At 41.3% G+C, this 271,510-nt stretch overlaps 2 protein-coding genes across 2 annotated transcripts; one reads left to right on the top strand and one right to left on the bottom strand.

Moving 5' to 3' along the window:
- On the bottom strand, positions 84,009-138,434 carry MAEL (maelstrom spermatogenic transposon silencer). The gene is made up of 12 exons (XM_018046604.1): positions 138,240-138,434; positions 137,899-137,991; positions 136,545-136,644; positions 135,459-135,614; positions 133,382-133,423; positions 113,595-113,719; positions 112,796-112,850; positions 112,535-112,676; positions 88,917-88,979; positions 88,290-88,422; positions 85,074-85,149; positions 84,009-84,543 (listed from the first exon to the last, which is right to left on the bottom strand). Exons 1-12 carry the CDS (start codon positions 138,369-138,371, stop codon positions 84,356-84,358), a joined length of 1,305 nt encoding a protein of 434 aa, XP_017902093.1. The 5' UTR covers positions 138,372-138,434; the 3' UTR covers positions 84,009-84,355.
- ILDR2 (immunoglobulin like domain containing receptor 2) lies at positions 158,238-231,601 on the top strand. Its single transcript, XM_013975217.2, has 10 exons — positions 158,238-158,553; positions 179,302-179,634; positions 180,667-180,786; positions 206,434-206,490; positions 209,835-209,981; positions 211,089-211,265; positions 219,847-219,960; positions 223,807-224,023; positions 225,152-225,833; positions 228,063-231,601. The coding sequence occupies exons 1-10, from the start codon at positions 158,508-158,510 to the stop codon at positions 228,096-228,098; spliced, it is 1,929 nt and encodes a 642-aa protein (XP_013830671.2). The 5' UTR covers positions 158,238-158,507; the 3' UTR covers positions 228,099-231,601.

Genomic DNA, 271,510 nt, shown 5'->3' with positions numbered 1-271,510 from the left:
CATGGCACAACAGACTGATTCCAAATTGGGAAAGGTGTACTTCACGGCTGTATATTGTCACCCTGCTTATTTAACTTATATGCAGAGTACATCATATGAAATGCCAGGCTGGATGAAGCACAAGCTGGAATCAAGATTACCAGGAGAAATATCAAACCTCAGATATGCAGATGACCTCACCCTTATGGCAGAAAGCAAAGAACTAAAAAGACTCTTGATGAAGGTGAAAGAGGAGTGAAAAAGCTGGCTTAAAACTCAACATTCAAAAAATTAAGATCATGGCATCTGGTCCCATCACTTCATGTCAAATAGATGAGGAAACAGCAGAAAAAGTGACAGACTTTATTTTCTTGGGCTCCAAAATCACTTCAGATGGTGACTGCAGTGAAATTACATGACATTCACATGCAGCCATGAAATTAAAAGATGCTTCCTCCTTGAAAGAAAAGCTATGACCAACCTAGACAGCATATTAAAAAGCAGAGACATTATTTTGCCAACAAAGGTTTGTCTAGTCAAAGCTATGGTTTCTCCAGTAGTCATGTATGGATGTGAGTTGGACCATAAAGAAGGCTGAGTGCTGAAGAATTGATGCTTTTGAATTGTCATGTTGAATAAGACTCTTGACAGTCCCTTGGACTACAAGGAGATCAAACCAGTCAATCCTAAAGGGAATCAGTCCTGAATATTCATTGGTAGGACTAATACTATGAAGCTAAAGCTCCAATAGTTTGGCCACCTGATGCAAAGAACTGACTCATTAGAAAAGACCCTAATGCTGGGAAAGATCAAAGGCAGGAGGAGAAGGGAACCCAGAGGATGAGATGGTTGGATGGAATGACCAACTCAATGGACATGAGTTTGAGCAGGCTCCGGGAGATGGTGAAGGACAGGGAAACCAGGCATGCTGCAGTCCATGGGGTTGCAAAGAGCTGGACATGACTGCATGACTAAACAGCAACAACAATGTGCCAAACACAGTACTGGCTGCAGGGGATATAGAGCTCCCTATGATGTCATTACTCAGGAGGCTCTACTATCTAATGGAGGTGACAGGCAGGAGGGTGGTCATGTGAGATGGCGAAGATGTCATGAGAACGCAGTATAGGGGTCTGAGTTACTCAGCCAGAGGCAATTGGGAAAGCTTCAAAGAGGAGGTGACCTGTGGGTTGCATCTTGAAGGAAAAAAAGGAGTTTTAAAAGTGAGAAAGGGGGTGGTGCTGAGCCTTCTGTCCTCCATTTCAGGTCTCTTTTACTTTGGTCTTACATTATGAATTGATGAGACTACTCTCCTGCTGTATTTATTTCAAGCCATAAACTCAACAAGAATCAGATTATTGTCGGTTCCCTTACAGTCACCATTAGCCCAGCAGTACAGCCTCCTTCCCAATTCAGGGTTTCCAGCTGACAGTTCATAGCCTTACTGTGTTTGAGAAAAGAGACCAAGAAAAAGAAAGAAGAAAAAAAGAAAAGAGACCCATGGTTGAGGGAAGATTGTTTGCTAGACACTCATTAGGCACTTGAGACAGTTTTTCAAGTAATCCTCACTTGGACTTTCAAATATTAAGGCATATTTTCTTCTCTTTATATGCTTTTATTTATTTATTTTTAAAATTTAGTTTTTTTAATTGGAGGCTAATTACAATATTGTAGTGGTTTTTGCCATACATAGACATGAATCAGCCATGGGTGTACATGTGTCCCCATCCTGACCCTCCCTCCTGCCTCCCTCCCATCCCATCCCTCAGGGTCATCCCAGTGCATCAGCCCTGAGCACCCTGTCTCATGCATAGAACCTGCACTGGCGATCTATTTCACATATGATAATATACATGTTTCAATGCTATTCTTTCAAATCATCTCACCCTCACCCTCTCCCACAGAGTCCAAAAGGCTGTTCTATACATCTGTGTCTCATATGCTGTATCACATAGAGGGTCATCATTACCATTTTTCTAAATTCTATATATATGCATTAGTATACTGTATTGGTGTTTTTCTTTCTGACTTACTTCACTCTGTATAATAGGCTCCAGTTTTGTCCACCTCATTAGAATGGATTCAAATGTATTCTTTTTTTTTTTAATTTTAAAATCTTTAATTCTTACATGCGTTCCCAAACATGAACCCCCCTCCCACCTCCCTCCCCACAACATCTCTCTGGGTCATCCCCATGCACCAGCCCCAAGCAAGCTGCACCCTACGTCAGACATGGACTGGCGATTCAATTCTTACATGACAGTATACATGTTAGAATTCCCATTCTCCCAAATCATCCCACCCTCTCCCTCTCCCTCTGAGTCCAAAAGTCCGTTATACACATCTGTGTCTTTTTTCCTGTCTTGCATACAGGGTCGTCATTGCCATCTTCCTAAATTCCATATATATGTGTTAGTATACTGTGTTGGTGTTTTTCTTTCTGGCTTACTTCACTCTGTATAATTGGCTCCAGTTTCATCCATCTCATTAGAACTGATTCAAATGAATTCTTTTTAACGGCTGAGTAATACTCCATTGTGTATATGTACCACAGCTTTCTTATCCATTCATCTGCTGATGGACATCTAGGTTGTTTCCATGTCCTGGCTATTATAAACAGTGCTGCGATGAACATTGGGGTACATGTGTCTCTTTCAATTCTGGTTTCCTCGGTGTGTATGCCCAGCAGTCGGATTGCTGGGTCATAAGGTAGTTCTATTTGCAATTTTTTAAGGAATCTCCACACTGTTCTCCATAGTGGCTGTACTAGTTTGCATTCCCACCAACAGTGTAGGAGGGTTCCCTTTTCTCCACACCCTCTCCAGCATTTATTGCTTGCAGATTTTAAATGTATTCTTTTTAATAGCTGAGTAATACTCAAGTGTGTACATGTACCACAACTTTCTTTATTTTTAAATATAAATTCATTTGTTTTAACTGCAGGCTAATTACTTTACAATATGGTAGTGGTTTCAGCATACATTGACATGAATCGGCCATGGCTGTGCATGTTTTCCGCATCCTGAAACCCCCTCCCGCCTCGCTCCCCATCTCATCCTTCTGGGTCATCCCAGAGCACCAGCCCCGAGCACCCTGTCTCATACATTGAACCTGAACTGGTGATCCTTTTCACATATGACAATATATATGTTTCAATGCCATTCTCCCAAATCATCCCACCCTCACCCTCTCCCACAGAGTCCAAAAGACTCTTCTATACATCTGTGTCTCTTTTGCTGTCTACCACAACTTTCTTATCCATTTGTCTGCTGATGGACATCTAGGTTGCTTCCATGTCCTGGCTATTATAAATAGTGCTATGATGAACATTGAGGTACACGTGTCTCTTTCAATTCTGGTTTCCTCGGTGTGTATGCCCAGAAGTGGGATTGCTGGGTCATAAGGCAGTTTTGTTTCCAGTTTTTAAAGGAATCTCCACACTGTTCTCCATAGTGGCTGTACTAGTTTGCATTCCCACCAACAGTGTAAGAGGGTTCCCTTTTCTCCACACCTTCTCCAGCATTTATTTCTTGTAGACTTTTTGATAGCAGCCATTCTGACCAGTGTGAGATGGTACCTCATTGTGGTTTTGATTTGCATTTCTCTGATAGTGAGTGATGTTGAACATCTTTTCATGTGTTTGTTAGCCATCTGTATGTCTTCTTTGGAGAAATGTCTATTTAGTTCTTTAGCCCATTTTTTGATTGGGTCGTTTGTTTTTCTGGAATTGAGCTGCAGGAGTTGCTTGTATATTTTTCAGATTAATTCTTTGTCAGTTGCTTCATTTGCTATTATTTTCCCCCATTCTGAAGGCTGTCTTTTCACCTTACTTATAGTTTCCTTTGTTGTGCAAAAGCTTTTAATTTTAATTAGGTCCCATTTGTTTATTTTTGCTTTTATTTCCATTACTCTGGGAGGTGGGTCATAGAGAATCCTGCTGTGATTTATGTCAGAGAGTGTTTTGCCTATGTTCTCCTCTAGGAGTTTTATAGTTTGTGGTCTTACATTCAGATCTTTAATCCATTTTGAGTTTATTTTTGTGTATGGTGTTAGAAAGTGTTCTCATTTCATTCTTTTGCAAGTGGTTGACCAGTTTTCCCAGCACCACTTGTTAAAGAGATTGTCTTTAATGCGTTGTATATTCTTGCCTCCTTTGTCGAAGATAAGGTGTCCATAGGTGTGTGGATTTATCTCTGGGCTTTCTATTTTGTTCCATTGATCTATATTTCTGTCTTTGTGCCAGTATCATACTATCTTGATGACTGTGGCTTTGTAGTATAGCCTGAAGTCAGGCAGGTTGATTCCTCCAGGTCCATCCTTCTCTCTCAAGATTGGTTTGGCTACTCGAGGTTTTTTGTATTTCCATACAAATTGTGAAATTATTTGTTCTAGTTCTGTGAAAAATACCATTGGTAGCTTGATAGGGATTGCATTGAATCTGTAGATTGCTTTGGGAAGTATACTCATTTTTACTATATTGATTCTTCTGATCCATGAGCATGGTATATTTCTCCATCAGTTTACTTTGAAATAAAGGCTGTGAAAAGAGACAAAGAAAGACACTACATAATGATCAAAGGATCAGTCCAAGAAGAAGATACAACAATTATAAATATATATGCACCCAACAAAGGAGCACTGCAATATGTAAGGCAAATGCTAACAAGTAAGAAAGGTGAAATTAACTGCAACACCATAATAGTGGGAGACTTTAATACCCCAATCACACCTATGGACAGAGCAACTAAACAGAAAATTAGCAAGGAAACACGAACTTTAAATGATACAATGGACTAGTTAGACCTAATTGATATCTATAGGACATTTCACCCCAAAACAATGAATTTCACCTTTTTCTCAAGTGCACATGGAAACTTCTCTGGGATAGATCACATCCTGGGCCATAAATCCAGCCTTGGTAAATTCAAAAAAAATTGAAATCATTCCAAGCATTTTTTCTGACCACAATGTCAGAAATGTCAACTACAGGAAAAAAACTATAAAAAAAAAAATCCAAAGTATGGAGGCTAAACAACTGGCTTCTGATAACCAAAAATCACAGAAGAAATTAAAAAGAATAAATCAAAATACGCACAGAAATGAAAGAAAATGAAAACACCCAAAACCTATGTGACTCAGTAAAAGCAGTGCTCAACATTCAGAAAACGAAGATCATGGCATCCAGTCCCATCACTCCATGAGAAATAGATGGAGAAACAGTGGAAACAGTGTCAGACTTTATTTTGGAGGGCTCCAAAATCACTGCAGATGGTGATTGCAGCCATGAAATTAAAAGATGCTTACTCCTTGGAAGAAAAGTTATGACTAACCTAGACAGCATATTCAAAAGCAGAGACATTACTTTGCCAGCTAAGGTCCATCTAGTCAAGGCTATGGTTTTTCCAGTACTCATGTATGGATGTGAGAGTTGGACTGTGAAGAAGGCTGAGCGCCGAAGAATTGATGCTTTTGAACTGTGGTGTTGGAGAAGACTCTTGAGAGTCCCTTGGACTGCAAGGAGTTCCAACCAGTCCATTCTGAGGGAGATCAGCCCTGGGATTTCTTTGGAAGGAATGATGCTAAAGCTGAAACTCCAGTACTTTAGCCACCTCATGTGAAGAGTTGACTCATTGGAAAAGACTCTGGTGCTGGGAGGGACTGAGGGCAGGAGGAAAAGGGGACGACTGAGGATGAGATGGCTTGATGGCATCACTGACTCGATGGACACGAGTCTGAGTGAACTCTGGGAGTTGGTGATGGACAGGGAGGCCTGGCATGCTGCAATTCTTGGGGTCGCAAGGAGTTGGACATGACTGAGCGACTGATCTGAATTGACTGAAAAGCAGTGCTAAGGGGAAGGTTCATAGCAATGCAAGCTTACCTCAAGAAACAAGAAAAAAGTAGAATAAATAACCTAACTCTACACCTAAAGCAACTAGAAAAGGAAGAAATGATGAGCCCTGGGGTTAGTAGAAGGAAAGAAATCATAAAAATAAGGGCAGAAATAAATGCAAAAGAAACAAAGTAGACCATAGCAAAAATCAACAAAGCCAAAAGCTAGTTCTTTGAGAAGATAAATAAAATTGACAAACCGTTAGCCAGACTCATAAACAAAGGGAGAAGAATCAAATCAACAAAATTAGAAATGAAAACGGAGAGATCACAACAGACAACATGGAAATACAACAACTTGGAAGAAATAGACAAATTCTTAGAAAAGTATAGCTTTCCAAAACTGAACCAGGAAGAAATAGAAAATCTTAACAGACCCATCACAAGCACGGAAATTGAAGCTGTAATCAGAAATCTTCCAGTAAACAAAAGCTCAGGACCAGACGGCTTCACAGCTGAATTCTACCAAAAATTTAGAGGAGAGCTAACACCTATCCTACTCAAACTCTTCCAGAAAACTGCAGGGGAAAGTAAACTTCCAAACCCATTCTATGAGGCCACCATCACCCTAATACCAAAACCAGACAAAGATGCCACACAAAAAAAGAAAACTATAGACCAATATCACTGATGAACATAGATGCAAAAATCCTTAACAAAATCCTAGCAAACAGAATCTAACATATCAAAAAGATCATACATCATGACCAAATGGGTTTTATCCCAGGGATGCAAGGATTCTTTTATATCGTCAAATCAATCAATATAATATACCACATTTACAAATTGAAAGATAAAAACCATATGATTATCTCAATCAATGCAGAGAAAGCCTTTGACAAAATTCAACATCCATTTATGATAAAAATCCTCCAAAAATAGGCATAGAAGGAACATACCTCAACATAATAAAAGCTATATATGACAAACACACAGCAAACATTATCCTCAATGGTGAAAAATTGAAAGCATTTCCCCTAACGTCAGGAACAAGACAAGGGTGCCCACTCTCACCACTACTATTCAACATAGTTTTGGAAGTTTTAGCCAGAGCAATCAGAAAAAAAAAATAAATAAATAAAAGGAATCCAAATTGGAAAAGAAGTAAAACTCTCATTGTTTGCAGACGACATAATCCTCTGCATAGAAAACCCTAAAGACTCCACCAGAAAATTACTAGAGCTAATCAATGAATATAGTAAAGTTTCAGGATATAAAATTAACACACAGAAATCCCTTGCATTCTTATACACTAACAATGAGAAAACAGAAAGGAATATGTTAAGGTCAGGCATGCGTACCATTACCCAAAAAAGACTGGCTGCCCAGGGCCAGGTAATATGTACCTTCTTAAAAATTAGCCATAGTTCAGGGCCTTGTTCTTAAGTTGCTTTTGTGCACACTGACAGTGCATTGGCCTTCAAAGGCAGAGTCACATTACCCAGCATGATAGAGCCTGATATATAATATGAATAGCAAACACTTAGACAGCTCATGCTCTGAGCCAGCCACTGTTTCAAGCACTTTCCATATAGCATCTCATATTCCTCATCACAACTCTCTGAGACAAATCTTATTATTATTCCCATTTTACAGATGAGGAGGCCAAGGTACAGTGAATTTTAGCATTTGGAATAAACACAGAGTGTCAATTCGATATTTACAGCTGTCAGAATGGACTTCTGTCTACCTGACCTAGGCATTCTCACCCTGTGGGCACCATGACCTCAGCTGCTGGTGTGGAATCAAAACAAAGGAAGTTAGTTGTCTTCAAGGAGCAATGTGTGCAACCAGGTGTTGAGCCATCTCCGGGGGTTCTGAAACCTTCACTGGCTTTGACCCTCTCCCTAGATGTTCTTAAGGCTCTGGGCATCAGCAGAGATCATGCCTGGTCCCTATTGGAAAGCATAGTTCCCCAGGAAAGGCCTCTACAGGGACACTTGGCTACTGGCTATTGAGTTTGCTCACTGAGACAATCTCTTCTGTGGACAGTTTCCAGAAAGTCTTATCTACTGTCTCTACTTTGTGAATGAGGAAATTGAGGCTCAGGGAGACAATGTCAATTGAGTTAACATAGCAAGTCAGTATCAGAATAAGAATTAGACTCAGTTCTGTCTGATTCTGAAGACCTTCTCATTGATCATATTTCCTCCTGACCCCATGTGTATGAACTGGATGACTGAATGGGAAAAATATGGGAGTGGAGACAGAGTTAGGGAGTTTTGTTTTAAGTTTGGCAGTTACCTACTGTAACATAGACATTTCAGATATAATGTATGTGCATTTCTAAAAAACCTTGCTGTCTGCAAAATCACAAGCTAAGAATAATGGGATTTAAAAGAAAGTTAGGGTTAGAAGCAGACCAATAAATCTTTCTAAACTAATTACTTTTAAACATTAACAATCATAGTGAAAATACAAGTGGTATTAAGTCAATGCTGTGAGTACCCAGGGGGATTCAATTCTGTAGAATTTCATCAGAAGTAACAAATGATCCAAGCAGTTCATGTTACCATGGAATTGGGGGTGTCTCTCTTTTAAAAATTTGATTTCTATCACTTGTTGGTTTTAGGCTATGTGCTTATTTTGTACTTGAATTTTCTTGTTGGTACAGTTGACCCTTGAACAACAGGGTTTGAACTGCATCAGTCAGTTCAGTCACTCAGTCATGTCCGACTCTTTGTGACCCCATGAATCACAGCACCTCAGGCCTCCCTGTCCACCACCAACTCCTGGAGTCTACTCAAACTCATGTCCATGGAGTCAGTGATGCCATCCAACCATCTCATCCTCTGTCATCCCCTTCTCCTGCCCCCAATCCCTCCCAGTATCAAGGTCTTTTCCAATGAGTCAATCTTCGCAAGAGGTGACCAAAGTATTGGAGTTTGAGCTTCAGCATCAGTCCTTCCAATGAACACTCGGGACTGATCTCCTTTAGGATGTACTGGTTGGACCTCCTTGCAGTCCAAGGGACTCTCAAGAGTCTTCTTCAACACCACAGTTCAAAAGCATCAATTTTTTGGCGCTCAGCTTTCTTCACAGTCCAATTCTCCCATCCATACACAACCACTGGAAAAACCATAGCCTTGACTATGGTTGGACTTTTGTTGGCAAAGTAATATCTCTGCTTTTGAATATGCTATCTAGGTTGGTCATAACCTTTCTTCCAAGGAGTAAGCGTCTTTTAATTTCATGGCTGCAGTCACCACCCGCAGTGATTTTGGAGCCCAAAACAATAAAGTCTGACACTGTTTCCACTGTTTCCGCATCTATTTCCCATGAAGTGATGGGACCAGATGCCATGATCTTCGTTTTCTGAATGTTGAGCTTTAAGCCAACTTTTTCACTCTCCTCTTTCACTTTCATCAAGAGGCTTTTAAGCTCCTCTTCACTTTCTGCCATAAGGGTGGTGTCATCTGCATATCTGAGGTTATTGATATTTCTCCCAGCAATCTTGATTCCAGCTTGTGCTTCTTCCAGCCCAATGTTTCTCATGTATTCTGCACATAAGTTAAGTAAGCAGGGTGACAATATACAGCCTTGATGTACTCCTTTTCCTATTTGCAACTAGTCTGTTGTTCCATGCCCAGTTCTAACTGTGGCTTCCTGACCTGCATACAGGTTTCTTAAGAGGCAGGTCAGGTGGTCTGGGATTCCCATCTCTTTCAGAATTTTCCATAGTTTATTGTGATCCACAAAGTCAAAGGCTTTGGCATAGTCAATAAAGCAGAAATAGATGTTATTCTGGAACTCTTGCCTTTTCGATGATCCAGAGGATGTTGGCAATTGATCTCTGGTTCCTCTACCTTTCCTAAAACCAGCTTGAACATCTGGAATTTCACAGTTCATGTATTGCTGAAGCCTGGCTTGGAGAATTTTGAGTATTACTAGCGTGTGAGATGAGTGCAATTGTGCAGTAGTTTGAGCATTCTTTGGCATTGCCTTTCTTTGGGATTGGAATGAAAACAGACCTTTTCCAGTCCTGTGGCCACTGCTGAGTTTTCCAAATTTGCTGGCATATTGAGTGCAGCACTTTCACAGCATCATCTTTCAGGATTTGAAATAGCTCAACTGTAATTCCATCACCTCCACTAGCTTTGTTCATAGTGATGCTTCCTAAGGCCCACTTGACTTCACATTCCAGGATGTCTGGCTCTAGATGATTGATCACACTGTCATGATTATCTGGGTCGTGAAGCTCTTTTTTGTACAATTCTGTGTATTCTTGCCACCTCTTCTTAATATCTTCTGCTTCTGTTAGGTCCATACCATTTCTGTCTTTTATCAAGCCCATCTTTGCAAGAAATGTTCCCTTGGAATCTCTAATTTTCTTGAAATGCATAGGTCTTTCTATGCAAGGGCTTCCCTGGTGGCTCAGTTGGTAAAGAGTCTGCCTGCAGTGCGGGAGAGTCAGTTTGATTCCTCAGTCAGGAAGGTCCCCTGGAGAACGAAATGGCAACCGCCTCCAGTATTCTTGCCTGGGATTCCATGGACAGAGGAGCTTGGTGGGCTACAGTTCATGGAGTCACAAAGAATCGGACACAGCTGAGTGACTAACACCTTATATGCAGATTTTTTTTCAATAAGTGTATGGGAAAAATTTTTTGAGATCTGCAACAGTTTGAAAAACTCACAAATTGTGTAGCTTAGAAATATCAAAAAAGTTTAAGATAATGATAACTATATCATAAATATATAAAATATATGTATCTACTAATCTATTTTACCACTTACTATCATAAAATATACACAAATATATTTTAGAAAGCCTTTGACAAAATTCAACATCCATTTATGATATAAACTCTCCAGAAAGCAGGAATAGAAGGAACATACCTCAACATAATAAAAGCTATATATGACAAACCCACAGCAAACATTATCCTCAATGGTGAAAAATTGAAAGCATTTCCCCTAAAGTCAGAAACAAGACAAGGGTGCCCACTGTCACCACTACAATTCAATATAGTTCTGGAAGTTTTGGCCACAGCAATCAGAGCAGAAAAAGAAATAAAAGGAATCCAAATTGGAAAAGAAGAAGTAAAACTCTCACTGTTTGCAGACGACATGATCCTCTACATAGAAAACCCTAAAGACTCCACCAGAAAATTATTAGAGCTAATCAATGAATATAGTAAAGTTGCAAGATATGAAGTCAACACACAGAAATCCCTTGCATTCCTATACACTAATAATGAGAAAGTAGAAAAAGAAATTAAGGAAACAATTCCATTCACCATTGCAATGAAAAGAAATACTTAGGAATATATCTTCCTAAAGAAACTAAAGACCTATATATAGAAAACTATAAAACACTGGTGAAAGAAATCAAAGAGGACACTAATAGATGGAGAAATATACCATGTTCATGGATCAGAAGAATCAATATAGTGAAAATGAGTATACTACCCAAAGCAATCTACAGATTCAATGCAATCCCTATCAAGCTACCAATGGTATTTTTCACAGAGCTAGAACAAATAATTTCACAATTTGTATGGAAATACAAAAAACCTCGAGTAGCCAAACCAATCTTGAGAGAGAAGGATGGACCTGGAGGAATCAACCTGCCTGACTTCAGGCTATACTACAAAGCCACAGTCATCAAGATAGTATGATACTGGCACAAAGACAGAAATATAGATCAATGGAACAAAATAGAAAGCCCAGAGATAAATCCACACACCTATGGACACCTTATCTTCGACAAAGGAGGCAAGAATATACAACGCATTAAAGACAATCTCTTTAACAAGTGGTGCTGGGAAAACTGGTCAACCACTTGCAAAAGAATGAAATGAGAACACTTTCTAACACCATACACAAAAATAAACTCAAAATGGATTAAAGATCTGAATGTAAGACCACAAACTATAAAACTCCTAGAGGAGAACATAGGCAAAACACTCTCTGACATAAATCACAGCAGGATCCTCTATGACCCACTTCCCAGAATACTGGAAATAAAAGCAAAAATAAACAAATGGGACCTAATTAAAATTAAAAGCCTTTGCACAACAAAGGAAACTATAAGTAAGGTGAAAAGGCAGACTTCAGAATGGGGGAAATAATAGCAAATGAAGCAACTAACAAATGACTAATCTGAAAAATATACAAGCAACTCCTGCAGCTCAATTCCAGAAAAACAAATGACCCAATCAAAAAATGGGCTAAAGAACTAAATAGACATTTCTCCAAAGAAGACATACAGATGGGTAACAAACACATGAAAAGATGCTCAACATCACTCACTATCAGAGAGATGCAAATCAAAACCACAATGAGGTACCATCTCACACTGGTCAGAATGGCTGCGATCCAAAAGTCTATAAGAAATAAATGCTGGAGAAGGTGTGGAGAAAAGGGAACCCTCTTACACTGTTGGTGGGAATGCAAACTAGTACAGCCACTATGGAGAACAGTGTGGAGATTCCTTTAAAAACTGGAAACAGAACTGCCTTATGACCCAGCAATCCCACTTCTGGGCATACACACCGAGGAAACCAGAATTGAAAGAGACATGTGTACCCCAATGTTCATCATAGCACTGTTTATAATAGCCAGGATATGGAAGCAACCTAGATGTCCATCAGCAGATGAATGGATAAGAAAACTGTGATACATATACACAATGGAGTATTACCCAGCCATTAAAAAGAATACATTTGAATCAGTTCTAATGAGGTGGATGAAACTGGAGCCAATTTTACAGAGTGAAGTAAGCCAGAAAGAAAAACATCAATACAGTATACTAACACATATATATGGAATTTAGAAAGATGGTAACAATAAGCCTGTATGCGAGACAGCAAAAGAGACACAGATGTATAGAACAGTGTTTTGGACTCTGTGGGAGAGGGAGAGGGTGGGATGATTTGGGAGAATGGCATTGAAGCTTGTATAATATCATATAAGAAATGAATCGCCAGTCTAGGTTTGATGCAGGATGCAGGATGCTTGGGGCTGATGCACTGGGATGACCCAGAGAGATGGTATGGGGAAGGAGGTGGGAGGGGGGTTCAGGTTTGGGAACATGTGTACACCCGTGGTGGATTCATGTTGATGTATGGCAAACCAATACAGTATTGTAAAGTAAAATAAAGTAAAAAAAAAAAGTTATAACAAAAAATAAAATTCATCAAAGTTTATGGCCACAGACCATACATGGTGCCATACCCAGTAAAGGGAAATGTAAACAAGTGTAAAGATATAGTATTAAACCATAACTGCTTAAAATTAACTGTGGTACATCTGTACTAATGTATATAATCCCATAGCAATCTCCTGTTGCTATAGTGATAAGCTCAAGTGTCACAAATGTCCACTGTGCTGTGTGATGCTAATCAGCTAATCAAAAATTGTGTGAGCAGATTCCCTCTCCAGGCAATTGCATGTTACACTAAAAGGATATCTCATGATTCTTGTGTATTTTCCATTGTGTTTAGTGCAATACCGTAGACCTTGAATAACACCACGGGACCCATACGAACTATCACTAATGATGCTGGAAGCGTTCCCAAGAAGTAGACATTACAAGACATGACAATACAAGAAAAAGTTGAATGGCTTGCTATGTACAGTAAATTGAGGTCTGCAGCTGCCCACCATTCCAAGATAATGAATCCAGTGTAAGCATCATTGTAAAAAAAGAGAAAATTCATGAGACCATTGTTGCAGCTACTGCAGCAGTCTAAAAAACCTTGCATGCATGCGTGCTAAGTCACTTCAGTTGTGTGTGACTCTGCAACCTATGGACTGTAGCCCACCAGGCTCCTCTGTCCATGGGATTCTCCAAGCAAGAATACTGGAGTGGGTTGCCATTCCTTCTCCAGGGGATCTTCCTAACCCAGGGATTGCACCCACATCTCTTATATCTTCTGCATTGGCAGTTGGATTCCTTACCATTAGAGCCACCTGAGAAGCCTTTGAAAACCTTGCACTCTTTTCAAAACACCTTTTAATCTAGTATCAGTAGTACAGATTTTATGTGTTACAGAGTTTCTCTAAGAAAGGCAGGCATGGTCTGGGAGACAGTGAAGGACAGGGGAAGCCATGTGCAGCAGTCAGTGGGGTCTCAAAGAGTCAGACTCGGCTTAGCAACTGAACAGTAACAACAAGGCATACCTATAGACTTTAATGTGATTCAAGAAAAAAATGAAGTCATTATATAACTTAAAGTGAAAGGAAGGTGAAGGGTCTAAAGCTGGAGAATTTAAAACCAACAAAGTATGATTTGATAATTTTAAAAAGAGGCTTGGCTTCAAAAACATCCAGATAACAAGAGAAGCACCTTCTTCTGACCAAGAGGAAACAGGTGAGTTACCAGATGCCATGAAGAAAGTCACTGAGGAAGAAAATCTCCCTGAACATGTTTTTAATGCTCACAGGAAGCTTCCTGACTGGTCCCACCTGGAGTACCTGCAGGAAGGAAGAAATCTGGAGGCTGACCGGAACCAGGAAATGTTTATCTTTGCTCTCTCTCCTTTTAGTATAAACAAAGCCTGAGTTCTAACTGAGGCAAGATAGTTCTTTGGGGGCATGAGTCTATCATCTTCTTGGTCTGCTGGCTTTCTGAACAAAATCCTTATTCCTTGGCCCAGCAAATGATCTCTCAATGTATCAGCTTGTCATGTGGTGAGCAGTACAAGCTTAGACTTGATAAACAAGTTCAGGCACAGCCATCCAGGAGCCTTGCTACTTCTGGCTGGCTGCCTTGATTGGGAGATTTTCAAGTTAGGTCCTAGCAGGTGCTAGGATCCCTTGTTTTGAGGATCTTCTCTTCAAGATTTCCCAAAGCTACACCCGGCTGCCCCAGTGATTGGCAGTTGGAGTAAGAAATCAACATTTGAGAGCAGAGAAGCTCTATAAAATAGGGTAAGTTGCTCCAGTGTGTGTAGCTGGAAACTTTATTTCCTCTCCATTCAGTCCTCATTCTCTGGAATAAGCCAATTTGTTTTATATTTGAATGGGGTACCCTGATGGAGAGAGGGAAGAATTGGATTTTTACCTGATTTGTGAATTGGCTCACTCATTTCTTTGGATGTTAGCATTTGTGTGTAAAGTTTGTGTTTTGTCCTGAATTTGTCTTTAACAATGGGGAATATTTCAACTATCCCTAAAGTCCTGTGAGGTGCATTTTGGATAAGTGATCTGATTACAGATATGAATCCATGAGTGATAGGAATGTGATGTGTTATTGTGATAAGGTGTGGCCGCAGTATCTTTTAGGGTCTCCACAAGGGGCCTAGGAGGGTTATCTCAGGACCCTGTCCATCATGTACTGCTACCTTGCTGTGTTAGTTAGATCACTTATGTTTTCCTGTGTCATTGGGGCTGTAAAATCAAGACCAAACTTGAGGGTTAACTTAGGATTTTCTGTTTGTCCTTTGAGTTGTTTCATTTTGTTTGGTACTGGTTCTCCATTTACAGCCAAATCAGTTTTGGAATATTTAAAACTTTTAGTGATGTCAAATGAAGGAAGGAGAACAGAAAAAAAATGAGAAACATTTCACAACTACTTGCTTCTTGGTTTTCACTAGAGATTAAGATTAAACATGAAGATATAAGGGAAACATTTCAGTATGCAGAGACATAGATTGTGTGTTTTCTGCAAAGAAGGTATGAGGAATGAAAATGCATTTTGTTAAAAGGTGACATAGTCAGGATTCACTAAATAAGATTGACCTTAATTAAGAAAATGAATGTTGGGACTTTCCTGGTGCTCCAGTGGTTAAGAATCACCGTCCAATGCAGGGGATACAATTTTGATCCCTGGTCAGGGAACTAAGATCCCACCTACCTCAGGGGAACTAAGATTCCCCCACGGCTTGGGGGAACTGAGATCCCACATGCCTTAGGGGCAACCAAGCCTTCGAACCAGCCCTTCTGCCTTGATAACTGTATTTCTTTGTTTAAGTGATCTGTATTTGCCATTGAGATCTTCTTATTATCACTGACTAAAACTCTGGATATTTTGACAGACTTCCCCCAAATCAAATTTTGGGTGACATTCATTTGACCTCTAGCTAAGACTGAAGTTTTCCAAAGACTCTTGGAACACCTCAAGTTATGTGTTTTCTCTCCATCTCAGAGAGAAGACTGAACTAACTGGGCTTATTCAGTGTGTTGAATTAATGTGGGAAGAACTATTAAAGAAATGAAAATAAAACCTCTGGATCATATCAGATGGGTGAACATTGATGTACACATTTTGGACATTATATGGGGCTCCTAAAATCTGGCATGGGCTTCCCTGATAGCTCAACTGGCAAAAAGTCCACCTGCAATGCAGGGGACTCAAGTTTGATTCCTGGGTCAGGAAGATCCCCTGCAGAAGGGATAGGCTACCCACTCCAGTATTCTTGGGCTTCCCTGGTAGCTCAGATGGTAAAGAATCAGTCTGCAATTTGAGAGACCTGGATTGAGAAGATCCCCCGGAGGAGGAAACAGCAACCCACTCCAGTACTCTTACCTGGAGAATTCTGTGAACAGAGGAGCATGGAAGGCTGCGGTCCACAGGGTTGCAAGGAGTTGGACACAAATGAGTGACTAACTTTCACAAAATCTAGTATACCCTGGTAATTGATACCAGTCATAATTTTAGGAATTATCTTAAATTGTATGTCACAGTAGTAACCAAGTTTCTTTACAATCTCAATTGGTTGATGCCAAAGCAAAATGGTTAGAGATGATCAATTGCTATTTATGGTTTTACAGTGGCTTTTGAATGACTCTGTAGCTATTCTGTGAAGAAGAGGGGAGGAATGATGATATCCCTTATGTGCAAGTGCTTGTACTCTTATCAATACATCAGGGAAAACAAGGAAAGGAAGGGAAAGGGGGCAAGGATGTGCTGAGTCAAACCTTAACTCCTTCCAGCTGAGCTAGGTGTCCCAGGTGTGCCTGCTATTACGCCAACGTATCCATTCCTTCCTCTACCTTCCATTCTTTCCCATTGTCCTTTCTTTCTGATTCCTGACTCCAGGAATCAGGACTTCCCTTCTTTCTAGGGACCAATAAGAAAATCCTGTTAGTTCCTGGACCACAGGAACTTGGCCTGGTATCACCAACTAAGAACCAGTAGAGTATTCAGTCTAGGACAGGAGCCACTCCCAGGGCAGGGCAATTTCAATTGCTGTTATCTCACATAGGGGGATAAGTGCAAATAGCCAGCTGGGTTTCTATTGTAATTAAAAGGATCATAACCCTCCTTTATAGGGATAATTATCTACAGCTGAAGCCCACTTGGCTGTACCCACAGATGAACCAAACTGGGACCCCAGTGAGGGAGGTATGTGCTTCTAGAGCAATACTTATTCATGCATCTTGACAGGGTTTTGAAAAGGAGAGCCAAAGCAAAAGTGAATGAGACTCAAGAAATCTGGCAAAAAAAAAAAAAAAAAAAAAAAACCGCACCCCAAAACCCAAACTCACAAATGAAAACCCCAGGAAAAGGAGACAGAGCTCCCCCCTGCTCTGAGGTCTACTAAAAGGTAAGTTCAGAAGTGTGCGCTCATAGCACCCTGGGGAAGGGCCAAACACACGGCCAATACAAATCCCATTAAAAAGGGACACTGTAGTCATGTATGGATGTGAGAGTTGAATTGTGAAGAAGGCTGAGCGCCGAAGAATTGATGCTTTTGAACTGTGGTGTTGGAGAAGACTCTTGAGAGTCTCTTGGACTGCAAGGAGATCCAACCAGTCCATTCTGAAGGAGATCAGCCCTGGGATTTCTTTGGAAGGAATGATGCTAAAGCTGAAACTCCAGTACTTTGGCCACCTCATGTGAACAGTTGACTCATTGGAAAAGACTGTGATGCTGGGAGGGATTGGGGGCAGGAGGAGAAGGGGACAACAGAGGATGAGATGGCTGGATGGCATCACTGGCTCGATGGACATGAGTCTGAGTGAACTCCGGGAGTTGGTGATGGACAGGGAGGCCTGGCGTGCTGCGATTCATGGGGTCGCAAAGAGTCGGACACAACTGAGTGACTGAACTGAACTGAACTGTAACACCTAACCCAAAGTAATATCATCTGAGGCGAGAGAATCCCCTCTCGCACAGACTGACTTGTTACGATACCAGCCAGCTTATTCCTTGTGCCAGCATTTTGGATGACTGCAAAACTGGCAGTATTAGTCCTGTCCCTGCAGGTCAGCTGGAGACTGGTGTTCTCAAACTTGACTTGGTGGTCACCTTTGCTCCAGTCAACACTACAACTGAGGTAAATTCTGTTGAAATGCACCATGAAGCTTTAAAGTAAAGCCCTTTCTGGGGACAATGTGGGGCTTCAATGTCAAAAACATGTCTGTCAAAGATGTTCATCATGGCAATGCAGCTGGTGATAGCAAAAATGACCCCCCAGTGGAAGCGGCTGCTTCACAGCTCAAGGAATTATCTTGAACTTTCCAGGCCAAATCATTGCTGGATGTGCACCTGTGCTGGATTGTCACAGAGCTCACGTTGCTTGCAAGTCACCTGGGATGAGGTGAAGATAGATCATTGCTCCAGGGAAAAAGCTGGAAGATGGCCTCAAATTCTTGAACTCTGCTAATGCTGCCATCATTGACATGGTTCCTAACAAAACCTTGTGTGTTGAGAGCTTCTCCGACTAACCTCTTCTGGGCCATTTTGCTGCTCACAATAGGAAAGACAGTTGCTGTGGGGGTCATCAAAGCAGTGGACAAGAAGGCAGAGGGAGCTGGCAAAGTCACCAAGTCTTCCCACAAAGCTCAGAAAGCTAAATGAATGTTGTCCCCAGTACCAGCCACCCCAGTCTTAATCAGTGGAGGAAGAATGGTATCAGAACAATTCATCTCAGTTGTCGCAATTGGCCATTTAACTTAACTTATCAGAAAACCTTCAGAAGGAAAGGAGAATGTTTGGTGAACTGTTTTGTGTTTTTTGTATGTGAGAGTTTTAAGCTATTAGTTTTTAAAATAAGTAGCTTCTAATTAGTTACAACCCTTTATCTCCTGATATGGATTAGGGCGTTAGAACTGCATTCATCCTGGAGACCACAATCAACAGGAAAAACTGATAAAATGAATATTAATTTAAGGATAAGGCCTTGCCAGTTGCCCTGCTATAGATCAGTGGTTCCCAGAAGCAGGCTTAAATTCAGTTCAGTTCAGTCGCTCAGTAGTGTCCGACTCTTTGCGATCCCATGAATTGCAGCACGCCAGGCTGTCCATCACCAACTCCCGGAGTTCACTCAGTCTCATGTCCATAGAGCCCCTTTAAAATATTGTTTGGTAGGCCATTCTAGGTGTCCATCCAGGTGAGAAAATCTATAAATGCCCTAAAAGACCTAGATGTTGGCAATATGTTAAAACTTTGGGCACTATACCAATGTCTGTTCACGAGCTTGCCTCCAACAGATCTGCCTCTTCAACTGAAGTAGATGGTAATTTCATTGTAGCTGGAGAAGGATCAACCAGTTTGTTTAATTTTGTACACATAAGTACATAAGTAGCTCAGGAATTTAGTATATTTATTGGGAACTGGAATCAAAACCTCAAGTTCAATTACAAATTAGACAGCAAAGTGCTGAGAGGTTTCATCAGGTTCAAATAGTTGTAGATAATAAAGGGCTGACTAAAGAGTCTAGGAACATTCATTAGCGGGAACTCTTCATGCCTTTGCCCACAAGATTGTAGAATGGACACTGACAGTGGGAAATTGTAACAGGGAAGAATCTTTGTATTCTATTACACGTTAATCACTAAGGGATATTACCTATAACAGCCCATCTCTGGGAACCCTGCCTCCCAGGTAATGAGCATTAAGCTAAAATACCTTTGTTTAGCTCACGGGAAACATCCTGACCAGGCCCACTGTGAATGACTGCAGGGAGGAAGAAACTAACATGTCCCTCCTGGACGCTGACTGGAACCAAGAAATGTTTGACTTGACTCCCCCATGTTAGTATAAAAGAAGCCTGAGTTCTAACTTGGTAAGATGGTTCTTGGAGACACAAGTCCACCATCTTCTTGGTCTGCTGGCTTTCTGAATAAAGTCACTATTCCTTGCCACAACAACTCGTCTTGATTTATTGGCCCATCATGTGGTGAGCAGTACAGCTTGGCCTTGGTAACAAATCCAGATCTTTGGATGATTCTGGCCTCAAGGTATAGGGAAATGAAAAATGATGGACTCGCAAAGTGACTCATAAAGCTTCTTCTTGAGGCACCACCCTTTCTGTTCCCATTTCATTATCCAGAGCCAGACACATGTCACATATCTTAGGGCAGGGGTTCATCCTCCTCCTTGGGGAGAGGCATTAAGACACTGAGCAATCCAGTCCACCTTCACTTGCCCTTCCTCTGTACACAGGTTCCTCATACAGCTAAAACATGAAGGAAAGTGAGTCAACTCTTAAAATCACTTAACTTGAAGTTACTTCTTAAAGGAAAGGAAGCCACTTGTGCAGACTATTTAGCTTCTTTATTAAGTCCATCATATATAGCTTTGGGCCTCCCTGTTAGCTCAGAGGTTAAAGCGTCTGCCTCCAATGCAGGAGACCTGGGTTTGATCTCTGGGTTGGGAAGATCCTCTGGAGAAGGAAACGGCAACCCACTCCAGTATTCTTGCCTAGAGAATCCCATGGACAGAGGAGCCTGGTGGGCTACATTCCATGGGGTCGCAAAGAGTCGGACACAACTGAGCGACTTCACTTCACTTCACTTCTTCACTATATAGCTTAGGAGTTGTCTTTCATTGTTGGAAATGAGTTCTTTATTGCTGGGAAAGCCATAACCTCCCCAAGGCCTGAAAGGACCAGGGCAGAGAAGAGGGTGAAACCTTCCAGAACCCAGGAAGAGCTAGAAGCACAGAGGGGGATTTTCAGCAGTTGGAATCTGGAGAAATGCCACTGCTAGCACAGCAGCGCCAGTGCAGGGAGTGTGCAAAGGAGGAAACACCACAACCAATTTCTCCTCCCACTCTCCCATCCTACCCACCTCTCATTGGCAGAACCCAACTAGAAGTTAGATGGCAAGGGATCAGGCTGTGCCCTCCAGGAGTACAAATTAAGGAAGAAAAGGAAAGAGAATGGAGTTGGGGGAAAAACAGGAAGGTGCAAGTGAAGAATAAGCAACACAGCCGCCTTCAGCTACAACCAACTGGGAGCATCCTGTTTTTCCCAAGAACTAGGTCTCTTCATCCTCCTCAGCCTCACTCCTGCACTTTCTTAAAGGGTCAAAAGAGATTTATCCTACCTTCAAAAGAGTTAAAGCTCACTTAGACCCAGTCTAAGTGAAAGTGAAAGTGAAAGTCACTCAGTTGTGTCCAATTGTAAAGTCCATGGAATTCTCCAGGCCAGAATACTGGAGTGGGTAGCCTTTCCCTTCTCCAGGGGATTTTCCCAACCCAGGAATTGAACCCAGGTCTCCCACATTGCAGGCGGATTCTTTACCAGCTGAGCCACAAGGGAAGCCCAAGAATACTGGAGTGGGTAGCCTATCCCTTCTCCAGCGCATCTTCCTGACCCAGGAATCAAATCAGGGTCTCCTGCATTACAGGTGGATTCTTTACCAACTGAGCTATCTAAGTTCCCCCCAAAAAAGAAATCTTAGGAATATTCATACCTTATTTTGAAGGCCTAAAAAGAACAAGCACCTTTTGATATCTTTACAGTTCCAGAAAATGGGGAATTGATTCCGCATATGGCTGGTCCTGCAATCAGATTGGCACATATGTAGATGCCAAACATACACAGGAAGGAGGTACGCTTCTGCACACCCCTCCACTAGAGTTTTCCCTGCTACAATATTTTCCTTGAAATAACCTCAGAATTACAAAAAAATATACAAGCGAATATAAAAGACTTTTCCTGAATCATTTGAGGATAAGTTACCCACACAATATGCCATCACCCTATATATGTATGTTTAATGTGCATTTTCTTCCTCTAAGGATATTCTCCTGCCTAACTACAATATAGCAATCAAAATCAGGAAATCAGTATCAGTATCCTCAGACCACATTCAAGTTTCACCAGTTTCTCCAGGAATTTACATTTTAGCAGAAGACTCTAGTTCAGAATTACTCATTGCATTTAGTTATGTATATTTAGTCTCCCTCAGTCTGGAACAATTCCTCAATCTTTCCTTGATTTTCATGACTTTGACACTTCTGATGAATACACACCAGTTGTTTTGTAGAATGTCTCACAATTTGGGTTTGTCTGATGTTTCTTTATGATTAAACTCATGCATCTTTAGCAAAAATACTGCAGAAATGAAGCTGTGTTATTCTTATTGCATCCTATTAGGTGGCACAGGAATTCAATTTTCCTGTTACTGATGATGTTAACTTTGATCACTGGATGAGATGGTATCTGCAGTTTCTAGACTCTAAAGTTACTTGTTTTCCCATTGCAATTAAAAGATGCTTTATTGAAAGGTTTTAAGACACAATGGAAATGTTCCATTTCTCATTAAACTTTTAGCTTATTCATCAACTTATTAAGTTTCTATGGGCTCTTGCATTTTTATTTTACCCATGGGGCTAGGACCTATTCCTATCATTTACTTTGACATTTGAATTGTCCCAGATTTGGTAGTGGGAGCCCCTCTCAGAAGTGAAAAGATCTAGTGAATGAAATATATTTCTTCCACACACATTATCCTCTACTTTACCTCTATATTTATTTATACATTTATCTCTCTGTACTGATGACCATTAGTTCACACCAATGCCTTCAACACACTACATGGTTCAAGTGAGTTTTCTCGCTTTCCATATTGGTATATTCCTCTTGCAGAAATGAAGATTCAGACTCAATTTTCTTTCAATCATTTGCTCATTTGATAAATTTCCCTGGATGACCAGTCTCCTTGTACTGCTTTACTTTGCCACTGCTCTTTCATCCGTGTGGACAACCTTCTAACCACATATCCTCACGTGTCCTTGTTTAGGGACACTAACTTGTTTATGAATGTTTTCCATATAGTTCTTTCAGAAGCATTTTAGTTTCAGCTTACACATTTAGATATTTGATTCATCACATATTAATATTTGAGTGTATTATGAGTTTAAGTTTGTTGAAATGTTTATCCAATCTCTGTGACTCCATCTATTGGAAAGACTTTTTTTTTCCTCCATTGCTTTGGTACTTTTGCAAAAAGTCAATTGACCAGATATATTTGAGTCTGTTCCTGAATTTTGCTCTTTCCCATTGATCTACTTGTCCATCTTTATGCTGGTACTATTCTGTCTTGATTACTATGGATTTATAGTAAGCCTTGAAATCAGAGTCCTCTAACTTAGTTCTTCTTCAAGATTGTTCTGGCTATTCTGGATCCTTTGCCTTTCTATATCAACTTGAGAATCAGCTTTTACATTCGTAAGATGATGGTGGTGGTTTAGTCACTAAGTTGTGTCCAACTCTTCTGACCCCATAGGCTGTAGCCCACCAGGCTCCTCTGCTCATGGGATTTCCCAGGAATGAATACTAGAGTGGATTGCCATTTCCTTGGTTGTAATTCTGATTAGGATTGTCCTGAATCAATAAATTAAACTGGGGAGAACTGACATATTAACAATACTAAGGCTTCCAATTTATGAGCATAGTATGTATCTCTCTCAATATTTAGGAGGCAGCAGGCTGCTCTCCCTCAAGGAGGTCCTGAATCTCACGGAGTCTCTTTCCACCTCAGCCTCAGGCACTGCTCATCTTCAGGCACCTTTTCTCCTGACTGCAGTCACTCAGCCTCAAGGGTGTGAAGAGAGAAACGTTCAGTTAGGGTCCCTCTTTGGTCATTTGCTCTGGCTAGGCACCTTGCACTTGCAGCTGATACCTCTGGTGTTGGGTCTCTTCTCTTCTCCTTATCAGTGGTGATTTGCCCAGGGAAATTTGGTGAGAAGAAAAAACCACAAAAAATGAAAGTCTTTCCCTAATATAAGGGTCCTTCTAGACTCTACTTTTTCTTTTACCATCCTGTGCCCAGTCCTGAAGATTCTACTCTTAGCATTTCTCCAATGTGTCTTCACTGTTTCAGTTCTCCTTATTATTTTGTCATTGTTCCATGGCATAGAGACCTCAGGCCTTGCCTGCTGACATATCCCTGGTTCAAAGGGAACCTGGGGTTGTTTTCTGTCCATTGCTAGCCCCTCAGGTCATATCCATGCAGAAACAAGTGGAGTGGCTTCCTTAAAAGTAGGAAGTCAAGAAACTCCTGGAGTAACAGGCAAATTTGGCCTTGGAATGCAGAATGAAGCAGGGCAAAGACTAATAGAGTTTTGCCAAGAAAATGCACTGGTCATAGAAAACACCCTCTTCCAACAACACAAGAGAAGACTCTACACATGGACATCACCAGATGGTCAACACCGAAATCAGACTGATTATATTCTTTGCAGCCAAAGATGGAGAAGCTCTATACAGTCAACAAAAACAAGACCAGGAGCTGACTGTGGCTCAGATCATGAACTCCTTATTACCAAATTCAGACTCAAATTGAAGAAAATAGGGAAAACCGCTAGACCATTCAGGTATGACCTAAATCAAATCCCTTATGATTATACAGTGGAAGTGAGAAATAGATTTAAGGGCCTAGATCTGATAGATAGAGTGCCTGATGAACTATGGAATGAGATTCATGACATTGTACAGGAGACAGGGATCAAGACCATCTCCATGGAAAAGAAAGGCAAAAAAGCAAAATGGCTGCCTGAGGAGGCCTTGCAAATAGCTGTGAAAAGAAGAGAAGTGAAAAGCAAAGGAGAAAAGGAAAGATATAAGCATCTGAATGCAGAATTCCAAAGAATAGCAAGAAGAGTTAAGAAAGCCTTCTTCAGCGATCAATGCAAAGAAATAGAGGAAAAGAACAGAATGGAAAAGACTAGAGATCTCTTTAAGAAAATTAGAGATATCAAGGGAATATTTCATGCAAAAATGGGCTCAATAAAGGACAGAAATGGTATGGACCTAACAGAAGCAGAAGATATTAAGAAGAGGTGGCAAGAATACACGGAAAAACTGTACAAAAAAGATCTTCATGACCCAGATAATCATGATGATGTGATCACTAATCTAGAGCCAGACATCTTGGAATGTGAAGTCCAGTGGGCCTTAGAAAGCATCACTACTAACAAAGCTAGTGGAGGTGATGGAATTCCAGTTGAGCAATTTCAAATCCTGAAAGATGATGCTGTGAAAGTGCTGCACTCAATATGCCAGCACATTTGGAAAACTCAGCAGTGGCCACAGGACTGGAAAAGGTCAGTTTTCATTCCAATCCCAAAGAAAGGCAATGCCAAAGAATGCTCAAACTACCACACAATTGCACTCATCTCATATGCTAGTAAAGTAATGCTTAAAATTCCCCAAGCCAGGCTTCAGCAATATGTGAACCGTGAACTCCCTGATGTTCAAGCTGGTTTTAGAAAAGGCAGAGGAACCAGAGATCAGATTGCCAACATGCGCTGGATCATGGAAAAAGCAAGAGAGTTCCAGAAAAACATCTATTTCTGCTTTATTGACTATGCCAAAGCCTTTGACTGTGTGGATCACAATCAACTGTGGAAAATTCTGAAAGAGATGGGAATACCAGACCACCTGACCTGCCTCTTGAGAAATCTGTATGCAGGTCAGGAAGCAACAGTTCGAACTGGACATGGAATAACAGACTGGTTCCAAATAGGAAAAAGAGTATGTCAAGGCTGTATATTGTCACCCTGCTTATTTAACTTCTATGCAGAGTACATCATGAGAAACACTGAGCTGGAAGAAACACAAGCTGGAATCAAGATTGCTGGGAGAAATATCAATAACCTCAGATATGCAGATGACACCACCCTTATGGCAGAAAGTGAAGAGGAGCTTAAAAGCCTCTTGATGAAAGTGAAAGAGGAGAGTGAAAAAGTTGGCTTCAAGCTCAACATTCAGAAAATGAAGATCATGGCATCTGGTCCCATCAGTTCATGGGAAATAGATGGGGAAACAGTAGAAACAGTGTCAGACTTTATTTTTGGGGGCTCCAAAATCACTGCAGATGGTGACTGCAGCCATGAAATTAAAAGACGCTTACTCCTTGGAAGAAGAGTTATGACCAACCTAGATAGCATATTGAAAAGCTGAGACATTACTTTGCCGACTAAGGTCCGTCTACTCAAGGCTATGGTTTTTCCAGTGGTCATGTATGGATGTGAGAGTTGGACTATGAAGAAGGCTGAGCGCCAAAGAATTCATGCTTTTGAACTGTGGTGTTGGAGAAGACTCTTGAGAGTCCCTTGGAATGCGAGGAGATCCAACCAGTCCATTCTGAAGGAGATCAGTCCTGGGTGTTCATTGGAAGGAATGATGCTAAAGCTGAAACTCCAGTACTTTGGCCACCTGATGCGAAGAGTTGACTCATTGGAAAAGACTCCGATGCTGGGAGGGATTGGGGGCAGGAGGAGAAGGGGATGACCGAGGATGAGATGGCTGGATGGCATCACGGACTTGATGGATGTGAGTCTGAGTGGACTCCGGGAGATGGTGATGGACAGGGAGGCCTAGCGTGCTGCGATTCATGGCGTCGCAAAGAGTTGGAAACAACTGAGCCACTGAACTGAACTGAACTACATTTCAACATTCAAAAAAGTTGTCAGTTTTACTCTCACTCTCATTGTTTAGCTTTTAAAGCAAATGTGTCCACACTTAACTGCCAAGAAAGAAATATTTTACACTTTAGAAAAATCACTGCCAACCAATAAATTTCAAATTTTCCATTGAATAAAATAAAATTTGCAGAAAATTTTTGCAAAGTATGTAATATTTCTCATTCTTGACTCAAGTCAAATCATCAGATCTGCATTCTTGGTTTGTACCATCTTGATTTCTTCTGGAATCATTTTATATAACTATGTTATTCCACTGACTATTGTAGAAAATTGTTAGAAACAGTATTAGGTCTCTCATTTTTGTAATTACCTGTAGAATGTTATTGAGGATACTAATCATTACATTGCAAGTTTTTTATTGATTAAAATCCACTAGAGAATTTGCTCTCAGTTCTGCTTATTAGGAAGATTTTTGCTACTCGTGAACAACAAATTTGCTATAGACATATTGTTTTAATTTGACATGAACTAAAGAGCCTCTTGATGAAAGTGAAAGAGGAGAGTGAAAAAGTTGGCTTAAAACTCAACATTCAGAAAACTAAGATCATGGCATCTGGTCCCATCACTTCATGGCAAATAGATGGGGAAACAGTGGAAACAATGACAGACTTTATTTTTGGTGGTTCCAAAATCACTGCAGATGGTGACTGCAGCCATGAAATTAAAAGATGCTTCCTCCTTGGAAGAAAAGTTATGACCAACCTAGAGAGCATATTAAAAAGCAGAGACATTACTTTGCCAACAAAGGTCCATGTAGTCAAAGCTATGGTTTTTCCAGTAGTCATGTATGGATGTGAGAGTTGGACTGTAAATAAAGCTGAGCACCAAAGAATAGATGCTTTTGAACTGTGGTGTTGGAGAAGACTCTTGAGAGTTCCTTGGACTCCAAGGAGATCCAACCAGTTCGTCCTAAAGGAAATCAGTCCTGAATATTCATTGGAAGAAGTAATGCTGAAGCTGAAACTCCAATACTTTGGCCACCTGACTCGAAGAACTGATTCATTTGAAAAGACCCTGATGCTGGGCATGATTGAAGGCAGGAGAAGGGGATGGCAGAGGATGAGATGGTTGGATGGCATCACTGACTCAGTGTACATGAGTTTAAGTATACTCCAGGAGTTGGTGATGAACAGTGAGGCCTGGCGTGCTGGGGCCCATGGGGTTGCAAAGAGTCAGACACAGCTGACCCACTGAACTGAACTGAACTGATGAACTTCTGTTTCCCTTTTTGCAATGGCTAGTGGCAAGTTCAAAGACAAACTTATGATACAGATCAAGCAACTATGTACAACTTTACTAAACAGACCTTGTGAAATAACTCTTCCATTATTTTTTAATCGCCTTCATTTTTTTTAATCGCCTTCATTTTTATCTTCACATGGATTTTGCCTTTATGTAGCTTTTTAAATGTATTTTTATAATCCACTTTGATATCATAAGTTCTTTTGAAAACAAGGTGGGTTTGATTAGCAATAAATAAGAATAATGAAAAGGGCTGTGGGGTGTGAGGTCTAAGTACCTGGAGCTCTGGAAACAGTTCTGGCTGATTATGCACTTCAAGGGTCACAGACATCCAGGAAGGAGTAAGGCCATGGACACCAAGGAGATGCCCTGGATGGCGTGTGGTGAGAAAGGAGCCAAGGACAAGTCCTGAAGGCATCTTTAATGGCACATGGTAAAAGGAAGCACACAAAGGAGATCAAAGTGAAAAGCCTGCAGCAAAGATGGAGGAAAGCCCTAGAGAGGATGGTCCATAGGTGGCGCTAGAGGTAAAGAACCCACCTGTCATACCGGAGACGTGAGAGACCTGGGTTCAGTCCCTGGGTTGGAAAGATCCCCTGGAGAAGGGCATGACAACCCTCTCCAGTATTCTTGCCTGGAGAATCCTATGGACAGAGGAGCCTGGCAGGCTATGGTCCATAGGGGGCCGCAAAGAGTCAGACACGACTGAAGCAACTTAGCATGCACACACACAGCAAGAGACTACGGATTACATTTTTCTCTTCTTTTTTTCTATAGGAGAAGAGCATGGGCACCCACTCCAGTATTCTTGCCTGGGAAATCCCATGGACAGAGGAGCCTGGCACGCTGCACTACATAGGATCACAAGAGTTGGACACAGCTGAGTGACTGAGCAGGCAGGCGTGGACTGCAAATTGCCTGCTTACCTGACAGCGCAGTCATTTCGTTTGCAGTACATTTATAGCACGTATGTCCCCCAGAATGCACATCACCATGCAAGACATGATGAATGCCATGTATCACCAACTCCTCCTTAGCCCTAGACATCTTATTTTTTAAATTAATTATTTTTGGTTGTGCTGGGTCTTTGTTGCTGTGCACAAGCTTTCTCTAGTGGTGGCGAGTGGGGGCTACTCTTCATTGAGGTGTGCAGGCTTCTGGTTGTGATGGCTTCTTCAATTGCAGAGCACAGGCATTAGGTGCATGAGCTTCAGTAGTTGTCACACGTTGGCTTAGTTGCTCCTTGGCACATGGAATTTTCCAAGACCAGGGATCAAACCCATGTCCCCTGCATTGGTAGGTGGACTCCTAACCACTGGACCACTAGGGAATTCCAGATTCATTATTTATTTTAATTTTTTCCACTAAAGGTTGAAATGACCATTATCACTATATTTGTGTTTCCTTATACATTCAAGTTTTCTGTATGTCATTTGTGTGTTTAATTGCCATAGAATTAATGTTTGGTTGTCAGTTTCATTGTTCGATTATCAATTCAACTCAACCAATGTGTATTGTGTGTGTATGCCAAGTTGCTTCAGTTGTGTCCAACTCTTTGCAACTCTACGGACTGAAGCCTACCAGGCTCCTCTGTCTGTAGGATTCTCCAGGCAAGAATACTAGGATGGGTTGCCATGTCCTCCTCCAGATGATCTTCCCAATCCAGGGATCAAACTTGTGTCTCCTGCTTTGGAAAACGGATTCTTTACCATTGTGCCACCTGGGAATATCCAATGTGATTGAGAATCTGTCAAATGCTAGGGACTGGGGTTAAAAATATAACCGATGCCTAGGAACTTGAGTGGGAAGACAGACAAATAATTCGAGTACAGCCAAATGTACCTATTTTAGTGGATTTTAGGTGTTAGTAAGGAAATATTAATGCCATGTCTTGATTTTGAATAGGTAGAGCCTATTTGTAGCAAATGATATGAAAATAATGTTCAGTTTACCTCAGCCCGCTGGGCTGTAAGATTTGCTTCTTGTGTCTTGATATTTCAGGGCTGATTATTTGCATGGGCCTCTTCCTGTTAATTCGTCCACGATGTCTCTCTTCCTCTCCTTTCCCTCAGTTCTTTCCAGGTGTCTTCCTTATCAATAGCCTACTCTAGTAGTCAGTTTAATCTCGCTTTTAATGTTCCATCAGCGTTTCTTCTATAGTTTCTCAGTGTTCTTCCACATGGGTTAGCCAAGTTTTTGCCTCCTAGAGTTTAAATCATAAACTGTAGACTCAATAAACAAATTCTGAAATAAATGCAAACATTTAAATATATAAATGGTCAGAACTACATAGAAATTCTGTAGGCAACTCCCAGCTACCTGCTACCTGTCAGCGTGAACATTTACACATCTCCCAGCTTGGATTTCACATGGTCATTGGATACTTTTAGATGCATGCCCTGGAGTGGCCGCTTGAACCCATGCCCAGCTGTACCTTGGGGAAATACACGAGATATTTCTCCTTCACTAGCTGCGGTGAGCGCTAGGCTAGATGGAGCAGGAGCTCAGGCTTGAGGTCTCGGAGATGTGCTGGGGGCTCAGTGAAGATTCTCTGACATGTGATACTTTAGCAGTGTTGGTAACAGGCAGGAAGAGATGACAGGTGATTAAGAATTCCAAGAGAGAAGAAAAATTCATAGCACAAACCTAAAACCCCGAAGAATGCATTTTATGTGATTTTTTTGGTCTACAAATTGGAAAAAGACAACTATATCTGACTCTTAACAGTGGTAAAACTCTACCTATCTCTAATTTTTAAATTAGTTTGAGAAATGTTGTACGTAGATTCACATGATCTCAAGATTTTGACTGTGATATTTCAATTCACAAGTCCATGGATGCATTTCCATACAGTAGGAGAAGTAAACTAGTTCTTCAAAGCTTTAAGGAGCCTTAAAACCAATGTACTCAATTTTCTTCACTTCGTGTAAATGCATGACCATCTACCCCTGAATAGACAATTTTGCTGTACATGGAAAGTCTATTGAGGCATTATTTCACACAGTGTGGCTTTTAGTTTCTTTACTTTCCATTATACTTGTTCATCCTCTCTTATAACCTTTTCAGTGTGCTCACTGCTTTTGCATTTCTGGACATGCTAGGATTAATCATAATCCCCAAACAACCCCAATGTGGCAGAACTCAAACACATAATCACCCACGACCACAAACACCCAACTTTTTGAAGTCAGGTAGTGTTAATTGGCTGCTGTTCTCTTCTGTGGAAGACCATCATTGGAAAGATTTCTGTTCCAGCTTTGGAGACCATTGCAGTGGATCTGGGGAGCCCATATATGCAGAAGGCTTGGAAAACTCAGTGAGTGCTTTAGGAAGACAACTCTGGCAGCAAGTGGAGGAAGGGAAAGAGGAGAAGGTGAAAGGAGACTAACTAGGAAGTTATGGAACAGACGGAAAGAAGAGATGGTGACCAGAGCTAAGACAAGGGCCCTGGGGATTGACTTGAAAACACATTTAACAGCATGACGGCTGAGGCGAAGGGAAGAGGTGTACGGTTAGATGTTGTTTACAGAAATAGATAACACCATGAGACTTGGCTTTCCCAGTGTTTTATAATGCTTCTCTCTTTTTTAAAAACATAGTTCTTATATCTACTTTTTCGATCGCACCTTCTCTTCCACTGATTATGGCTTTAGTGTGCCCGCATGCATGCGCACACCAGTGCCACACTGTTTTACTAACTGTTGATCTGTAGCATGTTTTGAATTTGGTACACATGGTTTCTGTGAGCTTTTCTTTTTCAGTTATTCTTTTCTGTTTCTGTCTAAAAATGAATTTTGTCATCACTTTTTAGTTCTTAGAAAAATTCATTTAGGATTTTGATTGATATGGAACTCACTCACTTATCCAAACAATATTTACTGGGTGCCTGCTATGGGCTAGGTCCCAAGGAGATAGAAATAAGTAAAACCCAGGAATTATGGTCTAAGAAATCTGTGAACTAGACCTGGGGAGAATTGATATCTTTACAGCATGAGTGTGGCACGTCTCTTTATAGACCCAAAGCTTTCATGTGCTTCCGGAATATTTTGTTGCAATTGTTCTTGTTGACAATAATGCCTAATTAGTATAATTAGCATGAGTCATATTGATGTTTGTATATACTTTACAAGTTCTTTAGCTACAGTTGATAATTTTACTTCCTTGACTTTTCTGTGTATGTAATATCATCTGTGTTATGTTTCTATTTCTTCTTTTGGTATTATTTTAATGATTTATTTTTCTTTCCTTATTTAATTGGTTAGACTCTCCTCATTTAATTGGTTAGACTCTCCAAAATGATGTTTAGCCATATAATTGTTTATAGAAATATTGTATAAAGGGCATGTGATTGCACTCCTCTTGGGCATTCCAGAAACACGATAAGGAATGCTTAAATCCTGCTAAAATGCAGATGCCCTAATCTGAATGGTTCCCAGTGGAAATCAGCAAGCTTTCCCCCCACTTTCCTCTCTTTCTCTCTTTTGGCCACACCACTTGGCATGTGGGATCTTAGTTCCCCAACCAGGAATTGAACTCTTACCCCCTGCATTGGAAGTGTGGCCAGGGAAGTCCTTCCATTCTTTTCTTTTAGCCTCACACCTTTTAATATGTCTGATGAGCCTTTATTCTGTGTCTTAGTCCTAAGATTGGCAGGTACTCTTATGGGCAGAATGCTGAACTTGTAGAAGTCCAGCTGTATGGAGAAAAGAAGAGAAAGTTGAGAAATAGTGAGAGTCTTTTTTTTAAACTAATTTCTTTTAATTGGAAGATAATTGCTTTACAATGTTGTGTTGGTTTCTGCCATACATCAGCATGAATCAGCCATAGGTATATATATGTTTCCCTCCCTCTTGACCCTTCCTCCCATCCCCCATCCCATCCCACCCTTCTAGGTTGTCTCGGAGCACTAGGCTGAGCTCCCTGTGTTATACAGCAATATCCCACTAGGTATCTATTTTACATATGGTAATGCATATATTTCAATGATACTTTCTCAACTTGTCCCATCTTCTCCTGCCCCCACTGTGTCCATAAGTCTGTTCTCTATGTCGGTGTCTCTATTCCTGTTCTGCAATTTTTTTAGATTCCATATATATGCATCAATATTTGATATTTTTCTCTTTCTTACTTATTTCACTCTGAATAACAGGCTATAGGCTCACCCACCTCACTAGGATTGATTCAAATTCTTTCTTTTCTTTGGCTGAATAATATTCCATTGCATATATGTACCACAACTTCTTTATCCATTCATCTGTTGACAGACATATAGGTAGCTTCCATGTTCTGGCTCTTGTAAATAGTGCTGCAGTGAAGATTGGGGTACATGTCTATTTTTCAATTATGGTTTTCTCAGTATATGCCCACTAGTGGAATGGCTGGGTCATATGGTAGTTTTTTATTCCTAGTTTTTAAAGAAGTCATCATTCTGTTCTCCATAGTGGCTGTATCAGTTTACATTCCCACCAACAGTGCAAAAGGATTCCATTTGGTGGGAGGAGTTTAAATGGAACATATGTTTCATTATGTTCCTAGAACTTGTCAAGTGGTCAGTAGGTCACAGGTCCATGGACTTAACTGTAGTCTTTGAATCTTAGAATAGTCTTTAGGAACAGAAACCTTGCTAACCCATAGATTTTGATGAAGGTTTTAACAATCCTCTCCCCAGAAAAAAATCTCCACAAATACACACTTCCATATAATTTCATGGATTTCATAGACATCTTCAAGCCTATGGACAGCTACTCCAGGATTAAAGGAAACCCATCTATACAGTCTACAGCTCAGGAAGCCTACTGGTTATCGGAGAGATGCTGGGCTGCTTTCCAGGCTGTGAACTTGTCTTAATGTACAGATGCATCCCTCACACATCTGTCTGTGTGTGTTGTTCTGGTGGTTTCCAAAATATACACTCGAGGGCTCTCTGAGAGCCCTCCCCCACCAAAAGCAGAAATCTGGTTCTCTAATTGATGAGATTTGATGAGCGTATCAAATTACTTCCCCTTAATATAAATCAGCTTGTTGGGAAGTTTGTTAATTTAGTTATGTTTTTAAAATCTTTGGATGTGGACTTAAGAAAGCTGACATTACTTTAGGGCAGTTGGGGCACGGTAAGAGGTGAAGCTGAGATCTTGACTGTGCTGTTCACTAGCTTGCTCTCTCTGACCTTGGCCGAGTTGGCCCCCCTGCTGTGTTTCCGTGCTTGTCCACTGGAGAACAAGCCCTGGTATGTTTAGGAAGTTGGCAGGTGATAAGGAGACATTATAAGACAGAAAGGAATCAGTCTGAGACAGCAAGTTAGTGTTCAGAAAAGTCAGGTGAGATTTCACCTCACCACTACATGTCAATATAAATTCCAAATAGATTTTGAGTTTCATGTAAAAAATAAAACCATAAAATAAATAGAAGGAAATATGGAAAGTACTTCATGTTCTGGCTTACAAATGCAGAGAATGAACAGTAAAAGATAACCTTTAGATTTAGCCACTTAACTAAAATTCTGTCTATCATAGATCATAATTAAAATTATGGTGAATGATTAATTGTATAAAATTGAGAGCAGCCACAACAGAGGGTTAATATCCTTAAAATTTAAAGCTTTCTTATCAGTCATTTTAGAGAACTCTACTGGGGCTTCCCTGGTGACTCAGATGGTAAAGAATCTGCCTGCAATGCAGGAGACCCTGGTTCAATCCCTGGGTTAGGAAGATCACCTGGAGAAGGAAATGGCAACCCACTCCATGGTGTTCTTGCCTGGAGAATCCCATGGACAGAGGAGCCACAGCACATGGGGTCTCAAAGAGTGGGACACGACTGAGGGGCTAAGACTTTCACTTTCATAGTTGATTTATGATGTTTTATTAGTTTCAGATATACAACAAATGATTCAGTTGTACAGATATCTATTCTTTTTCAGAGTTTTTGCACAGGTTATTACAGAGTATTGCATTCCCTGTGCTCTTCAGTAAGTCCCTGTTGATTATTTTATATATAGTGGTATGTATATATTAATCCCAGTCTCCTAATTTATCCCTCCTGCCCCACCTTCCCTGTTTGGTAAACATAAGCTTTGTTTTCTAAGTCTATGGGTCTATTTCTGTTTTATAAATAATATTTTTAGATTACACATATAAGTGACATTACATGATGTTTGTCTTTCTCTGTCTGATCTACTTCACTTAGTATAGTACTCTCTCAGTCCATCCATGTTGCTGCTAATGGGATTATTTCATTCTTTTTTATGGCTAGGTAGTATTCCATTGTATGTATGTACCACATCGTCTTGGTAAATTCCTCTGTCAATGGACATTTATGTTGCTTCCATGTCTTGGCTTTTGGAAATAGTGCTGCTGAACACTGGAGTGCATGGATCTTTTCTAAATAATGCTTTTCTCTGGATGTATACCCAAGAGCAGGACTGTAGGATCATATGGTAATTCTATTTTCAGTTTTTAAGAAACCTCTATACTATTTTCCATAATGGCTGTACCAATTTACGTTCCCACCAACAGAGTAGAGGTGCTCCCTTTTTTCTACACTGTCTCCAGCATTCATTGTTTGTACATTTTTCGATGATGTATTCTGACCTGTGTGATGTATTAATACTTTGATTTGAATTTCTCTAACAATTAGTGATGTTGTATGTCTTTTCATGTGCTTCAGGGGTGGTGGCTGGGAGGAGCAATGCCATGCCAGAGGCCAGGAGCAGCAGCCAGGAGGAGCAACCCCATGTCCACGGAGCAGTGGCTCTGTGGGCACAGGAGGGCCTAGAGAAGCCATCCCACGTTGAATGTCAGGAAGGGCGGCGGTGTGGAGGTACCCCTCATCCAAGATAAGGAGCAGTGGCTGCGCTTTGCTGAATCAGCTGTGAAGAGATACTCCATGCCCAAGGTAAGAGAAACCCAAGTAAAATGGTAGGTATTGCAAGAGGGCATCAGAGGGCAGACACACTGAAACCACACTCACAGAAAACTAGTCAATCTAATCACACTAGGAACACAGCCTTGTCTAACTCAATGAAACTAAGCCATGCCTGTGGGGCAACCCAAGATGGGGAGGTCAAGGTGGAGAGGTCTGACAGAATGTGGTCCACTGGAGATGGGAACGGCAAACCACTTCAGTATTCTTGCCTTGAGAACCCCACGAACAGTATGAAAAGGCAAAATGATAGGATGCTAAAAGAGGAACTCCCCAGATCGGTAGGTGCCCAATATGCTACTGGAGATCAGTGGAGAAATAACTCCAGAAAGAATGAACAGACAGAACCAAAGCAAAAACAATACCCAGGTGTGGATGGGACTGGTGATAGAAGCAAGGTCCGATGCTGTAAAGAGCAATACTGCATAGGAACCTGGAATGTCAGGTCCGTGAATCAAGGCAAATTGGAAGTGGTCAAACAAGAGATGGCAAGAGTGAAAGTCGACATGCTAGGAATCAGCAAACTAAAATGGACTGGAATGGGTGAATTTAACTCAGATGACCATTATATCTACTACTGTGGGCAGCAATCCCTCAGAAGAAATGGAGTAGCCATCATGGTCAACAAAAGAGTCCGAAATGCACTACATGGATGCTATCTCAAAAATGACAGAATGATCTCTTTTCATCTCCAAGGCAAACCATTTAATATCACAGTAATCCAAGTCTATGCCCCAACCAGTAAAGCTGAAGAAGCTGAAGTTGAACGGTTCTATGAAGACCTAAAAGACCTTTTAGAACTAACATCCCCAAAAGATGTTCTTTTCATTATAGGGGACTGGAATGCCAAAGTAGGAAGTCAAGAAACACATGAAGTAACAGGCAAATTTGGCCTTGGAATGCAGAATGAAGCAGGGCAAAGACTAATAGAGTTTTGCCAAGAAAATGCACTGGTCATAGAAAACACCCTCTTCCAACAACACAAAAGAAGACTCTACACATGGACATCACCAGATGGTCAACACCGAAATCAGATTGATTATATTCTTTGCAGCCAAAGATGGAGAAGCTCTATACAGTCAACAAAAACAAGACCAGGAGCTGACTGTGGCTCAGATCATGAACTCCTTATTACCAAATTCAGACTCAAATTGAAGAAAGTAGGGAAAACCGCTAGACCATTCAAGTATGACCTAAATCAAATCCCTTATGATTATACAGTGGAAGTGAGAAATAGATTTAAGGGCCTAGATCTGATAGATAGAGTGCCTGATGAACTATAGAATGAGGTTCGTGACATTGTACAGGAGACAGGGATGAAGACCATCCCCATGAACAAGAAATGCAAAAAAGCAAAATGGCTGTCTGGGGAGGCCTTGCAAATAGCTGTGAAAAGAAGAGAAGTGAAAAGCAAAGGAGAAAAGGAAAGATATAAGCATCTGAATGCAGAGTTCCAAAGAATAGCAAGAAGAGTTAAGAAAGCCTTCTTCAGTGATCAATGCAAAGAAATAGAGGAAAAGAACAGAATGGAAAAGACTAGAGATCTCGTCAAGAAAATTAGAGATACCAAGGGAATATTTCATGCAAAGATGGGCTCGATAAAGGACAGAAATGGTATGGACCTAACAGAAGCAGAAGATATTAAGACGAGGTGGCAAGAATACACAGAAGAACTGTACAAAAAAATCTTCACGACCCGGATAATCATGATGATGTGATCACTCACCTAGAGCCAGACGTCTTGGAATGTGAAGTCAAGTGGGTCTTAGAAAGCATCACTATGAGCAAAGCTAGTGGAGGTGATGGAATTCCAGTGGAGCTATTTCAAATCCTGAAAGATGATGCTGTGAAAGTGCTGCACTCAATATGCCAGCACATTTGGAAAACTCAGCAGTGGCCACACGACTGGAAAAGGTCAGTTTTCATTCCAATCCCAAAGAAAGGCAATGCCAAAGAATGCTCAAACTACCGCACAATTGCACTCATCTCACATGCTAGTAAAGTAATGCTCAAAATTCTCCAAGCCAGGCTTCAGCAATATGTGAACCATGAAATTCCTGATGTTCAAGCTGGTTTTAGAAAAGACAGAGGAACCAGAGATCAAATTGCCAACATGCGCTGGATCATGGAAAAAGCAAGAGAGTTCCAGAAAAACATCTATTTCTGCTTTATTGACTATGCCAAAGCCTTTGACTGTGTGGATCACAATCAACTGTGGAAAATTCTGAAAGAGATGGGAATACCAGACCACCTGACCTGCCTCTTGAGAAATCTGTATGCAGGTCAGGAAGCCACAGTTAGAACTGGACATGGAACAACAGACTGGTTCCAAATAGGAAAGGAGTGCGTCAAGGCTGTGTATTGTCACCCTGCCTATTTAATTTATATGCAGAGTACATTATGAGAAACTCTGCACTGGAAGAAACACAAGCTGGAATCAAGATTTCCAGGAGAAATATCAATAACCCCAGATATGCAGATGACATCACCCTTATGGCAGAAAGTGAAGAGGAGCTAAAAAGCCTCTTGATGAAAGTGAAAGAGGAGAGTGAAAAAGTTGGCTTAAAGCTCAACATTCAGAAAACGAAGATCATGGCATCCGGTCCCATCAGTTCATGGGAAATAGATGGGGAAACAGTAGAAACAGTGTCAGACTTTATTTTGGGGGGCTCCAAAATCACTGCAGATGGTGACTGCAGCCATGAAATTAAAAGACACTTACTCCTTGGAAGAAAAGTTATGACCAACCTAGATAGCATATTCAAAATCAGAGACATTTCTTTGCCGATTAAGGTCTGTCTAGTCAAGGCTATGGTTTTTCCAGTAGTCATGTATGGATGTGAGAGTTGGCATGTGAAGAAGGCTGAGTGTCAAAGAATTGATGGTTTTGAACTGTGGTGTTGGAAAAGACTCTTGAGAGTCCCTTGGACTGCAAGGAGATCCAACCAGTCCATTCTGAAGGAGATCAGCCCTGGGATTTCTTTGGAAGGAATGATGCTAAAGCTGAAGCTCCAGTACTTTGGCCACCTCATGCGAAGAACTGACTCATTGGAAAAGACTCTGATGCTGGGAGTGACTAGGGGCAAGAGGAGAAGGGGCTGACAGAGGATGAGATGGCTGGATGGCATCACTGACTTGATGGATGTGAATCTGAGTGAACTCCGGGAGTTGGTGATGGACAGGGAGGTTGCGTGCTGCGATTCACGGGGTTGCAAAGAGTTGGACATGACTGAGCGACTGAACTGTACTGTTGCCTTCATTGGAGAAATGTCTACTTAAATATCCTCCTCTTTTTTTTCATTGGGTTGGTTGTTTTTTTGAGGCTGAGCTTTATGAGCTGTGTGTATATTTTGGAGATCTATCCCTTGTCAGTTGCTTTGTTTGCAAATATTTTCTTCCATTCTGTTGGTTGTCTTTTTGTTTATGGTTACCTTTGCTGTACAAAAGCTTTTAAGTTTAATTAGCTCCCTTTTCAAAAAATTTTTTATTTTCATTACTCTAGGAGGTGGGGCCAGAAAGATATTGTTGCAAATTATGTCAGAGAGTTCTGTTATGTTTTCCTGAGAATTTTATAGTATCTGGTCTTCCATAGAGGTCTTCAATCCATTTTGAGTTTATTTATGCATATGGTGTTAGAGAGTGTTATAATTCATTCTTTTGCCTGTAGCTGTCCAGTTTTCCCAGCACCACTTAGTGAAGAGACTGTCGTTTCTCCATTGTGTAGTCTTGCCTCCTTTGTCATAGACTGACCATTTGTGCATGGGTTTATTTCTGGGCATTCTACCCTGTTCCAGTTATCTATATTTCTGTTTTGGGGTCACTATGTCATAGTATTTTGGTTACTGAAACTTTATAGCATAGTCTGAAGTCAAGGAGCCTAATTTCTCCAGCTTAGTTTTTCTTTCTCAGGATTGCTTTGGCTATTTGGGGTAGTTTTCTGGTGGGATCTTTGGGATTTTCTATCTGTAGTATCATGTCATCTGAAAGCAGGGACAGTTTTACTTTTTTTTTTTTTCCAATTTGGATCTCTTTTATTTCTTTTCCTTCTCTGACCATCATAGTTAAGACTTCTCAAACTGTGTTGAATAAAAGTGGTGAGAGTGGACATCCTTGTCTTATTCTCAATCTTAGAGGAAATGCTTTTAACATTTCACCATTGAGAATAATGTTAGCTCTGGGTTTGTCATATATGACCTTTGATATGTTGAAGTAAGTTCCCTCTATTCCCACTTTCTAGAGAGTTTTTGTCATAAAGAAGTGTCTGAATTTTGTCAAAAGAACTTTTTCTACATCTATTGAGGTGATCATGTGGGTTTATTCTTCAGTTTGTTGATGTGGTATATCACACTGATTTGCAGATACTACAAAATCCTTGCATCCCTGGGATAAATCTCACATGATTATTATATATGAACCTTTTAATCTATTGTTGAATTTGGATTGCTACTATTTGTTCAGGACAATTGCATCTATGTTCATCAGTGATATTGGCCTGTAATTTTCTCTTCTGCGGTATCTGCTGGGTTTTAATATCAGGGTGATGCTGGCCTCCAATATGGTGTTGGGGAAGACTCTTGAGAGTCCCTTGGACTGCAAGGAGAGCAAACCAGTCAATCCTAAAGGAAATCAGCCCTGAATATTCATTGGAAGGACTGATGCTGAAACTCCAATATTTTGGCCACCTGATGCAAAGAACTGACTCATTGGAAAAGACCCTGATGCTGGGAAAGATTGAAGGCAGGAGGAGATGGGGACAACAAAGGATGAGATCACTGAGCTGATGGACATGAGTTTGAGCAAGCTCTGAGAGCTGGTGATGGACAGGGAAGCCTGGCATGCTGCAGTCTACAGGGTTGCAAAGAGTCGGACATGATTGAGTGACTGAACTGAACTGATGGTGGCCTCATAGAATGAGTTTGAGAGTGTTCCTTCCTCTGCCATTAAAAAAAAAAAATTTCAGAAGGATAGGTGTTAACTCTTCTCACCTTGATAGAATTTGCCCTTGAAGCCACCTGGTCTTTGACTTTTGTTTATTGGAAGACTTTTTAAAATTTTTATTTATTTACTTATTTTATTTTTGGCTGTACTGGGTCTTCATTGATTTGTGTGGGCTTTCTCTAGTTGCAGCCAGGGGGACTACCCTTCCTTGCAGTTTTCAGGCTTCTCACTGGGGTGGCTTCTCTCATTGAAGAGCACAGGCGCTAGGGTGCACAGGCTTCAGTGGATGCAGCACAGAGGCTGAGTAGTTGTGGCTCACAGGCTCTAGAGCGTAGGCTTAGTAGTTGTGGCAAACAGGTTTAGTTGCTTTGCAGCACGTGGAATCTTCCCAGGAGCAAACCCATGGCCCCTGAATTGGCAGGCAAATTCTATCCAATGTGCCACCAGGAAAGTCCCGGTTGGAAGTTTTTAAAGTGTAGTTTCAATTGCAGTATTTGTGATTGTTCTGTTCATGTTTTCTATTTCTTCCTGTTTCAGTCTTGGGAGATTGTACCTTTTAAAGAATTTGTCCATTTCTTCTAGGGTGTCCATTTTAGTGGCATATAGCTGTTTTTCGTAGTGTCTTATGATTCTTTGTATTTATGTGGTGTCCGTTGTAATTTCTCTGTTTTATCATTTCCAATTTTATTGATTTGAGCCCTCTTACTTTTTTTCTTAATGAGTCTGGGTAAAGGTTTATCAATTTTGCTTATTTTTTCAAAGAACCAGCTTTTACTTTCATTGATCTTTTCCACTGTTTTCTTTGTCTCTCTTTCATCTGTTTTTTCTCTTTTCTTTGATTTCTTTCTTTCTACTAACTGGGTTTTGTTTGTCTTCCTTTCTGTAGTTGCTTTAGAGTTAGGTTGTTTATTTGAGATTTCCCTTGTTTTCTAAGATAAGATTGTATTGCTATAAACTTCCCTCTTAGAACTGTGTTTGCTGCATCTCATAGGTTTGGGATCAACATGTTTTCATTTTCATTTATCTCTAGATATTTTTTTACTTCCTCTATGATTTCTTCAGTGATCCGCTGGTTGTTGTATAGTATATTTTTTAGCACCCCTCTTTTTTTACAATTTTTTTTTGTAGTTGATTTCTAACTCATAGTGTTACAGTTGGAAAAGATGCTTGATGTGATTTCAACTTTCTTATATCTACCCAGGCTTGCTTTGGGGCCCAGCATGTGCTCTCTCCTGAAGAATGTTTCAAGTGCACTTGAAAAGAATGTGTGTTCTGCTGCCTTTGGATGGAATGCTTTATAAATATCAATTAAGCCCATCTGGTCTAACGTGTCATTTAATCTTGTGTTTCCTTACTGGTTTTCTGTCTGGATGATCTGTCATTTGTCTATGTGAGGGGTTCACATCCCCCACTGTTATTATGTTACTGTCTATTTCTCCTTTTATGGCTGTTAACATTTGCCTTATATATTGAGGTGCTCCCATGTTGGGTGCATGTATATTTACAGCTGTTATATCTTCTTTCTAGATTGATCCTTGATCATTATGTAGTTCTTCTTTGTCTCTTGTAACAGTCTTTATTTTAACATCTATTTTGTTTGATATGAATATTGCTACTCCTACTTTGATTTCTACCTGCATGTAATAGCTTTTCCATCCCCTCACTTTCAATCTCTGTGTATCCCTAGATATGAAGTGGTTCTCTTATAGACAGCATATATACGGGTTTGTTTGTTTTTAATCTGGTCAGCCAGTCTCTGTCTTTTGGTTCAAGTATTTGATCCATTTATATTCAAGGTAATTATTGATATGTATGTTTTGCCATTTTGTTTTGGATTTCTTTTTGTAGTCTTTTTTCTTCCTCTTTTGTTCTTTTTTCTTGTGATTTGGTGGCTATCTTTAGCATTTGGATTCTTTTTTCTTTTGCGTGTGTATATATCTGGTGTGGATTTTTTTTTTTGGGTGTGGATTTTTAGTTTGCAGTTCCTATGAGGTTTTGATGCAGCAGTCTGTATATAGATATACAAGATTGTTTTATGTTGCTGTCTTTCAATTTCAAATGCATTTTCAATATCCTCCTTTTGTACTGTCCTCTTCTTACAGTTGTTAGTTTTGATATCATATTTGTATGTGGAACGACTTTCTACCTTCACTGTATGTTTATCTTTACCAGTGAGCTTTTCCATTCGTGATTTTCTTGTCTCTAGTTGTGGGATTTTCTTTTCCACCTTTTAGCATTTGTTGTAAGCCTGGTTTGGTGGTGGTGAATTCTCATACCTTTTGCTTGTCTGTAACTCTTTTGATTTCTCTGTGGAATCTAAATAAGAGTCTTGCTGGTTAGCGTATTCTTGAGTTGTAGGATTTTCCCTTTCATCACTTTAAATTTGTCATGCCAGTCCCTTCAGGCTTGCAGAGTTTCTGCTGAAAAACCCTGATAACTTTGTCTGTGTCCTCCAAGAGTGGGATTTCTGTTTCCCTCCATCCTGTGGAGTTCTTACGATCAGGCCTCCCTTGCTGGCCTTCAATACCAAATGCTCAGGGGTGGGGGTGGGGGGTCCTCCTCCTAATGCCAAATCCCCATACTGGGGTCCTGATGTAAAACTCAGAACTCTTAACTCCTGTGGGATAACTTCTGCAATATAATATTTTCTAGTTTGTGGATCATCCACCAGGAGGGTATGGGATTTGATTAGATCACTAATGTACCCCCTCCTACCATCTTGTGGGTTCCTCTTAGTCTTTGGATATAGAATGTCTTTTTGATAGGTTCTAGTCTTTTTGCTATGGTTGTTCAGCAGTTAGTTGTGATTTTGGTGATTTGGGGAGAGGAGGTAAGCTTGAGTCCTACTCTGGCATCTTGTCTTCAACCCCCTGTAGATTCTTCTTTCAACTTTTTTAAACAAACTCTTTTTTTTTTTTCTATATCACTTTTCCTGCATAAAATAAACACAAGGCACTCCATAGTTTAAAGCAGCTTGACAATATTCTATAATTTTTTTCCCCTGAATCAAAACAAGGCTACCCATGAAAATACAAGCCATTCTATTCCACGTAAAATTCACTTCCCAGATCCCTAGGTGCATTGACATAAACATAAGCATATCAGCCGGGTCTACTGCCAGCTTAAGTAACCTTTCAGGCTTACAGGCTGGGAGCTCACCCTGGCTTTACACTGTTCTCTCAGGGAGCCAGAGTGTTTGAGGCTGAGGGAGCATGCACAGCAAAACACAGCAAGCATCTCAGAAACACAGAAGTGGATTTGTGTGTAGAGACACCTGCACTCATGATTTAGGCTACTTTCCCTCCCTCCTCTACTTGGCAATCAAAACCAGAGATGTTTTTGAGCTTTCTTTTGTGCTGCCTAGAGGGGAGATTAGCTAACTGTGCCAGTGGGTGATTATTGCATATCGCTCTGAGAAGAGTACATGTTCCTGCTGCCTTCAAGCAAGAGTTTTCTGAGGTGGATTAAACGTGTCTCATCCCACCCAGGCCCCAGATGCAGGTTTCAAAGCTGTGCCAAAACATTAACAGAGCCACTTTCTGGAAAAATCAACCTCAGTGAATCACAACTACTCAATCTTCCTAACTAAATATTTTGCATTATATATACACGTGCTTGATGGCATGGGGAAAGGGAGCTGATTTTTCAGAAGTTCATGGATAGCCAGTTCAGGAATGGAAGAAGCACTAAACTTTGTAAAGCATATTCAATGACCCCTTTTCATCCTCACATCCACACTCTCAGTCAGACAACCACACTCTCTGTATACAGATTAGGAATCTGAGGTTCAGAAGATTGATGTATCTTGAAGGATTCAGGCACCTGGTTAGTGGCAGAGCTGGGGCCCAAACAGTTTGACCATTTAAGTCCTGGGCTTCATTGAAGAACTTTGTGCTTCAGAGAGAGATCCAGAACCCCTAAATAAATGTTGGTTGCTTAGTCCTAAGCAACTAAATGTTACAAGCCTTTGTCCTTTGTTTTGGGAAAGATCTATATGGTTTATCAACTCAGAGCAGGCTTCCCTCAGCATGTTACCTTTATCTTCCTTCTCCCACTTTTCTCTGGCTTTTATTGTCTTCCTCATGAAATTAAAAACATTCTGAAGTCCCTGTGAACCAGCTCCATGACTCAAGAGAGCTCTGTGGCTTGGCATATAAAGGTGAGACTTGCTAGGGAACAACCTGGCAGAAACAATGCCACCACCAAATATTGCCCAGGCCCCTATTAATAGGAGTTGTTCTCTAGATGAGGACCAAATGTTGGGGTTGCATTTGTGTTGTTTTTGCTCTTTTAAGTTCTCTATATGGTTGATGCTGTGAAAAAAAAACCCAGTAAGACCTAAAATCCAGGGGTTCTGGCTCTGTATGACTTCAAGAAGTGTTAAGATCTCTGGATCATTTTTCCTTATTCAATAGAAGAAACAAATGAGACAAGATGAGACTGAAATTCCTCTTCCAGCACTGAAAGTCATCTGTGTAGAAACTGGGATCCAAAGCAGTGGTTGAAACCCACCAAAGGGCTGATTCCCAATTTCTGCATACCACAAAAAGCACATGGGGAAAAGCAAGCAAAAGAGAATATATTCTCTAGGGGTGATCTTTAAGTCTGGATCAGGAGAATAATATCATTCCTTTTTCCATTAGTTCCCTGAGGTGGGAGAATCAATTCATCATTGTATCACCAGTGGCTGGAAATGTTTCGACATAGCATGTGCTCAAGAAATATTAGTTGAACTAATGAGAAAATAGAACTTAACTACCCAAGTATTAGATTTTTTCCCCGGTGGCTCAGAGGTTAAAGCGTCTGCCTGGAATGCGGGAGACCCGGGTTTGATCCCTGGGTCGGGAAGATCCCCTGGAGAAGGAAATGGCAACCCTTTCCAGTACTCTTGCCTGGAAAATCCCATGGAGGGAAGAGCCTGGTAGGCTACTAGTCCATGGGGTCGCAAAGAGTCGGACACGATTGAGCGACTTCACTTTCACTTTCACTTTCAACATAAAACCTAAACCAATCATTGAAAATATCCTTCAGTTCAGTTCAGTTGCTCAGTCATGTCTGACTCTTAGTGACCCCATGGACTGCAGCATGCCAGGCTTCCCTGTCAATTACCAACCCTCAGAATTTACCCAAACTCATGTCCATTAAGCCAGTGTTTCCATCCAACCATCTCATCCTCTGTCATCCCCTTCTCCTCCTTCCTTCAATATTTCCCAGCAACAGGGTCCTTTCAAATGAGTCAGCTCTTCACATCAGATGGCCAAACATTGGAGTTTCAGCTTCAACATCAGTCCTTCCAATAAATACCCAGGACTGATATCCTTTAGGATGGACTGGTTGGATCTCCTTGCAGTCCAAGGGACTCTCAAGAGTCTTCTCCAACACCACAGTTCAAAAGCATCAATTCTTTGGTACTCAGCTTTCTTTATAGTCCAACTCTCAAATCCATACAGGAAAAACCATAGCCTAGACTAGATGGACATTTGTTAGCAAAGTAATGTCTCTGCTTTTTAATATGCTGTCTGGGTTGGTCATAACTTTCCTTCCAAAGAGTAAGTGTCTTTTAATTTCATGGCTGCAGTCACCATCTGCAGTGATTTTGCAGCCCCAAAAAATAAAGTTTGACACTGTTTCTACTGTTTCCCCATCTATTTCCCATGAAGTGATGGGACCAGATGCCAGGATCTTCTTTTTCTGAATGTTGAGCTTTAAGCCAACTTTTTCACTCTACTCTTTCACTTTTGCCAAGAGGCTCTTTAGTTCTTCTTCACTCTCTGCCATAAGGGTGGTGTCATCTGCATATCTGAGGTTACTGATGTTTCTCCTGGCAATCTTGATTCCAGCTTGTGCTTCTTCTAGCCCAGCATTTCTCATGATGTACTCTGCATAGAAGTTAAATAAGCAGGGTGACAATATACAGCCTTGACGTACTCCTTTTCCTATTTGGAACCAGTCTGGTGTTCCATGTTTAGTTCTAACTGATGCTTGTTGAGCTGCATACAGTTTTCTCAAGAGGCAGGTTAGGTGATCTGGTATTCCCATCTTTTCAGAATTTTCCAGTTTATTGTGATTCACACTGTCAAAGGCTTTGACATAGTCAATAAAGCAAAAATAGATGTTTTTCTGGAACTCTCTTGCTTTTTTAATGATCCAAGGATGTTGGCAATCTGATCTCTCGTTCCTCTGCCTTTTCTAAAACCAGCTTGAACATCAGGAAGTTCGGTGTTCACGTATTGTTGAAGTCTGGCTTGAAAAATTTTGAGCATTAATTTACTAGCATGTGAGATAAATGCAATTGTGCGGTAGTTTGAGCATTCTTTGGCATTGCCTTTCTTTGGGATTGGAATGAAAACTGCCCCTTTCCAGTCCTCTGGCCACTGCTGAGTTTTCCAAATTTGCTGACATATTGCATGCAGCACTTTCACAGCATCATCTTTCAGGATTTGAAATAGCTCCACTGGAATTCCATCACTTCCACTAGCTTTGTTCATACTGACGCTTTCCAGGGCCCACTTGACTTCACATTCCAGGATGTCTGGCTCTAGGTGAGTGATCACACCATCATGGTTATCTGGGTCATGAAGATCTTTTTTGTGTAGTTCTTCTGTCTATTCTTGCCACCTCTTCTATTCTGCTTCTTTCAGGTCCATACCATTTCTGTCCTTTATTTTGCCCACCTTTGCATGAAATGCTCCCTTGGTACCTCTAATTTTCTTGAAGAGATCTCTAGTCTTTCCCATTCTATTGTCTTCCTCTATTTCTTTGCACTGATCACAGAGAAAGGCTTTCCTATCTCTCCCTGCTATTCTTTGGAACTCTGCATTCAAATGGGTGTATCTTTCCTTTTCTCTTTTGCTTTTTGCTTCTCTTCTTTTCTCAGCTATTTGTAAGGCCTCCTAAGACAGCCATTTTGCTTTTTTCCATTTCTTTTTCTTGGATCCCTGTACAGGAATCCTGTCTCCTGTACAATGTCACAAACCTCCATCCATAGTTCTTCAGGCACTCTATCAGATCTAATCCCTTAAATCTATTTCTCACTTCTACTGTATAATCGTAAGGGACTTGATTTAGATCATACCTGAATAGTCTAGTGGTTTTCTCTATTTCTTCAATTTAAATCTGAATTTGGCAATGAAGGAGTTCATGATCTGAGCCACAGTCAGCTCCTGGTCTTGTTTTTGCTGACTGTATAGAGCTTCTCCATCTTTGGCTGCAAAGAATATAATCAATCTGATTTTGGTGTTGACCATCTGGTGATGTCCATGTATGGAGTCTTCTCTTGTGTTGCTGGAAGAAGGTGTTTACTATGACCAGTGCATCCTCTTGGAAAAACTCTAGTAGCCTTTGCTCTGCTTCATTCTGTACTCCAAGACAAAATTTGCCTGTTATTCCGGTGTTTCTTGACTTTCCACTTTTGTATTCCAGTCCCCTATAATGAAAAGGACATCTTTTTTGGGTGTTAGTTCTAGAAGTTCTTGTAGGTCTTTATAGAACCATTCAACTTCAGCTTCTTCAGCATTACTGGTCAGGGCATTGACTTGGATTACTGTGATGTTGAATGGTTTGCCTTGGAAATGAACAGAGATCATTCTGTCATTTTTGAGACTGCATCCAAGTACTGCATTTTAGACTCATGTTGACTATGATGGCTACTCCATTTCTTCTAAGGGATTCTTGCTCATAGTAGTAGATAAAATGGTCATCTGAGTTAAATTCACCCATTCCAGTCCATTGTAATTCATTGATTCTTAAAATATCAATATTCAGTCTTGCCATCTCCTGTTTGACCACTTCCAATTTGCCTTGATTCATGGACCTAACATTCCAGGTTCCTATGAGTATTGGTCTTTACAGCATTGGACCTTGCTTCCATCACCAATCACATCCACAACTGGGTGTTGTTTTTGCTTTGGTTCTGTCTCTTCATTCTTTCTGGAGTTATTTCTCCACTGATCTCCTGTAGCATATTGGGCACCTACTGACCTGGGGAGTTCATCTTTCAGTGTCCTATCTTTTTGCCTTTTCATACTCTTCATGGGGTTCTCAATGCAAGAATACTGAAGTGGTTTGCCATTCCCTTCTCTGGTGGACCACATTTTGTCAGCACTCTCCACCATGACCTATCCGTCTTGGCTGGCCCTACATGGTATGGCTCATAGTTTCATTGAGTTAGACAAGGCTGTGGTCCATGTGATTAGAATGGTTAGTTTTCTGTTATTATGGTTTCCAGTCTGTCTGCCCTCTGATGGAGAAGGATAAGAGGCTTATGGAAGCTTCCTGATGGGAGACACTGACTGAGGGGGAAGCTGGGTCTTGTTCTGATGGCCAGGGCCATGCTCAGTAAATCTTTAATCCAACTTTCTGTTGATGGGCAGGGCTGTGCTCCCTCCATGCTATTTCTCTGCTAGTTAGCAGGCAATTAGAATCCCCCAATATGAGTAAAACAGAATAAAAATCTATTAGGCTATTAAATAAGTATGTTTAAAATGATCAAAGATAAAAGGTGACATATACTAGCAAATACTTATGAGCACAGACACTAGAGCCAGGTAGCTTGACTGAAATTCTAGCTCTTTCACTTAATAGTTATGTGAACCTGGGCAATGTATTAATATTAAACCTGTGTATCACTGTTTCCTTATCTGTAAAATAGAACCAAAAATAACATTTATTTCATAGGATTACTGTGAGGATTGAATGAGTTGATGGACTGCATTGGCCAAAAATTCTTTCAGATTTTCCCATAACATGGGCTGGAAAAATCTGAACAATTTTGTCCATATGCTTACAGTTCATCTGTGATTCTCCATGCTCTCTATACAGTAAGTCCCCTACATACAAATGAGTTCCATTCTGAGAATACATTCCTAAGTCCAATTAGTTTGTAAGTTCAACGAATTCTAGGTAAAACAATTGACTATACAGTACTGTGCTGTAATAGGTTTATAATACTTTTCACACAAATGATACATAAAAAAACAAAGCAACCCTCCAAAAATAAAGAAAATATTTTAAATCTTACAGTACAGTACCTTAAAAAGTAAAGTAATAGAGTACAACAGCTGGCATACAGGGACTGCCATCAAGTGTACAGGCAAGAAGAGTTACTGATTGGAGGAAGGAGAGAATGTGGGAGATGGAAGAGATGAAGTTTGTCAGTAATGGGAGGGAAAGTTGCAATTTCACTCACACCTGGTCCAACTGATGGCATAGATTCTGGTTCCTTGCTGGATCCAGCTCTATCTACCTTCTTGCTTGCAGACTTGAAATAAAGATATAGTGCTACAGTGTGTGCATGCTCAGTCACTTCAGTCTGTCCAGCTCTGTGCAATCCTGTGGACTCTATCCCACCAGGCTTCTCTGTCCATGAGATTCTCCATCCGTGGGAATCTCCAGACAGGAATACTGGAGTAGACTGCCATGCCTTCCTCCAGGGGATCATCCTGACCCAGGGTTGGAACCCACGTCTCCTCTGCCTCCTGCATTGCAGGCAGATTCTTTACCAACTGAGCCACCTGGGAAGCCCACTCTATACAGCACTGTATAGTAAAGTACACAAAAGCACAGTCACTTGTAGGAGATGTACACAAATGACAGTACATGCCAGATACATGAATTAACTTGCTTGATTGGACATGCAAATACATGCTCACATCTTTGAGGGTCTGCAACTTGAAGGTTTGTATGTAGGGAATTTACTGTACCACTCTTAAACTGAAATTACACCAGGAAATTGTTCTTGAGAATTTGAGGCTATTAGCAGAAAGATAAGGTAATAATTTAAAATATAAGGCAAAGCCTGATAAGAACATTACCTGAGATACAAGCATACAGTGTATTGAAAAGTATGATAATGACTCTTAAGCATGTGAAAAGATGCTGAATATCACTTAAAAGATACATGTAAGTTAAAACTATACTGAGATACCACTTCCCATCTGTAAGTTCAACAAAAATCCAATATTTGGACCATATACTCTTTCTGCCAAGCTATGGTAAAACAAGCCCTTGAATGCATAACTGGTAGGAATGCACAATGGTAAAATAACTCTGATGGAGGAGAAATTGGGAATATTTCACAAAATTATATATCATATGCATTTATCATTTGGCCCAGCAATCATGCTAGAAATTTATATTTCAAGAATCTAGATTTTTAGAACAATATCCTGAAAACATACCAACAAAAATATGATGAGATATATAAACAAGGTACTATTTTCAGCATTATTTATGATAACAAAAGATTGGCAACAACATGAATCAACAGGAAAACAGTTAAATAAAGTTTTAGCTACACAATGGAATATAAACACTATAAAAGGAAAAGCAACAATGTGGTAATCTCTAGGGTATGTTATTTTTTGTTTTGCATTGTTTTCTGTTGAATATGCATTTTTTATTAGCATATATTTGATTTACAATGTTGTGCTATTTTTTGCTATATAGAGAAGTGATATGTGTACATATGTGTACTTTTTTAATATTCTTTTTCATTATGATATTTGTGTTCAGTCTCTAAGTCATGTCTGACTCTGCGACCCCACGGATTGCAGCCCACAGGCTCAACTATGTCCATGGGACTTCCTAGGCAAGAATACTGGAGAGGTTGCCATTTCCTTCTCCAAGGGATCTTCCTGACCCAGGGATCAACCTTGCATACCCTGTATTGGCAGGCGCATTCAAACCCTGATGGTTTATCATAGGGGATTGAATATATTTCCCTGTGCTATACAATCAGGCTTTGTTGTTTATCCATTCTATGTGTAATAACATGCATCTGCTAACCCAAACTTGCAGTGCATCCCTCCTCCATCCCATCTCCCTTGGCAACCACAAGTCTATTTTTTCTATGTTTGTGAATCTGGCTTTTTGGGGTTTTTTAGGGGTTCATTTGTGTCATGTTTTAGATTCCACATATAAATTATATCATATGGTATTTGCCTTTTATGTCTGACTTCACTTATTATGATAATCTCCAAGTCCATCCATGTTGCTGCAAATGCCATTATTTCATTCTTTTTTGTTGCTGTGTAGTATTCCATCACATATATGTATGACTTTTTTTATTTTTTTAATATAAATTTATTTATTTTAATTGGAGGCTAATTCCTTTACAATATTGTATTGGTTTTGCCATACATCAACATGAATCCACCACAGGTATACACGTGTTCCCCATCCTGAACCCCACTCCCACCTCCCTCCCCTTACCATCCCTCTGGGTCGTCCCAGTGCACCAGCCCCAAGCATCCAGTATCATGCACTGAACCTGGGCTGGTAACTCGTTTCATATATGATATTATACATATTTCAATGCCATTCTCCCAAATCATCCCACCCTCTCCCTCTCCCTCTCCCACAGAGTCCAAAAGACTGTTCTATACATCTGTGTCTCTTTTGCTGTCTCACATACAGGGTTATTGTTACCATACATTTTAAAAAATCTATTCATCTGCTGATGGACATTTAGGCTGTTTCCCTGTCTTGGCTATTGTGAATAGTGCTGCTATGAACGTGAGGTGCATGTGTCTTTTTGATTTATAGTTTTGTCTGGATATATGCTCAGGAGTGGGATTGCTGGATCGTATGGCACTTACACTGTTTTCTAATTTGGCTATGTCAGGTGTTAGTTGTGGCAGTGGGATCTTTGTGGCCTCATGTGAGATCTTTGCTTGTGGTGCACAGACTCTGTAATTGTGGTGTGAGGACTCCCAAACACAGGGGCCTCAGTTGTTGCAGCACGTGGGCTCAGTTGGTTCAGCATGCGGGATCCGAGTTCCCCAACCAGGGATCAAATCCACATCCCCTGCACTGCAAGGCAATTCTCAACCACTGGGTCACCAGGGAAGTCCCCACAGACCTCTATTTTTAGTTTTTTGAGGAACCTCCATGTTGTTTTCCATGGTGGTTACACTAACTGACATTCCCATCAACAGTGTAGGAGGGTTCTTCAGGGAATATTGTTAAGTGGGAAAAGCAAAGTGAAGAAAGACACTTAGAGTATGCTATATAAGAAAGGGGAGATGTGAATATACTTATATATCTACAAATAGATATACAGGTAATATATACACACATATGTATTTGCTCATGTTATAAAAGCCAATAAAAGAATAATAAAAAATTTAATTGTTATATATGAAGGGGAAAAGAGAAGAGCTTTTCTGAATATTCCAAAGATTTGTCTTTAGAAATACGTATTTTTTTAAATTAAATAAAAATATAATCCTTTAAAAAAAGCAAAAATAAGTGATGATATCTGTATATCCAGTTAATAACATAATTCTCAGAAAGGAAATATTTAAAATGACTTTAAAAACAATAATTTGATCATATATTTCCCCTGGGATTGACCCCAAGGACAAAAACAACAGAAAATAAAACCATAAATTGTTCTCAGTTTGGTGGTAGCTTTGGTATTGTTAGTCTCAGACTGCTGTATTACAGGATTAAAGAAATGTGCTTATTTGGTAATACTAAGAACCACATTTTTTGGTGTGGTTGAAAGAAGATACAAATGCAAGATTAGTGATTTTAAATGAGTCTGTAGGCCTGTACTTCATCAGTATGAAATAATAATGTATATTAGACCTTAAAAATACATATTTTTCTAGTTCTATCTACTGAAGAGGTCCAGACACAGTTCCTGACTCTAATCAGTGGTCCCTAAAACCAACCTCAATCTCAGTGATTCTCTGAAAGAACCCACAGAGCTCAACAAAATTGTTATACTCAAGATTACAGTTTTTGCAATGAAAGGATACAGACTAAAAATCAACAATGGAAGAAGGCATATAGGGCAGACGACGGACAAGCTTCCAGTTGCCTGCTCCCAGGTAAGTCATAGAGACAACATTTCATTTTCCCAGCAATAGTGTGTAGAAACTTGCACTTCCCAAGCACAGAAGTTTACTCAAGCATTGATGTCAGGATTTTTATTTTAGAGGTCAATTATGTAGGTATGTCCTCCAGTAGTCAACTGACAGATATTGTGTGGCAGATATGTTAGAGGTTCTCTCCTAGGAGCTAGTCAGGAGCCAAACCTTTCTTTGGAAAAAGCAATGTTTGGATAACCTAGGTCTTCTTAGGCACAGTGTCCTAGTACCAGTGAATTACCACTAGAGCTCAGGTTGTCATCTTTAAACACTATTGGCCAGAAAAAAAAAAAATAGGGCTCTTTGGAAAAAGGGCTGAATCCAGTTCTAGGGCAAGAAATGTACAAAGTTAAATTAGGATATTTTGTCATACCAGTGTAAGAGAGTTATCATAGACCATTTGAGTTGTGTTAATAGAATTCAGAAGTCAATCTAAGTGAGTTCCCACTGGGCAAAGATAGAACAACTTGAGCAATAATAAAGATAATTACTATCATAGATTAAAACATTTAAAAATCCTTTTATCCATTGTTCATAATGATGCTAAAATAACCTCTGGAAGATGCTAGAGGTGGTTATTAACCCACATCATTAATTTGAAAATAGGTAAATGAAGCATTTGCCCTCTTTTTTGTGAATGGGCAGGGAAACTAGATAGTTGATGTGTGGTGAATGTGGGGAGCTTCTTTTTGTAGAAATATTTCAGCTAAAACATGGGAGAGGGAAATGATAGAATATCACTATTTTCCCCTGGTGACTCAGACAGTTAAGAATCTGCCTGCAATGCAGGAGACCCAGGTTTGATCCCTGGGTCAAGAAGACCTCTTGGAGAAGGGAATGGCTACCCACTCAATATTCTTGCCTGGAGAATCCCATGGACAGAGGAGCTGGCAGGCTACAGTCCAAAGGGTCACATAGAGTTGGACATGACTAGTAACTAACAAAGAAGTAGATTTGTTTTTTAAATTTGGGCAATAATCATAACCTCTTAAAAAGAGAGCAAGCAAGAAACCGTTCATCCTATTTGAAGTACAAACACCACCCACATCCAAGGATAAAGGATAAGCCACAATGAAATGGTAGGAGGGATGCAATCACAATAAATTCAAATCCCATATGCCCTGGTTGCCACCCACAAACTGGAGAACAATAATACCAAAGTTCTTGCACTGTTGTGAATGTTCTAGGCCCCACATCAGGCTCCACAGCCTGGCGATCCAACAAAGGGACTAGGAATCCCCAGGGAATCTGACTTTGGAAGCCAATGGGATTTGATTACAGGACTTCCACAGGACTGGGGGAAACAGAGACTTCACTTTTGGAAGGCACAAACAAAACCTTGTGCACACCAGGAGTAGGGGAAAGGGCTCATAGCTCCACAGGAGACTGAGGCAGACTGACCCTGTGAGGGTTTGAAGGTTCTCCTGCAGAGGCGTGGGTCGGCAGTGACCTGCCACAGGGACAGAGGCACTAGCAGCAGCAGTCCTGAGAGTTGTGTCCTGATGTAAGTCTAGGTGGAAGTTGCTAGTAGCTCTATCAGAGAGCCTGTATACTCCAGGACTGAGTTCAGTTCAGTTCAGTTCAGTCACTCACATGTTCAACTCTTTGCAACACCATGAACTGCAGTATGCTAGGCCTCCCTGTCCATCACCAACTCCCAGATTCCACCCAATCCCATGTCCATTGAGTCGATGATGCCATCCAACCATCTCATCCTCTGTCATCCCCTTCTCCTGCCCTCAATCTTTCCCAGCATCAGGGTCTTTTCCAATGAGTCAGCTCTTCGCATGAGGTGGCCAAAGTATTGGAGTTTCAGCTTCAACATCAGTCCTTCCAAAGAACACCCAGAACTGATCTCCCTTAGGATGGATTGGTTGGGTTTTCTTGCAGTCCAAGGGACTCTCAAGAGTCTTCTTCAACACCACAGTTCAAAAGCATCAATTCTTCGGCACTCAGCTTTCTTCACAGTCCAACTCTCACATCCATACATGGCCACTGGAAAAAACATAGCCTTGACTAGATGGACATTTGTTAACAAAAGTAATGTCTCTGTTTTTTAATATGCTGTCTAGGTTGGTAATAACTTTCCTTTCAAGGAGCAAGCGTCTTTTAATTTCATGGCTGCAATCACCATCTGCAGTGATTTTGGAACCCAGAAAAATAAAGTCAGCCACTATTTCCACTGTCTCCCCATCTATTTGCTATGAAGTGATGGGACCAGATACCATGATTTTAGTTTTCTGAACGTTGAGCTTTAAGCCAACTTTTTCACTCTCCTCTTTCATTTTTGTCAAGAGGCTCTTAAGTTCATCACTTTCTGCCATAAGGGTGGTGTCATCTACATATCTGAGTTTATTGATATTTCTCCTGGCAATCTTGATTCCAGCTTGTGCTCCTTCCAGCCCAGCATTTCTCATGATGTACTCTGCAAAGAAGTTAAATAAGCAGGGTGACAATATACAGCCTTGATGTACTCCTTTTCCTATTTGCGACCAGTCTGTTGTTCCATGTCCAGTTCTAACTGATCTGTTGCTTCCTGACCTGCATATAGGTTTCTCAAGAGGCAGGTCAGGTGGTCTGGTATTCCCATCTCTTTCAGAATTTTCCACAGTTTATTGTGATCCACACAGTCAAAGGATTTGGCTTAGTCAATAAAGCAGAAATAGATGTTTTTCTGGAACTCTCTTGCTTTTTCCATCATCCAGTGAATGTTGGCAATTTGATCTCTGGTTCCTCTGCCTTTTCTAAAACCAGCTTGAACATCTGGAAGTTCACAGTTTATGTATTGCTGAAGCCTGGCTTGAAGAATTTTAAGTATTACTTTACTTGTGTGTGAGATGGGTCAGTTGTGCGGTAGTTTGAGAATTCTTTGGCATTGCCTTTCTTTGGGATTGGAATGAAAACTGACTTTTTCCAGTCCTGTGGCCACTGCTGAGTTTTCCATATTTGCTGGCATATTGAGTACAGTACTTTCATAGCATCATCTTTCACGATTTGAAATAGCTCACATGGGATTCCATCACCTCCACTAGCTTTGTTCATAGTGATGCTTTCTAAGGCTTACTTGACATCACATTCCAGGATGTCTGGCTCTAGGTGAGTGATCACACCATCGTGATTATCTGGGTCATGAAGATCTTTTTTGTACAGTACTTCTGGGTATTCTTGTCACCTCTGAAGCATCCAGGACTGGGTGCCTTAGGTCAAAAAACTAACAGGGAGGGAGCCCAGCCCATCAGCAGACAATTGGATCAAAGTTTTACTGAGCATGGCCCTGCCCACCCAGAGCAAGACCCAGTTTTCCCCACAGCCAGTCCCTCCCATCAGGAAGGTTTCAGTTCAGTTCAGTTCAGTTCAGTCACTCAGTCATGTCCGACTCTTTGTGATCCAATGAATTGCAGCACGCCAGGCCTCCCTGTCTATCACCATCTCCTGGAGTTCACTCAAACTCACGTCTATCGAGTCCATGATGCCATCCAGCCATCTCATCCTCAGTCATCCCCTTCTCCTCCTGCCCACAATCCCTCTCAGCATCAGAGTCATTTTCAATGAGTCAACTCTTCACATGAGGTAGCCAAAGTACTGGAGTTTCAGCTTCAGCATCATTCCTTCCAAAGAAATCCCAGGGTTGATCTCCTTCAGAATGGACTGGTTGGAACTCCTTGCAGTCCAAGGGACTCTCAAGAGTCTTCTCCAATGCCACAGTTCAAAAACATCAATTCTTTGGCACTCAGCCTTCTTCACAGTCCAATTCTCACATCCATACATGATCACAGGGAAAACCATAGCTTTGACTAGACGGACCTTTGTTGGCAAAGTCATGTCTCTGCTTTTGAATATGCTATCTAGGATGGTCATAACTTTTCTTCCAAGGAGTAAGCCCAGGCAAAATTAGTAGGCTCGGTGAGCCTCCGTGCTCCACATGGGAATTCAGCCAGAAAAGAAGAGAATGAGAAAAGACGACACGAGGGAAACCAGTCTTTCCAGGAATTGGTCCATTTCTTTATTTTCCAGGGCCGCTTTTATACTTTAAGTCATACATAGAGATAAATGGAAAATATAAAGTCACGCAGGGTCAGCAGTCCTGACCCTTATTGAAAGCATGCTTTCTTTCTGCATTCCTTCCGATATACAAAGTTCTCAGGTGATTTACATCATCTTCTGGCCAAGAGGCCTGTAATATTTTACGACCCATTCTGATGATGATTAGTCAATGAGAAAACTTATTTTCTTCAAAGGTGAATTTTCTTAAGTCAGACACCGCCTTCTGAAGGTACCAGATGAAGTTGCATTCCTACAGGGCAAAGTTGCAGTGGGCTATAATCAAGAAAAGAATTTACTTAGCCTAAGGTCTAACATGATTAAATCAAGGTTAATACTTATTTCTCCTATATGCTAGTTATATCAATTAGTGTGTATAAGGGGCAAGGGATATGGAGGCTTAGCAACAAATATTGGCTCAACAATGAAGCCCTCCACCAGTATAATTTCTAACTAATCCACTAATACTATAATAATAATTTTCAAACTTCTCAAAACAATCTGTTTTTCAAAAAGTTTAGAGCATCTCGTGCCTCTCATGGTTGGGAGGCTGTGAACAATCACATGTGGCCAGATAAACCTTTCAGGCAGGCTAGAGAGCCATCAGAGGAGTTTTTGGACAGAAACACTTTTGTTACACCCAGGAGATTTATTAACTGGAGCTCTAAGTTAGCTCCTTTTCAGAGAGAGGTGGTGAGGGACAGCCCCCAGTAATGTCAGGAGAGTAGGTAGAAAGCATAATGCAGTAAGGCAGGCAGACTCTGGTTTTGGGGTGAATGCTCGAGAAGTCCAGGTGGACCCCTGAGGCCTGATCCCACCTTTGTGTATGTCAGGCCTCCTTCTTCATGACCTTTGCCACAGGTGGGATTCCTCACGCTGGCTCCCGGCAGGCAGACACACTGAAACCATAATCACAGAAAATTAGTCAATCTAATCACACTAGGACCACAGCCTTGTCTAACTCAATGAAACTAAGCCATGCCCTGTGGGGCCACCCAAGACGGGCGGGCATGGTGGAAAGGTCTGACACAATGTGGTCCACTGGAGAAGGGAATGGCAAACCACTTCAGTATTCTTGCCTTGAGAACCCCATGAACAGTATGAAAAGGCAAAATGATAAGATACTGAAAGAGGAACTCCCCAGGTCATTCAGTTCAGTTCAGTTCAGTTCAGTCACTCAGTCATGTCCGACTCTTTGCGACCTCATGAATCGCAGCACGCCAGGCCTCCCGGTCCATCACCATCTCCCGGAGTTCACTCAGACTCATGTCCATCGAGTCTGCGATGCCATCCAGCCATCTCATCCTCTGTCGTCCCCTTCTCCTCCTGCCCCCAATCTCTCCCAGCATCAGAGTCTTTTCCAGTGAGTCAACTCTTCACATGAGGTGGCCAAAGTACTGGAGTTTCAGCTTCAGCATCATTCCTTCCAAAGAAATCCCAGGGTTGATCTCCTTCAGAATGGACTTGTTGGATCTCCTTGCAGTCCAAGGGACTCTCAAGAGTCTTCTCCAACACCACAGTTCAAACGCATCAATTCTTCAACATTCAGCCTTCTTCACAGTCCAACTCTCACATCCATACATGACCCAGGTCATTAGGTGCCCAATATGCTACTAGAGATGAGTGGAGAAATAACTCCAGAAAGAATGAAGGGATGGAGCCAAAGCAAAAACAATACCCAGTTGTGGATGTGACTGGTGATACAAGCAAGGTCTGATGCTGTAAAGAGCAATATTGCATAGGAACCTGGAATGTCAGGTCCATGAATCAAGGCACATTGGAAGTGGTCAAACAGGAGATGGCAAGAGTGAACGTCGACATTCTAGGAATCAGCGAACTAAAATGGACTGGAATGGGTGAACTTAACTCAGATGACCATTATATCTACTACTATGAGCAAGAATCCCTTAGAAGAAATGGAGTAGCCATCATGGTCAACAAAAGAGTCTGAAATGCAGTACTTGGATGCAATCTCAAAAATGACAGAATGATCTCTGTTTGTTTCCAAGACAAACCATAGTAATCAAACTGACCAAAATTAAAGACAAAGGTAAAATATTAAAGGCAACAAGGGAAAAATGACAAACAACACACAGGGAAACTCCCAACAGGCTATCAGCTGATTTTTCAATAGAAACTCTACAAGCCAAAAGGGAATGGCACGACACATTTAAAGTGATGAGAGGGAATAATCTACCAGCAAGAGTAGTCTACTGATAAGACTCGCAATAAGATTTGATGGAAGATGTAATCAAAAGCCTTCCAAACAAAGCAAAAGTTAAGAGAATTTATAACACTAAACCAGGTTTACAAGAAATGCTAAAGGAAGGAACCACAAGAGAAGGAAAAGATCTACAAAAAATTAACACAAACAATTAACAAAATGGTAATAGGATCATCGTTCATTTCACTCAGTCGCTCAGTCATGTCCAACTCTTTGCGACCCCATGAATCGCAGGACGCCAGGCCTCCCTGTTCATCACCAACTCCTGGAGTTCACTCAGACTCACGTCCATAGAGTCAGCAATGCCATCCAGCCATCTCATCCTCTGTCGTCCCCTTCTCTTCCTGCCCCCAATCCCTCCCAGCATCAGAGTCTTTTCCAATGAGTCAGCTCTTCACATGAGGTGGCCAACATACTGGAGTTTCAGTTTTAGCATCATTTCTTCCAAAGAAATCCCAGGGCTGATCTCCTTCAAAATAGACTGGTTGGATCTCCTTGCAGTCCAAGGGACTCTCAAGAGTCTTCTCCAACACCACAGTTCAAAAGCATCCATTTTTCGGCGCTCAGCTTTCTTCACAGTCCAACTCTCACATCCATACATGACCGCTGGAAAATCCATAGCCTCGACTAGATGGACCTTTGTTGGCAAAGTAATGTCTCTGCTTTTGAATATGCTATCTAGGTTTGTCATAACTTTTCTTCCAAGGAGTAAGGGTCTTTTAATTTCATGGCTGCAGTCACCATCTGCAGTGATTTTGGAGCCCCCCAAAATAAAGTCAGACACTGTTTCCACTGTTTCCCCATCTATTTCCCATGAAGTGATGGAAACGGATGCCATGATCTTCATTTTCTGAATGTTGAGCTTTAAGCCAACTTTTTCACTCTCCTCTTTCACTTTCATCAAGAGGCTTTTTAGTTCCTCTTCCCTTTCTGCCATAAGGGTGGTATCATCTGCATATCTGAGGTTATTGATATTTCTCCTGGCAATCTTGATTCCAGCTTGTGCTTCTTCCAGCTCAGCGTTTCTCATGATACATGTCAATAATTACCTTAAATGTAAATGGATTAAATGCACCAACCATTGGTGCATACGCTGGCTAGGTGTATACAAAAACCCGTGCATATGTTGTCTACAAAAGCTCCACCTCAGATCTATGGACATTTACAGATTGAAAGTAAGGGAATGGGAGAAGACATTTCACATGGAAATCATAAGAAAGCTTGATAGCATACTCATATCAGAAAAAATAGACTTTAAAACGAAGACTGTTATAAGAGACAAAGAAGTATGTTACATAATGATGAAGGGTTCAATCCAAGAAGAAAAAACAATTATAAATATGTATGTACCCAACATAGCACCTCAATATGTAAGGCAAATGCTAACATCAGAAAGGTAGAAGTCGACAGTAATACAATAATAGTGGGGGACTTTAATACCCCACTTTCATCAATGGACAGATCATCTAGACAGAAAATCAATAAGGAAATACAGGCCTTAAATAACACTTTAGATGAATCAAACTTAATTCCAAAATCATCAGACTACACAGTCTTCTCAAGTGCACATGGAACATCTCCAGGATTGACCACATGCTGACCCACAAGATGAACCTTGGTAAGTTTAAGAAAATTGAAATCATATCAAGCATCTTTTCTGATCACACAGCTATGAGATTTAGAAATAAACTACAAGAAAAAAAAACTTGAAGAAACGCAAACACGGGGTGGCTAAACAATAAGCTACTAAACAACCATTGGATCACTGGAGAAATCAAAGAAGAAATTAAAAATTACCTAGAGACAAATGAAAACAAAAGCATAACAGTTCAAAACTTAATGGGTACAGCAAACGCAATTCTAAGAGGGAAGTTTATGGCAATACAATCTTACCTCAAGAAACAAGAAAAATCTCAAATAGACAATCTATTCTTACACCTAAAACAACCAGAGAAAGAAGAACAAACAAAAGCTAAAGGTAGTAGAAGGAAGGAAATCATAAAGATCAGAGCAGAAATAAAATAGAGACAAAATAATCACAAATATCAATGAAACTAAAAGCTGGTTCTTTGAAAAGATAAACAAAATTGATAGACCTTTAGCCAGACTCATCAAGAAAGACCAGACAGGACTCAAATCAGTAAAATTATCAGTGAAAAAGTAGAAATTACAACTGACTCCACAGAAATACCAATGATCATAAGAGACTATTAACAACCATTCACCAATAAAAATGGACAATGTGGAAGAAAAGTACAGTCTCCCTAGACTGAACTAGGAAGAAAAAATAAACAGACCAATCCCAAGTGCTGAAATTGAAGCTGTACTTAAAAACCTCCTAACAAATACAAGTCCAGGACCTGATGGCTTCACAGCCAAATTTTATATCAAACATTTAGAGAAAAGGTAATATCTAACCTTCTGAAACTGTTCCCAAAAGTTGTAGAGGAAGGAAAACTTCCAAATTCATTTTATGATGTCACTATCACCCTGATAACAAAACCAGACAAAAATACCACACGTAAAAAAGAAAATTTCAGGCCAATATCACTAATGAACATACATGCAAAACTCCACAACAAAACGCTAGCAGTTCATACCCAACCATATATTAAAAAGATCATACACTATGATCAAGTGGCTTTCATCCCAGGGATGCAAGGACTTTTCAACATCTGCAAATCAATCAATGTGATATACCACCATCAACAAACTAAAGAATAAAAGCCATATGATCACCTCAATAGATGCAGAATAAGCTTTTGACAAAATTCAGCACCAATTTATGATAAAATGCTTCAGAAAGTGGGCATAAAGGGTACATACCTCAACATAATAAAGGCCATCTATGACAAACCTGCTTCCCTGGTGGCTCAGCGCATGAAGAATCTGCCTACAATTCAGGAGACTCAGTTCAATCCCTGGGTTGGGAAGATCGCCTGGAAGAGGAAATGGCAACCCACTCCAGTATTCTTGCCTGGAGAATCCCATGGACAGAGGAGCTTGTGGGCTACAGTCCACAGGTTGGCAAAGAGTTGGACACAACTGAGCAACTAACTCACATACACACATGTGACAAACCTACAGCTGGCATCATACTCAACAGTGAAAAGCTGAAAGCATCCCCTTTAAGATCAGGACCAAGACAAGGATGTCCACTCTCACTTTTATTCAGCATAGTTTTGGGAGTCCTAGTTACAGCAATCAGAGAAGAAAAAGAAGTAAAGGAAATCCAAATTGGAAAAGAAGTTAAAGTGTCGCTGTTTGCAGAGACTTGAGAGAAGATAGAAGATCCTTTAAACATGCTACCAGAAAGCTACTAGAACTCAACAATGAATTTGGTAAAGTTGTAGGTTACAAAATTAATACACAGAAATCTGTTGCATTTCTATACACTAACAACAAAAGATCAGAAAGAGAAATTCAAGAAGTAATTCTATTTACCATTGCATCTAAAAGAATAAACTACTTAGGAATAAACCTACTTAGAAGACAAAAGACCTGTACTCCAAAAACTATAAGATGCTGATGAAAGAAACTGAAGAAGACGTAAACAGATGGAAAGATATACCATGTTCATGCATTGAAAAAATCTATATTGTCAAAATGACTATACTACCCAAGGCAATCTACAGATTCAATGCAATCCCTATCAAATTGCCAATGGCATTTTTCACAGAACTAGAACCAAAAAAAATCTCAAAATTTCTATGGAGACACAAAAAAAACCATGTATAGACAAAACAATCTTGGGGAAAAAAAAAAAACAAACTGGAGCTGGAGGAAGCTCCCTGACTTCAGACTATACTAAAAGCTACAGTCATCAAAACAGTATGGTACTGGCACAAAAATAGAAACATAGATCAATGAAACAGGACAGAACACCCAGAAATAAGTCCATGCACCTATGGTCAACTAATCTATGACAAAGAAGGCAAGACTACACAATATTGTAAAGACAGTTTCTTCAACAAATGGTGCTGGAAAAACTGGACATCCACATGCAAAAGAATGAAATTAGATTATTCCTTGACCCCCATACACAAAAATAAGCTCAAAGTTGATTAAAGACCTAAATGTGAGACCAGATACTCCTCTGGTCTAAAGCTCCTAGAGGAAAACATAGGTAGAACACTTTCTGACATAAACCAACATCATTTTCAATCCATCTCCCAGAAAAATGGAAATGAAAGTAAAAATAAACAATTGGGACCTACTTAAACTTAAAAGCTTTTGCACAGCAAAGGATACAATAAACAAAACAAAAAGACAACCCACAGATTGGGAGAAAATATTTGCAAACCATATGACCAGTAAAGGATTAGTCTCCAAAATTTACAAACAGCTTATGATGCTTTAATGGCATCAAAAGAAACAACCCACTCAAAAAATGGGGAGAAGACTTGAATCGACATTTCTCCAAAGAGGACACACAGATGGCTAGTAGGCACATGAAAAGATGTTCAACATTGCAAATTAGTAGAAAAATGCAACTCAAAGTTACGATGAGATATCACTTCATACTGGTCAGAACAGCTATCACCAAAAAATCTGCGGAGAGAGGAAGGGAACCCTTCTACACTGTTTGTGGGAATGTAAATTGACACAGCCACTATGGAGAATAGTATGGAGGTTCCTTAAGAAACAAAAAATAGAGCTATCATATGACCGTACAATCACACTCCTGGGCATTTATCCACAGAAAAACATGATCCAAAAGGATACATGCACTCCAATGTTCATTACAGCACTGTTTACGATAGCTGAGACATAGAAGCAACCTAAATGTCCATTGACAGAGGAACGGGTAAAGAAGATGTGGTACATATATAGAAAATGCAGTATTAGTCAGCCATTAAATAAAGTGAAATAGTGCCATTTGCAGCAACACAGATGGACCTCGAGAGAGTCATACTGAGTGAAGTAAGTCAGACAGAGAAGGAGAAATATCATATGACATCTCTTACATGTGGAGTCTAAAAAGAAGTGACACAAATGAACTTACAAAACAGAAAGAGGTTCACAAACTTAGAAAACGAACTTATGGTTGCTAAGGGGAAGGGATAGTTAGGGATTTTGGGAAGGTCATGTATATACTGCTATATTTAAAATGGATAACCAACAAAGAACTATTGGACAGCACCGAGAACTCTTCTTAATGTTACGTGCAGACCTGGATGGGAGCAGGATTTGAGGGAGAATGGGTACATGTGTATGTATGGCTGAGTCCCTTCACTGCTCACCTGAAACTACCACTACATTGTTAATCAGCTACTCACTCACTTTTTGGGCTTCCCTTGTAGCTCAGTCGGTAAAGAATCTGCCTGCAGTACAGGAGACCCGGGTTCAATCCCTGGGTTGGGAAGATCCACTGGAGAAGGAAATGGCAACCCACTCCAGTATCCTTTCCTGGAAAATCTCATGGACAGAGGAACCTGGTGGATTGCAGTCCATGGCGTCACAAAGAGTCAGGCACGACTGAGCGACTAACACACACACACTCATTTTTTATTTTATTTTTTCTAGTTGATTTTGTTTTTTTCCCAAATATTAAATTTTTATTTTGTAATCAGCTACACCCCAATACAAAATAAATGTTTAATGTTCGGGAAAAAAACAAAATCAACTAGAAAAAAATGAGTGAGTGAAACAAGGTATGAAAGATCCTTTTTTTTTTTTTTTGGCCTCATTGTCCAGCTTGTACATCAAGGATCAAATCTCTTGGCAGTGAAAGTGCTGCTAAGTCCTAACCACTAGGCCACTAGGGAATTCCCAAAGTATCCCAGATGCTTCTAAATGCAATAGTGAATAGTAAATCTGGCTAGGATGCTAGGGAATGTAGGGGAACAGTTGTTTTGAAGAAAAGATGTCTGGGAAGATGACATCTGGGCAAACAAAGGAAGCAAGAAGAGAGCGATACAGATATCTCTGGAAAAGCACTGCAGGTAAATGGGTCAGCCATCATGCAGACCCCATGCAGGAGTGTGCCTGAAATGCTTACAGAATAGCTAGGAGAACAGTGAGGCTGGAGCAAAGGTGCGGGTGGAAAGGAAGCTCAAAGAAGTAGTGCAGGTTTGGGTACTTAGAAATGAATTTTGACTTGTTCATGATTTGAGATGGAAAGCCATTAAAGGTTTGTTTGCTTGTTTTTAAGTAGTTTTATTGAACTATGTATTCATTTCCTAGGATTGCCATACAAAATACCACAAACTGGGTGGCTTAAAACAACAGAAATTATTCTCACAGTTCTGGAGTCCAGAAGTTTGAAATCAGGGTGTTAGCTGGGTTGATCCTTTCTGGAGGTTGAGCCCTCAGGAACTGTAAAATGTTGAAGAAGGAGGGTAATGCAGCTAAGACTGAGCAATCACTAAGATAGGAGAGAACCAAGAGAATGTGGTGTTCTGGAAGCTAAGTGAAGAGCCTGTTACAATTGTGTTTCAACATTTCTTTAGAGAAAGGTTGCTGGTTATAAGGGGAGGGGGACTGAGACTTTGACCATTCAGTTTAGCAATATGAAAGTCACTGGTGACCTTGATAGGAACAGTCATAGTTGACTGAGAGGGACAAATGCTGGACTGGGTTCAAGAAACAAGGGGAGGAGAGGAACTGAGGCAAGGAAGAGAAGCTTTGCTCTAAAAGGGAGCCCCGAGTGGAACAATAGAGGAGTATGAGGACTGTTTTTGATTTTTAATGGGAGAAATAATACCAAGTTTGTACAGCAATGGGAATGATCAAATAGGGTGGGAAGCATTAAGGGTATCGGAGGAGAAAGCCAGATTGCAGGTGCAATGCCCTGAGTGAGAGGGATGAGATGTAGCCTGCAGGAGTGGCGCTGGCCTCACAGAGGAGCAGGAGCAAGTCATCTGTTCAGCGGGCTGGGGTGGGGAGGATGCAGATGTGGGACAGATGCCGGTCACTGGGTAGATGTGGCAGAGGGAGCTATTGAAATTCTAATAGTACAAAACTAGGAGTGTGGATGGGGAGGTGGGTATTGGAATTTTAAGGAAAGAAAGAAAGGTATAATCATCTAGACCAGTGGACTAGGGAAATACGGAAATACGGAAATACGGCGGAAATACGGAGGCGTTAAGCGCCCCCTGCAGGTTGGGGTCAAGAATTCATAGTAAGACTGGGCAACATGGCTGGGTGTCTTTCTCCCAGTCGTATTTAGATCTGTGGCTGTTGACTCAGAGTAGGTACAGGACTCGGTTTCTGGCAAGATTTGGACTGTGCCAAACAACAAGAGAAAAAGATGAGCAAAGGAGGTGAGAATGTGTATGCAAGGGAGTGATCACAACGCTTGATTGGGGCCTTTTAGTTTGGTAAAAAGCAAAGTGAAGACCAAGAATGGTAAGAGATGGGGAAAATGGTGACTGAATCACAGGTTGTAGGTCTCATGTGCAACAGAAGAATTGCTGAACTTGGGACGCCAGAAGGTATGAATTAAAAATGTGAGGTGATGAATCAAGCACGGAACACTTGAAATTCAATGTATGGTGGGGTCGTGTTATTAGTAGTGATAAGGACTCAGATACGACTAGGATTCCCTGGTGGGTCAGATGGTAAACAGGCTGCCTTCAATGCGGGAGACCCAGGTTCGATCCCTGGGTCAGGAAGATCTCCTGGAGAAGGAGATAGCAACCCACTCCAGTATTCTTGCCTGGAAAATCCCATGGACAGAGAAGTCTGGCGGACTAGAGTCCACAGGGTCTCAAAGAGCTGGACACACTGAGAGACTTCATTTTCACTTTCACTTTCATGACTAGGAGAGTGGGTAGTTGAAGAGGGATTGAGGACAAGTTCACTGGGTAGAGGGAGTAAGAGGTCAGGATTTGAAAAGATCATCTCCATGGAGATTGAAATCACCTAGAACCATGGTAGAAGTAGCCTTGGAGAGTGTGGCAGTGAGCCTGGGGCTGAGATTGGCAAGGAAGGAGTAGGACTGCTCTGGTAGGGTAGATGGCAGCAACAGGAGCGGTACTGGGTGACAGTCTGTCAATGGACACTTAAGTCTGGAGGTGCTTAGGGTTTAGGCTTTAGGGAGGAGAAGGGAGATGGTAGGAAAAGGGTGTTTAAAGAGCACTGAAGAGGCAGGGGGCACCCTTCTCAACTCTAGGTCTGGAGGTATAAGAAGGTGGGAGAGAAGCAGCCAGCAATGTAGGTGACTACAGAGAAAGAAGCGGAAGGAGTGTTCTTAACAGAGGTGGTGTATACAGGAGGGTGTGCCCACAACTGCCCTTGAGTTCCAGAGGCCCCAGTGGAAGGGTTTCATAAGACGGGGCAGGCTTTGAGGTGGGGCTAAAGAAACATACAGGGCTATAGCGGCTTCCGATGTGGGGGAAGAGGGATGACTTAAGAGCCTGGTGTTTGGAGCCAGAGTTGTTTGGGGGAAGCACGGTGACATTGGTCCAACAGTCTCAAGGCACGTGGTGGGGAAGCCACCATGAGCGTGAGGGTTGCTGGGGTCTTGGGTCATGTGACATTCCTGCCAACCAGTGAGGAGGAGGCCGGGGAGAGGACATCTTATCATAGTATTCAGAGATCCCTGAAGGTCTACAGGGGTCAGGGCAAGATTGTCTCACCTAGAAAATACATAGTGCAAGAATTTTCTAAGTACATCAAATCTCTTAATTCTCCTAACAACCCCATTAGGTAAGTGCTATTAGTACCACTTTTAGATGAGAAGAACAATTTGCCCAAGGCTATACAGCCAATAAATGGTGGAGTCCAGATATAAATGGAGACTGTTTATCTGCCCAAGGCCCATACTCTTAGCCACTAACATACAGATACTTGACATGCAATGAACACTGATTGGGTACCATCTATTACCTACTTCTCTGTGAACTCTCTAAGAATAGGGACTGCTGTTAATCCTTTCCTCTCCTACATGTGGCATAACACCAGGAATATGGAGGGCATTTACTAAATGCTTGACTAGTAAATAAATGTATTAATAAGTAGAAAAATGAAGGGTAGAGGTTAAATTAAAAATGAATAAAACAGCTCGTTTGCCATACCAGATATTAAAAACTTGTTGTAAAGTTATAATAAGTAAAAAAGGACATAAGAACACATGAATAGAGTAGAATATAAAGTCAGGAATTAGACCTAAATATACATTGGAATTTATGATATGAAATATATGAACTTTGAAATTAGTGTGGAAATGTGGATTATTTAATAAATGATGTTGGGGAAACTAGTTGATCATCTGAAACAAAATGCAATCAGAATACAATGCAAAAATACAGTCTTACACTGTCGCAAGATACAATTCAGATGGATCAAAAAGTTATAAAACAGTGAAACTCTAGAAGTCTGAGAAATAAACATGGTATTCAGTTCAGTTCAGTTCAGTCGCTCAGTCGTGTCCGGCTCTTTGCGACCCCATGAATCACAGCACGCCAGGCCTCCCTGTCCATCACCATTTCCCGGAGTTCACTCAGACTCACGTCCATCGAGTCCGTGATACCATCCAGCCATCTCATCCTCGGTCGTCCCCTTCTCTTCCTGCCCCCAATCCCTCCCAGCATCAGAGTCTTTTCCAATGAGTCAACTCTTCCCATGAGGTGGCCAAAGTACTGGAGCTTCAGCTTCAGCATCATTCCTTCTAAAGAAATCCCAGGGTTGATCTCCTTCAGAATGGACTGGTTGGATCTCCTTGCAGTCCAAGGGACTCTCAAGAGTCTTCTCCAACACCACAGTTCAAAAGCATCCATTCTTCAGTGTTCAGCCTTCTTCACAGTCCAACTCTCACATCCATACATGACCACAGGAAAAACCATAGCCTTGACTAGACAGACCTTAGTCAGCAAAGTAATGTCTCTGCTTTTGAATATACTATCTAGGTTGGTCATAACTTTTCTTCCAAGGAGTAAGCGTCTTTTAATTTCATGGCTGCAGTCACCATCTGCAGTGATTTTGGAGCCCCCCAAAATAAAGTCTGACACTGTTTCTACTGTTTCCCCATCTATTTCCCATGAAGTGATGGGACCAGATGCCATGATCTTCGTTTTCTGAATGTTGAGCTTGAAGCCAAGTTTTTCACTCTCCTCTTTCACTTTCATCAAGAGGTTTTTTAGTTCCTCTTCACTTTCTGCCATAAGGGTGGTGTCATCTGCATATCTGAGGTGATTGATATTTCTCCTGGCAATCTTGACTCCAGCTTGTGTTTCTTCCAGTCCAGTGTTTCTCATGATGTACTCTGCATAGAAGTTAAATAAGCAGGGTGACAATATACAGCCTTGATGTACTCCTTTTCCTATTTGGAACCAGTCTGTTGTTCCATGTCCAGTTCTAACTGTGGCTTCCTGACCTGCATACAGATTTCTCAAGAGGCAGGTCAGGTGGTCTGGTATTCCCATCTCTTTCAGAATTTTCCACAGTTTACTGTGATCCACACAGTCAAAGGATTTGGCATAGTCAATAAAGCAGAAATAGATGTTTTTCTGGAACTCTCTTGCTTTTTGATGAGCCAACGGATGTTGGCAATTTGATCTTTGGTTCCTCTGCCTTTTCTAAAACCAGCTTGAACATCAGGGAGTTCACAGTTCACATATTGCTGAAGCCTGGCTTGGAGAATTTTGAGCATTAGTTTACTAGCGTGTGAGATGAGTGCAGCTGTGCGGTAGTTTGAGCATTTTTTTGCATGGTATATATATATATATATATATATATATTTATTTATTTATTTTTAATCTCAATGTGGGGAAGTCATTTCTAAATGTAACATTGAGCCCCATATATAAAAGATCAATAAATCTGGGCAATGAAAAACAGAAATTTCAGCATGACAAAAACAATTGGTAAAGATAAAAAAGTACAATAAGCTGTGATAAAATGTTTGCAACTCATGTCATAGATATAAAGGGATTCTAAAAGTCAAAGTAAAAATTACTCAAGAGCATAGTGGATAAAGGACAGGAATGCCTAGTTAACAGAAAAAAAAAATATATATATATATATGCTCTTAAGTATATAAAACACGTTCAGCCTCATTCACATTAAGAGAAATGGAATTTAAATTATGCTGTAATACCATAGTCAAACATAGTTAAACACTATCACTCTGGAGAAAATCCAGGTTTGGGAAACAGGGATACTTACATACTTTTACATGTGCAACATTACCTATGTACATACAAGGATATTCATTGCAGTTTTGTAACTGCAGCAGGTAAGAAGTAACTTAACTGTACACGAACGGGGATAGGTCACACCATACAGCAGGATGTTGCTCCACACACACAAGTAAATACAAGAACCTGTTAAAAGGCATGAGGAAACTGTAGAATGATACGGAATGAGTTCCCATTTACAACAAGTGGAAAAACACAAGATGCTGGATAGTATGCTATCATTTCTATTTTTTGAAAGAGAGGATAAAAACTATATGAATGTTTGGTGTGTTTCTATAGGTGTAAGGTACTTTAGAAGGACATCCAAGAAACTGGAAATATTGGGTGCCCAGAATTGAGTACACTGGATACAAGTGCTATCTTGCAAGTCGTGCATAAGGATTATCACAAATCCTTTGTATCTTCTGAATTTGTACTCAAATATAGTAACCTAAAGAATCCATCTGCAATGAAGGAGACCTGTGTTCAATCCCTGGGATGGGGGGAAGATCTGGAGAAGGGAAAGGCCACCCACTCCAGTATTCTGGCCTGAAGAATTCCATGGACTCTATAGTCCATGGGGTTGCAAAGAGTTGGACACAAATGAATGACTTTCACTTACTCATAGTAACCTCTTTCAAATAACAGTAGTGATCACAACTAAAGTGAACATCTTTTTGTCCTCAAGTTGGGGAGACAAGACATACATTTATTGCTTTACTACAAGATGGAAAGTGTTTGGCGTCCTAAGAGAGCCAGGGATGAAATTATGTTCTGACTGGGCTGGAAAGACAGCACTCATGGAAATTTAGGCAGGAGGATGCTTGTATTTTATTTAAATATTATAGCATATGGAGCTAGAATGAGTGCTCTAACCTCTGAGTTCAAGTCATATTCAGCAGCACTTTGGCCCCCAACAGACTTTTTTCTGGTTAAAAGCAGGTGCCTTAAAACTCAAAAGAGTTCTAAAAGAGCCCAGATAGCATCTGGCAAATGTCAGGGGTCTAATGTTACTAGTTAGAGCCTTTTTAAGCGCACATTGCCCTCCATCATGACCTGTTCCAGTGTTAAAGTAGCTGTGCTTAACACTGTTGTGTGCCAGCAGGAGACAGAAAATATATGTTATTTTTAGCAAATTCTAGTACCAGTGGTGCATGCTCTTTGGACTCTCTGGCAGACTTGCCTCTCAGCTCCTGGGAGGCCAAATTTAGTTAAATTGCCATCCTTGTCTGTCATTTCAAGTGGAGAGATGGACTTTTTAGATTCCTCAAGCAAGAATGTAATGGGTGAATAAATTCCCAAGGCGGCATCCAACTGTGGCTGGACTGACAGTTTGGGGATTTTATTTCCCCTAAAACTAAGGACGGATGCAGAGTTTCAGCTCAGCAGCTGATAAAGACATCTGATTTACTGAGACAGCAAACAGAACTCGCCTGCCTTTATTTTTCAAAGTAGAAGAAAGGTCTCAGATAACTCATTAACTCTAGCCCTTTCCATAACAATTAGTATAAACTGTCTTAGAGAAAGATTAAGATACCATAACATGAGAGAAAGAAACTTGTTATTTCACTATTTATTGCTTTAGTCACCAAAAAGCCTCTATTAAAATTGACTCTTTATTGTCCTTTTATGTGTAATATTTGACACATACATTCCTCTGCTTTCTCACTCCCATTTCCCAGAGGCAATTGCTATCTTGATTCTATGCTTATAATTTCCAGTTTGTGTCTCGTCTTTTCATATTCTCTGTAGCTTTTTTTTTAATGACCATAATTTCTTAATGTAGTCACAACTATCAGTAGTCTCTTTTATAGTCAATTCTTTCTGTACTACGTGTTCAAAAAAATCTTTATGACCTCAATGATATTTTTATACATTTTTCTTTTAAAGTTTAAAAGGTTTCCTTTTCATATTTAAAATCTTAGACCAAGTGGAATTGCTTTTTATGAATAAAGTGGGAAAGAGGTCTAAATTCAACTTTTTCCCTTTATGCATTTATCAATGAATTGTTCCTGGACAATTTTCTAAATAGTCCCATTGGTCTGAAATATTACCTTGGGTATATATCAGTTTCATAAATGAACGGGAAAAATAATAATGAGTGGGTCTTCTGATTTTGTGCCATTTGTTAATTTGCCTATACTTACTTTACTATCTCATAATCTTAATTATCATTATAATTAGTTTTATAATCAATTAATTAAATATCTGACAGGGCAAGTCGATCCTTCTTAAGACGTTATTCTTCTAGGTGTGTCCAGGCTTTCTTCATCTCTATCTTCCTAGAATTAGCTTGTGAAGTCCCACAAAAACAGAGTTGGGACTTTAATTGAAACTGTACTGATCTACAGACCAGTCCAGGGAGAATGAAAATCTGTACAATTTTGAGTCTTTCTATAGAGATCAGTCCTGGGTGTTCTTTGGAAGGAATGATGCTAAAGCTGAAACTCCAGAACTTTGGCCACCTCATGTGAAGCGTTGACTCATTGGAAAAGACCCTGATGCTGGGAGGGATTGGGGGCAGGAGGAGAAGGGGATGACAGGATAAGATGGTTGGATGGCATCACTGACTCGATGGACATGGGTTTGGGTGAACTCCGGGAGTTGGTGATGGACAGGGAGGCCTGGTGTGCTGCAATTCATGGGGTCGCAAAGAATCGGACACGACTGAGCCACTGAACTGAACTGATTCTTAGGTACCTCACAGTTTGGGGGTTCTGTTTCGTTGTTGTTTTTGCTATTGTAAATGTTCTCTTCCCCCCCTTCTTTTTAAAAATGTTTTTCAAACTATTTGTTGCTGGTGTATAGAAATGTATTTGATATTTTTAATGACCTTTTAGCCAGCTAAACTCTATTTTTTTCCTTTTTTTTTGCTTGCTAGTTTTGTTTTTCTTTGGCTCTGCCACATGGTTTATGGCATTTTAGTTCCCTGACCAAGGCCCATGGCAGTGAAAACACAGTGGAAGTGCAGAGTCCTAACCACTGGACTGCCAGGGAAGTCCTTATTTTTTCTACTTTTTGTCTGTAGATGTTTTTAAGCTATATAGACAGCCATATCTGTGAATAATGACAATTTTATTTCTTCCTTTACAAAACTTGTGCTTTTCTTTCTTATATTGTGTTTGCTAGAAACTCCAGTACAATGTTAAATAGATGTAATATCAGACTTTTTTTTCCCTCTTGCTCCTGATTTTAAAGGAAAAGCTTTTAAATTTCCATTGAGGATAATACTCGCTATAAAATTTTTGTAGATGCTTTTCATCAGGCTAAGGAAGTTCTAATTCTATTTCGCTTACAATTTTTTTTTAAAATCATAAGTGGATGTTGAATTTTGTCAAATATTTCTTTCTCCACCCATTCTAATAACATGCTTTTTCTCCCTTGAAACTATTAATGTGATGAATGACATTTATAGATTTTTCTAATGCTAAATCATTCTGGCTCTCCTGAATAAACCCAACTTGAACACAGATGATATATTTTTGTATATATTTGGAATGATATATTTCTTGAAAATTTAGTAGAATTTGCCAGTTAAACTATGTGACCCTGGCATTTTATTAAGAATCTTTTAGCATTTCAATTTCTTCATTACAGGAAATATAGGCTTTCTATGTCTTCTAAACGCATTTCTAGTGAATTACATTTTTCTAGGAATTTGTTTCCAGTTCACCTAGGCTTTCAAATTTATCGGTATGAAATATTCCAGTATTTTTTCACGTCTTTAGCCTCTGCTGGTCTGGATTTATGCCTCCTTTTATATTCCTAATTATTGTATATACCTTCTTTTTTGCTTGGTTCATCTCAGAGTTTTCATCTATTTTAATAATCTTTTCAAAGAGTCAGCTTGGGCTTTGTTGAAGTTCATTATCTTTGTTTTCTATTTCTCTTTATTTTCTCCTTTCTTTTACTTTTCATGGGTAAATTGTTATTTTTCTAAGTTGATTATTTAGTTGCTTAATTTTCAGTCCTTCTTTTCTTACAGTATAAGTATTTAAAACTATGTTTTCCTCTCTTTTCATGTAGTATGTAGTATTTAATAAAATCGTTATGCAGATTTTTACTATCAATTTAGTCATAAGTTTTTGGATTTCATGATTTCCAAATGTATGAGATTAAAAATTTTTTTTTATATATACAGATAATTGAGGAAAATATGACTTGTCAATTACTTGAAATTTATTGAGACTTTTCTTCTTACAGTTTGGTCCATTACTACTGAAAAAAATTCCATGTGTATTTGAAATGAATGTAGTTAACAAATTGTCTATTTAAGGTTAACTAAAATTTTCAAATATTCTATATGTTTACTGATTTTTAGTATGCTTATCAAAGACATGTTTAAATCTTATAGCCTTTGGTAGACTTGTCAGTTTCTCCTTATTCTTTTACTTTTAATTTTACATTTTAGGAAACTATTGAAAAAGGAAAAATTACTGAATTAATCAGGAAATATTTTAAAAATCTAACAATGATTTTTGCTAAACACTCTTTTGTTTGATATTAACATCACAGATTTTTGAAGGGTTGGTATTTCCCTAGTACATATGTATTTTTAAAAATTCATTTTTCCTGCCAAGTTGCTTCTAGTGCATATCTTGTACATAGCATATACATATAACTGAATTTAAAAAAAAATCAATTTGGTAAACTTTTGACCAGTGAGTTTACATTTATTGTACTTATTGATATATTGTACTTGATTCTACCATTTTATTTTTACTGTTTTTCTTTCCCTCAACTTTATGTACTTTCTTTCTTCTCTCCTGCTTCCCCAGGGGGGTGAGTTTATTTTTTTTATTACATATTTCTGTATTCTGATTGTTTTCTCTTTATAAATTTATAAATTATTCACTCTATTTCTGTTCTCTCAGTGGTTACCCTGGACATTTTACCAAACTTATTTGATAAGATCTAGTGTCATATAGGGCTTCCCTGGTGGCTCAGACGGCAATGTGGGAGACCTGGGTTCCATCCCTGGGTTGGGAAGAACCCCTGGAGGAGGGCATGGTAATCCACTCTAGTACTCTTGCCTGGAGAATCCCCATGGAGAGAGGAGCCTGGCAGGTTATAGTCCATGCGGTCTCAGAGTCGGACACGACCGAGCAACTAAGAACAGCACAGCACAGTATCAAATAATGCATTAAACTTCTATTTTTTAAATATAAATTTATTTTAATTGGAGGTTAATTTCTTTACAATATTGTATTGGTTTTGCCATGCATCAACATGAATCCACCACAGGTATACACGTGTTCCCCATCCCGAACCCCTCTCCCTTCTCCCTCCCCGTACCATCCCTCTGGGTCATCTCAGTGCTTAGAACACTGATTTCAGCAAACACCGTGTCTGCTTATGTTATTACAGATCCAGCATTTTAGTGCTGTCCTTTTATAACCCCCTCGAATTAAACACTATACTCAGTTTTTTACATGAACAATATTTGCTTAGGTTTGGTGGCTCAGTCAGTAAATAACCCACCTGCAGTGCAGGAGACCAGGGTTTGACATCTGGTTTGGGAAGATCCTCTGGAGAAGCAAATGGCAACCTACTCCAGTATTCTTGCCTGAGAAATTTAACCGAAGGATTCATGTTTTTCATCATTTCTGAAAAATTTCAGCCACCTCTCCTTTAGTTTTTCTTGCACAGAAATTCCAATTAGACAAATATTAGACTCTCTCACTTTTTCCTCCAAATCTATCATCTTTTTCTAATTTTTCATTCTATTGTATCTGTATGCTACATTCTCCTCATTTCTTCAGTACTATCTTCCAGCTTGCTAATTTTCTTTTCAGCTGTGGTTAATCTTCCAGTATTTTTTTACTTCAACAATTACACTTTTTTCATTTCTAGAACGTCTCATTTTTTGTCCTTCAAATATGCCTCCTCATTCAAATAATTATTGCTTACTTTTCTGTGAGCCTTAAAACATTTCATGCATAGATATTCTGTATTCCATATTTAACAGTTCCAGTATCTGCAGTACCTGAATGCATAATTCCATTATTTGCTGTTTCTACTGTCAAAATGTTCTACCTTTTACGAGGCTTCATGTGTTTAATGAGCTACTTCATGATCTTAATCTGAGGGAATTTTGGAGGACTAAATTGGACAAACATTTCTTACAAGGATCACCATCTGTTTCTGACAACGTCCAGGGGGTGTCACCGACATGGAACTCTTTCAGACCTCTAAGATGTAAAAGGCCAGGCTCAGATTCTCCATCTTGCTCCGGGTCCTAGCAAGTCAAATATAGTAGTCATGCCACTTGCATTATGCTCCATGTCCATCTTCTACCCCCAGGCCTGCCACAACTTCAGATTCCTGCTGTGCATCAGCAAGATGAGGCAGACGTGTTTAGAGTGATTGCCCTTCCCTCAGCAGAGGTCTGGCATGGGTCAGTGTCTGGGTCCAGAAGTGCACCTCCTATAGGTGTATGCTCATCCATCATGAGTGAAAAGTCACAGAAATTCACTCATCCTGACCTGCTAACAACGATAGTCTTAGCATCAGTATCTGCTTTGAATCTACCAGGACCAGCTTTCTCGTGCCCTGTTTATGTCAGTTACCACAAGAACTGCCAGATGCCTAGGTCAGCTCCCAGACTCAGACCGAAGGGTCTATACATCTCTAATCCTACCCCTTTTAGCACTCTTCTCCAATTCCTGAACCTATCATGCCCTCTTCATGGTTCATCAAAACTGCCTTTCAACCTTTTTTTTTTCCTGGATGCCCTCATCAACTTCTTGCAACAACTGAAATGTGGACTGCCCCAGAAAGCAGTTTTGCCTGCAGTCTTCGCAAATGCTGTCTTTCCTCTCATACCCCTTGTTGCCACTGGGCCTCAAGGTTTGGGCAGCATCTCCTTGTTCTTCAGTGCTTCTTTCAGATCTATCTTCCTTCTCCCCCAAACCTATAGCTTTGACACTCATGTCATCAGAATAAGACCATTTATTTGGATGTCAATAAGATATGAAGAGGAAATTAAAGGTACAGATATCAGAAAGGGAAGAAACAAAATTATTTTTGTTCACAGATGACATAATAACCTATGCGGAAAACTCAAAAGAACTGACCAAAAAACTGTGAGTTTAATTATAAACTCATGATTATGACAAGGTTGCAGGAGACAAGGTTAACATACAAAAAATCATTTTCCTATATACCAGTAATGAACAAGTGGGATTTGAAGTTAAAGACACATTACCAGCAGAGCACACAGAACTTTAAGGTAGTGAAAATACTCTGTATCATAATGATGGGTATATATGTGTCATTTTACATTTGTCCAAACTCAGGTTATACACTGCTAAGAGTGAATCCTCAGGTAAACTATGGACCTTGGACGACTATATGTCTGTACTTTAGATTCATTAATTGTAACCAGGCCATGTTGCTAATGCGGGGAAAGTTATACATGTATGGGGATACAAGGTATATGGGAAATCTCTGTAGCTTCCTCTAGATTTTGCTCTGAATCTAAAGCTCCAATAAGGATATAGAAAACAAACTTATGGTTACCAGGGGGAAAGTGGAATGGTAAATTGGGATTGACATTTGCACATAACTAATAAGGACCTACTGTATAGTACAGGGAACTCTACTCAGTACTCTGTAATGACCTATATGGGGAAATAATCTAAGTAAAGAGTAGATATACTTATTAGTGTAACTGATTCACTGTTGTACAGCAGAAACTAATACATTGTAAATCAACTATGCTTCAATAAAAATTTAAAATAAAATTCCTGTAAAAACTCTCTAAATATTAAAAAATTTATTTCATTAGTACCCCAAAAATGAAATAGCTTAGATATATGTCTAGAAAAATGTGTACAAGATATGAAGAAAAATATAACATTCTGATGGAACTAAATTAATGTAGAGAGATTCCATGTTCACAGATAGGAACACTCAATATTGTCAAAAGGGCAGTTCTTACCAACATTGATCTACAGATTCTGTTCGATTCCTCTCAAAATCCCAGTAAGTTATTTTGTGAATATCAACAAACTGATTTTTCACTATATATGGAGAAGCAAAAGACCCAGCCAACTCAATAGAAAATATAGATTCAATACAACTCCAAAGTTGGAAGACACACTATCCTACTTCAAGGTTCACTACAAAGCTACAGTAATAAAACGCTTGTGCTATTGAAATAATACACAATCAGATCAGTGGAGCAGAACTACATGAATAGACCCTGATGAATACAGGCCATTGGGCTTCAACAAAGATATTTTTTTTTCAGCAACCCAATTACTGTCATTATATAGTGGAAGTGACAAATAGATTCAAGGGGTTCAGTTCAGTTCAGTCGCTCAGCCGTGTCCGACTGTTTGCGACCCCACAACCCGCAGCACATCAGGCATTGCTGTCCATCACCAACTCCCGGAGTTTACCTAAACCCGTGTCCATTGAGTCAGTGATGCCATCCAACCAACTCATACTATTTCGTCCCCTTCTCCTTCTGGCTTCAATCTTTCCCAGCATCAGGGTCTTTTCCAATGAATCAGCTCTTTGCATCAGGTGGCCAAAGTATTGGAGTTTCAGCTTCAACGTCAGTCCTTCCAATGAACACCCAGGACTGATCTCCTTTAGGATGGACTGGTTGGGTCTCCTTGCAGTCCAAGGGACTCTCAAGAGTCTTCTCCAACACCACAGTTCAAAAGCATCAATTCTTCGGTGCTTAGCCTTCTTCACAGTCCAACTCTCACATCCATTCATGACCACAGGAAAAACCATAGCCTTGACTAGACGGACCTTTGTTGGCAAAGTAATGTCTCTGCTTTTTAATATGCTATCTAGGTTGGTCATAACTTTTCTTCAAAGGAGTAAGCGTCATTTAATTTCATGGCTGCAGTCACCATCTGCAGTGATTTTGGAGCCCCCAAAAATAAAGTCTAACACTGTTTCCACCGTTTCCCCATCTATTTCCCATGAAGTGATGGGACCAGATGCCATGATCTTCATTTTCTGAATGTTGAGCTTTAAGCCAACTTTTTCATTCTCCTCTTTCACTTTCATCAAGAGGCTGTTTAGCTCCTCTTCACTTTCTGCCATAAGGGTGGTGTCATCTGCGATCAATATTTCTCCCGGCAATCTTGATCCCAGCTTGTGTTTCTTCCAGCCCAGCGTTTCCCATGATGTACTCTGCATAAAGTTAAATAAATAGGGTGACAATATACAGCCTTGATGTACTCCTTTTCCTATTTGGAACCAATCTGTTGTTCCATGTCCAGTTCTAACTGTGGCTTCCTGACCTGCATACAGGTTTCTCAAGAGGCAGGTCAGGTGGTCTGGTATTCCCATCACTTTCAGAATTTTCCAGTTTATTGTGATCCACATAGTCAAAGGCTTTGGCATAGTTAATAAAGCAGAAATAGATGTTTTTCTGGAACTCTCTTGCTTTTTTGATGATCCAGCGGATGTTGGCAATATGATCTTTGGTTCCTTTGCCTTTTCTAAAACCAGCTTGAGTATCTGGAATTTCACGGTTCACACATTGGTGAAGACTGGCTTGGAGAATTTTGAACATTACTTTACTAGCGTGTGCTGTTGCTGCTGCTGCTAAGTCGCTTCAGTTGTGTCCAACTCTGCAACCCCATAGATGGCAGCCTACAAGGTTCCCCTGTCCCTAGGATTCTCCCAGCAAGAACACCGAAGTGGTTTGCCATTTCCTTCTCCAATGCATGAAAGTGAAAAGTGAAAGTGAAGACGCTCAGTCGTGTCTGACTCTTAGCAACCCCATGGACTGCAGCCTACAAGGCTCCTCCGTCCATGGGATTTTCCAGGCAAGGGTACTGGAGTGGGTTGCCATTGCCTTCTCCGACTAGCATGTGAGATGAGTGCAATTACGTGGTAGTTTGAGCATTCTCTGGCATTGCCTTTCTTTGGGATTGGAATGAAAACTGACTCTTTCTAGTCCTGTGACCACTGCTGAGTTTTCCAAATTTGCTGGCATATTGAGTGCAGCACTTTCACAGCATCATTTTCCAGGATTTGAAATAGCTCAACTGGAATTCCATCACCTCCACTAGCTCTGTTCTTAGTGATGCTTCTTAAGGCTCACTTGACTTCCCATTCCAGGATGTCTGGCTCTAGGTGAGTGATCACACCATCGTGATTATTCAAGGAGTTAGATATGATAGATTGAGTGCCTGAAAAACTATGGATAGAGGTTTGTAATATTTACAGGAAGCAGTAGTCAGAACCATTCCCAAGAAAAAGAAATGCAAGAAGCAAAATGCTTGTCTGAGGAGGCCTTACAAATAGCTGAGAAAAGAAGTGAAAGACAAAGGAGAAAAGCAAAGATAAACCCATCTGAATGCAGAATTCCAAAGAATAGCAAAGAGTGATAAAAAATTCTTCCTAAAGTGAACAATGCAAAGAAATAGAGGAAAACAACAGAATGGGAAAGACTAGAGATCTCTTTAAGAAAATTAGAGATACCAAGGGAATATGTCATACAAATATTGGCTCAATAAAGGACAGAAATGATATGGACCTAACAGAAGAGATTAAGAAGAGGTTGTAAGAAAACACAGAAGACTATACAAAAAAGACCTTAATGACACAGACAAACACAATGGTGTGATCATTTACCTCGAGCCAGACATCCTGGAAAGTGTGAAGTCAAGTGGGCCTTAGCATCACTATGAACAAAAGCTAGTGGAAGTGATGGAATTCCAGCTGAGCTTTTTCAAATCCTAAAATATGATGCTGTTAAAGTGCTGCACTTAGTATCCAAGCAAATTTGGAAAATTCAGCAGTGGCCACAGGACTGTAAAAGGTCAGTTTTCATTTCAATCCCAAAGGGCAATGCCAAAGTATGTTCAAACTACTGCAAAATTGCACTCACTTCACATGCTGGCAAAGTAATGCTCAAAATCCTCCAAGCTAGGCTTCAACAGTACATGAACCCAGAACCTCTAGATATACAAGATGGATTTAGAAAAGGCAGAGGAATCAGAGATCAAATTACCAACATCCTTCGGATTACAGAAAAAGCAAGATAATTCCAGAAAAACATGTACTTCTGCTTCATTGACTACAATAAAGCCTTTCACTGTGTGGATCACAACAAACTATGGAAAATTCTTAAAGAGATGGGAATACCAGACCACCTTACCTGCCTCTTAAGAAACCTGTATGCACATCAAGAATCCAATAGTTAGAACTGGACATGGAACAATGGACCAGTTACAAACTGCAAAATGAGTATGTCAAAGCTATATAGTGTCACCCTGCTTATTTAACTTATATGCAGAGTACATCATGAGAAATGCCAGGCTGGATAAAGCACAAGCTGGAATCAAGATTGAGAAATATCAATAACCTCAGATATGCACATGACACCACCCTTATGGCAGAAAGTGAAGGAACTAAAGAGCCTCTTGATGAAGGTGAAAGAAGAGAGTGAAAAAGCTGATTTAAATCTGAACATTTAAAGAACGAAGATCATGGCATCTGGTCCTATCACTTCATGACAAATGGATAGTGAAACAATGCAAACAGTGACAGCTTTTATTTTCTTGGGCTCCAAAATCATTGTGGATTGTGACTGCAGCCATGAAATTAAAAGATGTTTGCCCCTTGGAAGCAAAGCTATGACCAACTTAGACAACGTATTAAAAAACAGTGACATTACTTTGCCAACAGAGGTCCACCTAGTCAAAGCTATGGTTTTTCCAGTAGTCATGTATGGATCTGAGAGTTGGACCATAAAGAAGTCTGAGCAGCGAAGAACTGACACTTTCAAATTATGGGTTTGGAGAGTACTCTTGAAAGTCCCTTGAACTGCAAGGAGAGTAAAGCAGTCAATTCTAAAGAAGTCAACCCTGAATATTCACTGGAAGCTGATGCTGAAGCTCCAATACTTTGACAACTTGATGAGAAGAGCCTACTCCTTGGAAAAGACCCTGATGCTGGGAAAGACTGAAGGCAGGAGGAGAAGAGGGGAGAGGACAAGGAGGTCGGATGGCTCCCTGATTCAGTGGACCTGAGTATGAGCGAGCTCTGGGAGATGGTGACAGGCAGGGAGGCTAGGCGCCCTGTAGTCCATGGGGTCACAGAGAGTCAGCCACGACTGAGCGACTGAATTCAGTTACTGTCATGCTGATTTGGAAGAGAGATAAAATGGTCTCATCGCTTATAAAGATTTAAAAACCAATCTGCTAGTAGGAAATGCAATATATAAAAATGCAATATATAAAAATTCAATACTGTTCCTTGTTTAAGGATCTGATATCAGAGACAGAAGAAAAGGAGGTAAAGACAGTGAGGATATGAGTAACACGGTCTTTGGAGGCAGACATGGTTAACATTTTTTCCACAGAGTAGCTACATGACCTGAATCTGAGTTGGCATGTGTGTGCTCTCACTCAGTCGTGTCTGACTCTTTGAGGCTCCATGGACTGCAGCCCACCAGGCTCCTCGGTCCACAGAGGTTTCCAGGCAAGGATACTGGAGGGGGCTGCCATGCCCTTCTCCAGGGGATCCTCCCGACCCCGGGATCAAACCTGCGTCTCTTTCGTTTCTTGCACTGGCAGGCGGATCCTTCACCAATGCGCCACCTGTGTGTGCAAGGTGGAATGGAAGCACCGCCTTCTTCAGAGTGGCCATTAAGGACTTTACAAGATGCGTGTGTGTGTGTCTCCACAATGTAGGTATTCAGTAGTAAAGGAGAATACGGCTATTAAGAAAAACCCGAGTCCAAGTAATTCTCCTGGGTTTTGAGTCAAACAGACCTAAATTGGATTGCTGTTTCTGCCACTGCCATCTATGGTCTTACTATGGTTGCAAGAAAAGGGGGTTACTGTATCTCTTCTACTCCAGGGCTATATAATAGCCCAAGAAGAAAACATGAGCCACACAGGCCAAATTCTTGACTCAAAATATATCTGCTTGGAATGCGCAGAAGGCTTTGCGGTCAAGTAAATCTGCAATCTGGTCACTATCCAGCCATATGATTTGTGGAAAATCACATAATCTCCTTTTGGTTTCTCACTCTTCAAACGACTTTTGCCAAAGTCAGCATGTTTCAAAGTCTTTAAGCAGAGAAAGTATTTTTGTTAAAGACTAATTTTTTTAGATATTTGCAATGAAAAGAGCTGGTCTCAAGGGTACCATTCCACATTTCATAACGGAAAGAAATACAACTATTTAAAAATCTTTCATAACAGATATTCAATACCTTTATTGTGGAGGAAAAGATACAAAAATATAACATTCCCCAAAGCACAACTCTTAAAATGCTGGTTTTATTACAGGACTCAAAACTTTAATGGTATTCCCATAATACAGTCAGAAAGTAGAACAAGCCCTAAAGAGAAAAGCAAAAATGCCAAGATCTTCTCCAACCACAATTATTTTTAATCCGTGAAACAGAATTTCCTTACAAATTAAGTAGTTTTTATAGTAATGACATTTATCATGATGTCATCTGTTTAGTATATGACTATAGGCAGAAGAAAAGTTGCCCTATTATTTTTCCAGAAATTGAAATGTACCATCATTAAGATAAGGAAGAGAAAGATTTGTATCCGTGTTTTGGGGATGTGTAAGGTGAGACTGAAGTCTCACAGTTGGACAACTTATGGATATTGCTGGAGGAACTGGAGATGCTCTCTAGTAAGCGGGTAATCCCTCTTCCCCGAACACTGCTGTTTTGGCCAGGGATTTTCACCCCAGATGGGTAGTCACCTAGGATATTAAAAATACAAGAAAAGAAATGTAGCACTTTTACAGTTTTATTATAAACAGCTTCCTCAATTGATTCATCCTTCTGCACGCCTTTCACTAAACCATGATTAAACAGATCATCAAAAGGGGAGATAATTCTTAGAGTAAATGCCAAAAGGCTGAACGTTCTTTTTAAGTCCTGGAAACCTTAACTGAAGGTTTTCAGGGACCATTTGAAAATTCATGTCACTAGCTTTTTTAAACTTTCCCATTTCCCCAAAGACACCCTCACATCAAAACTATAAAACAACAGCTGCTACCAGAGTAACGGGCTTTATTTTAAATGCCCTGAACAAGATTCTGAAAAGTTAAATTTTATCAAAGTGATAAAAAGCCACACATATGCAAATGAAATGCTTTTGACAAGTAAAATTCCCAATTCAAGATTCTTATGTCCTAAAGCCAATCTGGAGCATCTGTTTAAGTACCACACCCTGGGATCTTAGAAAGACCCTAACTTTGAGGTGCCTTATTAAACGTAAGATGCTTACCAGTGGGTGTGTTTGATCTTTGTTCTTCATTAGAAGAGCTGAAATGAGAGAATCCTGGACTCTCAACCCTTAGCTTCTGTAAGTAAAAACCAAGGAACAAACAAACAAAAACAGTGGGAAACATTTATTTCTTATTATTGGATCATCTACTTCAAATTACTCCTTAAATACACACTAACACCCACTTTCTAATGTCTGATCAACTTTTGAGGAGTACTGTTATAAAAAGGAAAGCAGAAGGAAATCTTCAAGAGGGAAATTACAGCATAAAAAAGGGTTTTTATTTTTAAATATGAAATCATACAATGTTTCCTAATAAGAATGACTCAGAACAGAAAGAAACCTTAGTGATGAAGGAAACAGTATAAAATCTTTAGAGCCATGTCCTTAGGTACGTAAGAGAATGAGATATATAGAAATAAAGGGATCGGCCTTAGATAAAAACACAGACAATTCATGCATTAAAGCAGAGTCTATGGTGAATGCAATGGTAGGAATACATGGAAAACCTCTTGATTGCTTCTATTTTCTCAGAGAAGGAGGGGATAGGAGTGACACCTAGAACAAGGATGAAGGAAGAGGTGATGGAAGTTTGAAGTGAGAAAAGATGCAAAATAACTGTCTAGGAGAGACGAAGATTAATCAAACCAGAGAAATGGACAACTGCCACGCACTGCTCCTTTGAAGTTGGTGCTGATAGATATTAAATAATACCAGTCAGTATGGTAGTTTCTTTTCAAATGTGTAAGAACAGAGTAGGTAAAAAGCTGATTTAATCTGGGTTGGTGTTTATTAACCAACTATGGAAAGGCCAATGGAGTTGACAGTGCAAGTGAGTGGAAATAACAGCAAGGAATCTAAACAGGGAAGGAAGGAGGTGAAGGGCAAGGTGAGGAGAGAGAAAGGAACAAGGTGCAGCACTGTCCACGTGTGAATGGCACCCCCAGAGTTGTGCAATGCAGTGACCCTGCGAAGGAGGGCTTCCGAAGAGTGGGGACATACAAGGTCTCAGTCAAGGTGAAAGAGCTGCTGGCACTGAGGTACCAGAGAAAGAAGTGGTAGTCGGAGAGCAGGATGCTTGAAATTGAGATTGTGGGAAGATGCCACTGGGACCTAGACTATCACCATGGGAGTGGATATATTTGATGGATGGCAGGAGATGGCACCACTGGAGAAGGGAAAGTCAAGGAACTGAAATACCAGGCTCTTAGAAAGACCTATGGGGAAACTGAAATCAAGAATTCTGACAGCAATACTGTTTTATCTTCTGACTCAATGTTGCTCTAAGAATGGAGATGTCCAACTCAGGGGCCTATGGACTCCAAAAAGGGGCTATCAGCCTGAATGGCATGAGATTCAAGGCCTAGGGGTTTTAGGGAGAAGTTAGGTTAGGAAGTCTAGAGGCCACAAAGTTAAATAAGGACAACTACCTCAAATCTAGGCCCACAATAAATGAGGGGGAAAAAATGTCACCATTTTAAAGCGCTAACAGGGAAGCAGTGTCTTTAGAGGACAGTCACATTTTAGCTAGAATCAAGGAGGAAAACAGGCCTTCCCCAGAGGAGGCTGACGATACAAGATTTTGTTGATAACTGAGGTTGAGAAGACATCGGCCTAGTAAGATGAGTCTGGGAAATGAGTGAGGCTCTAGGTGTCCTGAGCTCGCATAGTGACTAAGGCTAACAATGGAAGGGGGACAATGAGACTAAACCTGGTAGTCTCAGCACAGACGGCGGTGACGGGGCTAAGGCAGGGCTTCTCATCCTGGATACTACTGACATTTTTAGGCTAAGTAATATTTTGTTTAGAAGGCTGTCCTGTCTCTTGTGGCTCAGGTGGCAAAGAATCTGCCTGCAATGCAGGAGATCTGGGTTTGATGCCTGGATTGGGAAGATCCCCTAGAGAAGGGAAAGGCTACCCACTCCAGTATTTCGGCCTGGAGAATTTCATGGACTATAGTCCATGGGGTCGCAAAGAGTCAGACACGACTGAGCGACTTTCTCTTTCTTTCACTGTACATTATCAGGCGTTTAGCAGGCTTACTGGTATCTACTCACTAGATGCCAGCAGCACCCCATTCCCAGCTGTAACAACCAGAAATGTCTCTAAGTGTTGCCAAATGTCTCGTGAACGCACAAAAATGGGCCCTAGTGAAGAATCACTGTGCTAGGGGTTAACAATACAGAGACAGAGCAGTCTTGTCCAGATTTTAAAATTATCACACGACTAAGACAGACTTTTAGGGGGGTTTACATTTCTGAGTTTTAACAAAGAGATTTGTGAAACCACCACTGCAATTAGGAGACAGAGCCATCCTATCACCTCAAAAGCCTTCCTCACACTATCCCTTTATAGACACACCCTCCCTCACCCCCTGGGAGCCACTGACATGTCCATCATTATCATTTGTATTTTCAAGAATGTCACATAAATGGAATCATACAGTATATAACCTTTTGAGACTGCTGCTTTTGCTAAGCGTAAGTAGTGCCTTTGAGATTGATACTAATAGTTATTTGTATCAATCATTCATTCCATTTTGGGGTTCCCCTTTCACTATTTTATTAATTATTTTAAAATAATAATACTTGTTTATTATCTACTATATTCTAAGGCAGAATTCTTAGTACTTTCGTATACTGCTACATTCAACCCTACAACTACTAGCCCTTATTATTATTATTATTGTTCTACACATAAGAAATCAGCACAGAAAATTCAAATAACTCAGTCACACAGCCTATATGTAGCAGAAAAATCATGCCTGAAGTGAAATTCAGGAATTCTAACGAGAGAGCCCATACTCTTAACTGCTATGCTCTCAGTAGTATAGCAAGGCCTATGAGTAAGTAAATAGCAAGGAGGGAAGAGAGGTGGTAGGGAAATTATATTAGCCTCTAATCAAATCCTGAATCAGGTCTTGTATTTAAAATATCTACTTCAAAAATGTATATCATATAATTTTTTTGAATAAATGTTTGAATGTGTTTTGTATAAAGACTAATGCCAAATGTCCCACAGAAAGAAAAAATATACCAGGAAAGAAAAGGATCTTATGCAAAATCCAACTGGATTAAAAACTGACATTCCATGAAGGATTAAAAAAACGTTTAAGAGAAGAGAGAACTAAAAAAGGAAAGCTCGTTATCTGTTATGGACCAGGACCACACTGAGCGGGACATAAGAAACTAACAGCAACCAGAGTCAGCTCCTTACCTGGTAACGCCCCGCATCCAACACAACCATTTTAGGTGTCACACTATTGCTGGCCTCGTAATCTTGAAGTGGAACATGAGCCTCTGTGAGCTGGATTCCAAAGAGAGTGGCTAGAGAATTACTGATGCAGTACCTTTAAAAAGGAATTCAAAAGGTTCATTTTCAGAATCTTATCTAATTTATTTAAAAAACAGTCACATTTTAAAAATTTCTAACAAAGTATGTGAGAGATATTGTAAATCTGAGAAAAAAGAAATTTAGAGATTTGAATAAATGGGAATTGGTAGCAGCACATATAAAACTGGACATCAGTGGAAAGTGATACTTTGATCAGCCCCGTTTTAAGAGAACAGGAATAAGGGTAAAGATTACCAGAACAGGAATCCTAGAAGGAAAAATTCAGCTTAAGTGCCTCTGAAGGGTCAGTCAAATTGCTCAGGTGGTAACTACAACCAACAAGTAGTGACAGTGATAATAAAAGTAACATGATTTTAAAAAGCGTTTGTTTTAAAAAGGAACTGTAGAAACAGAGGTGAATAGTGATGCATCCTATGTGTCAAAGCAACAACAAGGAAAGTTGCAAAGAATTCAATGCGGATTAGAGTATTATGAAGACTCCTAACTTACGCAATTTTCTTGCAAACAGCTAAAGCACAGAAGAGAATATCATTTTCTTCATGCCACTTGCACCTGTACAAAAAAAAGACTTTAATATCCTGATCTAATGAGTTTTCATGTGCCAAATTTCAAACTTACTTATGTCAGTTTTTCTTAAATGATTTCAATTATTACTCAAATACTAAAATTTCTAATTTAACATACAAAAATAGATTTTTTAAAAAGTTTACATCACTTCCTCAGATGCAAATTCATGATATATTGCAAACAACACACAACTATAAGAGACAAATTTTACCTTGAAATAAAATGAGAGTTCAGGAGACATTTAATGACTATAGTTAGCATGCACTCATAAAACAAGCATTTACTGAATATATACTACTTACCAGGCTTGTTCTAGGCATTAGGGATACAGCACTGAATGAAACACACTTAGGCACACAAAACTTACTTTCTAATGGGGAAGTCAGATTAAAGATATGTAGGCTAACATATACTAAGTTAGATGGTAAGTTCTAAGAAGGAAAAAAAACAAAAAGGTGATATAAAATGCTACAGAAGGCTGACATTTTAGGTTAAGCTAGGCAGGGAAGGTAGGACTGAAAGGTGGATGTTTGAGTGAAGACTTCAGGCAGTGACGTTAAAATGAACAGCAACATACACACAAGAACCACTACAAACCTGCACATGTCCTTCCCCTGAGTGCCGAAGTCTACTGAGACTCAGAGCAGCACTGCCTGCACAATACTGGGTTGGCCAAACAGTTTGTTTGGGGCTTTCTTAAAGATGAACAAACTGTTTGGCCAATCCAATAGGAGGCTTGCCTGAACTTAGCATGAATCTCCATTTAAAAATTATAAACATGGTAAAAAAGTACTGCATGTCTATCTACTAACCACTAAAGATAAGGAGAAGGAAACAATCCCATTTATCATTACATCAAAAAGAATAAAGAATACCTAAAAATAAACCTACCTAAGTAGGGAAAAGGACTGAAGTTCAAAAACTAGAAGATACTAATTAAAAAATCTAAAGATGACATCAACAAACAGAAAGATAAACCATGTTACTGGACTGGAAGAATCAATATTGTCAAAATACCACCTCAGTCTACTGATTCAACACAATCCCTGCCAAATCACCAATGGAAGATCAAGAACAAAAGACTTATAATTTTATGGAAACACAAAAGACCCCAAATAGCCAAAGCAATCCTGAGAGAAAAACAGAGCTGGAGATATAAGCTTCCTTGACTTCAGACTATACTATAAAGCTACAGTCATCATGAATGGTATGAAAAGGCAAAAGATATGACCCTGAGAGATGAACTCCCCAGCCTGGTAGGTGCCCTATATACTACTGGAGAAGAGTGGAGCAATAGCTCCAGAAGGAATGAAGAGGCGGAGCCAAAGCAGAAACAATGCCGAGTGGTGGATGCGTCTGGTGGCACAAGTAAAGTCTGATGCTATAAAGAACAATAATGCATAGGAACCTGAAATGTTACGTCCATGAGTCAAGATGAAATGAATGTGGTCAAACAGAAGATAGCAAAACTGAACACTGACGTTTTAGAGAGCAGTAAACTAAAACGGAAGGGAACACGTGAATTTAATTCAGTATGATCATTATATCTAAAACTGTGGGCAAGAATCCCTTAAAGGAATGGAGTAGCCCTCATAGTCAACAAAGGAGTCCAAAATGCAGTACTTGGGTGTCATCTCAAAAATGTTAGAATGATCTCAGCTCACTTCCAAGGCAAACCACTCAGTATCACAGTTCAGTTCAGTCCAGTTGCTCAGTCGTGTCCAACTCTTTGCGACCCCATGAATCGCAGCACGCCAGGCCTCCCTGTCTATCACCAACTCCCAAAGTTTACTCAAACTCACATCCATCGAATCGGTGATGCCATCCAACCATCTCATCCTCTGTCGTCCCCTTCTCCTCCTGCCTTCAATGTTTCCCAGAATCAGGGTCTTTTCCAATGAGTCAACTCTTCGCATGAGGTGGCCAAAGTATTGGAGTTTCAGTTTCAGCATCAGTCCTTCCAAAGAACACCCAGGACTGATCTCCTTTAGGATGGATTGGTTGGATCTCCTTGCAGTTCAAAGGACTCTCAAGAGTCTTCTCCAACACCAAGTTCAAAAGCAACAATTCTTCGGCGCTCAGCTTTCTTTACAGTCCAACTCTCACATCCATACATGATTACTGGAAAAACCATAGCCTGGACTAGATGGACCTTTGTTGGCAAAGTAATAGCTCTGCTTTTCAATATGCTATCTAGGTTGGTCATAACTTTTCTTCCAAGGAGTGAGCGTTTTTTTAATTTCATGGCTGCAATCACCATCTGCAATGATTTTGGAGCCCCCCAAAATAAAGTCAGCCACTGTTTCCACGGCTTCCCCATCAATTCCCCATGAAGTGATGGGACCAGATGCCATGATCTTCGTTTTTCTGAATGTTGAGCTTGAAGTCAACTTTTTCACTCTCCTCTTGAGCTTTTTAGCTCCTCTTCAGTTTCTGCCATAAGGGTGCTATCATCTGCATATCTGAGATTATTGATATTTCTCCCAGCATTCTTGATTCCAGCTTGTGCTTCTTCCAGCCCAGTGTTTCTCATGATGTACTCTGCATATAAGTTAAATAAGCAGGGTGACAATATACAGCCTGGACGTACTCCTTTTCCTATTTGGAACCAGTCTGTTGTCCAGGTCAATGACCCAATCACTGTTGCTGAAGAAGCTGAAACTGAACAGTTCTATGATGGCCTACAGAACCTACTGGAACACCAAAAAAGGTGTCCTTTCATCATGGAGGACTGGAGTGTGAAAGAAGGAAGCCACGAGATACCTGGAATTACAGACAAGTTTGACCGTGGAGTACAAAATGAAGCAGGGCAAAGGCTAACAGGGTTTTGCCAAGAGAACACACTGGTCATAGAAAACACTCTTTTCCAGCAACACAAGAGGCAATTCCACACATGGACATCACCAGATGGTCAATACTGACATCAGACTGATTGTATTCTTTGCAGCCAAAGATGGAGAAGTTCTATACAGTCAGCAAAAACAAGGCCTGGAGCTGGCTATGATTCAGATCATAAGCTCCTTACAGCAAAATTCAGGCTCAAGCTGAATAAAGTAGGGGGAACCAGTAAGATATTCAGGTATGACCTAAATCAAATCCCTATGTTTATACAGTGGAGGTGATTAATAGACTCAAGGGACCAGATCTGGTAGAAGAGGGCCTGAAGAGCTATGGATGGAGGTTCATGACACTGTACAGGAGGTGGTGACCAAAACCATTCCCAAGAAAAAGAAATGCAAAAAGGCAAAATGGTTGTCTGAGGAGGCCTTACAAATAGCTGAGAAAAGAAGTGAAAGGCAAAGGAGAAAGGGAAAAATATACCCAACTGAATGCAGAGTTCCAGAGAATAGTAAGGAGACATAAGAAAGCATTCTTAAGTGAGCAATGCAAAGAAATAGAGAAAAATAACAGAATGGGAAAGACTAGAGATCTCTTTAAGCAAAATGGAGACATTTCATGCAAAGGGGAACATTTCATGAAAACATGGGTACAATAAGGACAAAAATGGCAAGGACCTAACAGAAGCAGAAGAGATTAAGAAGAGGTGGTAGGACTACACGGAAGATCTGTACAAAAAAGCTCTTAACTATGATGGTGTGATCACTCACCTAGAGCTAGACATCCTGGAGTGTGAAGTCAAGTGGGCCTTAGAAAGCATTATAATGAACAAAGCTAGTGGAGGTGATGCATTTCCAGCTAAGCTATTTCAAATCCTTAAAGATGATGTTCTGAAAGTGCTGCACTCATTATACCAGCAAATTTGGAAAACTCCACAGTGGCCCGGGATTGGAAAATGTCAATTTTCATTCCAATCCCAAAGAAGGCAATGCCAAAGAATGTACAATTACTGTACAACTGTACTCATTTTACATGCCAGCTAGATTATGCTCAAAATCCTTCAAGCTAGACTTCAAGAGTATGTGAACTGAGAACTTCCAGATGTACAAGCTGATCTAGAAAAGACAGAGGAATCAGATTTCAAATTGCCAACATACTCTGGATCATAGAAAAAGCAAGGGAATTAAAAAAAAAAAACACCTACTTCTGCTTCTCTGACTATGCTAAAGCCTTTGACTGTATGTATCACAATAAACTGGAATATTCTTAATGAGATGGGAATCTCAGTCCACATTACATGCCTGAGAAACCTGTACACACAACAAGAAGCAACAGGTAGAACTGAACATGGAACAACGGACTGGTTCCAAATTAGGAAAGGGCTATGCCAAGGCTGCATATTGTCACCCTGCTGATTTAACTTACAAAGCAGAGTACATCCTACAAAATGCTCAGGTGGATGAATCACAACCTGGAATCAAGATTGCTGGGAGAAATATCAACAACCTCAGGTGTGCAGATGATACTACTTTCACAGCAGAAAGTGAAGAGGAACTGAAGAGCCTCTTGATGAAGGTGAAAGAGCAGAGTGAAAAAGCTGGCTTAAAACTCAACATGCAAAAACAACGATCATGGCACCTGGTCCCATCACTTCATGCCAAATAGATGGGAAAACAGTGGAAACAATGACAGATTTTATTTTCTTGGGCTCCAAATCACTGCAGATGGTGACTGCAGCCACAAAATTAAAAGATCCTTGCTCTCAGGAAGAATAGCTACAACAAACCTAGACAGTGTATTAAAAAGCAGAGAAACCACTTTGCTGACAAAGGTCCATCTAGTCAAAGCTATGGTTTTTCCAGTAGTCATGTATGGATGTGAGAGTTGGACCATAAGGAAGGCTGACTGCTGAAGAATTGATGCTTTTGAACTGTGGTACTGGAGAAGACCCTTGGAGAGTCCCTTGGACATCAAGGAGATCAAACCAGTCAATCCTAAAGGAAATCAACCTTGAATATGCTAAAGCCCCAATACTTTGGGCACCTGATGCAAAGAGTCAACTCACTGGAAAGACCCTGATTCTGGGGAAGATTGAGGGCAAGAGGAGAAACAGAAACAGGATAAGATGGTTGGATGGCATCACTGACTCAATGGACATGAGTTTGAGCAAACTCTGGGAGACAGTGAAGGACAGGGACACCTGGCGTGCTGCAGTCCATGGGAGTGCATAGAGTTGGACATGACTTAGTGACCGAACAATAACAAGAACAATAAATGGCACGAGTAGAGAGGTACAGATCACTGAACAGGATAGAAAGCCCAGAAATAAACCCACACACCTAGGATTGATTAATTTACAGCAGGAGGCAAAAAAGAACCCCATGAACAGTATACCTTGAGAACCCCATGAACAGCATGAAAAGGCAAAAAGACAGGACATGGAAAGAGGAACTCCCCAGCTCAGCAGGTGCCCAATATGCTACTGAAGATCAATGGAGAAATAACTCCAGAAAGAATGAAGAGATGGAGCCAAAGCAAAAACAACACCCAGCTCTGGATGTGACTGGTGATAGAAGCAAGGTCCGATGCTGTAAAGAGCAATACTGCATAGGAACCTGGAATGTCAAGTCCATGAATCGAGGCAAATTGGAAGTGGTCCAACAGGAGATGGCAAGAGTGAACATCTACATTTTAGTAATCAATGAACTAAAATGGACTGGAATGGGTGCATTTAACTCAGATAACTATTGTATCTACTACTGTGGGCAAGAAACCCTTAGAAGAAATGGAGTAGCCATCATGGTCAACAAGAGTCCGAAATGCAGTAGTTGGATGCAATCTCAAAAATGACAGAATGATCTCTGTTCGTTTCCAAGGCAAACCATTCAATATCACAGTAATCCAAGTCTATGCCCCAACGAGTAATGCTGAAGAAGCTGAAGTTGAACAGCTCTATGAAGACCTACAAGACTTTCTAGAACTAACAACCCAAAAAGATGTCCTTTTCATTATAGGGAACTGGAATGAAAACGTAGGAAGTTAAGAAATACCTGGAGTAACAGGCAAATTTTGCCTTGGAGTACAGAATGAAGTAGAGCAAAGGCTAATAGAATTCTGCCAAGAAAGTGCACTGGTCATAGCAAACATCCTCTTCCAACAACACAGAAGACTCCACAAATGGACATCAACAGATGGTCAACACTGAAATCAGATTGATTATAGTCTTTGCAGCCAAAGATGGAGAATCTCTATACAGTCAGCAAAAACAAGACTGGGAGCTGACTGTGGCTCAGATTGTGAACTCCTTATCATCAAATTCAGACTTAAATTGAACAAGGTAGGGAAACCCACTAAACCATTCAGGTATGACCCAAATCTAATCCCTTACAATTATACAGTGGAAGTGACAAAGATTCAAGGGATTAGATATGATAGAGTGCCTGATGAACTATGGATGGAGGTACGTAACACTGTACAGGAAGCAGTGATCAAGACCATCCCCAAGAAAAAGAAATGCATAAAGCAAAATGGTTGTCTGAGGAGCCCTTACAAATAGCTATGAAAAGAAGAGAAGTGAAAGGCAAAGGAGAATATGAAAGATACACCCATCTAAATGGAGAGTTCCAAAGAATAGCAAGGAGAGATAAGAAAGCCTTCCTCAGTGATCAGTGCAAAGAAGTAGAGGAAAACAATAGAATGGGAAAGACTAGATATCTCTTCAAGAAAATTAGAGATACCAAGGGAGCATTTCATGCAAAGATGGGCACAATAAAGGACAGAAATGGTATGGACCTAACAGTAGCAGAAGATATTAAGAAGAGGTGGAAAGAATACACAGAAGAACTGTACAAAAAAGATCTTCATGACCCAGATAATCACGATGGTGTGATCACTCACCTAGAGCCAGACATCCTGGAATGTGAAGTCAAGTGGACCTTAGGAAGTATCACTACGAACAAAGCTAGTGGAGGTGATGCAATTCCAGCTGAGCTGTTTCATATCCTAAAAGATGATGCTGTGAAAGTACTGCACTCAATATACCTGCAAATCTGGAAAACTCAACAGTGGCCACAGGACTGGAAAAGGTCAGTTTTCATTTCAATCCCAAAGAAAGGAAATACCAAAGAATGTTCAAACTACCGCACAACTGCACTCATCTCACACAGTAGTAAAGTAATGCTCAAAGTTCTCCAAGCCAGGCTTCAACAGTACGTGAACTATGAACTTCCAGATGTTCAGGCTGGATTTAGAGAAGGCAGAGGAACCAGGGATCAAACTGCCAACATTTGCTGGATCATCAAAAAAGCAAGAGACTTCCAGAAAAACATCTATTTCTGCTTTATTGACTATGCCAAAGCCTTTGACTGTGTGGAACACAATAAACTGTGGAAAGTTCTTACAGAGATGGGAGTACCAGTCCACCTAACCTGCTTCCTAAGAAATCTGAGTGCAGGTCAAGAAACAACAGTTAGAACTGGACGTGGAACAGATTGGTTCCAAATTGGGAAAGGAATACGTCAAGGCTGTATACTGTCACTCTGTGTGTTTAACTTATATGCAGAGTACATCATGAGAAATGCTGGACTGGATGAGGCACAAGCTGGAATCAAGATTGCAGGGAGAAGAAATCAGTAACCTCATATACGCAGATGACACCACCCTTACGGCAGAGAGGAGGAACTGAAGAGTCTCTCAATGAAAGTGAAAGAGTAGAGTGAAAAAGTTTGCTTAAAACTCAACATTCAGAAAACTAGTATCATGGCATCTGGTCCCATCACTTCATGGCAAACAAATGGGAAAACAGCAGAAACAGTGACAAGACTCTATTTTGGGGGGCTCTAAAATCACTGTAGATGGTGACTGCAGCCATGAAATTAAAAGATGCTTGCTCTTTGGAAGAAAAATCAGGACCAACCTAGACAGCATATTAAAAAGCTGAGACATTATTTTGCCAGCAAAGATCCGTCTAGCCAATGCTATGGTTTTTCCAGTAGTCATGTATGGTTGTGAGAGTTGGACTATAGAGAAAGCTGAGCACCGAAGAAATGATGCTTTTGAACTGTGGTGTTAGAGAAGACTCTAGAGAGTCCCTTGGACTGCAAGGAGATCCAACCAGTCCATCCTAAAGGAGATCAGTTCTGAATATTCATTGGAAGGACTGATGCTGAAACTGAAGCTCCAATACTTTGGCCACCTGAGGGTGAATAACTGACTCATTTGGAAAAGACCCTGATGCTGGGAAAGACTGAAGGAAGGAGGAGAAGGGGACGACAGAGGATGAGACGGTTGGATGGCATCACCGACTCGGTGTACAGGAGTTTGAGTAAACTCTGTGAGTTGGTGATAGACAGGGAGGCCTGGCGTGCTGCAGTCCATGGGGTCACAAAGGGTCAGACATGACTGAGCAACTGAACTCAAGGAGACCAAAATATATAATGTAAAAAACATAGTCTCTTCATTGAGAGGTGCTGGGAAAACTGGAATGTAAAGGAAATGGAATTAGAACATTCTCTAACATCATATATAAAAATAAACTAAAATGGATTAAGGACCTCAATGTAAGACCAACTATCATAAAACTCAGAGGAAAACACAGGTAGAACAACTCTGACATAAAAATCACAGCAATCTCTCTTCTGACCCACCTCATAAAGAAAATAAAAACAAAAATGAACTGGGACCTAATGAAACCTAAAAGCTTTTGCACAGCAAAGAAAGTCATAAACAAGACAAAAAGACAACATCCAGAATGTGAGAAAATATTTGCAAACAAAGCAACCAACAAGGGATTAATCTTTAAAATATCAAACAGCTCTTGCAAGTTCAGTATCAAAACCAAACAACCTAATAAAAAAATGGGCAGAAGACCTAAACAGAAAGTTCTCCAAAGAAGACATAAAGATGGCTGACAAACACAGTAAAAGATGCTCAGTATCACTAACTACTGGAGAAATGCAAAGCAGAACTATGAAGAGGTTTCACCTCACACTGGTCAGAATGGCCATCATCAAAACTTCTACAAACAATGAATGCTGGAGAGGGGTGGAGAAAAGGGAACACTCATACACTGTTGGTGGGGAATGTAAGTTGGTATAACCACGTTAGAGAAGAGGATGGAGGTTCCTTAGAAATGCTAGAGACAGACCTATTATACGATCCTACAATCCCACTCCTGGGCATGTTTCTAGAGAAAACGATATTTCAGAAAGATACATGTACCCCAATGTTCACTGCAGCACTATTTCCAACAGCCAAGACACAGAAGCAACCTCAATGTCCATTAACAGAGGAATGGACAAAGAAGATGTGATATATACACAATGAAATATTACTCAGCCACAAAGAATGACATGATGCCATTTGCAGTAACATGGATGGCCTAGATATTATCATATCAAGTGAAGCAGGCCAGAGAAAGACAAATATTATATGACATTTGCCCATATAAGCATATGTGCAATCTAAAAAAAATTTTAAAATGTACTTATATATAAAACAAAAACAGACACACGGAGCTAGAAAATAAACTTACAATTACCTAAGGGGAAAGGTGAGGGTGGAGGGATAAATTAGAAAGCTAGGATTAGAGGAAAACACAGATAGAACAACTCCGACATAAAAATCACAGCAATCTCTCTTCTGACCCACCTCACTAAGAAAATAAAAACAAAAATGAACCGGGACCTAATGAAACCTAAAAGCTTCTGCACAGCAAAGGAAGTCATAAACAAGGCAAAAAGACAACACCCAGAATGTGAGAATACATTCACACTATTCACACATATACACTATTATGTATGAGAGAGAGAACCAAGGAGGACCTACTGTATAGCACAGGAAATTCTACTCAATACTCTGTAATAATTTATATGGGAAACAGAATCTGAAGAAGAATAGATAGCCATATCTATAACTGTATCACCATGTTGTACACATGAAACTCAACATTGTAAGTAAACTATACTCCAGTAAGAAACAAACAAAACAAAACTAAATCTAGTTCTCACACGTCCATGCAGAATCAAGAAATTTTAAGTTTCCAGTTAGTTTTGCCCCTTGTTCAGATTTTAATTCCCAAGAGCACCTACTTAATATACACATTTTCCATTGGAGATCATATTTTAAGTGAAAGCAATTAAAAATATTATAATGTATCCCCATATTAAAACAAACTACAACAAACAGAAACCCCAGAAAAATCTGACTCCAGGGAAAAATGTCTCCAAATCTCATCATACTGTTAAAAAGGACATTATTTTGATCTGGTTTATTTATACTTACTGATCTTCCTCCAAATTATCCCAAAAGATGAATGTATTTTCTACTAAAGGACGATTCATTCTAAAAACTGTCAATAATCCAAACTTTGTATACTGTTATGCTAATATGAATTATGCAACCTCAAATCTAGCTTCAACTTTAATACATTTCCAATGTGCTTCCTTCATGAAGTTCCTCTCTAAAGTAATAACGTAAGATCATAAGTGAGTATGTCTGTTAAGCCTGCACCTCACTCGCGAAGTTTCAAACTATCTTATCCATTAAAATTATGTGCAGCATAGAGGACTTTTACACTCTTCCCTTGATATCTCAAGGTCTCAATGATCTCTGTTCCTCTTATTTCAGGGCTAAGTTTCCTCCTTCTCAAGGATAGGCCTGCCTTTCCCTTTTCCAGGAACCACCGTCATCTGACAGTTACTGATGCCCTCCACTCTAGTCAAACCTGTCACTGTTTTTTCTCAGTCAGACTCTCTATGTTTTCAACCCTGAATCACTGCTCAGTCATGTTATTCTTTTGGAAAGGTCCTCCCTTTAACCCAAATTTCTGCTCACAGAAATTCTATCCATCTTTCCAGAAGAAGCAAATAAAACATTTATTCTATAAAGTACTTCATATATTAAACACATGAAGCAATTCCTCCCTCATGCGGTTTATCATAATCTTTTGAAAGTCTTTAAGGATTTTCAGAAATTATCATATATAACTCATGCATAATGTGCTTTACTGCTCTTATCAGGCAGGAGACTCTGAGGGCAAGAGCAACCCTGTTACTCTTTCCCTTGTTTCCTACAGAACCTAGTCTCATGCCTTACATACAAAAGGTGTATTTGTTAAATATCAAAACCTCAAGTTGGACTAAAAAAAAGCTTCTCAAGTGATGTCAAAATAGAAAACTGCACCTCTTAAAACTATGAATGCTTCTGGTTCAAGATACCTAAATTTATCTCCTCTTTCCCTTAAGACCCTATCAAAATGAAAGTTGAACAGTCATAGTAGTGAATGCCCACAATAAAGGAGAAAACAGGAAGAGGCCTCCAAGGAAGAGAGTCTAACAGATCTGTGGGGATCAGAAAGTAAATGAAGGAGTGATGCCTGATGGACTTAGACAAACGAAGTCCCAGCCTTCAGTACTCACGGAATAGGCAGCACAGACGCTAACCGACCTATGGACCTCTGGAGAAGCTCTGAACTCACGGACATGTCCCTGGCCAGAGAGCAGAGGCAAGCTATGAGTCTGGACTTCTCCTGCACAGAGAACAGTTAACTTCCCGACTCCATGCACGGAAGTGACCTGTTCTTGGAGAACCAGGCAGCAGGCGTGGGTGCTGAAACCAGGGCAAAACCCTCAGGATTCTGGAAGCTATGATTCCACCTCCAGCTTTACAACCAGCTCCTGTGTCTGCTTTCCCTTAGCAAAGCTTGGTCAGTTAACAGTCCCCAGTGGACAACACAGAGCACATATTCATCTTTGCAGCCACATTCTAAAATGTGAACAGAGCCAAGGACAATCAGACACTGAAGGAAAGCCTAGAAAGGTCCACACAGGAAGATCACAGGGAGACAGAAGGAGGGGGAAGCCCGGAGTGCTGCAATTCGTGGGTTCGCAGGGTTAGACACGACTGAGTGCCTCAACAGCAGCAGGAGGATCACAACTCCCAACCCAAAAGGATGAGATAACCCAGGGAACCAAAGCAAGCTAGCATCTCTGCCCCACCAACAAGCACTCCAATGAGATCTGTGAGATCACTGCATCTATAATCCTAGGTCTTCTCTTCATCTCTTCAACCCTCATCAACACTGATGATCGGCTATGATGATTTACACAGATAGCAACTGTGGGCTGAAAGGTTCTACAAGATCAAAAAGTCAATCTCTCCCCAGTTTGAAAATGTCTGAGTTTGTGAGGGCTCTGTGCTGGGCCCTCTTCTCTCTGCATCCTCTGCTTAGATGATCTCATCTATACCCTGTAAGATCCATTTAGGCAGAGGATTTGGCTCTCTTCATTGCATTTTCAGTATCCAGAACAGTGCCTGAAATATAGTGAAACGAATGCTGACATTATCCAAACTTTTCCACTGAGTTCTAGGCCAGAACGACCAGCTGCTTACATACTATTTCTAGAACTTGCCTCACCAGGGCCTCAACATATTCTAAACTTGCTCCTCTTTCACTTCCTCCTCTGCTCGGAGGTCTACACTAGAAGCCTGTGCACTGTCTTCAGGTCTTCCTCTTTTCATCCTCTCTTCCTGTACCCAGCCCACCAGCGAGGTCCACGGATTTCGACCAATCTGATAGCTACTTACTCGGCTCTAACTTTACTATCATCCTTGTTCAAGCCATTTCTTACATGGACCAGAGAAATAACTAATAATTACAGACTCAATTCCTTCTTTCTTGACCTCTCCTAATACATCCATTAAATACTCACAAATTTTTAGAAATCTTAGCTAATCCTGTTGATTCCCCAATTTGATAAAATTCCTTCCCTTAGCTAACAAGGCCCTATCTTTATGGTCCTTGCTTATTGCTTCAATCTCATCTTATGAATTCTCCCCTTTGCTCACTAACTCTCCAGTGGCACACACAGATTGTCTAACAGCTTTCAGTAAACACCAAGTTTTCACCTCAAGGTCTTTGCAACCCTCTGCTCAGGATGCTGTTCCTTCTATTTTTAGCAAGGCTGCTTCTCTCCTCTTGCTTAAGATCTCAGCTTCAATGTTAAATTATCAAAAAAGTCTCCCTTAACATTCTAGAAAGCAGTCTACCTTTCTGCACAGTATTTCCTACTATAGTACCCTGCTGATTTCCTTATCACTGATTACAGTTAAAACCACTGTTGTTTTCTTTTTTTATTTACAGGATGTTTCTCTTTCCCTCTTAAGTGTGAGCTGCATGAAAGCAGAGAGCATATTAATCTCACTCACCACTGTATGTTTGGTAAGTGCCTAGGACACTTACTGGGACATGCTTAATAAATATTTGTTGATTAAATAAAAGCTGCCTTGTTTCGGTCAGCGGGTCACAGTGAATTATTCAAAGGACAATTATGACAGGAAGCAACAAGGAGAATGGGGGGCATTTATAAAAGTTATAAATACTCTAGCCTTCAAAATAACATGATAGTCATTAACAGCCTGTTTAAGACTCTTGCTAATGTTTTTATGTAACTATATTCAATTTCACCAATATAAAACCCACCCATTTCTCTGGAGGTAGAGATAATATTTATCAAAAATTTATTACAAATTTTAATAAACTTTAAGAAGTTTAAGAGCAGTGTTTGAAATGAGTCGTATCTAGCTTATATGAACTGAGTCTTATCAGCTTATATTAACTAACAGATTCTAACAACAGTTTCTACTGTCCACTAAAACCAGAACTCCTTTGTAAGATACTATTTGGAATCTTCTGAATATATGTATTCAGAATCATACGATATTATGAAGCTCAGGAAAAGGCAGATCCATCCTTTTCAAAGAAATGTATCATTACAGTGCTTAAAGTTCTATGTAATGGCTCTGTCTTTAATAGGGTCCCATGGCACAGAGCCCCCAGAACGCCTTACACCATTCCTGTTACACTATTCAAGTTACACTATTCCTGTTGCAGCCCGTATGTAATCTGAGACTCAACTCTGTTTCTTCAATTCTAAAATGATTTTTTCACAGTTTAACTGAAGGTGAAATGCAACATACAAAGTAAAGTATTCTACAATTGCTATTGGTCAGTCTAGAAATAGTTGAAATTGCCTAAACAAGTACAAATTTATTTTTCAAAGCAGCCATATGTAGTATTTTAATTTTTATTGCAGTATAGTTGATTTACAATATTGTGTGTGTTTTAGGCATACAGCATAGTGATTTGGTATTTTCACAGATTATATTCCATTACAGGTGATTACTAGATAATGGTATAGTAATCCCCTGTGCTATACAGTATATCCTTGTTATGTGTCTATTATGTATATATTAGTTTGAATCTGACCATCCCATACTCCTAAATTTCTTCCTCCTCCACCCTCTTTCCCTTTGGTAACCACTCTGGTTTGCCTTCTGTATCTGTGACTCTGTTTCTGGTTTGCATATCTATCTGCTTATTATTCTTGATAATCTAACAACTGTAATCTTTCAAAATTTTAGTCAATAAACCATTGAGAAAACATTGATTTGTCTCTGAAATCTTCCATTGATACCATCTCACAAGATCAAGAAAGAACCAGCATCAAAATCTGCATAAAAGGTGTCTATCACTGGCTTGGTAGAAAATCCTGAGATAATAGTGCAGTTATCTTTTAAGAAATGCTGCACTACCACTCTGGATGGCACAGAGACAATAAAGTATAACAACACAGACAATGATTCTGGATATGAAATTTTAGGCATACTTTAGCGAGTGGCTGATGCAGTGGTACATAAATCTAAATATCCTAATACATCATCCATAAACTTAAAGCCTAACAAGAATAAATGAAACAAAGTACAGGCCTGCAGCATAACTAAGAGAACATTATAAGACCACAAGCATCAATTACCTATATATAGAGGAGAAAAAAAAAAACCACCTCTTAATTTCCAATGGAGTCATTTCTCAAGTTCACACCCAAGCCTTTACATAACGTCATATAGACAGTGGAGCCCAGAAAACATGAGGGAAGAGAGAAGGGAAATGAAGAGCCCAAGATTAAATCATAATCATTCCCACAATGAGGAGGTCCATAAATATTCAGAATCCTGGAGAGATCAGAGCACTGACTACAGGAAAGGGACTTAAAAGTGCCTGAAGACTCTGGAAGGCAGCCTGGAAGGCAATGTTTCTGGGCAGCAGAAGGCAAGAGGAAAAACTCCTTCAGAGATTGTGTGAGGGGTAAAAAAGCAAAGGGGGGAAATTTAATATTTTTCAGAAGAAGGAAAGCAGAAGAAAAAAAAAAAAGTAAAGACATAACCACACCCCCACCGCCCTGAAAGCATTCAAAGAAACCATACTTTGTTACACTGACAGAAGAGGGACCATTTAAACTGTACATTTCAAACCACCGGAAATAACCACCTCTGTCCCAAGAAACGCAAGAACAACACAAAGCCACTGCAGGAGCAAACAGAAAACGAGAATCAGTCATTGATAACTCTCCCTACCCTCACTCTTGCCCAACTCCCCTCCGCCCAAAAAAAAAAAAAACATAAAGGAGAAGAAAACTGTAACATAACACCATAAGACAACAAGGACTTCGCAGGTGGCTCAGTAGTAAAAAACAACAAAAAAATCCACCCCCAATGCAGGAGATGCACATGCGATCCCTGGGTCAGAAAGATCCCCTGTACAAAGAAATGGCAACCCACTCCAGTATCTTTGCTTGGGAAATCCCACGGAGAGAGGAGCCTGGAGGGTTACAGTCCACGGGGTTGCAAAGAGTTGGACACTACTTAGTGACCACACACACATTCTACACTGTTATTAATATACGAATTAAATATCCTCAAACAAAAATCCTGATGATTTGAAAACATGGCTTAAATAAGAAACTTCAAAAATAAGACATAAGGGTTGACAAAACTCAGAAAAGAAAAATCGTATAGGAAAATAATTGAATTTCACACTACCTAAGGAAGAACAGATTCAAATGAGAAGTTAAGTGAAAAACTAAAGGAAACGGAAAACTAACATGAGAATAAGAGATTAATGAAAGATGAAACAGGGGTGAGAAAGAGTGACCATAATGAAAGATAGGTAAAATAGACCAAACATATACCTATCGGACATCCTTAAGAAAAATGAAATAGGAAAAAATATTACACTACAATCTAAGAAAAATATCCAGAAATAAGACCTGATTCTGCAAGAGCTTGGAAAACTGACCTGCAATAATGAACTCAGAGAAATATCCCAGTGAAACTTAGACCTTAGGACTTCCCTGCTGAAACACTGATGGAGCATCCACCTGCCAAAGCAGGAGACATAGGTTCAGTCTCTGTCCAGGAAGAGTCCATATGTGGTGGGGCAACTAAGCTCATGGGCCCCAACTACCGAGGCCCACTCACCCTAGAGCCCATGCTCCGCAACAAGAGAAGCCACCACAGTGAGAAGCCTGTGCACCACAACTAGGGAAAACCCACGCACAGCAATAAAGACCCAGCACAAGAAAAAATAAATGAATGAATAAATAAATTTCTTAAAAAACTATTAGAGTTTAAAGATGAAAAAAATCATTCTTAAGGTCTCCAGGCAAAAAAGATTTAAAAAAAAAATCAAGAGAATGACCAAACTTCTAAAAAACAACATAAAGCAATACAGTACAGCTGTATCTTTTAAAAACTCAAGGAAATAAAATGCAAACCAATGGAAAAAGTTTTAAGTACGCAAGAACACAGTTACTGTCATTCCCAAGAGCCCTTGATCAATCTACTATATCAAGAGTCAGCAAACGTTTTCTGTAAAGGCGTCAAATAACACAGCAACCATTTATAACGATAGGAGATGTCCTAAGACACAGACATAAACAAGAGTAATGAGACCACCCCATTTTCAATATAAAACAGATCAAGCAGACAAAAAACATAAAGAGGTAATGCAGCTTAAATGACATAATAATGTAGAGCTTATGGGTATTTGTCAAAAGTTGCACCCTGACAAATACATATTGTTCTATCCACAAAACAGTCCAAAAATTGATTATTTAATTTGCAAAACACTGGTAGCTTTCATAAGGTAGAAACGTTATAAACAATACTCTGAACAAAATGCAAAGACACTAAAATTTACTAACAAAAAATCAGAAAGGCTTTCTTTCCATCTGGACATTTAAAAGCCTCATAATAATTCTTCAGTTAAAGAGAGCTGGAACTACAGAATTAAAAAAAAAAAAAAAGACAAAATGCTATGTCAACAACTTATGGGATGCACTGAAAGCAATGTCTGAGAAAATTCACTCCACTAAACACTTGTCAATTAAAAAATCAAAAAGGTTAACACTGAGCTCACAAATCTAAACAAAGAATCACAAAGTACCAAGAATACAAAAACAGAAATGAATGAGGAAGAGAACAAAACATTAGTAGGTCTAATAAACTGAAATCCTGCCGCTTAAAAAGAAAAAAAGACACTGCACGAGGTGTGATTTAGAAGGGGAAAGCAGAGGCACAAATACATAAGAAATCAATGAAACGAGAAATTTTAAATTATAAGAGACTTAGTTTGCAGACTTAAATAAGTCTGGAAACCTATATAAAATGAATCATTTCCTAGGGAAGTACAGATTACCAAAACTGATGCAATTAAAGTTAGAAAGTCTAATCAAGTCAACTTGCATAGAATAAACAAAGTTATCACCCCACAAAAACTCACCAGACTCAGATAGGCACAATCTATGTGAGAAAAATTTTAAAACAAACTTGAAAGACCCAAACATAGATCTGAACAATGGAAAGACATCTCCTGTCCTTGGACAGAATTCATATATAAAGATTTCAGTTCTCCAGTTTATGAATTTCATGCAATCCAAGGAACTTTACAGAACTTCCCTGGTGGCTCAGAATGTAAAGAATCTGCCTGCAATGCAGGAGACCCAGGTTTGATCCCTGGATCAGGAAGATCCCCTGGAGAAGGGAATGGCTACCAACTCTAGTATTCTTGCCTGAAGAATCCCAAAGACAGAGGAGCCTGGTGGGCTGCAGTCCCCAGGGTCACAAAGAGTCAGACATGACCGAGTGATTAAGATTTTAAAGAAATTTTACAGAACTAGACTGAACTGTTTTGTCTGAACTGTCCTAATGTACTACACATTCAAAATGTAATAAAACCAACAAATATGGGCAAAACCAAACTGGAATAAAGCAAGCAAATAAACTATTTCAAATGAATAATTTAACCACAGTGAAGGAGAAAAAAAAGAACAAATTCCAATAATTTTTTTTCCATACCTGCAGCATGAGGGATCTTAGCTTCCTGACCAGAAATCAAACCCGTGCTCCTTGTGGTGGAGCATGAGGTCTTAACCACGGGACCACCAGTCCCTCACCAATAACTTTTTGACTAATCTCTGACTAACAAAACTGAAAAAAAGATTCTAAACTGTTAATAAGTCTTTTTTTAAATGGTGGTATCACTTAATTTTACAACAACCTAATACATTCTGTTGAGCACTAGGTTTTTCCATGCAGAAAAGCAATACAAAAATGGAAAACTAGAGAACTCTATGGTTTTAAATGGCAACTGCAGGTTTATGTATGAACTCAGGATGAGATGAAGACAGAGAGGGAGGAGGAAAGGGAGGACGGAGTCGGCAGGTGAGTCCAGCCACGTAAAAATGTGTAGCAAGGGTAGTACACATACATATATTTCCTAGCTCTCTCCACTAAGGAGAGCTAGAACCGAAGAGGCTCTAGTAGGAATGAAACCTAGCACCCAGATTCTATCTCCTAAATACTCTCCTCCATTAAACAGAATCAGGGTTCCTTGGATAAAGGGCTAATTTAAAGCTAAAGAAGGGAAAGTAAAAGATGAACCTGGAATAATTGGAGCTGGAAAAGCAAAGAAACACTCAAAGAAGGAGGCAGCATTGTAAAATTTGACAATAACAAAACTCAAACTCCGAACAACAAAGAAACCACTGGCTATAAAGAAACCAATCTGAGCAAAAAATAAGTTAATAAGACATTACAGCTCACTGAATAAGATACTAGGAATATGTAAGTCCATAGTCATAAATAAAAAAAAAAGTCAGCAAAAAGGAAAAGCTCCTTTAATAATAAATGTAGAAACAACCACCAAATTAGAGCACCACCATTTCACAAATATAGTCATAACTGACTAGCAGATGATAAGCTAGCAGATTAAATATTAAAGAATAGATAATCTACCAAATTTCAAAGACTCTCCCAACAGAATATTAATTGTACAGTGAAAATGAATAACTTTTCAACGGAAAAATTTGGCAGACATTACCTTAAGCAAGTGATCAAAGTTATAAGTAATGAGATTAAAATCAGATGCCTCCACATCTGACACATCTGAGAAGAGACATCACTTTTGAGGTACTCTTGCTAGAAATACACAGCCTCATACCGATGAAATTACCTGCAGGGAAGCAATGAAGACACAGACACAGAGAACAGACTTATCCAATGGAGGAAGGGGGGGAAGGGGAGAGTGGATATATGGAGAGAGTGACATGGAAATATACATTACAGTATATAAAACAGATAGCCAACGGGGATTTGCTGTATGACTCAGGGAACTCAAACAGAGGCTCGTAACAACCTAGACCGGTAGGACGGGGAGAGAGAAAGGAGGCAGGTTCAAGAGGGAGGGGACATATATACATATATACATATATAGTTGATTCATGTTGATGTTTGGCAGAAACCAACACAATACTGTAAATCAATTATCCTTCAATTAAAAATAATTACACACACACACACACACACACACAACTGCAATCTAACCACGAGGAAATATAAGCAAACTCAACCTGAGAAAAATTTTACAAAGTGACTGGCCTGCACTCTTCAAAAAGGTCAAGACCACCAAAGTCAAAGATCGATGAATAATTCCAGGTTAAAAGGACCCTAAAGAGACATCATAACTAAATGTAACATGTCATCCTGGGTTGGACCCCAGGTTTTTATTTTTTGCTACAGAAGACATTATTAGAACTAGCAAAATATGAATATAGCCTTCAGATTAGACAACAGTATTGATCACACGGACCACAGCCTTGTCTAACTCAATGAAACCAAGCCATGCCGTGTGGGGCCACCCAAGATGGGCGGGTCATGGTGGAGAGGTCTGAGAATGTGGTCCACTGGAGAAGGGAATGGCAAACAACTTCAGTATTCTTGCCTTGAGAACCCCATGAAGAGTATGAAAAGGCAAAATGATAGGATACTGAAAGACGAATTCCCCAGGTTGCTAAGTGCCCAATATGCTACTGGAGATCAGTGGAGATATAACTCCAGAAAGAATGAAGGGATGGAGCCAAAGCAAAAACAACACCCAGCTGTGGATGGGACTGGTGATAGAAGCAAGGTCCAATGCTGTAAAGAGCAATACTGCATAGCAACCTGGAACGTCAGGTCCATGAATCAAGGCAAATTGGAAGCGGTCAAATAGGACATGGAAAGAGTGAACATCGACATTCTAGAAATCAGCAAACGAAGATGGACTGGAATGGGTGGATTTAACTCATGATCATTATATCTACTACTGTGGGCATGAATCCCTTAGAAGAAATGGAGTAGCCGTCATGGTCAACAAAAGAGTCTGAAATGCAGTACTTGGATGCAATCTCAAAAACGACAGAATGATTTGTTCGCTTCCAAGGCAAAGCCTATGCCCCAATCAGTAATGCTGAGGACGCTGAAGTTGAACGGTTCTATGAAGACCTACAAAGCCTTTTAGAACTAACACCCAAAAGAGACGTCCTTTTCATTATAGGGGACTGGAATGCAAAAGTAGAAGTCAAGAAACATTGGGGTAACAGGCAAATTTGGCCTTGGAGTATGGAATGAAGCAGGGCAAAGGCTAATAGAGTTTTGCCAAGAGAATGCACTGGTCATAGCAAACACCCTCTTCCAACAACACAAGAGAAGACTCTACACATGGACATCACCAGATGGTCAATACTGAAATCAGGTTGATTACATTCTTTGCAGCCAAAGATGGAGAAGGTTTATACATTCAGCAAAAATAAGACCAGGAACTGACTGTGACCCAGATCATGAACTCCTTATTACCAAATTCAGACTGAAATTGAAGAAAGTAGGGAAAACCACTAGGCCATTCAGGTATGACCTAAATCAAATCCCTTATGATTATACAGTGGAAGTGAGAAATAGATTTAAGGGCCTAGATCTGATAGATAGAGTGCATGATGAACTATGGAATGAGGTTTGTGACACTGTACAGGAGACAGGGATCAAGACCATCCCCATGGAAAAGAAACGCAAAACAGCAAACTGGCTGTCTGGGGAGGCCTTACAAATCGCTGTGAAGAGAAGAGAGGCGAAAAGCAGAGGAGAAAAGGAAAGATATAAGCATCTGGATGCAGAGTTCCAAAGAACAGCAAGGAGAGATAAGTAAGCCTTCCTCAGTGATCAATGCAAAGAAATAGAGGAAAACAACAGAATGGGAAAGACTAGAGATCTCTTCAAGAAAATGAGAGATACCAAGGGAACATTTCATGCAAAGATGGGCTCGATAAATGACAGAAATGGTATGGACCTAACAGAAGCAGAAGATATTAAGATGAGGTGGCAAGAATACACAGAAGAACTGTACAGAAAAGATCTTCATGACCCAGATAATCACAACAGTGTGATCACTCACCTAGAGCCAAACATTCTGGAATGTGAAGTCAAGTGGGCCTTGGAAAGCATCACTACGAACAAAGCTAGTGGAGGTGACGGAATTCCAGCTGAGCTGTTTCAAATCCTGAAAGATGATGTTTTGAAAGTGCTGCACTCAATATGCCAGCCAATTTGGAAAACTCAGCAGTGGCCACAGGACTGGAAAAGGTCTGTTTTCATTCCAATCCCAAAGAAAGGCAATGCCAAAGAATGCTTAAACTGCCACACAATTGCACTCATCTCACATGCTAGTAAAGTAATGCTCAAAATTCTCTGAACCAGGCTTCAGCAATGCATGAACTGTGAACTTCCAGATGAACTTCCAGATGTTCAAGCTGGTTTTAGAAAAGGCAAAGGAACCAGAGATCAAATTGGCAACATCCACTGGATCATGGAAAAAGCAAGAGAGTTCCAGAAAAACATCTATTTCTGCTTTATTGACTATGCCAAATCCTTTGACTGTGTGGATCACAATAAACTGTGGAAGATTCTGAAAGAGATGGGACTACCAGACCACCTGACCTGCCTCTTGAGAAACCTATATGCAGGTCAGGAAGCCACAGTTAGAACTGGACGTGGAACAACAGACTGGTTCCAAATAGGAAAAGGAGTATGTCAAGGCTGTATATTGTCACCCTGCTTATTTAACTTATATGCAGAGTACATCATGAGAAACGCTGGGCTGGAAGAAGCACAAGCCAGAATCAAGATTGCCAGGAGAAATATCAATCACCTCAGATATGCAGATGACACCACCCTTATGGCAGAAAGTGAAGAGGGACTAAAGAGCCTCTAGATGAAAGTGAAAGAGGAGAGAGAAAAACTTGGCTTAAAGCTCAACATTCAGAAAACGAAGATCATGGCATCTGGTCCCATCACTTAGATGGAGAAACAGTGGAAACCGTGTCAGACTTTATTTTAGGGGGCTCCAAAATCACTGCAGATGGTGACTGCAGCCATGAAATTAAAAGACACTTACTCCTTGGAAGGAAAGTTATGACCAACCTAGATAGCATGTTAAAAAGCAAAGAGATTACTTTGCCAACAATGATCCATCTAGTCAAGGCTATGGTTTTTCCAGTGGTCATGTATGGATGTGAGAGTTGGACTGTGAAGAAGGCTAAGCGCCGAAGAATTGATGCTTTTGAACTGTGGTGTTGGAGAAGACTCTTGAGAGTCCCTTGGACTGCAAGGCGATCCAACCAGTCCATCCTAAAGATCAGTCCTGAGTGTCCACTGGAAGGACTAATGCTGAAACTGAAACTCCAGTACTTTGGCCACCTCCTGCAAAGAGCTGACTCACTGGAAAAGACCCTGATGCTGGGAGGGATTGGGGGCAGGAGGAGAAGGGGATGACAGAAGATGAGATGGCTGGATGGCATCACCAACTCGACGGACATGAGTTTGGGTAAATTCCCGGAGTTGGTGATGGACAGGGAGGCCTGGCGTGCCGCGGTTCATGGGGTCGCAGAGAGTTGGACACAACTGAGGGACTGAACTGAAATGACTGTAGCAATGGTAATATACTGTTTTGATAACTGTATGTATTGTGGCAACACACATGTACCTGTTCTTACCTACATTTCTGATATTCAGGGTGAAAAGGCAACTCACTGTTAAGTGGTTGAGGAAAAGAAAGTGTTTATTTTTATAAAATATTATAACATATTAAAATATTAACAATTAGAATCTGAGAATGGTATATACAATTTCCTTGTACTAGAGTCCTCCAAATGTTCTGTAAGCCTAAAATATCAAAATAAAAAATACTATTTATTTTCATATTTCTTATAAGAAGACTATGTAACAGAGTATTTATTTAAATAGATACTATATACTTTCATCAATACGGACACTCTAAATGAATAAACACTGTCATTTTATTTGGTATTTTGTTTTTTTGCATTTAGTGATAAGGTAACAATGTATCTTATAATCAGTGAAACCTTATATTCAAGGAAATACAATGATTCCAAAGTTTCATAGGCAAATCATGCTTTAAAAGGCACAAACTAATCCTACTGTATTTCTCAGTTCAGAAAAAAGTCAGTATTATCATCACAAAATCACATAAGTACCTTGTGTTGCTAGAATAATCCCACATGGCCACCTCTAGGAGGCTCCGAACCCAGGTCTTAGAAGGCTCTTTCAGAAATTTTTGCTGGTAGATCCCTACTACAAGATCCTCTACTGTGAGAAGTTCTAGATCTTGTCTGATTTCTTCCATTGGTAAATAAAAACAAACATAAAATTAGTGAATTCAGGAACACAGAACATGTACATCAAAATGGAAACACAGATACTAAAATACATTTGAGCAGTGACCCAGTTTAACTTACCTGATGACTTTGCCATATGCTTCAAACACCAGTTGACTCTGGCTCTATCATCAGACTAAAGAAGGGAAAAAATTTTACTTGTATTTTCTTCTATCCTCTGTTACTTGCAATTAATAAGGCCCTTTCAAACTGTGGGAGGGAGGATGGGTAAGGGGAAGGGAAAGGCTGAAGAGTCCATGAAAACTAAATGAGAACGGTTGAAAAAAAAAAAGGGTAACATATACTAGAAAATACTGCTAATAATAGCCAGTTATGTTCATAAAGCATTGTTAATATACTTTATGAACAGCAAGTGAGATTTGTGTTCATGGTTAGAAATGTTTGATTTTTACTGTTTTATTAATAAAACAGTAAGGTTAAAAGCCAATTCTACTACACTGAACCTGAAAGAATTTACACAAAACAAAGAATAAAATTACATAAAGACGATCAACGAATTACTACAAAAATAGTTCTGAATAAATGGTACTCTTGCCTGGAAGTGACAGGTGTACCAACTAGAAATCCGTCCTTCAGGGTAAAAAGATATTGAAGGTATTTCAGAAGGAGGAACTATAAACATGAAATCTACCAAAGGTGAAATATATTCAGTTACTGCAATCTTCAAAATCCCTCCAATATTAGAGAAATGTAGAAGAAAAGGCATTATACATACCTAATTACATTCAAAGCAACTAAAAATGAACATATTTTAATACACAGTTAAGACACAGGCAAAAGTTCTTTCTCTGGGTCTCTTTCATGGCTCTTCTGTTTTCTAAGTAGACGACTTTAAAAGAAACTCTTATGTTGAAATTACCTTGCAGTAGATAGGTGGCCAGTTCCCTGGGTTTGGATGAATGAATCTATAAAGATTTTGTAACACAGTTGCTTGGTCATGCCCAGATTCAAAGTGCGAAATAGGAATCTTGTGACTAGAATCACCTAAAGGAAATAAAAAGGTAGGTAGGAGTTAAAATTTGACCAAGACAAACATTATGAATTAGGTATAGAGGGATGGGTATAGGAAGGAGTGGTGGGTAACTTGTATTTAAGTACTTGTATCAAGCCTGGTTGTGGTCAGGTACTTTACACATTTTATCCCACAATGTTATAAAATAGGTAATATACATATTAGAGAAGAGAGAACTGAGAATCACAGAAGTTAACAACAAATTAACAGCTGGTGGACAGTGGAGTCAGGACTCAAGCCCAGGCTTGCTAAGTGAAAGCAGCAGTGTTTCCACTATTTCTATGCCGCTGTTCATCAATGTTTTATTAGAAAGGCTGGAGACTCGATAGTAATGATTGGTTTTTAGAAGGTTGTAAAATGGTATTTCCACTTCCAGTAAAATACAGACCAAGTAATACAACTTCCCACAAAAAATTTAAGATATCGAAAACAGCTACAGTAGCAAGGGATTATTAGGTCAAAAGCAAAATAAGCCACAGAGGTGATCCAATGCAAAGAGAGCTTATCAAAATGCAAAGAAGTCAGAGAGGTCAGCCTAATTCTGGAGGCAGTTTTTACCCTGGAGTCATTTCCTAATTCCTTAAGAGGAAGTTTACTGGCTAAGAAGTGTGTTTCAGACAGCTTTGGGGGCCTGGTTTGTGAAACCCCTGGTGTCTAGAAAAAGCAATCATAAATCCTTTCTAGAAGAGAAATATCAACCTCAAACTACCTTAAACCATTTTTTTTTTCCCCAGATAATCTATATGAATAAACCAGGTACACACACAACAAAGAGTGAAAACCAAGACAAAGTTGAAAGACAAAATCGAGTCCAGAAGCTGAAGTTTCTGGACACAGATTTTAAATAATCATGCTTATTATTTGATGAGATCAAATTACGAATTTCAACATAAAATTGGAAACTATTAAGAAAAAGAATGCTAGAACTCTCTGGTGGTCTAGTGATGAGGACTCAGCTTTTCACTGCTGGGGCCCTGGCTTCAATCCTTCAAGCAGCGCCGTGTAGCCAATTAAAAAGATAATACAGGGAGAGTTCAAGTTCTGATAATGAAAGACTAAGCAAAAGATGGCACACATCAAACACCTGCTTGAAGGCACTGCAGAGACATAAATGAAGAGAGGAACTGTAAGTCCAAAATCTTAAAATGAAGAAATCCTAGAGAGCTGAATCTGGCATTTGGGTTTGTTGGTTATTTGGGCATTTACCAAACCTAGAAGAGATACAGAGACTGAGAAACTGAGATTTCAACAGACCTAGAGCTAGTAAGAATTTAAAATATTACTCCAGAATTACTTGTGTATATATAAAAATTTATAAATTAAAAAACCACTCAATTGTCTTCTGGCCTCCACTGTTTATGCTGTGAAGCCCATTAGAAACTTTACTGATGATTTCTTTGCATGTGTGCCAAGTTACAGCTACTGTTCAGCACTCAAAAATGACCACACATATTAAGAGAGCTGAATACGTGACTGAGCATCAAGATAAACAGACTACAAAAATATATCCAAAAAAAGAAGATCCCCATAACAGAGCTAACAAACATAAAGCTTTAGAAAACACGGCTTCTTATGTTCAAGGAAATAAAATTACTGATAACTTAAAACAGAACCATAAAAAAGAACACACGTAGACTCAAAAACTCAAAATACATTCCCCAAACCATTTTAGAACGGCAAAACAGCCTTGATGACAAAATACAGATTAACCTCAGGTTTAACATGAATGCAAAAATCCTAAAACAAACTACTGGGTTGTCCAAAAAGTTTGGTTTTTCTGTAAAATGGCTCTGGTAGTGCTTAGGTGTCTTTAACTTCATTCGAAACAGTTTTGTTGCATTGTATCGTAACAGTTGTCATATCAGTGTGCATTTTAAAAAGTTTACCAAAGCTGCTGAATTTTTGTGAAGCCATTTTAATATTGAAGATGGAAGAAAAAAAAGCCACATTTTCAGAATAATATGCTTTATTATTTCAAGGTAAAAATGCAACTAAAGTGCAAAGAAATATTTGTGAAGTATATAGAAAAGGTATTGTGACTGATCAAATATATCAAAAGTGGTTTGCCTAGTTTCATGGTAGAGATTTCTTGCTGGACGATGCTCCACGGTTGGGCAGACCAGGTGAAGGTGACAGCAAGCAAACTGAGGCATTGAGAACAATGAACTTTATTCCACATGGGAGATAAGTGACATACTCAAAATACCCAACTCAACCACTGAAAATCAAAGCACTATGGTAACTGCTTTTATTAAATATGTTTGGGCTGCACATAAGGGGGAAAAAAACAACCTTCTTGATCATATTTCTGAATGCAATTCTCTCCTTAAAACAAAGCAAAAACATTTCGTTTTCAGAATAAATTATGATGGGTGATAAAAAGCAGATACAGTACAATAATGTAAGTGGAAGATACCATGGGGCAAGCAAAATGAACCACCACCAACCACATTAAAGGCCAATCTTCATCCAAAGAAGGTGATGGTGTATACATGGTGGGACTGGAAGGGATGAGCTGCTTCTGGAAAACGAAATGATTCATTCCAATAATTACTACTCCCAATTAGACCAACTGAAAGCAGCACTCAATGAAAAGCATCCAGAATTAGCCAAAAGAAAACATAATCTTCCATCAGGATAACACAAGTTTGCATGTTTCTTTGATGACCAGGCAAAAGCTGTTAAAGCTTGGCTGGGAAGTTCTGATTCATCCACCATACTCACTAGACATTGCACCTTCAAATTCCCATTTATTTTCATCTTTACAAACTTCTTTTAAAGGAAAAAATTCCAATTCCCTGGTGTAAAAGGCACCTGGAACAATTCTTTGTTCTAAAAGGTAAAAAGTTTTGGGAAAATGGAATTCTGAAGTTGCTGAAAAATGGTAGAAGTTAGTGGGAAAAAATGGTGAATCACTGCTTAATAAAGCTCTTGGTGAAAATGAAAAACATGTCCCTTATTTTTACTTTTTAAAAACCAAAGGAACTTTTTGATCAACCCATATTAGCAAATCGAATCCAGCAATTTATTTAAGTTATATAGTGAAAATGCTGGGTTTGTTTGTGGAATGTAAGGTTAGTTTTTAAGATTAGTAAATCACCATATAAACAAAAGACACAAATCATCTGATATCCAGAAAGAGTATTCATTAAAATATGCAACTGATACCTCTAGTGAAACTGGGAACAAAAGGGAACTTCTTTATCCTGATGAAGAGTATATACCAAAAGTAAAAGACAGAGAAAAACTACAGCAAACAGAATACTCACTGGTGAAAGATTAGAATCTTCACAGCCAGCACACTAGGACAAACAGGTTTTAAATGTTTTAAATAAAAGATACAGATTAGAAGAAGTCATTTCACAAATATAAGGAACTTTCTAAAAACCTCAGAGTTTAGCAAAGGTGGGATAAAACCAAAACAAAAAATAAACAAGTAGAAAATATAATTTTGATTCAATTTAAAAAATACTAAAGAGAATAATTTTTAAATAAAATTAATTTTATTGCTGAGAAAAAATATAATTGAGATCTATTAATATAATTAGCAAGAAAAATGATAATCTATAGCTAAAAAGATAAAGATTATAGAGAAAATTAAGACTTTATTATAAAGAACTACACATTTAAAAAATAAGAGTAGCTCTATATTAAAACATTTCTAACTGGGGAATTTTTGCAGAAACTAACACCAGTGGCATTAATATGTCTCTGGTCAAAAATGTGTAAACATAAAGAATATCATGAAGCTGTCAGTTCTTTTCAAAATGATTCAAAGATTTAAATATACTCAAAATAGAACTGCCTTATGACCCAGCAATCCCATTGCTGGGCATACACACCGAGGAAACCAGAATTGAAAGAGACACGTGTACCTCAATGTTCATCGCAGCACTGTTTATAATAGCCAGGACATGGAAACAACCTAGATGTCCATCAGCATATGAATGGACAAGAAAGCTGTGGTACATATACACAATGGAGTATTACTCAGCCATTAAAAAGAATACATTTGAATCAGTTCTAATGAGATGGATGAAACTGGAGCCGATTATACAGAGTGAAGTAAGCCAGAAAGAAAAACACCAATACAGTATACTAACACATATATATGGAATTTAGAAAGATGATAATGATGACCCTGTACGCAAGACAGCAAAAGAGACACAGATGTGTAGAGCGGACTTTTGGACTCTGAGGGAGAGGGTGGGATGATTTGGGAGAATGGCATTGAAACATGTATACTATCATGTAAGAAACGCATCGCCAGTCTATGTTCGATGCAGGATGCTTGGAAAAAAAAAAGAGAAAGAAAAAACTATATTTCCCATAGCTTATAAGAATTTATAATATTACATGATGATTTTTAATATTCATGTTACAATGGGAATTAATTGAATACCAAGATTCATGTATCAAATTAATAACTAAAACAGGTTATAATTAATACTGGGCTATTTTACTTTAGAATGTTATTCTAAACAGTTACGGAGATTGTGAGTAGTTAATAATTTGGTTGATGTCTCCTGTAGGCCAGAAATAGATATTTATCATCATCTGCTTCATACAGTTGTTTTTCACTCATGAGGTATGCCAAACACTTGTGAAAATACTGTATTTTCCTTGCAAAAAAAAAAAAAGTAATAAATATACTCAAAATACTGAGATTAGTTTCTCTGTACAAACAACAAGAAGGCAAAGTAAAAGGACCTGAGTTCACCTCCTCTTGCTAACAGTGGGACACGACTGAGCGACTTCACTTTCATGCTTTGGAGAAGGAAATGGCAACCCATTCCAGTGTTCTTGCCTGGAGAATCCCAGGGACGGGGAGCCTGGCGGGCTGCCGTCTATGGGGTCGCACAGAGTCGGACACAACTGAAGTGACTTAGCAGCAGCAGGAGACACTAAAAATCACAACTAACTGCTGAAAAACTAGCAACAAAGAGGATTGGAACCTCTCCAAAAAAAAATTCTACCTCCAAAAACATAAAAAAACCCACCAAAACAAGATGGGGGGGGGCACATGTGCAAAATAATCAAATCTCATACCTGCCAGCTGGGTGAAGCACAAACTGGAAAATAATTATATCTCAGAAGTTCTCCCACAGGCGTGATAGTTCTGAGCCTCGTGTCAGGCTCCTTAGTCCGGGGGCCTGATATTGGGAGGAGAGCCACTAGAGCCATTTGGCTTTGAAGGCTAGCAAGGCTTGCTGCAAGAGCTCCAGAGGGCTGGAAGGAAGCAGAAACCTCATGGAGAGCACACACAGGATATCATGTGTACCAGGACCCAGGTGGAAAAGCAGCAACTTCATAGGAGTCTGAGCCAGACTTACCTGCTAGTCCTAGAGGTTCTTCTTGCAAAGCAGGGGCTGCTGTGGCTCACTGTGGGGACAAGTGCACTGGCGGCAAAGGTTCTGGAGCATGTTCACTGTAAGCTGTCCTGAAGGGTACCATTGTAATGCCAAGTCCTAGCCCCACCCAACAGCCCGAAGGTTCCAGTGCTGATGCCTCAAGCCAAAAAATAAACAGGGTGGGAACATATCCCTACTCAGCAGACAAGCTGCTTCAAAGTTTTCCTGAGTTCAGTGTCTTTGCGACCCCATGGACTGCAGCCTACCAGGCTCCTCCCCTCCATGGGATTCTCCAGGCAAGAGTACTGGAGTGGGTTGCCATTTCCTTCTCCAGGGGATCTTCCTGAGCTCAGAGCTGCCTCTAAACACAATCTTTGCCACTGCCCTGCCCACCAGAGGAACAGGAACCAGCTCCAACCACCAGGGGGCAGACACCAGAAGAAAAATGAATTACAATCCTGTAGCCAATGCGACTACAGAGACAGAAAGCGAGACAAAGTGAGATGACAGAGGAATAGGTTCCAGGCGAAGGAACAACAACAACAAAAACTAAGTGGAGACAGACAGTCTACCTGAAAAAGAACTGAGTGTAATGACAGTAAAGAGGATCCAAAATCTTGGAAAAAGAATGGAGGCACAGACCAAGAAGATGCAAGAGATGTACTGAAAGACACCAAGAAATGTTCAGTGAAGGGCCAGATGATACAAAGGACAAGCAGGGTAGAAGGCACAGTGGTTGAGAGATACACTAGAAGGAATCAATGGCAAAAGTCAATGAGGCAGAAGAATGGATGAGTGAGCTGGAAGACGGAATGGTGGAACAGAATAAAGAAACAAAAAATAAAAAGAAATGAGGACAGTTGAAGAGAACTCTGAGACAATATTAAACGCACTAGCGTTCATGTTATAGGTGTCCTGAAAGCAGATGTAGAGAAAGGGCCTGACGAAATATTTGAAGATATAATATCTGAAAACTTCCCTATTATGGAAAAGTCACCCAAGTTGAGGAAGCAGAGTCATGTACAGCAGAAACCCAAGGAGGAATGTGCCAAGACACATGTTAACCAAATTGATAAAAATAAAAGACAAGAAGAAAATATTAAAAGTAACAAGGGAAAAGCAACAAATAACATCAAGAGAATCCCTGTAAGGTTATCAGCTGATTCTTCAGGAGAAACTCTAAAGCCCAAAAGGAAATGGTTTGACATATTTAAAATGATGAAGGGAAAAATGATAACCAAAAATACTCTACTCAGCAAGGCTTCTCATTCATATTTGATGCAGAAATGAAAAGCTTTATAGACAAGCAAAAGTTGTGAGAATTCAGCACTACCAAGCCAGTTTCATAACAAATGCTACAGGAACGTCTCTACATGGAAATGAAAAGGCTGCAACTAGAAACAGAATTACAAATAGGAAAGCTCACCAGCACACACAGTAAAGACAGGAAATCACTCGCACAGAATGAGCGGAGTGCGAATGCAGGACAATGGAGACGCGTTGAAATTAGGAGACCAGCAACTTAATCTTGGGTATATAGACGTCTACATCAAACCTCATGGTAACCACAAACCAAAAATCTATAATGGACTCAACACACAAAAACAAAAAGGTATCCAATGCTCACACAAAGAAGAAAAAGGAATCCCAACCACAACATGAAGACAGTCATCAAATCACAAGAGAACAAAAGAGGAAGAAAACAGACCTATAAAACAAGAACAAAATGAACAAATGGCAATAAGTACATACATATCAGTAATAAACTTAAATGTAAACAGATCAAGTGCTCCAACCAAAAGACATACAGTGGTTGAACGCACAAAAATAAGGCCACATATATGGTGTTTACAAGAGAAGCACTTCAGATCTAGGGATACATACAGACTGAAAGTGAAGAGACGGAAAACGACATTCCATGCAAAAGGAAATCAACAATGGAATAACACTCGTATGAGAAAAAATGAACAAAATAAAGACATACAAGATACAAAGAAGGATACTACCGAATGATCAAGTTCAGCTCAGTTGCTCAGTCATGTCCGATTCTTTGTGACCACCATGGACTGCAGCACAGCAGACCTCCCTGTCCATCACCAACTCCCAGAGTTTACTCAAACCTATGCCCATCGAGTCAGTAATATCATCCAATCATCTGATCCTCTGCCATCCCCTTCTCCTCCTGTCTTCAATCTTTCCCATAATCACGGTCTTTTCCAAAGAGTCAGTTCTTCACATCACGTGGCCAAAGTATTGGAGTTTCAGCTTTAGCATCAGTCCTTCCAACAAATATTCAGGACTGATCTCCTTTAGGATGGACTGGATCTCCTTGCAGTCCAAGGGACTCTCAAGAGTCTTCTCCAACACCACAGTTCAAAAGCATCAATTCTTTGGTGCTCAGCTTTCTTTATAGTCCAACTCTCACATCCATACATGATTATTGGAAAAACCGTAGCTTTGACTAGATGGATCATTGTTGGCAAAGTAATGTCTCTGCTTTTTAATATGCTGTCTAGGTTGGTCATAACTTCTCTTCCAAGGAGGAAGCGTCTTTAAATTTCATGGCTGCAGTCACCATCTGCAGTGATTTTGGAGCCCCCAAAAATAAAGTCTGACACCGTTTCCACTGTTTCCCCATCTATTTCCCATGAAGTGATGGGACCAGATGCCATGATCTTCGTTTTCTGAATGTTGAGCTTTAAGTCAAGTTTTTCTCTTTCCTCTTTCACTTTCATCAAGGGGCTCTTTAGTTCCTCTTCACTTTCTGCCATAAGGGTGGTGTCATCTGCATATCTGAGGTTATTCTTATTTCTCCCAGCAGTCTTGATTCCAGCTTGTACTTCATCCAGCCCAGCGTTTCTCATGTACTCTGCATATAAGTTAAATAAACAGGGTGACAATATACAGCCCTGACATACTCCTTTCCCAATTTGGATCTTTGCTTTTTTCCTTTGCCTTTCACTTTTCTTATATTCACAGCTATTTGTAAGCCTTTATCAGACAACCATTTTGCTCTTTTGCATTTCTTTTCCTTGGGAATGGTCTTGATCCCTGCCTCTTGTACAATGTCACGAACCTCTGTGCATAGTTCTTCAGGCACTCTATCAGACCTAATCCCTTGAATCTATTTGTTACTTCCACTATATAATGATCAAGAGATCAATCCAAAAAGAGGAATTAACAATTTTACATGCAATCAACATAGGAGCAATAATAATAAAACGCAAATACTAATAGTCATAGAGATTCAGGTTTGATCTCTGTGTTGGGAAGAGGAAGAAATGGGCCTCTGGGCCGGGAGGAGGAAAAGGAAACCAATTCCAGGATTCTTGCTGAAAAAAATCCCATGGACAGAGGAGCCTGGCAGGCTACAACCCATAGGGTCACAAGAGTCAGACACAACTGAGCAACTGAACAAGACACACGCACCAGCCATGAAAGAAGAAGTCAACAGCAACGCAACAGTGGGGACTTCAACATTTCACTTCTATCAATGGACAGGTCATGCAGACCGAAAATCAGTACGAAACACAGGTCTTAAATACACGTTAGGCAGACACACTTAACTGACACTTATAGAACATTCCATCTCAAAGCAGCAGAATACAAATTCTTCTCAAATGCACATGGAACATTCTCCAGGAGTGATCACAGGCTAGGCCACAAAGCAAGCTTGGGTAAAACTGCAGTTACATCAATCACCTTTTCCAACCACAACAATAGAAGAATTTTTTAAAATCAAGAAAAAAAAAAACTTAAAAAAAAGAAAAAAACCACTCAGAGGATAAACAATATGCTGCTAAATAACTAATGGATCAAGGGGAAAAAAACAGAGGAAATTTAAAAAAAACTTAGAGATAAATGCAAACAAATGCACGATGATGCAAATTTATGGGATGCATCAAAAGCAGTTCTAAGAGGGAAGTTTATAAGCAACACAGTCTTATCTCAGGAAACAAGAAAAATTTGTCAAATAAAAAAATCTAACATTACAGCTAGAGAAACCAGAGGAGAAAACAAAAATTTAAAATTATCAGAAGGAAAGAAAGAGTAGAAATAAATGAAATGGAGATATAGCAATAAATTAAATAGAGACAAAATAAACAATAGACAAGGTCAATGAAATCAAAAGCTGGTTCTTTGAGAAGATAAACAAAATTGATAAACCTGTAGCTAGACTCATCAAGGAAAAAAGGGAGGGGGCTGAACTCAAAACTAGAAGCGAAATAAGTAGAAATTATAACGGATACCACAGAAATACAAAGGATCATAGGAAGCTACTATGAGCAACTATACATCAATAAAATGGACAATCTAGAAGAAACGGACAAATTATTAGAAAGGTGTGTGCATATCTGTACTCAGTTGCTCAAATGTGTCGATTCTTGGAGACTTCATGGACTGTAGCCCACCAGGCTCATCTGTCCATGGGATTTTCCAGGCAAGGAATACTGAAGTGGGTTGCCATTTCCTCCTCCAAGGGGTCTTCCCAATCCAGGAATGGAACCCATGTCTCCTGCACTGAGCCACCTGGGAAGCTTATTATAAAAGTACAACCTTCCAAACCAGGAAGAAACAGAAAATACAAACAGAACAATCACAAGTACTGAGATTGAAACTAATTAAAACACTCCCAACAAAGTTAAGTCCAGGACCAGATGGCATCACAGGCAAGTTCTATTAAACACTTAGAGCAAAGTTAACATCTATCCTTCTGAAACTATTCTGAAAAATGGCACAGGCAGGAACACTTCCAAACTCATTCTATGAGGCTGAAATCAGGCAAAGAAGACACGCAAAAATATTAGAGGCCGGTATCAATTGACAAAGATGCAAAAACCTCAACAAATACTAGCCAACTAAATCCAACAGTATATTAAAAGGATCATACATCATGATCAATTGGACTTATCCCAAAGATACAAGTATTTTTAAGTATCTCCAAGTCAGTGTGATGCACCACATTTACAAATTAAAGAAAATCCATAGAAAAGTAGGCACAGATGGAATATACCTTAACATAATAAAGGCCATATATGACAAATTCAACACCATATTCAATGGTGAAAAGCTAAAAACATTCCCTCTAACAAGACAAGGATGTCTACGCTCACCACTTTTATTGAACATAGTTTGGGAGTTCTAGCCAGGGCAATCAGAGAAGAAAACAAAAGGAATCCAAATTGGAAAAGTAGTAGCATAACCATCACTGTTTGAAAATGACATGATACTATACATAGAAAATCCTAAAGATGTTACCAGAAAACTTACTACAGTTCATTAATTCAGTAAAATTTTAGGAGACTAAATACACAGAAATCTGTTGCATATTTATACACTAAGAACAAAATAACAGAAAGAAAAAATAAGGAAACCATCTCATTTGCCATCACATCAAAAAGAATAAAATACCTCAGGATAAACTTAACCTAAGGAGGCAAACAATTAGAACTGGACATGGAACAACAGACGGGTTCCAAATAGGAAAAGGAGAACATCAAGACTGTATATTGTCACTCTGCTTATTTAACTTATATGCAGAGTACATCATGAGAAACGCCAGGCTGGAAGAAGCACAAGCTGGAATCAAGATTGCAGGGAGAAATATCAATCACCTCAGATATGCAGATGACACCACCCTTATGGCAGAAAGTGAAGAGGAACTAAAAAGCCTCTTGATGAAAGTGAAAGAGGAGAGTTAAAAAGTTGGCTTAAAGCTCAACATTCAGAAAACGAAGATCATGGCATCTGGTCCCATCATTTCATGGGAAACAGATGGTGAAACAGTGGAAAGAGTGTCAGACTTTATTTTTTTGCTCCAAGATCACTGCAGATGGTGACTGCAGCCATGAAATTAAAAGATGCTTACTCCTTGGAAGGAAAGTTATGACCAACCTAAATAGCATATTCAAAAGCAGAGACATTACTTTGCCAACAAAGGTCTGTCTAGTCAAGGCTATGGTTTTTTCTGTGGTCATGTATGGATGTGAGAGTTGGACTGTGAAGAAAGCTGAGTGCTGAAGAATTGATGCTTTTGAACTGTGGTGTTGGAGAAGACTCTTGAGAGTCCCTTGGACTGCAAAGAGATCCAACCAGTTCATTCTAAAGGTGACCAGTCCTGGGTGTTCTTTGGAAGGACTGATGCTAAAGCTGTAACTCCAGTACTCTGGCTACCTGATGTGAAGAGCTGACTCATTGGAAAAGACTCTGATGCTGGGAGGGATTGGGGGCAGGAGGAGAAGGGGACGACAGGATGAGATGGCTGGATGGCATCACTGACTTGATGTACGTGAGTTTGAGTGAACTCTGGGAGTTGGTGATGGACAGGGAGGCCTGGCGTGCTGCAATTCATGGGGTTGCAAAGAGTTGGACACGACTGAGTGATTGAACTGAACTGAAGGAGGCAAAAGACCTGTACTCTGAAAACTAGAAGATGCAGAGGAAAGAAACTAAAGATACCACAGACAGATATACCATGTTCTCGGATCTGAAGAATCAATATTGTCAAAAAAAATGATTATACTACCCAAGGTAGTGTACTGACTCAATGCAATCCCTATCAAATTACCAATGGCACTGTTTTAGAGGACTAGAACAAAAAAAAAAAATCTTAAAATTTGTATGCAGACACAGAAGACTCCAAAACAGCCAAAGCAATCTTAAGATGAACAGAGCTGGAGGAATTAGGCTCCCTGACTTTAGATTATACTATGAAGCTATAGTCATCAAAACAGTATGGTACTCATACAAAAACACAGAACAACGGAATAGGATAGAAAGCCCAGAAATAAACCCACTCACCTATGGTCAATAATCTATAGCAAAGAAGGCAAGAATATATAATGGAGAAAGGACAGTCTCTTCAGTAAGTGGTGCTGGGAAAAATGGACAGACACATGTAACAGAATGATATATTAAAACATTCTTTAAGAATGTAAACAAAAATAAGCTCCAAATGATTAAAAACCTAAATGTAAGACTAGATATTATAAAACTCTTAAGAGGAAAACAGAACACTCTCTGACATAAATCACAGCAGTATCTTTTTGGATCCATGTTCTAATAACAATAAAAACAATAATAAACAAATAGGATCTAACTAAAAGCTTTACACAGGACGTCCCTAGTGGTCTAGTTGCTAAGGCTCTAAGTTCTCAATGCAGGAAGCCCTGGTTCGACCCCTTCATCAGGGAGCTAGATGCCAAATGCTGCAACAAAGTTTGAAGATCCCCTGGGCTACAACTAAGACCTGGCTCAACAAAATAAATAGATAAATAAAAATAAATATTTAAAAAGCTTTCGCACAGCAAAGCAAACCATAAACAAAGCCACAAGACAACCCACAGAATTAGAAAAAATATTTTCAAATGATGCCTCCCACAAGGCATTATTCCCTAAATCTACAAACAGCTCATACTGCTGAATATTAAAAGAAAAAAATCAAAAAAATGGGTGGAAGATCTTAATAAACATTTTTCCAAAGATGTACAGATGATCAAAAAGCACATAAAAAGATGCTCAACTTTGATAATTATCAAAATGCAAATCAAAATTATAATGCAAATAAAAATTATCACCTCGATAATTTTTTCCAAAATTTGCGTAATTATATAAACTTAAAAATGTTTTTATAAATTTTATAAACATAAAAACTGCATTATAAAGTTTCCATTATAATTTATTCCAAATTATAATTATATTATAAATTGTTATAATATATAACATAAATTACTATAAAGTTTGCATTACAATTATAAAATGAATTTGTACTATAATTTGGATTATAATGCAAATAAAAATTATAATGCAAATCAAAATCATCACCTCAGAATGGCCATCATCAAAATGTCTACAAACAGTAAATGCTGGAGCGGGTATGCAGAAAAAGGAACCTCCTACACTGTTGGTAAGAATGTAAATTGGTACAACCACTATGAAAGGAGTCTGGAGGTTCCTTAAAAAAACTAAAAAGAGAGTTGCCATATGATCCAAGAATCCTACTCTTAAGCATATATCCAGAGAAAACCATACTTTGAAAATATACATGCACTTCAATGTTCACTGCAGTACTATTTCCAATAGCCAAGAAACGGAAGCAACCTAAATGTCCATCAACAGATGAATGGATAAAGATGTGGTGCATATATACAATGGAAAAAAAGAGTAAGATAATGCCATTCGCAGGGATTTACCCAGCATCTATTGGCTAAGACTCTGTACTTCCACTGCAGAGGCACAGGTTTAATCCCTGGTTGGGGAACTGAAATACCACATTGTATGTGGTGGGGGGAGGGGCCTCCCCCCCAAAATGCCATTTGCAGCCAATACAGATAGATCCATAGACAATCTCTAGAGAGATTATCACACCAAGTGAAGTAAGCCAGACAAAGATATATATGGTACTGCTATATGTGGAATCTAAAAAAAGAAAAATGATACAAATGAACTTATTTATAAAACAGAAGCATATTCACAGATTTAGAAAACAAACTTATGGCTACCAAAGGGGAAAGGTAAGGAGGGGAGGGATAAATTAGGAGTTTGGGATTAACATATACACAAGACACTACTTTGTCAACAAAGGTCCATCTAGTCCAGGCTATGGTTTTCCCAGTGGTCATGTATGGATGTGAGAGTTGGACCATAAAGAAAGCTGAGTGCCAAAGAACTGATGCTTTTGAACTGTGGTGTTGGAGAAGACTCTTTAGAGTCCCTTGGACTGCAAGGAGATCCAGCCAGTCCATCCTAAAGGAGATCAGTCCTGGGTGTTCTGGGAAGGACTGGAAGTCCTGGGAAGGACTGATGCTAAAGCTGAAACTCCAATACTCTGGCCACCTCATGCAAAGAGTTGACTCATTGGAAAAGACCCTGATGCTGGGAGGGACTGGCAGCAGGAGGAGAAGGGGACAACAGAGGATGATATGGTTGGATGGCATCACCGACTCGATGGACATGAGTTTGAGTGAACTCTGGGAGTTGGTGATGGACACGGAGGCCTGGCATGCTGCGGTTCATGGGGTCGCAAAGAGTTGGACACGACTGAGTGACTGAACTGAACTACTAGATATAAAATTGATAATCAACAAGGACAGGGAACCCTACTCAATACTCTATCATAACCTGCATGGGAAAAGAATCTGGACAATAGATATACATGTGTACAGCAGTTTGTGTTCACCTGAAACTAACACAGTGTTGTAAATCATGCGTGTGCTGTGCATGCTAAGTTGCTTCAGTCCTGTCCAACTCTTGGCAACCCCATGGACTGTAGCCCATCAGGCTCCTCTGTCCATGTGATGCATCAGGTAGGAATACTGGAGAGGGCTGCTGTGCCCTCCTCTAGGAGATCTTCTCAACCCAGGGATCAAACCCACGTCTCTTACCTCTCCTGCACTGGCACGGGGGTTTTTTATACCACTCATGCCACCTGGGAAGCCCAAATCAACTATATTCAAATATAAAATAAAAATTTAAAAAGAAGCTGTGATATATACATGCATAGGACCACTACCCAGTCATTAAGAAAGAATAAAACACTGCTATTTGCTGTAACGGATGGACTTGGAAGACACTATGCCAAGTGAAATAAATCAGACCAAGATCAGTACTGTATGTGGATCTAAAAACTACAACAAATTAGTCAATGTAAGAGAAGACTCTATAAATATAGAGGACAAACCAGTGGCTTCCAGTGGGCAGAGGTGCAAGATAGGGGTGGGGGAATGGGAGGTACTAAGGATGAGGTGTAATAGAGACTCAAGCATGTATTGTACAACATGGAGAATATAACCAACAGTTTGTAATAACTATAAGTGAAAAGTAATCTTTAAAAAATGTATAAAAGTTAAAATAAAAATGCACAAACACTCCCCCCAAAATCTCCCAAATCCTAAGATTAGAATCCTGTGATTCTAAATCGGGAGATTCTTAATCTCAATAGCTTTTTTGTGACGCATGATAAATTGTATGTGGAAGATCAAAGAGACAAGAACAGCCATAATATTCCAAAAGAACAAAGTAAAAATATTATGAAAATATTGTGTTTTAACAATAAATCGGCACTAAAAAACAAGCAGATTAATAGGACAGACGATATCAAAAAGACTAATGCATAAGCAGAAGTGTGGCATGGCACAGGTGGCACTGCACATGGGACACATTGATCATTCAACAGATGGGACAGCAGATCACCCACAAGGGAGAAAAGAAGCTGAACCTCCACCTCACATCATACCCATTACCTACAGGGGAAAAAAGAAGCTGAACCTCCACCTCACATCACACCCATTACCCACAAGGGAGAAAAGAAGCTGAACCTCCACCTCACATCACACCCATTACCTACAGGGGAAAAAAGAAGCTGAACCTCCACCTCACATCATACCTATTACCCAAAATGGAAAAAAGAAGCTGAACCTCCACCTCACATCACACCCATTACCTACAGGGGAAAAAAGAAGCTGAACCTCCACCTCACATCACACCCAAGTCAATTCCAAGTGGAATAAGATCTTGGAACTATAAAATAAAGATATCTTCATGGCCTTCAAGGAGAAGGGAATTCTTTACCTGGGGTTAAGGATAAAATAAGTGTAACTCATTTGACCTTTTGGAAAAATAAATTCTTTAGTTTTATAGGCAGATTTAATAGATGATTTGTAAAGCAGGAGCCCATTACACTGTTTATCTACTTGGATTTTGGAAGTGTAGTATTAATACCATGACTGAATAAGATGGTGCCCATTATAGATGAGCATCCTCTTAAGAGTATGGGCGAATCCATGGACTGTAGTGATCAACAGACTGCATTCCTAATGCTGATTTTGCCTGAGATTTGCATTGTCTTGCAATGTGAAACTAATTACATAATTATCTTTGGAACTTAACCTCACAACCCTTATTGTAACTACAAAGTGGTTTACAAGATATTTAATGAGGTGTTATATTTGTGAAAAAACACCATGTAATTCAAAAACACTATAAAATGGCAGATTACTCTGTGTAGCAGTTAAGTCATTCAGGATAATTTTAATTGTGGTCATTTTCTGATTCTCATTGCTGGAAGTTATTAAATCTTAGCAAGTATCACCAATATTAAATGTTGAAAGTCCATTTAAACTTTAAATTTGGAGCAATTGTCTGTGTTTGAACAGATGAAATAAAGACAGCTTTGTATGCCCAGAAAGTAAAACTGTACCAATTGCTAGCCAGTCTTGTTTTAAGAGCCACATATTTCTTTTCCTGAGCTAATATTCAAGATAATTAGTATGTGGCCATTTTGTTACCCTTAAGAGACTGCAGTTCTGAATTTTTGGTTAAAGGTTTTGGCTGCTATAGAAATTTTATTTAAAATATATTTTGAATTATAAAAACAAAAAAAAATTTGTATTTTTTTCCAGTTAATTGGAATGATTTCCAAATTTCTGCAAGTAAGGTAATTGTAAGTTTAAAGCATTAAGCATTTATTGGTAAATAATGTATATATTCTCATTCTGAGAAATATAAGTAGGTCAAGTGAAAATAAATTCTTTAAAGTTTACTACAAAAAATAGTAAAAGGGAATTCTTAAATAAGACCCCAAGCACCCACAAGCTATCAGGGAAAAAATTGGTACCTTTACTACATTAAAAATAAAAACTTCTATAAATTAAAATACCCATGAGAGAAAAATGAAAACAGGTATCTGCACACAATTAAAATAATCAATAAAAACCGATATACTATAAACTTCCATACACCAATAAAGATGACAAACAATCCAACAGAGAAATAGCGGGAAAGATGTCATTTAAAAAATACACAGAAATATACGGAATATGTGGCGTTTCCCTGATGGCTCAGAGTAAAGAATCTTCCTGCAATGAAGGAGACCTGGGTTCAATCCCTGGGCTGGGAAGATGCCCTGGAGAAGGGAATGGCTACCCATCCCAGTATTCTTTTTTTTTTTTTTTTAAACAAAACATGTATTTATTTGGCTGCTCCAGATCTTAGTTTCGGCATGTGGGATCTAGTTCCCTGACCAGGGACTGACCCAGGCCCTGAGCATTGGGAGCACAGAGTCTTATCCACTGCACCACAAGGGAAGGCCCCACTCCAGTACTCTTGCCTGAAGAATTCCATGAACAGAGGAACTTGGTTGGGCAGCACAAGAAGTCGCAAAGAGTCAGACACGACTAAGAAGTTCAAATAAACAAAATAAAATACATTCTTTAAACATGTGCTTATCATAAAACTATTCATAAAACAAAGGAAATCACACAAAATTCAGAACCGTGGTTCTCTTAAGGGGGGGATGAAATCAGAGAGAAATACAGGGGCCTTCAGTGGTAACAGCAAAGTGCTATTTCTTCAGCTGACTGGCAGGTGCCCTGCTGTTAATTTTCTTTAAATTTTAAGTGAATGTTATAATCTTTTTATATGTGTATGAAGCATCGTTTTAAAAGCTGATAGACCTTCCATATAGGAAGCTGAAAGCAGTTTCTAAGGCTGGGCTCATGTTAAAGCAGAACTTATCTCTCAAAATGACAAACTATAAGCAGGAAAGCAGCAGAGCGCCTCTGGTGCAGTGCTGGAGAATGAGAGGGCCCAAATCTCCTACCCAACCCCACACCCCCAACACACACACGCAAAACCTGAACTCCCATTCAGAGGAACGTTGTAGGGGTGGGCGGGACATGGGAGACTATCAAAATCTCTTCCAAGCTTAAAATTCTTCAATATAATGTGCTAAACCATAATGCCCACGAAGCCTTCACTCAGTCTCACGCGTGCTTCTTAAAGACCAGACAGCACAGGAGCGTCAGGCAGATCTGAACGTCCTGTCCTTAGCGTTGATCACGTGTCTCTCTCTCGGGGTGTCACTGTGTGAGACATCAGCTGGATTACACTACCCTTGGTACCTTTATTCTGCTGACATAGCTGTCATTCTAATATAGTCATTTATCTTATTTAATTGATACATTCCCTAGGGCTATCAAATTGGCAATTTAAGACATGCTTAAATTGGTAAGCTCCAAGTATCTTAGGTTTCCTGAATGAAAAACATCGTGCTTGGTTTCAAACAGTGTGAAAAATAACTCAAGAAACATTCCTGGAGACCTTAACAGGATTGCTTTCAAGAACCACACTTTCTATTAACCACTTAATTTTGAGACCATTGCAAAAATAAGTTTTTTAAATGATTTTTAAAAAAATTAATCAGAAACAAAATAAACAGTAAAGGGCATTCTTACAAATGAGTGTCTGGCATATAGGGATTCCAATGCAGTCATGAGATGAACAAACCATAAACAGAGCTTAAGTAAAAATGTGAAATTAATTCACCAGCTAAGTTTTTACTGTTACTTTTTCACTACTACCTATTTTGCCCAACAGCTTCAGACAATTTAACACTTGAGATGAGCTGGGTTCACATCTTAAAGTTACAACAGCATTTTTATTCTATACATTTTGTTTACCTCAAGCTACATAACAGAACTTCCTAAAAGACTGCCTTAAACTCCTTATTCCAAAGCCCACAGCTCTGACTCAAAAAAACAAACAAAAAAGGGACTAACACATATTTTTTACCAAGACTGGGAAAAACTCAAAGAACACAACCAAGAATAAATAAGTATTACAAAACAGCTGCTTGTTATAGCAGATTTGAAAAACTTATTTCTAATTTCAAACACTTCTATAGACTAGTTGTCTACATTTTTTAAGAAAAAACTTTTAAACCCTGACATTGGTTAAAATCTAGTTTCTAGAAATGAGTACAAGAGTAAGATTTATACAGTCACATCCTTTGGTTGCAAGACACTTTACATAGAAACCTGTTTTCCTCATCTGAAAAATCAATTCATAGCTGTTTCATCTGTTTAATACTATTGTTCTGTTACTTTTGAAGCATAAACTTTTCCCCCCTTACTTTTGAATGGACATTTCTGTGAATAGCCCTAAATCTAGATAACCTTATACCTGTTAGAAGACCTACCTAAGCACCTGGCCAGTAAAAGCCACTGATCTTCAAGCCAAAGGATATAAGCAGAAAAAAAAAAAAAAAAAAAAAAAAACCAGAAATAAAAACACAATCTCCATAACAGGAAAAGGACATTATTCTATCATTGCTTGTCATTTTAAAAATTTTAAGGCTTACACACACTATCTACCACTTTTAAGAAGATTTACCAACAATAATTTAAGATTATCTTCTCCTAATGTTTTATGTGTCTGTTTAAAGAGCATCTTAACCAGGTCACTTATAGTCAGTGCCTATATTCTATCCCACTCCTTTATACTTACTTGCAGCCTGACAATGAAAACGAAATCCTCGTGGAATTTCACCTGTAATTCAAAATATTTTATTGAGAGATGCAGAAATCCAGAAGCTCTTGGCTGTACTACAGCAATATTCCATAGTAATATACCATATCATAACATAGGTAACTGCTATTGTTATCTGAAATTACAGAAGATTTAAACCTCAAAGGAGTTTTTTCCTAACCAATGGTATGATGACTATCAAAGAATCTTGGTATATTATTCACACTACTTTAAAAAGTTAGTCCTCACAGAGAAAGAAATACTAGGTAAAGAAAATCTGTGCTAAAGGAGTCTTAGCCAGGAGTCCATAAAATGGCCACAGTTGATGAGGCCCTTGATATACCAAGATAACTGACATATTTCTCAGAGGAAAGTCTCCAAGTTCCACCTTTTTAACATTTTATACCTGTTCAAAAATTGTCCTAAGCAGCAACTCTCATTAAGTAGGAAAATTTATTTTCCTGTTATTTCAAAACAAGGAAAAGTGTTGGACTGTCCTAATCAATTTTAAAGCAACTGACAAAACCAAAGATGAAATTATTCTTTCCCCAAATAGTTCTCCCTATATATTCCTCTCACTTATCTCTAAAAGGTACAGTACTCCCCTAACTACTATCTACCAACTTGAGAACTGAATCAAATCCTATGTGTTCATTACTAACTGCTTTTGATGGAGTGGAATAGTAGTAGGAATAATAATATCTGAAAGTCTTTTAAATACTAGTCTATTTCCATACCGTATCATGTATTCTTTATAAAAGTAAAAATGAAAGTCGTTCAGCTGTGTCTTACTCTTTGCAATCCCATGGAATTCTCCAGGCCAGAATACTGGAGTGGGTGGTCATTCCCTTTTCCAGTGGATCTTCCCAATCCAGTGATCGAACCCAGGTCTCCCACATTAGAACAGCCCTCCAACAGGTATTATCCCTACTTTATAGATTAATTAATAGGTTCAGAAAGGATAAATATTTTGCTCAAGGTTACAAGTCAACACCAAGTTAAAAACTAAGAACTGCTGAGGTGAAGGATGAGGTAAAGAAACAAAAGAGCAAAACTTTCAGGAAATTCTAAGACTACAGATAAGCAAATAGCAGGCTACAGATTTTTTCAGGCATTCTATCTGCTCAACTTTAATGCTTCAGAGTTCAGTTCAGTTCAGTCACTCAGCCGTGTCCAACTCTTTGCGACCACATGAATCGCAGCACACCAGGCCTCCCTGTCCACCACCAACTCCCAGAGTTTACTCAAACTCATATCCATCGAGTCAGTGATGCCATCCAGCCATCTCATCCTCTGTCGTTCCCTTTTCCTCCTGCCCCCAATCCCTCCCAGCATCAGCGTGTTTTCCAATGGGTCAACTCTTTGCATGAGGTGGCCAAAATATTGGAGTTTCAGCTTTAGCATCATTCCTTCCAAAGAAATCCCAGAGTTGATTTCCTTTAGGATGGACTGGTTGGATCTCCTTGCAGTCCATGGGACTCTCAAGAGTCTTCTCCAACACCACAGTTCAAATGCATCAATTCTTCGGCGCTCAGCTTTCTACACAGTCCAACTCTCACATCCATACATGGCCACTGGAAAAACCATAGCCTTGACTAGATGGACCTTTGCTGGCAAAGTAAGGTCTCTGCTTTTGTATATGCTGTCTAGGTTGGTCATAACTTTACTTCCAAGTAGTAAGCGTCTTTTAATTCCATGGCTGCAGTCACCATCTGCAGTGATTTTGGAGCTCAAAAAAATAAAGTCTGATGCTGTTTCCACTGTTTCTCCACCTATTTCCCATGAAGTGATGGGACCAGATGCCATGATCTTCGTTTTCTGAATGTTGAGCTTTAAGCCAAGTTTTTCACTCTCCTCCTACTTTAACGCTTACTTGAGGTTAAAAGCCTAAACCAAAAACTCTGTCAAACACTTCATTCTCAATAGTTTTTCACCCAGTCTACATTTGAAGAACTCACCCATACAACAGCTTTTAAGAAAAATACTATTATCAAATAAGACCAATATAAAAAAGTAACTTTTTAACATCTAGCATCTACTCTAATCGGCTACTTACCAGGATTTATAAAACTGTGGAAATCTGCCATAATTCCTTCTTGGAGAGAATATTTAACACAGCCTATTTCACAAGGGAGGAAGCGCTGTTCACAGTGAGGAGGTAGCTCGCCATGGCTAAAAATATTTAAAAAATAAAAAATGCCTCCAAGGAGAGCTTTAAAAACAAAAAGACAACACAAACAGATAAGCATCTCAAGATATACTCCTTTGATAAAAACAAAAGTTTTAGAACCTTTCTCCTTCTGTTCCTATATTCCTAAATGAATTAGAAAAGAGAAAATAAATCAGGTGTATCAGATAAATAAATTTTTATAACATTTACCAAGGATTAAAGCAGTAACCACTCTTTGCATAGAATAACAAAATTATTCAAACTTACAGCTAGCTCTACAAAACTTAGCTATATATAAGCCTAAAATGTGAGTAATGACTTAAGAAAAGCTGTGACCCATATTCAAGAAATATACGGGTATGGAAAATAAAGCCAAGTAGAATCAGTATTGGAACATTCTAGTACAAACTATGGACAATTTAGTTCACTCTTTACCTTTTACCAATACACACAAGACCACTTATAAATTCTCTAAAGGAAGAAATGTGAGAATGTAAGAAGGGTATTATTTACCAGGATTGGCCACACTTAAGGACTGCTAAAGATTAGTAAGTTTTTAACAAAGTCAGAACACATTTAATTAAAAAAAAAAAACAGCCAAAAGGAATAGTAAGGACTCTGATTAACTATATTCTTTGCTGCCCTAGGCTCAATGTATCTTTACTTTTAAAACAAACATATTTAAGTGTCTAGCTATAAACACTTGAATTCAAAAAGTATGTCTAATAACATATGAAATGGAAGAAACCAAGAGACCAGATTTTTGTTTTTTTTTTAAAAAACCCCAGTGTTACTTCAACAATGCATATTACCGGATCTTTTACAACGTTAGTGCCATCATGTTTGAACACCATAGTCAATTACTTTGAAATGCAGAATCAAAATGAAGAGAAGACAAGTTTACTGATCAACATAAGCTAGAATTTTAAGTGCCCAAATTTATACAAGCAAAACACTGTAGGATTACTCTACCTTGGTCACTTTTTAGAGACAAGCCTGACAGATCCGGGGGTGAAACATTCTGCTTTGGTACAAGCATGCCTGGCTTCCTCAATGGAGTGCAAACAGGTTTCTAAAGAGAAAGGTAATCATTGACCATATATTTAAACTTTTGCCCACTTTATACCATATACTTAAATTTAGCAAAATAATTCTGAAACAACCCATAGATTACTTTAGTAACCACTCCAAGCCAGTAAACACAATGAGTACATAAATAATGTTTATAACACCAACACCCAGAGGCAGAGAATGGCAAAATCTAAAAATATTTTGAATCAAGGGGCTAGGTGGTAAACAACCAATCCAATTACTGTTGAAAGCCATTTCCCCACTACTGATAATCTAATCGTATGGAGTCACATAACACATGCTTGTCCAGTGGCCAAAAGAATATCATTTGCCAGAGTACTCTAATACTGTTTGTTCTTCACTCGAAGTAAAAACCAGATTGTGTTGCCTCCAAGTCTCAATGATGTATATGTAGAACATGACTTTTATTTTGACGAGAAATAAGAAACTGTAGTGAAAAGAAGACAAAAAAAAATCGGGGCTCACAAATGTAAGTATTAATACGAATTCGACTGAGTAGAGCTTCTACTCAAACATAAATCCATAACATAAAAATCTCTCAAACCTAAAACAAGCAAAACTATTGAATTTCAATCCAGTGTTAGCAGTTTATAATAAGAATAGAATTTTTGCTATGTCATTATGGGAAGAATACAGAGGAAGGGGGTAAAATTCTACATCTACCTTGCCTTTTTTACATATGAATCAGCAACAGATTTTATTCAGTGCTTTAACATTCTGCTACACAGACATAAATTCAAATAAACTTTATTCAACTCTTATCTTGTAAGGCACACAAAACATTAGTCAACATCCACAGATACTGTTATTTCAATATTTTAAACACAGACTGGTGTCATTCAAAAAGAAAGAAGGAACCAAACTACCGGTAAACATCTAAAAAAGATTCTTCAATCACAGAAGAATTCAAAAGTACCCTTAGAGGCGATCTAGCACAAATCCTCAATATCAACACTCCCTTTTGCTAATCATGGCTTATTGGTTGCAGGTTTCCCAGTGGGATTTTCCCTGGCCTTCACCATCAAATGAAACCAACGTGTGCCCTAGTTCAGGAGCCTGCTTGTTTTTCAGCAAGCATTCTGACACCAAGAAAAAAAAAAAAGAAACCCTCTTTTTGGCACTCACCCAAATCACCCAGTCGTCTACTCTTGACATTACTCCGTTCACTCATCCAGCATTTACTGAGCATGCCTACCTGTGAGGCAGGTGGCTGCTCTTCTCCGCTTAACTTTACCTGCTTCTCCGAAGGCCCGGAGTCCTTCCCCTGGGCAGCTCTCCACTCTCGAGCCATTTCTGCGTATTTCTCCTTTTCCTCCTCCTTCAGGAGCTGGAGGAGATGGAAAGGGAAAACAAGCAGCAGCAGTGAGGCCTAGTGCCCGGGGCCCGGAAAACAGATTGCCTGGACATTACTGGGAGGCGGTTCCGGCGCGGGTTTGCCCTGGACCAGGGACGGGGAGCTTCCTTCCCCGCCAGCAGGGCCCAGGCGTCACTGGCCTTCTCAAGGCCCCTCTGCCTCCCGCCTTACCCTCCCACTTGCCAACTGCCTGGCCCCGGGCCACGGGCCTCCAGCCTTACCGCCCAGTCAGCGGAGCAGTAGGGAACGGCATCCGCGACGCGAGCCACAGGCAGGCCTCTCCGTCGTAGTTCGGGGATCTTTTCCTGCACGAAGAAATAGTAGGCATTGCGGCTGGCCCTGCGGTTCGGCATGGCGAGCGCAGCCAGGCCTTGAAGCGAGCCTGAGACAGCACCAGCGGCCGGCGCCCTCGCCGGGCTCCCGCCCTTAGTAACCGAGGCTGTGGCCGGCACGCGCAGTCCTCAACTCTCAGCCAATCAGGGCGCGGTGCGCAGGCGCATCGGCCTCTCCAGGAGAAAAACAGCCTGAGACCGGAAGACTCCGCCTCGTGCGTCCTTGGAGGCGGGGTTGAAGGGGAGCTAGGACAAGGGTGCCAAGCATTCTGATTGGTGGAGATGAGTCGGGGTGGGGGAGGTGTTGTCACGAGGATGGCTTGGAGAAATTTCTGTACATTATTGCGTAATATCCTTCAAAGTAGGTAAAGAGGACCAGCCGATGCTTCAGGTTCTTCTATGCTTTACAGTTCGGTTCAGTTCAGTCGTTCAGTCCTGTCTGACTGTTTTCGACCCCATCGACCACAGCACGCCAGGCTTCCCTGTCCATCACCAACTCCCAGGAGTTTACTGAAGCTCATGTCCATTGAGTTGGTGATGCCATCCAACCATCTCATCCTCTGTCGTCCCCTTCTCCTCCCGCCTTCAATCTTTCCTGGTATCAGGGTATTTCCCAGTGAGTCAGTTCTTCGCATCAGGTGGCCAAAGTATTGGAGTTTCAGCTTCAACATCAGGCCTTCCAGTGAATATTCAGGACTGATTTCATTAAGGATGGACTGGTTGGATCTCTTGCAATTCAAGGGACTCTTAAGAGTCTCCTCCAACACCACAGTTCAAAAGCATCAATCATTCCGTGCTCAGCTTTCTCTATAGTTCAACTCTCACATCCTTGTATGACTACTGGAAAAACCAGAGCCTTTACTAGGCAGACCTTTGTTGGCAAAGTAATGTCTTGGCTTTTTAATATGCTATCTAGGTTGGTCATAACTTCTCTTCCAAGGAGGAAGCGTCTTTAAATTTCATGGCTGCTGCCACCATCTGCAATGATTTTGGAGCCCCCAGAAATAAAGTCTGTCACTGCTTCCACTGTTTTCTCATCTATTTGCCATGAATTGATGGGACCAGATGCCATGATCTTAGTTTTTCTGAATGTTGAGCTTTAAGCCAACTTTTTCACTCTCCTCTTTCACTTTCATCAAGAGGCTCTTTAGTTCTTCTTCACTTTCTGCCATAAAGGTGGTGTCATCTGCACATCTGAGGTTATTGATGTTTCTCCCAGCAATCTTGATTCCAGCTTGTACTTCCTCCAGCCCAGCGTTTCTCATGATGTACTCTGCATGTAAGTGAAATAAGCAGGATGACAATATACAGCCTTGACGTACTCCTCTTCCTATTTGGAACCAGTCTGTTGTTCCATGTCCAGTTCTAACTGTTGCTTCTTGACCTGCATACAGATTTCTCAAAAGGCAGGTCAGGTGGTCTGGTATTCCCATCTTTTGAAGAATTTTCCACAGTTTGTGGTGATCCACACAGTCAGAAGCTGTGGCATAGTCAATAAAGCAGAAATAGGTGCTTTACGGTTGTAAGGGGGCTTCCCTCGTAGCTCAGTCGGTAAAGAATCTGCCTGCAATGCAGGAGACCTGGGTTAGACTAGTGTTCCATTCCTGGGTCGGGAAGGTCCCCTGGAGAAGGAAATGGCAATCCACTTCAGTATCGTTGCGTGGAAAATTCCATGGACAGAGGAGCCTGGCAGGCTACAATCCACGGGGTCCCAAGAGTCAGACACGACTTACGACTAAACCACCTCCACCACCACGGTTGTACGGGGCCAGCTCTGTGCCAAGATTGTGCAAGGTCTTGGGTGGAGGGGGACAGAGGGAGGAACACCACAAACGAGATCTTTTTCCTCAAAAAGTTTACAATCCAATGGGGGGAGGGGCAGGTAAGATGACAAAAGCAAGAGAACCAACCAGAATGATTTTAGTTTCCACCCTGGTTCTTAAACAGTATTTAAGAATATGTTTTTTTTAAAATTGTTGTTCATAAGTATTATAAAGGAAACACTTACAGTAAGAGGCTGAGATGTTAAATACTGTCCTTGAATAAAGTTTTATAGATTTCCTCATAAAGGTCTGATTTGTGTTATGCCTTTGTTAGTTTTATTCCTAGAATGTACATAGAAGTATTATATATGTTTCTTTTTCCATTATATTTTCTAATTAGTTAATGATGATGTGTAGAGAAACATATTGATTTTAGTGTTAATCTTGTGTATTTAGACACTGCTGAATTCTCAGATTGATTCAAATAGTGTCAGTCAATTTTCTTGGATATATATGTGCTTCCCAGAGAACTGTCTATCTCTGTTTGGTTTAAGTATGTGTATGCATGTTATATATATATATATGTTTTAAAAGCAAGAACAATATTTTAAAATATTTTAAAATGCTTTTTGTGCATCTTCTCAGATGACCATATGGTTTTATCCTTTGTTTAGTATAGTAAATGATATTGCTACATTTTTCTGTTAAAGTATCCTACCATTACTACTACTATAACCTCTTCTCAATCATGCTTGGCATTGCTTATTTTTTAAAGTATACTCAATGTGGGATTTTTGCCTCCTTGATTGAAGTGATATTAAATGATGTATTTTTTCCATGCTATCCTTACAAAATGTTGGCATAAGCATTGTAATAGCCTCATAAAATGAACTGCCATCTTTTTCTCTGTTCCCTCTGAAGAACAATGGCATTATCTATTTCTGGACAATTGGATAGAACTTCACTAATAAAATGCTTTGATCCTAGTATATCTATGGAGAATGGAGTTGACCTTTGATTACCATTTCAGTATTTTGTATGGTTATTACTCTTTAGGTTTTCTCACTTTCCTTCAGTTAATTTTGGTAATATTCCTCTTTAGAAAATTGTTTCATTTAGGTTTTCAATTATATTGCTATAAAAGGTAGGCAAGGATGTGCCACAACTAGGATTTTCATACAGTGACAGTTTCTTATATAGATAAACTGACATTTACCATCAGACCTAGAACTTCCATTCATTTAGGAGAAATGAGAAAAAAAATAAAAACACTTGGAAATGAATTTTATAGCAGTTCTATTTGTAAGAGCTTCAAACTGGACAACCCAGATCTTCATTAAAAGAGGAATTGATTTTAAAATTGTGCTATATCCTTATTAGCTACCCTGGTGGCTCAGATGGTGAAGAGTCCGCCTGCAGTGCAAGAGAACTGAGTTTGATCCCAGGGTTGGAAAGAGCCCTTGGAGTAAAGAAAGGCTACCTGCCAGTATTCTTGCCTGGAGAATCCCATGGACAGAGGAGCCTAGTGGGCTACAATCCACGCGGTCGCAAAGAATCGGACACAACTGAGTCACTAACACATACACTTACTAGGCTGCTATTCAGGAAAGAAATGCAATGAACTGTTGATATTTAACATGGATGAATTGCAGGATAATTTCATTGAGTGAAAAAAAGAATATATAAAAGGGTAGATAGATATCTTGATTCCATTTATACAAAACTCGAGAAAAGGCCAAACTATTGTGTAGAAATAAGATGGACAGTTGTTGTTTAGTTGCTAAGTGGTGTCTGACTCTTTGTGACACTGCCCCTGCCCACCCGCCCCCCACACCACCCCCATCCCCCACGCCTGCCCCAGGGATTTCCCAGGCAAGAATACTGGAGTGGGTTGCCATTTCCTTCTCCAGGGGATCTTCCCAGACCTGGGATGGAACCTGGGTCTCCTGCATTGACAGGCAGATTCTCTACCACTGAGCCACCAGGGTTGCTCAAATTAGCAGTTACCTAGGGCTAAGAGGTAGAGGAAGGGGATTGACTGAGAACTGACAACAGAACCCCTGGGTTGACAGAAATATTTCATACCTTGATTATGGTGGTAGTAGTTACAAGTGGCATATAGTTATCAAAATTTCTCAAATAATATATTTTAAAGGTGTGCATTTTACTGTGTGTAAATTATACTTCAATAAAGTTGATTTAAAAAAACAAAACTTATTGGCATAAAATAATTACAATATTTGTTTATAATTTAAAACATACATATTTTAATATTGCTTTCCCTTTTCATTCCTAATGTTATTACTACCTCATGTCTTTTTTTCTTGCAAATGTTTATTTTACTGATCTTAAAAAAAAAAAACAGGTTGGGTTTTATTGATGAACTTTACAGTTTTCCTGTTCCTTTTTATTTCTGCTTTAAGTTTATGGAGTCCCTCTGTCTCTTTCCTTCAGGCTATTTTGTGGTTCTTTATTAGATTCTTGAATAAAAAGCTTCATTCAAGTATTTTCAATTTCTGTTTACCATCGTTCTAGGTTTCTTATTTTTCCTTTTTCTGCTTTAGATGGATTGATCAGTACTTTTTACTCTGCTTTTTCTTACACTGGTTTCAAGTCATGCTTTCTATTTTGCTTCATTCAGTAGCTATCTATATTTTTAAGATACTTGTTTCGTTTTAAAACATATTTTTATAACAACTTATACAGTTAGTAGGTATCCACATCCATTCTTCTCAAATAGACAAGAAGCTTAGAAAACGATTGCTTCCCCTCACTTAGTATCCCAACTCACTGCTCCACCATTCCACTTGTTATTATCTGGGATTTTAGTTTCAGATTTTTTTTTTATTCCAATGTTGAGACATGATGGAAGTATAGTAAGTTAAATACATATATCTAAAGCGTACAACTAGATGAGTTTTAACATATGTGTACAGCTGTGAAACCATCGCCACCATCAAGATAATAAACATATCCACCCCCAGAGCTCTCTTACTACCCCCTTGGGCCCCTTGAAGTTGCCCCACAATTCACTGATACTCTGTTCATTTGTTTTTCCTTCAGTCTTTGTTCTCTTGTTTCATCTTTGTTTCATTTTGCAGTTTCTACTGTTTCTTCATGTTTACTAACCTTTTATTTTGTGAAATCTAATTTGCTACTAAACCCATCCAGTATATTTTTTTGGTATCAGATCATTTAGTTTTCATCTCTAGAATTTTATTTAAATCTTTCTTATGTCTTCCATATTTCTACTTAACATGGTCTATCTGTCTTCTACCTTCAACATGGAATGTAGTTATAGTTACTGACTGTCTTTGTCCACTCATTCCATCATCTGTGTCATTTCTGGGTCTGTTTCTACTGGTTGATTTTTCTTATTATTATGGGTTTTATTTTGTCCTGCTTCTTTGTAAGCTGGGCAATATTTGGTTGGATGACCATTGTAAATTTTACCCTGTTGGATGCTGCACATTTTTCTAATAAATATTCTTGTGCTTTGTATTATGTTTTTGGAAACAATTTGGGTCTTGTTTTACCTCCTTTTGCGGTTTGCTTTTATGCTTAGTTATTCAGATTTAGAGCAACCTTTAGGACTCATTTTCTCCTCTGCTGATATAACATGCTTCTGAGTACTGTGCTGATAACCCACGAATTTGCAGGTTTTTCCACTTTGGCTAATGGAAACACAGACTATTTCTAGCCCTGTATGAATTTCAAGGATTGTTCCTTCCAGTCCTTTCAGGTTGTTCTTTCCCTGGCACTGTATAGTTTCCTCCCACACATGCACTGATCAGTATTCAGCTGCAGCTCCAAGGGAGATCCTCAGCAGATTTCCAGAGCTTTTCTTTGTGTTGCTCTCTGTCTGATACTCTGCCCTGTGAACTCTAGCCACCTTGGCCTACCTGGACAACAAACTCCATCTTTCAAGGAGACCACAGGGCTCTGCCTAGGTTACTACTCTTGATTCTGCATTCTGGATACTCTGTCTGAGCAGCAACCTGGGGCAATCACAAGGCTCACCCTGTTTGCTTCTGTTCTTTCAGGGATTATTCGCCTCTGCTCCCTGATGTCCAGTTTCTGAAAAGATTGTTTCATATATTTTGACCAGTTGATAAATTCATTTTCTGTTACTCCGTCTTGTCTCAGATTGCTTTATCTTATTTTAAACACTTAAAATAATACTTGGATTTAACTGTTAAATGTTTAGATAGGTGATCAGAGGCAGATCTTTCTGAGATGTCATTTAAAATGAGAAACAATGCAAAGGTATGGAGCTAGTCATGTTAAGAGTTGAAGAAGTGCATTCCAGACAGAGGGAACAGCCTCTGAAAAAGCCTCAGACAATAAAGAGCTTGGTGAATCCTCAGAACAAGCAGAAGATTGGTTGGTGTTGCTGAAGTATATCCAGTCAGGTGGAGTGCGATGCTTACTGAGGATGGAGTAACCAGCAAGGACTGGGATTTGGCCAGTATCAGGGGTTCAAGTATTATCCTAAGGACATTGGTGGTCATTTAAGAGATTTTTTAAGTGTCACATGGTTTAGAGTTTAAGAAGGTCACTCTTGATGCTAGTCAGAAAACAGTTTCAAATCAAGAATGGGCACAAGGAGATGAGTTAAAAGGTTCCTTCAGGAGTCCATGTGAAATGATGATGACCTAGAACAGAGACATGGAGCAGACATGGAGAGCTGACCATGGGTTTAATTGCACTTTGTGGAAAAATAGAACTAGCCAACGGATTGGTTATAGAAGTGAGAGAAAGAGGAATACTAGGCTTTCTAGTACCACAGAGGGTCTGCTCCTCACACTACTATTATCTGCTCCTCTCCTTCTATGTTACAACTGATTTTTTCCTGGTTTTACTTAAGTAAGGTCCTATGTAAACAGAACAGTGTTCCCCTCTTACCAGCCACATGGATCTTCCTATTCAGAAATCCTACAGGGTGGCAGGTTTTTGTTTGGGGCGTGCATGGCAACGGCAGGGGAGTCAAGAATTCAGTTATGGATGTTAATTTTGAAATGCCTATTATACATTCAAGTGGAGATGTCAAGCAGTCAATCAGCTATCTATCTGGAGTTCTGGGCTAGCAATAGAATCTGGAAGTAAGCCACATAAAGCTGGTACATAGACTCATGGAAATGGATGAGATCACTTAGGCTGAGAGTGAAGAGAGAAAAAAATGGCCCACGATGGAGTCCTGAGGAACACCAGCATTTAGAAGTCAGTTCATGGCATCTGGTCCCATCACTTCATGGCAAATAGATGGGGAAACAGTGGAAACAGTGGCTGACTTTATTTTTTTAGGCTCCAAAATCACTGCAGATGGTGACTGCAGCCATGAAATTAAGATGCTTGCTCCTTGGAAGAAAAGTTATGACCAACCTAGACAGCATATTAAAAAGCAGAGACATTACTTTGCCAATAAAGGTCCATCTAATCAAAGCTATGGTTTTTCCAGTAGTCATATATGGATGTGAGAGTTGGACTATAGAGAAAGCTGACCACCGAAGAATTGATGCTTTTGAATTGTGGTGTTGGAGAAGACTCTTCAGAGTCCCTTGGACAGCAAGGAGATCCAACCAGTCCATACTAAAGGAAATCAGTCCTGAATATTCATTGGAAGGACTGATGCTGACGCTGAAACTCCAATACTTTGGCCACCTGATGCGAAGAACTGACTCATTTAAAAAGACCCTCATGCTGGGAAGGATTGAGGGCAGGAGGAGAAGGGGATGGCAGAGGATGAGATGGTTGGATGGCATCACCAACTCAATGGACATGAGTTTGAGTAAACTCCAGGAGTTGGGATGGACAGGGAGGCCTGATGTGCTGCAGTCCATGGGGTCGCAAAGAACTAGACATGACTGAGTGACTGAACTAGAAAAAGAATGGGGCTTCCCTGGTAGCTTAGCTGGTAAAGAATTCCCTGCAAAAGAGGAGCTCTGGTTCAATTCCTGGTTCAGGAAGATCTGCTGGAGAAGGGATAAGCTACCCATTCCAGTATTCTTGGGCTTACCTGGTGACTCAGCTGGTAAAGAACCTGCCTGCAATGTGGGAGACTTGGGTTTGATCTCTGGGTTGGGAAGATCCCCTGGAGAAGAGAAAGACTACCCACTGCAGTATTCTGGCCTGGGAAATTCCATGGACTGAGTAGTTCATGGGGTCGCAAAGAGTCGGACATGACTGAGCAACTTTCATTAGGAAAAGAAAACCTAGTGAAAGTAAGGAAGAAGGAATGTCTGAGGACATAGGGAGAAAACTAGGGAAACTAAGAGTTTCCAAGAGGAAGTGCTTCATTCATTTAATAAATATTTGTTCAGAGTCTATGCAGCGCCAGGCTCTACTTCAGGCACAACAATAAGTAGAACAGAACAAAGCTTGTAACATAATGAGGAAGGCAGAAAATAAAGAAATAACTACGTATATAATATGTTGTCTGAACACCTTATTGGACAATAAGTCCAATGAAGAAAGACAATGCAGGATAAGGGAATAGGGATTGATGGAGGGTACAACTTTAGCCGTGGTCAGAAAGGGCCCTATTTGAGGAAATGACATTTAAGTAAACTCTAGAAGTGAGGAAGCAAACCATGAAGATATCAGGCAAAGATTACTCCCAATCAAGGGAATAGCAAGTTCAAAGACTCCAAGGTGGGCACATGTCAGGGATGTCTGAGGAACAGCTAAATAAGTCTGCAGTTGGAGTGAAGTGAGCAAGGCGGGGGAGGGGCTCAGAGAGGATATTGCAGAGGGAGCTCGGGCCAAATCATACAGGGCTTACACAGTCCAAGAATTTTGGATTTCAATCTAAATGGGAGATAAGCCATTAGAAACATGCATGGGTTCTACTTTTTAAAAATATTAAGTATGAGGTATGATTTTCAGCCAAGTGAGTATGAAACCATCCTAAAAAACACAGCATTTTAAGAGAAAGTTTATCTTATGCTATTTTTTTCCTGATGCTAGTTTAAATTAAGGCCCTGACAGTATAGAGTGCATCCTCCAACCTGTGCTAATAATAGTAATAATAGCTAACATTCATTGAAAGCTATTGTGTCAGACTCCCTGCTAAACACTGCACAAGGGTTATCTGATCTCTTCTCTCCATAACATCCCTATGAAATAGATTCTATGATCTGCATTTTTGTAGAATGGGAAATTGGGACTTCCCCAGGCCACACCCATGAATGGCTCTGACCTCTGTGGGATCCCTGCTTCTTTAACACGAGTATTCCAAGCTATTCATTATAGATGCTCAAGGATGTTTATTATACAAGGCTTTGCCAAAGCAAAACAGGGGAATTTCCAAGTTCCCCATCATCTCTAGATGTTGCCTGAATTCACACCACATTCCTGAGTAACTCAGCCTTAAGTCTGGTTGATTTCTCAGCTTGCTCAGTCTATACATATACAGCCTCTTGTCAGGTTATGTGATTCCACCTCCTATGTCTCCCTGTAGCGTCTCTCACGTACAGTTTGCTTCCCACTCCAGCCACCCTATAGCTGAGTTCTGGTGCTTGTTCCTTCTTGGGTTCTTATGATGAGCTCTCCACTGAAGAGGCCTCTGCCTGCTGTCTCTCTTTCCACCAATACATCCTACATCCTGTGGCCACAATAACTTGGGTGAAATAAACATCTGATCTTGTTTTTCTGCTTAGATACCCTTATGGGTGGTCCACTGCCTGCAGAGTTAAGCCCAGGCCCGGTAGCCTGGCTCCCCTTGTTCTGACCTCAGCCTGCCTTTCCAGCCTCACTGCTGACTCACACTCCTGGCAGCAGGCCCCACTCTCACCTCAGCTCATTGCTTGTGCATCTGCCCTACCTCTTGCTCCACTTCTGCTTTTAGAAACTCTGCCCAGATCATGTTCAGGACTTAGCTCAGGGGTCACCTTTTCATGATGACATCTCTGACTGGCACTCCCACAGGTAACTGACCCCTCTCCCTCTGTGCCCCCACCATACCTACAAATGTCCCTACATAGGTCCTGCCACACTATCACATTCAAAGGCCATGTGTCTGACTCTCACCCCCCCAGCCACACCCACCCAGCCACACCCACATACAGCTACAGTTCAACTGTAAGCTCTTTGACAGAAGAGGCTGTGACTCATCTATCTTTGAATACCTACTCATCTTGCATTTCTGGGCAGAATACTGTCTAAAATATAGTAGGTGCTCAATGAATGTGTATGGAATAAATAAATGAATGAATTTAAGAAAGAGAGAAGAGACGATGAGGAAAAGGGAAGTAGGCCTTGGAACAGGTTGAAATCAGACAAAAAACATCTTGATCATCTTTGCGTACAGGGAACTCACTCAGGATTGGGATAGGAGCACAGAATTAACAGTCTATGAGATAGGCTCATGCTACAACTCCAACGTAAAAGTCAAGGCTGCTGTTTTTTAACACTAGTTTTCAAGAGCCCACAAATGACCCTTCTGCTGCTTGAGCAGCTTCCTTTCATGATGTTCAGTGTTCTGGCTCCATTTTCCCAACTGCCTTACCTGCCTGTTTTCTGGGGGTGAGGTCATTGGATGACATACTTATTCACTTCCTGCCCTTAGGGTCCATCGTAGACCTGTGCCGGGGAGAAGACCTCTAGGGGAATGCTTAGGGCTGAGAAGAAATCTTTTAACTTAATCACCAAAACCTAGAATGCAAAGAATTGATAAAATACAGAAAGACAGGCTCCCTTCATCATTCGCCCTTTGGGCTAAAGGATGCTGCTTGATTACTGGACTCTGCTCTGCTGCTAATTTGGGGATCTATCAATGCTGTTCTGATTTCCAAAGGATGCTAACACTGAAACAAAAACAGAAACAAAAGCAAAGACCAAAGATAGGGCTCATAAAAGAGAAGCAGACTTACTTCATATTTGGCTCTGTTACTCAGAAAAATTATAGGTTGAACTGTCAGTCAGTAAGGGCTCCCAGGGCCCCAACCACTCATAATTAACTTCATTAACAGCTCATGATTGAGACAGAATGAGAGCAGGTGTACATCTGGGGGCTTTGTATCTGGCTAAAGATATAGGCCTGACAAAACCCCTGTCATCTCTTCTTGCTGACTCTCTCCTTCCTCCAGGGATTCCCAGAGACTGAGTAAATTGTGGCACAGCTGTACCTATTGTCTAAGCAACAGTTGCTACACGGTAGAACTATTAGCACGTATAGAAAATCTAAAGAAGAAGATATAAAAGGAATGACTGCGCTCCCTGATATAGCCATCATTACTCTTCTGTTGTTTCCATTGACTCCTTTGAATGCATTTTCCATATTTGGGACTGCGCTCTAAATATATGTGATGTTCTGTTCTTTTTTCTTGCACACTCTCCTTGGATGGGCCTCTATGGGGAAAATATAGAGCGCTAACTCTGATGGTGGGGTCTGGCCTCAGGATGAGGCAAGCTGACATCATCTAATTGTGTACCACCCCCTGCCCCCAACACCACTGCAGTTTGATTTGAAGCCTGAGACAGCAGGTCTTGGGTTAAATCTCCTTCAAGTTCATGAAATTTTCAGTATGTTCTCCCAATCTTCTACTGTTCTTGGCAGTACAGCTTTTTAGAATTCTTTGGCACCATGCACTTTATATTTGCATTTCCTTTCTTTAAAGCATTTTCTTAATGAAACAATTTATTCTTCAATATGAAAGGGCTTTCAGATTGAAAATGTTTTCAGTTTCTAGTACAGGGTGCTTAGAGTCTTCAGTATTTGTTTGTTCATATTTATTTATTTATTTTAGTTTCTCACATTAATTCAGACTTTAAAAAAATTATAATTCATTGAAGATGGTTTTGAAGAGATGAGGGGTGGGAAAGATAAACTGAAAAGACAGCACAAGGGAAGAGAAACAAAACTCAAGAAACACAGTATCTGTTTGAAGGTCACACCTCATAGATTTCTCATGGAAGACCAGATCGGACAGAAGTAGAAATGTGATATTATCTGTGTGCTTTAAAAAGACCTACATTCCACAGAATTCATGTACATACATGCCTATGTGCCTGCAATGAAATCATGTTTTAAAGAGGATTCAGCTGCATTATATTTATAACTATGTGGTTGCTACCAGCTACCGGCTTGTCTCCTTGCGGTGGTTCACTTCTCTTTTCTCCATGTCCTAATTCTGTTCTAAAGGGTGCAGCTTTGCTGAAGCCACCGGTCAGTCCATACCCTCTTCCCATCATACACAATTCCAGCTGTGGCTTCCTAGGAATCCTGATCTGGTCCCACATGGGCCTATGTTCTGACATTTTTGTCTCTGGGTTGCAGAAGAAAGTTTGAAGCGCTGGGGATCCAGACACTTCCTTTGATGGTGAAAGATGCATCTCTATGGGAGTCCTGTCCTATCTGACTAGGATAAATAGATAATTAGAGATCAACTGGATCTGAATCTGAGGCTCATTGGCAAACATCAAGTCAACAGCTTCCCCAGAAAACAAAGAAAGTGATTAAGTAGGGCTTCTTAAACATTACTGAGCTTTAGAAGTATGCAAGGAAGGTGGTTAAAAAGCAAATTTCCAGGCCCCACCCAAAGTTTCTGATCTCAAAATTTTTAGTAGAGCCTGGGAACCTGCATTTAAGCAAACACTTTCATGTGACTCTGATACTGGAAGCTCAAAAACCACACTAGGAAGAGCATCAGGGTTCTAGTGTCATATCCTGCTATGAACACCAATTCAGCAAAATAATGCCATTGTCCCAACCTCCTCTTACCTCTGTCTTCAGGTTGCATGTTGCGAATCATTAGGTGTACCTAAAGTTCCTTGTAATTCTCAATTACCTTGGTAATAATATGTGTACTGGGGAGGGGCACACACTCCCCAATGACTTAGTCCAGTTTAGCAGCTCCTTCCTGGAGAAGAAAATGGCAACCCACTCCAGCATTCTTACCTGGGAAATCCCATGGATGGAGGAGCCTGGCAGGCTACAGTCCATGGGGTCACAAAGACTCAGACATGACTTAGTGACTAAACAACAGCAGTAGCATCTCCTTAGGGATGGCCCAGACACCATCCACTCAGGCAGTTGCTGATCAACTATACTGCCCTACTTAGAAGACAGACACGCAGGGCGCTACACAGGAAACAAATTCCCAGGAATGTGGACAAAGCCCCTGTGTTCTATGATAAACCCTGGCACAAGCTCTTTTCCAAGCGCCCAGACTCCTTGCTGATGCACACACTCTAAGCACACATTCAAAGTTCACTTTTGTGGGCTTTGCCTTCCACTTTCCATGCACACCTATGTGTCCTTCACTGAGTCCATCTCCCATTTCCAATTTCTCAGCTCTTATGTCTGGTTCAGTTCAGTTCAGTCACTCAGTTGTGTCCGACTCTTTGCAACCCCAAGACCTGCAGCACGCCAGGCCTCCCTGTCCATCACCAACTCCCGGGGTCCATGTCCATCGAGTCGATGACACCATCCAACCATCTCATCCTCTGTTGTCCCCTTCTCCTGCCTACAATCTTTCCCAGCATCAGGGTCTTTTCAAATGAGTCAGCTCTTTCCGTCAGGTGGCCAAAGTATTGGAGTATCAGCTTCAATATCAGTCCTTCCAATGAACACCAGGATTGATCTCCTTTAGGATGGACTGGTTGGATCTCCTTGCAGTCCAAGGGACTCTCAAGAGTCTTCTCCAACACCACAGTTCAAAAGCATCAATTCTTCAGCACTCAGCTTTCTTCACAGTCCAATTCTCCTATCCATACATGAACACTAGAAAAACCATAGCCTTGACTAGACGGACCTTTGTTGGCAAAGTAATGTCTCTGCTTTTTAACATGCTGTCTAGGTTGGTCATAACTTTCCCTCCAAGGAGCAAGTATCTTTTAATTTCATGGCTGCAATAATCATCTGCAGTGATTTTGGAGCCCCCCAAAATAAAGTCAGCCACTGTTTCCACTGTTTCCCCATCATTTGCCATGAAGTGATGGGACCAGATGCCAGGATTTTAGTTTTCTGAATGTTGAGCTTTAAGCCAACTTTTTCACTCTCCTCTTTCACTTTCATCAAGAGGCTCTTTACTTCTTCTTCACTTTCTGCCATAAGGGTGTTGTCATCTGCATATCTGAGGTGATTGATGTTTCTCCTGGCAATCTGTATTCCAGCTTCTGTTTCATCCAGCCCAGTATCTCGCATGATGTACTCTGCATATAAGTTAAATAAACAGGGTGACAATATACAACCTTGACATACTCCTTTTCCTATTTGGAACCAGTCTGGTGTTCCATGTCCAGTTCTAACTATTGCTTCCTGACCTGCATCCAGATTTCTCAAGAGGCAGGTCAGGTGGTCTGGTATTCCCATCTCTTTCAGAATTTTCCACAGTTGATTGTGATCCACACAGTCAAAGGCTTTGGCATAGTCAATAAAGCAGAAATAGATGTTTTTCTGGAACTCTCTTGCTTTTTTGATGATCCAGCGGATGTTGGCAATTTGATCTCTGGTTCCTCAGCCTTTTCTAAAACCAGCCTGAACATCTGGAAATTCACGGTTCATGTATTACTGAAGCCTGGCTTGAAGAATTTTGAGCATTACTTTCCTAGCGTGTGAGATGAGTGCAATTGTACGGTAGTTTGAGCATTCTTTGGCATTGCCTTTCTTTGGGACTGGAATGAAAACTGATCTCTTCCAGTCCTGTGGCCACTGCTGAGTTTTCCAAATTTGCTGACATATTGAGTGCAGTGCGTTCAAAGCATCATCTTTCATGTTTTGCATAAAATCTCCTTGCTACGCATGCTTAGATACTAAGCATTATTCAGACTCTCTTTCATGCTTTGTGTGCATGTGCCCACCAGCACCCAGACACATACTCAGTACCTGTGTGTAAAGAAGTTGTAGGCAATAAACATACCTTGTTATATCAACCCTCTGGTCTAGATGTCCCTGTCATAATGCAAAGGGCATATGCTTTGGAGGTAATAGATCTTAGTTCAAATCTACATGGAAACAACCTAAATGTCCATTGACAGATGAAAGGATAAAGAAGCTGTGGTACATATATACAATGGATTATTACTCAGCCATAAAAAGGAACACTTCTAAGTCAGATCTAATGAGGTGGATGAATCTAGAGACTATTATATACACGGACATAAGTCAGAAAGATATTAAGCAGAAGATATTAAGAAGAGATGGCAAGAATACACAGAAGAACTGTACAAAACAGATCTTCAAGACCCAGATAATCACAATGGTGTGATCACTCACACTCACCTAGAGCCAGACATCCTGGAATGTGAAGTCAAGTGGGCCTTAGGAAGCATCACTACGAACAAAGCTAGTGGAGGTGATGGAATTCCAGTGGAGCTATTTCAAATCCTGAGAGATGATGCTGTGAAAATGCTGCACTCAATATTTCCACAAATTTGGAAAACTCAGCAGTCACCAAAGGACAGTTTTCATTCCAATCCCAAAGAAAGGAAATGCCAAAGAATGCTCAAACTACCGCACAATTGCACTCATCTCACACGCTAGGAAAGTAATGCTCAAAATTCTCCAAGCCAGGCTTCAGAAATACGTAATCCCTGAACTTCCAGATGTTCAAGCTGGTTTTAGCAGAGGTTCTGGCAGAGGAACCAGAGATCAAATTGCCAACATCCGCTGGATCATGGGAAAAGCAAGAGAGTTCCAGAAAAACATCTATTTCTGCTTTATTGACTATGCCAAAGCCTTTGACTGTGTGGATCACAATCAACTGTGGAAAATTCTGAAAGTGATGGGAATACCAGACCACCTGACCTGCCTCTTGACAAATCTGTATGCAGATCAGGAAACCACAGTTAGAATTGGACATGGAACACCAGACTGGTTCCAAATAGGAAAAGGAGTACGTCAAGGTTGTATATTGTCACCCTGTTTATTTAAATTATATGCAGAGTACATCATGAGAAATGCTGGGCTGGAGGAAGCACAAGCTGGAATCAAGATTGCCAGGAGAAATATCAATAACCTCAGATATGCAGATGACAACACCCTTATGGCAGAAAGTGAAGAAGAAGTAAAGAGCCTCTTGATGAAAGTGAAAGAGGAGAGTGAAAAAGTTGGCTTAAAGCTCAACATTCAGAAAACTAAGATTATGGCATCTGGTCCCATCACTTCATGGCAAATAGATGGGGAAACAGTGGAAACAGTGGCTGACTTTATTTTGGGGGGCTCCAAAATCACTGCAGATGATTATTGCAGCCATGAAATTAAAAGATACTTGCTCCTTGGAGGGAAAGTTATGACCAACCTAGATAGCATGTTAAAAAGCAGAGACATTACTTTGCCAACAAAGGTCCATCTAGTCAAGGCTATGGTTTTTCTAGTGTTCACGTATGGATGTGAGAGTTGGACTATAAAGAAAGCTAAGTGCCAAAGAATTGATGCTTTTGAACTGTGGTGTTGGAGAAGACTCTTGAGAGTCCCTTGGACTGCAAGGAGATCCAACCAGTCCATCCTAAAGCAGATCAGTCTCGGGTGTTCATTGGAAGGACTGATGTTGACGCTGAAACTCCAATACTTTGGCTATGTCATGCAAAGAGTTGACTCATTTGAAAAGACCCTGATGCTGGGAAAGATTGAGGGCAGGAGGAATAGGGGACGACAGAGGATGAGGTGGTTGCATGGCATCACCGACTCAATGGATGTGATTTTGGGTGGACCTCGGGAGTTGGTAATGGACAGGGAGGCCTGGCATGCTGCAGGTCATGGGGTCGCAAAGAGTCGGACATGACTGAGCAACCGAACTAAACTGAACTGAAGTCAGAAAGAGGAAGATAAATGTTGTATAGTTATGCATATATATAGAATCTAGAAAGATGGTACCAATGAATTTATTTACAAGGCAGCCTTGGAGAAGCAGACATAGAGAACAGACTTATGGACTAAGGGTGTGGTGCAGCAGAGGGTGAGAGAGTAACATGGCAACTCATATTACCATATGTAAAATACCTAGCCAATGGGAATTTGCGTATGACTCAGGGAACTCAAACTGGGGCTCTGCAATAACTTACAGGGGTGGGATGGGGAGGGAGACGGGAAGGAGGTTCAAGAAGTAGAGGACATATGCGTACCTGTGGCTGATTCATGTTGATTTTGACGGAAAACAGCAAAAGTCTGTAAAGCAATGTCGTTCAATTTAAAAAGTAAATTAATTAAAAAAAATCTTAGTTCAAATCTAACCACTGCCATTTATTAGCTAGCTGATCTTAGAGGAGCTAAATTCTGTGGGCCTGAGTTTCTGTATTTGGATTAATTGAGAAAGCTTGTAAAACATCCAGGACTATTTCTAGAACCTAATAGGAAATGCACATCCCATGGACAGAGGAGCCTGGCAGGCTACAGTCCATGGGTTCAGCAGAGTCGGGAACAATGGAGCATCTAAACCAATAATTGTTAGGTATCTCCTTTATTTCTATTTTCTTTCTTAATTTTTGTATATGAAAGAAAACAATCCTTCAAATTCCTCTCACGCAGCATCTTAGTTAGGGTTCTTAATTGTAAACTTCAGAAATCATCTCTGGCCAAATCAAGCAAAGAGGGAATGTACAAGGGGACATTGGGTAGCTCATAGAATTGCCGGGAAGCCTGAAGGGCCAGGTGCAGAAAATAAACTGGAACTCAGAGAGGCTTTACAAGCAAAAGCACAGCCAAGATCTCACCTCAGAGTAGTCTGATGGCCTGATATCTGCCACCTTTGACCTGTGAACACTGGAGGTTGCTGTCCCCTCAGCGGCAAAACCGATTCTCCGCTGATTCTGCTTCTTGTCTCACGTGCTCCTGGTTCAAAAAGCTCTGAGTGATCAAGGAAAGATAGGATAAATTCTACTCTGGGTTGAACCAGGATCACACCTGGGTGTACATTTTCCTGCTGCTCCTGCTGCTGCTAAGTCGCCTCAGTCATGTCCGACTCTGTGCGACCCCATAGATGGCAGCCCACCATGCTCCCCCATCCCTGGGATTCTCCAGGCAAGAACACTGGAGTGGGTTGCCATTTCCTTCTCCAATGCAGGACAGTGAAAAGTGAAAGTGAAGTTGATCAGTCGTGTCCGACTCATAGCAGCCCCATGGACTGCAGCCTACTAGGTTCCTCCACCCATGAGATTTTCCAGGCAAGAGTACTGGATTGGGATGCTATCACCTTCTCCGGTACATCCTCCTAGTCTCCCATTAATTCCTCGGCAATTCCAGTATAGGCTTCCAAGCAGCCTGCCCTTAGCTTATTTAGATGACCCACCATGTTGTAGTCCAGCTTGTCTGCTTGGGCTTGGGAGGCCTGCTTAAAAAAAAAAAAAGCTCCGAGTGGGAGGGTTCCATCCTTGGCAATAAGAAGGCAATGGAGATGTCAGGAAGCCACGAAAGACCAGAGTAAATCCTCACCATTTCTGATGTTCACATCTCACTCATTTCACATATACATACATTCATTCCTAAGGTTGTAGTCTCTCTCCAGGAACCCCCGTTAAGCCTAGAACCACTCTGTTTTCAGAGCAATTTTACACCTTTCTGCCTCATCTCCGGAGAAGGCAATGGCACCCCACTCCAGTACTCTTGCCTGGCAAATCCCATGGATGGAGGAACCTGGAAGGCTGCAGTTTATAGGGTTGTTGAGGGTTGGACATAACTGAGCGACTTCATTTTCACTTTTTACTTTCATGCATTGGAGAAGGAAATGGCAACCCACACCAGTGTTCTTGCCTGGAGAATCCCAGGGACGGGGAAGCCTTGTGGGCTGCCGTCTATGGGGTCGCACAGAGTCAGACATGACTGAAGCGACTTAGCAGCAGCAGCAGCAGCCTCATCTCCTTTCTTTCCTCACTCAGTATTCCCCTGCCATGTCCCCTTTCCACCACCAATCCCTCAACATAACAAATCCTGCCCATCCTGTAAATATCAATTGAGACCTTAATTCATTTTTACTGGTGTTGCTCACTCCCCCCACTCCCCAGCCACACTAAACTGCTCCTTCCTTCGTGTTGCAGGGGCACTTTCTCCATACCTCCACCATCATATTTGCTCTCTTTTACCACCAGTATGTGTTTTTTGTTTAATGGTCTGATTTTCCTCCCTCTCCTGGACCCAAGGTGAGGCCCCTTAACCGCAGAAAATCTGCCTTCCTCATCTTTGTAGCTTTGGCTGTTAGCACCTAGTAGATGCTTGATACATGTTTGTTAATGTATATATTTCTTGGTTGTCTCCAAACATACATTTAGGATCCTTTCCTAGAAACACAGACAAATCCTTTTTAAAAACTGAAGTAATTCATTTAAATACTCCCCGCAAACGTTAAGTGAAATTCGCTCAGTCATGAACGACTCTGCGACCCCATGGACTATAGCCCGCCAGGCTCCCCTGTCCATGGAATTCTCCAGGCAAGAATACTGGTGTGGGCACCCATTTCTTACTCCAGGGTATCTTCCCTACCCAGGGATCGAACCGGGTCTCCTATATGGCACGCCGATTCTTTACCATCTGAGCCACAAGTGCGCCTTCTTTTAAACAAAAGGCTGAGAAGTGATTAAATGCTGGACAAATGTGAGCCGTATAATTGTTCACTTTATTCTATATTTACATATTTTCTGTTAAAGAGTTGCATGCCCTTATAATGTTTTAACCTCATAACGTTTTAAAAGAAGAAAGTCTGGATGCGGATTCTCGCGTACCTTTTCCAATTCTGCGGAGCCCCTTGGTTTTTGGCATTGTCAATAAGCGATCGGGATGAGGGGGCAAGGGGGTTCAGAGGAAGCCCACAGCCTTGCCAACAAGTTATGCCAAGTCGCCGCAGGTCCCTCTCTCCCAGTTAGAACGGCCTTAGCCACGTGCGTACCCAGACTCCCTCCTCGAGTCCACAACCCCGCTTCTGGCTCTGGTCCCGAACGCTGGCTTCGCTGGGAGCTGCCGGCGCTGATCGCTCCCAGCTCGGCGCAGCCCGCCCAACCGCCTCCCCCGCACCCCTCTCCCGCTTGTACTTTGTCTCTCGGCCCTGACCTCCCGCCCGCAGGGGCGTGCACGTGACGGAGAAACTTTGGCAGGCCCGGGGCGGCGGGCGGCGGGGCGGGGGCCGGCGGCTGAGCTCCCCCGCGCGGCGTGCGCTGCGGCGGGAAGGCGCTCGGCGGGCTGCGCTGCCTGCGCGTGCGGGTGCGCCAGAAGGCTGGGAAGGCGCCGCCGAGCGCGGGGCGGACTCCTGGAGCCCGCGGCAACGCGCGTGCAGCCTGCGGCGCTGTCAGCCCGGGGCCCCGCCTGCGCTGCCGGGCCGGCGAGCGGCTGCATCCAGGGACGCCGGGGCCCCGCTCGCGCCCGGCGCCGCGGTTCCGCTGCCGCCTCCGCCGCTCGGTTACATAGATCCTCCATCTCTGCCGCTTCCTACTTCCTTCACTCCTTAATCTGGATGGGAAGTTGGGGGAAATGGACAGGGTCGTGATGGCTTGGGTTGCTCTCCTCTGGCTAACAGGTAAGAGACATTTTCAACCGAGACCGATAACTTGACACGTATTCCGGTACTGGTACTGTTCTCATCCTCCTCCCCACCCCATCCCCAGTTCCCCCAGACTGTGTTTAAAGCTGCTTAGCAGGCTGGTGGTAAGTGGGGGAGGGGGCTGTGTGTGTGTGTGTGTGTGTGTGTGTGTGTGTGTGTGTGTGTGTGTGTATTAGAATGATGGGGGAGGCCAAGAGAAGCCCGATAATTAAGTGAGCCGGATGGAGAGCAGGTGTTTTGACTCATTCGAGATATGAGATTGTTCTTGCCAATGTGCATTTCCCTTTCCATACCACGGTTCTTCCTCAGTCTTATCCGGAGTTTGTATTATGTGAGTCCTGGGAAAAACCTGGTTGGGGAAAAAATGAAAGCTCAGGGGAGACTGATTAATTAAGAGAACTAGTTTTCTAGAGGTTGGAGGTACACGAGTGTCTCCTTGATTCCTTCCCTGGAGAAGCCCAGAGCCCCAGGGGCATTCTTCTGTGGCTCCCGGGGGGGTGCAGGGGAGCTGGAATGAGGAAGGAGACTGGGATGGAGGCTTGATTGGTTGTGGAGTTGAGGGCCTTGCGCTCACTCATTTGGTAGCATTTGGGGAGTGGTTCCATAGAGGAGAAGAGCCTTCTTCCCCCGATAAAAAACTGGGAACCCCTCCTAATAAAGATAATTTGCAGAGATATTCAGAAGGTAGCGTTTCTGTTTAGCATTAGAGTCACTTCCTCTAGCTTGGACCTCCATATTTCCCCCTACCTTCTGGTGAACTTTCTTCTCACCCTCCTGGGATCTGGAAAAGCTGTAGTTCCAAACATGTGTTCCCACAGGATGATCTGCGAGGTCGAGAGACAGGTGGCCAGGCAGGGTGGGCAGCCCTGAGGGATTCCTGGAGCAGCCCTGTCTGGGGTGGGGATGGAGGGGTTAGAAACCAGGTGATGGAGAAGAACAAGGGAGCAGAAAAGTGAGGACAAGAGAGGGCATTGAAGGGCAAGAGAGAAAATGTAGAATAGCACCAAAAATAAAGTTGTGTCCCCTCTGGGGGCACTGAAGACTGGGAAAAATCAAGTCAGTAGGAAAAGAGGAACAAGATTAAAAATCTAAGGGAAGTGATTGAAAGAGGGTCAATAATACAGTTAAGAAGAAAGACAAAACCACTATTTCCCTTAGTTTCAGAATAAGGTTATAGATTGCCTCAGTTTTTTTCCAATTCCTAATGAAGTGTTCCTAACACTGGCTCTTGCCTCCTGCTAGGTTTAGGATTGGGGGGAGCCTTTAGCAGAGTTAGCCACTGCTCTTGGCTGCTCTGAGTTCATCCCTCCCACATTATTCATATCTGAATCATCTCTAATGTCAGGGTTTGGCTGATCCATGCCTCCCCACTCCTCTGGCCTCCCAGTGCCTTCCACTTCTACCCTTACTGATTCTGAATGTCCTTAATTTGCCTCTGCTTCTCAGTTATCATATTTGAGGGGAACTTTGGCCTTGAACCTCTATCACCTCCCTAAAGTCCGCTAGGCATTTGTGGAGGAGCCCTTGATTCAGAGATGCTCTTCTAGACATCCTGGGGTGTCCCCTAGAAAAGCTCTCTGAGGATTTGCAGGGCATGGGCAGAAGGGGAAGGTATAGCCCATGCTAGATGGCTGCCAGCTTTTAATGCAATGGTCCCTGGAAGGAACAACCTAGTTCAGTCCTCTCAATTTATACAAACGGAGACCCAGAAAAGCAATATTCACACAGTAAGTTTGTGTTGGAGCAGGTGCCAGAACCCAGTTCTCTCGAACCCTGGGCCCGTCCTTCTCCCATCGGCACCTGGAGAGATTGCTCCTGCCTGGGAACAGGCAACAGGTTATCAGGGCCATCCCAGCTGTCAGAGGGCCAGAACTTCCAGGTTCTGCAAGTCAGGTGGCTCCAGAGATCCCATTGATCACCCACTGGCATCCCCTGGTCCTAGCTTCCGCTTCCCTTTCTTCCCACGGTGGACAAGCCTTTCAGTCTCAGCAAAGTGCAGGAGCTAACAATGGCGGCTGGGGAGGGCGGGGGAGGAGAGAGGAGCACTCAAAGATGAGATGGATTCAGACTCTTCCTTCACAGAGCAACCAGGAAAGGAAAGGTAAGACATTTTAGTCCAGCCCAATCAATGAATTTTCTCTTGAGGGGGTGGTGGAAAGGGAGGGAAAAAGGAAAGGACAGATTAAAAATGAGTCAGAGAGCCAGAGGGGAAAAAACACACTCATTGTCCCTCTCCCTCCCTTTTTCTCTCCTTTTCTTCTACCCTCCTCCCATCCACCCTCCCCGCCCCCCCCCCCCCCCCACCCCACCGCCGCCAGTTTCTCTGGTTTAATGCAGGCTGAGCAATTTCTAATCAACACTTCAGGTTTTTTTCCCTCAGGCTCTAGCAGCTTCTTCTTCATCTTTCAGTGCAAAAATTCTGTATTTCTTTCTGCTGTATGTTTAGCCTCCTGATTTCCCATTGTCAGTGTCAGGGAGCTTCCTGCAATAGACTGTTTGGTTGTTGTTATTGTTCTTGTTGTTTTGCACAAAATAAAATGCTTGCCAGCTGCTATTTTAGCAACAGGTGCCATCTAGCAATAAGACTTGAGGAGGGTTCACTGTGTCTTTGTTCCTGAATATGGATGGTGTTTCAACCTTTCTGGCAGCAGAGGCTGTCAGAAACGCCAGAACTGTGGTGACACTCTGGGAACATACTCTAGGAGCAGGCAGAGCATTTTCCTAGAGACTCTTTTGGGTCTCTCTATGCTAAAGAGTGCTTATTCTATTAGCATTTCCTTTGGTACCTTTTTGGTGGTATTTATTCATTTATTCATCCATTCTCCGAGCATGTACCAAATACCTGTGGTTTCTAAGTATTTTGATAGGTGCTGAGAATACAGAGAGAAAAGACATAGTCTTTGCCCCCGAAGAGTGGCCAGTCTAGTGAGTGACTCAAATGAGTTTTCAGATAATTTTGATATGGAGGTAAAAAGTCCTACAATAAGAGCCATGAGAGCCACACGGGTGCTGTAAGGGCATGGATGGGGCATACCCACCTCAAACCTGGGGTGGGAGTCGAGCAACTCGGAAACAGACTCCTGGAAGAGGTGATGGCTGAGTTAGCATGTTTGTTCATGCACAGTCAGCTGCTGACTTACTGTCACATCCAGGCACTGTGCTGCGGTTAATAAGACAGCCCTGCACCCCAGCAACTTACAGTCTGGTGGTGGTGACCTCAGTGAACAGTTACGGAGTACCACTTGCAAAGGCGACCGTGGAGCTATGCACTAAGTGTTGTGGGTGCCGTAAGGTGGCTACCAACCCCGGCTACAGACAGCAGGAAGGGGAGTATCCAGCAAGGGTTGTTACCTGGTTTATTTGCATTCAGGTAGATGCCTGGTGACCCTGTGAGAATGGGCTTGCGTATGGAGAACTGAAGTGTTATTAGTCCTAGCGAGGCAGGAGTTTCTTTTAAAGATTCCTGACACCTCAGCCTCTGGCTGCTGCAGTCCATGTGGTCACAGAGTTGGACACGACTGAGCAACTGAACTGAACTGTCACCTCAACTTCCATTATCTCCTTTTTCCATTCTTTGAATTCCCTTCCCTCCTGTGTCCATTTTTCCCCATAGAAGAGACCTTCTTTGTACTGGAGCATCGTTCAGCACTTTATTACAACTCTCTCTACCTCCTACCATAAGCTTGGATGCGTCTCTGCAGACTAGGAAAGGGAGCTTGTTACAGTATCGCATTCACTCCTTAGATTTCAGACTCCTAATTCTGCTGAGTGTCTGGCTTATACAGACGTGGGTATTCGTTCTAGTAGTCCTAGTGTAATACTATGCTGTTACTATGCTAGAGTCTTAGTGAAAGTGCCTAGTGCTTATAGTGCTAGTACCCGGAGAAGGTGATGGCACCCCACTCCAGTGCTCTTGCCTGGAGAATCCCATGGACGGAGGAGCCTGGTAGGGCTGCAGTCCATGGGGTCGCTAGGAGTTGGACACAACTGAGCGACTTCACTTTCACTTTTCACTTCCATGCATTGGAGAAGGAAATGGTAACCCACTCCAGTGTTCTTGCCTGGAGAATCCCAGGGACGGGGTAGCGTGGTGGGCTGCTGTCTATGGCGTCGCACAGAGTTGGCCACCACGACTGAAGCGACTTAGCAGCAGCAGCAGCTGTGTTAGTACCAGGACTTGGTTAGTGGAAAGAACTCTAACCTAGGATTTGAGGACTGGATTCCAATCCCTTCTCTACAGATTAACTGTATATCCATGGGATCTGGGTCTTATAATGTTTCTTGTTTTCCTTTTGGCACGTAATTTTATTATTTCATTGAGATATAATTGACATATAACATTAGTTTCAAGTGTACAGGTTTCCTTATTTATATATGTTATGAAATGATCACCACAATAAGTCTAGTTAACACCCATCATCATATATAGTTATAATTTTTTTTCTTGTGATAGCTTTCAGCATTTATTCTGTTAGCAACTTTCAAATATGCAGCATAGTATTATTAACTGTAGTCACCAGCCTGTGTATTATATTGTTGTGGACTGCAGCATGCTGGGCTTCCCTGTCCACTATCTCCCGGAGTTTGCTCAAATTCCTGTCCATTGATTTGGTGATGGCATCCAATCACCTTATTCTCTGTTTTCCCCTTCTCCTCCTGCCTTCAGCATCAGGGTCTTTTCCAGTGAATTCACTCTTTGCATCAGGTGGCCAAAATACTGAAGCTTCAGCTTCAACATCAGTCCTTCCAGTGAATATTCAGGGTTAATTTCCTTTCAGATTGACTGGTTTGTTCTCCTTGCCCTCCAAGGAACTCTCCAGAGTCTTCTCCAGCACCATACTTCAAAAGCATCTGTATTTGGTGCTCAGCCTTCCTTATAGTCCTACTCTCACATCTGTACATGACTACGGGAGAAACTATAGCTTTTTTTATATGGACTTTGTCAGCAAAGTGATGTCTCTGCTTTTTAGTATGCTGTCTAGGTTTGTCATAGCTTTTCTTCCAAGGAGCAATTGTCTTTTAATTTCATGGCTGCAGTCACCATCTGCAGTGATTTTGGAGCCCAAGAAAATGAAATCAGTGCCTTATATACTCAGGACTTATTTATAAAATGGAAGTTTGTACCCTTTGACCCCCTTCAGCCAGCCCCCACCTCTCGCAACCACCAATCTGTTCTCTATATCTATGAGCTTGGTTTTTTGTTTTTGTTTTTAGAGATTACACATACAAGTGAGATCATACAGTATTTGTCTTTCTGATTTATTTCACTTAACATAGTGATCTCAAGGTCCATCCATGTTGTCACAAATGGTAAGATTTCATTCTACTTTATGGCTGAATATTATTCCATTGTGTGCATGGATATAAATGTCAATTATACACACACACATGTATAAATATATAGTATGACATCTTTTTATCTATTTATTAAATGATAGACACTTAGCTTGTTTCCATATCTTGACTATTGGCTATTGTAAATAAAGTAGCAGTGAACATGGGATTGCATATATTATAATCTTTTAAAAATCCATTTCTTTTTATTATTTTATCTTTAATTGGAGGATAATTGCTTTACAATGTTGTCTTGGTATTATAATCTTTTGAATGAGGTCATGTCTTTCAGCTCTAAGGTCCTTTGGTATGGAACTTTTTTCCCTTTAATTTTGATGAGTTGGAAATCAGCTTACAGAGCCCTTAGTGTCCCTTTATGGATCACAGCCTTGTCATGGCAAAGTGACTTGCATAACTCAGTGAAACTATGAGCTATGCCATGCAGGGCCACCCAAGACACACAGGTCATAGTGGAGAGTTGTGACAAAATGTGATCCACTGGAAGAGAGAATGGCAAATCACTCCAGTACTCTTGCTGTGAGAATCCCATGAACAGTATAAAAAGGCAAAAGATATGATAACAGACAATGAGCCCCCCATGTCAGAAGGTATCCAGTATGCTCCTGGGGTAAGAGCAGAGGGCAATTACTAATAGCTCCAAAAAAGAATGAATTGGCTCAGCCAAAGCAGAAATGATGCTCAGTTTTGGATTTGCCTGGAAGAAAAAGTGAAGTCTGATGCTGTAAATAACAGTATTGCATAGGAACCTGGAATGATTGCCGAAAGAAATATCAACAACCTCAGATATGCAGATGATACCCCTCTAATGACAAAAAGTAAAGAGAAACGTAAGAGCCTCTTGTTGAAGGTGAAAGAGGAGAGTAAAACAGCTGACTTGAAACTCAACATTCAAAAAACTAAGAACATGGAATCCAGTCCCAACACTTCATGGCAAATAGGAGGGGAAAAAGTAGAAGCAGTGACAGATTTTTTTTTTTTTGAGCTCCAAAATCACTACTGATGGTAATTGTAGCCATAAAATTAAAAGACACATGCTCCTCGGAAGGAAAACTATGACCAACCTAGACAGCATATTAAAAAGCAGAGACATCACTTTGCTAACAAAGGTTCATCTAGTCAAGGCTGTGTTTTTCCAGTGATCATGTGTGGATGTAAGAGTAGGACCATAAAGAAGACTGAGTGCCAAAGAATCGATGCTTTCAAACTGTAGTGCTGGAGAAGACTCTTGAGAGTCCCATGGACAGCACGGAGATCAAACCAGCCCATCCTAAAGGAGATCAACCCTGAATATTCATTGGAAGGACTGAAACTGAAGTTCCAATATATTGGCCTCCTGAGGCAAAGGGCCAACTCATTGGAAAAGACCCTGATGCTGGGAAAGATTTAAGGCAAAAGGAGAAGGGGGCAGGAGAGGATGCAATGATTAGAAAGCATCACTGACTCAATGGAAATGAATTTGAGCAAACTCTGGGAGACCGTGAAGGACAGGGAAGCCTGGTGTGCTGCAGTTCATTGGGTTACAGGGAATCAAACTCAACTTAGGAACTGAACAAACAAACAAACAAAAGGTCCTCAGTGAGGAGCCACAGAGGGAGCCCCAGTTATCTTCAGCCTTTCTCTGACCACCAGTGATTGGAATGAATCTGGGAAAGGAGAGCACATGTTAGCATTTTCAGTGCCTGGTGGACACATTAGCACCCAGTGCCTGGTGGACAGGATAGGGTCAACTTTAAACAATTAAATGTCATATTGGGAACTGTTGAAGAGAGTCAAGTGCTTTGGGCCAGGTGGGATGAAGCCTGCTCTAGCCAACATGGCCCTCAAATGTCCTTTCTGGTCTCAACTTTTTGTTCCAGGAGACACTTACCTCTTTCAGTTCAGTTCAGTTTAGTCGCTCAGTCGTGTCCAACTCTTTGCAACCCCATGACCCACAGCATGCCAGGCCTTCCTGTCCATCACCAACTCCCGGAGTCCACCCAAACCCGTGTCCATCAGGTCGATGATGCCATGCAACCATCTCATCCTCTGTCGTCCCCTTCTCCTCCTGCCCTCAGTCTTTCTAACAGAATGTGGTCCACTGGGAATGGCAAGGGAATGGGAAACTACTTCAGTATTCTTGCCTTGAGAACCCCATGAACAGTATGAAAAGACTTACCTCTTTACTCCTTCCAATTATTTTAGCTCTTACGCTGACTTTCCCCCAATTAGGAATTATAAAGAAAGGTATAATCTAATTGTTGCTCTTGCTTATTTAGATACTATAATGCTTTTCTAGTTTTGTGAGTGGTAAAGAATCTGCCTGCCAGCGCAGAGGATGCAAGAGACACTGGTTCAGTCCCTGGCTTGGGAAGATCCACTGGAGTAGGAAATGGCAACCCACTCCAGTTTTCTTGCCTGGAAAATTCCATAGACAGAGGAGCCTGGCAGGCTACAGTCCATGGGGTTGCAAAGAGTCAGACATGACTGAGCACGCACATAATACTTTTTAAATGTGTTTTATGACTTTTTAAAATCTCTTGATCCTTCTAAGTAAGGCTTGTTATTATCTATCTATACATAAGAAGAACAAGGCTCAGAGAAAGTAAATGACTTGTCTAAGTCCATTGTATCTTATTGATTAAAAATAAGAAATAATGTCACTGACTTACATATGACTTGGTTGTTTCAAATGCCTGAATCCAAGGGAAACATTTTCTAGTTAAGGTGGGTGAAACTAGAACTCCTGACTTAAGGGAACAAATCCAAGTGTCTGCGTTTCCCTGATGGCTCAGTGATAAAGAATCCACCTGCCAAGCAGGAGATCACACATTTGATCCCTGGATTGGAAAGATTCCCTGTAGGAGGAAATGGCAACACACTCCAGTATTCTTGCCTGGGAAATTCCATGGACAGAGGAGCCTGGTGGGCTACAGTCCATGGGGTCACAAAGAGTCAGATGCGACTTAGAGACTAACAACGGCACAACGTGGGTTATCTGTCACAGGGCATTGGGTAATGAGGCTCAGAGTTCACAGAACTCGGGGATCTTACAGGGAAAAGTGGTAAAGAATAGAATTTAGTATTTCTAATTCAGTCCTAAGATCTACAGGAAAGGAGTGAGTGAGGAGTGCTTCAGTGAGGCACAGGAGAGCGTCAGATGTGGCCCTGAGACAGCAGAGGCTGCTGGCATGTCAGAGCCCATCTGGGAGTAGCGGCCGGTGCTGTGCATCCAGCAGCCGCACCAGAGGTAGCGAATGTAGCTTTAAAATCTTGGTCTTTAAGATAGCTTCTGGCTTGCTGGAAATGAAAGACGGTATCTTGGATGACTAGAGTTCTTTATGGGCCAAGAAACAAGGAAGAACTCAGAAGAACATGCTGCGTCCCTGTTCTCCTCCAGCGGCTGGAGCCCTGCAGGAAGCACTGCTCTAAATTAGAAGTAGAACCTTCACATTCAGCTGGAATCCTGCATCGTCACTCCTCCCTTGCCCTGGGCTCATCAGGAGGCAGTTGGGAGAGAGGGATAAGGCTCAAACTGACTTGGATTTAAATACTAAATCAATAGTTTACCTTGTTTTCTTTAGCTTTAAAATGGGAAAGCTAACTTACCTTGTAAGGTTGTTGTGATCATGAAAATGAAATGATATACAATTCCTAAGGCAGCATTTGGCACATAGGATGCTCTCAATACTTTTTATGGGCCCAAAATAGGAATATTAGTCCGCATTTTGATGTAGCAATAATCAACTTCATAATCTCAATAGCTCACAACACCAAACATTTAGTTGTTCATATTATATGAGAGCTGTAGTCAGCTGCAGGTCAACTGTGAATTGGCTAGAATTGGTGGACTTGGCTCATTTCCAGATGTCTTCTTATTCCAAGACCCAGGATGAAGGAGCAGCCACATTGTGGGCTTGCTGTTCTCCTGGTGGAGGACTCAAGGCTGGTAGGGAGAGGGCACAGAGCCAGATGACACAAATGCCTTTTAAGCTTCTGCTTGGACAAGTCTTATGACACATGTACTCACATTTCATTAGCCAAACATGTCACCTGGCCAAGCCATAGTCTATGGAGGGGTAAGTGTACTCTGCCTACAGGGAACAATGCAAGAGTGAAGAGAGAAAACCAGCTGGGAACAAATAATACAATCTATTAATTGGGTCAAATCATTCAACTGAATGTGCTGAGTACCTACTAGGTAGCAGTTTTTAAAAGCCTTCAGGAGAGAGCTTGTTTTTATTAATAATGGCCAAGACAGATGACTAAATAGAAAATTCTTAGACAAGATGATGTGATTCTCTAGGGTACTATGACTGCAGTAAGAGCAAGAAGAAACTTTTATATAAGAAGTGATAGCTGAGGAAGTCAGGAAAGATAAGTTGGCGTTACTAGAGAAAGAGTGGGATTGAGGGAAGGGAAATTTACAGAGGAGACAGCATGTGCAAAAGCCAGGAATCAAAAGAGGACAAAAGTACAAATATTTAACTTTTTTTAAGTGAGTGGATAGCCTGTCCCTTCTCCAGGGGATCTTCATGACCCAGAAATAGAACCGGGGTCTCCTGCATTGCAGGTGGATTCTTTACCAGCTGAGCTACCAGGAAAGCCCAGTGGAAGAGGGTGCCCCCGTCTAAAATGAGTCCTTGTACTTCTGAATGCCTACAGGGAGTATTTGAAAGCGTGAGAGCAAAGGAGTGCTATGACCAGATGTGCATTTTAGAAATATTATTTGAACCTCAATGTGGAGGGTAGATTAGATAAAGACAGACATGCAGCAAAAACCAGCCAGAAGACCCTTGCAGAAGGAGAAGGGAGACATGATGAGATTCTGAGCTCCGGTGTGCCGTGACAATGAGAGGAGTGGGGAACGACAAGAGATGGAGGAAGTGATCCTGGCTTGGTTGCAAGTGGGAGTTGAAAGACAAGAGTATCAAAGATGTCTCCAGGTTCCTGTCTTGGGATTGCTGGGATGCCATTTATGGACATGAACTAATATAGGAGGAGGAACATGTAAGGGAGGGAGATATAGGTTCAGTTTTTCGCATTATATTAGTTAGAGTAAGCCTAAGATGCTATAACAAAGAGACCCTAATAATAGTTTAAAACGCATATAAAATAGTTTTGTTCTCTCTCCTATAACAGAAGAGAACTAGTGGGACTGAGTCTACTGTTCCCATATGTGGTTCCCAAGACTGTTCCAGTGATAGGTATTTTTCAGCTAGTAGAAGCAAGGAAAACAGAGGATCAAGTAGTTTGTTTTTAGGGAGGTGATGTGGAAATCGCATACATCACCCCTCCTCACTATGTCCTGAATCTAGTCCTGTGACCATAATTAGCTACAAGGGAGGCTAGGAAATATAATATGTGGCTGTCTTGGCTGGCCAGATTAAAACCTGGAAGGTTCTGTTTCTAAAAGAAGTGGACAGTTAGCATCTCCATCTATAGAATGATGAGTTTGGGGTGCTTGTGTAACATCCAGATGGAAAAAGAAGTTATATATTTGGGTCTGGAGCTTGGGTAAGAGATCTAAACTGGAAGTACAGGTAACAAGTTGATGAAAGTGGAGAAGAGCTTTCTTACAGGAGCTTTCTCTGCCCAAATGGCTGGTCCATCCAAGGAGTCTGACCCACCTGATTGAATCAGGACTGCTTCCACAGTTTCTGGGCTGTGCAGGGTAGACTGACCTCTTTTAGTACTGCTTTAGTCACACTGGAACAGCATGCGAGCCAGCTAGACATTACCCATGAGCCTGCTTCAGATCTCGGGAAGATGAGCAAATCAAATAGAAAGGAGATGTGCTTCTGGCTTTCATTTGCACAGTGGTGGCAGAGAACGGGAAAGCATGGCTCAGTGGGACACACAGGACATACACTTAATGAATGGCAAGCTCTGTGTGCACAAGGGCCAGAGTTATAGGCAGCAAATAATAAGTAGGCCATGAGCAACGCCCACCTGAGCAAGGGTAATACCAGTGTTTACTTTAGCCCAATAGAAATGGGGAGATACTGATGCTTTTTAGGACCCTTGGGGAGAAAACATGAAAGAATGTTGTCATATTTTAAAAATATTTTTTAAAAGAAATCTTAAAATAGTACATCTGGTCACCCTAACCCTAAAATGGATCAAGCCATTAGGTACTGTGGTAGCAAACAAGAGAAACTGATTCTGTTCAATTTAAGCAATTGGATAGAAAGAAATTTATTGAAAGAAAATTGATTAACCTACAGGACCAATAAGCAAACTGGAGAACGAGGCTTCGAAAATAGGCAAACACTAAGGGAATGTCTGTGATTCTTGGTAAAGCCTTTTTTACTTTATAGCCCATCTATATCAAAAGATGAATAGTTTCTCCTTCTGGTGGTTAAAAGGTTCAAGTTGTGTTTTGTCTTTAAAAATTGAGCCTGTAGGTCAGACTTTCCCCAAATGCTTAGTTTTCCAGGCTGACAGTACTAAGGGTTGGACACACTGTGGACCAAACCTAGTGGAGATGCTTTAGCACTCATTATTCATCTCTTCCGCTTAGAGAACCCGCCTATCAATTGATCCTAAAACAGTGTCATTGGAAATTGGGACAGTATGTTAAAAATGTGAAGACAAAAAAGATGAATTTCTTAAAGATCTAACTTAAAGGCAGGAAAAAGAAGACATGTATTGTCATATTGAATGAAGAAAAAACTCAGGGCTCTGAAAGCCAAGATATGCTGGTGAATGGGCAATTCTGAGGGCTTCAAGAGTTAAAGGATGGATGAGCTTGATATACAGTTTCTAAAGATGCCGGTCTGTGGTGATAATAATTTTCCATTATCTTTAGCAGCGATCTTTACTTCTCTAAAATGCGGCTGTGCTTATAGATCTGCATCTCAAAAATGCTGGCAGGAATAGCTTACAACTAGTGGGGAAAAGGGACTTGCTTTGAAAAAAAAGAAAGTGCTAAAATAAGAACAGCATTGCTGTAGATACTGCTTTTGTTATCCTTGCAAGAACACAGTTCCTCATGTATAGACTCCTTTTTTTTTTTTTACATGAGAATTGGGGCAGGAACTTACTTTGCTATATATAAGGAGGCACTGTCTATACTTGCAGCTGATCCTCCCTGGCCTGGTAACTAGGCGCCCCTGGTGATTAGCTGAGATGGGGCCTGATGCACTGAGCTATCACTCCTCACTCTTACTTTTAGGCAGCTTTTCTAGTTATTGATCAGAATCCATTCTCTACACTGAGGACCACCTGCTGAGAAAGGCCCTTTGGATTCACTTATTCATTTCTTCATTCATTCTTTGATTCATTCCACATTTTGTGAGCTTCAGCTCTATTTTATGGCCTTGCTGTATAATGAGGATACAGAGTCAACCAAATCCACCAAGCGGGATTTAGAAAAGGCAGAGGAACCAGAGATCAAATTGCCGACATCATTGGATCATCAAAAAAGCAAGAGAGTTCCAGAAAAACATCATCTACTTCAGCTTTATTGACTATGCCAAAGTCTTTGACTGTGTGGATCGCAACAAACTGTGGAAAATTCTTCAAGAAATGGGAATACCAGACCACCTGAGCTGCCTCTTGAGAAATCTGGATGCAGGTCAGGAAGCAACAGTTAGAACTGGACATGGAACAACAGACTGGTTCCAAATAGGGAAAGGAGTACGTCAAGGCTGTATATTGTCACCCTGCTTATTTAATTTATATGCAGAGTACATCATGAGAAACGTTGGGCTGGAAGAAGCACAAGCTGGAATCAAGATTGCTGGGAGAAATATCAATAACCTCAGATATACAGATGACCACCACCCTTATGGCGGAAAGTGAAGAAGAAATTAAGAGCCTCTTGATGAAAGTGAAAGAGGAGAGTGAAAAAGTTGGCTTAAAACACAACATTCAGAAAACTAGGATCATGGCATCTGGTCCCATCAATTCATGGGAAATAGATGGGGAATCAGTGGAAGCAGTGACAGACTTTATTTTTCTGGGCTCCAAAATTACTGCAGATGGTGACTGCAGCCATGAAATTAAAAGATGCTTGCTCCTTAGAAGAAAAGTTATGACCAACCGAGATAGCATATTAAAAAGTAGAGACATTACTTTGCCAACAAAGGTCCATCTAGTCAAAGCTATGGTTTTTCCAGTAGTCATGTTTGGATGTGAGAGTTGGACTTTAGAGAAAGGTTAACACCGAAGAATTGATGCTTTTGAACTGTGGTGTTGGAGAAGACTCTCGAGAGTCCCTTGGACTGCAGGGAGATTTAACCCGTCCATTCTAGAGGAGATCAGTCCTGAATATTCACTGGAAGGACTGATGCTGAAACTGAAACTCCCAATACTTTGGCCACCTGATGCAAAGAACTGACTCATTGGAAAAGACCATGATGCTGGGAAAGATTGAAGGCGCGAGGAGAAGGGAACGCAGAGGATGAGATGGTTGGATGGCATCACCGACTCGGTGTATATGAGTTTGAGTAAACACTGGGAGTTAGTGATGGACAGGGAAGCCTGGCATGCTGCAGTCCATGGGGTCGCAAAGAATTGGACATGACTGAGCGACTGAGCTGAACTGAAATCCACCAAATCCTGGTCCTTGCCCTCAGGGACCTTAGAGTCAGAAACCAATTTATATTGGTTCAATATATAAAATTCAATTTATATTGAATTTTTCAAGATCAGAAGATGGTCTTTTAAATTTATTTCCCCAGAACTTAACACTGTATTTTAAAACACGTTTTTGAATGAATTTGAGTTAGATAGTCAAGGGCAGTTTTCCTGAAGATCAGGGGCAGAGTATAAACTGGAAGAATGGTCTGGTGATCCAAGAATGATGACTCCTTCTTCTGCAGATATAGAAAACCCCCTGTAATCCCCGATCTGCAATATCATCTGGTGCTTCCTTTGATGAGGAACCCTGATTTTTACAGATATGTTCTATATAGTATGATCCCTTATCTGACTTACCTTCTTTTTCTGTCTTCTCTAAGCAGTCTCCTTCCAGTTTTGGGGGATACTTGTTTTTAGAGTGAAACATGGATTCTTCCCATACCTCTCTAAATGTCTTCATAAGAGCTTCAAAACACAGGTCCTTTCTGGTGTCACCAGTGCCCAGATTCCGAGTGCCAGCCTCCCCGTTGGGCCAGTGTGTGCTTCTCACGTGTGCAGGACCTACACTCAGTGCTTCTCTCTGTCTGCCTCCCAGAAACGCCTCAGCTACATGTCCTGATGTTTCCCCAGCTGGGGGAATAACATGTTTATAATAAATGAATGGAAGACATCTTAGTATGCCTGGAACGTGGGTGGGGCCAAATCATGGAGAAAATCTTCCATGCCATGTCAAGGCATTTGGACCTTATCCTGGAAGGAGTGGGGAATCTTTTGAGCCTTAAAACAGGAGACTGTCTTTTCTGAAAGAATATTCTAGATATAAAAGATGTGGAGAGTGCACCGGGCTGGAAGTAGGGAGACCACTAAAGAGGCTGTTATAAAACCAAGAAGGTAATGAGGACTTGTGTAAAGTGACGGTCAGAGCTTTAGGCCCAGTCTAGGTTTGGGCTTCTCTGGGGGCTCAGTGGTAAAGAACCCACCTGCCAGTGCGGGAGACCCAGGTTTGATCCCTGGGTTGGGAAGATGCCCTGGAGAAGGAAATGGCAACCCACTCAAGTATTCTTGTCTGGGAAATTGCCAGAGGAGCCTCATAGGCTATAGTCCATGGCGTTGCAAAAGTGTCAAACACAACTTAATGACTAAAGAAAAATAAAAGCGTAGCTTCAAATCTGTCACTTGCTAACCCTCATGTGTTAGGCAAGATACATACATTCTCTGAGAATCCATTTCTTCATCTATAAAATGGGTGTAATGATAATATCTACTTTATAGGATTTTTTGAGAGAATTAAGCTACTACATGAATGACACTTAACACAATTTCTAATATATAGTAATTCTTTCACAATTACTTCCTGGTAGAAGGAAAAGAAACCTGATTTATTCCCACTGGGAATGACCATAGGAATAGAGAAGAGTCAAATTGGAGAAAGATTTGGAATTAGTGACTGAAAGTGGGTAGAGACAGAGAGGAAATGATCAAAGCTTTAATTTCTATCTGCAGGGACAAAATAAGGGCTGTACTGGCAAAAGAGCTAGGGAGACAAGGAAGACCAGTCTATGAGCAAGAGTTGAGGTGGAAAAACAGAAAGTGATATATGTTTAATTTGAATAAAGACAGTGAAGTCGCTCAGTCATGTCCGACTCTTTGCGACCCCATGGACTGTAGCCTACCAAGCTCCTCCGTCCATGGGATTTTCCAGGCAAGAGTACTGCAGTGGGGTGCCATTTTCTTCTCCAGGAGATCTTCCTGACCCAGGGATTGAACCCAGGTCTCCCACATTGAAGGCAGAAGCTTTACCGTCTGAGCTGCCAGGGAAGTCCTGTTTAATTAGAATTATCTGGTAAACATGGAGATGAGGTTTCATGAAGTTGAGGGTCTGGGGCGTAACTTGTAGTTAGAAACAAGGGAGAGTAAGATTCCTTAGGTCAGATGCACAGGTGAACGTTACAAAATGGCTCAAAATTTCAGTTTATTTACCTGGCACTCAAAGATGTTCTTATTAGCCTGTATAGACCAGCATAAGAACATCTGACAGGTGGCGACATAGAAAAACAGAAAGAGCTATAAGAGGTGGGACTCAAGTTCAGGACACTAACCTAGCCCCAGGGCAGATCTCTTGGGAACTAGAGTCAGAGGGAGGGTGTCCCCAGGCCAGACCTCAGTGTCCACAGGAGACTGTCAGTCTTGGTCCTCATCCAGACTTGCTATGACTCTGAGGGGCCTGATCTGGGATAGGAGTGGGGATTTCTTGAGAGGTGTTTTTTGAAGTTGAGTGAATAGCAACTTTACAGTTATAGATATAGATCAGTCATGTGTGAGTATATTGGAAACAAAACCTAGTCCTCAGGAGAAGGGCCTTATATCAGGGCCCAAGCAAGCAGGGCTGGATCTCAGGACAAGGCTTTGGTCCCAATGGATTGCAAGCCAGGTGGAAACACAGCTGAATATAAGCATGGACTGAGGGAAAGACATGTGGCTCGGTGGTTGTGGGAATCGCAGCCCTCACCCAGAACCCAGGGTTAGGGCCAGAAGAGCAGGTCTAGGCCTCGCCCTCTGGTGGGAACGGGGCATCTAACAGGGCTGGCCAGGACAGGCTTGGGGCCTGGGTGCCGTGTATCCTACAGTTTGGAAGCTTCTAGCTAATGCAGGGATTGGCTTCTTTAGCTTTCTAACTCTTCACTCTGGTCCTCAAATGTTCAATAAACTGACATTTCCTTGAAATTCCTGGTTCTGTCCTCTCCAGCTATCCAGATGTATCCCTAGCTTAGATTCCCAGGATTTTCATTATCCCTGCATATGTATACATGTCTGTGTATGTTCACACACACTCAGGGGTACCCTCTGTTTCCAACTGCTAGGAGGTATGGATGTGACTGTGCTGTGCACCCAGTCATTGTTGAACACCGAATTACCCAGTCTGCAATACTATTCCTTTGCAGTTTCTGCCCATTCTGCCCTATAACTCACACCTTTTTGCTCACCTAGCTCTAGGTTTGGAGAAGGTGATCGCACTCCACTGCAGTACTCTTGCTTGGAAAATCCCATGGACGAAGGAGCCTGGAAGGCTGCAGTTCATGGGGTTGCTGAGGGTCAGACACGACTGAGCAACTTCACTTTCACTTTTCACTTTCATGCATTGAAGAAGGAAATGGCAACCCACTCCAGTGTTCTTGCCTAGAGAATCCCAGGGACGGGGGAGCCTGGTGGGCTGCCATCTATGGGGTTGCACAGAGTCGGACATGACTGAAGCGACTTAGCAGCAGCAGCAACAGCTCTAGGTTATATGGCTTTACAGAAGTCAACAGATTGTTATTGACAGCAGCAGCAACAACTACATTTATTGAGTGCTTACTTTACATCAGTATTATCCTAAATGCTTAGGATAAAATCTTATTTAACCCTCAAACAGCTCCACAAAATAGTTACTGTTATTCTGGTTTTACCAGTAAAGAAACCGAAACTCCTAAGAGGAGTAATCTGCTGCAAGTCATGCAGCTAGGAAGTGGTAAGACCTATTCTAAATGAGGACTCGCTCTAAAATCCATGCCTTTAAGTATCATGCTATAAAGAGGCAAATGTTTCTGAAAACATATTCTTTATTCTTTGGAACATGAGCTTATGTGTATGTCATAGAAGAAACTGAGTTGACTAACCTCTGTTAATAATTAAGGGAGTCCACGATTTTACAAAATAATAATTAATGGTGTCCCATGGCTTGGTCAAGTGGCTAATCTCATTAACAGAGAACAGAGCTGAGAAGGAGGTATTCTTAGTAATCATCTAATGAAGAAAACCCTATACTTAAACAACCCTTCCCCCAACACTTTTTGTGCTGCACCTGCCTCCTTTGCTGGTTTCATTTATCCTGGAAAGGCTAGGAAATATTTCATTTCCCAAGTGGAGCCTGAATAGGCAGCAGAGAAGGAAGGTGGTTGGTCAACAGCCAGCATTGTGATTGGTCAATACCTGTGACTGGTCATCCAGCCTCAGTGACTGCTCACTGAAGTCATTTCACCTCTCTGTCCCATTTTGTTACCTGGAAAATCAGACTGTGAATAAGGATTTGAAGAATTACAAGGTTAAAAATTAATGCAATAGAATTCAAGGAGAAACTATAGGAAAAAACAAAACAAAACAAAAACACCACTCAAGCCTTTTCGTCATCTAGCTTTCTAGATGTGTGAGTTGGGAAGAACAGCATCAGTGACACCAGCATTTGGGGGTGGTGGAGGGAAGCAGCAGAGCCTAGGAGATTTTTTCCTGAGCTTCCAGATGGGAATTATCTGCCCCTCGATGGCACTGATCTACATAATCTGGCTATAATCAAACCTTTTGGTGATGAATGGTCATCAAGATTCAAGAGCCTCTGAATGGGAGTCGAGGGGAAAGGCAGGAAAGGTAAGGGAGGGTTCTCATTTGAGATGTACCATCTATGGGTCATGGTCAAGGTGCTCTTAAAGAGCCCTCTCCCTGCAGGCACCCAGACAGAGAAGGTTCAACAACTCTGTTGAGTTAAGGAATATGAGGCTCATTTTACAGGTGAAGGTTGCTTAAGAGACTTCATTTAGGCCTTACCATTAGTGTGTAGCCAGATGAGATTCAAAGCCTTATCTCTTTGATGCCAATGCTCTTTTACTATACTATGCTGTTTATGTCATTTAAACATAAATGTGAAGTCCTAGAAATTTTCGTATTAATAGTCACTCATTCATTTACTTGCCCATTTCTTCATTTATTCTTGAGGAGCTATCCAGCACTTAAGGTTCAAAACACTAAATCTTAAATACTCTGCTGTATTCACTTCCCAGTTCCACAGAATGAAAACCTTTTCTTCCGGACAGGAATTAAAACTTAGTTTTCACAGTGCTTTCATGGAAGAGAGGCACTAGTCTGGAAATCAGAAGTGAGTACAAATGTGGTATTTTGCCCTTGTTGACCACGCTGCTGCTGCTGCTGCTAAGTCGCTTCAGTCGTGTCTGACTCTGTGCGACTCCATAGATGGCAGCCCACCAGGCTCCCCCGTCCCTGGGATTCTCCAGGCAAGAACACTGGAGTGGGTTGCCATTTCCTTCTCCAATGCATGAAAGTGAAGTTGCTCAGTCATGTCCGACTCTTAGCGACCCCATGGACTGTAGCCCACCAGGCTCCTCTGTCCATGGGATTTTCCAGGCAAGAGTACTGGAGTGGGGTGCCATTGAAGCTATTATTCGTGACTCTATGAAGAGTCATGAATGAATGCATATTCAAGTTGTGAGAGTGAGTTTGCTTTGTGGGATGTCATAGAGACCATGGGCAGTAATGAAGGACGGTAGGCCCCCCTAGGAAACGAGTCCTTCTGCCTCTGAAGTCCACCTGGAATTCTAGGGTTAAACTCTGCCTCAAGCTACCTGAAGGTGGCTTGGCAGCCTCCTGGTTTCAACTCTGGACCTCTTTATCCTATCTTTTTATTCATATTCCTTTTTTTGCTTCTCATCATGATTCTGCTTCTGTTTCAAAGCAGAATTAGATCAAGCTAGAGACTCTTAACTCTCCCAGTAACCTGAAGAAGTTGTGTTCTCTTTGTCTGGAGTTTCTAGACCTTACCATTGAGTTCATAGAAGCCCTTTGCCTCTCAAACACTCCCCTGGGCTTTCATTCATAGAAACTTCCCTCTCTTTCTTGGACACCAAGCTTCAAATTGATCTTTTTAACACTTAAACTTCTCATCTGCTTTCTAGTCTCCCCCCACCTCTTTTTGGATCACCTTCAAAGCTTTTGAACTTGGTCTGCTGCTTTTGATCTGAAATTCTCCATTTCTCTCAAAGCCTTCTTTCCCCCTTAATCTCTGTCTCCTTTGCTTGGTCACCAGCTAGAAGGGAAGTCACTTTCTCCTAAATTCATACTTCCTGGATTCATTGTCCTCATTTATTAAATAGTTTAGTATCTATAGGCTTCAGGAGCCAGGACAGCTAAATAAGACACGTTACTTACTTGACCGAACAAGTCTGATGGTGTGAAAATAAGAACTTGCAAAATCATTATAGTAAATGTCTGGTGGAAAATGCTGGGGACACTATGGCGCAAAGGAGGAAGTGATAAATAGATTGACTAGTCAGAGAAGGCTTGACAAGAAGCCTTTGAACTGGGTTTTAAAAGATGAAAAGGAGTTTCCCAGGAAGATAAGTGAGGAAAAAGCTTTCCATAAACAAGAAACACTATGTGCCAAGATCTAGAGGTGTGATATAGCACATCCCACTTAGGGAAACTGTTAGTTTGATGTCCTCTGAGGTTGATGCTCAAACAGAGGTGCTGCAGGAAGTGAGGCTGAGGAGGAACTAGACGATGAAGCACCTTAAATGCCTTGCTGAGAACTTTGGGTTTTGTTCTAAAGGCCATGGAGGATGAGTGAAGAATTTTAAGAAAGAGAGCCATAACAGTCAGATTTAAAAAGATAACCGGAAATTATAGCAAGGAGGATAGATACATGTGGGCAACTATTGGTGGAGAGACCAGACAAGAGATTATTGCAAAATTATAGGCAAAAAATGAGGAGAAATACACGGAAGCAATGGTAGTGGGGTTAAAGAGGGGGATGGAAATATTAAAGATGTTAAGAGGTCACGTTGACATGACTTTGTGACCAACTGGGTATTAGGATTGAGAGCAGGTTTCTGGACAGGGCAACCAGGTAGATACTGATGTTATTCATTGTGGTGGAAAAAACAAGGACAGGTTAGGAAGGTAAGGCAGAAAGGCGTGCCTGTGTAGTGTGAGGTGAGGTCCAGGGTGCAGATGCTGTTTGGACATCTTCATTCTGTTTTGCAGCCGTGGCTGAAGGCCTCCAGGTTACAGTGCCCGACAAGAAGAAGGTGGCCATGCTCTTCCAGCCCACCGTGCTCCACTGCCACTTCTCTACGTCCTCCCATCAGCCGGCAGTCGTCCAGTGGAAGTTCAAGTCCTATTGCCAGGATCGCATGGGGGAATCCCTGGGCATGTCATCCCCACGGACCCAGTCTCTTAGTAAAAGAAACCTGGAATGGGACCCTTACTTGGATTGCTTAGACAGCAGGAGGACTGTTCGAGTGGTAGCTTCTAAACAGGGCTCGACTGTGACCCTGGGAGATTTCTACAGGGGCAGAGAGATCACGATTGTCCACGGTAATAATGCCTCTGTTTTTAAGGAATGGGAGGGAGGCTGGTTTCATTCTTCACAGGTGCAAGAGGATGTCAGCTGTGCACCCTTTCAGTCTCTCAAGATTTTGATTTTATGGGAGATGATAGCATCAAGAAGCTTTCATGAGCTTGACCTTTAGTCTGATAATAAATTTATTATCAGCCCTGAATTGAAATGGGTTCTAGTGAAAGCTTTCTCAGTCAAATACTTTTCACCTTGACACCAGCCTTTAATGCCCTTAACTCAGAAAGTAAACTTCCCTAAGAAGTTCTCTGCTGAGAAAAGGGATGCATGTGTGCAAGTGCAGAGCCAGGTCACTGCATGGCCCAAGTCCCAGGCAGTTTTGCATCTGTTCTACTTTTTCTCCTGGTCCCTAAAGCTTTGGACAAGAAAAGGTCCAAAGTCTGGTATGACCTACTTGATTATTGGAATTTTGAAGAACTCCTGTGAACCCGTCTTGGGCTTCCCTGGTGGCTCGGATGGTAAAGAGACTGCCTGCAGTGCAGGAAACCCGGTTTCCATTTCTGGGCTGGGGAGATCCCCTGGAGAAGGAAATGGCAATCCTCTCCAGTATTCTTGCCTGGAAAATCCCATGGACAGAAGAGCCTGGCAGGCTAACAGTCTGTGGGGTTGCAAAGAGTCAGATATGGCTGAGTGACTAACACTTTTCACTTCCTGTGAACAATTTCCAGGAGTCCAGGTTAATTCTGGAATTTACTTGGCTTTCAGAGGCCTCTGTAAGCCTGGTTGAAAGCAAGTATTCTATTCCTGAAACCAGCCTGCAACTAGGTGTGAATTCGGGGTGTGAATTCTCTCACCTTAGGGATGCTAGCTTTTACCATTGTTTTGCTGTTTGTTTGTTTGCAGTAAAGCAAACATCACGTCAGCCACCATTCAGGTAAAAAAATAGAGCACTGCAGACACCCAGAAGCACCTCACTCCCACCCACCCTCTGTTGTTCACTGTTTTCTTCAAAGGACAGAATTTGAACCAGGTCCTTCTCTTTGCGATAACAGATGCAGATCTTCAAATTGGAAAACTCATGTGGGGAGACAGCGGACTGTATTACTGTATCATCACCACCCCTGACGACCTGGAGGGCAAGAATGAGGATTCTGTGGAAGTACTGGTGCTAGGTAGGTGACAGCCCTCAGCGATATTTTCATCTTAGACTGCTTGCACTGCTCCTTCTTCTCACTTCTCCCTGCGTGTATCAGCAGGTTGCACACACAGGCTTTATCTTTGGTGCACAAACTGATTTCAGAGTATGTTCTTCATGAGCAGTAGCTGTATTTGTTATATTTTGTTTCCTGGCTGCTATGATCCCCTTTTTCGCATTGCCTAAATGTTTCTTCTGCTTTCTTAGTTTTTTTCTCCTCCTTTCCACTTGTACCTTTAACCCTGAATTCTTTCTGCTGATTCTTTACATATGCTACTAGTGAGGAAAATAGCAGGGCAGAGACTGGTGTGTTAGGATCTCCTGAGGCCTTTGGGAATCTTTTCCCATTCAATTATCTCCCCTTGAGGCAATCCTAAGGAAAGATGGCTGTGCACTTTTAATAATAAAAGGTACCCAGTGAAAAGAGCTCTGGGATAGACCTACTAGTGTTTAATTGGAGGGCAAATTTCTTGAAAGCTAAAAGTGCCTGAATTAGTCTCAAAGCAAATATAATCTAATCCTTATTAATATTAATTTCCTCATAAATGAAAACTCATTACTTTTGGCTACTTTTCTCTTTTGTGGATTAGAAGAATGTCAGTGGCAGATGACCTCCTTGTATGAAACTGAAGAACTGAGCACATATTTCATGCTCTATAAATGTTAGTTGAACAAGAAAATTGGAATAAAATATACAGAAATTAAGAAAAGAAACAACATTAACTGTAGGATAAAATGTACATCTTTGAAGCCATTTTCAAAAGAAATTACTTTTTTTGTAGCTTCTAAGAAACCAGGTGATAACAATTTGGGGGCACAAATGAGGTGCTTTCTTTTAGAGGCAAATAAAATTAAAGGTTGATTTTTACCCCCTGTAGGAAATTCAGTGCCCAGGGAGAAAATGGAATTTTCTACTTAGGATTTTTAGTTTTACTCTATCAGGACTGGCAAATAAGGTTTACTGTTGCCTTAATTTTACAGTTTACAAAATGGACTAAGGTAAATATTTATTAATTATTAACCCTTTAATAATAATCAACGAATTGATGCTTTTAAATTGTGGTGCTGGAGAAAATTCTTGAGAGTCCCTTGGACTGAAAGGAGATCAAATCAGTCAATCCTAAAGGAAATCGACCCTGAATATTCATTGGAAGGACTGATGCTGAAGCTGAAACTCTAATACTTTGGCTACCTGATGCGAAGAGCCAAGTCATGGGAAGAGACCCTTATGCTGGGAAAGATTGAAGGCAAGAGGAGAAGGGGGCAGCAGAGGATGAGATGATTAGGTAACATCACTGACTCAAAGCACATAAATTTGAGCAAATCCTGGGAGACAGTGAAGGACAGAGGAGCCTGGCATGCTGCGATGAATAACTGCTGTGACCTGTAAAAGAATGGGAAATATGACATATATTCAAAAGGAAATAAAAATGTAAAAGGTTTATATTGACATTGTAAAAGACTACAGGGCAGTCAGATTCAGGATCTCCTGTGACTCGGAAATCTGTAAATCTGTAAATGTGTAAAACTGTAGGAAATAAAAAGGTAAATTTCTGCCTAATAACACAACTCTAATGGTCAAGTCTGAAGGAACAAGTGGCTCATTGAGCCTGCAGTTAGCTAATTGTGAACGCAAGTTATTTGACCAGTGCAACCATTTGCAGCAAAGTAATTGCTTGTGCAGGAAAAGGAGGCCAGGTAAAAACTGCTTGAAATAATTTGGTCCCCGTTCTGCAAATGTGGGGAAATACACAGAGTGAAAGCCTTGTCATTAGAGGACGTGCTGAAGTATATGAAGGATATTCCTCTGGGTTGAAACATACAGAGTAACTTGGGCAAAGATGCTATCCTCAGGACCAACAGGGGGCTGAAAGGAAGGCTCAGATGAAAAGGGTCAGCAATGATGGGAGAAAACATAAAAAAAATTAGTGTTATCCTAAAAAGGGATCAGAAAGGCCAAATATGGATGCTGCAGATCAGACAGAAGTGGATGGTGGAGTTCTTAGGGAAGAGAAACACATAAGTCTGCTACTGTTGTTGCTTAGCTGCTAAGTTGTGTCCGACTCTTTTGCAACTCCAGGGACTGTAGCCTACCAGGCTCCTCTGTCCCTGAAATTTCCCAGAGAAGAATACTGGAGTCTGTTGCCATTTCCTTCTCCAGGGTTGATCTTCCCGACCCGGGGATCAAACCAGTGACTCCTACTGCGTCTCCGGCATTGTAGGCAGATTCTTTCCCACTGAGCCACTGGGGCAGCCTGTATCCCACATTAATTGGAAACGTTGAAAGCATGGTAAATTTTCCATGTAAACTTTTAGGGCAACACTGGTTGTGTTAATTAAAGGTGTTAGTTTGAAATCTAGGAGAATTTTCTGAATGTGGTATTTACTTTCCAAATGCAATATTCTGAATCTTCTTGGTCTTGACACCCCATTATGGAATTTTTCAAAATATTGTCACAGTTTAAAAAATTCTGATTATTTAGTGGCTATATCCTACAGGCCTGTTCATGAGGTATATTCTTTTTATGTGAGACCAAGAGAGCAACCTGTTCCTGAAGTCAGCCTCTAGGAGATGAAGACCTCGGTAGGAAGATAATGGTCCACAGTTTGCTGCCTACAACTGTCATGAGCCACTTGTGGTCACTGAACTTATTATGAGGAATAGCTGGAGGAACTGGGAGGACTCGTCTTATGAAAGAGGACTTGGGAAAGGGAGTATGGGAAGCCTCTCTAGATATTGGAAGTGAAATTGTGTAGGAGAGAGTGGAAACTTAACCGTTGTAGCTAGGTAAAACTAGAGCCAGGAGTGGAAGTTACAAAGGGAGGGAGTCTGTCTCAGGATAAAGAAAGAGCTGTTAACAATCAGAGAGGCCTCTGAAGATGCAGTGTCCTTAGGAGTACTAATTTCTATGTCCTTAAGAAGGAAGATTTCTTTTGAGTTATTGTATCAGGTATTCATAGGAAAAGGTGTTCAACTCACTTATTTTTGAGCTTTATTTCAAATTGAAAATTATTGGTTTAAAAAGTAGATGAATATGAGTGATGTGACTACTCTGATAAAGGGAGAAAATGACTTCCTGGTAATTCAGTCCTCATGACAGAGATAAAAGGGTTACAAGTTGGTTACAAGAACATACAGGATAGCATTCACTCAAAAGGAAGGCAGTGGGAATGCAGTGTGGTCTTTTGTGGTAGGTCAGTGTTAAAAGAACTAATTCCACAAGAATAAGAATAAACTTGATGGAGGCTTGTAGGAACTGAAACGAGCTCTTCTTAGAGGATGATCACAGCGTGAGGAATAGAAAACTGTAGAATTTCAGATGACCAATTAGTAAAGGAGATAGTTAAAGGGATAAATCAGAGGCAAAGTTAAGATGAATTTGTTTTTTTCATTATACTCACAAAGGTGAAGTTGGAAAAGTTAATGGAGCAAAATTATGAAGTGTCTTATATGTCAGACTAAGAACTTTGTGTTCCATCTGAAGACTTGGAGGAGCCAGTGAAGAAGCCATCACAGAGGAATGAAATTAGATTTCAGGATCAGAATAATAGTAGCAGGGTAGACAGTACGTTAGAGAGGAGTACTAGAACAGAGGGCTCAGTTACGGGCTACTGCAGCAGCATGGGTGAAAGGGCATGCGATTCTGAACCAGAGCAATGAACTGAGAACAGACAGCATGGAGACATTTCTGAGAGGGAAGTGATGGATACTGAGAGACAGGGATGAGTCAAAAGGACACTCTGGTTTATAGTTAACTGGGTAGCCGACTGTTCTGTCAACCAAGAGAGAGGCTACAGATTGGAAACCAGGTTGGAGAGGCCGGAAAATGAGTTTGATTCTTAATACATGGAATGTGAGATGTCTTGATGACAATTAGAAATATGGTCTGGAATTCAGTGGAAAAACAGGGATTAGAGATAACAGATTTGAGAGTCATGAATGATAGTCACAACTATCATTATGAAAGAATAGATGAGTCACCCAAAAAGATTATATAAAGTGAAAAGGGCCAAGGACAGAACCTTAGTTTGACTTCATGTGAGTGGTGACATTGGTCCTGCATGTATATTTGTCTTAATTTGCCTTACAACACTGGACCCTTCTCAGTAGCACTGGAACATGAGCTCTTCAGTGGCCAGGACCAGTTCTCATTCATCTATTTGCATTGGTTTGCAGAGTTTCTAGAATAAAGTTTAAGTGAATGTTTTTTTAAATGATAAATGGGCAGAATCTATAACTAATACTTACTTTGTACCTCTTAAATATTAGTCAATGCTGAGTATGTATTTGTTGACTTATGAAGTGTTAATACAATAAATGTTTATAGTCTCAAGTGAGATATAACATCATTTAATCTCATTGGTCATGATTCTTTATCTAGGTATTTAAATTTTTCCTAGTGACAGAACCACCAGGAAATATGGTTGAAGCCACAATACCACACAAGCTGTCTATATTACGAAGCTATAGAATGCTCCCTGGCATCAATCATGTTTTCAGAAATGTAACTGCTGCTTTAGGTAATGGTTTTTACTTGGCCCATATCTGCTTTAGTACTTCATTTCATTTCTCAGTGAAACTGCCTATAATCATTAACCTCACTTCAAAGACGTAGTTGCCCTTGTCTATACTGCTTACCTCCCCACTGAGTATGACCTACCTTCTTTTCCCCATACGTCTGAACTATCTATGAATTGCTGCCGATGCTTCTTTCAGAGGTTGAGAATATCCAAAGGTGTGATTTAGAGAAATGCGAGGATAACCACTGATTCACCATTAAACTCAAACACTGTACTGAACACTTTTTAATCTCTTTTTGATGATTCAGAAGGTAGAGTCATTCTGAAGAAATGCACGTGGTGTTTAGGGTGCTTTGAGATGATAGTGACAGGTACCTTAGAAATATTTAGATAGATGGTTGGGATCGTAGAGCCATGCCAGCAGACAGTTACCAAAGGTGGAAGTGTCCAGAAAATCTGCCACCCTGAGATTAGACATTGGTCTAGGATCAGGAACAATCTGTTTATAACCTGGAACCATGCCACTGTTTGGATAGGAATAAAGTTCCCTCGGTCAGCTCCAGCTGGCAGGAAAAGGACTTCACCATTCAGGAAGGCTCAAGTAGGGAAGTTGCTATTTTAAAATCTAAAAGCAGCTCGCCTTGTTCTTACTTCTTTCTATGCACAATGTAAGGGCCTGACCCCTTCTTTCTGATGTCTCATGTGATAGCTTGTTTTTTAAGGGCCAAAAGAAAAAAGGAGGGAAAGGGCCCCAGTAAAAATATGGCGCAATGAACACTTGTGCCTCTGGACTGAGAAAAGGAGAACTGCACGAGCCTGTTTCATGAGCATGTTTCAACATGGAACAGGTTCTCTTGTCCAGGTTATCAGGATAAACAAGATGGCTTTAGCATCCTTTCTACAATTTTGACTTTATCTAAAATATCCACAAACTGCAGGATTAACTCTCTATATAGGTGATGCCCAAATACGGCTGTCCTGTTTTGTTTAATACTGCTTCTGTTTTAGGAAAAGTGATACCTCTTTATTATAAAAACTAAACAAAACAGAAAACACAAGAGAAGAAAATATCTTTTAAAAAATTCACCACTCAGAGCTAACTATTGTGTTCTTCAGAACTCTTAATTGCAAGGAACAGATTCTCAAACTGGCTTAGGGGAACTTTTTGGCTTAGGTAACCAGTAAAGTGAAAGTGAAGTCGCTCAGTCGTGTCCAACTCTTTGCGACACCATGGACTGTAGCCTGCCAGGCTCTTCCATCCATGGGATTCTCCACGCAAGAATACTGGAGTGGGTTGCTGTTTCCTTCTCCATGGGATCTTCCTGACCCAGGGATCAAACCTGGGTCTCCAGCACTACAGGCAGACTCTTTACTGTAACCAGTAAGTCCAAGGGTATTCCTAACTTCAAGCATGGCTGAGTTCCAGTGTTCAGATTATGTTTTAAATATCTCCATCTCCTCTGTGTTAGATTCATTCTCCAGCAGACTGTCTCCAGATGTGACCCCTAGCAGATCTTTAACACCTTTGATCTCAGGAGGATAAACTGCCTCTCTCCATAGTGTGGCAAAAGTCCTATTGTTGGGGGTGGGCTGTGCATTCTGAGAGAAACATAGGGTACCACCAACCCCAAATGAACCATATGAATTGAAGGGAAAAGGAGTAGCTTCATAAAGAGAAATTGCACATTTGTTTCCAAATGAAGAAGAAAAGAATGCCAGGCAGGCAAAAACACACACTGTTAACATGTTGTGGAATTCATCAATTTCTGCTTCTTTTTAGGCCAAATGCAATGCTATTCCAGGAGGCCAGAAATAGGCTTGCTCCCAGCAGGTCCTTGTGAGTAGGTACTAAGTTGGAATTGATTCTTCCCTGTGAAGGTAATGCAGCAGAATTACCTATGTTTTCTTGTCATGCTTCTCTTTTTCCTTCCATCTCCTCCTGTGATTTATCCTGAAGTACAGCATATATTACCTTGACAAGAGGTGGAGAAACAGGCATGCATTAAATTTTTTAAAAATCAAATTATTCACAATACTGTGCCTGAAATTGTTATTCTGGTCTAAAATCAACTTTTTGGCCTATTAGCATTAAAAAGCCATGAAGAACATAATGAGAAATCAGGGAATTCTAGGGAGGGACATCTCAGAACTAGTGATCCACTTTAGGGATTTTCGATAGGAATCTGTGCCTGTGGCTGTGCAGAAATGCTCAGGCACACACCTCTCTGTCAATGCTGCCTCAACTTGAATCCCATTGTACTAACACGCCCCCCACCCCCAACACCACCACCACCATTAGTTCTGGCTGTTTAGAAAGATTACCTGTTGCCAGGACTTCCCCTCCCCCTTCTCTTGCTTGATGCCAGCCTGTGCTGCTAACCAAGGAGATTTGCCGATTAGAAGGGCTTCAGCTCAGAGAGTTCCCATGGCAACAGACTCCTCAGAGGTCTTTGTTGCCTGCTAAAACTTTGATCTCCGAGAGTGGCTGCTGCTGTTTCTCTCTAAGATTTACAAACAGAGGAAGAGGAGAAAAGAATTGGAGGAGAAGAAAAGTTTACTCCTGGCCAAAAGGAGAGAATAAATTAATTACAGCCACACTCTAGCCATAAATCTGGAGGTTACTCCTTTGGAACATCTTCCATTTAGGCTGTTCCTACATTTTCATTTGTAGACTCGATTATATTTCCACTATCTTGTTTCAAATGAAAGACTTAAAGTAGAGTTGACTCCTCTTGGAAGGTGGACCTTATCCTATCCATCTTCAGATTTCCAGAAGAGTCGAGATAACTGTGCTGGCTGCCATGAAAGCAGAGACACAGAACTAATATCGGGAGAGAGCTTTTTAGGCCCCAGACCCACTGGCTTTTCTCCCAGCCCTTTCTCTTAATTCTGGCCTACTCTGCCCTGAGCTTACCTACATGCATGCCTCTATTGATCTTGGTTTTGAGAAAAACCAGAGTAATGTGTTGAAGGAGTGGAGAAGAAGGAAGAGGCAGAAAAATCAGCCAGGCATCAATAAGAAGTTGATTCTGTTTAATGGCTGTCAGTGAGCCTTCTACCATCTGAGGAGTGGAGTGGGGTTTGTGGTTGCTCCAACGACTGGGGATCATGCCTTTCACTCTTCGCAAGAAGCCTCTGATGGCCTTCATGCCTCCCTAGTGCATAATCACAACCCTGTTCTTTGATGGGCATCATGGAATGGAGTCAGTTTTGCTTCATGTGTGACTTGTATTTGCATTATGATTTAACTTTTGACCAGTCTTGTTTGCATACTATGTCCCTAACACAGGGAGGATACAAAATAAATAAAAGGCACTGTTCTGTCCCTATATAAATTACCATCTTTTGATAAAAAGTATTACATTTCTGAGGCAATGAGAGAACAAGAAGAGTTAAAAAGTGTATTGATATTAAATGTCTAGGCTACTGATTGACAAGAGGGGCCGCTTTTGCCCCCCAGATTTTTGGCGATATTTGGGAACACTTTGGTTGTCACAGCTTGTGGGATGCCATGGCAGCTAGCAGGGGGAAACCAAGGAGACTGCTGAATATCCCACAATGCACAGAACAGCTCTCCCACCGTCAGCAAAGGATTCTCTGTCCCCACATGTGAACAGTGCTAAGGTTGAAAAACCCTGATCTTGGTCAAAGGTCAATCTGGATACTGGATAAGGTCCACTGTGAAGAGCATGGGCTTTGGGGGGGCACATTTATGTGGACTCCATGCAGCCATATAACCTTTAATAACTCACTGTTGATAAGGCATGGTTTCCTTATCTGTAAAAATGAGGGAGGAAAAATAAAAGTTAACATGGAAAACCTATTGTGAGGATTAAATAGCACAGAACACAAACTCAGTAAATGTCAGCTCGGGGCTTCCCTGGTGGCTCAACAGTAAAGAATCCGCCTGCAATGCAGGAGACTTGGGTTGGGAAGTTTGATCCTTGGGTTGGGAAGATCCCCTGGAGAAGGAAATGGCGATTCACTCCAGTATTCTTGCCTGGGAAAGCCCATGGACAGAAGAGCCTGGCAAGCTACACAGACTAGGGGTCACCGAAGAGTCAGACACAAGTGAGGGACTAAACAGCAACAACAAAAGGTCAGTTTCCTTCTCCTACTTCTTCCCATCCCCCACATCTAATCTGCAGTGTGCTGCCCCTCATCTGAGGGAACCCCCTGCAGGGAGTTCTGTGTTCTGAGACTCATCCTAGAGAGCCGATTTTCCTTTAGCCTGTTCCATAGGCAGAGGCTGTAATGAGCCATCTGAATTGGCGATCCTGTTACTAATAGGTTCGTGTTTTTCCCGATGACATCTGTGCAGTGCTGTGCAGTGGTGACCCTAGTCAGCCCCGTGGGAATCTTCCTGCTAGTGGGTTTCAGGGTATTCTGTCCCAGCATGCAGTCTTTTCATTGCTATGTTTTGTTAGCTGTTGAAAGCCCCTGTTTCTCATTTAATTACACAGTGTTTGCTACCTGACCTACATACAAGGATTAGGTTATACAGGCCACTCGATGAAGGCTGGAAGGGTTTGGGGAACACCTAAGACTTGGATTAGGATCTGGATGGACTTGGAAAGACTTTAGATAGGACAACCTTATAATTTCTTGTCCGAATTAGGATACTCTTGAGAGTGAAAAGGGGAGACTTTAAATAATTTATATCAAGACAACAGGCATTCAGGTGTGATGATCACCCCATCTTTAGAGATGATCACCTGGAAGTTTTTTTTTTTTTTTTTTTTTTTTTTAAGAGAACAGAACAGAGGAGCTGGGAGCAAATTAGTTTCAGCTCACCTTCACCTGCTGACCCCAAGATGTTAGCAGGCATTCTAATTAGGGAGCCTATGGATGTGCACCAGCTTCCCTGGTAGCTCCCACCAATGCAGGAGACCCTGGGTTGGGAAGATCCCCTGGAGAAGGGAATGACAACTCACTCCAGTATTCTTGCCTGTAGAATTCCATGGATGGAGGAGCCTGGTGGGCTACAGTCCATGCGGTCACCAAGAGTCTGAGACCACTGAGCAACTAACACTTTCACTTTGACAGGGCTGTGTACATCTCCATTCATTTACTAGAAGCAAGCAAAGAGGTGGCGGAGAAGGCAGTGGCACCCCACTCCAGTACTCTTGCCTGGAAAATCCCATGGACAGAGGAGCCTGGTGGGCTGCAGTCCATGGGGTCGCTAAGAGTCGGGCACGACTGAGCGACTTCACTTTCGCTTTTCACTTTCATGCATTGGAGAAGGAAATGGCAACCCACTCCAGTGTTCTTGCCTGGAGAATCCCAGGGACAGGGGAGCCGGTGGGCTGCCGTCTATGGGGTCGCACAGGGTCGGACACCACTGAAGCGACTTAGCAGCAGCAGCAAAGAGGTGGTGGTTTGCGGTACTACTTGTTCACTGAGAAATGTGTGCGAAGATTTCTGAAGGGTGAAGGACGTTTAGGCTCTTCACTGCCCTGGGTTGTTAAGAGAACAAACGAAGTCTTGAAGGCACTCATTGCCCTCCCTCACCCACAGCCACCCGGCCCCGAGCTGTGACTGCCTCCCCTCCCCCCTTCCTCCGTCGAAGCCTTTATCCCCGCCTCACTATTTTTGCTTCACTTGTTGCTCATCACTGTGGGAGGAAACTGGGCCTTCAATTAGTGCGCATTCCTGAAGCCCGCGGTTGCCGTGGTTACCCGGGCGGGAGCCCGGCAGCTGGGTCAGCTCGCTTGGCGCATTGTAGTCGGTGCACCCGGGCGGCGGCAAACGCGCTAAGCTGGTGCGCGTGAGGGCGGGGCCGGGGCCGGCAGACGGGAGGCGCTGGGGGCCCGCGGGAGAGTGGGCGTCGCCGAAAAATCGGCTCAGCTCTGGAAAGAAAGAATGGCAGCCCTTGAAAGCCGGTCAGGAGACAGTGACGGCATTTTTCTCGAGCCAGCTGCGGCTATTCGAGTCTGCTGGTTTTGGTTCACAGGGGGATAGTGCCTCTGAGTTTGCTCTGGGAAATGCCCCATGCTCAAGCCCCTCGCACTGAGAGGGGGCTGGCCATGGAGGAAAGGGCCCAGCTCTGACCATCTAAGGGCTATCAAGCTGTGTGCCCCTGCGGTCAGCCTCGGACCTCCTGGGCTTTTTTGGTTAAGGAAACTAGCCATTTTGATACCTTTGCATCTGTGGTATCTGTGCTGGTCTGATGGATGGAGCACACTGAGCTCAGGAGATCACACTGGGCACCAAGAAACTCAATTTCCTTCTTCCATTAAATCCCACCCTCCTCTATGTCATTTTGGAGTCAAATCTACCTGTCTTCAGCTTTTCATCTCATGCCAAGTTGAGCATGTTATATTACTAATAATACCTTTGCATCTGTTCACTCTAAGACTAGGGAGTTGGATCACTATAGCACTTTGCAAAGGCAGAGTGCTTCACAATCATTTTTATTATTACTTTTGGTAGTTTATAGTAGTGCAGTGAATACCTTTTAATTAGCTCATACTGTGTTATGTATTCAGTAATCATTTTCTGGTCACAACTTTAAAAGGTGTTGAATTGTTAACCATCTCCAATCCAAAAATTATACTTGAGTTATGTAAATAGAGCAATAATACCACAAACACAGATTTCTGCATTGCTCATTGCAAAGACTAGAAATGCTTCACATTTTTTAAAAAATATTTTATTTTTTTACTTTACAACACTGTATTGGTTTTGCCATTCATTGACATGAATCCACCACAGGTGTACATGAGTTCCCAACCCTGAACCCCCCTCCCACCACCCTCCCCATATCATCTCTCTGGGTCAACCTAGTGCACTAGCCCCAAGCATCCTGTATTCTGTATTGAACTTAGACTAGCGATTTGTTTCTTGCATGATAGTATACATGTTTCAATGCCATTCTCCCAAATCATCCCACCCTCTCCCTCTCCCACAGAGTCCAAAAGTCTGTTCTTTACATCTGTGTCTCTTTTGCTGTCTCGCATATAGGGTCATCATTACCATCTTTCTAAATTCCATATATATGTGTTAGTATACTGTATTGGTGTTTTTCTTTCTAGCTTACTTCACTCTGTATAATAGGCTCCAATTTCATCCACCTCATTAGAACTGATTCAAATGTATTCTTTTTAATGGCTGAGTAATACTCCATTGTGTATATGTATCACAGCTTTCTTATCCACTCGTCTGCTGATGGACATCTAGGTTGCTTCCATGTCCTGGCTATTATAAACAGTGCTGCGATGAACATTGGGGTACACATGTCTCTTTCACTTCTGGTTTCTTTGGTGTGTATGCCCAGCAGTGGGATTGCTGTGGAAAATTCTGAAAGAGATGGGAATACCAGACCACCTAACCTGCTTCTTGAGAAATCTGTATGCAGGTCAGGAAGCAACAGTTAGAACTGGACATGGAACAACAGACTGGTTCCAAATAGGAAAAAGAGTACGTTAAGGCTGTATATTGTCACCCTGCTTATTTAACTTATATGCAGAGTACATCATGAGAAACGCTGGGCTGGAAGAAGCACAAGCTGGAATCAAGATTGCCAGGAGAAATATCAATAACCTCGGACATGCAGATGACAACACCCTTATGGCAGAAAGTGAAGAGGAGCTAAAATGCCTCTTGATGAAAGTGAAAGAGGAGAGTTAAAAAGTTGGCTTAAAGCTCAACATTCAGAAAACGAAGATCATGGCATCTGGTCCCATCACTTCATGGGAAATAGATGGGGAAACAGTGTCAGACTTTATTTTGGGGGGGCTCCAAAATCACTGCAGATGGTGACTGCAGCCATGAAATTAAAAGATGCTTCCTCCTTGGAAGAAAAGTTATGACCAACCTAGATAGCATATTCAAAAGCAGAGACATTACTTTGCCGACTAAGGTCCGTCTAGTCAAGGCTATGGTTTTTCCTGTGATCATGTATGGATGTGAGAGTTGGACTGTGAAGAAGGCTGAGCACCGAAGAACTGATGCTTTTGAACTGTGGTGTTGGAGAAGACTCTTGAGAGTCCCTTGGACTGCAAGGAGATCCAACCAGTCCATTCTGAAGGAGATCAACCCTGGGATTTCTTTGGAAGGAATGATGCTAAAGCTGAAACTCCAGTACTTTGGCTACCTCATGCTAAGAGTTGACTCATTGGAAAAGACTCTGATGTTGGGAGGGATTGGGGGCAGGAGGAGAAGGGGATGACTGAGGATGAGATGGCTGGATGGCATCACTGACTTGATGGACACGAGTCTGAGTGAACTCCAGGAGTTAGTGATGGACAGGGAGGCCTGGCGTGCTGCGATTCATGGGGTCTCAAAGGGTCGGACACGACTGAGCAACTAAACTGAACTGAAGGCAGTTCTATTTGTAGTTTTTTTAAGGAATCTCCACACTGTTCTCCATAGTGGCTGTACTAGTTTGCATTCCCACCAACAGTGTAAGAGGGTTCCCTTTTCTCCACACCCTCTCCAATGCTTCACATTTCTAACATTTCTAAATTTAGAATAAGCAAAGCTTGAGGCGGAGTGAGATATTGCGAAAGATACAAGAATACGGGTGAGTAGACCCAGGTTCTACTCCTGGTTTGATTATTAGTCAGCTGTGTGATTTTGGGTAAGATTCCTAAGCTCTCTGAACCTCAGGTTCTTGAAAATATAAAATGGATTATGGATTAGATGACCTCTGAAATCCTTTCTAGCAATACAATTCTAGAATTGTATTGATTGTATTGATTCAATCAATATAATCAATTTTATTGATTCTAGAATTCTGTGTGAATAGAAGTCAGTGCCTTAGGCTAAGCTTACAACTGCTGCCAAAAAAGCCTGAAGCATTTATTAACAGTTAATTGCAGATGGTCTGATACTAGTCATTTTGTGGAGAGAATTCAGTGTCAGAATTACTCCCTATAATTTGAAGTGAACTAAAATGAGAGGGACAAGAAGAAAAAAAATACACACATGAAATGCTTACATAGTTTAAAAATACATATAAAAGAGAAGCTATGTCCGCATTTGTGATGGATAATCATAAACTATATATATTGAATGCATGGTTGCCATGGGAATATAGAATAAAAACAGAGATGTGTGTGCCCTTGGGGAATTTCCGATTTGAGGGGATTCCAAATAGTTATAGAAACAACTTTACACTTTAAAGGGCCAGAGAGAAACATCTGCTCTTCTCAGAGACTTAGGAGAGAAACATTCTGGAGGGTTAGGAGCTGAGACAATAGGGGTGGATATAGTACATCACTGAAAATGGATCCAGGGAATCTTAGGAAAGCTTGGAAGTGTGATGAAGCCCAGATGTGCATTAAGCAGAAGGGGAAAGGAGGGAACCTCAAGGATCTGGGGAAGAAAAACATTCTAGATTATCCTGAACAGAAGGTTCATTTTATAATATATTGGCAAACCCAAGGAGGACTCCCAAGTTAGTACATTTCAGAGAAATGGATGGAGATTCAGCAGTTTTGGCATCACGTGGACGAAAGGAAGTACTCTTTTCCCTTTTCATAAGTTCCAGTGCATAACATAATGTGTCTTATTATTACTTATTAATGTGTCTTGTAATCACTTAATCAAATAATTAAGTAGTAGATCTAAAAATCTGAAGACAAGTTTGTCCTACATCTAGAACTTCTGTACCTTCCATTGTACTTCAAAGGCTTGGAACAGAACTTGGATTTAAGTTTTAAGAAGAGAGACAAAAACCAATTTGGGGAGCATATTGAATCTCTCTGTAATGACTGCCTTGAAAATACCCTAGCCTGGTGGCTTTCAACTTGTAGGCCTGGCGTAGGGTGGTGCTTCAGTTCCCCAAGATGGCAAGATGGCATTTGGGGATATGTCAGTGACCTGAAGATCTTCCTGACATTGAGCCCTGAGTCCAGGGCTGCTAAATATTCTCCAGTACACAGCATAGTGCTGAATGAATGGGCAGTTCCTTCAGATCTTCATTGAGAGCCCATTTTCATCTGGGATGGATAAAAGGCACTATGGTGAGCAGTAAATCTGAAGTCTAGCATAGAAAACTGAGGATTTGCTGCTGGGAGAGCGTCAAGGTCCTGATGGGTGAGGAGTCTCCTTGTGCAGCCTCTTAGGGATGCAGCACAGACACAGGCCCTGCCCCAGAGGGGTTTCCATCCTGCTCGTGTAGGAACATGCAAAGGACTCACTCCAGGCAAGATGTGTTCTCATGGAGGTGTGTGCAGTGGTCATCAGGAGCATGGAGGAGGATGCACCCTCTCAGAGCAGTATTCTTAGAGGACTCTGTCAGAACATGTTTCGGAGTTTTGCAGACTGTGTGTGCTATGGATTTGAGAGAGGCAGAAGTTCATTAGCTAGTTATCTTAGTACAGCCAGCTTTGGGGAGATGTTACTAGGACATGGTCTGTTGTAAATATGCAAGAATAATGCCATGGCTAGGAAAAGAGTGGGAAACCAGGCAGGGACTGTGTCTTGAGGGAAGGCCTCATGACTAGGGGGAACCTGATGTCAAAAATGCCCCCCAAAAGCTGATGGAAACATGGAGTTTGGCAGGAAGATAGTCCTCTGATCTTGGTAAGTCATATGACACAGAAGCAGATAAGTAAAGCTGAGTTCTTAACCTCACACTGTTGGACAAGCTGCGTGGGCAAGCCTGTGACTTTCAAGCATAGGGATCATGTCTTCTCTGTGTCTCCACCTGGCACAATACACATCTCCTTATTGATTGAATGAATGAATTGGAGACATTCCAAAAATGAGCTTGTTCTCAGGAATATGTACCAAGAGTTTAGTTGGGGATAACTTCAAGTTGTCAGTGGCAGAAAACAGCTGAAATGGGGAATTATATGGTTAAAATCTGTAAGTTATTTTATTCACAATGATTGTTTTCTGCCCTCATCATTCAACGCAAAATATGTGAATGTTTTGGGCTGTGAAGCTTCTGATGGTATGGTATGGTATGGTATGATACTGGCACATGCGTATGCTTGATTAGTATTAGTATGCTTGATTCATTTGGTCTATTCATGTGGAAGTTTCTTTAAAATAATGGATTCTGCAAGGTTTGGGGAAAACTGTTTGAATGCTTACATGAAAACTATTTTCTACTCATAACTTGAGCTGGGTTTGAAAAGAGTAAAGGTGGCCTTCTACTTGTGAGGTCTGTTCTCTATCCTTTTCTTAGACATTAAAGTAACTTCTAATGGCCACACTTTAACTGAATTCTAGAAGAATGACAGTGATTCACAGGTGTTAGTAAAGTGTGGTGGAAATCTGGAATGTATTTACTGCAGTTGTCCAGACTCTCAAAGATCAAACCTTCATTGGATGTGATAGAATAGAAGAGAATGGGAAGAAAAGTTAGAGCATTTCTAACTGACAACAGCATTTCTTAGAAATTGTTAAGCAAGAAGCTGAAAGCAAAATGACTTTCAGAAATATAGGATTTCAGTATAAAGCTCCAGGAAAATATAGGTCATGGTAAAAGCCAGAGAGCTTTTCTCTCTTTCCCTCTTCTCTCTGCTGTTGACATAACATAGTGGTATTATCAGCTATCCCCAAACTCCTGCTATGTTCTGAATTTTGAAGACATTTAATTTTACCCACTTTACTGCCAAATTCTGTCACTCACACCACCCTGGGGCTAACACTGCATGGGTGCATTATGGGAAGGCTTTACCGGCTTCTGAAACTTCAGCTTTTGGCTGTTGCTTCAGGGGGAATGAGAAGCCTGATGCATGTCTCTCTGTTGGAGTGACAAGTTTTGTGAACCTCCTGTCCATATTTCTTATTCTAAGTTTTTTAATTACCCATAAAAAAATCTAAAAATATGAAAGCCCCTTCATTGTTCTTCATGATGCCCATTCCAGTTCCCCAGAAATAAGGGCTAGCAATTCGGTGTGTCATACTGTTGCTTTCAGATTTTAATTTGAACATCGTGCCTAGAGCTTATATTCACTAACATTCTGTGTGTAGAAGTAGTGTCAGAACACCGTCAAGATGTTGTTTTAAACAGTCTTTGGGGAAACCCAGCTTTTCTGTTTTACCCATCATAATTATATCTGTGTTGATAGCTCAGTTGGTAAAGAATCTGCCTGTAATGCAGGAGACCCTGGTTCCATTCCTGGGTCAGGAAAATGCGCTGGAGGAGGGATAGGCTACCCACTCCAGTATTCTTGGGCTTCCCTTGTGGCTCAGCTGGTAGAGAATCCACCTGCAATGTGGGAGACCTGGGTTTGATCCCTGGTTTGGGAAGATCCCCTGGAGAAGGGAAAGGCTACCCACTCCAGTATTCTGGCCTGGAGAATTCCACGGACTGTGTAGTCAGTGAGGTCGCAAAGAGTAGGACACATTGGAGCGGCTTTCACTTTCATATATATCCCTCAGTGATTGCAAACTTGATCTCTAGGTTTTATAGCCCCCAAACATTTTGTATGGCTTGCCCAATGCTTTTTAACAATTTATGAATCAGTTGGCAACATCTGAAAATTGGGATTTTTTACGTAAAAATCTGAGGTCTGGCTAATCTTGAAAAACAGGGAGATTTGCAACCTTGAAGACACATTTCTGTGAGGTAACAATTGCCTAGAGGTGGGTAGGAGCAGCCCCTGCAGACACAATATGCTGTTTGCCATACCCTTAACTGCTGTTGGTTGTATTACAGAAGGGCAGCTGCACTTGTTTGCATTACCTACTGGTCCATATAAATATACAGAGTTGAGTTTGCAACTCTAATCACTAAATATCAGATTTGAGAGCAAAAAATATTATGGATGGGGGGCCATATAAATAATTGTCCAAATTAGAAGACTTTGAAATTAAAAAGGGGGGTTCTTAATAATCACACCAGGCATAAACCAGGACTGTCCTAGACAAACCAAGATGTAAGGTCTCCCTATTTATGGATCTCTTCCTTCAACTATTTCACTTGACTAATGAGAAAACTGAATCCTAGAAAGAGGAAGGAATTTGCCTGTTAACGGTCTGCAAGTAAACTCTTGGCAAAGCTGCCTTTATTACCCTGATTCCCAGTCTACTACTTTCTCCAATAGAACATGCTCTGTATAACAGTTATATAATAGTTAATGATTTTATATAGTTAATGATTATCAAGTAGCTAATCTTCTGTGAGAAATTGTACACAAATCAATAGCTTGTATCATCGGTAACATTTCTATTATAAATGTAATTAATGATTTGGGCTATAGCACATAAAAGGGTGTTTAAAACATTGGTAGGCTTGAGAACTAGAGAGTAAACACAATAAATGTCTCATTTTACTAGACATAAGAGATATATTTAGAAGTGCTAATTGTCCATATTTAAAAAACCCCTTAAGTATCTGATAACTGTCTTGATAAAAAGCAAAGTATATTGACTTTTTGATCATAGGCTGTTGCCTGGTAATTAATACTAATTATTCCTTTAAGAGATGTCTAAGATCCTAAATCCCCAAATCCTTGATCACCTGTCTATTACCTTGTTGATTTCCAAGAAATATTTGTCCACAGAACACTCCATATGAGACCAATGGATGCTCTTCATCACTTGCTTGGACTTTAGTCCCATATCTGTGTCTCTCATAGGGAACTGGACTGGACCACATGTAAGCTTTACCGTTACCTTTCAGCCTTTCATGAAGGCTGAGGCCAGAGGCTAGTCAGAGAACTCTCCTTCAAGATGCCATTTTCCAGTGACCTATTTGGCCCCCACTTGTCTTTGCAAGCAGCAGACTGCTCTTACCATGTCAGCTGCACAAGAAGGAAGATAGAAAGAAGGAAAAACCCTTCTTGCCAAAACCTAAAACAGAGCTAACCTAGTGGCCCAGTCCATGCTTCATTTTCCTGGGAATGTACTCAGGTCCTGATTAACTTTTCAAATGTGGGACATGCAGGAGACATGACTGGGACACATTTCGCTACACTGGCCTGGTATAGTTGAAGAGAGCCAAGAAAAATAAAGTGAGCAGAGTCCTCTCACCCGACTCCCTTGTGCCTTGCCTCTGCTGCAACGTCTTCCTCTAGTCCTGGAAGAGCTTCTCTTTTCTTCGACTTTTGTCAGAGCTGCTTTTCTGTGGAGTGATTTGATAGAGGAGAGGATCAGTGACCAACTGTGTACTTTAGACTCAACATATAAGCCACATACATGGGTAACCTTTTCTTTAACACAGCTTAAGAGGAAAAGTTGTCTTCTAAGTGAGCCAGAGAGACCAGACACCTGGAGTTGTGCTTTGTAATAGTGATGTGTGGCCACTGAGCCTTTGAAGTGTTAATATTTTGGCTACATTGATATAAGTGAAACTATTATGAAGCTAATTTCATTTTTTTTAAATTTAAACAACATACCTTTTTATTTACAACAAAGCCAATTGAAACAGCTACCAAAGGAAATCTTTCAAACAAAACACAAATTTACCAAGATAGAACTTACTTTCAACAAACACATTTTTCCATAATATAACTGTTTACAAAGTTTTTCATATGAATTGTTTCATCCCTCCTCCCCTATGTGTACAGTATGCAACCCTTTCCCTAAATGGTGGGGGGTAGGGTGGATAGGATGTGCAGATGCATACATACAGGATGCTTCTACAGGCATGAGACGTCTCTGCAAGGATTCACAGAAACTCATAACAATGGTCACCTCTAGAGATGGGTCCTGAGAAGCTGGGGTCAGAAGCGAGAGGCCCACTTGGCACTGCCTGCCATTTTATACCTTTTAAATGTTGAATTCCATGAGTACAGTTTTAACTTTAACAAAAATGGGATCATACTATACACTGTATTATAATCTCTATGTTATATGATGTTACAAGCATCTTTCCTCATTAACATTCCATCATGTATAGATTCTATATCTTAGCTTTATGGCTTTAAAAATTCTGTTAGTAAAGATATAATAACAATGTGTCATCCCACCAAACTAGGCTAATCATTTGAATTCTCCCTGGAAATTCGATCAGGCTTCCTTCAATATATCCTGAATTATATATTTATTTTGTGCCAGGCCCTGGTGGCTCAGATGGTAAAGAATCTGACTGCAGTGCAGGAGAACCAGGTTTAATCCTTGGGTTAGGAAGATACCCAGGAGAAGGTAATGGCTATCCACTCCAGTATTATTGCCTGGAGAATTCCATGGACAGTGGAGCCTGTCCTGTTATAGTCCATGGAGATGCAGAGTTAGACACAACTGAGCAACTAACACTTTCACCTTTTACTTTGTGCCAGGCACTATATTTTATATATATACATATATATATATATATATATATATATATATATATATACACACACACACACACACACACACATATATAATATATATAATAATTGTACAACTTATTGAGTCCTATCAACAATTCTATGAGGCAGGTACCATGAATATGCCCATTTTATAAAATTTAAAAAACAAAACTGAGGCTTAGAAAGATTAAATAACTTGTCTAAGGTCATAAGGTCACACATTCTAAAATCCACACTCTCTTAACTTCTTTCTGTCCTAGATTGATCTAGGAGAGACAACTCTCCATACTGAGTTTATTAGTTCCTTACTTGATCTCAAAGCAGCAGCGTTGCTTGCATACATTTTTATGTGGTTTCAACAGTGAGAAAAAGAATGGTGAACTGAGCACTTCACCATACGAGATAAGTCTACAACATTAATAATTCATCTCTTCCAGAGCTGATGAAAATTATGCATAGCACATTTTCCTTTACGAATTACAAAAGTCTCTAAAGTATATGTGCTTGTGAAAAACATATCGAACAGTCCATTCAGTTAATACACAAACAGTAATTACAATATTAAAAATTTTAAAACATACCTATGTACAAAGTTGGGGCTTCCCAGGTGGCACTAGTGATAAACAGCCAGCCTGCCAATGCAGGAGACAAGAGATGCAGGTTTGATCCCTGGATCAGGAAGATCCCCTGGAAAAGGGAATGGAAACCCACTCTAAGATTCTTGCCTGGAGAATCCCATGAACAGAGGAGCCTGGCAGGCTACAGTGCATAGAGTCTCAAAGACTTGGACATAACTGAAATGACTAGGATAAAATGATAGGATACTGAAAGAGGTACTCCCCAGGTCAATAGGTGCCCAGTATGCTACTGGAGGTCAGTGGAGAAATAACTCCAGAAAGAATGAAGGGATGGAGCCAAAGCAAAAACAATACCCAGCTGTGGATGTGACTGGTGATAGAAGCAAGGTCCGATGCTGTAAAGAGCAATATTGCATAGGAACCTGGAATGTCAGGTCCATGAATCAAGGCAAATTAGAAGTGGTCAAACAGGAGATGGCAAGAGTGAACGTCAACATTCTCTGAATCAGTGAACTAAAATGGACTGGAAGGTGAATTTAATTCAGATGACCATTATATCTACTACTGCGGGCAGGAATCTCTCAGAAGAAATGGAGTAGCCATCATGGTGAACAGAAGAGTCCGAAATGCAGTACTTGGATGCAATCTCAAAAACGACAGAATGATGTCTGTTCATCTCCAAGGCAAACCATTCAATATCACAGTAATCCAAGTCTATGCCCCAACCAGTGACGCTGAAGAAGCTGAAGTTGAACGGTTCTATGAAGACCTTTTAGAACTAACACTCAAAAAAGGTGTCCTTTTCATTATAGGGGACTGGAATGCAAAAGTAGGAAGTCAAGGAAAACCTGGAGTAACAAGCAAACTTGGCCTTGGAATACGGAATGAAGCAGGGCAAAGACTAATAGAGTTTTGCCAAGAAAATGCACTGGTCATAGCAAACACCCTCTTCCAACAACACAAGAGAAGACTCTATACATGGACATCACCAGATGGTCAACACCGAAATCAGATTGATTATATTCTTTGCAGCCAAAGATGGAGAAGCTCTATACAGTCAACAAAAACAAGACCAGGAGCTGACTGTGGCTCCTTATTATCAAATTCAGACTTAAATTGAAGAAAGCAGGGAAAACCGCTAGACCATTCAGGTATGACCTAAATCAAATCCCTTATGATTATACAGTGGAAGTGAGAAATAGATTTAAGGGCCTAGATCTAATAGATAGAGTACCCGATGAACTATGGAATGAGGTTCATGACATTGTACAGGAGACAGGGATCAAGACCATCCCCATGGAAAAGAAATGCAAAAAAGCAAAATGGCTGTCTGGGGAGGCCTTACAAATAGCTGTGAAAAGAAGAGAGGCGCAAAACAAAGGAGAAAAGGAAAGATATAAGCATCTGAATGCAGAGTTCCAAAGAATAGCAAGAAGTGATAAGAAAGCCTTCTTCAGCAATCAATGCAAAGAAATAGAGGAAAAGAACAGAATGGGAAAGACTAGAGATCTCCTCAAGAAAATTAGAGATACCAAGGGAACATTTCATGCAAAGATGGGCACAATAAAGGACAGAAATGGTATGGACCTAACAGAAGCAGAAGATATTAAGAAGAGGTGACAAGAATACACAGAAGAATTGTACAAAAAGGATCTTCATGACCCAGATAATCACGATGGTGTGATCACTCACCTAGAGCCAGACATCCTGGAATGTGACGTCAAGTGGGCCTTAGAAAGCATCACTACGAACAAAGCTAGTGGAGGTGATGGAATTCCAGCTGAGCTATTTCAAATCCTGAAAGATGATGTTTTGAAAGTGCTGCACTCAATATGCCAGCCAATTTGGAAAACTCAGCAGTGGCCACAGGACTGGAAAAGGTCAGTTTTCATTCCAATCCCAAAGAAAGGCAATGCCAAGGAATCCTCAGACTACCACACAATTGCACTCATCCTACATGCTAGTAAAGTAATGCTCAAAACTCTCCAAGCCAGGCTTCAGCAATACGTGAAACGTGAACTTCCTGATGTTCTAGCTGGCTTTAGAAAAGGCAGAGGAACCAGAGATCAAATTGCCAACATCCGCTGGATCATGGAAAAAGCAAGAGAGTTCCAGAAAAACATCTATTTCTGCTTTATTGACTATGCCAAAGCCTTTGACTGTGTGGATCACAATCAACTGTGGAAAATTCTGAAAGAGATGGGAATACCAGACCACCTGACCTGCCTCTAGAGAAATTTGTATGCAGATCAGGAAGCAACAGTTAGAACTGGACATGGAACAACAGACTGGTTCCAAATAGGAAAAGGAGTGCGTCAAGGCTGTATATTGTCACCCTGTTTATTTAACTTATATGCAGAGTACATCATGAGAAACCCTGGACTGGAAGAAGCACAAACTGGAATCAAGAGTGCTGGGAGAAATATCAATCACCTCAGATATGCAGATGACACCACCCTTATGGCAGAAAGTGAAGAGGAACTAAAAAGCCTCTTGATGAAAGTGAAAGAGGAGAGAGAAAAAGTTGGCTTAAAGCTCAACATTCAGAAAACGAAGATCATGGCATCCAGTCCCATCACTTCATGGGAAATAGATGGAGAAACAGTGGAAACAGTGTCAGACTTTATTTCTTTGGGGCTCCAAAATCACTGCAGATGGTGATTGCAGCCTTGAAATTAAAAGACACTTACTCCTTGGAAGAAAAGTTATGACCAACCTAGATAGCATATTCAAAAGCAGAGACATTACTTTGCCGACTAAGGTCCGTCTAGTCAAGGCTATGGTTTTTCCAGTAGTCATGTATGGATGTGAGAGTTGGACTGTGAAGAAGGCTGAGCGCTGAAGAATTGATGCTTTTGAACTGTGGTGTTGGAGAAGACTCTTGAGAGTCCCTTGGACTGCAAGGAGATCCAACCAGTCCATTCTGAAGGAGATCAACCCTGGGATTTCTTTGGAAGGAATGATGCTGAAGCTGAAACTCCAGTACTTTGGCCACCTCGTGCGAAGAGTTGACTCATTGGAAAGGACTTTGATGCTGGGAGGGATTGGGGGCAGGAGGAGAAGGGGACGACAGAGGATGAGATGGCTGGATGGCATCACTGACTCTATGGACGCGAGTCTGAGTGAACTCCGGGCGTTGGTGATGGACAGGGAGGCCTGGCGTGCTGCGATTCATGGGGTCACAAAGAGTCAGACACGACTGAGCGACTGAACTGAACTGAACTGAAATGACTTAGTATGCACCCATGTACAAAGTTAGTTGTTCCATCAATAGGGTCAATGATCCATGTAGGATAGTCAGTTAAGACACCTTTTTTCCCCAACTGACACAGATTACTCACCAATGAAACTGTGAGATATATCAGTTCAGTTCAATCGCTCAGTCATGTCCAGCTCTTTGCTGCCCCATGGACTGTAGCACGCCAGGCTTCTCTGTCCATCACCAACTCTCGGAGCTTGCTCAAACTCATGTCCATCGAGTTGGTGATGCCATCCAACCATCTCATCTTCTGTTGTCCCCTTCTCCTGCCTTGAATCTTTCCCATCATCAGGGTCTTTTCCAGTGAGTCAGTTCTTCACATCAGGTGGCCAAAGTATTGGAGTTTCAGCTTCAGCATCAGTCCTTCCAATGAATATTCAGGACTGATTTCCTTTAGGATTGACTGGTTGGCTCTCCTTGCAGTCCAACGGACTCTCAGGAGTCTCTGCAACACCACAGATACTTTTCCTTTATGGAAGAGGTAAACATTTTTTCAACTTTATGATCAGTGTATGTTTGTGTTAGTTGCTCAGTCATGTCTGACTCTTTGCAATTACATGGACTGTAGCCTGCTAGGCTCCTCTGTCCGTGGGATTTTCCAGGCAAGAATGCTGGAGTCGATTGTCATTTCCTCCTCCAGGGCATCTTCCCAACCCAGTAATCGAAATTGGGTCTCCTGCATTGGCAGGCGGATTCTTTACCATTTGAGTCACGAGTGAAGCCAGTAGCAGTTACCAAATCAACTAGAGAGCTTTTAATCATAGCATTTGTTTCATTTCTTAGAGCTTCATTAACCACCTCTCCAGCTTAACTTGCTAGGGTTACTGCATAACCAATGCATTTGTTCCAAGGATCCGCCATCTCCTCCTGCAGAAGGACATGAGGCTGGGACCCCCCAGCAGGATCCAATGCTAGGCTCTTCCAGAGGGAGAACTAATTTCAACTTTAAAAAAAAAAGTGCTATTTTAATGCTATTATTACTGGAAATGCTAAAATTGCCAGTTACTCACATTAATTTCTACTGGACAGAGCTATTCTATAGGCATATGTCATGCCCATAAATGAAGTCAGATTCAGTTGCAGGCTTAGGAATCATAGTGACCTTTGCTGCCACAAGTCTGAAATGAGTTAAGTTTGCTAGTTGTTACCTAGTAGAACTTGTTTCTTAACAAGGCTGCATGTGATAGAACCTGGTAGGGGCAGAAGTTCTGTCCTGGCCTTTGCATTTACCTGGATATGAGAACATGGTGGAAGATTCAGCCCTTCTTTCTGTATAAATCAGGCCAGTTTTTTTTTTTTAAGACTAATCTCCTTCCCCACATCTTCCAGGGTGCTGTTTCTTGCACAGCTCTTTGCTTCCCAGAGTCCTGAGCGGCACCTGTTCTGACACCAGCCGTTAAGTTTCTGTGCTATATCATGCAGAAGGCACTTGGTCCCATACCACACCAGCTGTGGGTGCCATATGGAAGAGCCGTACCATATACATTGTACAGAGTGTTTCTGAATCCAGAAGGAATGTTGAAGAATGTGTAACTGATCTAGCTGTATCTTTTCCTTCCCTTTGAAAATTATAATCATTGACATATCTTTAGTCTATAAATAGAATCTTGGAGGGAGATAATTCTAAGTTAAAACCAAGCCTGTACTTTTGTTTTTATATGGACATGGGGCTGTATATAGATGTGTGAAGATATAGGTTGACCATTTAGATACAGATGTTTTTGACTTTCCAATAAAATATGTGCATGTATAAATGAATGGAGATGGTATGTGCCAAGCAGGATGTTTCTGTATTTGAAGCAAAGATCTCCTCCTTCTGTAATAATTGGAAAGAAAGTTCTGTATCTGCTTCTGCCTGGTTTAGGTGCAGAGTTCTCCTAAATGGCTGCCGCAGATTGATGGAGAAGGCCATTGTCTTGACTGAGCCCAGCCTTGCTGATGTGCTTTTCATCACTCAAAGAGCAGGGATCAGTGGCCCCATGTAGGGATGGTACCAACTGAAGCCAGGCTTCAGGCTGTATTTGCCTTTGGAGTAACTGCTTTTCTTCTTTTCCTTCCACCTCTTCTAGGCAGAACAGGGCTGCTTGCTGATCTCTTGCCCAGTTTTGCTGTGGAGATTATGCCAGGTATTCAGTCATTTAACTCTGTATTTGCTTAATTTGCTATCCCTCCATCTGTCTTGCTTCTGCATTAGTTACTAATTGCTCCTTTAACTTATTTGCACATTTGTCTATATATGTCTGTGGTATTTTCCAGGATGAACTAAGCCCATTGGAAGAGCCTTCAAATTGTATTTCTTCTGTTACTAGGCCCTAAAAGAATAATGGTAGTTAAAAACAGGCTGAGATGGGACCCAGTCCTTCTGTGTCAGTTGCATAGGCCCTGTGACAGTCTCAGTATCTTGGTTGCACCCAGTTGCTGTGTCTTTAATGGAGTTGCTATTTATCTGCATTCTTGTTCCCTAAGTTTCATGTCTGAAAGTGAAAGTGGAAGTTGCTCAGTCATGTCCAACTCTTTGTGACCCCATGGACTATTAGTCCATGGAATTCTCCAGGCCAGAATACTGGAGTGGGTAGCCTTTCCCTTCTCCAGGGGATCTTCCCAACCCAGGGATTGAACCCAGGTCTCCCGCACTGCAGGCGGATTCTTACCAGCTGAGCCACAAAGGAAGCCCAAGAATACTGGAGTGGGTAGCCTATCTCTTCTCCCGACCCAGGAATCAAACCGGGATCTGCATTGCAGGCAGATTTTGTACCAGCTGAGCTATCAGGGAAGCCCAAGTTTAATGTTTACCCATTCATTATTGTACAACCATGTTACTTGGAATTGCCTTTTATAACTTTATCAAAACATTTTTTCAAACCTTATGAACGCTATGTACCCCTCCTACCCTCAAAAGTACACATTTACAGGTCTATATTGCTTTGTATACAATCTATATTGCTTTCGGAGAAGCAATGGCACCCCAGTCCAGTACTCTTGCTTGGAAAATCCCATAGATGGAGGAGCCTGGTGGGCTACAGTCCATGGGGTCGTGAAGAGTTGGACACAACTGAGCGACTTCACTTTCACTTTTCACTTTCATGCACTGGAGAAGGAAATGGCAACCCACTCCAGTGTTCTTGCCTGGAGAATCCCAGGGACAGGGGAGCCTGGTAGGCTGCCGTCTATGGGGTCGCACAGAGTCAGACACGACTGAAGCAAGTTAGTAGCAGCAGCAGCAGCAGCAGCATATTGCTTTGTATACAATAACAAAGCAATTACAAAGCAATAACAAAGCAATTTAGGACTTTTTGGCCTCCTAAATCCCTGGGGTCCATGGACCCTGTCAAGGACACCTGCACCAAATGCACACCACTATCTTTTTATGTAGCTTCCATTGAACATATCAGCTGGACAAGCCAGCAGTAGTTTGATGCTGCACTATAGTCCATCATGGAAGGAGCCCAGAGAGAAACGAGAATGAACTACGGGAGAGGACATATCCAAACAGAAAGTAGAAAACGGTGAGATTCAGTTTTGCTTTGGAGGGCTTCTGCCAAAGGGTTAAGAGCTAATAATTGAGAGCAACAGAAAGATACAAACTAATCCTGGTGATTGTTTTAGACTTGATTCAAGTTCTAAGAAATATCCAGAGTCCTCACAGTTGAGCTTCACTCTTCTGTGAAATCTCCAGATCCTTCCCCATTAGCTGGTTAACCCAAATACAGACATTCTTCTTACTGATGTCGATCCCAAGATCACAAATAGACATTTCTTTGTGATCCGCCTTATCCAGAGTTCAGTCAATTTGTACTCATTTTTTCATCACAAAAAAACCCCACAGTGTTACACTGCATTGCTTCAAACTAGATGTTGCATCCCCAAGTCTCAAGGAAGAGTTATTGTATTTCTCATACCTGGTCCTGGCCCTCCGAATTTCCACCCCCGCCTCTGACTCCAAGAATCCTTTCATGGCTAACATTTTTTGTTTCTCCAAGGCAACCTGCCAGTCTTTAATCCTTGCCTGCCTGACCCGAGTTGTAGCAACCATAGCACCCAGCTCTTCTAGTCCTCAGGGCCCATATCTATCTCAGGTCACATCGTGTTACTATGTCAGTGCAAAGGCAATACCAAAGCCTTCAACTGTCTACTGTCCTCAGCAAGAAGCTCTTCCAGAACATTCTGGCCTTCTCACTCCCGCCCTGAAGACAGGTGACCTAGTTAATTTGAGTGTGTTTCTGTTGGGTGAGTGAAGAGGGACACTTAGGAAATCTAAGTTGTGTGTTTTCTCTGAGAAAATTATGTTCTAAGCAAAGGTCAAATACTTTATCATTATCACAAAACCCTTTATCTAACCAAAATGTCGTATTCTCAAGATCCAAATGAATGTCTTATTTTGTTGAAGAAATATTTAATAACTAAAATTCAAACAAAATAATGTATACTTGAAGTTGGTTGCAAAGGGATTTTTGGTAGATGGTTTTCAATCAAAATGAATTGCTTTAATCTTTTGCTTTGAAAGGAAATCATGGCTCATTCCAGTCCGTCCCAGGCCCCCAGCAGGACATTAGGTCTTATAGCCAAGTCCCAAAAGCATGACATCAAGTCACTCGAGGGCCACAATCATTTTTTATCTAAGCCAAATGGAATTTGTTTCCTTTCTCTTTATCTGTTGGATAGGCAAATGAATTACATTCATGTTCACTCTCTGGCAGAGCTGTGAAAATAGCTGACGTTAACAAACGTGGTCAGATATGCACATTAGCCTTGCCAGTCATCACGGCCTGAATCACTGTAGTCCGTGGCTGTGCTAGCTATGTAGCATGGTCAGCCTGCCTGTGATCAAACCATTCTTAGGGGACAGGGACAGCATTTCTCAATCAGAGCCTATATCTCTAGTTTTTTTCTAGGAAATGGTTTTAATCTCAGCTCTGATGCTGCGCACAGGAAAGGTATCAAGAGGTGGTCAGCAAGGAAAGCAGATGGCTGCGTAAGGGACCTGGGCCGCCTACGGGTGTTCTGATTTAGACCACAGAGACATGGAGAACTTTTCTCAGGACTTACACTATTAAGCGATAAGATTAACTTGACTACAAAATATATGTATTCATGGAAAGCACCACTTTATAGCTCAGCAAGCAAAGTCCCTGTCCCTAGCCAACAATTTCTCTGCTCTTGTCCCCTACCTCTTCTGATACCACAATCAATAAGGTAAGCCCTTTCCCTGGAAAGGGGCCCTGCAGCTGCTCCCAGCGTTTCGTATTGGACATTATGTGTGCTCAGTATGACCCGGGTAACCGTCCCTGCCCTCCACGCCCCAGCCCTGGGACGGCCTGCACCTCTCAGCCTCAGAGCCCCTCCTGAGTCTGGGGGCTCTGCACCCTGTTACAAGGTGCCTTCTTCCCCAGGCCGCTCGCACTCTTTCTGGCACGGGGCGACCCCAGCAGGGGGCCGCCGCGAGTGTGGGTTTCTCTGTGCATCCTTCCAGAGTGGGTGTTTGTTGGTCTGGTGATCCTGGGAGTCTTCCTCTTCTTCGTCTTGGTGGGGATCTGCTGGTGCCAGTGCTGCCCTCATAGCTGCTGTTGCTACATCCGCTGCCCGTGTTGCCCAGACTCCTGCTGCTGCCCTCAGGCCTGTGAGTAATGTGACGCATGGGGAGACACGGATTGACCAAAAGAAACGTCACCTTCCCATCAGACAGCGGTGTGCCCTGAGCGCCTTGCCCGCCACCTTTCCTTCCACCCCAGAATGGATCATCCCAGACTGTCCTCTGCTGGGAGCCCCTGACTTCCTGAGATGACCATTCCTGTCTGCCTTCTCACACACAGGCGCCTCTCCATGCTTTTGATCCACACTTACCGCCCCTGCATTTGGAATTCTCTTTAACACTATTGAGGAAAGGAAGGGCGGGTTCAGGATGGTGAGGTTGTGGGGTAAGGATTTTGCCCTCTCCTTGGGCATCCAAACTAGAGAAAACTTTCTCTGGCCATGCCTCTCACAAGCAGAGCGCTCTTCTTTTTACCAGCAGCATATTCAAAGTGCAGCCTTTGGGTCCCCTCTAGCCACAGATGAGTTTTATTTACTCCTATGACAAAACGGTTCACAAAGGAACTAGTCCTCATTTGGGGATTCACAATTTTACCTCCCTAGCCAAGCCCATATAGGCATTAAGTTTGGCACCCCTGCCATAAACATCTTGAAGGAGAGAGACACAGTATGTGTCTTTAGTATCCTTAGGAACACAGCAGTTTCTGTGAGGTGTCAGGCTATTTGCTGTACTTTTGAACTCAAAGAGCAGGGCCATGTGTCAGCCCATTGCTGGCTTTGCCTCTCTAGAAGAGGTTAGGATCCTCTTGGAAGAAACCCTGGGCAGTCCCAGTGCTAGGCCTCCTACAGAGGGCTGAGGCGGCCTACAGACTGCCTCAGGGTGGTTACGAGTGGGCTGCTACTGTCACAGGGGAGGCTGCTGTGACAGCTCCCAGCACCACTGAATTACTCAGTTGCCAGGTACTACTAAACACTGTAATCCCTTATGTCACTGCTGGAGGAGTCCAAGAGAGTGGGGGAGAGTGTTTCCAATGAATCAAGTCAGGCCCAGTAGAACACACGCACATACACACGCAAGCCCGCGCCCGCGCATACATCCAGGAGCTTCCTTCAGCGCATCTTCAAGGAGTTTTGGTGTGAGGGTTGTGGAGGGTGGAACGATGTAACCTCTCTTGCTCTTCATCTCCCTCCACAGTGTATGAAGCAGGGAAGGCAGCAAAAGCCGGGTACCCTCCCTCTGTCTCCGGTGTCCCTGGCCCTTACTCCATCCCATCTGTCCCCTTGGGAGGAGCCCCCTCATCTGGCATGCTGATGGACAAGCCGCATCCACCTCCCCTGGCACCAAGTGACTCCACTGGAGGAAGCCACAGTGGTAAATGGAGTTCCAGACTGTCCTGCCCCACACTCCTATTGGGCTTCCACTCTGATTCCTTGCTGATTAAAACCATCAGCCCAATGATGCTTCTGTGGACAATGATTATCTCCATTCTGCAAATGGGATCCTGACAGCTGTATCAGATATCTCCTGAAATGCATGTCAAGCTTGCCAAGGGGTGCAGGACACAGCTGCCCCTTACTTTCTTCCTGGCCCCCACAATAACCAAAATTATAAGAAAAAGAAGCAAGGTACCCCCTGAATGTTGATTATTCAGTTAATAAATGGTTATCTCTTCCATACCTAGTGCTCAGGACTTTACCGGGTACTCTGAGGAATACCCAGAAGTGTAGGACATAACATGGTGTGTCTAGCCAGCAGCAAGGCCCAGCCAGGGAAAGAGAACAGACCTTTACTAGACAATTAGATGCTATAGTGTATGTACTGGGAGTTCAAAGAAGAAAGAGCTGGAACGCTTACAAAGTCTTCAGGGAGGAGGTGAGATTAGAGCTGGGCTTAGAGGAGTGAGACGGATTAGGAAAGCAGAGACACTCACAGGCCAGCATAGTGGAAACCCAGAGCTAAAAGAACAGTGTGTGTGTGTGACAGTGTCCAGCTTGTTGGTCTGACTGGAAGACCATGGAAGAGTATGGTGGAGCCAGATTAGGCAGGGCCTTGGAACCCCTCCAGAAGAGCCTGGGTTGGTGCCGTAGGAAATGAGAACCCCTGTAGCCAGGCTCCTGAGTGGCGAGGTGACATGCTGACAAAGCTGGTGGTGAGTAGGACAGAGGAGAACCAGAGACCTTGAGCCGAGGTGTGATCGATATGTTTCAGGTGGGACGTTATGATGCAGACAAAGGGAGCTGAGTGGCAAATCTGAGAGATGCTTTGAAAGAGGAAGCAGTTAGATGAGCCCAAAGTTGTCTAGTGGTGTATATCCTAGACAGAGAAGAAATAACTGGTAAGGAGAGTTTATTTGGATGATGACTAGCACCACTGAGGGCACGATAAATTTGTTATTATAGGTAGGGGTAGAAGAGTATTGGGGCGTTAAAATGTAGCTTTCTTAGAGGCATCTGAAGAGGACTATACAGAGTAGTAAGGTTAGAACTGTGTACAGAATATATTTAGGAGGTGACTTTTAAATCTCTAGTTGTAAATGAGCCACTAGGGTTGGTGAAACAGACGTTTCTCCCCTGGAGGGCTCTGGACAGACTTCAGTGGGAAGCGGGGGCGAGTGTCTACTTCATTTAGTGACCTGTCAGGGCTCCACCATGGAAGGGGTGGATATCCTCAGTGAGTAATTGGTACTTGTGTTTTTTCTCTCTCAGAAACTATTAGTAGAATTCTGACGTCTGAGACTGGGAATGAGTCACAGACTGAGAAGTAAAAGTTAATAATCAAGGACACACAGGGCATTAGAGAAATAAAGACAATACAGTCCATTTTCCCAAAGGACGGAGAGGACAAAAGAGGCATTAATAGGACTCGTTGCTGCCTTTTTCTCCCAGTCTTCTTTCTCTTTCCTTCCCACCAGGACCCTTCCCCCTTAGTTTTTATTGAGTAGATTCTCTTAATAAAATAACTGTTATTTATAGGATGGCAAATACTTCTGTCCTGTTTTCAGCTTTTTTCCAGTTCTTGCTTGTTGCAGTTCAATCATTTTGACTCCATCCTGCCATGCTAACCAACTGTAGTTAGAAGTGGCTTAAAAAATAGGAAAAAAATATGATTTCACATAGTGAGAAATTCCAAGGTAAGGTGGTTCTGGGGTTGGTTAATGGAAGAGTTCAAGTGGCATCACTGAAGGACCTGCTTCTTTCCATCTTCTGTTCAGCATCCCAAGTGCATCCTCTGTTCTCCTGGACGAGCTCCCCTCCAGATCCCATAGTCTCAGATACTGTATGCATTCAGAGATGGAAAAGATGCTTCTTCCTTGTGCTCCTTTTCCCAAGAGGGAGGAAAGCATTTCCATAAATCTCCTTCCCTTCCAGCAGACTTCTACATGTCATTTTATAGGCAAGAATTATTCCTGTCTCCATTCCTAAACCAGATTTGACTTGGACCCACCAAGACTCATCTCTTAGGCCAAAACACCTATTCACCTCGGAAATGAACAGTCAGAATTCTGTTAGCCAGGAAAAAGGGGAGGGTGCACAACCAGCTCTGGCCGCGGCTAGTCTGGCTCATGTTATCTGGCTTACTGAGTCAGGAGTGAATTCTTCACGATCCCTACCAGGCACATTTCTGTACTCATGGTCCCGTGGCCAGAGTTACTAATGGCATTTAGCTGTTTCTCCTTTAAGAAAGGTGGCTTAAGCCACTGTTCCATGTAGGTTGTTTTTCAAAGAATGTTAGAAGTGTTAAGAAATGCTGATTTATAAAGATGTAAATTTAGCCTATTTTATATTTTTATGCTACTTCAATTTTAGGGTAATCATCTAGCAACAGTAATTTTTCAGATTGCATTTGTACACAATACTCTTTGAATGTTCTGTGTAGTTGAAAAGGCATCTTTGATGAGCTATATATAGTATAGCCAGTTAGTTACCAAATGGGGGAGAGAGAAAAGGAATCCTGACTCCTTCTCCCATTCTCCATAGCAGCTATTTATTACCTCTTTACAAAAAAAAAAGAAAAGAAAAGAAAAAGACTGTCTCCTCCTGCCCTGCTCTGGATCCAGTGCTTTGTCAAGGTTCTCTTTTTATTGAATCTCCAGTCCCACCCCATTTCCACCTCCTGTTTCCGGCCTTTCCTTCTTCAGTGACTTCTTCCTATCAGCATTCAATACACGCTCAGATCTCTCGCATTAAAGTACAACAGTTTGCAAAAACCCTTAGTCTTCTAATGCTGCATCCCTGTGCACTGTCCCCATCACAGACAAACTCCTTGATAGAGTTTTCAATACTCAATGTCTCCATTTCCTCTCCTCAGCTAACTTCTGTCTCTCTGTCACGTTCACCACTCCAAAGACCAGCTCTTGCCAAGACTGCCTTAGCGCTAAATCTAATGGATGCTTCTCAAAGCTTGCCCCCCTTGACTTCTCAACAGCATTCGCCTCCCCGATGACACATTCATATGCTTTGCCCTCCTCAACACTGTATTTTGTGGCTTTTCCTAGCCATGTCACTGCATGCTGGCTGTTCTTCCTCTGCACATCCCGTAGATGTTGGTGCTTCTATTTTGTCCAAGGTCCTCTCCTTGGGAAATCTTACCTTGTCCATGGCCTCAGTCATCATCTGTACGCTGATGACTGCCAGTCTTTATGTCCATCCTCTCTCCTGTTCCTCAGTCCCACATATCCAACTGCCTTCTGGACATTCCTACCTGAATGTCTTTCAAGCATTTCCAGTTCAACCTCTGTCTAGGAAATGGAATTCATCTGCTGTTTCTCAACCGCAGACCAAATCCAGCATTTCTTATTTCAGCAGATAGCACTGTTACCCACCTAGTAGCCCAAACCAGACGTAGGGACTTGATCTTTATCCCTTCCTCTTCCTCACTTCTCTCATCCAATTGGTCACCAAGTCCTTCAGATAGGATCTCAAAATAACTTTGAATTGGTCTATCTCTACTCAACTATCCTGGTCATTGCTGCCATCATCTCCCACCTTAATTAATGCAGTTATCTCTTCCCTTGCTTGAATCCATTTTATTTTCATATCTACCTGGTCTCTACTCATCCTACTTAACAAAAGAACTGGATAGGCAAGTAGGGTTTTGAAATGTCATTTTTCAAACTAATAAGGATATATGCCTACTGTATGTATACAGAGAATATGCAAATTTTAAGCATCACTCCTCCCACAACTGAGCTGCTGCCACCCTGGGGGTGGAATCTGGCAGCTGTTCCATTATCCATAAACAGCCTTGCTTAGCTTATTAAGATAGGACAGGAAGAACAAGGCTATATACCCATGGATATCTGCCTTAGACACTTTTGCAAGTTCTACAAATCGGATTTGGTATTAAAGGGGAAATTAGCTGAAAAATAGTTGAGTCTTAATTGGGTCAGAATCATCAGCTCTAATCTTTTAACAATAAGAATTTTTAAAATTTGGCATCAAAATGAATATCCCCATATTGCCTCTCTACTAAAAATCAAAGTTGGTGAGGCTAGTAAATTAGAGGAGATGAAGTATGAAAACCACACCAACCAAAGGACTTGGACCAGACTGAAATTCAAAAGAGAAATAAATCTTCCATTGACCCTGAACTGAAACATCACCAGGAAAAAAGTCATTTTCCAAAAAATGCTGGTCTTTGACCAATAAAGATATTGTAGGATATTTGTTATTAAATATTATAGGATATTTCTTTTTAAAATATCACCACACCTCAGAGAGTTCGCTGATCGAAATTACAGATAAAAATCAGCCCAGCACCATTCTGTTTTCAAATCAAGAAAATTTTAATGAATGCCTACAATTCTTTTTTCTCAAGGAGTTTACAGTCCAGCAGAATGGTTTTGGGGGGCTTGTGAATGGAAATAAAATGAGTAAAAAAATAGAAAGGAGCATGTGATAAGACTGATCTCTGATGTCAGCTCAGAAAAGGCAAAGTCTCATCTGCTTGGCGGATCAAGAAAGGTTTTCTGATGTTCTCTATGCTCCTGAGTATATATGTCACACAGAGTCAGTTCCTACCACAATGAGAGAGTTAGTTATAGTGTGTTGCCTAATCGAATTTACAGCTTTTGATTAAAAAAAAAAAAAATCTTTTCAAAGGAGAAGCGCCTAGCTTTTTAACTGCTGAAACCAAATGGACGATGCCTCTGAAGACTGTCAGTGCTCCACTCTGTCCTTTTCAACAAAGGGGACAGATTTAGATTTCTGAAATTATGAGCTGGTGTGACTGAGAATCGGAGAAGGCAATGGCACCCCACTCCAGTACTTTTGCCTGGAAAATCCCATGGACGGAGGAGCCTGGTAGGCTGTAGTCCATGGGGTCGCTGAGCGTTGGACACGACTCAGTAACTTCACTTTCACTTTTCACTTTCATGTATTGGAGAAGGAAATGGCAACCTACTCAAGTGTTCTTGCCTGGAGAATCCCAGGGATGGCGGAGCCTGGTGGGCTGCCGTCTATGTGGTCGCACAGAGTCGGACACGACTGAAATGACTTAGCAGTGACTGAGAATAAAAGCTGAAAGTATTGGGGCTGGCCAAAAGGTGTGTTCAGGCTTTCCATAAGATGTTATAGGAAAACCCAAACAAACTTTTTGGCCAACCCGATATGTAGTATAGTAATGTCTCGTTATAATGCCAGTACTGAATGGCAAAGCTGACATCTTCATCTGAGACTGTAAATAGTTACTATAACTTTTCAGAGGCACGATAACCTATGCATACATGGTCAATCTGTGTCATAATTAGCGTAAATTGTTATAACGACACAGGAAGCAATCTAAGCTCCAATCCAAGTTGCAGTTTAGGGAGATTTCCAACTGTTACTTGGGGTGGCAGCCTTCTCTTACCACCAGGGGACAGCTGGTACATTGTTCCATATAGCAATACTCTTCCCCCTTTATCTAAGTATTACTGAATGTCTGCCATAACAGCGCTTCACATATTAAGAACACCTAGATAAAGACACAGCTGCAGGTAGAGTAGACCCCTTCTTTAAGGCCTGTAAACATGCTCCTTTTCTTAACTGAAAATATTGTTGTTTATAGTCCCTAAGTTGTGTCTGACTCTTTTGCAATCCTATGGACTGTAGCCCGCCAGGCTCATTTGTCCATGGGGTTCTCCAAGCAAGAATACTGGAGTGGGTTGTCATTTCCTTCTCCAGGGGATCTTCCTGGACCAGGGATCAAATTTGCATCTCCTACACTGGCAGGTGGATTCTTTACCTCTGAGCCACCAGGGAAGCAGACTAAAAATAGAATCACCAATAAAAGTAACAAAATTTGCCTAAACCTTGCTGCTCCCTCAAGCTACCATTCAAGTCTTCCCCTTCCTGTTCAAAATTCTCCAACAAACCCACCACATGTCTTTTCTGCCTTACTTTGTAATTCCCTGCAATACAGTTTCTATTCCTGATTTTCATTCATTCATTCATTCATTCATACAAACTCACATGTTTGGAGTGTCTGCAATGTGCTAGGCTCTATGGGAGGTGCTCAGGAATCATAGATTCACAGAGAGAACTGGTCCTTGATCTCAGGAAGTTTACAATCTAGACAGAGAAATTCTACTGTAAATAATCTCTCTTAAGAAAACATGAACCTCACACCCATCCCCAGGCTGGCACCATTTCAGCTCAAACAAACACACTATGTTTGTTTAGGAATATACTCTGTGTAGAGCACCATCCTGGGCGTTACACTGAGCTAGAATGATAAGCATTCTTTTCCCTCAAGAATCTTTTGGAAGATTAGACATTTATACATGTCATTTGAAACAAATAGGAATATATTAAGGGACATATGATGAAAGTTCAAAGTAAATGATTTGTAAGTTGGGGGTTGGATAGAGAGAGAAAAGAGAAAACTTTTTTAGCTAGAGAAAAAGAAAGTCTTTTGAATGAGATGTTGTTTGCACCGCCCCTAATTACAAAGAACTCGAAGTGCTCCACTGAGTTGGTCTTTGTTGTCTTTTTTCCCTTTTTTGGTTTATGTATTTGTCTTCTCTGCCTTATAAGATTATTTAAAAGGTGAAAATTATTAGTTGTATTTTGTAGACATGAAAACTGAATCCTGGATAGGTCACCACTTATTTGAGGCCCTTGTGCCCTACAGGGTGCCCAGTTCCCCACTTCCCAGCCCTGTGTTTTATCCATCAGACACAAATGCCTCAGAACAGACATAGCAGTTCCGTGGGATAATTGCATTTTAATTGAACTGTCTGTGGTACTCTGTAAACGCCTCTGCAGAGATGGAAGGGTGCGGAGGCTGATAAATAAAACCATTTCTGCTAATAATTGCTTCTGCATAAGGATTAAGGACCTAACCTCTGGGAGAAGGTGTCCCTAAAAAGCATGTGCTGAGATTCGTTACTTTTTAAAAGTAATTCCACAATTGAAGCTGAATGTGCACTGCCCATCCTGTGCTTATATAGAAACCAGTGCACCTGCAAATGGCTGTGTGGGCGTCTTCCCAGTTTTCAACACCAGGGCTGTGATTAGAGTTGGTGAAAGATGATATTTTAATCTTCCACATACATGCTTGTGTAGGGGGCTATGTCCACAGCAGGGGAACATAATCAGAGAGCAGAATGCTGAACTTTCTCCAGAGACACATGCAGTTGTGTGGCCTCCTTATGGTATTTTCCCTGCTCTGGGAATAGAGAATGTTGGGGGTGGGTCATCTGCTTCCATCCCCATTGTACAGTCCTGACTGGCTGCATGGTAGGATAGTGCCTTGGACGCCCAAGGTCTACCTCTGGGTCCTTCCTCTTTGTCTTCCTTTCGTCTCTCTCTGCTGCTTCTGGCCCCAGACTCCAGACAGACAAGAGGCCCAGTATTGTTGGGCTTCCTTCAGACTACATTCCAGTCCCAGCACTGCCACTTATTGCTGAGCAACTTATAAAACATCTCTGAACCAAAGTTTCCTCGTCTGTGAAGTGCGGCTGCTAACAACTGACTCCTTACACAGTTGCGAGGACTCAGAGTCCACAGAAAGCATGTAACGCAGTGCCTAGCACATCCCAGTGCCCACAAGTGTTGTCTGTCACCCCTGCTGTTCTGTCCCCATCCCAGTCCTTTCTCTTTCTTGTTTTCTCTTTGTCTTATCTGTGAATATTAGATCTGACTGTGTTTGATCACCCTTGGGGCTGGTACTGGATTAGATTGATGCTTAAGTGATACCGGGCTTCAGCAGCCTTTGTCTCTGACAACGTGAGTGATGAGAATGTAGAGGATGGTATTATCTCTCATGCTTTAGTTTTGTTTTGTTTTTATTAAGCCCTGAAAATAGCACCTGCCTGTAACCACACTGCAGCAGGTTGACTTAATCATGTCTAAAATATGGTATTCCCTTTCCTAAGGGGAAGATGCTAAAGAAGTAATAATGGAACCATAATTAGTAATACATCTATTTTGCATTTTATTTTGTTCTACTGTGTGTAAAGCCTGCAATCTAATATTAGCTCTTAGGCATCGCCTAGTTATGGAATTTTTGTACAATCTCCCAGGCAACTACAGGCTCTTAGGCCACCTGTGTCAAGGTCTCTGACGTTTGGGTATCTGTTTTAAAGCTACATGTGCTTCTACCAAGAGAAGGTATGATCCTCAGACGGTAGAGTGATCTGTATCCCTAGTCTAGAAAGTGGTCTTTTGTAGTGTGAGTATATTCCCCCAAACTTTGAGAAGATGATCTTTAAGTGCAGCTATAAGAGGTCAGAAGTTGGAAGGAGAGGTTACTGGAACACAATTTTTTTGTTGATATGCCAGTCCTCCATTCTAATGGAACCATCTGATAAAGGGTATGGTTCCATATATAGAAATATAGGTTACTATTTCTGGGTGATTTCAAAAAGAGTTGTTCTGTCTGGGACCCATGTTTTCTACTGGTAAGTTACATGGAAGTCACCTTTTCCTGATTTTTTTTTCAGCTTACTATCTTGTTTGTTTCTCAACAGTTCGCAAAGGTTACCGGATCCAAGCTGATAAAGAGAGAGACTCCATGAAGGTCTTATACTATGTGGAGAAGGAGCTGGCTCAGTTTGATCCAGCCAGAAGGATGAGAAGCAGATGTGAGCATCTGTTAGTTTTATGTGATCTGTGCATCATGCTAAAAGGGATTTGGGGGTGACCATACATGGGGAGCCCTTAGCTTTCAGGGTCAGAACTAGTCAGGGTGCTGGTGACACCACCCTCAAGAAAGTAGCTTTGAGTACGGAGGAAAGAAAAAAGGGGTTCTGGTATGATGAATAGGGCGATAACAGGGAATTATATCCAATATCCTGTGATAAACTATAATAGGATTTAAGAAAAAAAAGAATAGAGCAATCATGTACCATCTTGGCTTCTGTTTCCTCTCTCATGGGGCAGTCAGTATTGCTGGGCTGTGCAGTGGGGTTGGCACCATTTTATTAAAACAGCCTTTCCCTACTACTCCCTTTAAAATATATTCAAAATAATGGCTTACAATGTGGAAGCTTCAGTATCAGTTTTTTCCAACATGAAAGGCCCTAGCCTCGGATGACAGTCCAGCTGCCAACTTGCCATATCAATGAAAGTAAAAGAACAAGTCTGCCAAATGAACCTCATAAAAAAGATGCCTACATTCCTTTCAGATACCCAGGGGCAGAGACTGAGGGGCAAGCAAAAAGTCAAAAGAATGTTTTAATTATTGAGTCTGTAGGCAGCAGGGCCCCAACCCTTAACTCACCCACAGACCTTGGAGATTTTGCCGCTGACATAGCTGATTCTTGATTTGGACTCCAAATTACTATCTATCATGAAAAGCAACACAGGGCAGGTCTGACATGGACGGGCTAATTAATCAGAGGTGCTGGCAGGCGTGGGAGTGCGGTCACTACATTTCTCCCTTTGAACCCTCCTTGCCTTGGAACCAACTCCAGACTCAATGGCATTGTTGGGAAAACAGTCCCAGACTAGAGGAACTTTATTCAGATTAAGGACAACATATTCCTCCCAGTTTGCAATTCTAATTTCATCCTGTCTGAGTTGCATCCATTGCTGCCTCCTCCCACCACACTGGCTATAAAAAGACCATCTCCAGATTGGAATGTCAGGAATGCAGATGTCACTGCACTTGACAAGCTAGTTGTAACGGTGTTGTCATGGATCCCTGTAAGGGGACAGACACAGAGATAGTCAGAGTTCAAGGAAAAAGAGCCTGTGGGGGAAATCTGTGAATTCACAGCTCAGAGAAAAAACAGAGGTTAAAAATAAAGGGTAGATCCCGGTTTAGATGATGTCTCCCGTCTGCCTGGATTAAAGTGGTCTCCAAAGGCCTGGCTGGCCAGAAGGTAATGAACAAGGAATCTTAAGAGTCCAAGGGGTGGCCTGGGTCAACAGATGAAGAAACAGAAGCCCAGAAGGTTGAAGTGACAGTTTCAGGGCTACAACCCAGGTCTGCGGATTGCTGTCCTGTGCTTTTCTGCCTAACTAGAAACTTTGGAGCCAACTGTGGATGGTGCCATGGCTGCAGGAGGAGTTTATATTCAAAGATCACAGCCTTCTAACTCTTAGGACTTTAGGATGTTGGAGCTGGAAGAGACTGAGATTGCTGAGTCTACCTCCCTCATTTTATGGAGGAGGAAAGGGAGGCAAGGGGAAAGTCACCAGTGCCAGCACTCACTGCCAGTGCCAGAATTGGAACCCAGAGCTCCTGGAACCTGCAGGTTCCCATTGCAATAACTGCACAGAGATGAAGCAGAAATCTAAGTTCTCTTTACTCTGAGAGGATCTATCCCTGAAGAGCAAAGTAAACCCTGGGATGGATCATGGCCATGGGATAGTCTTGAAGATCTCATCCTAAAAGGAGCCACACTTAGTTTCAGGTATGGCAAAGGAGTAACAGATTCTGTGAGAAATGGGAGTTTCAGAGTCAGGCCTATGAATTTCCCAGACTGTGTGATCCTCATTCACCTGCTCCCTGTAAGTAGGGGGTTGCTCTGGGGATATTTTAGTCTGCAATCAGCAAACCACAGCTCCCAGGGCATGTATGTTCCACCTCCTATTTTTGAAGTAAATTTTCTTGGAACACAGCCATGCCAATCTACTTGTCTTATCCATGATTCCTTTCATATTGCAATAGCAGAGTTGAATAGCTGTAACAGTAAGACTGGCAAAGCCTACAGTGTTTACTATCTGGCCCTTTACAGGAGAAGTTTGCCTCTCCTGCCCTAGAGTTCCATTGTTAGGTGTCTCTGAAGTGGGGGATGTTGATGTTCATGTTCACTGTGGCAGAAGTTTCAGAACAGCATACAGCCTGGACTATCCATCATATGAATGGAGAAACATCTCTCCCTATCTGAAGAGATGAAAAATGTCCATTATTGCCTGAAGTTTAAGGCACGTTCTGAGCATATAATGTAATTTTTCAATAAACACACTTGGTGCATTTTAAAGTTCTCTTCTGTATAGTTCCCAGAAGACTGGAATTCACTGGCATTGTGAGAAAAGGAAGAATCTAGATTTTATTAATCAATAGGATCTGAGTTATTTCCCTTTAAAATAGGCAGGCACTAGACCATTCTCCTTACGAGGAAGAAAAGACTTAGATTATAATTAAAAACCAGCTGATCACATGACCAAACTGAATGGCATTCCTGGTCAGCCCTGTGTCCTGGTGAAACAGGACAAGGAGGTTGTGTTTATGCTGTGCAGGGAGGCCCTCCCTTCCCTTCAGGGGTGGGAACCAGCAGAATTCCTCTGCTTCTCTGAGGACAGTTGGGGATAGGGAGGAGATAAGGTAGACGGGAACCTGAGACACGCACTTGTGCTTCCCACATCTGATCTTCGTTTACCTCTCATTCGGCAGCCAGGCCCTACATCTTATAATTGTTGATTTTGATAATAGTTTGAAGTTCAAAGGACTTTTAGAAAACAATGGATTTTCAATGGATTCAGTTACATTACAAATAGATTTGCTAGATTTATTTTTTAAGTAATGTGAAATTCAATCCATTTCAAAGTTTTATAAATAAATAGTTTCTTTTTTTTTTTCTTTCTTTCCAGATTGTGATTCTGGTCCTTATTCACAAGCGCTTTTGGGAAAAGCTACTTAGGCCACCCTAAAAAATGAGAAAGCCATGACCATCCCCTCCCTTTTTACATTTTTGGGCTGGGACCAGAGCATAAGTGGAGGTCCATAGACCATAAGTGCAGCCTCACCTTCCCCTTTTATTCCTGCACTTCCAAACAGCTATCCTGGCCATCCATAGCCACATACACACCTGGAACAGTCTGGGGAGTGAAGAGGTCTACTCAAGCCACAGAAATGGACTTGGTACTGTTCAGGGAAAATATTCCAGGTTCCTGGATGAACATCCAGAAGCAGGGTGTGCACACTCTCTTCGTCCTATGGACTCCTTGCTCTGTGGGGAGGGGCACAGCAGCAGCTGGGATGGGGTTTGTGTGAAGCACGGCATGGGACTGGCTCTGAAGGTTCCATCTTGGGACTCAGATAACAGCAGGGAAGATACTGTGATCTGTGGCTTTTCTCTTTGCCCCCTTTGCCACATGCCTGGGATCATCATGGCTCATCACTGATATAAACAAGAAGAAGCAAAACATTTGAGTGAGGATGATGGCATACTAGGAGGAGACCAGCTGCAGAGAGCCTAAGTTCTGGAAAGCCTGCCTTAGGTGGAACAATAACAATTGTTTTCCTATCCTAAGAACAGCATGTGGGAAGCCTCCCCTCTGTAGGCAACTAGGCTTCCAAGCGAAGCCAGTTCCTGCTGAGCTAAGAACATAAATACCAGTTCAGGTCTACAGCCCATCCTGGGCAGGATTGAGACTCTCGGGTGGGAATTTCCCAAAGATTCCAGTCTTAGCCCTTAACCAAGTTCCTGTTCTGTCCTACAGGTAGAAAGCTCTGTCATGCCTAGTTTTTGTCCTTGCAGATAACAATACCATCTCGGAACTCAGCTCTCTGCATGAGGAGGACAGCAGTTTCCGCCAATCTTACCATCAGATGCGGAACAAGCAGTTCCCCGTGTCTGGGGACTTGGAGAGCAATCCTGACTACTGGTCAGGTGTCATGGGAGGCAGCAGTGGGGCCAGCCGGGGGCCATCGGCCATGGAGTATAACAAAGAGGATCGGGAGAGCTTCAGGCACAGGTGAGGATAACTGTGGCAAGGCAGCTCTGGTGCCAGGCATGAGGAGGCAAAAGCTGGGAGGCAGGATGGGTCTGAGGCTGCAGTGATCCGAGAATGGCTTTGTCTGCCCTTCTAGGTTATCTTGCCTCATCTCTCTGTGGCTATTGAACACCCCTTTCCCACATGTATTAAGCAAGGGAACGCTTGGGGCACTGTGTACAGAGGTAGTCAGTCAAGGCTCTTTGAAGAGGGTTCTCTAGACCCTTAATGAACCCTGTTGACATTTCTCTGCCCTTCTCATATATTTTATCTTGTAACCTCTAAAAGACCCCACCCATCATCTCTCTCATTTTTGAGCATCTGTTCTGTGAAAGGTCAAATGCCAGTTATGTTATACTGTTGGATTTGATTCTCATAATTCTAAAAGGCAGGTACTATTAATGTCCTCCCAGTTTTAGTTGGGGAAACTGAAACTAAGGAACATAGACAGGGTCATGTGGCCAGTGAATGTGAACGGACAAGGTGTGTGTTTGGTTTGGTATGGCCAATGCCCACTGATAGCACCTTCCCCACTCACCTATCCTTTATATTGAAGGACAGTAGATATTGCTTTTCTCTCAGAGAACCAGCTGCGGGGTCCCTCTGGCCTGCTGTCCCACGAGGTAACTTGCCCTCCGCTCTGAGGAAGGAAAAGGCCTCTCTGTTTATCACCAAATATTACAGGGCTCCGTGGGCCACAGCTGTTTGGACAGCAGGCCACATCGCCTATGCCAGCTTTGAGGGTGTGAGAAGTGTGTCAGGAGGCTGTCAACCAGAGGTCATATCAAAATGGCCAAAAGAAGGCCCCATGTGTGTTTTAGCACCGTGTAGATCACAAAGTCGTTTTATTCACACAGCCCTTTAATGCTTAACGCTAACTCACCAGATGGACGCACGCCTTGACTTGGCTGTGATTCTGAGGCGTGAGAGGTGCCTGGGGTGATGCATCCAGCCAGGAGCAGAGCCCTGTCGGGCCGCGCAGTCTCCTGAGCGAGGCCCCAGGCACGATGGGGTCCTTAGATCCGAGCTCAGGCCCCCTGCCTCGCGCGCCTGACAGGTCTCGGGTACCTGGGCCTTTCAAGGACTGACCAGCGCCTCCTCTGCCCGCAGCCAGCAGCGCTCTAAATCGGAGATGCTGTCCCGGAAGAACTTCGCCGCTGGGGTGCCGGCCGTCTCCATGGATGAGCTCACGGCCTTTGCCGACTCCTACGGCCCGCGGTCCCGCAGGGCGGACGGCAACAAACAGGAGCCCCGAGGCGGGAGCCGCTTCGAGCGCTCGGAGGCGCGGGCGCACGGGGGCCTCTACCAGGACGGCTCGCTGGAGGAGTACTATGGGCCGCGCAGCCGCAGCCGGGAGCCCCTGACCGACGCGGACCGCGGCTGGTCCTACAGCCCCCCGCGCCGGCGGCCGCCGGACGACGCGCACTTGCCGCGCCTGGTGAGCCGCACGCCGGGCACCGCGCCCAAGTACGACCACTCGTTCCGCGGGTCCGGGCTGGAGCGGCAGGTGCGGCCGGAGGGCGCCAGCCGCGGCGGCAGCCTCGAGACGCCGTCGAAGCTGAGCTCACAGCTCGGCCCTCGCAGCGCCTCCTACTACGCCTGGTCGCCGCCGGCCACCTACGAGGCGGGCGCGCCTCCGGGCGACGAGGAGGAGGAGGACACGCCCGACGACACGTTGCCTCCCTACAGCGAGCTCGAGCTCAGCCGGGGCCCGTCCTACCGCGGCCGCGACCTGCCCTACCACAGCAACTCGGAGAAGAGGAGGAAGAAGGAGACACCCGCCAAGAAGACGGTGAGGCCCAGGCGGCCTCCCCGGGGGCCGGTGGGCACGATCGCCAACCGGGGGCCGCGGGGCTGGGGAGGAAGGGGAACAGAGCAGGAGCGCCCTGCCCTAGATGCGCAGAAGCCCGGTGGGGCCGGGTGGAGAGAGCAGGCCCTCCTGCTTGGGGAATCCGGATGTTAGGCTGGTTTGTCCCCCACCTCCTTCTACCAAGGCAGGACCAGGTGAAGTAACTGGGCTTGGAGCCCGAAGCGTTGAAAAAAAAGCGGAAGTAGCAGATATGCAGGTGTAGCAGATTAGCATTAACGGCCAGCTTTAAGAAGCATTTAGCCTCAGGGATTCTAGGGGTTCATTCCCACCACAAGCCTTTAGGTGGGTTTCTGAGGTCTGCATTCCGACGATCTATGCTCTGTGCATGCTTCTGTGTGCATTCCTTCCTACCACCTGCTCCCTTTAGGGTGAGGGTTTGTTCAGTTCAGTTCAGTCGCTCAGTCGTGTCCAACTCTTTGCGACCCATGAATCGCAGCACGCCAGGCCTCCCTGTCCATCACCAACTCCTGGAGTTCACTCAGACTCACGTCCATCGAGTCAGTGATGCCATCCAACCATCTCATCCTCTGTCATCCCCTTCTACTCTTGCCCCCAATCCCTCTCAGCATCAGAGTCTTTTCCAATGAGTCAACTCTTCGCATGGGGTGGCCAAAGTACTGGAGTTTCAGCTTTAGCATCATTCCTTCCAAAGAAATCCCAGAGCTGATCTCCTTCAGAATGGACTGGTTGGATCTCCTTGCAGTCCAAGGGACTCCCAAGTGTCTTCTCCAACACCACAGTTCAGAAGCACCAATTCTTCGGCACTCAGCTTTCTTCACAGTCCAACTCTCACATCCATACATGACCACTGGAAAAAACATAGCCTTGACTAGATGGACCTTTGTTGGCAAAGTAATGTCTCTGCTTTTCAATATGCTATCTAGGTTGGTCATAACTTTTCTTCCAAGTAGTAAGCGTCTTTTAATTTAATGGCTGCAGTCACCACCCGCAGTGATCTTGAAGCCCCCCAAAATAAAGTCTGACACTGTTTCCACTGTTTCCCCATCTATTTCCCATGAAGTGATGGGACCAGATGCCATGATCTTCGTTTTCTGAATGTTGACCTTCAAGCCAACTTTTTCACTCTCCACTTTCATCAGGAGGCTTTTTAGTTCCTCTTCACTTTCTGCCATAAGGGTGGTGTCATCTGCGTATCTGAGGTTATTGATATTTCTCCTGACAATCTTGATTCCAGCTTGTGCTTCTTCCAGCCCAGCGTCTCTCATGATGTACTCTGCATAGAAGTAATAAATAAGCAGGGTGACAATGTACAGCCTTGACGTACTCCTTTTCGTCTTTGGAATCCCCTGCTCCCTTTAGGGTGAGGGTTTGTAACTTGCATCAAATGCTGGAAGAGTCCACATTCCAGAGAAGGTCAGTAGCCATTGGTATTTATGAAGGACAACTCACTTCTTTTTTTCCTTTGACGTTTTATTAAGTGTAAACTGTACTATGCCTGTATATGTGAAGGAAATCTTTCCGTCCCTGCCCAACTCATTTGTCTCTTGCATAAGTGGCCTTATTTAGACTTTATTGTTTTCCCTCTAAATGCCGAGAGCAGCCCAGTGAATCCTGCAGCCCCCTAATGTGAGCTCTGAACCTCAGAGATTGTTGGGGGACAAATCACAGATCACTGTGGGTTTCCAGGGTGCCTATGTGCTCCAGAAGCCCTCTCCAAGCCTGGGTGCTACTGCCTCCTCCTCAGCTACCCTGCCTCTCTCATGTTTTGTTTTTCTCATGGTTCCAAGCAGCATATTTGCTTTAGTGTATAATATGGGGAGAGAACATGAACATAAAAAGGTTCTGGCATGATTATTAACCCCTCCAAAACAAAACCTGCAATGACCCAAGTATTATGAGAAGGAACTTTCAGGTGATGTCAGATTTATGGTGCACCATCCACACCAGCTGTTGTGGAACTGTAAACATTTTAGTTATCCCTAAAGGCATGAGAGGTTTTTCTGTGGTCATGGAACTACGTTCTATAAGATGTGCGTTGGCTTCAGCACCAATTGAGGCTTAGGGGCATTAGTCACAAGCTTAATGAAATGTCCTAAAAGTCAGAGTGTGAGGCTCTGAACAGGTGTGGATTCTTCCCAGGGACCCACTGGTTGTGTTTCTTTAATCAGGCTTTTTCTGTTCTTTCCCCAGAGTGACTTTCCCACCAGGATGTCCCTTGTGGTCTGATGTTTGTTTTCAAGACAACTCTCTGAATGACTAGGAATTGGCAACAAAACACGGGAACAAGACACAGATCCAAGAGCCAGCAGGCCCGGGACCTTCTTGGGCCACCACCTTGGAAGATTTGCTGATCTTTGCTTTGGCAAGGGATGGGGGCAGCCTTTAAGGGAGGCTGATTGCAAACCTCAGTGCCCATCTAACTAGTTTGAGAAACTTATCAAGAAAACTACAGGTGAACACATTCCCACACATGGAGTTTCTCACCCACAGAGTTCATCCTGTCCTGTCTCCTTCCTTAATCAAACCAGGATTCCTTTTCCATTTCTGAAAGAGAGTTAGCTCTGGACTGCTCATCTCCAGATAATGCCTCTGCTACAGTCTGCTTTTCCATACCTCCTGTGCTGTGCTTAGAAACAGAACCGATTACTACTATTAGAAGGCCTTCACCCACAGCGGAAGATAGCTTCAGGCAAAGTACACCTTTTAGCCCCATCACTTCCCAGTCACTTGTCAATGACTGTTGTTACACTGAAATCAGGCCTGTGGTGAACTCAGTGACCATGACCTGCCGGACAATCACAGAAATGACTTCAATTTGCTGTTCCTAATGACAGTTCTTGGCTGGAACAAAACAAGAGCTGTCAAAGTGGTATTTCTTTTTCCATTCTGAGAACACAAACTGCTTTTTCTCTTTTGTCATAGCAACATGAGTCTTGGACAGCAAGGGCTCTTCTCGTCCTCCCCTTTCCGGGACTGTCCACAGGTCGGTGCCACACACAGAGCCCTGCGTCCCTCTGCACAGGGGGCTGATTAGGTTGTCATCAGGTGCCTTTTGCGTTTAAAATACTCATATGAAAGAGAAGAGGGGAAAAAAGAGGAGAAGAGAATAACACAAAGGAAAAATGAGAAAGAATCTGAGAAGAAAAGAATGTGTGGTCTCACTATGTGTTGAGTATGGGCCACTTCCTCCACAGGTTCTGCCTGCTCTTCTGTGTGTTTCATACTTCATTTACCATGAGTTGTTCCTGCCCATCCCAGTTTCATCATTCCAGGACGCCTGAGCGTGGAGCAGGCATCCCTGGGCCTCACCAGGCTGCCGCTCTAGATGCTCTTGGGAGATGAGGGATATTGCTTTCTCAGAAAGGAGCACTTCCTACTCCGTGTGTGCATGCTAAGTCACTTCAGTCGTATCTGACTCTTTGCGACCCCATAGACTGTAGCCCACCAGGCTCCTCTGTCCATGGGATTCTCTAGGCAAGAAGACTGGAGGGGGTTGCCATGCCCTCCTCCAGGGGATCTTCCCAACCCAAACCTGCTTCTCTTACATCTCCTGCATTGGCAGGTGGGTTCTTTACCACTAGCACCACCTGGGAAGCCCTTTTCTACTCCCACCCCTGCCTAAAGGATAGATTTTGGTTAAATCTCAAATCTAGGACTCTCTGGATTTCATAATTTGTATAGATTGGTAAAAAAAAAAAAAAAGGCTACAAACTCTTCCCCTCTCATCAGAGGTGCCATCTATTTCTCAACCCCTTGAATTTGGGATTGGCCATGTGATTTGATTTAGCCAGTGGCCTAATAACAGATATGATAGAAGCAGAAACTTGACAGATTCTTGTGCATGAGGAAATTTGTCCTCTCTTGCTGCTTTTGGGAACCTTGCATCACCACCAGGTAAATTAGCCTGGCTGGCCTGCTGCATGATGAAAGGGCCCAGTTACCGCCATCACTCTAACTGGCAGCCTATTAACTCTCAGCTGATTGCAAACATGAGTGATCCCAGCCAAAACCAAAAGAAAAATTGCCTAGCTGAGCCCAGCCCAAATTGCTGATTTCTACCCAAGGCATGAGAAGCTGGTCCACTCTTTAAATGTTCATTTTTCTTCAAGGAAAAAGCTGACTTTTTTTTTTTTTAATTGTCTGAATATTTAACCCCCCAAACCCTGACTCTGTCTAACCTTAGGTGAGTGCTGGTCTCTACTTTCTTTGACAGACTTTTGTCAAAGCTTTTCACCCCACACTCTTATGGTGGGATACTTGGTTAGGTCCAATCACTGGTAGACAGTGTTGCTTGGTCTCTGTATCCCTCTACTTCAGCAGGCTGCATCCTCTATCTGTGGATCCATGGACAACTGCTGAAGAAAGTTTCTTCCTCGGCATCTCTTTGGTCTTCTCCAGAACCACCTGACTGAGGCTAGACCCTTTTCTCAGAGTACCATTGCACTGATGTCCATTTAATTCATGGCATTTCCAAACCAGTTCTATGTGTGCAATGAAATCAGTGGCTGGGTGAGGGTCAGAAGGATGAGTTGATATCATTGCTGGGGGTAGAACTGGCCTGCCAAAGCACTTCATAATGGCCTTGGCCTGTATGAGTTGAACCAGGAGGACAATTCAGTCCACTGCTGGCACTTCCAAGGGCTGGAAGACACAAGCCATAACCCTGGTGCTGAGTTTTTAGACTTGCTAGTGTCCTTGTCGTCTGAAAGCCTAGGTCTCATCTGTCTGTTTGGGCCCCATTTCCACTGGAAAAGATGATTAAAACACCAATTCTTAGTCACCAGCTTTGGATTTTAAATTGCTCAGGCAGTTTTGGAGAATCTTGGGTAGCTGAAGTAGTTATTATTTCTTTATACTGAGCACTGTGTCAGGCTATTCACCACCAAAGAGCCCCATAGCACCAGCTGCAGAGACCGAAAATACTGCTTTCATTAGCCGGGGGCATGTACGATTTTGGTGAAGGGAGCCATGGGAAAGAATTATTAAAATCAGAAACCTGAAGGCAACAAAACTACCGACAGACAATAAAAAGTACGAAGATGATAACAGACTACTGAAATAACCTGGGTACATGGGACCAGGTTGTCCTCGGAAGGGCTGCATAAATCACTCAGACCTCCAGGTTTCTGGTCAAGAGAGAAAACCGTCATTTCTGGGTATGTGGACAGGAGATAAGTCTGACCGGACAAGTAAAGGCAAAGCTGGCCATCCTCAGCACCCTGGCTTTTCTCAGCACATCCTTCTGTTTCTTTTCCCCTGACTAGTCCTGTGTAGAAAGTGCTTACACATGTTAGCTTCCTTCCTTTATTTTACTGGGGGTAAAAGATTAGGCTTGTGTAAGACGAGATTTCTGTCCATGCATGCGTGCACGCTCAGTCAGTCAGTCAGGTCCAGCTCTTTGCAGCCTTATGGACTGTAGCCCGCCAGGCTCCTCTGCCCTTGGGATTTCCCAGGAAAGAATACTGAAGTGGGTCACCATTTCCTCCTCCAGGGGATCTTCCTGACCCAGGGACTGAGCCTCATCTCCTGCGTCTCCTGCTTTGGCAGTTGGATTCTTTACCACTGAGCCACCCGGAAAGCCCACTCTGTCCATGGGGACCCTGCAACTGAATAGAGGAAACAAGAAATGCCCAAGAAAGAATTGGGAGATTTTATACATATAATATGAAATACTGCTATGGATAAATCACAACAAACCCAGAGAATTAAAGTTTTTTTATTTAAATGGGTATATTTTGACATCTAAGTGTTGTGTGTATTTGTCCATCCATCCTGTTTAAAGACATACTCAGTGATCTGAAAAGCCAGTATTAGAAAATCTGAGCTGAAAGAGGTGAGTTAGAATGGGGAGGGGTGAGAGGCAGAGGGCTGAGGAGGAGGGTGCAGGAGCGTGTTTGCCTGTGCGTCACAGCTGAGTCAGGGACGTGCCGGATGAGGGCGCAAGGAGGCAGGTGGCGGGTAGATGAACTTCTCTAGGCCATGCAGACTCATGAGGAAGCTGGGAGCATTTGCCATGGACCTGGTCCTCATGGGGTGCTCTCTATCTGCTCCTCCAGGGGTTCAGCTCTGTGGCCATGGAGCGTTGCTGCCCACCTTCACTCACACAGGGACCATCTTGCAGAGATGATGGTTCTCCCAGCTCCCTTTCCACACCAGGCAGATTGTGCGAACTGGGCATGGGAAACGGCTGTCACTCTAGCCTAAGGAACACCCAGACCAGCCACATCTGTCAACACTTCTAAACAGTCTGAAAGACTTCATACAGGTAATCCAGTCAGACCTTAGGCAGCCTTTGAGAGAGGCTGAGGTCACTGACTGCGTTGTAACCCACCCCCTCTTTTCTTTATAGATGGAGAAATAAACCACTGCTGCCATTAGTGAAGTCAAAAACCTAATTGAGTCTTTTCTTTTGGATTAGCATTTTCCCAAATTGTCTAGCCGTACAAATTACCTGGTTGCTGTTAGAGATGTACTGTTGGGCCCTGCCCAGAAGATTGATAGGATGGGTCTGGAGCTAGGATTTGTACTTTTAACATGTGTTTCAGGAGAGTCCTGTGATCACATGTATTTGGAAAATCTTACACTAGCTCATACCTCATCAGGTGCCCCAAACCCTGAGGGTTCCTTGGGCTTCAGATATTTTTCTTCAGATGTCCTGGTGAGGTCGCTCATACTCCCTTGGGCCTGAAAGTGGCGAAGCCCCCAGCAGTCTCACTAGGATGGTGGTGACTGGCTTACCAGGGTCCAAGGGTAGGAGAACTGTGCAAGGCAGAGGGAAAGGATGGCTAGGAGCCCACCCTAGGAGGCTGCTCCCAAGGCTTCCAGTTCTGGAACAGAGATCCTGTTGTGACGATTTCAGATCTGACAAGAATTGCAGGTAATTTTCTCATTCCCCTGATGTCATTCTGAGCAAAACTTAGATCATGAATAGAAATAAACAAGACCTTTGGGGGAATGGCAAAAATAAATCATTTTTTGAAACATTCAAATCGCAGCCTGACTGGTCCACACCTACTTCCTCCGTAAGACCCAAATTGAATGAGCAAAAATAATAAAAATCTATGTTACATATCCTTCCAACATCAGATTTAAATGCTGCCACAATCTTACAGGGTTTTGAAATTGATTTATAGAATGTAGAGATTCAAATTCACCAAAATGGGGGCCAGGTACTTAAAAAAAGTGCCTAGATTTTTCCTGCCCAGATGCTTCCTCCTTTTCACCCAGGAAACTATTCAATGAAGCTCCAAGTAAGGGACTTTTAATGTGAGGATGGAGCAAGGATAGTGTGAGCTGCTTTAAGAGGGTGATAAGAATAAAGTCTGTATTATTTTTATGGTGTATTACTGTTTACAAAAACTTTCACATGCATTATTTCATTTGATTCTCTCACAGTGACCTCTATGATAAAGGCAGGGTGGATGTGCTGATCCCATCAAACAAAAGGTAAAACTGGAACTGACAAAGGCTAAGTGATGTGCCTATGACTTTTTAAATCATAGAGCCAGGCCTTCTGACTCTCTCTCAAGGGTTCTTTCCAATTCCTACAGTACTTGTGGGACTGGAATCAGCCCAGCATCTGGGAGAAGAGTCCTGGCGGTGATGCTCACTCATGACATCACTGGAATGAACCTGTGGAGACAAGCACTGTGGGTTCTTCATCTTGCCAAGCATCGGTCCTCAAATGCTGCTGTGAGAGGAAGTCCGTTCTATTCAAGGAGGCTTTCATTAGCCATGTTGGAGTTGAGAAAAGGTTTTGATAAAAATGTGCTTTAGATTTTAGAATCCTTCCTGAGAAGGAATTTCTGAGCCAAATTAACAAATTCCTGTAGACTCAGAATTCCGAGGCTTGGGGTGACCTGCCTGGAATGAACAATCTGGCATCTTCACTGCATTGGTGATTTTAGATAGAACTGAGAGTGGCCGGATATAGAGGGAGCCATTTGGCAGTTTAGTTAAAAGTTTTATTTCTCGGTGAGGCTGGATACAGGTCCATGTAGTCTGGCCCATTTCTTTGGGGAAGGCTAAAAGAGATACAGATAGCTTGTCTCTTACCTTGGCTTCCAAAAAAGTCACTCTATATTAACAAATGTATTAAGCACTATCCAGTGAGAATTTTCTTTGTGGGAATAAAGGAAAAGGGAACAGAAGGAACCGCAGGCCAAGAAAGGTCGGAAAGCTGCTTCATGGTAGTCGCCTGCCCAATTGCTTGGTGCCTTGTCTGTGGCATCAAAACTGAAATGTTTGCATCACTGTTGCCCATGACTGTTTTTCAGTATCAGACATTTAAAGTGAATTTGGTTGTAATGTTTAAATAAAGCATTGTCACCTACATTGGTTATCAAGAACTCATGATTTACCATAACTATGTTTAATCATGATCTGTCATTAAATGATCTGAATAGAAAAAAAAAATCGTACAATCCATGACCTCAGATTTTCTTAACTGCTGTGATGGAGGATGAATACTGAGGGACTAGAGGCAAGTACTGACCAAGCGTGTTGCATGTTTTTATAGATTTTAATAAGCTTTCTGTGGCCACTCTTACCACTCTGCACAGACATGAGGAGTAGGACAGATGATGGGACAATGAGAGGGTTCTTAGTTCATTTTCAAAAAGGGTCCAAACATTTGCTGCTAGAAATGGCATTTGGGGAAGGGAAGAAGGAAACTGTCTTGGGAAGATTAAATTCTGAGGAGATTTGGAAAATTCCACAGCATCATAATTTAGAGAAGGCAACTTAAAACCTTTGTTAGCAGAGTGAAAGTTGAGTGTTTAGTCGCTCAGTCAGGTCCAACTCTTTGTGACCGCAGGGACTATAGCCTGCCAGGCTCCTCTGCCCATGGAATTCTCCAGGCAAGAATACTGGAATGGGTTGCCATTCCCTTTCTGCAGGGGATCTTCCCAAACCAGTGATTGAACCAGGGTCTCCTGCATTGTAGGCAGATTTTTTTTTTTTTTAAACCAGCTGAGCCACCAGGGAAGCCCTTTGTTAACAAAATAATTGATAATTACCCCCAGAGAACTCTTTTTTAATTTTTAATTTTTAATTTTTTTATTTTTCCCCCAGAGAACTCTTATCCTCTCTTCTTGGCCAGGCCCTCTCAAAGGAGTTCTAGACTTTACAGTCTGGGTTGAATGAAAATTCTGTCCTTGCTTAAAGCATCTGGACTCAATTTTCTTCTTTTAATAGTTAACTAAAAACGTTTATATGTAGATTTAACTTAAAGATAGACACTAAAACAGTTTAACTCTGATTACCTCCTTTGAACATTCTCCTATTTTATCCATTTTTAAATTTCTATCTTACCTTTCAGCTTTAAAATATGGTATTTGACTTATTGTTTGTTTAGAATTACCTACATCTTTTCTTTCTACATTTCAGATCTGTTTTTGAAATCTTCTCCCTTCTTTCATTTTTGTATTTATTTGTTTTTAATTTTTACTGGAGTATAGTTGATTTACAATATTGTTTGTTGCAGCAAATTGCATCAGTTATACATATACATATACCTACTCTTTTTTTCAAGATTCTTTCCCATATAGGCCATTATAAAGTATTGAGTAGAGTTCCCTGTGCTATACAGTAGGTCCTTATTAGTTACCTATTTTATATATAGTAGTATGTATATGTCAGTCTCCATCTCCCATTTATCCCTCTGCCCCTATATCCCCTGGTAACCATAAATATGTTTTATATATCTGTGACTCTACTTCTGTTTTGTAAATAAGTTCATTTATACTGCTTTTTTGGAGAAGGCAATGTTACCCCACTCCAGTACTCTTGCCTGGAAAATCCCATGGACGGAGGAGCCTGGTAGGCTGCAGTCCATGGTGCCGCGAAGAGTTGGACACGACTGAGCGACTTCACTTTCACTTTTCACTTTCATGCATTGGAGAAGGAAATGGCAACCCACTCCAGTGTTCTTGCCTGGAGAATCTCAGGGATGGGGGAGCCTGGTAGGCTGCCGTCTATGGGGTCGCACAGAGTTGGACATGACTTAAGTGACTTAGCAGCAGCAGTAGCAACATACTCCTTTTTAAGATCCCACATATAAGCAATATCATATAATATTTGTCTCTCTCTGTCTTAATTCATTCAGTATGACAATTTCTAGGTCCATCCATGTTGCTGCGAATAGCATTATTTCCTTCTTTTCTCTGACTGAGTAGTATTCCATTGTATACAGGTGCTACATCTTTATCCATTCCTCTGTTGATAGACATTTGATTGCTTCCATGTCTTGGCTGTTGGAAATGGTGCTGCAATGAATATTGGGGTGCATGCATCTTGTTGAATTACGGTTTTCTCTGGGTATATACCTAAGGGTGGCATTTCTGGGTCATACGGGAGTTCCACTTTTATTTTTTTAAGGAGCCTCCATACTGTTCTCCGTAGTGGCTGTGACAATTTATGCTCCCAACGATAGTGTAAGAGTCTTCCCCCTTCTTTCTGAAGAAAGTTTTCTTTAGTAATGGTCTACTGATAGGATATTCTGTCAGTTTGTATTCGTTTAAAACAAAATCTTTACTTCATTCTTGTTCTTGAAAGATAATTTCACCAAGTATAGAAGTTTAAATCAATAGTTATTTTCTCTCAGTGCACTGAAGATATTATTCCACTGCCTTCTGGCTTTTGCTGTTGATTTGAGAAGGCAGTTACCAATCTAATTATCCTTCTTTCATAAATAATCAGTCTTGTCTCTCTGGCTATTTTTAAGATTTTCTTGTTTCTAGTGTTTTGTGGCCTAATCAACATGTGACTGGTAGTGGATTTCTTTTTACTTATTCACATTAGAATGCGCTGTGCTTTCTGAATCTGTGGATTTTTCATTAATTATGAAAAACTCTCAGACATTAATATGTCAACTATTTCTTCTCCCCTTTAAACTCTCTTTTGAGAATTCTGATTGAATGTATATCAGACCTTTTCATTTTGTTCTACATACTTTTAAATCGATCGTTTGTATTTTTCATCTTCATCATTCTGTGCTCTCTTCTGGGTAATTCCTTCAAGTTTATCTTCCATTTCACTATTTTTCTCTTTAGTTTCCTCTAATCTCCTTCCTTTGAATTTTAGTTTTAATTAATAAATTTCTGTAGGGTATTCATTTTTTAAAAATTCAATTTAGTTCTTTTTCAAATCACTATGGTCATTGGTAACAGTGTTTTGCTCTGACTGCTATACAATTTCCTCTTATTTCTTTGAATATATTAAATGTGCTAATTTTATACTTTATCCCCAGTAATTCCAATATCTGCAGTCTTTATGGGTCTGCTCATTCTCACTTGTGGTTTCTTATCTCCTTATGTGTTTTGTAGTTCTTGATTGTGAATTCATGTTCGGTAAAATGTCACATTATATTGATGCCAGTCAAGAAAAACATTTCTTGCTCCTTCTCCTTACCTGTCCTGTTCTCTCCATAGTAACTCCACATCTATATACATACACACAGCAGCCCTGGAGGATCCAAAAAGAATAAGTGATTGAGGGAAGAAGGAATGGAATTGCTAAGTGGGAAAATCTAGATAGTGTATGCATTTCTCTCTAATGCAAACTGAGTAAAATGATCCTACAATAGGGGAGAGCAAGAAGTCTTAACTTTACAAATTGTCCAGTTTGATCATTATGAAAGAATCATCATTTGAATTACAGAACTAAAACTATTTGGGTGAGTTGAAGGTGAGTAGAATGCCATGTATTATTCAAGAGTGACCCAAGGAAGTATGGATCTAGATTTCATTCATGAAGCAAGGAAGGGCTTGACCCATAGGATTAGAATTAGGCAGCTGTGGGGGGAAAAAATCAACTATTTAATGTTTTAACCCTTCTGATTTCCATTTGTGTCATGTAAGAGTCATACTTTAAAAAATCTTTATTAATTACTTTTGGTTGTGCTGGATCTTCATTGCTTTGTGCACTTTTCTCTAGCTGTGGTGAGCAGGAGCTATTCTACACTTGCGCTGCGTGGCTTCTCATCGCCATGGCTTCTCTTGTTGAACACGGGCTCTGGGGCGCACAGGCGTCGGTAGTCATGGCACACGGTCTCAGCAGCCGTGGCTCCCAGGCTCTAGGGCACAGGCTCAATAGTTGTGGCACATGGGCCTGGTTGCTCTGTGGCATGTGGGATCTTCCCGGATCAGGGATTAAACCCCCGTCTCCTGCCTTGGCAGGTGGATTCTTTACCAGTGAGCCACCAGGAAATCCCCCAAAGTCATATTTTAAAATACATTCAATTCAAGAAACAAAGAAGTATGCTGATTTCAGGCTCTGAAAAAGAAATCTTGGCAGAGACATCCTAATAATACTCAGCATACCATTTAGGTGAGTTATATTTTCTGCTGAATTGGTCTTAAGCATTTCCTGAGTGTTTATCAGGTGGCCTGAAATGACTCACCAAATATGGCAGGAGACGTAGAGGCAGCTAGCTAGCGAGTTACTCAGAGAAGGGGAGCGAGTTAGCCTGACACGCCCTCTAGTGGCACACATCTAAAGGAGCGTCTCAGGTGCTCACTTAAGGACTCAAGGTAGAATTGATGCTTTTATTTGGGGGGGGGGCGGTAATTTATTTATTTATTTATTTATTGCTTTTAAAATTTTTTTATTTTACTTTACAATACTGTATTGGTTTTGCCATACATTGACATGAATCTGCCACGGGTGTACATGAACCCCCCTCCCACCTCTCTAAACTGCGGTGTTGGAGAAGACTCTTGAGAGTCCGTTGGACTGCAAGGAGAGTCAACCAGTCAATCCTAAAGGAAATCAGTCCTGAGTATTCATTGGAAGGACTGATGCTGAAGCTGAAACTCCAATACTTTGGCCACCTGATGCGAAGAACCAACTCATTGGAAAAGACCCTGACACTAGGAAAGATAGAAGGCGGGAGAAGGAGACGACAGAGTACGCAATGGACATGAATTTGAGTAAGTTCTGGGAGTTGGTGACGGACAGGGAAGCCTGGTGTGCTGCAGTCCATGGGGTCGCAAACAGTCGGACATGACTGAGCAGCTGAACTGTACCTCATGTTGTCTAAGAGATGTATTCTTAAAACACTGTGTATGAATTCACTTTTACCAAATCAAACTAAGTGCATTAGGAGTTCTTTATGTAGAAGTGATAAGTCCTTGTATATGTTTTGCAAGTTTAGATCTTGCCATGTTATATTTTCAGGGCAGACTTCTGTGGCTACAGAGTTATAGTGAAGTCAGTTTACCATTAGCAAGCAAAAATTATATCATTGAACTGTGCCAGCAAACGATCTAAATAGTCTATTCCCTGGCTTTTGGCTGAAAAAAATTTGTATCAATATTTCTCTCTCTCTCTTCTTTGCTTGTTCACTTGCTCTCGCTCTCACTATTTGCTGTCTCTAAAAAGCAAGTGGAAAAAATTCCATAGGCTCTTACATGAAAACACTGTTTATAAAAAACAATCCTTGCTCTCAAGACATGTTTTCTTGTATTTTGTTTACATATCTTGTGAAGCAGCCTAGCACCAATGTTTTCTTGGCTTGTTTTGGTTTTTCATGAGATGTTCAGTCTCTAGTAGAGCAAAACCAGAAAGAGAGAGAGAGATGCCAACTTCTATTTAGCACTGTTCTTATAAAAGCCCTTTGTTCAACTGAATGAATCCATTTATAATGGACATTACTGCCACCTCTTTTCTCCCATAACCTCTATGGTCCAGGCAACTGGATTTTCTTCTTCCATCATGCCAGGGAGACAGCCACTGAAGTTCTAGTTGAAGTCACTTTCCGTTTGCAGAAGTATTAGTAAAAAATCATCTGGTGGAAAATAACAGAACGCCATCTCAGACTAGCTTAAGGTAAAAAAAGGAAGAGAGGGAGGCTGTTTATCAGAAAGACCCTGGGATAGATCATGGGATGGAAGAAGAGCTGTAGGAACTGTGGGTAAATCTGCATTGTGATGTATTCAGATTCTCTCTCCATCTATCACTCACATCATTTGACTTTTTATGTCTATATTTTTCCCATTGAGGACAGACTTCTCTACAAGGCAGGAATATATCCAAAAGCAATTCAAGAGTTACAATTTTTCAGCTCACGTGGCCCCAGAGAGATGAAGGGCCTTCCTCACAGGAATGATCCTGGGGAAAGGCTTGACTAAACCATCTTGAGTCATGTGCCCATGTCATCCTTGCAGCCAGAGAGATGGCAAGTCCATTTTTGACTAGAAAGTTGAGATTTGGTGATGGACTGGATCATGGGATAACACTATTTCTCCAAAGGAAAGAAGACTGTGTTATTAACAGAAGTGGGAAAAGGGATGTGGGGCAGACCAGACACCAGAACGACAGGCATCCATTACTGCATCCTGGAAGTTTCTTCTGTAGTCATGGAGCCTTGAAAACCCCTCAGGTGTAACGCCCTATGCAGGGCACTAGGGAGGCTGTTTGCAATTCAGTGAAAATCCCACCAGAGCCTTCCACATACTGGTGTATCTCCTTGGTTACCCTCTATTCATTCTAAATTCAGAAATCTGTCTCTGGGTCACTGCCTTAGTGAAGACGTTTCCTCTCTGTCCTGAGCTAGTCTAATATTCCTTCTTTATTCTCTCCTGCTTCCAGTGTTGTCCCCTAATAATTCACCTTCTACTTTGTCGTCAGAAATTCTAGCTAGTTTCAAGAGAAATACTTGATGTTGGGCAAAATGCCTTCTTTCCTCTCCAAGTTCCGCGGAGCTGGGGAATTCTAGTCTCTCTGTGCACTTTCTTTTGTGTAGCAGCAGAAAAGGAGAACTAACTGGATTACTGAGAATCCCTGAAGCTCACTGCGCCACGATATATGCATAAAGGTTCATGGACCACACACTCTTTTCTGGTCCCACTTCCTCTTCCATTTCCTGTTCTCAAGATGCGCAGCACCTCTGAGCTTCCCTCCCCTGTGGCGGGGTGGCACATGTGGGCAGAGTCAGCACCAGGCACCTCCACCTCAGAGCACAGCTGTGTTCTCTCACATTTGTCCCTCTGAGCCCTCATTTGACTTCCACTCATTCTGGGTACAGGTAAGCAGGGTTGTGCCTCTCCAGACCTCTAAGGCTGCTAAGATATTTGTTGATATTTGTACAGCTATAGAAAATGTATTGAGTATGTTATCTATACAAACAACTTTTACATTATGTAACTTTAAATATATCTTTCCAAAAAATTTATTGCTTCCAAGCCACCAATATCTCACACCCATCTGACCATAGATTTGCACTTCTTTTCCATTCCAGCATTTGATACAGAAATTGAAACAGAATACTGAACCAAGTGTTAACAGATTTAAAGCAGCAGGTTCTTGAGGGAAAGATCCATTTATTGAGAGATGTTGCCTCAAGAAAAGTGAATGCCATGTCCAAGATCTCCCCATGAGGAGGACTTGGAGAGCACCCATAGAGATTCTTCAGATTTAAATAAGTCCATTGAACAAAGGTAGATTTTCACAGTGATCCAAACTCTCCTCACTCAGAGCAGGCCATGGGCATTTTCAACAGGAAACCTCTTCTCCAGCTGTTTGAGGGCTCTTCTGTCTAGTTTCAGTGCTTCAGAAGGAAACATCTTCAAGAGCTGGCAAGCAGCTCTTCATCACAGCAAATGTATCTCTCATTCCAAGAAACATCAACACATGTTTTTCTCTCAAGGAAATTTGAAACCAAAAAAAAAAAAAAAAAAAGTTTTAAATTCTTGACTTAAGGAGACCTGAGTTTGTTTTATATATATAAAGCTGCCAAATGCTCCTCAGAGTATAAGAAAGAAAAAAGTCTACCCAAAGACTCTCACTGTAGGAATTTAAGGGATAAAAAGCAGCTAGTCCACTCTGGCTTATAGTGGAAGGCAGCCTGACAGCAGGCAGTGCTGGGAGGCTACGGTGCTGGGCACTGGGCTGTGTGCCAGCAACTGACGGGCACCAGAGCCCCTGGATCCAGGCCAAAAAAAGAAATTAGCCAACATAGTTCATCCAAGAGGGAGAGCCCAAACACTCTTACACAAGCCATATTACACCTTGATAATGACCCTCAGTTACAAAAGTCCAGATATGCAAATATTTCCTAATCCAAAAACTAAAATAAATAGTTCAGTTAAAACCAAGATACCTGGCAAGATCCAAGTCTGACTTTGTCACTCCCTGCTTAAAACTTTTCTGGCTTTCTGCAGTCTTCCTGGCATAAGGTCAAGCGTCTTAGAAAGTACACAAGGCTCTGTGATCCAACCTCTTCCTGCCATTGCAGCTTCACTGCCAGTTTCTACGTAGACGTCTCTTTTTTCTTTTTCTTTGCTGTGCTCTCACATGCAGAATCATCTGTAGGACTCAAATACACTGCATGCTTTGCATCTTTGTATACATGCTTTGCATCTCTATTATAGAATGGCTTCTTCCTCTTCCTGGGGCACCTCCTTACACACATTTTAAGATTCATTTTGGTTATCACATCCTCTAGGAATCCTTGCTCTCATCTCGCTGAGCTAAGAGCCCCAGATCCAAGCTTCTCTGGCAGTGTTCATCCTGCCACTGCAATCAACCTGAATTCAAAATGATTCCTTTTTGTTCCTGTCCACCCACTTGAAATGCAAGTTTTTTGAAAGTATGCTTTTCTTGTCTCCTTCAAATCATCCTGGTATGTGGTACACAATAAATTTACCAATGTTAGTTGAACTAAACCAGAGTGAGCTCATGTTATGATATTCTGGAAGCTCTGAATGCAGAAGGGCTGGAAAGCAGTTACTCTCATGCTGGTTGAATATGCCCAAACCTTTCCGTATCCAGGTCACAGCTCAGCCAGGACAGATGGTCTCAGTCACCTTGAGGCATTCCTCATAGCCATATGCTAAAACAGAGGTTTGAAAACTTCTGAAAGGGACTTGCCAAGAAACTAGTCTCTTTCTCAGTGACATGTAAGCCTAGAGATGTTTGGAGGGCAGGAGATGGGGATTGTGTTCACCTATAAGCCATAGGTGACAGGCCAAATATTTTGGAGGTAGAAACACCTGATGCTATATATTGGCTGCCAACCTCAGCTTTTCACTCCATCTGAGGATTTATATCCATGGAGAATTTTTCATGCTATTGTGACTGAGACATGAAAAAAGCAGCCAGTCTCTAGGCCACAAGATGTTGTGTGTGTCTCTATCAGCACCTAGACCAGTCATTACTATCCCCAAGCTCATGAGAACCACGAAAGATTATAAGCTGTGTATCCAAGACAGAAACAGCAGGGTTGGACAACTCAGAAGGCCTGGGAAGACATCCTATCCAGGTTGCGGGGAAGATGGAGCCTGAGCTGCTAGAGCAATCTGCTCAGTCACTGACTAGCTCTGGGTCTGCTCCCTTCCTCTCCACTGTATCTGAGCCTCAGTTTCTTTTAGTTTGAAGGCAACAAATCAGTGTGTTATGTAGAATATATCAGTGGTATGAGCACCCCTTAACCTCTTTCTCTTTCAATCTACACCAAATTCTGAACAGCCAGCTCAGCGTCTGCAACTTGTGCTATAAAACAAGGTAATGAGTGAGGCATTCCCTGGTGGCTCAGATGGTAAAGAATCTGCCTGCAATGCAGGAGACTCAGGTTCGATTCCTGGGTCAGGAAGATCTTCTGAAGAAAGAAATGGCAACTCACTCCAGTATTCTTGCCTGGAGAATTCCACGGAAAGAGGAGCCTGGAAGGCTACAGTCCATGGGATTGCAAAGAGTCAGACATGACTGAGAGACTCTGAGCGAAGGCAGAACCCAGAGAACACTGGCCTGGCCTGGTGGGCTCATGTGGAATAAGCAAAGTGTGGGAGAAAAGACAGTAAAAAAAAATGGTCAAGATGAGCCAGGAGATTTTGGAGAGGGGAGAAAGGGTTATAGGTTATTAAAAGACATTGAATACAGTTCCCAGTGCTATACAGTAGACCCTTGCTATTCATCTGTTTTATATAGAATAGTGTATACCTGTTAATCCCAGACTCCTAATTTAGCCCTTCACCTCCCTTCCCCTTTGGTGATTACAGGGTTATTTTCTATGTCAGTGACTTTATTTGGATGACACAAATATGCTCTCTGAGACTGATGAGTCCAAGCAACCCTGGGAGAGAGTCAGAGAAGAAGATACAAAAGAAAACTTTTGCTGGTCCTCAGTTTCTGTGTCTTAGAAACCCAGTTTTTGGACTGGAGAATGATCATAAAAGATTCTAAAACTGTCTCTCTTTTGTGAGTCAAGCCTCTGATATTTTCAGAAACCAGGCCTTGAATACAAAAAACAAACTGCCTGGGCCTAGGGGCAAAAGCAGCCTTAGTTCAGGATGAGGGACATAAGGGAAGAGAACTGGCAAGAAAAATGTGGTATCATGAGTGGCACCTGCTGTCCAGGGAGACTGATTCTGGGTGGGCAGCTCTTTTGCTTTTGATTCTTTGAATAAGAAGCTTTGAATAAGCTGCTACGGCTAAGTTGCGTCAGTCGTGTCCAACTCTGTGCGACCCCATAGACGGCAGCCCACCAGGCTCCTCTGTCCCTGGGATTCTCCAGGCAAGAACACTGGGGTGGGTTGCCATTGTCTTCTCTGTTTGAATAAGCAGCGTTGTTCAAAAGCTGCTCACCATCAGCTACGGATAAAGAAGAAGCTGTTTGAAGAAGTTCTTGGTTAACTTTTGTGATACTCCTGGAGCACCCAATGACTACAAGACTGATGTGGGTCAGGAGAAAGGGAGCAGGGTTTATGCCAAGTCATAGGTGCGACTGCCAGGAACCTAACAAACTCAGAGGACACGAAACACCTGGGCACTTGCCAATTAGCTTGCATCGGACACGTGGAGTCTGAACTCCCACTAGTCCTAGATTGTACACCCCTCCCCCCACCACAAGCCATCAATTCCTACTGCTAAGGATAGACGATGGCCAGATAGATCAGACAACGTTATGAAGCTTCATTTCTGATTTTTGATCTATTTTAGATGTGTTCCATCTATTTTTTTTCTTTTGCTTGGTCACACCGCGCAGCTTGCAGGACCTTAGTTCCCCATCCAGGGTTGAGTCTGGGCCACCACAGTGAAAGCACTGAGTCCTAACCAGTGGACTTCCAGGGAATTCCCTCCACCTATCATTTATACAGTTTCTTTGTAAGATTTCTTTGGTGTATTGCCTTTGAAAAATCAGAGTTACCTATTACTACAAAGTATAATAAAGAAGGTAGGAAATTAGAAAAGAAGCAATTTTTTTACATTCCCTTAGAGAGAAACTGGGAGTTTTAACATAGGAGTAAAAATAACTTAGCACTAACCACATCAACCCTAAAACAAAAGTCCTGCCTTTTCACCTGCTTTTTCTACCTGTGTTGATGGCCTCATCTATCCCAGTTAGTTAAGCTGAGTCCTAGGAGATCATCACAGACCTCTCACTCCTCTGCCCTCGCACGGGGGTGAAGTCCAGGTCCAGAGTCAGACTTCTCGGATTCGAATCCCATCCTTGCTATTTTCCAACTCTTTGGATTTAGGCAAGTTATGGAGACCAACACCTTCCCTGAGCCAGATACCAGACGTATGCCTATGCAGTCCATGACTGCAGGAATACAGGGGCACTCACGGCACTCTACTGACATCTCGTCCATCAAAACCCTTCGAGCTTCGGCATCTGTGCTGTAAGCTTTGCTCTCCGTAGATCACTTTTCACACGGAGGCTTCAAAAAATCTAGTCATATGGGCCCCCTTCCGGTTTCTTGAACCATCTCATTCTTGACTTTTCTTCATCTTTAATATCTCAGCTTGAAAGCCCAGTCATCCCAGTCAGCCTGCCAACCTGATTCCTTTCACGGAACGTCGTGTCCCCTAATCAACGCGAGTATACATTGGTTACCTCTTAATGGTGTCTCTTCTCCAATAGGAGGGAATGTAAACTGACATGGAACATAAGCTCCACGAGGACAGGAATCTTACATTTTGTTCACTTATCACCAGAGTCCGACACCTTTCTGGGAATTGTGTCCTGGGCAAATATTTGTTTAAAGAGTTAATATAAAAACACTGAATCGTAAGTGAAGTGAAGTGAAACTTGCTCAGTCATGTCCACCTCTTTGCAACCCTATGGACTGTATAGTCCATGGAATTCTCCAGGCCAGAATACTGGAGTGAGTAGCCTTTCCCTTCTCCAGGGGATCTTCCCCACCCAGGGATCGAACCCAGGTCTCCCACATTGCACACAGAGTCTTTACCAGTTGAGCTACAAGGGAAGCCTAAGAATACTGGAGTGGGTAGCCTATCCCTACTCTAGGGGGATCTTCCCAACCCAGGAATCGAACCGGGGTCTCCTTCATTGCAAGCAGATTCTTTACCAACTGAGCTATCAGGGAAGCCCAGAACCACAAGGATGATGCTATTTAAAACACACACTTGATATTCCCTTTAACTGTCCTATTCTGCCTAGGGATAGAATACTCAAGTAAAAGAACCAGAAAATATTAACACTATTGTTAATACAGATCTCATTTCATAGGTGAGAAACCTGAGGCTTGTCTTTTTTGTAGATAGCTGTCCAGAGCAGCTCAGCAGTAAAGAATCTACCTGCCAATGCAAGAGACGTGAGTTCAGTCTCTGGGTCAGGAAGATCCTCCGGAGAAGGAAATGGTTACCCACTCCAGTATTCTTGCTTGCAGAATTCCATGGACAGAGGAGCCTGGTGGGCTACAGTCCATGGGATTGCAAAAGAGTTAGACATGACTTAGTGATTAAATAGCAATAACAGTCCAGAGCCACACAGCTTGTTAGAGTCAACTGATTTGTGGATTCCCTCAAAAATATACCTGCATTCTAAACCAGGTCCTGTGAATGTTACTGTATTTGGAAAAAGAATCTCTGTAGATGTAATGAAGTTAAGGGTCTCAGGATGAAATTATCCTGAATTATCTGAGGAGGCTCTAAACCCAATGACAAACGTAAGAGACAGAAGAGAGGATGCCGAAAGATAGAAATGAAGTCCACCTGAAGGAGGAAGAGACTGGAGCTGTGCGTCCGAAAGCCGAGGAACACCTAGAGTCATCAGAAACCAAAGGGTCAGGGAAAGGTTCCTCCTTAGAGCCATTAGGGAGAGCACAACCCTGTAGACAGACTGACTTCCAGTTTCTGGCCTTCAGAACCAGGAGGGAGTAAACTTCTGTTTTTTTAAGCCTTCAAATTTGTGATAGTGTATTAGTGCAGCCATAGAAAATTAACACAGGGGAGGGGCCTGGCAAGGAACCACCAGCCATACTTCTTACCCAGTGTACTTTCCATGAGCACCTAGTTCCCCAGGTGACTATGAGTAATTACAATATAATCAAGTTCCAGATGACAACCCAACCATTAGCCCTCAAGTCTAAAGACACAGATCTCAATCCCAGACAAAACTCCAAAAGCTGAAACCTAAACAGGGAACGTCTGAATTCTGAATCCAGGGAAAGTTGCTTTTTAAACCATGAAGGGAGGGAAACTCTGGGCTCTGAAAGTGTCCTGCCACGCAGTCATTGACGAACAGGCCTTGTTTCTCATGGAACCACACTTCTCCCTGACTTCCATTCCAAGAATGGAAGCATCAACATTTTGCTCAGGTCCACCACCAATACACAGCCCATCTCTGCACAACTATGCTGAGCAGAGGTCCCTCTTTCAAGAGTCTTCTCCATACTTGAAGTGGGAAAATGTGCTCAAGCCAAAGGTGGTTAGTTCTTTTCACCAGCTCATTAAACTTACCAACCATCACATCAAGTCTTTACCATGTAGTCAGTGTTTACAGAGGGATTGAAATCTAATTCCCCTTGTGTAACAACAGCATTTCACAAAATTCCATGTGGTACATCTGAGTAGTGCTTCTCAAACTTTGTTGCTATTGTTCAATGGCTAACTCGTGTCCCACTCTGCAACCCCATGGGCTGCAGCATGCCAGGCTTCCCTGTCCTTCACTATCTCTTGGAGTTTGCTCAAATTTATGTCCATTGAGTTAGTGATGATTTGGCTATCTATGCATCTCATCCTTTGCTGCCCCCTTCTTCTTTTGCCTTCAGTCTTTCCCAGCATCAGTCTTTTCCAGTGAGTTGGCTCTTCGCATTAAGTGGCCAAAGTATTGGAGTTTCAGCTTCAGCAGCAGTTCTTTCAGTGAATTTCAGGGTTGATTTCCTTTAGGATTGACTGGGTTCATCTCCTTCCAGTGCCAAGGGACTCTCAAGAGCCTATATTGTGAGTTTAAATGACGTGGGTTTCTTAGTAAATATGCAGATTCTAATTCAGTAGGTCTTGCTGGGACCTGGGATTCTGCATTCTAATAGGCTACCAGGGCACACTAATGCTGTCAGATTTTGAATGGTCCAGAGTAGCAAGAAATAGAGACAGTCCTTGCATTGTGCTTTGACAAGTGTGACAAGTGACCACATTTGGAGCTCCTATAGATTTGTTTGTATTCTACTTTCATAGAGCTTGCCCCAAACAATTCTTCCTCTTTCCCTAGACCACATGTCCATATTTGCAGAAGTGTCAGAGCAAGGGGGAAGAGAGCTGTGTAGGAAAAGTTTGTGCATGCCGAGTCACTCAGCCACGTCTGACTCTTTGGGACCCCATGGACTGTAGCCTGTCAGGCTCCTCTGTTCGTGGGATTTTTCAGGCAAGAATACAGGACTGGGTTGCCATTTCCTAATCCAGAGAATATTCCTGACCCAGGGACTGAACCCATGTCTCTTGCATCTCCAGCACTGGCAGGCAGATTCTGTGCCACCGCACCACCTGGGAAAAGTTTATTGATACATAATATGTAAAACACATCATAAAATGTGAACATATAGTCATACAAAATAATATACATATGCATGAAATATAATAAATGAAAGAATATAAAAAATGTTTAAAAAATCTAAAAGTTTAAAATCCCAAAATTTAAAGTCCAAAAAATGGAGAAATATTTTATTTTCTGAAACCCAGTTTCTTCTTACGGACAATTTTTTTAGTACTTGTCCTTATTTGTCTATACCAGATCTGATGTGTGGCACACAGGGTCTTCAATCTTCGTTGTGGTATGCAAGGTCTTCTAGTTGCAGCGTGAGCATCCTTAGCTTTGACGTGTGGTCTCGTTCCCTGGCCAGGGCTCACACCTGGGCCCTGCATCGGGAGTGTGGGGTCTTAGCCATGGACCACCAGGGAAGCCCTCGTGGACAAATACTCGAGGAGGCCGTAGAGAGACTTACGACTCATCTTGACTATCACCCTTGTCAACTCTAAGATGGCTTTATATTAGGTTACCTCCTCAACTACAATTTACACATAGTCACATGATCAGAAAAATTTGGTTTGCAAGTAAGTGTTCAGATTCCTTCAGACTGTAAACAATCATGTCTTTCCATCTTCATATCCTAAGCACATACTAGGCGCTCAAATATTTGTTGGGAAGAAAAATGAATGTCTTTGGCATTTAAAAACATGACCTTTCCTCATGTTATATTATGCAAAAGTGATAAGACAAACTCTGCCTGCAAAGAATCACACTTGTGCCCTCCCCAGGCAGAAGAAAAGGTAGAAAGGGCAAAGTCATGTAGGCAGATAACAGATAAAAATCAGTGAGCACTGAGGATTAATTGCAACACGCGGTGGGGGAGGGTGTGCTTGGAGCCTTCTGGTTGCCAAGCCTCTGCAGATCATTGGCTTGAATTTGGGCAGGAAGGCAGTTCCCAGGGCCACTGCAGGCCAGAGTGGGAAGCGGATGAAGAGAAAAGGAGTGACTTGGTTGGGGGGGGGGGGGTGGGGGGAAGGGGAGAAAAGACAAAGACACAGGAAGACTGGAGAGTGGGAGAGAAGTGAATGGAAGGAACAAGGAGCCTGAGAGGACAATAAAGCAGAAAGATTCCTATTTCAGCCTGTTAGTTGAGCACCATCAAATCTTTGCCCCCAGCCCATACTCTCTTCTGAACCCCAACTGCACTGCTTTCTAGACATTTCAACCCTGAGGACAATAGACTCTTCAAAGTTGACAAGCATAACACCAAATTCACCTTCCTCTGCTCTGACTCAGACCTGCATCTCTTATTGGGTTTGTTATACCTTTAATCTAAAAACTAAAGTCATCCTTGACTTGTTTGCTTTCACCCTGCCACATAATCCTGACACTAGCTACACAAGTTACATTTAACAGGCTAGGTGCACATTCTTCCACAAGACTGTCCTTACTTTAGATGTCAGCTACATGTTCAGGGGTTACTATGTCACATGCTAAAGAAAGCTGAGCACCCAAGAATTGATGTTTTTGAGCTGTGGTGTTGGAGAAGACTCTTGAGAGTCCCTTGGACTGAAAAGAGATCAAATCCTAAAGGAAATCAGTCCTGAATATTCATTGGAAGGACTGTTGCTGAAGCTCCAATACTTTGGCCACCTGATGTGAAGAACTGACTCATTAAAAAAGGCCCTGATGCCGGGAAGATTGAAGGCAGGAGGAGAAGGGGCTGACAGAGGATGAGATGGTAGGATGACATCACCGGCTCAATGGACATGAGTTCGAGTAAGCTCCGGGAGTTGGTGATGAGCAGGGAAGCCTGGCGTGCTGGAGTCCATGGAGTCAAAACAGTCAGAGATGACTGAGTGACTGAACTGAACTGACTGAGGTCACTTGCACTTCTGACCAACTGGCTATAAATTGGAGGGTCTCCCATGACCTTTTCAGATTTGATCATTTGCTAGAATGACCCTCAGGAAAGTGCTATGCTTCTGATTACAGTTCATGATAAGAAGATAAAAATCAGGACCAGCACAAAGAAGAACCGCAGGTGAAGGCCCTAAATGTGAAGTTTCTGTACCTTCAGGATGCATCACTAGCCATAAAACTCACTAAAGTCTCAGTGTCCAGAGTTTTTACTAGTATTAGGGTTTCGTCAGAGAGGCATGTTTGCTGGACTCCTTGGCCATGTGACTGAAATACCTCTAATCTCTCTTCCCCTCCCCAAAGTTCAGAGATCTAGCATGTATCACTTGACTCAAAGCCTCCACCTCCACACTGCATGATTAGCCCTTCTGGCGTGGCCAGTCCCTATCTTGAAACTTTCTAGGGGCTCCCCATGAGCCACCTTATTAGCATCACTCAATTGTGGTCCAAGGGCCCCACCATGAATAATAAAGACACTATTGTCACTTGGGAAATTCCAGACTTCAAGATTACCTGTAAGAAACTAGGGACAAAAGCCAAATTCTTCATTGTACAAGAGACCTCCGCTGCCAGCCCATTACTAAGCCATGCCAATCTCCATCCTACATATCTTTTCAATAGAGCTCCCTCATTCCATCCCTACTCTTTTAGGTCTTTGTAGGCTCTTATGTGGACTATAGCCATAGTCTCTAACTGGTCACCTTACTCTCTCACCAAGCCATCCTTTGCTTTACTATCAGAATTGTAATTATAAAAACCCGCTCAGATGTGCAGATGACACCACCCTAATGGCAGAAAGTGAAGAGGAACTAAAGAGCCTCTGGATGAAGGTGAAAGAAGAGAGTGAAAAAGCTAGCTTAAAACTCAACGTTCAGAAAATGAAGATCATGGCATCTGGTCCCATCACTTCATGGCAAATAGATACAGTGACAAACTTTATTTTCTTGGGCTCCAAAATCACTGTGGATGGTGACTGCAGCCACGAAATTAAAAGGCCCTTGCTCCTTGAAAGAAAAGCTATGATAAACCTAGAGTTCAGTGTTCGGTGTTAGTCTCTCAGTTGTATCTGACTCTTTGTGACACCATGGACTGTAGCCCACCAGGTTCCCATGGGACTTTCCAGGCAAGAGTACTGGAGTGGGTTGTCATTTCCTTCTGCAGAGGATTTTCCCAACCTAGATAGTAAGTTAAAAAGCAGAGACTTTTGACTACTGGTATGGCCAACAAAAGTCCATACCAGTAGTCATGTATGGATGTGAGAGTTGGACAATAAAGGAGGCTGAGTGCCCAAGAATTTATGCTTCTAATTTTGGTGCTGGAGAAGACTCTTGAGAGTCCCTTGGAAGATCAAAACAGTCAATCCTAAAGGAAATCAACCCTGAATATTCATTGAAAGGACTGATGCTGAAGCTGAAGCTCCAATACTTTGACTGCATGATGCAAACAGCCAACTCATTGGAAAGGACCCTGATGTTGGGAAAGATTGAGGGCAGGAGGAGAAAGGGGCAACAGAGGATGAGATGGTTGGATGGCATCATCAGCTCAATGGACATGAGTTTGAGCAAAGTCCAGGAGATAGTGAAGGACAGGGAAGCCTGGCGTTCTTCAGTCCATGGGGTCACAAAGAACTGGACATGACTGAGTGACTGAACAGCAACAAGCCTAGGAGATTAAATCAAGATGGTGGCATAGAAGGACGTGTGCTCATCTCTTCCTGTGAGAGTACAGAAATTGCAACTAGCTGTTGAACAATCATCCACAGAGGGATGCTGGAACCCACCAAAAAGGATACCCCACTTCCAAAGACAAAAGAGAAGCCACAACTAGATGGTAGAAGGGGTGAAATTATGATAAAATTAAATCCCATACCTGCCAGGTGGGCAACCCACAAACTGGAGAACAATAATACCTAAGAAGTTCTCCCACTGTTGTGAAGGTTCTGAGCTCTATCTCCAGATTCCCAGCCTGAGGATCCAGTAAGGGGACTATAAATCTCCAGGGAATCTGACTTTGAAGGTCAGTGGGATTTGATTACAGGATTTCCCCAGGACTGGCTGAAACAGAGACTCCATTCTTGGAGGGCACAAGCAAAATCTTGTGTGCACCAGGACCCAGATGATTATCTCCGAGATGAAATAACAAGATAAAACCCCAGAAAAATAAGTGGAGATAGGCAATCTTTCAGAAAAATAATTCAAAATAATGATAGTGCAGATGATCCAGGATCTTGGGAAAAGAATGGAAATGATGCAAGAAATGTTTAACAAAGACTTAGAGGAACTAAGGAACAAACAAACAGAGATGAACAATACACAGAAGGAATCAATAGAAGAATAACTTCCAGGATAAGTGACCTGGAAGACAGACTGGTGGAAAATCACTGCCAAAAAAACAGAATGTAGAAAAAAGAACGAAAAACATGAAGACAGCCTAAGAGTCCTCTGGGACAACATTAAACATATCAGCATTCACTCTATAGGGGTCTGAGAAGAAGAGAAAGAGAAAGGACCCAAGAAAATATATGAAGAGATAATAGCTGAAAACTTCCCTGACATGGGAAAAGAAATAGTCAACCAAGTCTAGGAAGCACAGAGAGTCCCAGGCAGGATAACCCCAAGGAGGAACACACTGAGACACATAATAATCAGACTGACAAAAGTTAAAGACAAGATAAAATATTAAAAGCAACAAGGGAAAAATGATAAATAACATACAAGGGAACTCCCATCAGATTATCAGCTGATTTCTCAATAGAAACTCTACAAACTAGAAGGGGATGGCATGATATATTTAAAGTGATGAAAAGGAAGAAACTGCAGCCAACTTTACTTTACCCAGCAAGACTCAGGTTCAGATTCGATGGAGAAATCAAAAGCTTTCCAGCAAGCAAAATTTACAAGAATTCAGCACTATCAAACCATCTTTACAACAAATGTTAAAGGAACTTTTCTAGGCAGGAAACACAAGAGAAGAAAGAGACCTACAAAAAACAAACCCAAAATAATTAAGAAAATGGACCATACATATTAATAATTACCTTAATGTAAAAGGATTAAATGCATTAACCAAAAGACATAGACTGGCTAGGTGGATAAAAACATGTGCAGGTATACACTTTTAGTTACCACATCACTCTAGTTAACCCCCTAAATTGTGTGTAATTATTTTATAAAGTGAAAGTCGCTCAGTCATATCTGACTCTTTGAGACCCCATGGACTATACAGTCCATGGAATTCTCTTTGGCCTGAATACTGGAGTGGGTAACCTTTCCCTTCTCCAGGGGATCGTCCCAACCCAGGGATTGAATTCAGGTCTCTACTGTACAGGTGGATTATAATTGCAAGCCATAATGGAAACATGATTAGCCTAACAGTATATTGCAATTATCTTTTATCTTTTGTCTAGCTATTAACTGTGAAAACTTTTAATTTTGTGATTCAGTTCAGTTCAGTTCAGTTGCTTAGTCATGGCCAACTCTTTGCAACCCCATGGACTGCAGCACGTCAGGCTTTCCTGTCCATCACCAACTCCCAGAGCTTACTCAAATTCATGCCCATTCAGTCAGTGATGCCATCCAACCATCTCATCCTCTGTCGTCCCCTTCTCCTCCTGCCTTTAATCTTTCCCAGCATCAGGGTCTTTTCCAATGAGTCAGTTCTTTGCATCAGGTGGCCAAAGTATTGGAGCTTCAGCTTCAGTATCAGTCCTTCCAAATGAATATTCAAGACTGATTCCCTTTAGAATAGACTGATTGGATCTCCTTGCAGTCCAAGGGACTCTCAAGAGTCTTCTCCAACACCACAGTTCAAAAGCATCAATTCTTCAATGCTCAGCTTTCTTTATAGTCCAACTCTCACATCCATACATGACTACTGGAAAAACCATAGCTTTGACTAGACAGACCTTTGTTGGCAAAGTAACATCTCTGTTTTTTAATATTCTGTCTAGGTTGGTCAGACCTTTTCTTCCAAGGAGCAAGCGTCTTTTAATTTCATGGCTGCAGTCACCATCTGCGGTGATTCTGGAGCCCCCAAAAATAAAGTCAGTCACTGTTTGCATTGTTTCCCCTTCTATTTGCCATGAAGTGATGGGACTGGATGTCATGATCTTAGTTTTCTGAATGCTGAGTTTAATTTTGTGATTATGTAACTAATATTCACTTTAATACCATTGTATCATGATTGGTTAAGAGAAAATAATTGACTTCTATATCACTAAAACAACCATTTAATGGAAAAACCGGTTATCACTTTTAAAAATCCAGATGCACAGTAGAATTATCTTGCAAATTTTTGAAAAATACAAATGCCAAGGTTTTTTTTTTTTTTCTGCAAAGCTCCAGAGGTAATTCCAATGAGCAGTCATGTTTAAAAACAACTGGACTATATGATGACCTTTACTTTTATCTAGTTTGTTTCATTTTTTTCTATTTTATATTCAATGCTCCCATTTCATTTAGTTTATGTTTTCCAATTTCCCCATCTCTTTTTTTTGTTGTTCTTTCTCAAGGCTTTATCAAGTGTAGTAGAAAAGCTTTTGTATACGTACTTATGTGTACATATATATATATATGTATAGTAAGTAAATGTATTTTAGAAAACTTCTGAATTTTTGCCTAGCTAAAAAATTTATGACATTTTGAGTCTCCTTGTTTGACTTAATATAAATAGAATACTAGATTTGTAATTTATAGTCATTCAAAACTTTGATACAGTTCCATTTATTTTGGCATCTAGTATTACTGATAAAAGTCTAGAAAATTTATTATTTTAGTGATTAAAAAAAATATTTGAATGAGAAACTTCTAGGGCTTCCCTCATAGCTCAGTTGGCAAAGAATCTGCCTGCAATGCATGAGACCCTTGTTCGATTCCTGGGTCAGGAAGATCTGCTGGAGAAGGGATAGGCTACCCACCCCAGTATTCTTGGGCTTCCCTTGTGGCTCAGCTGCTAAAGAATCCACCTTCAATGTGGAGACCTGGGTTTGATCCCTTGTTTGGGAAGATCCCCTGGAGAAGGGAAAGGCTACCACTTCAGTATTCTGGCCTGGAGAACTCCATGGACTGTATAGTCCATGGGGTCACAAAAGAATCAGACATGACTGAGTGACTTTCACTTCACTTCACCTCAGAAACTTCTAATCCAATTTTGAAAATATAAAGAAATATTATGTTAAAAGAAACAGGAAATTAACATGTGATACAGTATATTTCCACCAGCAATGTGGGAGACCTGGGTTTGATCCCTGGGTTGGGAAGGTCCCCTGAAGAAGGGAAAAAGGCCTACCCACTCCAGTATTCTGGCCAGGAGAATTCCATGGACTCTATGGTCCATGGGGCTGCAAAGAGTCAGACATGACTGAGCGACTTTCACTTTTACTTTCAGAGTATTATTAACTAAAGTACAGATTTTGTTCAAATTTCAGAAAATTTTATACTAGTGTCCATTCTGTTTTCATTTCTCTTCTGTTACAAATATTTTATAATTTTCCTTGTTATATCTCCTTAGAAACACCCATTATTCAAAAGTGGACACTTAATTTCCAAATACAAGGGGTTTTTGAAGTATCTTTACATTAATTTCTCATTTTGATATTAATGTCTCATTTAAATATTTCTTTCTCTGCAATTGCTTTCTGGTTTTTTAGTCTTTTAACCTTCTTGAGGCTTTCAATAGCTCAATCAAAGATCTCTCTGGCTAAATCAAAGATTTCTGTGGCTAAATCAAAGATCTCACATTGCACTTGAAAATATGTGGGTTATTTTCAAGTATCTTTTGATATTGATTTCTAACATAATTACACAGTGATAAGAGAACAGACTGTGTATACTTTTTTACATCTCTGGATATGTTTCTGTGTCTCCTGGTTTATAGTCTATGGGAACTTGAATAAATTTGTACCCTTTTGTTGTGTGAAAATTGTATAAATCTTAATTATGTTGAATTGTTTCATAGTGCTTTTCAGGTCTACTATATCCTTCTACTTTTCTGTCTATTCATTCTCTTAATTTTTGAGAGTTTGATATTGAAACTCTAACTAAAAAGCTTAATTTATCTACTTGAAATAATAACTGTTATAGGGGAACTATATGTGATTTTGTTCTGTATTTTCCAAGTCTCCTGTAAATGTGTCACCATACTTTCATAATTTAAAAAATTAAAAAAAAAATTAAAAAATAAAACCCCAATCTGATCACATTCATGTCTTGCACAAAATCTCTCAGTGGCTTCCAACTGCCTATAGCAGCACAGTCCAACAAAAATATAATGTGAGCTGAACACATAATTTTAAAGGTTCTAGTAGCCACATTTTTAAAAACTGAAAAGGAACAAGTGAAGTTAATTTTAATAGCGTACTGTATTTAACTAACCCATCCAAAATATAATCATTTCGACATGTTATCTATGTATCTTTCTATTTTATACTATTTCCATTTTTAATTTACATCAATGAAATAAAACAAAAAATTCTGCCCTTCAGTTGCATTGGACACATTTCATGTACTCAAGGGCCATAAGGTTAATGGCTATCCTACTGGACTACTACAAGGTTCGCTTCCTGCCTATGATATAAAGTCCTTCACACGCTGCCTCCTGCCTGCATGTCATCCTGCCTCCTCCTTTCCACCTCTCCTGCCGCCAACTCAGATGCTTTCTTCTCTGACCACACTGAAGCACTTCCCTCAGACAGACCAAACTCTTTCCTACTTCACACCTTTACACACACACACTTAACTGTCTGCCTTAAAACCTGTCTCTCTCCTGTGCCAGGAACTATCACATATGTTTTTGAATATTAAACCCCAACTTTGTCTCCTCTGTGAAGAATTCTCAGAGCCTCCAGGCTGAGTCAGTCATGCTCACTGCTGAGCTCCGATGGTGCGTTAATACCTCTATTTGAGCAAACCATATTTTCTGTACCAAAGACTGCAACACATGATTTGACACATCAATTGACAGCTAGGCAGACTATCTGAAGATCAATTTTGTGATTATAGTACTTACCATGTTATACTGAAATTGTGTGTGTACATGCCTGGGTGGTTAGCTCTTCAAGGACACAGCTTGCTCCTCTTTACCTCTGTGTGCCCAGTTCTAGTTCAGTGCCTGCTGACTGCTGGCTCCTTCTCCACTTATTAGAGTAAACAAAACAGATCTCTAACCCTGCATACAGCAAATACTCCTGGGACAGGAACAATACAGACCAGTTAGCTATATATACTGCAGTTCTCCCCCTTAACTTCCACTGCATGTTGCTTAATCAAAGCAGTCTTAGAACATTTGTTCCTGTTCAAGGTATACGTAATTGACGACAGTGAAAATTGTTACCAATTATACAAGAGTTTGTATTTTGACAGAGTTCAAAAACTCAAACTATTTAGATGAAATATGAGGACAGAATGAGAGGCATCTGCCAACTAACGGCTGATCAGGGAAGTTTTCTGAAGTCTCTGAAAACACACCTCATATAGGTACTGCTGGATTCAAGATTAAGTCATTTAAAATATATATATACCATGGTATAACTGCTTTTGAAGTTTGAAGGTTTCTTACAAAACTAAACAGTCTGACCATATACTCCAGTAATCACATTCCTTGCTAAAATCTGCACACAGATCTTTGTTGCAATTTTACAGAGAATTGCCAAAACTTGAAGACAACCAGGATGCTCTACAGTAGGTGAATGGATAAACTGTGACACATCCATACAAGGGAATATTATTCAGCACTAATAAGAAATGAGCTACGAATCCACAAGAAGACACGGAGGGATATTAAAAGCATATTATTAATGAAGGAAGGCAATCTGAAAAGGCTACATACTCTATGATCCCAAACACATAATATTCTGGAAAAGGCAGAACTATACAGACAGTAAAGAAATCAGTGGGCTGGGGGTGGGGGTAGGGAGCACTGAACGGGCAGCACACATAGGATATTTTAGGCAGTGAAATTACTCTGCATGGTACTATGACGATGGACGCATGTCCTTATGCATTTGTCAAAACCCACAGAATATACACCAAGAGTAAATGCGAATGTAAACTATGGATATTGGGTTACAGGGACGAGTCAATTTAGGTTCTTGTAACAAATGTGCCACTCTAAGGCAGGATGTTGATAGTGGAGGAGGTTAGGCATGTATGAGGGCAAGGGGTATATGGGAACCCTTTGTATATTCTTCTCACTTTTTCTGTGAACCTAAAACTGCTCTAAAAATTAAAGTCTGGGACTTCTCTAGTGGTCCAGTGGTTGGGACTCTGTGCTTCCAATGTAGGGGGCGTGAGTTCAACCCATCGTCCCGGAGCGAGGATTTCACATGTCCCATGGCAGGGCCAAAATAATAACAATAGAAGAAAAGGAAAGGAAAAATAGTGTGTTAAACAAACACTGCAAAATGAGGAAAATTCTGTACATGAGCTTCTCTGGTGCTTGAGGAAAAAGCAGTTTCTACACTCCCAAGGCTGAGCAGCCTCTCTGCATCTCACCTTGGGTAAGGTAGGTACTCAGCTTCACTGACCACCCCCACCACATGCAGTCACTTCCTCGTCTCCCCTCTAGACTGCAAGCCCCTGAAGGACAGGAACTGTGTGTGATTCAGCATTGCATCCCCATTGCCTGGTATCTACTAGATGTTTAGTGTATGTACGCTTATTCACTGACTCAGAGCGTGGGCAGCTACAGAGCTGCCCTGAAGCGCATGTACCTGAAGCCACAGCTCTGGATGCCTCACAGCACAGCCCTCTGGGAAAGTGTCCTCTGTAACACTCTGTCCTGAGAAGATGGGGCAACTGCTTCTGCTGGCATTGTTTCGAGTTCTGCTTGAGACGCCACCTGAAAAAGAGAGCTGCTATTTCTGAAAATATCTCAAAAAAGGGAAAGTTAAAGCACCAGGTTGGCCTTCCTCTCTGGATGAGAAATATATTACACTAGTAAGTGAAAAACTGACTAGGATCTGGCTAACCTAGTTTCAGGCCCAACTCTTTCCCTCACTGACAGTGTGAAGGTGGACACATCCATGAACCTGGTTCTTTGTAAACAGAGTGAGCAAACACTTGGGTTGGACGAGCCCGAAGCTCTCTTTTAACTTTGTGATTTAGTACAGCCCAACGGCAGATGATGGAGAAGGCAATGGCACCCTACTCCAGTACTCTTGCCTGGAAAATCCATGGATTGAGGAGCCTGGTAGGCTGCAGTCCATGGGGTTGCTAAGAGTCAGACACAACTGAGCGACTTCACTTTCACTTTTCTCTTTCATGCATTGGAGAAGGAAATGGCAACCCACTCCAGTATTCTTGCCTAGAGAATCCCAGGGATGGGCGAGCCTGGTGGGTTGCCGTCTATGTGGTCACACAGAGTCGGACACAACTGAAATGACTTAGCAGCAGCAACAGCAGCAACGGCAGATGAAATGCTTTTAGCCTTCATGGCCTATGTCTTCCCTGAAGCAATTTACCAGCTCTTCCTGCTGTTTCCATTTGTCACCGTGTTAAAAACTGTTTGTAATGATTTTTACTTCTTGTATAGTGCTCATATTCTCAGCTTGCCCTCACCCACACCTCACCCTACATTAAAGGACGCTTTATACCCTTTTCTGCAGACTGCATCTTCTGTGGTTCGCTTGCCTTTTGACTTTTGCCGAGAAAGCAAAAGCATTGGCTGAGATCAGGAGGGCAGGAGAAGGGAAAGGCCATGGCTCATCCAAGTGAGCTAAGTCATTTCAGTCGTGTCCGACTGTTTGTGACCCTATGAACTGTAGAGTCCCAGGCTCCTCTGTCCATGGAATTCTCCAGGCAAGAATACTAGAGTGTGTTGCCATGCCCTTCTCCAGGGGATCTGCCCAACCCAGAAATAGAACCCACATCTCCTACCTTGCAGGCGGATTCATTACCACTGAGCCACTGGGGATACCCAAAGACCAGGTATTTCTTTCCTATTTCTTCTCTGCTGTATTAGTTTTCTAAGGATCTTAAAACAAATGACCACAAACTACATTGGAAATGTATTCCTTTCTCACAGTTCTGGAGGCCAGATGTCTGAAATCAAGGTATCAGCAGGGATGATTCTTTCTGAGGCTCTTGGGGAGAACGCCTTTCATGCATTTCTCCCCACGTCTGGCGGTTCCTGTCAATCCTTGGTGCTCATTTCTTGGCTTGTTGATCCATCACTCCAATCTCCACCCCCATTTTCCCAAGCCTCTTTCCTTTGGGTGTTTCTATGTTTCAAGTCTCCCTCTCTAATCTTTAATAAGGACATTGGTCATTGGTATTTGCATAAATCCAAAATGATCTTTTCTTGAGATATTTAAAAACATTTGCCAAGACCCTATTTCCAAACAGTCACATTTTTAGGTGCCAAGAATTGTTGCTGTTTAGTCACTAAGTCATATTTGACTTTTTTGTAACCCCATGGACTGTAGCCCACCAGGCTCCTCTGTCCATGGGATTTCCCAGGCAAGAATACTGGAGTGAGTTGCCATTTCCTCCTCCAGGGGATCTTCCCAACCCAGGGATCAAACCTCTGTCTCCTGCATTGGCAGGCAGATTCTTTACCACTGAGCCACGAGGGAAAGCCCATCAAGGATTAGACTTGGAAATATCCTTGGGGGTGTCACAGTTTAACCCCCTACCTTTGCCCTGATGTTGTGTCCCAGGCAAAAGCAGAGACATGTGGAGGAGAGGTGTTCTGACTGCCCTTGGTCACACTGTTTCCTCTCTGTGTCCATTTCACCCCAGGAGTGGTAACGACTGTCCATGATTTGCTAGACTCAGAGACCCTACTTTAAGGGGTCGAGTTATTGGATATCCTTCTAGTCCAAAAAAGACTGTGGGGATAAAATTTGTATTCCTGGTAAATAACTGGCAAGAAGTAAAAGTGAACTTGGATAGAAATCATAAGGATGCAAGTCAAGCAAGAAGGTAAAGGGTGAATTTTATGTTTTTCTCTAAAGAAGAACCATCTCGTATTTGGCTCATTTTTTCCAAGCCTTTTTTTCCCAAGTTCATTATTGTAGTGCAGTATGAAAACAAGAAGTTATAATCAGTTTAAGTTAAGGACTCACCTAAAATTAATGTCATCTCTAAAAGGACATTTAGGTCCAGTATATTGGAGTTACCACTAGGCCATTCAGGTATGATCTAAATCAAATTTCTTATGATTATACAGTAGAAATGAGAAATAGATCCAAGGGATTAAATCTGATAGACAGACTGCCTGAAGAACTATGGACAGATGCTTGTAACACTGTACAAGACGTAATGACCAAAAACATCTCAAAGAAAAAAAAAATGCAAGAAGGCAAAATGGTTATCTGAGGAAGCCTTACAAATAGCTGAGAAAAAAAAGAGAAATGAAAGGCAAAGGAGAAAGGAAAAGATATACCCAACTGAATGAAGAATTCCAAAAATAGCAAGGAGAGATAAGAAAGCCTTCTTAAATGAACAATGCAAAGAAATAGAGGAAAACAATAGAATGGGAAAGACGAGACCTCTTTAGGAAAATTGGAGATACAAAAGGAATATTTGATGCAAAGATAAGCACAATAAAGGATAGAAATGGTAAGGACCTAACAGAAGCAGCAGAGATTAAGAATAGGTAGCAAAAGAACTAAACAGACATTTCTCCAAAGAAGACATACAGATGGCTAACAAACACATGAAAAGATGCTCAACATCACTCATTATCAGAGAAATGCAAATCAAAACCACAATGAGGTACCATTTCACATCAGTCAGAATGGCTGCGATCCAAAAGTCTACAAGCAATAAATGCTGGAGAAGGTGTGGAGAAAAGGGAACCGTCTTACACTGTTGGTGGGAATGCAAATGTACAGCCACTATGGAGAACAGTGTGGAGATTTCTTTAAAAATTGCAAATAGAACTGCCTTATGACCCAGCAATCCCACTGCTGGGCATACACACCGAGGAAACCAGAATTGAAAGAGACACGTGTACCCCAATGTTCATTGCAGCACTGTTTATAATAGCCAGGACATGGAAACAACCTAGATGTCCATCAGCAGATGAATGGGTAAGAAAGCTGTGATACATATACACAATGGAGTATTACTCAGCCATTAAAAAGAATACATTTGAATCAGTTCTAACGAGGTGGATGAAACTGGAGCCTATTATACAGAGTGAAGTAAGCCAGAAAGAAAGACACCAATACAGTATACTAACACATATATATGGAATTTAGAAAGATGGTAATGATAACCCTGTATGCAAGACAGCAAAAGAGACACAGATGTATAGAATGGACTTCTGGACTCTGTGGGAGAGGAAGAGGGTGGGATGATTTGGGAGAATGGCATTGAAACATGTATACTATCATGTAAGAAACGAATTGCCAGTCTATGTTCAATGCAGGATACAGGATGCTTAGGGCTGGTGCATGGGGAAGATCCAGAGAGATGATATGGGGTGGGAGCTAGGAGGGGGGTTCAGGATTGGGAACTCATGTACACCTGTGGTGGATTCATGTCAATGTATGGCAAAACCAATACAGTATTGTAAAGCAAAATAAAGTAAAAATAAAAATTTAAAAATATTAAAAAAAAATAATAATAGGAGGCAAGACTACACAGAAGATCTGTACAAATAAGGCCTTAATGACCCAGATAACCATAATGGTGTGGTCACTCACCTAGAGCCAGACATCCTGGAATGTGAAGTCAAGTGGGCCTTAGAAAGCATAACTATGAACAAAGCTAGTGGATGTGATGGAATTCCAGCTCAGTTATTTCAAATCTTAAAAGATGATGCTGTGAAAGTGCTGCACTCAATATGTCAGCAAATTTGGAAAACTCCGCAGTGGCTTCAGGACTGGAAAAAGTTAGTTTTCATTTCAATCGCAAAGAAAGGCAATGCCAAAGAATGCTCAAGCTACCATACAGTTGCACTCACTTCACATGCTAGCGAGATTATGATTAAAATCCTTCAAGCTAGGCTTCATAATACATGAACGAAGAACTTCCAGATGTACAAGCTGGATTAGAAAACACAGGGAAACCAGTGACCAAATTGTCAACATCTGTTTGATCATAGAAAAAGCAAGAGAATTCCAGAAAACATCTGCTTCACTGATTACCCAAAACCTTTGACTGCGTGGATCACAACAAACTATGGAAAATTAAAGAGATGGGAATACCAGAGTGCCTTATCTGCCTCCTGAGAAAACCAGTGTGCAGGTCAAGAAGCAACAGTTAGAAATGGACATGGAATACCTGACTGGTTCAAAATTGGGCAAGTAGTATGTCAAGGCTGTATATTGTCACCCTGCTTATTTAACTTCTATGCAGAGTACATCATAAGAAATGCTGGGTTGGAAGAAGCACAAGCTGGAATCAAGATTTCCAAGAGAAATATCAACAACCTAAGATATGCAGATGATACCACTCCAAATGGTACTAAACAGCCTCTTGATGAAAGTGAAAGAGGAGAGTGAAAAAACTGGCTTAAAACTCAACATTTAAAAAACAAAGATCATGGCATCTGGTCCCATCAACTTCATGGCTAATAGATGGGAAAAAAGTGGAAACAGTGGCAGATATTATTTTCTTGGGCTCCAAAATCACTGCAGATAGTTACTGCAGGCACAAAATTAAAGACGCTTGCTCCTTAGAAGAAAAGCTATGACAAACCTAGACAGTGTATTAAAAAGCAGAATTTAGAAAGATGGTAACAATAACCGTGCATGCGAGACAGCAAAAGAGACACAGATGTATAGAACAGTCTTTTGGACTGTGGGAGAGGGAGAGGGTGGGATGATTTGGGAGAATGGCATTGAAACATGTATAATATCATATATGAAATGAATCGCCAATCCAGGTTCGATGCATGATACTGGATGCTTGGGGCTGGTGCACTGAGACGACCCAGAGGGATGATATGGGGAGGGAGGAGGGAGGGGGGTTCAGAGTGGGGAACACGTGTATACCTGTGGCAGATTCATGTTGATGTATGGCAAAACCAATACAATATTGAAAAGTAATTAACCTCCAATTAAATAAATTTATATTAAAAAATAAATAAATAAAAAGCAGAGACATTACTTTGCCAATAAAGGTCCAAATAAGTCAAAGCTATGGTTTTTCCAGTGGTCATGCATGGATGTGAGAGCTGGACTATAAAGAAGACTGAGAACTGAAGAACTGACGATTTTGAACTATGATGGGGAAGAAGACTCTTGAGAGTCCCTTGGACAGCAGGGAGAACGAACCTGTCAATCCTAAAGGAGATTAAACCTGAACACTCACTGCAAGGACTGATGCTGAAGCTGAAGCTCCAACACTTTGCCACCTGAATGTGAAGAACTAACTCACTGGAAAAGACCCTGATGCTGGGAAAGACTGAGGGCAAGATGAGAAGGGGATGACAGAGGATGAGATGGTTGGATGGCATCACTGACTGAATGGACATGAGTTTGAGCAAACTCTGGGAGTTAGTGAAGGACAGGGAAGCCTGGCGTGTTGCAGTCCATGGGGTCACAAAGAGTCAGACACAATCTAGCGACTGAATAGCAACAGCAATATTGAAGTCATCTGGGTTATTTTTTAAAAAGTATTGCTTTGGTGCCTACCCTTTGATCTACTAAGTTAGAATCCCTATAAACAGATTCTAAGTATTTTACACTCAACTTTCAAACCACAAGAAATTAATTTGGGAACATTTCTGGTAGAACAGTCTTGATTTAGGTTTCCCAAACAGGACTTTAAGGATAAGTACTTTGTCGGAGAGGTGATCCTCAGGGAGAGGAAGGAAGCCAGTAAGAGTTCATTGTCAGGGCAGTTACCATTTCCTGCCATTGGCACTCAGTCCTGATGGGAGCTTCTGGAAGATTTTATAGGAATGCCTCATCATCCCGGTTGAGATCTGAGAATTCTATCTACCATTAAATTTCCTTCCTATCTTTGGTTCAGCTGCTTCCAGGGCGTTAACTTCCCAGCATATCCTGCTTGTCCTCCTTGCTGGGCTGAAGACAAGTCCTCAGACAGAGTTGTGGATACTTGCAGTAAGCAGCTCTGTCTTGTAGAGCTGAATATTAAGTGGATTAGAGGTGGGGCACTGAATAACATCTGCTAAAGAAATCAATATCATTAAAGAAAGAGATAAAACCAAAAATATAGACTTCGTTTCTACTTATTTGTCAGACTAAGTAAGATTGTGTGTATTATCCGAAAGTCTTCCTTCTATCCCTGCCACGGCAGAATGATGAGCAGAGTGTAACTCTCCCACCCTGTTGACTAGGTTGGCCAAGTGACTTGCTTTTGTCCAGTGGGAAGTTAAAATATGTGATGCGTGGTTTGGCCTAATCTCTTGTGTTCATGTCATCTACCTTTACACTTTGGGGAACTGATCCTATAGAAGTACAGAAGTATACAAATAAATTTATGCAAAATGATAGTCTTATAGAATTGATTGTAAAGGTTAAAAAAAAAAAAAAAGGAAGAAACCTAGACAGAAGAAAGGGTCAATAAGTTATAGTCTAGTCTTTTTTTCTGATTGTTTTTGGCCACACAGTTTGGCATACGGAATCTTAGTTCCCAACAAGGGATCAAACCTATGCCCCCAGCAGTGGAAGCACAGAATCTTAACCACTGGGCCACCAGTGAAGTCCCCATGGTATAGTATGTTTTTACGGTGAAATCTTATTCAGTATGTCTTTACATGGAAAGATGTGAATGGTATATAAAAACGGAAAAGGAAATTGCAGGACTGTATAAAATAAAAACCCGAAAAGTAAAACATCTCTCTGGGCACTGCAATTGGGAGAAGCAGAGAAAAGGAAACTGCTGCTGATAGCTTTGTAAATGTCATATATAAAGCACATATAAGATGAAAAATGTAATGAGTGAAACATGGAATATAAAAGTGAGAGCTCCTTTCTTTCTTTAACACCAGCTCCCATCCCACTGATAAGTTTTTTGTAACTCATTCCAGAAAAAATATTTTAATGTATATATTCATATAATATATGTATCTATTTATTGGTTCTTATAAAAGTGTTACATATTGTGCTGTTTGTTCTTTTGCTTTTGATGACACAGAACTACCTTGCTCTCTCCATGAAGGCATTCTTATTCTACCATTGTTAATTTAGCTAACTTTTCCCCTTCTTTTGAATGTTAGATGTTTCTAGCCTTTTGGTGTTGCAAAGCAATGTAGCAATAAACATTTTTGAACGTACTTTTGCTAAATAATTGCAACTATATGTATTGGGTAAGTTTCTGGCAGAAGGATTACTAGTGAAAGGGGATGGATATTTTTAATTCTGACAGGTATTGTCAGATTATCCTTCAGAAAGAATGCACCAATGTACATTTCCACTAATTATTTATGAGACTACTCATTTTCTCCTCAGGCTTGCAGTACTAGGAGTCATCAAACATTTCTATTTTCCAATCAGATTAGTGAAAAAAAAAATTATTTTGTCATTGCAGTTTCTATTATTTGCATATATTTAATTATGAGTGAAGTTTAATATCTTGTCACTTGTTTAGTGGACGGTCATGTGCCTTTTTCTATAAACATTAGTTTCTTTTGACCATTTTTCTCCTGGATTAGTCATTTTTTTTTCAAACTGACACATATAAACTCTTTGATAATTGAGGAAGTTTAACTTTTTACCATTTGCTTTGTAAATACATTTTTTCAGTTTGCCATTAGTCTTGGTTTATGGCATTTTCCTCCATACAGCTTTTTAAAATGATTATGCAATTAAATACTTTGTTTCTTAACAGCTTTGGATTTTGTTCTTACTTAAAATGGCCTTGCTTATCACAAATTATAAATTCTTCTAAAACTTTAATTTTTATGTTTAAAACATAAAATTTGATGCAGCTAGAATTTTAGTGAAGCGAAGAATATTTACTTTAACTCCGTAAATATCTACACTGTTTGAGTTTTCTAAAATGAGCATGTGCTTGGTTCAGTAATTTAAATTCCAGTAAAGGAAAAAAGCAAGAAGATAAGCATAATAATCCAGAGGATAAGGCCTGAGACAGAAAGAGGGCTATTTTAATAGTTTTGGTCAGACACATTCATTTAATACATTGACTACCTATTATTTGCCAGGCCCAGTGCTAGTCCTGAAGACATAATAAGGGCCTAGATTGAAGGTTTGACAATGGTAACGGGAAGGAGGGGAAAGATTGATGAAAGTATTTTAGCTCATAGAAGAATCACCATGGCAACGGGAGCCTGAATCATCACTATGGAGACACAGTGCTTGAAATTATGACTAGAGGGCTACTGTGACTCTGTTGGTGAGGATTTTGAAAAAGGCAAACAAGTATGTTACAGATGTTTCAAAATAACACTGTTTCATGCTTAGTTGAGGTTACTGCCTTGCTTTTTCCCAGTGCTTGTTTCAGGGAGGCTAGTCGCAAAAGAGTTCAAAGACAACATAGATTAAGACAAGCACAAGTTTTTTTGATCATTGCTACTCATGAATGCACCAGCCAGGGGAGAGTCTTGTATTCAAAACCTTGTATTTCCTATCCACTATGACATGTGTTACATATAAAGTGACCTGGCATCTTGGACTTCAGATCTCCAGGCTGCTTGGTTGTTGTACAGACTGCTCAGACATTTTCTCCTCTGCAGCAACATAAAGACTTCTGTCCAATATTTAAAGCCAAAGAGGAACTTACATATGGTTGGGAATGACGCTTAACTTTAATATGATATTCAACCATGGTTTGATCTATACAGGCAAATTTGGCCTTGGAATACGGAATGAAGCAGGCTAATAGAGTTTTGCCAAGAGAACGCACTGGTCATAGCAAACACCCTCTTCCAACAACACAAGCAAAGACTCTACACATGGACATAACCAGATGGTCAACACCAATCAGATTGATTACATTTTTGAAATCAGATTGATTATATTTTTCCAGCCAAAGATAGAGAAGCTCTATAAAGTCAGCAAAGACAAGACCGGGAGCTGACTGTGGCTCAGATCATGAACTCCTTATTGCCAAATTCAGACTTAAACTGAAGAAAGCAGGGAAAACCGCTAGACCATTCAGGTATGACCTAAATCAAATCCCTTATGATTATACAGTGGAAGTGAGAAATAAGATTTAAAGGACTAGATCTGATAGAGTGCCTGATGAACTATGGATGGAGGTTTGTGACATTGTACAGGAGACAGGGATCAAGACCATCCTCAAAGAAAAGAGATGCAAAAAAGCAAAACGGCCGTCTGGGGAGGCCTTACAAATAGCTGTGGAAGGAAGAGAGGTGAAAAGCAAAGGAGAAGAGCAAAGATATAAGCATCCGAATGCAGAGTTCCAAAGAATAGCAAGGAGAGATAAGAAAGCCTTCCTCAGCGGTCAATCCAAAGAAATAGAGGAAAACAACAGAATGGGAAAGACTAGAGATCTCTTGAAGAAAATTAGAGATACCAAGGGAACATTTCATGCAAAGATGGGTTCGATAAAGGACAGAAATGGTATGGACCTAACAGAAGCAGAAGATATTAAGAAGAGATGGCAAGAATACACAGAAGAACTGTACAAAAAAGATCTTCATGACCCAGATAATCATGATGGTGTGATCACTCACCTAGAGTCAGACATCCTGGAATGTGAAAGCAAGTGGGCCTTAGAAAGTATCACTACGAACAAAGCTAGTGGAAGTGATGGAATTCCAGTTGAGCTGTTTCAAATCCTGAAAGATGATGCTGTGAAAGTGCTGCACTTAATATGCCAGCACATTTGGAAAACTCAGCAGTGGCCACAGAACTGGAAAAAGTCAGTTTTCATTCCAATCCCAAAGAAAGGCAATGCCAAAGAATGCTCAAACTACCACACAATTGCACTCATCTCACACGCTAGTCAAGTAATGCTCAAAATTCTCCAAGCCAGGCTTCAGCAATACATCAACCGTGAACTTCCAGATGTTCAAGCTGGTTTTAGAAAAGGCAGAGGAACCAGAGATCAAATTGCCAACATCCTCTGGATCATCAAAAAAGCAAGGGAGTTCCAGAAAAACATCTATTTCTGCTTTATTGACTATGCCAAAGCCTTTGACTGTGTGGATCACAATAAACTGTGGAAAATTCTGAAAGAGATGGGAATACCAGACCACCTGACCTGCCTCTTGAGAAACCTATATGCAGGTCAGGAAGCAACAGTTAGAACTGGACATGGAACAACAGATTGGTTCCAAATAGGAAAAGGAGTACATCAAGGCTGTATACTGTGACCCTGCTTATTTAACTTCTATGCAGAGTACATCATGAGAAACGCTGGGCTGGAAGAAGCACAAGATGGAATCAGGATTGCCGGGAGAAATATCAATCACCTCAGATATGCAGATGACACCACCGTTATGGCAGAAAGTGAAGAGGAACTAAAAAGCCTCTTGATGAAAGTGAAAGAGGAGAGTGAAAAAGTTGGCTTAAAGCTCAATATTCAGAAAACTAAGATCATGGCATCTGGTCTCATCACTTCATGGGAAATAAATTGGGAAAGAGCGTCAGACTTTATTTTGGGGGGCTCCAAAGTCACTGCAGATAGTGACTGCAGCCATGAAATTAAAAGACACTTACTCTTTGGAAGGAAAGTTATGACCAACCTAGATAGCATATTCAAAAGCAGAGACATTACTTTGCCAACAAAGGTCCATCTAGTCAAGGCTATGGTTTTTCCAGTGGTCATGTATGGATGTGAGAGTTAGACTGTGAAGAAGGCTGAGCACCAAAGAATTGATGCTTTTGAACTGTGGTGTTGGAGAAGACTCTTGAGAGTCCCTTGGACTGCAAGGAGATCCAACCAGTCCATTGTAAAGGAGCTCAGTCCTGGGTGTTTTTTGGAAGGACTGATGCTAAGGCTGAAATTCCAATCCTTTGGCTAGCTCATGTGAAGAGCTGACTCATTGGAAAAGACTCTGATGCTCGAGGGATTGGGGGCAGGAGAAGTGGATGACAGAGGATGAGATGGCTGGATGGCATCACCGACTCGATGGACATGAGCTTGGTTGAATGCCGCGAGTCGGTGGACAGGGAGGCCTGGCGTGCTGCCATTCATGGGGTCGCAAAGAGTCGGACACGACGGATTGACTGAACTCAACTGAACTGACTGACCTATTTGATTACAGCCTATATGTGATAAAATTGCCATCAGTGCAGGAGAGGTCAAGTTTATGATCATGCCCAAATAATAATGCCTTTTGCCTATGCTGCCCATCCCTTCTCACAGAACGTCCAGTCTCACTCTAATGGGCACTGGGACTTTGGGCAATCTTGGGGTCAGAGGGCTTTGTATAGGTTCCAAGGCAGTCTGTGACACCACTGTATTTTTGCCACTACCTGGCTGGATGCTGTTCCTTGCTCTGCCTGTGGTCACTGCTCATGCAATCGCTGAGCCCGCTGAGCCCGCTCAGCCTTAAAGAGGTTTTTGCTCTCTTGCCAGTCCATTCTTAGACACTTCCCTGGTCCCCACAGCACAGCTCAAACCGAGTGTGCACTTTAGGTGTGAACTTTTTTTTTCTTGTAATTTCTTGAAATTGAAGTATAGTTGACATACAATATTATATGTTTCAAGTGTACAACATGGTGATTTGACATTTATATATATTACAAATTGAACACCATGATTAGTTTAGTAACCATCTGTCACCATACAAAGTTTTTTACAAAATTATGGATGGTATTCCCTATGCTGTATGTTACATTGCATGACATTTATTTTATAACTGGAAGTTTGTACCTCTTAATCTCCTCCTATTTCTCCCGATCCCTCATCTCTCTAGCCTCTAGCAAACACCAGTTCAATCTCTACATCCATGAGTCTGTTTCTGCTGTTTTATTTTTTAGATTACACATATAAATGAAACCATACAGTATTTGTCTTTGTCTGACTTATTTTATTTAGCATAATACCCTCTAGGTCCATCTGTTACTGCAAATGGCAAGATTTCATTCTTTTTTATTTCTCGAGTCATATCCACTTGTGTGTGTGTGTGTGTGTGTGTGTGTGTGTGTGTATACCACATCTTC

This window comes from Capra hircus, chromosome 3, assembly GCF_001704415.2.
Source record: "Capra hircus breed San Clemente chromosome 3, ASM170441v1, whole genome shotgun sequence".
Taxonomy (NCBI): Eukaryota; Metazoa; Chordata; class Mammalia; order Artiodactyla; family Bovidae; genus Capra; species Capra hircus.
The sequence above is the reverse complement of the archived record's forward strand: the minus strand, read 5'-3'. Positions and strand labels throughout refer to the sequence as shown.

Excerpts from the sequence above, each read along its gene's own strand:
- MAEL (XM_018046604.1), bottom strand. The coding sequence starts at position 138,371 with ATGCCGAACCGCAGGGCCAGCCGCAATGCCTACTATTTCTTCGTGCAG. Across the intron at positions 137,992-138,239 it reads ACTGCTCCGCTGACTGGGCG|CTCCTGAAGGAGGAGGAAAA; the intron begins GTAAGGCTGGAG and ends CATCTCCTCCAG. Across the intron at positions 84,544-85,073 it reads AAGATCAAACACACCCACTG|GTGACTACCCATCTGGGGTG; the intron begins GTAAGCATCTTA and ends TTAATATCCTAG.
- ILDR2 (XM_013975217.2), top strand. The coding sequence starts at position 158,508 with ATGGACAGGGTCGTGATGGCTTGGGTTGCTCTCCTCTGGCTAACAG. Across the intron at positions 206,491-209,834 it reads TGCTGTGGAGATTATGCCAG|AGTGGGTGTTTGTTGGTCTG; the intron begins GTATTCAGTCAT and ends GCATCCTTCCAG. Across the intron at positions 225,834-228,062 it reads AGACACCCGCCAAGAAGACG|AGTGACTTTCCCACCAGGAT; the intron begins GTGAGGCCCAGG and ends TTCTTTCCCCAG.